Source organism: Sarcophilus harrisii, chromosome X (genome assembly GCF_902635505.1).
Source record: "Sarcophilus harrisii chromosome X, mSarHar1.11, whole genome shotgun sequence".
Lineage (NCBI taxonomy): Eukaryota > Metazoa > Chordata > Mammalia > Dasyuromorphia > Dasyuridae > Sarcophilus > Sarcophilus harrisii.
This window is the reverse complement of record NC_045432.1, coordinates 19,449,104-19,737,461: the sequence shown is the minus strand read 5'-3', so window position 1 is coordinate 19,737,461 and position 288,358 is coordinate 19,449,104. Positions and strand designations below refer to the sequence as shown.

Sequence of the window (288,358 nt, the reverse complement as noted above, 5' to 3'; positions counted from 1 at the left end):
GGGAAATGGGAGCGTTCGGTGTCCCTCGTACTCGCTCTTCTGACTGGGTTCCTCATACAAATCTTGCCTTGGGCTGACACATCACACGAGTCCACCTCTGGAAAGTCCTGACACTAAGTCGAAGTGACTCAGTTACTTCATGAATATGAGCCGTGTAAATTGATTTAGATGAAATTGGTTTAGTGAAGCCTTCTTCCGAGTACACAGCAGCTTGTCCCGACTTGCAGTTCCTAAAGCACTGCCAGTGGAGTTTGTTAATTGCATCAAAGAATCACTCTGGGTACTGAGCAGGTCCACTCCTCCCTTGAAATCTGCTGACATCAAAACCATCAGGCCAGGGAAGAAAAATGAGGGGGTTGGACTCGATGGTCCAGTTTGGACTCCTCTGTTTGGGAGTACCACTGGCGACGCCGGAAGTGCCCCAGCCCTACCCCTCTGGCTCTCTGTGGTGTGGCTGGGATGCAGTTGTATCTTATCCCATCAGTCATATTGAGGGCAACTCGAGTGGAAGCGCCCCCCGCCCCCCCCCCCAGGGTCAAGGCTGAGATGAAGGTTTGCCCTTAAGAACCATCCCTTTCAATTTCTTAGTCACCTCTGCCATATGGAAAGACTGTTGGTATTCCCTGGAACATTTGTACATGTCGTTCAATACACTGGGTAGGTCAAAGAGGTGCTGTCAAGTCCAAGTCGCTACCATCTTCCTTAATGGGAAAGGGAATATTTGCCAAAGACCTAAGTGCCCTGGATGCCTAGGGACTCCACCCAATCTAGATATGGGTTGCAACACGTTTTCAGGATACATCATGGTTCAGTAGAGTTCAAAGCTGTTTATTTTTTGCCAAGTGAAATTTCGGTTCCATGGGTTGGCTCATCAGTCATCCAAATGGCCCTGATAGTTGTTACTTTGCATCTTTTAAAGGCAGTGATGACTTTCATCCCTGATCATTGGGGAGAGAGTGATCTGCCTCAGTAGTTTTTAACTGGGGGGCAGCCTTGTTTGATGTGTTTATACTGGAAAACCTAGCACTTCTTTGCAAATAATGCCAGCTCTTCTTGGTTTTGAAATTGTTCAGTAAACGGTGGCTGCTACTGTTGCTCTTTTTAAGGGAGCAATGCTTTTTCCTCTTAACTTCCTGAAACAAAAACCTTGCTCAGGATTTGCTTTGGAAATATATATGGGCAATCTGTAGCTTTTAATCCAAGCTCTTTCTTCTACGGTGATTTAGTAGCAGCTACCTCCCTTCTCCCTTCTCCCTTCTCCCCGCCCCTCTTCTCCTCCCTCTTTCCCTCTCTTTCTGCCTCTTCCCCCTCTCTGTCTCTCCCCCCCTCTTTCTGTCTCTTTTTCTTTCCTTCTCCCCTCCTCTGTTTCTACGTCTATCTGCCTCTTCCCCCCTTCTATCTCACGGTCTCTGGTCTCTGTCTTTTTCTCTCTGTGCACCTCTCTCCCTTCTCTCTGCCTCTCTCCTTCTCTCCATCTTACTGTCTCTGTTTCTCTGCTTCTCCCCCCTCTCTCTGTCTCACTGTCTCTCTCTCCCTGTCTCTGCCTCTCTGCCTCTCTCCCTTTCTCCATCTCACTGTCTCTGTTTCTTTTTTTCTCCTTCTTTGTCAATCCCTTCTCTCTACCTCTCCCCACTCTGTCTCACTATCCGTCTCCTTCCCTTTCTCTGTTTCTCTGCCTCTGTCTGCCTCTTTCTCTCTGTCTCTCTTCTCTTCATTATCATAGTCAGTGTAATTTTATTTGAAAAAAAATAAATAAAAATTAAAATTTTAATATAGTAGTGGCAATTTCCATCTCTATTCCCTACTCAGCTTCTTTTTTCTTCTGTGTACCTTCTAATTGTTTTATTAATGCTTTTATTTTCTCATATTTTGATCAGGGATATGAGAACATTCTTGTAAAGATTTGGTAAAGATCCAGGAAATAGGCATATGAGAAAGGCATATTGTTAAAAGCCTTTAAATTGCCTTTTTCATTTGTAATATAATTTGTGATTCCTCCCCCCAATTGTTTGATATTCTCCCTTTAAATTACCTTTTGTTGCCTCTAGTTGATATGATTTATCTCATTTATTTTCTTTGCTGGTTCTTCGGGGTTTTCTAAGCATACCATTATGCTGTCTACAAATGGGTATAATTTTGTCTCTCATTTGCCATTGTTTATACCTTTGATTTTGTCTCTTGTTTTATTGCTATAAGTTAGTATTTCTAGAACTATGTTATGTGATATTGGGAGAAAGGAGTATTTTTATTTTATGTTTGTCCTAGGAAAGCTTCTAGTAGTTCTCCATTATACTAATATCAATATGAACTCCCTTGTTTGACATTCAATGCCTTTCATAACCTGGCCACTTTTACATTTCCAGTATTCTTACACTTTTACTTCCGTCCATGTTTTCTATAATCATGCCATGCTGGCCTCCTGGCTGTTCTTCACACCTGACATTCCATGCCCAGAATACTCTACTTCCTCACGTCTGTGAGGAAGTTTCTTTTTCTTTCTTTCTAAGTTTCCTTTTCTTCAAGATGCATTTCAAAACCTATGCTCTGCACTGGAAGCTTTTCTCATCCTCCATACCTTCTCCTTTCAAATAATCTTCTCCCTCTCCCTCTCCCTCTCCCTCTCCCTCTCTTTCTCCCTCTCCCTCTCCCTCTTCCTCTCCCTCTCCCTCTCCCTCTCCCTCTCCTTCTCCCTCTCCCCTCCTCTTCCTTTCTCTCCTATTTTCACATGTTATCTTCCCTATTAGAATTGAACTCCTTAAGGGCAGGCATTTTGTTTTTGCCATTCTTTGTATTCCCAGTGCTTAATACAGCACCTGGCACATAGCAAATGCTTCATACATGCATAAGCATGACTAACTCTTGATTTTAAATTTGTGTTTTTGATGGTATTTAAATATGGCCTCTTCTATACTTATGCTCCCTTTCCCCTTTTGGCATTGGTTTTGAACCAGTTTCATAAATGCAGGGAACTTTCTGGTGTGGAATCTCCCTCAGCCAGTTCATATGGGCAACTCACCAGAAACTAACTCATGTTCTTAGGGAAGAACTGAGAGGCTTTTAAGTAAGTTGCTCAGGATTCCACCATCAGTATGTGCCAGAGCCAATCCTCACACCCCATTTTTCTGTCCCCAAGGCTAGCTCTGTGAACCCTCTACCAGGCTGCCTCTCCATGTCTCTGCTTTTTAAAAGATTTTTTACCGTAAGCGCTGAATTTTGTCTAAGGCTTTTTACTGCTTCTATTGAAATAATCATATACATTTCGTTTTATAGGGTTAATTATGTTAGTTGTTTTCCTAATGGCAAACCATGCTTTCATCCCTGGTATCAATCCAAGTTGGTCACAGTGAATTCTTTTTTGGATTCAATTCTGTGGTCTCCTTGGGAGGATTTTATTTAAAACTGTTGCATCATCATTCTTTCGGGAGATTTGTCTGTTTGGTCCCTTTCTTTGCTTTGTATCACCTTAATTTGGACATTGGAACTATATTTGTCTCATAAAAGAAGTTTGCCGGAGTGCTTTTTTGTTTTTGAGTCATTTTGGGAGCGTGGATATTAGTTGCTTTTCCAATGCTTGTTAGAATTCATTTGTTAATCCATCTGGACTGGGAGTTGTTTTCTTTGGCAATTCATTTGTGGCTTGCTCAATTTCTTTTTCCAAGATTGGGTTGTTCAAGATCTCTGTTTCTTGTTTTGTTCGTCTGGGTATTTTACATTTTTGGAGATTTTAATCAATTTCCTTTGAATCCCCAGTTTTGCTGACATCTCATTGTCCGTTGTAATTTTTGATAATGCGTTTTATTTCCTTTCCGTTTAAATGTGAGTTCATCTTTTCAGTGTTTTTGGTTTGGTAATTGGATTTTCCTCTCTTTCACTTGATCGGGTTGGCTAATGTTAATCGGTTTTGTTTGTTTTCAGCAAAGTCAGCTCTTGGTTTTACTCAGTTCTATGGTCTCTATTTTTCAGTTTCTCTGTTCTCTAATTTTAGATTTCTTGTGTACATGTTTAAAGGCTGTTAACTTATTTTCTAATCTTTTAAGTTTCATTATCATTTCAGGGATCTGTTTGCTATTTTGCTAACATAAGTTTTTAAAGAGAAATTTCCCTCAATATACTGCTTTTTAACTGTGTCCTAAAAGTTTTGGTTCCTAGTTATATATTTTTTTAGCATTGTTGTTAACATAATTATCTATTGTTTCTTCGACTCAGTCATCATTCAGGATGTATTACTTTGTCTCCATTTAGGTCTATTTTTTTCCTTTTATTTCCTTTATTCACTATAAATTTTATTGTCTCACAAACTATAAAGTATGTTTTTATTATTTCTTCCTCTTTACATATGTTTATGGTTCTTTTATGTCCTAGCACATGATGACTTTTTGTAAAGGTACTGTAGTATGCTGAAAAATAGGAATATTCTTTTAATATTCCTTGCAGAAAGCACCACAGAGCAGTCAAGTCTAGTTGATACATCTTTCTATTGTCCTTTTTTTTCTGGTTGGATTTATCCAACTCTGAGAGGAACACTAAAATATCCGATTATTATTTTGTTACTATCAAAAGTTTTTTGGCCTTTTGCCACCTAGCTTTTTCTTTTGAGAACATAGCTGCTGTTTCATTTGGTGCCTATGCATTGAAAACAGCAAATTTCTCACTGTTTGGTGCCTTTAAGCATGTAAATGTGGTTTTGTTATTTTTTCTTTTGACTTTATTAATTTTTAGTTTTTATATCTAAGATTATGATGCTAATTCTTGATTTCTTAGAGTTGCCTGAGTCACAGTAGTTGTTTTTGCATCCCCTTATTTTCATTCTGTATGTTTAAAATGAGTTCCTTCTATACAGCAAATTGTTGGCTTTTATTTTCTGATTTTGAGGTTCATTTTCTTTTTATTGTGGATTTTAATGGCTGTAATTGTTCAATTTGTATTTTTTTCATCAACTATTATATGTGTTTATATATTATATATGGGATGTCATCAGAATTATGATTTCATTGGCATAGGGAACTCCTCAGTGAAGAGACTTCCTTTACCAATGCAGATAGAGTTGTCTAGAACACTGGCTGTGACAGCCAGAATGTGTCAGAAACCACACTTGAGCTCAGCTCTTCCTTACTCCTAGTCCAACTCTCCATTCTTTACACCATATCACTTAAATGTATATTATGTATGTATAGATACTATAAATTTTATGTTCTGCTACCGCAGATCTAAATCCAGTCTCCACCCCACCTCCATCCCCCCTTTTTTAATCTAATCCCAAACTTTTTGGGTTTCCTTTTATCTTTGCTCTCCCTTGCTCTTGTTTTATCTTTCTTTTCCCCAGCTCAGATAAGAATATGGTATCTTCCCACCACTTCCATTTTCCTGTGTTAGTGGTATTAATTTATAATGCTCTTTTCCAAGAAGTTGTATCTTCCTCTTGCCCCCTTTCCTACCCCTCACTCCTTCTAGAATTCTCTAGGAGTTCTCCACTTTTCTTTGTGTCGAGAGTCCCTTTGTGATTCTGGTAAATTCAGTATATCTCTTCTCAGAATTACATTTTTAAGGAACTAAAGAGAATGCTAAATTTTAATTAGAAAATAGATATAATTCCACTCCTCCCCCCCATCCAGAGTTCCTGGACCTCCTGAAATCTATCCACAGACTGGGAAAGAAACCCTTCTCAATGTTATTTTATGATAGGTTAGTTGTTAGGAATGTTCATTCTTAATGGAACTAGGATACTGTGGCAAATGTTCCATGAGGCTAATCTTTAGAAAGAGGGGAAGTTCTAAAAGAACATTTCCCTCATCACTTAGCCTTTTTGATGTTACACCTTCCTCCCTTTGAACCTCTGAAACCCTGTCCTCCCCGGAGTCGAGCCTCCCCAGATACCTAATTACTTCCTCTCCCCCCATCCCCAATGAGATTTACCACTAAGTGTTATGTTATATAAGCTGATTGGGTCCAACTCCCACCCTCCTAAAGTAGGATCCATTACAGAACGCTGACCTCTGAGGGGCCGTCTGCAAGCTGCTCCTCCTCCTCTGCTGGCCATACAATTTCCACTGTATTCTGTGCCCCCCCCTCCCCAGTGTGGATTGCTGTTACCCCACCCCATTCTACCCAGTGGCAAGGGAGAAAAACTGAAAGCTTCTTGTCCATTTCTTGAGTGATGAGCACTCATTATGTTCCAACCTCCCCCTCCCATAGTCTCTTCTTCCTGGCCCATACATTCCTTTTTTCCCCTTTCAACTATAATATTGATTTATTAATGAGGGACTGAGAATTTTTCCCTTGAAATATTAATACTCTGTCTACCTAGTTTCTTGATTTTTCCTGTTACGTGTTTTGTTCCTTAGCTTCGTGTTTTTCTTTTTTTCATTTTGAACTTAGCAAATATCAACAAACAACATTATGAACTTTCTCTTTGTATAATTTTCATTTCATTAACACTCTTTCCTTTTTTAAATTTAGGATTATATTTCCCCTCAATCACATGTAAAAATATTCTTGTCTTTGAATCTCTGTAACTATCCCCAAACCCTCATTTACTGCCCATCTCCACGTCCAATAGAAATCCTCCCTTTGCACCAAATACATTCAATGACAATAAAACGAATGTGTTAGCTATGACTGAAAAGGTACATCTTGTTCTGTGCCTGTGGTCTATCACCTTTCTACCAAGAAAGAATGGGAGACGAGTTCTATCATTTTTCTGAAGTATAATTGGCCACGGCTTTGATCAGTGTTTTCTGCACTCTTTCAGTTGTTTCTTTTACGTTATTATGGTCGCTGAGTAAATTGTCCTTTTATTCTGCTCATTTCATTCTGTTTTAGTTCATACACATCTTCTCTGAATCCATCATGGTCTTTTCTTTTCATGAAATGATATCCCATTATATTCCTACATCTATGGTTCGGCCATTCCTCATTCGAGCCACCCCTTTTGTTTTCAGTTCCTTGCTACAACAAAAAGTGATGCTATATAATTTTTTTTTGTACTTGTGGGACTTTTCTCTGTGTCTTTGACCTCCTTTAGTCATGTGCCTAGCAGTGGACCAGTTTAATGACTTTGGGGGCAGAATTCCAAATCGCTTTCCCAAACGGGCAAGGAGCAATTCTTAGCTTTGACACGAGTGAACTCTGTAAAAATTGTGTAAAATAATCACTGAAACCATGTTCCCTTTGATCTGAAAAAGAAGAGAGATCAGGGCCTCCCAGGCTCCACTAACAAGTGTATTCTTGTGCCTTCCCTCTCGCAGCCCCTCCAGCAATTGCCATTTTCCTCCTTTGTCATTGTGGCTGATCTGTTGGGGGAGTGGTAGAAGCTTGGCTGTTTTGATTTGTATTTCTCTTGGAGCTTTTTTTTTCATATTCTTTGACTTGATATTTCTTCATTGGGGAAGGACTTCTTATTTTTTGACCATTTTGGGGGTTAAATCCCAGCTTCTTAAACCGCGGGTCATCTCGGAACTAAATGTGGGATTACAAAATGATGATTTATTATCAGTAAATGTTTTATTTGCAGATATATTTTATATACCTCTATATCTGGGGTCACATAAAAATTTCTCAGGTGAAAAGGGTTCATGATTGGAAAAAGTTTAAGAAGCCCCGTGTTAGAGCGTAGATCTTTGTTTTCCTTTGAGTAAATTTCCTATATGTCTTAGATAGCAGACTCTGATAGAAGGACTTTTCTCATTTTTTCAAAACTCTGATGTTCTGCTTCAAGGAATTATAGTTTTAGAGTTGGAAATGACTATTAAAACATTATCAAGTCCAACCTTTTCATTTTGTAGGAAACGGAAGCTCAGAGAGTTTGTCTTACCCAGGATCACACAACCAATAAGTGTCTGTGGTAGGATTTGAATTCAGGATTTCTGTTTAAAAGTCCATCACTCTACCAAACCATACCAAGAGCCTTGTCACTAGACTGGCCTCTGAGGGCTGGTTCCTCAGGACACTTCTAAAAGAGGTACTCCAAAAATGCTATATACTAAAGTCTTTTAACTATCTTTCTGTACTTTCTTCAACTAGCTGCTCATTTTCCTCTTGTGCTGTTTTTACTACTTTTAATCTGTAGTCACTTTCTGATCTCTCCCTCCCCTCCTCCTCGTCCTCCTCCTTCTCTCTCTTTCTCCTTCTCCTCTTCTTCCTCCTTCTCCTTCTCTCTCTCTCTTTCTTCTCTTCCTCCTCCTCCTCCTCCTCCTTCTCTTCTCTTCTCTTCTCTTCTCTTCTCTTCTCTTCTCTTCTCTTCTCTTCTCTTCTCTTCTCTTCTCTTCCTCTCTCCCTCTCTCCCTCTCTCCCTCCCTTCCATCCTCCCTTTTTCCCTCCTCTATTTCTGCTCTCAAGTCCTCCTCCTTCTCTTTCTCATCCCCCCTACTTTCTTGTTTCCCAGGCCCCATCTCTGCACTACTGTCTCTTTTCTTTCTTAGGACTTAGATGGGTGGTCTGATTCATGGTCAATCTACTAATGGAACAGAGGAAGGAATCTAGAATCCATAGGTGTGCCCTGGAGTGATGAAGCCTCCATTCTCCCTGAACAGGGACAAAACCCTCCCCCCCAAAAAACCGAAAGTTCACTTCAAAGGCTGGGGGTGCCAAATTATGGTAGCCATGAGAGTTGGGGGGCAGTGAGTATGGGTTGTTGGAGCACTCTAAAGGATAGGTCAGTGAATTGGGTTTCAGCTACTTTTTCCTGCAAAAATGCCCTTGAGGAGGGTTTCTTCTCTCATCTTATTCTTGGTGAGCCTTCCCAGTTGTGAACTTCTTTATACTCGTTGGTGTTGTGGGTGGAGGTCACCCTCAGGACGCCACCATCTTTACGTGATGGCCACACGATTGCTCCTCATGAATACTAGAGCAAGATGACCAATTGTCCTGTGAAACTTCTTGCTGCCCTTTCATCATACAATGCGACCATTTCTGTTAATACCTTTATTTGCATAAAAACCTATAAGCTATCCTTCCATAGGTTAAAGACTGATGGACTCCATCCTTGGGAAGGCCCTTACAGGAGAGCTGCTCCAAACCTCTAATTTGATTGATCATAAAACTGGGACAGAGAGAGGTTCAGAGAGTTCAGTTTGTTCAAGGCCTAGTAGAACAGAGCTGGGATTCAAACGTGCTTCTTGTCTCTCCAAATCCAGCCCCCTTTCCGCTGTACTGTGCCACCTTCCATTTAGCTGTAACTTTCTTTCATCTTCTGGCTTCATTTAAAGTGCGAATGTCAATATTGACATGACTCAGTTCCTCCGATAGTATGTTGACTCACTGATCGTCGAACAAAGATTTCACAGTTAGAGCGCCAACAGTTAGGTTACTGTTGATCGACTCAAGAACTTCAGCGCACTCCCGCCCTCGCCAGGGAATCAGAAGGGGACCACACAAGACTGAAGGCCCTTGAATATTTTTCTTCACTCTGTGGCTTGCCCAGTTAAGGAATTCATCACCTGGTAGGCAGCCAGCTGGTGACAAGCCTCTCTGTACTTAGCCGGGCTGGTCCTCAGAAAGCAGACACAGTCTGTCACGGGCTCTAGCTCAAAGCTTTTCCACTTTTGGTAGACTATCCCAGTGTTTCCATTTCCACCCTCCTGGTGAGGCCTCCAAAGTTACCACCAGGTCACAATGTAGCATCAGAGAAGGAGGAATTCCTTCACAGGGGAAGAGACCACCTCTGTAACCCCCAAATCCCGTTAGACACAAAATCTCATGGTCTTTATTTTACCTTGACAGGAACACATTATGTCAGTGTGGTAGAAAAAGCTGGATCAGACCAGTTAGATGACCCGCTTTTCAAATTTCCCCTTTGATACTTAGTGCCTGTGTAACCTTGAGCCTTCTCCTTGGACCTCAGTTTCCTCTTCTGTTAAATGAGAGGATTGGGCTAGATGCCTTGGAAGTGATTTCTGGTTCTAGATCTAGGACCCCTTGAGGGAGAAACTCAGCGTCCCTGGGCCTTAGTTTTCTGCCATGTAAGCATTTGGCATTGTTGACCACCTTCTCCTCCAGGTAACACTGGTGTCTCTTGGTTCTCTTCTTGCCCCAACCTAGTCTCCTTTGCTAGAGAATCATTTTTCTCCTGGCACTTCTGATTAGGAGCTTTATTTAGCTAATCATTAAGTCGGAGACAAAATACAAAATTCACTGTCTGACTTGGACCTCTCTTCCTAGATTGATTTCACAATAGTCTTCACTTTCCAGCTAACATGTCTCCCTGTTGTTCCTCCCTTCTGAAGCAGAATTCATCACTTTCCTCCTCTGTCTAGGACTCTACCATCCTCCACCCTCTTTAAGTTCTTGTCTTCTACTCCTGTCCTCCCCCCTCCTCCCCAAAGCCCTGATTCCATTACTTTTTAATGATAGCTTTTTAATATGAATGTTATGGAATATTATTGTTCTGTAAGAAATGACCAGTGGGCTGATTTCAGAAAGGCCTGGAGGGACTTACATGAACTGATGCTGAGGGAAATGAGCAGAACCAGGAGACCATTGTACATGGCAACAAGATTATATGATGATCAATTCTGATGGACGTGGTTCTCTTCAACAATGAGATGATTCAAACCAGTGATGAAGCGAGACATCTACACCCAGAGAGAGGCCTGTGGGAACAGAATTTGGATCACAGCATAGCATTTTCACTCTCTGTTGTTGTTTGCTTGATTTTGTTTTCTTTTTCACTTTTTTTCTTCCTTCTTGATCTGATTTTTCTTGTGCAACAAGATAACTATATAAATATGTACACATATATTGGATTTAACATATATTTTAACATGTTTAACATATATTGGACTACCTGCCAGCTAGGGGAGAGGGTAGGGAGAAGCAGGGGGAAATTTGGAACAGAAGGTTTTGCAAGGGTCAATGCAAGGGTCAAAAGGGTTAATAAAAAATTATAGCTTTTTATTTTCAAAATATATACATGGATAATTTTTGACATTTACCTCTACAAAACCCTGTGTCCTAATTTTTTTCCATCTTTCACTTCCAGTCTGCAAGTGATCCAATATATGTTAAACATGTGTAATTCCTCTCTCTATATTTCCAAACTATCATCTGCACAAGAAAAATCAGATCAAAAAGAAAAACAATAAGGAAGAAAACAAAATGCAAGCAAACAACAACAAAAAGAGTGAAAATACTATGTTGTGGTCCAGTTTTAGTTCCCACTGTCCTCTCTCTGATACAGATGGCTTTCTTCATCACAAGAGCATTGGAACTGCTCTGAATCACCTCATTGTTGAAGAGTCATGTAGATCAGAATTGATCATCATATAATCTTGCTATTGCCATATATAATGATCCGGTTCTGCTCATTTCACTTGGCATCAGTTCATGTAAGTCTCTCCAGGTCTCTCTGAAATCAGCCTCCTGAGCGTTTCTTACAGAGCAGTAATATTCCATAACATTCATTTACCACAATTTATTCAGCCATTCTCCAATTGATGGGCATCCACTCAGTTTCCAGTTTCCTGCCACTACAAAAAGAGCTGCCACAAACATTTTGCACATTGGGTCCTTTTTCCTCCTTTAAAATCTCTTTGGGGATACAAGTCCAGTAGTAACACTGCTGGATCAGAGTATGCACAGTTTGATAGCCCTTTGGCCATAGTTTCAAACTGCTCTCCAGAATGGTTGGATCCGTTCACAGTTCCACCAAAATGTATCAGTGTCCCAGTTTTCCCACATCCCCTCCAACATTCACTATTATCTTTTCTTGTCATCCTAGTCAATCTGAAAGGCATCTCAGAGTTGTCTTAATTTGCATTTCTCTGATTAACAATGACTTGGAGCATCTTTTCATATGGTTACAAATAGTTTCAATTTCTTTGTCTGAAAATTGTCTGTTCTTATCCTTTGACCATTTATCAGTTGGAGAATGGCTCGAATTCTTTAAATTTGGGTCAACTCTCTCTATATTTTAGAAATGGGGCTGATGCCATTATTTTTAAAGGAATATTTAATTATCATTGATTTTGTGTAATCATTTGACTGTGAAAGGAAAAACAAATATCGGACACTATACAGATTGGGATCGGTTGCCTAGTTTTTTGAATTCTTGTATTTTTATCTCACTCCTAATCACCTAAATAAGACCTTTCATCTATCGTTATCTTTTAGTAACTTGAGAGCAGCATCCAAGATCTTTTCATTAGTTTCTAAAACTTTACAGCCTGAACTCTACCTCCTCTTCTTTTCTCTCTATTTTGTTGACCCCTGCTCCTTAATCCTTTTTGCCAATTTGCTTTACCCACTTCTTTGTCCCATTACCTTTTTTTACTTGCCTTGCTAACTACTTTCCTCTTCCCCTTCAGGCTTCCTCTTCATGTCTTTATTACTCGATCCTGTTCCTTCTCCTTCAGCTTTCTGTCACACAAGCTAGAAATGAAATTGTTCTCCTTCCCATTTCCCTCGATTTCTCCTACCTAAACAGTTTCAAGCCTTTTTCACAAGTCAAAAGCCCTCTAAATCATCTTCACAATTTCCTATTTCTTATTCAGCTCAGTCATCCCTTTTCCTATTCCTTCTCCCATAACCTTCTCTCACAGCAGCTGAAAGTCAAGTAGATTTATGCATTTTAGAAAAAGACTGTTAGAATTAAAGAAGTGGGGGCTATCAAAGCTTTTCTGTTTAACTCTCAAGTAATGAGGCATTTCAGCTTACCTGAATGCTTCCTATCTTTGAGCATGAGAGTTCATTCAAAACCAAAAAGGTCTTAGCTTCAGATAATGGTACTAGAAGAGTATTTGCTTAGGGAATTCTTACTAAGCTCTCCTTTGTATTACAGGTGAATGACCAGCCTCCATGGTTCTTAATGGACCAACAAGATTATTTTCATTAAAGATGGAAACATTGGAGTCAGAATTGACCTGCCCAATCTGCCTCGAGTTGTTTGAAGACCCCCTCCTGCTTCCATGCGCCCATAGCCTCTGCTTCAGCTGTGCTCATCGGATTCTCGTGTCCAACTGTAGTTCCGGGGAATCGGTTGAGCCCATTGCCGCCTTCCAGTGTCCTACTTGCCGATATGTCATCTCCTTGACTCATCGTGGCCTAGATGGCCTCAAGAGGAATGTGACCCTACAGAACATTATCGACCGATTCCAGAAGGCTTCTCTGAGCGGGCCCAATTCCCCAGGCGAGAGCTGCCGGGAGCGGACTTATAGGCCTAGCCCCACCATGTCTAGCGAGCGAATTGCATGCCAGTTCTGTGAACAGGCCCCACCGCGTGATGCAGTCAAGACCTGCATAACCTGTGAGGTGTCTTACTGTGACCGCTGCCTCCGAGCCACCCATCCAAACAAGAAGCCCTTCACCAGCCACCGATTGGTGGAGCCGGTGCCAGACACGCACCTTCGAGGGCTCATGTGCCTGGAGCATGAGAATGAGAAAGTGAACATGTACTGTGTGGCTGATGACCAACTGATCTGTGCCTTATGCAAACTAGTGGGGCGCCACAGAGACCATCAAGTGGCATCTCTTAGTGACCGATTTGAGAAACTCAAGGTAAGAGATCTGGAAATGTTCTGACAATCTGCTCTCCCTGCTCGGGACTACCAGATGTTGAGTTTTTCCTTGGGGTTCCTGGAGTTTTTGTGGGCATGGGTGCCTTTTCTCACATGGCCAGGCAGTTTTTTCCATTTTCCCCTCGAGGGGAACACCCATTTTGAAGATGTAGCTCTGCTCCTATAATTTGTCCACCAATACGGAATCTTGCTGGATTTGACATCAAAGGACCTGGCTTCAGATCCTGCCTTTTCCGTTTAATAGCAGTGTGAATCTGGGTAATTCACCTATCCTCTCCTTTCTTCTGTTTTAAAAGGAGTGAGATATACTACATGATCTTGAAGGCCTCTTCCCTTTGGACCGGATGATCCTAAAAACTTTATCAAATACAGCTAATAATAATAGCTAGCATTTATGGAGTGCTTTAAGATGTACAAAGCACCTTACATATGTTAATAATTCCTAATAACTCTGGGAGGTAGGTGCTTTTTCTTATCCCTATTTTACAGATGAGGAAAGTGAAGCACATAGAGATTAAATGACTTGCCCAGAGTCATACAACTAATAAATGTTTGAAGCTGGATTCCAACTCAGTTGTTTCTGGCTTCCAAGTCCCAAGCTATATCCCTTCCCAGGTATTAGGAAACACTGCATGATACAAATGTTTCTCACCCATCTCGTTTGTTGCTTTTTTTGTTGCTTTTTGCTTGACAAATGCCATGAAACACAAACATTTTCTTATTCATAGAACAGAGAAGATTTTATTTGGAGCTATAAATCTCTAATGCATAGTTTGCATTTTCAAAACAACATAAAAAATTCACCATGTTAGTTTCAAAGCCGTCCTACTTATCTGTATCTTCTTTCTGTTCTCTTCTGTACATTTTCCCCAAATGCTATAATGACCTTTTTTTTTCAGCCTCTCTATTGCGATTCCTCCTCTTCTTCCTGAGTCTCACTCTCTCCCCTCCACCACTAAACCCAATTCTCCTTTGCAAGAAAAAAGCATGGAGATGGAGATAGGGGCTGGACCTATGATCCTCATTGATACAGGGAATTCCCATATGGAGAAAGTCCCTCCATTAATATAGAGCAGCCTCTACTTGCTAACAGAATCTTAAGTGCCTAGGACATTAAGGAGTGAAATGACTTGTCTAGCTTGTCACACAGCTACTACGTGTCCAAGAGAAGACTTGAACTCATGGCTTCCTGCCTCCAAAGCTAGCTCTATCCACCATGCTATAGCAGCTTTATCTCCACATTGGCCACATCCAAAAATTCATCTCTCGCTCTGTCCCATCAGTCCCTCACCCCTCTGCCGGTCCACTCTCTGGAGGTATGTATATGCCTGTGTGTCTGCAGCTGTTGTGTGTCTGTCTTTATGGTACCTAAGTTCATATTAGAGGTGGAAAGATGGCAGGGCAGCTCTGGATATGTGTGTGCTATTTGTTGGTGGATATGAAAAAGCCACTTCTAGAGCCATGAGATCTCACTGATCAATCAGAAAGGCAGGCGGGAGCCCTAAGGGCCTGATTGAACTGTAATCATTATCACTGTGGGCAATGATAACGGAGGCCACGGGTCTGCCTGCGAGTCCCACTCTGAGACATGTTTTCGTCAGTGTTCACTGGTCTCGCGTGATGGTACTCTCACTGCCGGGCCAAGTGGTTTTGGAAGTCCTGTTACCTTCCCCCTGGGTTGCCCAGTATTAGATTGGTAGTTGAATTTCAGAGGTGATGGTGATCCTTCTCAATGTGTGTATATAAATGCCTCTAGAAGACTCCAGAAAATGTGTTGGTATAGGGTTTGTTTGAAAAGTGAGAGTGTCAGACACCCAAAATGGCCGGATTGTAATCCGGCTTGAATAATAAGCTTGATGGAGTGAGAAATCCAGGAAGGGAGAGGAAGGGAGAGAGAGGGAGGAAATAAAGTCTCTCTCCCATTTCTTTTCCTGGCAGGCCAGCACTTATCTCAGTCTGTTCTAAGGAATCCTACTCTTTTATTTCTTAATTTTACTTTTAATCTTTTTTCTTTTTTGTTACCTTTTATTTATTTCACCTTCACTTACAAATATATGCTTTCTCCATCCCTTCTTCTGTGAGCCAACCCTGATAATAATGAATTTTTTTAGGAGGGGAAAAAGAGCTCAGCAAAACCAGCACATACATTAGCTGAGTCTAACAGTATATAGAATGGAACCCCCTTTTATAGGTAGGAGTCTGCTCAGGTATTGTATATACTTATGTGGATTCCCAGCAGAAGCGATTGAATATACATCGTAGACTGCATTCATTTGCATCTGTAAATCTGGAGGAAGGATAACCCCAAAGGGGAGGGCACTGGCATCTGGGGGAACTGGGAAAGAGTTGCAATAGAAAGTGAGATTTAAGCTAAAGACACCAGGAAGGCCAGGGGAGGAGGGGGAGCATTCCAAGGGTGGGAGCCAGCCCAGCAGTAATGTGTTCTAGAGGAGGACCGAGTGGACCGGTTTTGATGGATTGGGGGATATATTAAGGGAAGTAAAAAATACAAAGTTTGGAGAGATGAGAAAGGGCTGTGCCATAAACAAACAGAGGAGTGACCTGTGTGACCATGGGCAGTTTCCTTCATCTCCATGGGCCTTAGTGAGATTAGTCTTTCAGGGTCCTTCCAACTCCAGCTGGATCAGTGATCCTTGGAGCAAGTGTGACTTTAGGCAATTAATTTAACTTCGCTTCAGTTTTCTCATTTGTCAAATGCAGGGATTAGGCCAGATGGCCTCTGGGATCCCTTTCAGTTAAGATCGGGGAAGAAGAGCTTAGGTGCCTGGGACTGATGAATAAACAATTCTAGGAAAATGGGAGTGGCTTCCCTGGGTTCAGCAGAGCATCTGTTTTTGGGGAGCTAGTTCTCAAACCCAGGATGCTGTAGCCAATGCTCTCCCCCAGGAGGAATGGCATCAGATACTTTAAGTATGGGTATAAACGCATTGCCCAATCATCAATTGATCCCTGACATAAGCAAATAAAGGGCATCTGAGAGCTTGGTCGCACATTATAGTGTTGCAAAGTTCACCACAACCTGATGAGGTAAGGGCATAACAAGCAGGACTTTGATTTTCTGGATGTGGAAACCGAGGCTATCTGAGGGTAAGCAAAGTCAAGGTTTTAATAGGGTTTCTCCCATCCCCAAGTCCAATGCTCTTCCATTTATACTACCGTTTGCCTCGAGTAGATACTTATTGTTTCAAAATAGAAGACATAAAAATAGATCGATCTGGAGTTGGGAAAGTGAAGGGAGGGGAGCTGAGAGGATGGAACAACCACTGGTAAAGACTTGCACGTGTTGGGCCTGGAATAAGGCAATGATCTTGAGAAACACTGTAAGGGGAAAACTGTATCTGTATGTATTCCTAAGATAATAAAAAGCTTGGATAAAATTAGGCTTGATGTTAGGAAAAACTTCCTAACAGTCAAAACTATCCAAAAAGAAAAAAAAGTAGAAAAAATTGCCTTGGAAGATGCTGGACTCCCCCTCTCCCTCCTCTGAGAGAGACCTTGGGTGGGTTTCAACGGGGACTTTATTAGTTGGACTAGACGGTCACCGAGTTTCCTTTCCATCACTGAAACGCTGCGATCCTTTGATTAAGCTACGTCTCCAAGATAACAATTCCTTGGAAACCTGCAGACGATTGGGTGGATTTTCAAAAGTTTGACAGTGAGTAGAATGCAGCGTGGGGTTTACCGGACAATGCTTTGGCAAAGCCTGAGACCAATTTTGAAGAAATGGTAGATCCTCCTGATCATAAATTGAGTGGAAATGAGAGGCGGTGCAGTGTTATGGTTAGAGCCGGCTCTGAGACCAGGAACACTTGGCTGTAGATCTTGCCTCTGAGACCTTCTAATTGTGTGATCCTGATCTAGTCACTTAAAGCTTCCTGTGTTTCAATCTTCTCCACCGCCCTAGCAGACGCCACTGCATGGTCTCTGAGGTCCCTTTGGGCTCTGAAGTCTTAGGCTTAGATGGACATTGTCATTCTGCCAGCATGGGCTGTTCACTTAACTTTGAGACAACCCCACAACTCTGACTTTTAGAGAAGGGGAGCTCCCTCCCAAACTGGGACCACAAAGGCAGAGAAATGGAAAGTGGCTCTGCTCAGGTTTGGAGAAAGAGAAGCACATGGATTGTTCCCAGCTCCGTGGTGTGTTGTGTCTAATAAGGGATTATTTCTTTGTCCTATTTGTATCCCTATCCCTTAGCACCGTGCCTGGAGAGCACAGGAAATGCTCAGTGCAGCTTTGTTGATTGACTGTTAAGTCATACTGAATGGGAGGGCGGTGGGAGTTGTGTGAGATCTCCTTTGTCGTGAAAGAATATGAACTTCTCCACATTAGGAGAGAAAGATTGACTTTTATTTCACTATCACTTACATCCAATTGGGATGAATTTTAAATTGGAAAAGCATTCTTGATTATCTCCTTAATCTCTCTGATACTTCCCTAAGGAGAGAAGGATTGTTGAGAGTAGAGAGTGAAATAGTTTTGATCTTCCATGAAGGAAAGGACAAAATCCCCAAACAGAAACACCTCCAAAAAGAAGATAAATGGCTCACGACAAATCCGAACATATACGAATAACAACATAATACAATATGACAACATAACACAATATAACAATGTAACACAATATAACAAAACATATGTCTAGTGCTTTATAGTGACTGTATCTTTTTCCTGGGTATGATCTCATTTGATTCTGACAACAGCCCTTGGATGTGGGGAGGAGAGAGGTATTCGATTTGTTTGTGGAGCTTGAAGGGCTCTCAGAGACCCCTTTTTTTGTTATTGTTGTTTATTTTTGGAAGCCATCAGGATTGAATGACTTGTCCACGGTCATACAAGCTAGTAAATGTCGGAGCCAGGTTGGAACTCAGGCCCTCCTGATCCCGGGGCCAACGCTTTATCCACAATGCTATTTAGTTTCTCCTCCAACTCCCTCATTTTATAGAGGAAGAAACTGAGGCCCAAGGAAGGGACTTGAGTGGAATCATGTATTGTATCCCAGGTTCAGAGCTAAAAAAGGGCTTCAGAGACCAGCTAATTCAACCCCTTGCTTTACAGAAGAGGAAACTGAGATCCAGGGAGGGGAAGGGTGTGGCCCAAGGTGACACAGACTCCTTGATCTAGAGCTAGATTTATAAATTTACAAATGAGGAAAGTGAGCTCAGAGAGATTAGCCTTGCTGGTCACACCAGCAATAAGCAGAACAGATGAGATTTGAATCCCAGTTCCCCGATTCAAGAGCTGGGCCTCTTTCTACTGATTCTGCCGATTATTCTGCTGATTATTCACATCTCCTCGATGAAGAAACTGGCTCAAAGAGTTTGTGATTTGCCAGTGAGCAGATGACTAGCATGTGGCAGAGCTGGGATCTGAAAACAAGTCCTTGGTTTTCCATTACATGACAAAGGCTCTAGACTGAGGATTCCTTCACCCACATAGATCTTAGCCTTCAGTGACTATAGTAGAACTTCATAGAGTCGCTGCTTCATGATTTACCCCTTTGTAGTCAATCTATTGATGGATCTCTCCAGGCTTAGGTGGATGGGCACTTCTTCATGGGCCACACAGTCAAAGGTTGTCTAGACTTGAAGTCTTTAGGAACCCGCGGTCACCTCCATGACAAGATGAGACATCAGCAGAGGACCTGGATTCAAATCCTACCTCTGACATGTATTCCCTGTATGACCTTGGTCAAAGCACATTGTTTCCCTGGGTCTTAGTTTCCTCTTCCTGAGGAAAAAGAGAAGGTTGGACCAAAGCCCTCTGAGATCCTTCCCAGCTCTATAGCTATGATACTATGAGCCTGGGACCTCAACTTCAGTGGAGGGCACAGGGAAGCACAGCTAATATGTTTTCTTGTTGTTTTCCAGTTGTTTCAGTTGTGTCCTACTCTTTACAACCACATTTGGAGTTTTCTTGGCAAAGATACTAGAATGATTTGCCATTTTCTTCTCCAGCTGATTTTTCAGAGGAGGAAACTGTGACAAACAGGGTGAAGTGACTTGTCCAGGGTCATACAGCTAGTAAATGTCCGAGGTCAGATTTGAACACTTCTTGACTCCAGGCCACTGCAGTGCCACCTAGCTAGTATGTACCGGCTGTCTGTCTTGACTTTCCAATCTACAGCCAGTAAATTGTATTTTAAAAAAATCTTTCAGAGTTTCAGTGCTGGTTTTGAATATTTTGGGGTATAATATCCCCTAAATAGGACTTAGAGTTTCTAATGTTGAATTGTGTAATGAATAGAACACTGTATTTTAAACAAGAAAGTCTGAAGATCCGGAGAGCGATGTGGTCTCAAGATATGTGCTCCAATGCTATAATCCAGCCTCAGGTGTCACATCTACTAGTGGGGGTCAGCCCACATTTCAGTCCAGAAGCTATCTATCGTGGCTTGATTATTTCTTAAATTTTAAAAACTGCTTGTGTTTTGGCTATTTCTTCTAGAGCCCCATTATTTCTTTTATTGGAGATGGGTACAGTGGACAGAGACCTGGCTTTGGAGTCTGATTCTGGTTCTTCTGTGACTTCCTCTCTCTGAGCCTCAGTTTCCTCAGCTTTGAAATGAGAGAGTGGAACTCATATGCTCTGTTAACTCTATGAGCTAATGAGATATTCCATATTTCTTTTTTGCTTTTTTGCTTTTCTTTAAGTGACTTGTCTGAGGTCACACCGCTAGGAAGTGTGTTAAGTGGATATTCCATATTTCTTATATATGTGTAGGTATGTATCGTTTGATTCATTTATTTCAGATTTGTAAGTTACAAATGCTCCTCCCTCCCCCTCCTTAGAAAATGATGATATTAATGTGGAAATACATTTTGGCCTCTACAATTCTGCTGCTTATTAAACTAGCAGAACCATCTCCCGTTGCTCCCAATCCAAACTCTTCGAGTTGATGTTCGGACGCTTCACGGTCTGGTCCCACCCATCCTGCTGTTCAACCTTGGCTCCCCACTTCTTTCCACTGTAAATCCTTTGGCCTAGCCAGCTGGTCTCCTCACTTTTACCCCAACACAGTTATTGATTTTTGAGCCCAGCTTTTATTTAAGATACAGCCCAATTACCTGAAATTTCTGCTCCCTCTATCCAAATACTGCCTGTTCGTCAGGGCCTCTGGGTCCCAATTCTGGCACCAAACCATTTTTGACTACTCCAGCCCACATGAGCTAGAACATAAACCTCCTGAGGGCAAGAAAAAGGCCTTTCATTCTATCTTCATTGAAGATGTATGTGTAGATGGAACGTTTGTTCCAGGTGAAACAACTCTTCCCAGTGGTTTCCCAGAAGTCTGTAGAGTTTGCTGTAGCTCTCATCTTGTGGGGTACACATTTATCTTACCCCTCTGATTATTTCAGGAGCTTGAAAGAATTACTGACAGCATTATGAGTCAGAGTATGAGCAAAAGTGTTAGCATGGCCTTAATTTTAAGTACTTATTCATTTTGATTGCAGGATTTTCCTACTGCCTAACTCGACAATGACGTCTGTGTAAATCAGACATGATTATTGTAATTCTCTTGGAGAGTGGTGTTGTCCCATTTCCATGTCTCCAGCCTGCCAAAAATATGGCGGATGAAAACCAGTGGGAATAGAGGAATTTCCTGAAAGGAATAAACAAGCATATTTTCATTTTCTCATTATGTTTCCACAATTTTCATAAAGTATGCTCAAGCTGAGCCACGTTTACACGTTTTGGGGTTCTTGTTATAAAATATTACCTGGCAATAAAGGATATTGGCAGTTATAGCAGGAGAAAGGGAAAGAGGGAAGCAGAAGAATAGAAGGGTCGATTGAGAAATGGGAAGAACAAGCGGAACAAGACTGAGCAAATTCAGAAGAAATTCAAAAGGATGTTAACTGGTTGGAAAATCAGATAAAGCCTAATCCTTTTATCTCTTCGCTGGCCACTTGGCCTTTTGCCTAAACATTGACTGACTCTTTCCCCTCCCAACTACCAACTCCAGTCCCCATCTTTTCCCATTCAAACCAGAGTTTTATTTTTCAAATTCCGTGCTGATCAGAGAGCGCAACTCTATGTGAGAGTGTGTTTCTGTGTGTAATATACATAGAATACACAACATACCTATATGTCTACAGAATATACCTATGTGTATTTTATCTGTGCATATGACATGCACCTACCGATTTTTGTATCTGTCATTTCACAGATGAGAAAATTGAGGTTTAGAAAGTTTGTCACCTGATACATTACATAAGATAATCATTTGATCACAGTGCCATCTACACCCATAGGGTTGTACGATCTTAGATCTAGACCTAGAAGGGCCCTCTGATTTTTACATTTTACAAAGCAGGAAACCGAGGCCCGGGAAGGAAGAGTGATTCGTCCAAAGCCATACAGACGTTGAATTCTTACATCTGTACTGCTTCTGAAGGTGTTTGTGGAAGTCTAATAATGTGTCATAGGTGAAAGTGCTTTGAAAAGTGCAGAGACTGTGTGAATATAAGAAATGCTTATTGCTGCCCCAAGGCATGTTGAATTGTGTCTTGGTTTCTAGGAATTGTGAATTTGGGCTCCTAGGAAATGGCTGCTGTTGGAGCCTGGAATTGGTAGGGCAGGGAAGAAAGCCTATTAAAGGATTTCATTTCAGAAAGTCTAAATGGGCCATTAAATGGAAATGATGGTTTTTCTCAGTACCTGGAGGGAGGAGAACAGGCTCAGGCTGTTTTGTGTTGCATTCAAACTGGAGAAATAAGCAAAGAAGGATGGTTTAGCTCCTGGCTCTTCTTATCCACTAAACCAGGGCTCTTGACTTAGAATCCATCACTTTGTTTTGCTTAATATGTCCATAATTCAGGCAGGTTGTGATCCGACCCATTTTCTCTTGTGAATCCAGCAAAATTATTCAGAAGCCATTGACTTCCCCTGATACAAAAAGAGTCCATGACCCCCAAACGTTTAAGACCCCCTTGGAGAGCCGGATCGTTTCAGGGCCCCTTAAAACCAAGCTGCATGTCCTCCCAGCTGGCTTCAGGTCTTGATTAACCCTTGGCAGGGCTTGGCCAGTCCTCCCTACCAAGATCTGATCTGGTCCTTCGGGTTTCTCCACTGCCTGAATTTGCAGCTGAGTGCTTGAGGCGGCTGATCCTTTGTCTTCTCCTCTTCCTGTGGGGCAGGAAGCTCCTTCACTTTGCCTAAGAAGCCTCAATTTTACCTTTCTCCCTTGTTCTGGCCAATGCCGTTGTCACTGCTTCCTCTTGGCTCCTCAGATGGCGCAGATTAACTGGGGTTCCAGATGGTCAGGACCGAGGTCCTCGAGGAAGCCTCCCATCAACGTTTCTCCTTGTGGGACTTAGCCTGTGTCAGCCCAAGAGGAAATACGCATATTTTGGGAAGGCATCAACTGTGACTTAAGGCTATGGCCTTGGCTTTCTCGGCCAGATGGCCGGGTCAGCTGTTAGAAAACCCATATGTCTTTGATGAATGTGAGATCAGACTAAAGCAAAAATCAGATCTGGATTTGGAAATTGACTTTTAAAGAGAAGACAGGGTCGGTCCCTAAAAGCCAAGGAGATTCCTTGCTGTTGCTACGTGGAAGAGGCTAAGAAACCTGTGAGATCAAAGTTTGTTTGCTCTAGAACTGGAAAGGAGCTCAGGGGGGCATTCATTTTGCAGGTAAGGAAATTTAGGCCCAGAGAGATGAAGAACCTTGTCCAAGGTCACCCATGTTCATCATTGAGACTGAATTCCAACTTAAAACATTTTTATATGAATGAAATAAGGGTGAAATTAAGCTTATCTTCTCCGGCCTACTTCTGCTGTTAAAAGGGATCGGCAGCTTGTAAATTGCTAGGTAGGGCTTCGGCAGAGTTACCGTTTGCCTCCGTTTTGTGACAGTAACTCAAATCCCACAAGCCGGCAAGATCTCAAATTGTGTGTGCACAGGTCTAATTTCTTTTTTCAGTGGCTTCTTGGAGGCTCTGAGTCTCAGATCGGAGCCACAAATGCATAAAGCACAACAGTGTTCTTACTTGTTCTCTGAATTATGAATTATTTATAAGTGTTTCCAGCATCTAACATAAGCCTGGTACATAGTAAGCATTTCATAAATGCTTGTCGGTTGATTGATGACATTTATGAAACGCTTTTTCAAAAACATATCATCCTTGCAGAGTGCCACGTTTCAAGAGAAATACATTATCTTTTGAATTATTGATTCCTCATATCGCATGTTCGAGAGGCAGAGTGGTAGAGCGAATCCAGAGTAAAGCAGACCTAAGGTCAAGGCTCCTCCTGGCTGTGCAATTGTGGGCAAGTCACTTAACCTCAGTGCCCCTCAGCAGACATCTTGAGTCTGAAGTTTCAGTGAAGGTGCCAGTCTGGATTGAGAGAGCTGATTTCTTCATCCTTCTTCATCTCTGTGAATCACAGGCGCATCCAAATCAAATGAGCAGAAACCAGTATATATAATACCCTAGGATCTCCATTCTATATTATATTTCTAATCTGTGCCTTTTGAGACATATGGGATTTTTGTTGGTCTGGGAACAATCTCCAAATGGATGTTCTGTCGATTCTGAGATTCCTATCCTCTCTACCACTTCCTACTATGGGAATGATGTGTTCTAATGTGCAAGTTCGCACGAGTAAACATATCCTAAAATATACACAGGGGAAGGTTTTTAAAGCGGACCTGTGAGTCTGTTAATGTGGGAATCCCCTTGGCCAACAGAGATCGGTACCCTGTCTTCCATTTCTTCTCTCATATAGTTGCCTGGAGACTTGAACTTAAGTGACTTGTCTAAGGGTCATATAGCCAGGAGATGTCGGAGTTGGAATTTGAACCTGGCCATGTCTTCCTGACTCTGGGACTGGTTTCTTAGCTACAATTCTAGAATTATACACGGGAAAATTAGCACCCACAACCTCAGAGTCCTAGAACACTGCTTCTGTGCTTGAGCCCCTGTGAGCAGGCTTCCTGAAGACTCTAGATGCAATGACAAAAGAATCTGTTCTCTGGAGCTGGAAAAAAAAAAGCTGAGAATGACTTGGGGGGGGGTTACCTGAAAATCCTGGTGGGGAATGTTTGAGAGAGAAGGAATCAAAACAAGAGTATGGCGTCTCTGAATTCATTTTTGGCAGGAGGAGGAGAAACCCAAGTTTAGAGCTTGAGAAAGGGGATCGGAACCAGAGATATAGCCGAGAGGGAAGATGTAGAGATAGAAGGGATCCCAGGGGACATCTAGTCCAACCCCTCTCACACAACAGAGAAGGAAATTGCGACTGCGACTTGGTGGGATAATATGACTTGTTCAAGGTCACACAAAGTAAATGGCAGAGGAAAGATTTGAACCTGTGTGTTCTGCCTTAAGATTCAATGCTTTCCCCCACCCCAATTATGGGACAAAAAATCATCCTGTTTGGGAGTCGAAGGGGGAGAGATCATCTGAAACCTGTGGCTCTAAGTACCGCAGTTAGGTTACGTGAAACCCATCATGGGGATGGGAGCTGCCTGAGAAGAACATGAGAGACCTCATCTAATGCTCTATCTTGAGCCAAACAACCTGTCCATCGAGCTCTGCCACGGGCTATTCCTTCATGGTAAAGAAGGAAGGCTCTGAGGTTTGCTGAATGGATGGATGGATGAATGAATGAAGTAGTCGTTCATTTGGGTTGTTCTTACTCAAGCACCATTTTTTTCCTTGAAGGGGTAGATATAGCTTAGTCCTATTAGTGAGACTGATGAATCTTCCTGAAGTGAATGCATTATTTGAATGTGCCCTGAATATTGCCATTGGGCTGAAAACAGTTGCTGTATTTTACACAATTACAACTTCAAACGGTGTCACTGCTACATATAACCCCCTCAGGGGATAATGGTACTAATCGAGACCTACCCGTGTTATACCAGGAATAAAGAGAGTCCAGGAATCAAATGATGATTTTTCAAAGGTTGGAGAGATCTTGGAAACTATAAAAGTGAATTTGAGACTGGGAATTGTAATGCTTGAGTTTGAACACTAGCTCTGCTGCTACTTAATGTAAAACCTATGTTGTTGCTCACTTGTTTTCAGTTGGGTTCAATTCTTTGTGCCCCCTTTGGGGAGTTTTTTGGGCAGAGATACTGAGTGGTTTGCCATTTCCTTCTCCAGCTCACTTTACAGATAAAGAAACTGAGACAAATGGATGAAGTGACTTGCCCAGGGTCACATAGCTCGTAAGTATCTGAGGCTGGATTTGAATTCAGGAAGAGGAGTCTTGCTTACTCCTGGCTCAGCCATCTATCCACTGCAGCGCCCTCAAAATGAAAAGAGTGCTAGATTTAAAGTCAGAAGATTTAGTACCCATGTAACCTTGAACAAATCCTTTCCCCTCCCTGGACCTCAGTTTCCTCTTCTGTAAAACGAGGAGGTGGGACTAGCTGGTCTCTGGGTTCCCCTCCAGCTCTAGATCTAAAACACTATAATGTGACCTTAGGCAAGTCCCTTCTTTCTCTGGACCTCAGTTTTCTCTTGTGTAAAGTGAGGCAGTTAGGCTCCATGGCCTCTGAGCTTCCTTCCAGCTCTGGAGCTAGGATCTTCTATTTCACAGCAAAACAAAATATCTCCCCGACATCATAGAAAACGTTGAAAAGCTGTGACTGCTCTGAGATCGGAGGTTACACTAATCAAATTCTTTATCTGTCGGAAATGAGTGTTCCGAGTTCCTGGCCGCCACGTCAAGCGGGTCAATGCCTAACTGTCGGTTTTCTCTCCTTTTTCTCCCCCATGCTGTCGCTTTGTCTCGCTCCATGATGACAGCAAGCTCTGGAAATGAACCTGACCAATCTAGTTAAGCGTAATAGTGAACTGGAAAATCAGATGGCCAAGCTGATCCAGATCTGTCAGCAGGTTGAGGTACGTGCTACTGCTGTTTCGGACTCTCCCAGGGCACTTGAGACTTTATTTTCTTTCTGGGGTATGTGACTTCCTCTTCTGGCTAGCCTTGGCATTTGGGGGGAGGTGGATGGAAAAGTAGCTTTGGGGTCCACTTATTTAAGTACCTACTATGCACTAGGCACTGTCCTGGGTATCGGGATACAGTGACAAATTCAAATTTCCCTCTGCCTTTAATTAGCAAGCAGTTTATTGTTAAGCACCTCTCAAGTATTAGGCCCTATGCTAAGCGCTAAGGATGGAAAGATAGAATCATAATTGTCCTTATCTTTAATCAGCAAGCACCTATTGTGTGTCAGGCACTATGCTCAAGTGCTGAGGATACAAAAACAGAATCATACTTGTCCCCACCTTTAATCAGCAAGCACCTACTATGTGCCAGACACTGTGCTAAAGTGCTGAGGATACAGAGACAAAATCATGATTGTCCTTACCTTTCATCAGCAAGCACCTACTGTGTCAGGCACTATGCTAAAGTGCTGAGGATACAAAGACAAAATCATAATTATCCCCCCCCCCCTCTTTAATCAGCAAGCACTTACTATGTGCCAGGCACTCTGCTAAGTGCTGAGGCTACAGAGAGAGAATCATAATTGTCCCTACCTTTAATCTGTAAACAATAAGGACCTACTATGTGCCAGGCACTTTGCTAAGTGACCCGGGACACAAAGACAAAATGATATCTGTCCCTGTCTTTAATTGATAAGCATTTATTAAGTACCTGCTGTGTGCTAGTGCCAAGGATGCAAAGACAGAAGTGGAAGTAGTCCCCGCCCTCAAAAAGCTTACATTCTCTTAAGCGTGTTCATCCTAAGAAACAGTGAACAGTGAAGGGATAAGCGGTGTGGGACTCGATCTCCAGGGTCTAAGAAATGGGGTTTCCTTTGGAGAGGTGGCTGGGTTGCAGCAAGGGGAGCTGGGATTGAGGGTGGGGTGAGGACTGTTGGCTAAGTGGAAAACATCCTCTTTGCCAGAGCCACAGGTAGCTCTCCACGTTTCACCTCCACCCATTACCTGCCCTACTTCTCGCCTCTGCCCGTCCTCATTAGGGCTCCTACCCTGTCATCACTTCTCCCCTCACCCACCCCCTAGCTCAGCTGAAATCGGGAGAAAAAGAAGCAAAAGCTGAATGACCTGATCTCCCCCTCCCTTCCTAGTGGTGTAGAACAAACCTCACTAGGTGATTTTTCTTTTTCATTTTGATCTTCCGGGAGGGGTGAGACGGAGGCGTGAGGGGTTATGGGAAGCCTCAGGGCAAGGGCCAGGATGAAAAGCTTTGCGGGCCTGTTTGGCAAGTTCTGATGGATGAGACGGGCAAATGTACGCGGACAGGTGTACTTGGTTTTTCCCAGCAGAACCTCCAAAGTTCGGGGCCAGATGCATTTTTGTACATCAGTTAATATCTTAAACCTACAAGAGTTTCCTGTTTGCCAGCTCCCTGCTGGGACTCTTTAGGGAAGGCAAAGAATCCTTCTGGAGAGAAGTCATTCGTTACCTGCTCTTAGCTTGGGTGTGTGCGCTTTGCCGTCTCGGGCTTCTGAACTGCTGGGAGTTTGCTCGGGGAGTGAGATCCTAGAAGCCTAGATCTAGGAGACCGTCATGGGGGGGGAGAACCTCCAAAGCCATGGAGTCCAACCCCCTCTTTTAAAGAGGATGAGACTGAGGTCCAGGGAGGGGAAGGGACTTGTTCGAGGTGGCCCATAGAATCCTAGATGGTACCTTCAAAGTCACCTTACTTGTTTGACAGAAAAGCTCCCAAGGAATTGAATGACTTATCCAAGCTCACACATTAGAGCATAACTAAGGGTTAGAAGGGGTCTCAGAAGCCATCTAGTTTACACTCCCCCCCACTGACTACCCAAGAGAGATAAAGTGACTTGCCCAAGTTCATACACGGCAAGCTGGAAGGGACCTTAGAGGCCTTCTAGTGGAAGCCCCTCATTTTACAGATGAGGAAACCAGGTCCAGAGAGATTGAGGGATTTCTCTAAAATCACACAACCATCAAGCCAAAGTTGAAACTCATGTCTTCTATAACTAGAAGGGACCTCAGAGGCTATATAATCCAAACTGCTCACTTTACACAAATGGGGAAACTGAGGCCCACTGACGACCTAAGATGACACAAAGGCAGAATTTCAACTCAGATCCTCTAATTCCAGAGCCAGTGTCACTTCCATCTTGGTTGCAGTTAGAGCTTGAGGTGATTAAAGAAGGGATAAGGTACCACTCCTTTCTTTCCTTCTCTTTCTCTTTCTTCATGTTTAATTCCCATTTTCTCCACCTCCTCCCCCCCAAAATATCAATGGGATAGAGAGAAACACAGCTGAGGATTTATGAAAGAGGAGGTGTTCTAGATCAGGGCTTCTTAAGTTTTCTCCACTTGTGACCCCCTTTTCGTTTGAGAAATTTTTATGCAACCCTGGGTATATGAGCATATAAAATCGGTGTACAAAGAAAAGGTTTACTGATATTAAATCATAAAGAAATTTATTTTAAAACAATTCTTTGGTATATAATATATATAATATTTATTATTAAATTAAATTACTATTAAATATATATATTTAAAACAATTCTTTACCATGTATTAAAGACAAAAGCAAATTTGCATAACGAGATGAATGTACTCATTTCTTTTTACATCGAGAATTAGATTTTGGTGGAATATTTCATACTTTATATCATCACCAAATTTTTTGCGACCCTCACATTTGCTTCAATGTCTATCTGGAAATTAGCTTGGTAGAGGCAAGACTGTTCCATTCAGGCACATTCCCATAGGCCCACCCTTCTTTCCCCAGCTCTCCAATCAAAACTCTTTACTCAGGGTCCTGCTATTCTCTTATGTCAAAGGAACATGTTGTTAATATATTTTTCTTTCTGATCAGATGCCTTCATTGATCTAGGGAACTACAGGTAAGGACTCTCCCTGTACCAGTGTAAAGCCTCTATTCTTCTACCCATCATGGTCTTACCCTCATGGTCTTAGAGAGTTTTTTGGGGACCCAGTCACTTTGATAGCAAGTGCGGGTCGGAGGCTGAATTTGAACTTGGGTCTTCTTAACTCCAAAGCCAGCTCTCTCTACAGTACTTCACACTGTCCCGTTGTATACACCGAATGTTTTCATGGCAGAGGAATGACTAACTGGCCCTCCCAGGTAACATTTGAATCCTGACTATGGCTTCTGGAGAAAAGGATAACTCATATCATGGGAATTTCAAGCCTGGAAGGATAGAATGACTTCATGAGGAATTAGTGAGAGATCAGTCGGGGATCAGTGTTGATACTCAAATCTGACCACGTGGTTGGCTCTGCCTTCTCTGTCTATTCATAGGGCTACCACTTTAGGAACTTACTTTTGTACACCACTGTACAAAAAAAGACCTAGAGATCCAGTTCTTGTTTCTTGTGAGTTTACAATATGACAGACACTAGATCTGTAGGTACAGAAAATACTGACATCAGAAGAGAAGATAAAGAAAGTATAATATACCATGTCTCAAAAGTCTTAGTGTGGTGTTATTTACTTCGGGGGAGACAACTTAATTATTTCTTTATCAAGGACAATATTAAAATTGGCAAATTCAAAACGATGGTCATTTGGCCATTTCTTTTATTTATTTTTTTATTTTTAGATTTTTTTTATATGGCCATCTCTTTTAGACCAAAGACATGTACTTTGTCAAGGGAGACAAGAAAGGGAAAAGTAGTTCGATTTTATTTTATTTTTTATTTAATAGCCTTTTATTTACAGGTTATATGTATGGGTAACTTTACAGCATTAACAATTGCCAAACCTCTTGTTCCAATTTTTCACCTCTTACCCCCCACCCCCTCCCCCAGATGGCAGGATGACCAGTAGATGTTAAATATATTAAAATATAAATTAGATACACAATAAGTATACATGACCAAACTGTTATTTTGCTGTACAAAAAGAATCAGACTCTGAAATATTGTACAATTAGCTTGTGAAGGAAATCCAAAATGCAGGTGGGCATAAATATAGGGATTGGGAATTCAATGTAATGGTTTTTAGTCATCTCCCAGAGTTCTTTCTCTGGGCCATAGCTGGTTCAGTTCATTACTGCTCCATTGGAAATGATTTGGTTGATCTCGTTGCTGAGGATGGCCTGGTCCATCAGAACTGGTCATCATATAGTATTGTTGTTGAAGTATATAATGATCTCCTGGTCCTGCTCATTTCACTCAGCATCAGTTCGTGTAAGTCTCTCCAGGCCTTTCTGAAATCATCCTGTTGGTCATTTCTTACAGAACAGTAATATTCCATAATATTCATATCCCACAATTTATTCAGCCATTCTCCAACTGATGGGCATCCATTCAGTTTCCAGTTTCTAGCCACTACAAACAGGGCTGCCACAAACATTCGTGCACATACAGGTCCCTTTCCCTTCTTTATGATCTCTTTGGGATATAAGCCCAGTAGTAACACTGCTGGATCAAAGGGTAAAGTGGTTCGATTTTAAGTTTATTAAAAGCACTGAGACTTTTAAGACAATTTGTGTAATACATGAAAATGTTATAAGTCATGGGTCAATATCTTTTAGCTATTTGCTTGGTTGTGGTCCGAACAGACATCTTTCATGATCTTATCGTCAAAAGTTAAGAATGTGCCCTGGATATCCCAAGAATGGGTTTGGACTAGGGTTTCATTGATGTGGGGAACTTCAGAGGGAGGAAACTCCTTTCAGCACTGCTGATCAGGATTTCCTCTACAAGTTATCCTCTGCAGAGTTGCTAGGGCACAGAGAGGCTGGGACTTGCCCAGGGTCTCATAGCCGGTATGTATCAGATAAGCTTTGAACCCAGGTTATCTCCTCTTCTGCATTATGTCCTACTGCCTGTCCTGTATCAAACTGCTTCATGTGAATCAGGACATTTAGTAAATATAGCTAGAGACTTGCTAATTCAACTTATTTAGCATGAGGAAACCGACTCAGAGACTGGAAATCAAGAGCTTAAGTTCACGAGACTTAGCTCCGGTTTCTGGTCTCCCACTTCAGGGAGAGCATCTAACAAGAACCTGTTTTAAAAAATGCCCCAAAGGCTGGTGAACCTGTGCAACTTAGACTGGAAGAGGAAGGAATTAGTTTAATTTACCAAATATCTATCAAGTTCCTTCGCTGGGCAAAGTGCTATGCTAAGGATGGCAGATCCCAAGAGAATGATACTAGTTCTTGTGCTTAGGTAGCTTGTGTTCTGCTGAGATGAGCCAAAGTGGGCACGGATCAGGAAATGCAAGCTGGCCTGAGGAAGGAGAATGTCCTCGAGGGAGGGAGGGACTGGGCAAGGCCGAGCATGGAGGTCCTGTCTGAGCTTAGCCCAGATGAGAGCCAGGGAATCTTAAGAGATAAAATGAGGAAGCAAGGAATTCTAGGCATGGAGAACAGTCTGTGCAAAGTTACGCCGATGGGGAATGTGCTGGCCGGTTCAGGGGACGTTTAAGAGACCAGTTTGGCTGGCTGAAATATAGAGTTATGAAGGAAAGCAATGGGAAATAAGCCTGGGAAGGTGGTTGGGTGCTGGATTGCGGAGCTTTAAATGCCAACTGAAGGAGCTTGCCCCGAAAGAAGCCTCTGAAAAGTTTTGAAAAGGGCAAACATAGGGTTATGTCTTAGGAAGACTCGTTTGGCAGTTTTATCAAGCAATGGATTGGAGAGAGGGGAGAATGGAAACCAGAAGATCCTTGGGACAGGATTAGGGTTAGGGATGAGAGTGGAGAGAAGAGGATGGACAAGGGACATGTCCCAGAAGTGGAACTGACAAGACTTGGTAACTGATTAGATAGGGGACCAAGAAAGAGGAAAGAGTTAAACATGATACCAAGGGAGATGGCAAACCTGGGTGACTAGAAGAATGGGAGTTCCCCTGACAGAAATAGGGACCCTTGGAGGAGAGGTGAATTTGAGAAGAGAATAGAGTGCTTTTTTGGCAAATGAATGAGAGATCCTCATGTAAGAAGATAAACTCATCTTCAGCAGACTCTTGGTTCCCAACCCCTTCCAGGCTCACCACATGATGAGCCCCCCCACCCCTTTTCCGGTCAGATGATGTCTTTTATGCCTCTTATTCTGTGCCACCTCAGACTTTCTGTAAACTTCTTTTCCCTTCTATGGCTTCTCGCTGTTTTCTGAGTTAATGTCTCTCAGGATCATCCAGCATCCTCCTACGGTTTTGCATAAGAGTTATAGTCTGAAACTATGCTGTCTTTGGCTGCCATCTCTCTAGACTTGGCAATCCAAGCAAAAATTGGCTGGTGGAGTTGGTTCCCAGGCTCTTTTGATCTTCTTGTAGGGATTGATTTGTATTTATTTTTCAGAATTCTCTTTTTTTGTCATTATTCTGAACTCCACAATCATCACTGAGCTACGAATATTTCCATATTCCATATTCTTCCACAGAAGAACAGAAAAAGAGGATTGTATGTGAAAACATAAATCTATTAGGCTCAGTTTGCGTTTTAGAAAAATGACTATAATAAAATTCAACAAACCATTTCCAAGCTGTTCCCCTTGTCTATTTCTTCTTCTGAGCCTCCTTTTGTTCTCTTCTTTACATTTAAAAATGTGGTAATGACTTTCTTTCTATTTTTGTCACTATCTCTAATAACCCACTTACTTCCAGATCTTCCACCTCCATGAGAAAAAAAAATAAAAGCTCTTCTTTTGTAACAAATAACCATAGTTAAGCGAAAAACACATCTATGGGTTGGCCATTCCTAAAAACATTTATTTCAGTTTGCTTCTTAACTCCCCCATCTCTGTCAGAATGGGGCAGAGGGTAGGGAAAAGCTAGTGTTCCTTATCCTTGGTCCTTTGGAGATGGGATTGGTCATTGCATCAATGACGGTTCTTAAGTCTATGAAAGGAAAAAATCACCGAGATCTCCCTGTTCTTCCTCCCTCCTCCCCAACTTTCCTTCCTGTAACATTGCCCCTGCTGTCTCCCATCTCACGTGAAGAAGGTGGCCCCTCTCCTTGCCAAGATGTCTGCCCTTGATTCTCTACCCTCCCATCTTCTCCAGCAACTTGTTCTCATCGTCACCTTCCTGCTCCCTTCAATCTTTAGTCTCTCCCTCTCCACCGTCTCCTTCCCTGTACCTACAAACATGCCCAGATGGCCCCGTCACTAAAAAGCACTCAGTGGATCTTAGCATGCCTGCCAGCTATGATTATAGCTTCTTGAAGGAGTTCTGTGATTTTACTTTTTCTTACTTTCTTCTAACTCTCTGTAGTCAAACTTCTGACCTCCTCATTCAACTGAAACTTCTGTCTCTGAAGATACCAAAAATCTCTTAACTGCCCAATGGGATGGCCCATTTTTGCTTCTCATTTTCCCTGATCTCCCTGTAGAACCTGACTGTGGATCCTTTTCCCTTGTCGAATCCTCTTCCCATCTTTCTTGAGCTCTTTTGCTGCACTGGTTGTTGATGTCCCACAGGCCCTCTTCTTCCTTTATATTCTCTCACTGATGATCTTATTAGCTCCCATGGACTTAATTTTTATTTCGATGCAGGTGATTCACAAAGCTACCTAGCCTGGGTATTTCTCTTGAGTTTCAGCAGCTGCTCATTGGATATCTTGGAACTAGCTACCCCATTGACGCCTCAGACACGGCAGAACCCATTCCCTCTTCAGAACTTCCTTATTACTATGGGGGGGGGGAATGATCATCCAGTCAGCCTTTTTTTTGTAATCTCAATGTCATCCTCACTTCCTTTCTCTCTCTCATCCCATGTATCAAAGCAATTGCCAAAGCTTACAATTTCATCCTTTACACCATCTCTTGAATCTGTCTCCTTCTCCCTCTCACACAACTACCACCCTTGGTGAACCACTGCAGTAATCAGATTGAGCTGCTTGCCCCAAACCTCTCCCGGCTCCAACCCCTTCTGCACTCGGCTGCCAGGGAGTTTTCCTCAAAGATCAGCTACAATCATGTCACCCTTTGCTCAATAAACTCCATTGGTTCCCTATGGACATATATCCTTTGGTATTTAAAATTCTTCACAGGGCAGCTAGGTGGCACAGTGATTAGAGCACTAGCCCTGAAGTCAGGAGGACCTGAGTTCAAATTTGACGTCAGACACTTAACACGTCCTGGCTGTGTGACCCTGGGCAAGTCACTTAACCCCAATTGCCTCGGCAAAAAACAAAAACAAAAAAACAAAAAACAAAAAAACCCAAGTTTAAAATTCTTCACAACTTCATCCAGCCCTGATTTTATTAGGTTCTCTCCTGACACCATTCATTTGTATAAGCTTGAAATATACTCCTTCCGTGTCTTTTTGAAGTCCAATTCTGGTATCTCCTTTTCCATGAAGTCTTGTTTGATCTCCTAAGTAGAAGTGACCTCTCCATAACCTCTGGGCTTCTATCTGACCTCTCCTGTGGGATTAATATCAGACAACTTAGAACTAGAGCTGGAGGCCATCCAGTTCAACCTGTTCTTTTACAGATAAGGAAACTGAGGCCCAGGGCAAGGTCACACAAGTAGGAAGCATCAGTGATAGGATTGATCACGTTCTTCTTTCTAATATTATTTATGGACCTGTATTTTTCTTCCTGCCACAAGATCGAAAAGTGCCTTAAGAATAAGCAACAAAGTCTTTGTTCGTTATTGAATCTCCCCAGAGCCGAGCACAGTCCACTTAATAAATGTTTGTGAAGTCGAACTGAGTGATGGCCAAACATTGTGTAAGACTAGACAGAGGACGGAATACACAGATGACTTGAAAAGGGATCTGGGGACTATTTTTTAATCCCTAATTAAAAACACTCGAAATTTAGTTGAATGAAGATTTGTCTTCGGTGTAACTCTATTCAGCAAGTAAACCTCGCCTAACTTTCTCAGTGGGGGGCCCCATTATGGTTGAGCCAGCCCAGGTACTTCTGAGAAAGCTCCAGCTGTTTCTCTTCATGCCAAACCTGTTTCCCCTCCTTGTTGGCTTAGATTGCTCTTGTCAGAGATTGATTTTCCAAAAGGGGACCCTAAATACTCTCTCCTTTTCCTTTTCTTGTTCTTTTTCCCAGCCTTCCATTCTCCTGAGAAAGGAAACACAGCTATATTCTTGCCATTATTACAGGAACAGACAGTAGAATCACCTCTTGTTTATTAGTTGAATTCTGTGGTGGATTGGCCTGTAGTTGATAGCTGTTACCCAGCTCTTAGAAACCGGTGACCTGGTATTTGGAAAATATTTTCGGTTAGGGCCAGGGATCATGGGAATGAAGCCAAAGAAGCCCCAATGCTCCCTTTCATCTCTGTGTTGACCTCGCTACTCCAACAACTCGATCTCTTTATATAGTTCTTTGTCTTGTTTTTGTTTACATTTTCAAAGGAAATTCTCGTATCAAGCCTATCTAGTGGAAAATGTATACCCAGATGAGTACTTCCTCTTGGCTCCCAAGATGCACTGGAAGTGAACATTCCTGAAAAACAACCAAGGAGAAGAAAAATGGGCAGTACCTAGTTAGGCAGCCAAAAAATGTGTATTGAGCCCACCCATGGTAGGTATTGTCAACAATTAAGAAAAAACAACAGCCGCTGCCCAGCAGGTACAATAACAGATTAAAAATATATATAAATTTATATTTATGTGGGGGTTTCTTTCAGGCCACAAAAAGATCAAGTGAAGTCTTAATTTCAGTGATTTCTCCAACCCCTGACCACTCACAGATCTCCTGAGGAAATCTCTATGAGTTCTAAAACTTATCCAATTCATTCATTTTCAGTTTACTGACTGGGAGGAATTATGGGGCAGAGGGAGAGGAAAAGGGGAGTTTCTAAAAGTTGTAATGGATCCTATTTTGAGAGACTTTTTTTTTTTTTTTTTTTTTTTTTACCATTTATGTGCTATCTGATGGTTTCAACAAATTACATTTGTTATGTTTGTTGAATTCTCATTGAGAATCATGAGTGAGGAGGGAAGACGAAACCAAGCATGAGATGAAAACTTGAACACCAGCTGAGAAGAGGGAGGGGTTCCATATTTTTGGTAATTCAGAGGCAAATACCATGCTCTATCTCTAGACCTCTTGAAACTAGGGCCCAGCTCAGCCATATAGAGATTCCAGAATGAGTATGAGGGGTTAATAGAAGGGAGTAAAGTACTTACGAGTAGGCAGAATAATTGTTGGTTGACAGACAATATACTGTACTCCTTCAGTTGGTAAATTAATTAATCAGGTGACAACTGGTGTTAAGAGCTATATCTCTGGCAATACCATTGCTTTCTTGTCCCTTAAACCTCCCCATCTATAGCGGCTCTAATGGCTGTACTGGTTTTTCTTTTTTCCACTTCTTAAGATAAGCCAGTCCTTGGGAATTCACCAGGTGGCTGAATTTCTTCATCTTAACTTTAAATACTCTTGGGAAGCTACCATGCTTTTGGAATCTTTCCTGTTAATGATTTAAGTACCAGGTGCTGGGCCTGAAGTCAGGAAGAGCTGTGACCCTGGGCAAGTCACTTCACCCCATTTGCCTCAGTTTCCTCATCTGTATGATGAGCTATAGAAGGAAATAACAAATGACTCTAATATTTCTGCCAAGAAAACCTCAAATGGGGTCACAAAGAATTGGACACAATTAAAAAACGACCAAAAAACAAACAGTAAGAGCCTTACACGGTGCACTGGAACCAGGTTTGACCAACTGATTATTAAATTGTCAGTGTGAGACTATATCTCAGAAATGAGCATTGGCTGCAGATCTGGGCTTGATTTATTGTTTTCTTGATTGATTAGACTAGAAAGTATTAATAATGCAGATTAAAATTAAAAATATATGTACATTTTCTGTCCTTTCCAGAGAGCTGCTTGTTAAATATTTACCAGCATACCCCTATATTCCTCTGTAAACATTGCTTCAGTTTAGTAGGCGTATACTACCGCAGTGTCCTCATCTGTAAAATGGGGATGATACCTTCTAGGGCTCTTGTGAATTCAAATTCAGTAATCTTTGTAAAAGTGCTTAGCTCAGTGTCTGGCTCATGGTAGGTACTGTATAAATGGTTATGCCCTTCCTGTCATTCAGAGGTGGCAGGTAGGGAAGCCAAATCTCACTCTTGTCTCACCTTCTCCTTGTTCTTCCATGAAATTAATTTAAAAAGAACTCTAGGATATGGTTTCCTACTGTATTCTTAGAGGTAAGAGATGGGTCACTGGCCATTCATCCAGCTGGCTCTTTATCGTTGTCTTTGTTCAGTCAATTAATCATGTCCCACTCTTCCTGACCCTATGGATCATAGCAAGATAATATTATTCATGAGGTTTTCTTAGCAAAGATCCTGGAGTAGTTTGCCATTTCCTTCTCCAGCTCCTTTTACTGATGAGGAAATTGAGGCAAACTAGGTTAAGTGACTTGCCCAGGGTCACACAGCCAGTAAGTGTCTGAGACTGAATTTGAACTCGGCTTTTCCTGACTTCAGGCCTAGTGCTTTATCCAGGGGAGCAGCTTTGCTGCTGACAAGTACTTATTATGACTCCCAGGAGGGAGGATTTCAAACTAGGTGATTAGAGTGAGGATAATAATACCTCCTGTTGATCTATTTATTGGCTTAAGAAATTAGGCCCGACTCTTCAGGCTGAGGCCCTGGGTTCAAATCATGTCTTTGCTACTTAATACCTATGTGAACTTGAGCAAGATTGAATTTTCCTAATTTTGGTTTCCTCCTTTGTGAGATGAGGATGTTAGATTAGATGGCCTCTGTGGTCACTTCCAGGTCAACATCTGTGACCTTTTGGGTGGCCAGTTAATTTTTCTGTGAGCCTTAGTTTTTTCCTTTGTTGTTGTTGATGATGATGATAATGCTAACATTTATATAGCACTTACTATGTACTTTAGAATCTTTTACTAAGTACTTTATAATTATCTAATTTGTTCCTCACAACAACCCTGGCAGGTAGGTGCTATTATTATTCCCATTTTACACATGAGAAAACTGAAACAAACAGAGGTTAAGTAACTTGTCTAGTGTCACACAGCTAGGAAGTGCCTGAAACTAGATTTGAACTCACTTTCCAGGCCTGTGCTGTTGGAATGGATGACCTCCAAAGTCCCTTCCCCTCCCTGGGCCTGTTTCCTCCTCTGTAAAGTGACGGGGTTGGATTCAGTGGCCTTGAAGGCCCCTTCCGGCTTTAGTTTCAGGAGTCTAGGGTCTCTGTCTGTGGAGGAGGGCTAGAAGAAGAAAGACCAGGCCAACTGTAAAGTCATATCATTAATTTGCCATGAGGCAACATGTTAAAAATCTGGATGGTTTTCGCATTGACTTCCCGGAGATTTCACTCCATCCATTTTGGGTGAGACCGGGGCAGAAAAGCAGAGGGGATGGGAGATGGAGGATGGAGGATGGGTAACAAGTCCAGACAAAGACATGAAATGTAATCAGGACTTTGTCAGGGATAAACAAGAAAGAAGAGTTCGCTCCCTTTGTATTGAGAGGCTGGTTTATAAACAGGCACTAGCCTTGAATGTCAAGGGAGTTGGTGATGGATGGGCTGCTGGGAGGAGCAGGCCCGGGAATCACTTTATCTGGAGAGTCAGTACTGACCTCTCCAGGTAACTGCGTTTGGGAATATGTGGGTGAAAACTGGATGAGGTTGTCTCAGGGACGTAGAGGAGGGGGAGAAGGAGGGGGAAGGGGAGGAAGAAAAGGAGGAGGAAAAGAAGGAGGAGGAGGAGGAGGAAGGGGAAGAAGAGGAGGAGGAGAAGGAAGGGGAGGAAGAGAGGAAGGGGAGGAAGAAGAGGAAGAGGAGAAAGGAGCTTCAGAAAATCAAGCCCATATAATATCCCAGGTGGATTAAGAACAAACCAAATGAAAGACCAGTGTCTGTTTGGCCTTTGTTGCTGGAAACACCAACCAGAGTGTGTGAAAGTGGATTAGCCAAAGTTATTTGGCACTTTTAATTCTTTTTTGTTCCATGTTTCCACTTTTATTACATTTTCATAAGAGACCATCATATGAAATCCAGAACATTTCTGAGCCAGAAGAAAATTGAACACATAAAACAGCTATGTCTGAGAAAGAACAGGGTAATCACTGAAGGGCCAGACTTAGGTCTGAGCCAGTCAGAGGGGATAATAGTCATGCAAATGAGCCTTAAGGACAGCATGAAGCTTAATAATGTACCTCTCAGACCCTAGGAGGCGGTACATTGGTTAGCTGCATAGTACTTTCTGGTGGTGGTTAGGGCCCCTTGGATATTGCAAGGATTTATCAACAGACAGGAGACACAGCCTCTCATTGCTATTCAATGATTTCTAACTGGAAGAGACTTTAGGGGATGTATCCTCTTATTGTACAGAGGAGGAAACTGAGGCTCAGGAAGGGGAAGAGACTTGCATAAATCCAGCAGGACTGTTGTTTTTTTCCTTTATGAAATGAAAAGGCACAGTGTTCTTCCCGACACTCACTCTCTCTCTCTCTCTCTCTGTCTCTCTCTCTCTCTCTCTCTTCCTCTTCCTCTTCCTCTTCCTCTCTCTTTCCCTCACCCCACCTCCTCTCTCTCTCCTGATATCCAGATTTACATCTCATATGTAGGCCTGTAGTATGGTAGCAAGAACATTTGCTCTTGAATCAGAGAATGGATGACTTTTCTGATGTGTACACGCGTTACTAATGTATGACCCTTTAACTTTGACCATCATCATTTGTGCATCTGCTATGTTAAACATTCTTTCCTTTATCAGAAAGTCAAGAACTTGTTTTGATTTTTGCGGTTATTTTGTAGCTCTTTGATAGTCTACAAACTAATCTACTCCCTCTCTCTTTTCCTTTAGTGGCCCTTGCTCAAAGAGGTGCCTACATATTGAAGACTAATCAGCTCAGACCCTTCTTCTGATTTCTTTTTTAAATTAAAATTTTTTTTACCCCTTCTCTGATTTCATCACAATAGGTGGGAGAGGATATTGCTGGGTTGGCCTTGGGCAAAATTGAGAAATAGGCATTATACGTCCTTGGGCAACTCCCTACCTACTTTATTCCAAGGTTGTTGGGAGGAAAGCCATATCATTATATAAATGGGAATCATTTCTATTTCTGCAGCTCTCCTTCCTCTTTCCCATATCTTCCTGTTGCTACAGCCAGTTCCCCCTAAAGTAATAATTGAGAATGGCAAGTGGCTACCATTCACAGAGTAGTACTTAAAAATAATACTTTCTTTTTGTTGTTATGAACTTGGCCAATATCAACTAATAGGAACATTTCCATTGACAGACAAGAACAGAAAAAAGATTATATAGGAAACTGTAAGACATATCTATATGCATATTTAGAGGGAGAGGGAAGGAGGGAGGGAGAAAGTGCTTATTTTTATTTTAAATCTATGACAATTTAACATGGTAGTTGCTAAACTGTCCTACTTGGCTGTCTTTTTCTGAATTTCCTTTTGTGTATTTTTGAAAATCTTTCCTTGACACTCTTTTCTTTTTTTTTCTTCTCTTTTTTTTGAGTATCACTGTCATTTCTTCCTCTCTCCTTCCTCTCTCCAACCAAAATTAAATTCCTCCCTTTTAATACATAAGCAACACTCAAACAAAATGTGCCCACACATTGGCTCTGTCTGTAATCGTGTATCTCAGTCTGCAATCTTAGTCCATCACTTCTCTCTGTTTTCTGGGTTGGATATGGTCAGAGAGTAGGGTTTGACTGAGGAGATGACTACACGTGCAGTTGTTAATATAAAGCTTTCTTTTTCTTTTTTTTTTTTTTTGAGAACTGCCTCTTCATATAATTTGACTATTTCTTACACATTTGAATCAGTTTCTTAGATATCTTGGATATCAGACAAATTTGCTACAAGTATTTCTCTTCCCTCTTCCTCCTTTAACTGTTCATTATCTAATGTTAATTGCATTGATTTTGTTCATGCAAAAATTTTTCAGTTTTATGTAATTAAAGTTTTGCATGTTATCTCCAGTGATCTTCTCTATCCCTTGTTCGTTCAAGAATTCTTCCCCTTTCTCTAGTTGCAAAAGTCATTTTCTTCAATGTTCCTTTAATTTGCTTATGATGTGACCTTTGGTGTCTAGGTTATGTATTCATTTGGAGTTTATTCTGATATATTGTGTGAAATGTTGACCTAAACCTGATTTCTGATAGGAAACTTCTTTCTAGTTTTTCCAGCATGTTTTATCAAATGATGAGTCCTTATCCCAGTAGTTTGTGTCATTGGCTTTCCTGAACACTGTAGTACTTGGGTCATTTGTTTCTGCATGTTGTGTACTTAATTTGTTCTATTGATTAAATTTTGTATTTTTTGAGCAAGATCAAATAGACAGCATGATTTTTGCTCTGTAGCATAACTAGGCCCCTTTCCTTCCTCCCCCTCCCCCATTATTTCCCTTGACCTTTTATTCTTCCTGATGAATCATTATTTATTCTAGTTCTATAAAGGAACCTTTTTGATGGCTATGGCATTGAATCTACAAGCTAATTTATGTAGTATTGTTATCTTTAATCTCTCCAGTTAAGTCTATCTTTATTTTTGTATTGTGTGGTAGTTCTCTTCATATAATTTCTGCATGTTTCTTGGGAGGTGAGAATCCCAAAGACAGAATGTCCCAAAAGCTTAAAATTGCACTAAGACTTTTGGGGCACCCTGATTTTTATATAATCTGTAGTTCTTTAGAATAGAATAGAATTTCTTTCTTTGGCATTTAGTTGATAATATAAAAAAGGCTGATGATTTGTATAGGTTTGTTTGATAGCCTGATACTTTGTTGAAATTATTGTTGCAATTAATTTTTAGTTGACTCTCTAGGGTTGTCTAAGTAAACTATAGATTCATCTGCAGAAATCAATAGATACATTTGTGTATACTTTAATAGTGGATTCCCAAGGCCTTTACGACTCAATGAATTTAATTCCCACACTACTGAATATGTATCCCGAAGAGATCCATGACAAAGAAAAAGCTTATATATAATAAAATATTATTAACAATACTCCGTGGAAATTAAAAAACAAACTTTCACTTAGGAGGTGGCCTAACAAATGTGACTTACAACTGTAATGGAATAGTATTATTTCTCCCTTGGAGATGGAGGATTGAGGAATCTGCTTGAGTGGGGCCTGAGAGAAAGTGGCCATTTTACAAAAATAAAACCAAAAAACCTAGGCAAATCCACATCACAGCTTTCTAGCTCGTTCTCTTACTGTTGTTTGCTGAATCGTTTCAATCAGGTGTGACTCTTGGTGACCCCATTTGGAGTTTTCTTGGCAAAGATACTGGAGGAGTTTGCCACTTCTCCAGCTTTTTTTTTTTTTACAGATGAGGAAACTGAGGTAAACAGAATGAAATGACTTGCCCAGGGTCACACAGCTAGTAAGTGTCTGAGGCCAGATTTGAACTCAGGAAGATGAATCTTCCTGACTCCAGACCCAGCACTCTATCTACTGCAACACCACCTAGCTGCCCATCTTCTTTTTATAAGTCTCTCTATTGGGGCAGCTAGATGGCACAGTGGATAGAGCACCAGCCCTGAAGTCAGGAGGACCTGAGTTCAAATCTACTCTCAGACACTTAACACTTCCTAGCTGTGTGACCCTGGGCAAGTCACTGAACCCCAACTGTCTCAGCAGAAAAAAAAAACTCTCTATTTTTCAGAATCCAAAAGGAAAAGACCTAGGGTATGACCTGAACTTAAACACACTCTGGAAAATAATGGTAATAACAGATATGCTCTCATCAGCTCTGCTCCCACCTTCAACTTTCATTAAGGAAAACTTGTCCTTTTTTTTGGATTAAGTTCCCCTCTCTTAATCCCATTCCACACATTCATAGTGAGACAAACTCATAATAAATGGCCTTCTGGTTTTAATAGCAGTTTAAAATAACACAGCAATGTGAATAACCAATTAAAAAAATAGAACTTCCAAATGCCAACTGCTTTGGCTGCCACCACTGGGGAACAAATGGCTTTTCTTCACTCTCCTCCTCCTCCCACTAGGTCTGAAGGGAAACAGGAAGTGAGTGGTCAGACAGGTAAATAGACAGTGGCTTCCCCCATCTCAGTGAATAACAGGCCTCCTGTTCTGCTTGATCTCCCTCCTACCTCGCTGTACTCCCGATTCCCACCGTTCCCTGTCTTCAGCTTGTGGCTCCCAAGTGAGCAAAGGCAACTGGCCGTCACTCCATTCCTGTTCTGTCAGCCAAGATGGAGGCCCAAATCCTCATCTAACTGTCATCATGGTTGCCTCGGAGCTACCAAGGAAGTCCCTCTCTAAGCCATGTGAGCTTTCAGAGTGATCCGTGTTCTGTCCGGCCATTGGGTCTTTCCCCTTTTTCCTCTGAGGACAGGATTGTAATTTCAACCTCATAAATAATTAATACGAGGAATCCCGAGACACCTGGGAAGAATCAAATGAACTTCTCTGGGCCTCAGTTCCCTCCTCTGTAAAAGGAAGGGCGTGCATTTGGTGACCTCCAAGGACCCTTCTCACTCCAGATCTAATGAGCTTAAGAGCTAAAGTAAAAGCAAAGAAAGTGATTATAACAATATAAAATAAAAGCTCCCTAAAAGGCAATTGAACTTAGATGAGACGCAGTGAGCAATTTTGGCTCCAGAGAGTAGAGAAGACGGTTCACATTCCTCCTCTCAGTCTAGACACTGGGGAACTGTGGGCACAGAAGATAGCCAATGTGATCGGACTTCCATTGCTTTGTTGCTGCTTCTCTTTGTTACAAAAGAGGATTTAGTGATTTAGAGAGAGGGGTATATTGGGAAATGATGAATTTTTTAAAATAGCCATTCAGAATGGTGGGGAAACCTCTTGTGGTAGAATTCTAAGCATCTATTAAACAGCTTTATAAATTTAAATCAAAACTTGTGGTAGCACACCCTCCCTCCAAATTGTTAGCCATTGAAATGAAGAGAAAAATCTGGGGGTGGCGAGGTGGTGCTGCAGTGGATGGAGCACTGGCCCTGGAGTCAGGAGGACCTGAGTTCAAATCCAGCCTCAGATATTAACAATTCCTAGCTGTGTGACCCTGGGCAAATCACTTAACCCCAATTGCCTCACAGAGACAGAGACAGACACACACAGACACACACAGAGACAGAGAAACAGAGACTCTCCAAGACTTCACCTAGGCCTACTTGGCCTGGGTCCTGACTTATTAACTAAGTGACTTTGGGTAAGTCACTACACATTCCTGGTCTAGGTGATCCCTTTCAGTTCCAGATCTATGACCTTAGAAAGTCCCTTCCCCTTCCTGGGCCTCAGTTTCCTTCTTTGTAGAATGGAGGGCCTCTGAGGTCCCTTCTTGCTCTGGCTCTCTGATGTGACCTGCCCCTCAAGTTTTCTGGGGCTCAGGCCAGATGGCCTCTGAGATCCCTTCTAAATCTAAGAGCCCTGACCTTAGGATGTTAGGATTTTGTTCCTACATCTTTTTTTTAAGTGGATTTACACAAATCCAGGATGGCTCTAGTGATGTTTTCAGGGAGGATAGATTTCATGAGGCTGCTTAGTTCTATCAGCTACATCCAGATGTAAAAAGAACAGGTAAGACTAGGGGCCCTCTGACAAACCAGCTATCAGAGAAGAGATAAGAGGTCGTGGAGATAAAGCTGTGCAGCTCTTTAGCCAGCAGGTGAAACATCTGTGTAAACAAAGAAACTGGAGACCGGGAAAATCTAGCAGCTTATCTGTTCCAGCAATGTTTTATTCATGCCATGGAAACAACCTTTCCCTTGATAATCTCTCCATCCGAAAACATTGTGGATTAATCTCTAGGTCCCTGTGACTTGAAACTGTCTCATCACTTGGGGAGGTTTGAAATCTTTTCAAAAAATGATTATGAAATTGGCACATAGCAACAAACTTGCCCCTTTCCATACGCAAAGAACAGAAAAAGAAGATTGTATAGGAAACAATGCATTTCTATTATGGAGAGGGTTTTTTTTTAAGTGTCTTTAAAAATTTACCACACTATTGTTTTGCTTTACTCTGACCTCTTCTGAAATCTGGGAGGTTTTAATTTCAAGGTGTATTACCTTCAGTTTGCATTCTGGCTCTTCCAACTCTACTAAATAGATAGTATTTCTTTCCTCACTCTCGTTCCCACCCCACGTGGCCCAAAATGCTACCCAAGAACCTTTCCACTTTCGGTTTAAAACTACTCACAGTATTACTCTAGAGCTCAGCTTCTTAAAACTGTGACTGAATGTGGGGGTTGCAAAATGGTGATTTGTTATCACTAAGCACTTGATTGTATACCTATTTTCTATACCTCTATACCTGGGGTCACATAAACATTTCTTGAGCAAAAAAGGATCAGAGTGGGAAAAGTTTAAGAAGCCCTGCTTTAGAGCCCTGACCTACTTAGTCTGAAATCTCATGATCCCAAATCCTGGTGAAAGCAAAAATAATTTCCTTAAAATAGAATATGTAGTTTGGGTTGAAAGGTGGAGAGCCATGGCACTCCACCGGTACCCCTGAAATGTGGAGAAAAGGCAGGGAAGGCTTTTACCATATTGAGTAGGATCTCTGTATTGACCTTTTGGAAAGACATGGATGAGCATCACGAAGGACAGACAAGCATGACTGGATTAGATTCTCCATCGTTGGGAGCTTCCAAATTGACGGAATCACAGATCCATTTGGGTATTTTAGCATGTGAAGAAGTACCCAAAGGATCTGTGATTTCGTAAGTTTGGGGAACTCTACATGTGAAGCCCTCTTCTAGGAAGGCCTGTGTCTCCAGAAGCTCTTTAGGAGGTAAGTGACTCGTTCAGGGTTATGACGCTCTCTCATGAGCAGCAGAAGCATTATTTGAACCCAGAGGCCTCCTGACTCCCAAGGCCAACGATCCGTGCACGGTGCCAGGTTGCCTCTAGAATGCCAAGTAAATATTTTACCAATTTAATTGCTAGATCACTCCCAACGTGAATGTTCCCAAAGCAAAACCTCATAGACAGGGAGTATTAGGCTCAGTAGACAACGTGTTGTAAGCACTCCTGAGGTCTCCCTAAAACATAATGATCACTCAAAGAGGATGCCGTGATCATCTCTTGTCTGGTCTTTCTTCTTGATCAGATCGTTTTCCTTGGTCCTGGAAATCCACAGATACCGATAGCAGCTACCACCTAGAATCTTCCCAGCACAGAAGGGGTGGAGATCTCATGGGATTGCTGAAGCCCAGTGGCGTTAGAGTTCTCATTCTAAAATAGTTTGAGGGAAAAGAGTATTAATAATGGCCATACCTTGGGACAGTGGGACATGGTTTGTGGAGTGCTCCCCTACGGTGACTATTTTTTTTTTTCATCTCTACTGTTCTCATCTTCCCTTCCTGCTCAGTTTTAAAGTTGGTGCTTCTCCTCTTAAATCTTCTGCCTCTCTTTGTTCCCTTTATTTGAACTTTCAAGTGCTTCCTTCCATCTTCCAGCTAAACCCTCCCCAATTATAGGGCAAGTTCACCGAGGGCAAAGACTGGCTTCTTTTTTTCCTAATTAGATCCTCATGGTTTCGTGTGCTTAGCACACAGATGATATTTAATAAACGCTTTCTTACTCACTGATTCATTCTTCCAGGAATTTGGCCAGCAGGCCAATACTGAGGCTCTGAACATTGAGGCTGCATTGGAAGCATCCATTAATGGTAACCACTAGAACATGTAATTCTGAGATACCCGGGGGCTGTTCTATTTGGGGATGCCCTCTTTTCTTTCTTACGTCATTTTATCAAAGTGGAAACTTAAATAAATAGCAAATATATTGTATATAGGTTCCCGCCCCCAACTTCTGCTGTTTTGATGCTGATTTTCCCATGGCTATTTAGAAAAATATTCAGCGAGCACTTCTTGATGTGTAATGGTGTGGAGTAGGGGAGCAGTGATTATGTTCTAAGTTCTGGAGATACAAATAAGAAAGTGAGGTAATAGCTGCTCCCACGGAGGAGAGACAATATATACGATAGGAAGGTTTTACTGAAGGCTGAATGGGGAACAGCTTTGAGTGGCCAAGTTGATGGCAAGGTCTGGAGGTCCTTGTTATTGGGAAGGAGAGAGCCTGGTTGGATTGAGAGGGATGGTGGACTTCATGGTGGGGCCACTGGGGAAGATCCCCCTACTTGTCTAATAGGCTTTGCCTTTCGGTACTTTGTGTTGATCTGAGGGTTCAGGGTAAACCAATGGGGAGAAACTTAACTAGGTGCTATAAGAGACACATGGCCTCTGTCCTCAGTGAATCTAGTTGGGAAATCGAACAACGCACAGATGAAACGTTAGGAAACAATATAGTGTACGCTCAGGTGTCAATTGAGTAGTGTAGAAAGGAAATGCTCAAGGAGTTCTCCTTTAGGGATGGGGGTGGGGGTGAGGAGTCCCTTTTAGGGGAGTATGTCTTGAGGGACATACTCTGCTTATAAATAAGCAGAGGTTTGGTGGGGAGTGCGGAGGGTGGAACTGAGACCTTCAAAACGAGGAGAATGTAGGGAACGGCTTCGAGGTAGGGATGCCCCAGCAGCGTTCCAGGAAGTTACCAGAAGTTTGGTTTAGATGTTCGGTGGGAGGTCAGGTTGGAAAGGTAAGTTGGGGCCTGGAGCTAATAGAGAGTCTTTGAGTTTGTGCCTGGTGATGCTGCTGTGCTGAATCGAATGATTTTTATACCCAATAAACCAGCACAGTGGGATCTTGTATTTATACCTTTGGTCAGTTGTGACTGTACAGATGCCTGCGGTAAAATATAATTTGTAAAACCCAAATGTTCCCTGCTTATTGGCATTAAAGGTGCCCTTGGTACACATGTAGACCATTCTTATAAATATTTTATAGAGATGATAAAATTAGGCATATGAATTGATAGTTTTTAATATCTTCTTAATCATATTTTGTGGTAATAGTAACATTGCCCCCCATCATTTCATATCTTCCCAAAGGGTAATAGAGAGACAAATGGCAGATGTGGCCGGGCTATAGCTTATCCCCAACCAAGAACTGTACCCCAGAAGCATCATATAAGAGATTATCCAAGAAAAGCAAAGCCCTAGGAGGTAGGCTGTTTGTGCGGAAATGGCTGCCTCAAGAGGTAATGGGTTCCCCTGCACTGGAAGTATTCCCACCAAGGCTGAAAGATCACTTATCGGCATAGTAGAGGAGAGATTCTCTGGGAGGAAGTGATCAGTGAAGAAGTCAATTCGGAAGGATGAGAACTGAAAAAAGGCCAATAGATAGATTAGGCAATTAGGAGATCATCAGGAACTTTGGAGAGATCAGTTTCAATTGAGGGATAAAAGTTGGAAGCCAAATTGAAAAAGATTAATGACAAAGGGAGAAGTAAAGGCAATAATTACAGGTGACTTATCTTTTCTAGAAGTTTGGCTAAAAAAGAGAGGGAAGAGAGATGTAGACTCTCTTCCAGATGGGATTTGAGTTAGACGGACTGGATGATAAATGTGCGTTGTGTAAGGTAGTCTTTTTATTCTTCCCTCATCGATTTGCTCTCGGACTCTCCTCAAAGCCATTCCAAATCTTCCCTTCTCTCCTCAAGCCTCTCCCACCTCTCCCTACCTGCCCCCTTCTTAGCCGAGGATCTGGTCTCTTTGATGGAAAATTGAGACCATTCACCATCTTCTCTCCTCTTAGCAAAACTCTTAGCTATGTCCCCTATGCCCCATTTTCTCTTTTCCCTCAGTCTTTGACAAGCTGGCCCTTTTTCTGGCCCTCTATTTGTATTCTTGATCCCATCCTCTCCTGTCTCCTTTAACAGATTGAATCCTCTTTCTCCCCTGTCTTTACTATGATTCCTGTCTACTAGTCTTCATTCTTTCCTTATCCATTTCTTCCCTGCTCTCTACAAACAAACCCATATTTCCCACATCCTTAAAAATCCTTCCCTCAACTTAGCCATCCCCTTAAGCAAGGATCCTATATCTCCCTTCCCTTTCTCAGCCAAACTCCTAGAAAAAGCTATCTCTAGTTGTTACTTTTACTTCTCACCTTCTTTATCTTTTTCAGTCTGGCTTCTGGTCTCATCACTTAATTGAAATGATTCTCTCCAAAAATGACTGCTGATCTCCTCGTTGCCCAATTTGTTGGTCCTTTTTTCCTTTCTTTTTTTTCTTTTTTTTTTTTTTTTGGTTGTTGTCCTTTAATCTCAGAAAGAACCAAGATGATATCACTATGCTAGTCAAGTTAGAAGGTGTTGGATTGTGACTGATCAGACCACGAAGAGCTCGGAGTGCTCTCCTACGTCTCTGTGAACATTTGGGGTGGGCTCTCTTACTTTGCTCATCTCTTGTTTCCTCTGGGCTAGTTCGTTTCTGCTTTGCTCCTAGAGCACGGCCCCTTCTCTGATGAGGGCACGCCATTCTGGGCAGTCCCCTGTCAGTGTCTCCCATGTCATACTATCATTTCTAAATGTTTAAGAGAGACCCGAGAGTGTCCTTGTCTTGCTTTTTTCTGCCCACCTCCTGGGCTTGCCCTGTGTGAGTTCTCCAAAAAATAATCTTTTTGGCAGGCGTACATTTGGCATTCGAACAATGTGGCCAGCCCAAGGGAGTTGTGCTCTCTGCAAGATTCCTGCCATAGTTCTCCTTAACAGGATGACTGTACACCTGGGAAAAGATCATTTACCCGAGAGCCAGCATAGCTCCAGAAGGGGCTGAGGAACAGTGATCATGATGTTTGCTGCCTGACAATCCCAGGAACAGCACAGGGATCTGTACACATTTGTAGATCCGAGCAAGGCTTTTGATCCTGTCAGTCGGGATGGTTTATGGAAAATTATGTGAGAATTTGGTCACCCTGTTGGTCCTTTTTTCAGTCCTCACCCTCAATCCGTTGACTTCTCTGACCAAATTCCCCTCCTGGATGCTCTGTTTCTAGGTTTTCTCTCCTTCTCTTCCTGCCAGCCTGTTTGCCCCTTCTCAGTCCCTCTGGCTGGTTGAATGATCCTATTATATGGCCCTAACTTGGGTGCTCCCCAAGTAGACCCTTCTTGGCTACTTTTTTTTGGGAACTTCATCAACGCCTATGAGCTTAGCTATCATTTCTGTGAAGATGATTCCCACACCTATTGATCCAGGCCCAATCTCTCTCCTCAGTTTCAGTCCTTCATCACCAATTATCTATTGAATATTTCAACCCGGACGTCCCAGAAACATTTCAGACTCGACACGATCCAAAACTGAACTCACGATCACTTCCACCCAAACCTTTCCTCTTCCAAATTTCTTAGGACTTCTCCAGAGTAGCATCATCCTTCTAGTCTCTGGGGCTCATAACCTTAGCATTGACCTCAGTTCCTCATTCGTCCTCACCTCACACACCCACTTCATTGCCGAGTCTTGTCGTTCCCCCCTCCATACCATCTCTTACATCTGAGCTCTTCTCTCTACTCACACAGCTATACGCCAGTCTACACAATCTTGGCGGCACCCACAGTTAGGGCCATGATATTGTAGTTCACCCAGCAAAGGGGACTGAAAAGGAGCAGCCAGCTTATCACCTAACTTCAAGGCTTCATCATTCTTGCTTAGATTATCGCACCAACCTTCTGATCGGCCTCTCAAGTCTCTCCACACTCCAGTCCATCACGTTTCTTGCCGCCAAAGTAATTTTTCTGTGGCTCCCCTACTCAGTCAACTACAGTGGCTTCCTGTTGCCTCTAGGATCAGATATAAACTGTTTAGTCTATACGATCTGTTCCCAGCCTGTCTCTCTAGCCTCATGAGATGTCACTCCGCATCTTGTACCAACTTTTCCCTTTGTGCTTTATACGTGACCCTTCATCTCTCTCCCTTCACGCTTGCTGTCCCCTATGCCCGGAATGCCCCCCTCCTCAATCTTTTCCATAGAATCATTGTTTTAAGACAGCTTAAATACAACTTGCAACACAAAGCCTTCCATGACCCCTCTCCTTAACTAATAGTAACCTCCCTCCCAAACTACCTTGTAATTAACTGCTTTGTTATTTATTTGTGTTTATACTTTGTATTAATTCATTTTTATTTCCTTTGAATGTATTCTGTCTATATTTATAAGTGTGCTTGTCACCCACAGTAGAATATACGTTCCACGAGAGATTATTTCATTGTTTCTCTTTGTCTCCCCAGTGTCTGGCACATAGTTGGAGCTTAGTAAGTGCGTGTCGATTGCTTTCTGGCCTCTGTAATCCTTTGAATACTGAGATTCTGGGATACTCCTGAGAAGCAGCGTACTATGATGGAAAGAATGTTGGACTTGGAATCGGAAAGCCTGAGTTTAAATTCTATCTTAGCCATTTAATGACCTCCGTAACCCTCAGACAGATCACCTCCCTTCTTTAGCCTCAATTCCCTCATCTGGAAAATGAGGGGAGTTCACCTCCATTTGGTCCCAAATCTATTATCCCACAATAGCTGTCAAGAGTGAGGGTGAAAGACGAACGCTCCGCATCTTGTTTTGATTGCCACATAACATAGGGCCACTTAAAGGAAGGTCCCCACTTTGTGGATTGAGTCCTTGTGGTAGATTAAACTAAAGACATTGGCAAGAATTGCACAGGATGAGATGACATGATTGGGTTGTGAATGTGAAGGAAGCCTTTGGTTTAATGAATGAACTAGATATCCCTGATATCCAGCTTGGGTGCTGTCTTATATACAAGAGACATTTGATAAATGTTCATCAAAATGTTAAAGAATAAATGAATAATGCTACTTTGTGAATTCTTCAGCCCATTTTTGAATAGCATTTTGTTTTCCCCCCCCTCATTATGTGTAAAATAATTTTGAACATGTGTTTAAAAATTTTTTACTTTACACTCTCTCCCTATATCCCATCCCACCTCCCTGTGACAAGCAATTCGATGTAGGTTATACATGAGCAATCACACAAAACATATTTCCATGTGAAATATCCAAAGAAAACACAGACCAAGAAAGAAAAAAAACACCCAAGAAAGAGAAATTTTTTAAAAGTTTGCATTGATCTGCATGCAAACTCTGTGAGTTTTTCCCTCTGGAGGTAGATAACAGTTTTTTTTTTTATCATCAGGTCTTCAGAATTGTCTTGAATCATTGTATTGCTGAGAATAGTCACTTTACCCTAATTGAATGAATATTTATTGTTGATCATTTTTACAATGTTTCTGTTATTTTTACAATATTTCTGTTACCGTGTACAATGTTCTCCTGGTTCTGCTCACTTCATTTTGCATCAGTTCATAGACATCTTCCCAGGTTTTTCTTTCGCAGCGCTCCCCTATGATAGCCATACTTCTAATACAAAGTCTGAGGTACATATGTAATTTTAAGCAATTGAGAGGTAACACGGAAACTCTAATTTGGAAAATCCGGTTTCATATCCCCATTGTGCCAGTTCCTGAGTGACCCTCAACCAAGTCACTTGATCTCTCTTAGCCTTAGTTTTCCCAACCATAAAATGGGAGTGATGATACCGGTACCACCTACTTTTTGGATGGTACATTTTGAACCATCAAAATGATATTGAGATGTGGCCTATAATCAGTAGAAAATGAGCATCATGCTGGTATAGTATTCATTCCTACTAATGACAGGTGTCAGTCTTTGGACAGTAAGGATAATTAACTGTTATGAAAACATTGGGAACACTGAACTCTGATCCATTTCCTTGGTACCATAAAGCAGCCCACGATTGCAAAAGTACTAACTGCATACCCCCAGCAACAGTATATCCAGTTATAAACAATTACAGGCACATCATTATAAATATTTACATATAGGCTCCAGCCTTCTTCAGACTTTTGATTTGAGAAGTTTGACTAAAGGATGTTAATATTCTAATTGGTTGTTTCTCTTGCTACTTGGTTATTTCCCTCACAGGAGCCCACCACTCTAATTAAACAAGTGTCTAATAAAGATGGTACCCAGCACATAGTAAGCACTTAATAAATGCTTGGAAATGATTGTCTTCCCAAAGTTCCCTGAATGCTGGAACCTCTGCAATTTTTGTCATTGGATTCAGCCTGCCCAGAATGTTTCCTTCCTGCCTTTCTTCATTTTTGCTTATATAAATTCTGTAACTCATTCAAAATTCTACTCCAGTAGTCTGTCCTCCATGAATCACAAAGCCATCCATAGAATGTTAAAGCCGAAAAAGATTAGAGAGAGAGCTTGGTACAACTTCCTCATTTTATAGATGAGCGAACTAAAGCCTAGAGGAGGAAGTAATTTCTGCAACACTACATATTGATTTGTGACAAAAGACAAAATCAATGCAGTCAGGAGAAGAAGGGAAACTGTCAGTTGAAGGGACCAATTCCCAAACCTTTGTGCCAGATATCTCTGATGTTCCAAATATATAGGGAATTGAGGTCTTACAAATATGTAAGACCCAAAAGCCATTCCTTGAAAGAGGTGATCAAAGGGTATCATTCAAAAGAATTGCTAATAACTCTGCGAAATCATGCTCCAAATCACTAAAAAAGAAATGGGAATAAAAACAACTCAGAGGTTTCATACCCAGTAAATGAACAAAAATGATAATGCTAGAACTAGTCAATGTTAGAGGTGCCTTGAGAAAATAAGGCATACTGATATACTATTGGTGAAGTTATCGATTGGTTCAGCCATTTCAGAAAACAATTTAGGATTACAGCTAAAGGGGTTTCGGAAAAGACTAAAATATCCATTCCATTTCTCCCAACGATCCCACTTCTGGACATATTCTCCAAAGAGATCAAAGACAAAAGAAAGACCCCACTTTCACCAAAATAATCATAGCAGCCCTTTTTAGGGTAGCGATGAACTTGAAACAAAGTGGATGCCCACTGATTTAATAGTTAAACAAGTCGTGATACGTAGAATTTTATCATGCTGTGAGAAACAATGAAAGTGATTAATATAGAGAAACGTGGAAAGGCATGTATGAACTGACACAAAGTGAAGTAAAAAGAATCAGGAAAACATTCTATGTGGTGACTCCATTAATAAAAGTGAAAACGACAGAGGCACAAAGCCAATCTTGGCCTTAGTGCTGAAATGAGAAAGTGCATTTCATTGTAGAGGTGGGCATGAAAATGTTTCACGTATCGTCAGACACGGTTACCTGTCAGAATTTCAAAGAAGAACTAGAGAGAGCAGTGGCACTCCAGGTGGCAGATGGGATTCTGGCCTAGCTGAGAACTAGCAGATCCATTCTCACAAGGAAGCTGGTTGGGTAGGTGGAAGCAAAAACATTGATTAACGACAATTCAATTTGAGTTGTTTGTGGGGTATCTAGGATGATATAGCTAGCAGGCAATTGGAGATATTCTTATTCATCTTTCTGACTTCTTCCCTGGTGAGAAAAGAGAAGAAAGACCAAATAAATTGAAGTGGAGAATGATCAAGAATTCATGTACAAGACAGCTATATCACTTGGGGTCAAAATCACAACAGGAAGCATGAATGTCAGGGACATTTGCTGGCAGGGTGAAGGGTTGGGATGTGGGTCTAGCCTAGGGAAAGTGTATACAACCACAAAGAGGATGATTGGACCAGAAAGAGTATGGTCAGTAAAGAGAGATGATAAACTTCATCCTGTGAACTTCACCTGGAACGTGTAAGCAAAGGCACGTCAGGGTGTAGTAAGGGGGAAGAGACCTTAAGTATGTCTCGTCCAGCCTCCTCATGACTCATTTGAAGCAAATTGAGGGCCAGCCAAGGGAAGGGTCTTAGCGAAGGTTGCACAGCTGCTTAGATACAAGTTGTCTGTACTCAACAAGTTGGTGCTTTTCCCATTCTAGTAATAAGAATCTAACTAAACCAAAATAAGTAACATGGGAAATTGGCCCCAGTGAGGGATATACTGTGTCAGGGGTGGGTATTTTTTGTGGAGGTATAAAAATAGGATCCATATGATCCTAGATGTAGAAAGGACTTCAAAGGCCACCTGGGCCAGCCCCCTCATTTTAGAGACGAGGAAACTAAGGCAGGGGGAGGGGAGGTAGAGTGACTAGTCCAAAGTCACATAGTGACCTTGGTTCTCTGACTTAGCATTGATATGATAGTCTTTCCACAGTTTGAGATAGGAATGAGGATTAAAATTCATGTTTGCCCTGTCTACTACAGGAAATGCTGCTTCCAATTTTGAGTCTGTACTTTTGAATGTTGACAAGTATAGTGGTTGTACTTGCCTGTGTAACTACCCCACATGCTACTAAGTGGAACAGGGCCTCCTCAGCCTCTTCGCTCTTCCCCCTCTCCTTTCCTTTCCACATTCCCCAGCGACTTTTCTTCTGAGCCACCTTCTTCATTAGCCTGAGTACTTGCTATTACTGTACCCCCTCCTGGGAACAGTTAACAACATAGGTGAGAGGGAGGCGTTGTGGTACAGTGGAAAGAGCAATGGAGTGGAAGGACCTAGATTCAAATCTTGCTGTTAAGTCTTATTACCTTTGTGACCTTGGGTAAATCACTTCTCCTTGGGTCCCAGTTTCCTCCACTGTAAAAATGCAGGAATTGGACTAGATGGCCACTGAGGTCCCTTCCTGTTCTGGATTTATGATGATGTGATTGATCCTAAATCACTTAACCTCCCCGAGCCTTCTTTCTTCATCTGTTGAATAAAGAGGTTGAACTAGAGTCTTTGAGGTCCTTCTGTCTCCCCGATCTTGTGTGTGTTACTTTGACAACTCGCTTGGAATTCTTGGCTTCAGTTCCCTCCTTTGTGAAAGGAAGAGTCAGCTAGATGGCCTCTGAAGTTCTTTCCAACTTTAGGATCCTGTGTGTTATCTTGAGCAAATAGTTTCCCTTCTCTGGGCTTCAATTTCCTCAGATGTAAATGGGAGGGTGGAGTAGATGGCTTGTGAGGTCCTTTGTAGCTTTGATCCTATAAGGATTCTAGAAGGCTTGTGGGAACACATTAAGGCAAGTTTAAAGGAGGAAGATGGGGACACAAAGAGAAGAAAACCAGCTGGATAATTAGGAGAATCAAGAAAGTCTTGTGGGTTTAGGTTAAATGGCTTAAAAGACTACATGAGTCAAAAGGTAGCCAGATGAGTGAGCATGAGTATGTGATTACTTGGGAACAGCTCTAGGGCTATGGGATTTCCAAGAAGCTACACATGGTAAACCACAGTGGGCCCATCAAAGAATTGGGTTGGGAGTCATTGCAAGGGTGTCTTCTACCTTCAGCATACATATCCATGACAAGGGGTGCCATGAAGAAATACCTCTTACCTTTCCATTGGCAAGAGTGGTATATTCTTATTATGTGTCATTTCAGAAACATATATGAATATTTTTAGCTCCCTTAAGGGCCAAACAATATACAGTAGGAGGAAAAAAAACCCTAGGTAGCACAGGATGGGCCTAGGTTCCTTTCTTCCTGGTTTCCTGTTTCCCCCACTGACCTCTAGTCTACTGATTTCTTATATTAGTCCCTTGTTCTGTCTCTATTTTATATGCCCCTTCCCTTATGTTGTGCTAAAGAAAGTAAAAAATGAAAGATGGACAGAGAGCAGGTTGGGATGTCGGCTCTTTCTTGCTACTTCCCTCTGCCCATCCCCTTGACTTTTGACCCTGGGATAGGGACATTTGGCTGTCAAAAGTTCATCACATCCAAATCCTGATGTATCCAAATGAGGGTCCTCCTGCACTGTGACTTCCCCTCAAAAAGGCTTGGTTAGCAGAAGGTGGCCACTAGAGCATCTCCACATTTCATCCATTCCTCTCCCCACCATCCATGAGCTACCGTGACCTAACAGTCAATACTTTGACCTCCTTAATGTCCAACTCTCTAATCCTCCCTCAAGGAGCAGACCTCAGAAGTGACGGAGTACTTTCCTAGCCAGCGGTCCAAGTTGTTCTGAGACAGCAAGGCATCCACTGCTGGCTCTCTGTGTTTCACGCTGTGGTATCATGGCCTTTCTTGGCAGGTGAATACTGCAATGCATGAGGCCAAGCTCATGGAAGAATGTGATGAGCTGATGGAGATCATCCAGCAGAGGAAGCAGGCGATTGCAGTCAAAATAAAAGAGACCAAGGTGAAGGGTGGTGTTTCATTGAGTTGGTGGGATGTCAACCTTTCAGATTTGCTCTAAGAAATAGGTGATGGGTTGTAGGGGTTGGGGCCACAGAGATTCAAGTTAGTATAATTATCTTCTCATTTTCTCCCCATTGATTGAGTCGATGGTGTTAGTGGACTTGGAGTCGGGAAGACCTGGGATTCAAATCCTGCCTCTGACATATAGCCCAGGAAAGTCACTTTTATCTGTTTGTAAAATGAAGCAGGTGGACGTGATCTCTAAGGTCCCTTCCAGCTCTAAATCCAGGATCCTGTGAAACAGTCTTGAGATGAGCCACTATCCTATTTTTATTTTTTGAGATGTACTGCTCTAATTAATTCCAAGACTATGCAAACTATTTGGAAAAATAAGGAAAGAAGGACTCCCACCAAATTCTTTTTATGACACAGACATGGTGCTGATACCTAAACCCGGTAGGGTCAAAACAGACCCTACCCTACTCTGAAAGAAAATTATAGACCAATCTCCTTAATGAATATTGATGCAAAAATCTTAAATAAAATTTGAACAAAGAGAACAGCAAATCATCCCCAGGATAACACATCATGACCAAATAGGATTTATACCAGGAATGCAGAGCTAGTTCAATATTGGGAAAACTATTAGCATAATTGACTATATCAATAACCAAACTAACAAAAATCATATGATTATCTCAATAGATGCAGAAAAAGCATTGGACAAAATCCAATATCCATTCCTATTAAAAAACACTAGAGAAAATAGGAATAAAAGGAGTTTGACTCAAAATGATCAATAGCATCTATTTAAAGCCACCAGCAAGCATCATATCTATTGGCGATAAACTAGAACCATTCTCAGTAAGATCAGGGGTGAAACAAGGTTGCCCCTATCACCATTACTATTCAAAATTGTATTAGAAATGCTAGCTTTGGCAATAAGAGAAGAAAAAGAGGTGAAAGGAATTAGAGTAGGTAATGAGGAAACCAAATTACCACTCTTTGTAGATGATATGATGGTATAATTAGAAAATTCTAGAGAATCAACTAAAAAAAAAACTACTAGAAACAATTCACAGTTTCAGCAACCTACAAAATAAATCCACATAAAAGGAGATGTACTATTCTACAGACTATTGCAATAATACTAACAATTATTATTATCACTATGAGTGTGATGATAAACTCTTGCTGCCACAATGGGATAATATGGGATTTCTTCACAAGTTGAAGACAAACAGCTGCCCTCCCCCCATTCAATTAGTCATTTATCAAGTGTCTCCCATGAGCCTAAGCACTCTGTTGTGTGTTATGGGACGTATGAGAGAAACTGATTACAGTTTCTGCTTGCAAAGAGAGAAAAGACTAAACCACAGGAAAGCTAGAATACAATGCTAACTTACATTGTTTCATTAAATAGTAAAGTGTTTCATTAAATGTAACCCAATGCCAAACTGTATGATCCAGCTACTAAAAAATAGGGATAGTGACTAGTCCTGTGATTTCCCAATAGGGAGGTTCCAGATGAAGAAATTCTCTCTCAGTACAGGCCAGCACCTTCTCTGAAACTTATGTACTCAGAGATTAAGTGACTTGCTTCATCTCACACAGGCAGTATGGTCTGAGGTAGGAAAACAAGTAAGGGAAGAGGGAGTTACAAATTGATCGGGGAAGGCTTTGTGTTGGAAGAACTTTGGGCTGGTGGAAAAAGATAAGGGAGATCATTCTGGGCAGGAGAAGCAGCACAAGCAAAGGTGAAATGGGTCAAAATGGGTCTAATGTTTTGAGACTTGTCTATGTGATTTTGTTTTTCTCATTCTGACAGTAAGAATGTAGGGATTCTGTGCTCATACTCTGCAAACAACGAGAGAAGTCAAATGCTAATGAAATGTTTATTATTGATATGGCTCTGTTCCATGGGGAGTGGTTCTAACCCTCACAGATAATAAAGTTACTAAAAGGTACTGAAGTTACTAAAAGCACAGATATGTGAACATAGAAATATCATACTCAAATAACAGAGTGAATAGGTGAGAATGCATGGCATGCTGGATGAATGCTAGACTGGATAGGTTGATGGGAGAAGCAGGGAGGTGGCCGAGAGAGTAGGGGGCAAGTAGATGCTGGAGAAATTGAAGAAATAGAAGCAGTGAGTCGTCAGCAGTTTGACCACAGGAGTCATATTTTGGGAGGTTCATTTGGGTTGTTTGAAATGGAGGGCATCGTGTTTTCCCTTTCTCATTTGCCTCCTCTTTTGAAGGTGATGAAGCTGAGAAAGTTGGCACAGCAGGTTGCCAATTGCCGCCAATGCCTAGAACGCTCAACGGTCCTCATCAACCAAGCAGAGCGCATCCTGAAAGAAAATGACCAGGCCCGGTTCCTACAATCTGCAAAAAACGTCGTGGAGAGGTGGGGTCTCTATGGTTCTCTTGAAGCAGATGTCTGGTCTTGTGAAAAGAGGCCAGTTTGTAAGCTGTTTGATCCCATTCAGATATGTCTGTTAGCAGCTGCCACCTGGGCATCTCACCAAATCCACTGAGAGCGGGTAACAGTGCCGTTCCTTGTTCCCGGTTGCTTGTAACTACACAAGTAACAGTGCTGCTCCTTGTTCCCCGGTGGTGAGCCCTGTGAGTCACTGGAGGCCTCTTGTCCAACATCTGCCATTCCTCTGCTCTCCGGCCCAGCGTGCATCTATTTCCACCAGCTACTGCCATAGCTTCTTAATCCTGATCTGTGGCTTGAGTTGTCTGAGCTGGTACTGGAGTAGGGGCAGAGGGAATAGTTGGCTTTGACTTAACCTAACCATAAGCCTTCTTGCTTTCATTGAATTCCCACAGTAATTCTAATGACACACGGACCTTTTACTTGGGGTAGCATGGCAGAAGACAATGGCTTTTACCAACTGTGCTTTGGGGCATGCCGGAGCTCTCTGGCCTTTAATTCCCTCACATGTTAAACAAAGGGGCTGGCATTTCCATTTTCTGCCTCCCAGAAGTACTGTGAAACAACAGAGAAACATGAGCACTGATTCCAGTGCCCAACGCTCAAAAAGACCAGAGCAGCTTGTTTAATCATAATTTAGTGGCAAAGCCAGGAGAAATCAGCAACTGATTCTCCAGCCAAATCACAGCAGTAAAAGGGGCAGTTCTCTTCTTATTCACCAAACTTTGCATGAAGGCAACCAGACTAGACAATCCGAGTCACAGTCTTTGATTTCTGCCCTTTATCCTGGCATTAGCTTGTACCCAGAACTGTGCCTACTTAGGGAACCGGCCCAGGAAACAGAGCCCTGCAGTGTTTGTTGTAATGGAACGTGGTATCGAGTGTGAGATCCTTGCTCCACTTTACCAGAATTAATACGGGGGCATCCAAACTATTCTGTTTCCAGTTTCTGGCTGCTTCAAATCAACTCAGCAAGCATTTCTTAAATGCCTTTTATGTGCCAGCCATTGCCCTAGGGATGGAAAATAATAAAATAATATCACTCCTGCCCTCGAGATGTTTACATCCTGACGAAAGAGGGATGATGGTGCTGATGTGACAGCAATGATGGGGCACATGGTGATTTGACAGTGACGGTCATGGGGATGTGACTGCAATGGTGATGGTAACATGGCAGTGGTGGTGGTGTCCCAATGACACACGATGATGGTGAGGTGGCAGTCATGCCATCAATGGATGTGTTCGTGTAACAGTGATGGTGGTTTGGATCTGACAACGATGACGGTGGTGGTGATGATGGCACAGAGACGGTAGGGTCACTGTGACAGGGATGGTGTTGCCATTTACAGTGACAGTGGTGTTGATGTGGTAGTTCTGGTAATTCTGGTGCCCCATGGCAGTGTGTTATGATAGTCATGGTGGCAGTGATGCAACAGGGACAACAGTGGCCGTGGTGACAGTTTTGAGCTTCTGATGTCGCATAGTGATGGCAGCCATGTCAGTGATCATTGTGCTGATGTAACAGGGAAGGTGGTTCTGATGGGACAGTGATGATGGTGCTGATGTAATAGGGTTAATTGCATCAGTGGTAGTGATGGGATAGTAACAGTAGTGTTGAGGTGACAAGGATTGGTGCTAGTGTTGTGGGAATGGTGTTCCCCTTGATGTCTCTGCAGTGATGGCCATGTTGACATGGTAGGTCTGGTAATTCTGATGCCACGTAGCAGTGGTGATATGGCAGTCATGGAGGCAATGATGTGACCTGAACAGTAGTGATGGTGATGATGGTTTTGGTGGTTCTGGTGTCAAATTGATGTTGTTTCTCTTGATAGCCTCCTAATTATGTGACAACAATGGTGGTCCTAAACTAATTGGGATGTCGGTGGGGATGTGACGGTAATGATGGGCTTAGGTGAAGATAGTGGTGGTATTGTTGAGAGCTTTGTCTCACTGGTGATGGGACATTATGATGACGGTGCTGATGGTGGGGACATTGAGAGCATTGTAGTGGGGGTGAGGGTGCTGGGGATACAATTACATAATTGTTATGGTGATGCTGTGACCGTTATTGATACTGCTTGTGGTGCAGTTGTCACTTGCTGCCAATGTCCTCCCAGGCCAAGCAGAGCGCACCCTGAAAGAAAATGACCAGGTACCATTCCTACATACTCCAAAAATCGAGGAGAGGTAGGGTCTCTATGGTTCTCTTGAAGCAGATGTCTGGTCTTGTGAAAAGAGGCCAGTTTGTAAGCTGTTTGATCCCATTCAGACATGTCTGTTAGCAGCTGCCACCTGGGCATCTCACCAAATCCACTGAGAGAGGGTAACAGTGCCGTTCCTTGTTCCCGGTTGCTTATAACTACACAAGTAACAGTGCTGCTCCTTGTTCCCTGGTGGTGAGCCCTGTGAGTCACTGGAGGTCCCTCTCATACAACACCATCTGCCTTTCCTCTGCTCCCCAGCCCAGGGAAACTAAACCCTGCAATATTTATGTCTGTCTCATGGAAAAGGGTTTGAGTGTGTGCGCCTCTCCAGGCCCTTGTCCTGTCATACCAGAATTTGGGCCATAGCGTTCTAACTCTTCCCTCTGCTCCATTTTCTCTCCATTTCAAATAAATCAATTCAGCAAGCATTTATTGAGCTCTTTTTGTATGCCAGGTACTGTACTGGGTGCTCGGTATACAAAAAAGACCTAACCAAATGCATCTCTGCCTTCATGGAGCTTGTAGTCTGTTGGTAGAAAATACACATACAGATACGTTAATACAAAATATACAACTTGTAAAATTAGCTTTTGGAGTGGAGAAGCCATCTAAGATCAGTAAGGACTTTATGTTAGAAGTGGTGCTCAAGAGGGGAAAAGTTGGCACAGAAGGTTTTGCAAGGGTCAATGCTGAAAAATTACCCATGCATACATCTTGTAAATAAAAAGCTATAATAAAAAAAGAGAAGTGGTGCTTGAGCTGAGCCTTCAATGAAATGGCCAATTCAGAAACAGGGGTGTGGATGAAATATATTCCTGGCATGTGTCATGGAAATATGGACACGAAAGACAGAACGACATTTATGCCGTATGTGACAAACAGCAGTAGCTTGTGGGTCAAGGAGATGTAAGACTAGACATTTTCGCCAATTTTCACAGCCCTCCGATCTTTCCAAAATAAGAATTATGTGCAAGAGGAACTGCAGCTGTCTTCATAGTTGGGGACACCAAGAATCCTAATTAGGTAACAACCAGATGAACGAACACAAGTGAAGTCTAATCTTTGCTTACTTGGCACTTTCTTCCACCACCACCCCCAGCCCTCCCTCCACCTTCATTTCCTTGTACCCGAGAAAATCAAAAGTCAAAAGGTTGCTCTTATTGGGGCTGTAGTGTGTGGCAGGGCCCTATGCTGCAACAGTATTCGGCAGTATACTTGCCAACTGGGGCAAGTTGGCAGCATGTATTTGGCTCCACCAGGCCTGAAGCAAAGGGCAATGGCATGCAACTGTATATAGTTAGTTCTGTTTCCCTAGAAGTCACTTGGGACAGAGACTAAAGCCAGTAAAGCCTGAATTGCCTATGCCCAAAGGGCTATCAAACTGTGCGTACCCTTTGAGCCAACAGTGTTACTACTGGGCTTATATCCCAAAGAGATCTTAAAGGAGGGAAAGAGAGTCACATGTGCATAAATGTTTGTGGCAGCCCTTTTTGTGGCTAGAAACTGGAAAGTGAGTAGGTGCCCATCAGCTGGAGAATGGCTGAATAACTTATGGTATCTGAATGTCATGGAATATTATTGTTCTGTAAGAAACAATCAGCAGGATGAATACAGAGAGGCTTAGAGAGACTTACATGAAGTGATGCTGAGTGAAATGAGCAGAACTAGGAGATCATTGTAGACGGCAATAGCAAGATTATATGATGATCGATTCCGATGGACATGGCTCTCTTCAACAATGAGATGATTGAGACCAGTTCCCATGATCTTGTGATGAAGAGAGCCAGAGAGAGGACTGTGGGAACTGAGTGTGGATCACAATATCACATTCTCACTCTTTTTGTTGGTTTTTTTTTCTCATTTTTCCTTTTTGATCTGATTTTTTTCTTGTGCAACATGATAATTGTATAAATAAATGTACATATATTGGATTTAATAGATATGTTTTTAGCATGTTTAACAGATATTAGATTACTTGCCATCTAGGAGAGGAGGGTGGGGGGAAGAAAGGGGAAATCTGGAACACAAGGTTTTGCGGAAGTCAGTGTTGAAAAATTATCCATGTATATGTTTTGAAAATAAAAGACTTTAATAAAAAAGAAAAGAAAAAGCTTTAATTAAAAAAATAAAAATAAATGAATAAACTTTTTAAAAAGCCTGAGTTGCCTAGTGTGAGAGAAGGCTAAGGCATTTTTGAAGTTCAGTCTTCAGGGAAGCCATCATCAAAGAAGGAGTCAGAAAGGGAGCAATAAGGGGAAATAAGAGGAAAAGACTAAAATTATGAGATCTCAAGATGAAGAAAACTCATTTAAAGGGTTTGGGCACCAGCAGAAAAATGAACAGGGGGAATATTAATAACAGAAGGAAATATGGCCTTCAGATCATTTTCAGAAGTCCCAACATCCATGAATAAATTTCCCCCCCAAAATGGAAAATGAATGAGGCAGAGGACCCTGTGGACTCCTGAAAGGGAATGAAACCACAATTGGATTCTATCGAATAGTTTAAAAGACAAGAATTTTGAAAGCAGAATTTGTTCCCTGCACAGCAATTATCAGCAGATTAGAAAAACTGGAATCCATGATGGTAAATCTCGCAAAAGAAACAAAAGAGAGAACAAATGATTGTGCATGAATACACAGGGGTGAAGGGCAGACTGGAAAGAAGAAAAGCAAAAAGCAGTAACATAAAAAGAAAACAATCTCTATGCAAGGAAAAAAAATATTGATCTTGAAGACAGCAAGCACAGAGGCAAATTAAGTGTTATGGGTATTCCAGAAGAACACGACTAGTCAGAAAGTCTGAACAACTGCCCAGAACTTCTGAACAGAAAAAAACAAAGTGCTAATTGAAAGAATCCACAGATCACCTCCAGAAAAACAATTCTGTGTTACAGTCTCTGAGATTCCAAGTCATGAACTTTAACCTTTCATGAACTTTAACCTTTTCATTGATAAACAACCATTTTTGCAAGCAATCCGGAGGAACCTTTTCTGAATAAGAAGGAAAGAAAATGAGAACAACACAAGACTATTTTAAACCCACCAAAAACCACAGAAGGAAATGGAATAATGTGTTTCAGAGAGCAAAGATGCTCAGGCAGCAACATGAGGTGACATATCCTGTGAACTGTTCAGTGAAAAAGCATTTTCAGTATACATAGGAAGAAAACTATACCTGGGCAGACAATTTGCTTCGCAAACACCTCAGACAACAAAAATATAAGAAAGATAAATGAATACAGTGACAGGGGAAGGCATAGGTGATAAAATAAATTACTCCCAGAGAAAAAAAAGGGAAAAGACATCCATGGGGTTAGCAACAACAACAAAGTAACAAGAGGGATGACCAGTGATTTCTTCCTAAAAGTATAACCAGAGATGTGGATGAAGGCAGAAGACAAAAAGGAGCTAGTGGCAAATAGAGCATTTTGCCTGTTTTATTCCTCACAGTGACTTTTTCAAACGTTTCTTCTCCTTAGGCTTCCCATGGCTCCCCCTTTCCCCACCCTCTCAGTTGAGGTCCTTACCTAAATTTTTACTGAGAAAATTAATTCTTTAACTCCCCCTTCTGCCTTCATATTCTTCTCACACTCTTCTGATTTTATCCCCTATTATGTCCTCCTTTACTTCAGTCTTTCACCTTACCACGATCAACCACTTTTGTGTCTTTTGATCCCATCCCCTCCAGCAGATTGCCCATAATATTATACCGTCTTTCCCCCATAGTAATATGTTGCATCTGTGCTAACTACAAACACAGCAGTTTCCTCTATCCTTAAAAAAGCCTTTTGGGTCTGTCCTTCCCCCCTCACTATTATCCAGCATCTCTACTCCCCTTCTCAGCCAAATGACTTGAAAATGCTTTGTATATCTAAAACCTCTCCTCCTTCCAGCCTCTCCTCCTTCCAGCCTCTTCTAAACCTTTTGTAATCTGACTTATCACCTCATCACTGAATTGACAGTACTGTGTCCCAAGTTACCTCTGATCTCTTAATTGCCTAAATCTAATGGCTTCCTTTCAATCCTCAGCTATGGTGACCTCTCCGAAGAATTTAATTGTTGAGAGCCCTCTTATACTCTCTCTCGTCCGAGTTTTTATGACGTTGCCCACCATTGCCTTCTTGACTCGACTCGTGATCGTCTACTCTTCTTCGGCATCTTTGGCTGCTTCGTCATCTGGGTCATAGCACCTCACTGTAGGTGTACCTCTGAGGCTCTGGGGCCCTCTGTTCTCTTCTCTTAACATTCTCTCACTTGGTAACATCATCAAATCCCATGGGCTCAGTCATTAGCTATGCGAGTCACACATACGTGTACATATATACATCTTACCTATAGATGCATATATGTACATACACATTTATCTATGCATATCAATAGAAATAAAAGCTAATACTTATACAGCATTTACTGTGGGCAAGGCACTGTGCTAAATGCCTGATGATCATTTCATTTAATCCTCACAACAACCAAAGGAGGCAGGTGGTATTATCCCTATTTTACAGACGAGAAAATTGAGGCAGACAGAGGTGAAGTGACTTGTCCAGGATCATGCAGCTAGTAATTATCAGAAGAAGGATTTTAATTCAGATCAGTCTCTCAAGCATCAGTCCTATATTAGTTGGATTTTTCAAATTGGACGTATCATAGACATCTCAAATCAACATACCAAGACATAATTTGATCTCTCTCCATTAAACCTCTTCTTCCAAGCTTCTTTATTTCTGTCAGGGACTTTGCCATTTTTCTATTCAATTTTTCACCTTGCCATCCTTGACTTCTCACTGTGCTTTATCCATGCAACATATCCAAAAGGTTGTCAAATCTTGTCATTTCTATTTCACTAATATCTTCTCCATTCTCTTCTCTCCAGCTACCTCATGCTTAGTCTGTTACAATAATCTTATAGTTAGGCTGTCTGCCTCAAGATTTTTTCCACTCCATCTTCCACACAGATGCCATATCAATTTCTGAACGTCCAGAATTTACCATGTCTCTCTATGTCTCTCTGCTTATCTTTGTATCTCTCTTTCTTTCTCTCCCTTCCTCCTTCCTTCCCCTCTCCTTTAATCTTCCCCTTTCCCTCTGCATTCTCTCTCTCTCTCTCTCTCTCTCTCTCTCTCTCTCTCTCTCTCTCCTCTGCCTCTGTCTGTCTCTCTGTCACACACATACATACACATCCATATTCAGAAAGATCCAGTAACTCACTATTATCTCTAAGATCAAATATAAATATCTCTAGATGACATTTGGGCAACTAGGCGGCCCAGTGGATAAAGCACTGGGCTTGGAATCAGGAGGACTCATCTTCATGATTCAGATCTGACCTCGGACACTTACTAGCTGTGTGACCCTGGGCAAGTCACTTTACCCTGCCTGCCTCAGTTTTCTCATCAGTAAAATGAGCTGGAGAAGGACATAGCAGACAACTCTAGTACCTTTGCCAAGAAAACACCAAATGGGGTCACGAAGAGTCAGATATGGCTGAAAAAATGAAACAGTAACAAAATTTGACATTTAACTCTCTTAAAAACCTGGCTCCTTCCTATGTACCTAACATTTTCACACATTATTCCTTCCATATCTTTTAGTGTAGCCACACTTGCCCTCTTGCCATTCCCTCCCACATAGGACACCATCCCTATACCTTTGCACTAGCTGCCTCCAATTCCAGAAATACTCTCTCTCCTCAGTTCATTTCTTTGACTCCCTGGCTTGCTTTAGGGCATAACTACCTTCTGCGTGAAACATTCGCCGCTTCCTCCAGATACTCCAGCCTTCTCCTCTGAGCTCCTTCTGGACATGCTTTGTATGCACCTATATCTATGCACGTTGTCTCCCCTCTAGAATATCCATTCCTGGAAGTCAGTAACAGCATTGCTTTTGTCTTTTTATTCCCAGTGATCGGGAGAGTCCCTTCTAGATGGTAAGAGTTCCAGAAATGCTCACTTGATTGACTTTAATGCCAAGTGAAGAAGTTTGGATTTTATCCTAGAGGCAATAGAGAATCTGAGGAGCTTAAGAAGGAGAGTGAGATGGTCAGGCCTTGGACTTTGGGGTAGCAACATGGAGCAAGGATTGGAGAAATGAGAAACTACAAGCATATAGAACAATCAAGAAGCTGTTGCAATATTGCTGGCATTGGGGGCAGCTAGTTGGTGCAGTGGATAGAGTACCAGCCCTGAAGTCAGGAAGACCTGAATTCAAATCTGACCTAGACACTTAACACATCCTAGCTGTGTGACCCTGGGCAACTCACTTTACCCCAATTGCCTCAGTAAAAAAATATACTTGATGTAAAAAAATATTGATGTATAAAAAATATAATTGATGTAAAAATGTAATTGATGATGCAGGCTTGAACTTCGGTGGTAATTATGTGAATGGAGGGAAGGGAATAGTTGGAAGATGTTATGGAGAAAGAAGTGACAAAATTGGTAACTGTTTAGATAAACAGGGTGAAGAAGATGAGGAGTTGACTATGACCCCAAGGTTTTGAACAGGGATGACTGGCAGGATGAAGATGCCCTTGATAGTAAAAGTTAAATCTGTATTTGAGATACTTAAATGGGTCATCCAGTTTGAGATATTCAATAGACAGTTGTGATTGTAGTGTAATTCAGGAGAAAGACTAGGGCTGGAGGTGTGTGTGTGTGTGTGTGTGTGTGTAATAGCTCAATGATAAATTGATGGAAGAAGGAGAGACATGATAAGCAGATAGAGATGTAAATATACCTATATCCTCATATAGGGATGATAATTGAGCTCAAGGGAGCTAATATGATCACTGAAAGAGAGGATGTGTACAAAGGGAAGGGATGATAATACTAGACAGAAGGTAGACAGAGATTGTACTAGACAGAAGGCACACTCACAGTTACATAGATGATAGTCCAGCAAGGAAACTGATCAACGGTAGTTAGACAGGCCGAAGAAGAACCAAGATAGAACAGTGGCATGAGAACCCATGAAGGAGAGGATCTGCAAGAAGAAAAGAGTCAACAGTGGCAAATGCTGCAGAGGGAAGAATGAGGGATGAGAAAAGGCCATTAGATTGAGCAATTACAGAATCATTGATAACCTTCAAAAGAACAGCTTCTATTTATCGATGAGGCTGAAAGCCAGATTGCAAGTGGTTGGGAAGAGAATGAGAGCCAAGAAATAATTATCACCCAATTGGATTTATACCAGGAATGCAAGGAGAGTTCAACATTAGGGAAACAATATAATTAATCATATGAAAAATAAAAGGCATCCAAAATTACAGGTATTTCACTAGCTGCAGAAAAAGAACAACACTCATGTATGCTTAAGAAAAACTTGATGGAAAATGCCATCTGCATCCAGAAAGAGAATTATGGAGACTGAATATGGATCAAAGCATAGGATTTTCGGGGCAGCTAGGTGGTACAGTGGGTAGAGCACCAGCCCTGGAGTCAGGAGGACCCGAGTTCAAATCTGGCCTTAGACGCTTAACACTTCCTAGTTGTGTGACCCTGGGCAAGTCACTTAACCCCAAGTGCCTCAGCAAAAAAAAAATGTTGAAAACTATCTTTACATGTATTTGGAAAAATAAAATATCATTATAAATAAATAAATAAATATCCCCCCCTCCCCAAAGCCTTTGCAATATAAACATAAAATATCTTTTGTTTTCTTTTAACAACATAAAATTGGTTTTTAATAAAAATTTGGCTTTAGACAAAGGCAAAAAGCCAAACATAATATACAATGGCAACATAATAGGAGTTTCCTAGTGAAGAAAGCAATAAATCAAGGATGTCTACTCTCCCCACTTTTATTTGATTTCATTCAAGAAATTCCATCAATAAGACAATAAGGAAAAAGATATGACTATTTTCCGACAACATGTTGGTTTAGATAGAAAATCCAAGAGAATCAGTAAATATAGTCGTTGAGACAATTAACGGCTTCAGCAGAGTTGCAAGCTATAATATAAACCCACAAAAATCATCAGCGTTTTCATACAGTAATAACAAAATCTTAAGCGGCTACAAAATGTATATAATCTTGGGGGGAGGGAAGTCAATTTACCAAAACACACTTAAGATTTGTAGAGATTCCATTCCAAGGTATTCCATAAAGAACAACTTAAATAGCTAGAGAAGTATTCGGTGACCGTAGCTGGAGCACACCAATATAATAAAAATGACAGTGCGACCAAAGCTAACGTATAATTTTAATGCTATGCTAACCATCAAAGGGATAATATAATAAAATATTCAGTTGGAGAAACAAAAGATCTAGAATATCAAGGGAAATAAAGAAAAGAGTCAGGGATAAAGAGAGAGTAGCACTTCTAGACCTCAAACTATATTGTAAAACAGCTGTCATCAAAACCATTTTGTAGTGGTTTAAAAAAAATAGAAAATTAGATTAATGAGACAGACTAGACGAGAGAATCAGAAACAATGGAACTCAGTAAGCCATTGTTTGATCCTTTTTTGCCAAAGTGCTTTCTAGTTTTCCCACCAGTTTTTTTAAAAATTCAAATAGGGAGTTCTTTCCCAAGTATTTTATATTTTCAAGTTTTCCATTCCAAATGTTCAAAAAGATTATTTGTGCCTGACCTGTGGTAGAGCCTTCCAAGTTCTTCCACACAATACGTTGACCCCGACACATCACGATGTCATTTTGGTCCTCTTTTATATTTTCAAGTTTATGGAAAATCAGAATTATGAAAGTAATGGTTGTGGTGACATTGTGACAGTGATAACAGCAGCTATGTATCAGTAACGATGCCGATTAGAGAAATGTGACAGTAGTAGCTCAGTGATGATTCTGATTGTAGAGATGGTGGCAATGTATGCAAGATGATGGCATCGATGGTGGGGATGACGCAGTAGTAGTAGTGTTGTGATGGTGCTGCTGGTAGCAATAATATGGCAGTGACGATAGTAGTAATGTGACGTTGGCAATGGTAATGACAGCATTATTATAATAATAACAGTGATGTGACAGTGAGGAGGTATCCTGATGGGCAATTAGGTGGTGCCATAGTGGATAAAGTGCTGGCTCTAGAATCAGGAAGAACTGAATTCAAATCTACCCTCAGACATTTGCTAGCTGGGTGACCTTGGGCAATTCAGCTTAATCTCTGTTTGTCTCAGTTTCTTCACCTTTTATATGGAGGATAATAAGAACATCTACCTCTCAGGGCTGTTGTGAAGATCACATAATAATTGTTAATCACTTAGTACCTGACACATAGTAAGAGCTATGTAAATGTTAGCTATAATAATAATTACTGTTATTAATTATTGGAACAGAGGTGATGGTAGTCATCATACTATTTTGACAGTGATGTTGGGAATGGGATAGCAGTGGGGGTAAGAGTAGTAGAGATGTGATGGTGATGTTAATGGAGTTAGTATTATGATATTGATTGGTCATTAATCACTGTGCTAAAGGTAGCAGCATTGTGATGGGAATCTTCGATGTTGATGGTGCATTAGTACAGAGGGCCGGGACTCTGGAGAAGTATACTTGATACAAGGATACTTACAACAAGGTGTTAGCTCAGTGGAACTGATGAGATCATGGTTCTGTAGTTCACATCTACTTAATACTTAGTACGGTGATGTAATGGTTCTCTAGTTCCCATATATACTTAGTACTTAGCCTGGTGATGTCATGGCTCTCTAGTTCCCATATATACTTAGTACTTAGCACGGTGATGTCATGGTTTTCTAGTTCCCATATATACTTAGTACTTAGCCTGGTGATGTCATGGTTCTCTAGTTCCTATATATTCTTAGTACTCAGCATGGGGATGTCATGGTTCTCTAGTTCCCATATATACTCTGTACTTAGCGTGGGGATGTCATGGTTCTCTAATTCACACATGCTCAGTGTGCTGTAATGATGTCATTGTAATAGGGTATTTAAGGGCTGAGAAGGACTGGTAGGGAGACATTGTATCTTTGACCATCCTCCTGATGGCTCTCCTGCCTCCTGCATTGTTCTACAAAGATCAAGACTGGGCCAGAATAAAGACCCTAAACTCTATTCCTGACCATTGTCGTGGTGTTTCTCCTGCTGAGGCCAAGGCCCGTCCGGAGGACCTCCAGAAAGCCAGCCTGGACAGTACATAATGGAATGTTATTGTTCTATAAGAAATGATCAACAGGATCATTTCAGAAATGCCTGGAGAGACTGATATTAGGTGAAGTCAGCAGAACCAAGAGAACATTGAATAGAGCAACAAAATTATGTGATGGATGTGGCTCTTTTCAACACTGAGGTGATTCAGGCTAATTCCAATAGACTTGGGATGGAGAGAGCCATCTGCATCCCGAGAGAGGGCTGTGATCACAGCACATTAGGACAGCTAGAACATTGGACTGAATCTACTCAGATGAAATTCAATAAGGCGTAAAACTTGTGGGTACAAAAAAATCAACTCAGTTAAACATAAGGTTTATGAGGCATGGATAGGCAGCAGTTGTTCTAAAACTGGGGATTTTAGTGGACTGCAAGCTCAATATGAAGTAGCAATGTGATGTGGCAGCCACAAAAACGAATAGCTTCTAGGAATAGAAAGGGCTAGCCTACTATCTTCTGCTGTCATCAAACCACATCTCAAGATTTATGTTTAATTCTGGACATCACCATATAAGAAGAATATTGAGAAACTGAAGAGTGACAAAAGGAAGGCGGCCAGGATGTAACAGATCTTGAATTTGTGACATGAGATAATTGGTCAAAAAATTCAGGCATGATTCACTGAGAGGGGAAAAAACCCTGGAGGGACATGATAGTTATGTTTCAGTATCTGAAGGGATGTCTTGTGGAAAAGGGACTGGTTTATTCTCTCTGGCCCCAGATGGCAGAGTCAGAAAGGTACAAAGAGAAAACCGGGGGTACGATGTCAAGAAAAATTTCTAAATGATGAAAGCTGTCCAAAAATAGACTTCTCTTGAGAAGCCATGGCTTCCCTCTGCTTGGAGGGAGTGGGAGTGGACAACCGTATGTCAGATATGTGTCAGTGAGGGATTTCTTCCTGGATGGTTTCTATGTGACTCTCTGGGATATGACTATGCTAATGGTACAGATAAGTAGTCTATTATGACAGTATCGGCAGTATTAATGGGAGAGCAATGGTAGTCTTCGTGATGGTTATGGTGATGTGACAGTGTTAGTGGTTCTGTGAATACGATCATGGTGTTGTCATCGGTGGGGATGCAACAATGTCAGTGCTACTGGGAGTTATGTTTTGATGTTGCTGATGTAGCAGTAAGGCTGGGGATGTGGCAGCCCTGGTAGGACTGATGTGACAGTGATGGTGGTAGCGATAGGATAGTGGTGCTGGTAGTGACGCCTTCTTAACTCTGGAAGGCTGACTTCTCTTAACTTAGCTCAGGATTGCATTAACTTTGAGAGCTTTTTAAAAACAAATCCCTGCTTAGCTGTGTGTGGGCTCCTCATTGGGGAAAGCCACAGCAAGAACTTCAGGGGTGGTATGTGGGGTCCTTTTTGGGGTAAAAGCCATAACAAGGGGTTGAAAGCCATTAGGAGGATACTTTGCCCAGCTAATAACCTTGTACGTGCCTGGGAATGTACTCAAACCAGCCAGCACATGGCCTTGAGTGTCTGAACATCTACCACCTGCACTGGCCTTGCACCCAGGTCCTGGGAATCAAGCCCATTTCCCAAGCAGTAAATCAAAACATTAGCCAAACTGCACTAGTGTACACATGATGTTCTCGAATTCCTCCCCTATTTGTCTCATTTCTAAAATCCCCATGGGACTTTTTGGGGGGCTTTGTGGGGATCCACCAAATAGACTACGACCACCTTATACTGCATGGTGGGGATCTGGATCCGCTGAATCATTTGACAGCCCCCTCGGACTGTGCTTCCTTGTAAGTAATCCATACGATTCAATGGACTGGAGCTCCCAGCCTCGTTCTTTGGTATCAGTTTGCCCCTTTGGTAAAGGGTTGCCCCCTGGTTGGGGGAAGGCTCTGACATCCCTTGGTTGGGGAACTCTGGATCCTATACCATGCCTCCCTCATCTTGGATCTGAAAAGTTGATTTCTTGAACCCAAGTTAAAGGCTTTATGCTTATCCATATTAACTATCTTATTAGATTCACCCCAATGCTCTAGTCTATCAGTATCTCTGATGCAGACCCATTTTCTTGCCATAGTTCTTATCTCACCAAGCATCACTGATCCCAATGCACTCCGATTTTCTGCCTTGCCTTTGGCTCTCGAGTTCATCCTACTTGTTACCTGTACAACGTGCATTTGTGTATAGACATCTGAGGCCATGGGCTGGTTGATTAATTTTTACTGGTTTCTATCTTGCCTTCTGTCTGCTGTGAGCTCCCAGATGTCTCTACTCCTTATCTTTTTCCTACTTTCTCTCCATATCTCTCTCAGTAGATTGCACAGCTAGTTTTCTCCCTTCCCCTTCCTTTTTAGTTTATAACTCTTTTGATTAGATTTGCAATGCTACAAGAAAATACATTCTTATCAATCCTTGTTAGGTACATTCCTTCTCTTGTCGTTTTCATAGTTTATTTTATATTTTGATTTCTATTATAGTTAGATTTTTTTATTGGGATATTTTAAGTAATGATCTAGTTATCCAAATCCAATCCTTGAACACTAAATTCTTTTTCTCCCTCTTTTATTGGTGCCTTTTGTTTTTATACTACTATCTCTTTCCAGGAACCCCTTTTCCCCACAAAACTCTCTTGAACTATAGAAAACCAATTAAAATAAGCCATTTTAGCAATGACCTCTGACATGTCACATGTGATGTTCCATGTTCATCACCTTTCTCCTGAGACAGGCAAAGTGTGACTCATAAATAATCCTTTGGAACTAAAATTTGCCTTGAATTTAATCTGAATTCTGATGGCTTTTAATATTCTTTCCATTTGTTTTATTGTTGTTATTGTATATTTTGGTTCTACTTTCTATGCTCTGTGTCAGTTCATACATGTCTTCTCACATTTCTCTGAATTCTTCATATCCATCATTCTTTACAATGCAATAATATTCCATTATATTTATATACCACATTTTAGCATTAAAAAAACCCAAAGTGTTGATCATTTCATTATCATTTGTATTACCTTGGTTTATCATTTCCTTCCCAAGACAGCCTCAGATTATTCCCCTGAAACTAATCTTATAGGACCATGCCATATTTTTGTAGTCATTCTGTTACCTGCTCTTCTAATTTCCTTTGTACTGTTATTTAAACATCTTAAGTTGATTGGTGAGTTCTCTGTGCCTCCACATCTGTCTCTTTTCTTCCTCCTTAAATTCTTTTTCTTCATGTTTTTCCAACTTCTCTCTTTAGAATTTTCCATCCTTCCTAGGCCTGTAAAGGTTTAAGCCACGGGATCCTGTCTACCCTTCCCTGGAACACTTCAAAATCTGTTCTCCTTAAATGGTCAGGGGAGAACATGTCTGGTGACTCCCAGCATTCCTTCTCCCCATCCCAAAATCAAAATCAAGTCTCTCCATAATGAGAAACAAACTACATGCTCTAGAATAGAAAAGGCAGAAATCGGTATGAACTGAATTATCGAAAAGATGAGAAACCAGGGTATTGTAGTAGAAAGGGCACTTGACTTGGAGCCAGGAGATCTTTGAATCCTGGCTTAGCTGTATTACCTTGGTTGAGTACCTTAACCTCTTTGAGCTTCTTTTTTCTTTAAAAGAGGGACAAAATTTGATCCATTTACATAACAGAATTCTTGTGAGAAAAGCACTTTAACCTTAATGCAGGAGAGAAATGTTGGCTGCTGCTTTTCTTTGCGGGAGTCTTCCACTTGCTGAGCCAGGTCATGGAAGATTTTTTTTTACAACATTGCTATGGTTGCTCTCATCAAACCTTCTGAAGTTTGACTGGACTGGCGTTGTTGACAATGCAAGCTGACCAATGAGGAAAGATGAGGGGAACAAAAAATATCTATTTGCTTCTTGGAAGTGAGGCTGGGAGAGGGGGTAGCTAGATAATAGAGTGGGTAGATCATGGGTCCTGAAAGTCAGGAGAAGTGAGACTGGGGGGAAGGGTAAAGATTATCCAGAGAATCTTGGAGCTGGAAAGGACTTAACCACATTTGGTCCAAGCCCTCTCTGACAGGATGTCATCACTCAATGACAATGTAAGAGGAAATATGGTGTGTGCCCTCATTGACCTCTACTAATTAAAACAAAAATTGTTGGTCTCCATCAAGACAATCATTTGTCTTAAGCAGTATGATGAGTTCAGCATGCACTGAATCTAGCTATGAGGTTGGGGTGTGTGTGTGTGTGTGTGTGTGTGCGCGCGCGCGGGTGTGTTGTGTGTGTGTGTGTGTGTGTGTGTATATGGGGAGGGTTGATTTGTTATTGTTGTTTTTTACCTTGTTAAATGAAAAGTCAAATAGATGAAAGTCGCAAACCCATTTTGATGTGTGTTGATATACTTTCCTCTCTTTCAGGGTTGCCATGGCAACTGCATCCTCTCAAGTTCTCATCCCAGACATCAATTTTAATGATGCTTTTGAAAACTTTGCTTTAGATTTTTCCAGAGAAAAGAAACTGCTGGAGGGGCTAGATTACTTAACAGGTGTGAAAAGTATTGTTTTCTTTCTGATTTTCCTTTTGTCTTTTAGGGGTTGTTTTCTTTTGAATTCACGGGGGTTGAAATAATGTTTCAATTTGGCCCAAAATCTGTCCTGTTCCCCCTTTTTAATGCCAGAATTGACCTCAAAACAAAAGTGGGTTTTACTTTCTCTGAGCAGAAAAGAGATACTTGGAACTGTCTAGATTTAGAATGTCTCAGATCAATTAGTGAACATTTGTTTAACACTCACTACGTGCTAGGAGAGTCATCTCCAGTCATCTGATCTATATTTGGCCACTGGACCCAGATGGCTCCAGAGAAGAAAGGCTGCAGTGATCTCACACAGCCTTCCATCACTTAAATGCAATTCACTTGCATTTCATGGCATCCATCACCCCCCTGATGTCATGGTCCTCTTAGAGAGGCTTTGAAAGGCATCTATGGGCCAGGCACGTGGGATACAAGGGAGGTAAAAGCAGCCCCAGTTCCTATTGTAATGGGAGAGACAACCTTGTCAAGAAAGCAGTAACGTTCAAAACTCTAACGACATTGTCTTTTCCTTTGGGTCATCCAAAGTTGGGAGGGAGATGAGAATCTTAATGTCAAAGAGGGTGGAATTTACTACAATTTAGTAAATATTGTTAAGGTAATGGTTTCAGATTTTCTATCCTGGATGAAGTTGAAGGGCATACTCACAGGACTAGATGGCCCCTGAGGTCCCTTCTAGCTCTAGATTTAGAATCCTATGTGTGAACTTGAACTAGTCCCTTTTCCTTCCTGGACCTCAGTTTACCTGCTCAGTTTAAAGTGACGGGGTTAGATTAGCTGATCTCTGAGATCTCTTCCAGCTCTAGATTTAGGAGCCAAATGTGAATGCCAAATATTTTTGATCTCCTTTCTCTGTTGAACTATTGGAAGGAAAAATAACAGCTGGGGTATCTCCTCACTAGGGTAGAAGTGACATTTTGCTGTTTTCATGATATTGTAATTAAAGACCTGCATGTGCAGACTGCTATATTAGACTTTGAACACAATTAGACCAAGAGCCATGGTCTCTTTACTCAGGGGATAATAAGATTTAGAACTGGAAGGTACATTCAAAGCCATCAAGTCCAGCATGCTTGCATCCTACAGGAAACAAAGCTGAGGCCTGGAGAAGTAACTTGACTTGACCAGGGTAACACAGGTGACAGAACTGGGCTTTGAACTCAGGTTCTCTGAAACCAAATTTAGTTCCCTCTCCACTGTACCATGCTGACTCGGTCTGAGGCATTTGGATGAGAATAAGGCAATGATAAGGTTTAAGTAAGTAGGAGCAATTAGGTGGCACTGCAGTGGATAGAGCATTGGCCCTGAAGTCAGGAGGCCCCAAGTTCAAATTCAGCCTCAGACATTTGACTCACACAAGCTGTGTGATTATGAGCTAGTCACTGGACCTCACTAGCCCCACAAAAAATAAAGGAAGGAAGGTTAATGTAGAAGTTGAACTTTTGGTAAATTGTGGCATTCAAAATGTAGCTGAGAGCCCAGGGGCCAGCGAGAAATAAGACTCCCGAGTGGCTTCTTATCAGCCAAAGTAGATGTCACAGAGCCCATATACTTTATTTGATCCATGTCAATGAGTCTCTTCAAGCAAGAGGGCCTCATTCAGGGTCTCTGTACTCATTCATATCTCAGCTTGACTGAGCCAACACCCAATCGGTGATTAAGGCTACATAAGAAATGGGGCAGAGAATGGGGTATATGTGTGTTTTATATGTGTATGTTATGTGTTTGTATTTATATGTATGTGTTGTGGATATATACCCATATGTGTATATATGTGTGTTTTTTATTATGTGTATTGTGTATGTGTGTGTGTATCTGAGAGGGGAAGACCCTCTGGGTTTCTGGTCAAAACAGAAACAATAGCTATTTACATTCACTCTGAGCCACTTCCAGGCCCAAACAATGACCAAGTGGGGCTTGGCCTGGGACCGATTGTTGACCAAACCACAAGAGCCAGAGTGATTGGGGTTTAAGATGTAGTCCTTAAGAAAGAAAGAAAAAAATCTAACCTGTAAACCCCAAAATATCTTGTAAGGTTTCAATAATCAAAATTTATACTCCTTTGAGCAGAGCAGCCAAGGTAAGGCTATGTTACTCCAAGAACAGAAGGAAGGGAAGGGAAGGGAAGGGAAAGAAGAAAAGAGCTCTTGTTAAAGACCTTAGTTTAATAGGCCAAGGTCTCCCCCTGCCTTCAGATCCATCTCCAGTCATCCTGCTCTATAGCTGGCCACTGGACCCAGATGGTTCTGGAGGGGAAAGTGAGGCAGGTGACCTTGCCCAGCCCTCCCTTACTCAAATCCGACTCACGTGCATGTCATGGCATCACCTCCCTGTTGACCTGGTCCTCTTCAAGAAGGAAGGACAAACAACTCATTCATATATTGCATCTGATTCTAACAAGCTTGGTTATATAGCTGGCTAGCCCATTGCCTTAAATAGCAAAGGGGATGCGAAAACTATCAAAGGCAGTGTGCCCAAGCTACTATAACAAGTAACAACTCATGGATTAAGGAGATTAAAATATTTTAAAAGACCCCCCCCTCAAAAAAAAAAAGAAAGAAGATCCCCAAACTCAAAAGACACATCAATCTGGGGCCATTGAATGTTAGGTCAGAGGCTCCATGTCCCCCAGTAAGCCAGGTGAGAAGTCCCACTGTATCACAGATCAGTGTCATAATTAAGGCTAATTAGGACAGTCCTGAGTCATCAAGAAAAGGTTAAATGATGTTCACTGTGCCCTATTTGAGAAGAGCAGCCAGTATGCAATACATTTTGGAAAGATTTTAATTAAAAATGGCCAAATGAATTAAAGACATTCATATAGCTGAAAGGGCAAGCTCACCCCATCTGGGAATTCAGTCCTCTCAATTTCATCCCCGAGGATGCTCCCGGTCCTCTCTAGCCACAAATGACATGCGTCTTTGCAACTTGGCTGGGGAGAGATATGAAGGGAGAGTGGATTGTTTGCTTTTAAAACAAGGAAACTGGTTTATATATTATTCATATGTGTGTATATGTATCTCTCTCTATATTTATCAAATTACTGAATGGTTTATAAAAGTTCTTTAAAGGGAGAGAGGGATAAAAAGAGAAAGAATCAGGAGTTTAAGAGGAATGCCCCCCAAAAGGCCCATATGTTTTAGTGAAAGATAAAAATCATTCAGTAGTTTGGAGAAAATTGAGTTTCAGAAAGAAATTAAGAGCCAGGTGGCAGGTAATTTTTAGAAAATGAGGGGGTGGGTAAGCCAAACAGTGCCTATACCATCTACCTGCAGTTTCGGGGCAGACACGTGATAGGAAGACTTTTTCTTCTGTTCCTATTTATTCATTTGGGGTTGGCTGTAGTGCCAACATGGCAGCCCAGTGGAGTGCTGAACAGGTGTTAGCCCTCACTGATAAACAAGTGTCCTTGTTGGAAGTTTGCTGTGCCAGTGGAATCACAGGTGTGGACCGTGACTTTGAAAGAATGGCACAACAAAGCTTGCTTCTTAGTATCCACTGTCCACACCCATTGGATCTTCTCATAGGAAGGAGGCGACTGAGGTAGTCACTTTGGGCCCAAAGACACTTTTGCCTGACATTGCTAGGTAGATGAGAACAAAACCTTTAAGGGGAGGAGGGGTGGGGAGAAGAAGAGGATTGGAGAAGTCTCATTTATCAGTTTCAAATTGTCCAGGTAGATGTACCCTAAATATTCTCCCTAAAGAAAATCAATTCATGCACATGTCTTTACCTCTACTGGATTACTTGCTGTTTAGGGGAGGGGGCTGGGGGGAAGGAGAGGAGGGAAAAGGTTTTGTGAGAGTAAATGTTGAAACTATCTTTGCATGGATTTTGAAGATAAAAAGTTACTATTAAAATTTTTTTAAAAGAAAATATATTCATCACGAAGATGAATTGGGTTCAAATTCCAGTTCTACATATGTGACCTTAAGTGAATTACTTTGCCTCATTGGACCTCAGTTTCCTCCTCTGTAAAATGAGGAGGTTGGACTAGATGGCCCCTGAGAGCACTAGAACTAGGATCCTATATGAGTGGCTCTTGACAAGTCACTTCCTATCTCTGGGCCTCAGTCTTCTGCTCTGTAAAATCAAGGGGTTGGGCTAGCTGGGCCCCAAGCTCCCTTTGCAACACTAGATCTAGGCCCGATGTGATCACTGACAGTGGGAGGAGCTATCATAGCAATAGCAAAGCCCAGAACCCCTGGCCCTCATTCTTTGTGTTCTTTCCCTACAGCCCCCAACCCACCGTCTATACAAGAAGAACTTTGTACTGCTTCCCATGACACTATCACCGTCCACTGGCTCTCAGAAGATGAATTCAGCATCAGTTCCTATGAGCTGCAGTACACCATATTCACTGGCCAGGCTAACTTCATTAGTAAGTCATGGTGTGGTTGGGGCCTGTGGCCAGAGATAAGAAAATGTAAGGAAGCAGTAAGCTGCTCAAGATTGGCCGGGGCTGCACGAGGCAAGTGTTTCCAAACTGTCCTGTGTCGCTGAGCCCGGTGTTTCCCAGGCAGTGTCGGCGCCAGCAGTGCGCACCGAGCACTGGGAGGCTCCCACTGACGTGTCATTGCACCTCCAACTCCTGCCCTCTGGCCGGTTGTCCCCAGGGACACACCTGCCTCTGTGGCCTTCACCTCCCCCCACCCCAATCCATGTCCTGCCACCTTCCCTAACTGGGACCCAGCTCGGAGCTCGTCTCCGAGGTAGGCAGTCTCGGACATCTAAAATCATGGGGGACATTGCTGGGTTGGGGGTGCATGTGTGACTTTCTCGCTCCGACCCTTCCTCTTCATTGTTGTGGTCAAACATGCTTTGCCAAGCTCTACCTCTCCTGGGTCGTCAGTTTTCATCAGTGAACATGACAGTTACTCCTTTCCCTCTGTCACTTTTCTTCCTTCCTCCCTTTCTCCTCTCCCTCCTGAATTGGAAGAAATTGACAAGTGGGCCACAGAATGTAAAGCCAGGGTTTAGCCCCCAAATGTGTCATTGGTTCTTCTGAATCATATGTCCGTTAAGACCTCAAGCTAGTTCAAACAATATGGCGCCAGGACCCATCAGCCATCAATTAGGAATGTTTGAAATAACAACAAAGGGGAATTAAAGTGTGTGTGCCGCGGGGAGGGGAGTGGAACCAATTTCCATGCAGAGGCAGCCCTCATGGGACGCAAGCATTGTTTGCACCATTGTTTCCATCTTTATGTTTCTGCCTTCTTGGCTTATGTTGAGGGGAGTTTCCCAGACGAGAGTCATTGAATGGGCTGCCAACCTTGGGGAATCCTGCAGATCAAACTAAAGGCGCTCAGCCCAGGAAACCCCCCAAGAAGAGACTAGGCAGCTTTTAAATAGGTCAGAGGTATTTTTGTTTTTGCTTTAAAGGAAGCTTTAAAGATTAGTTTTTTCACTAGCAGCAAATCAAAATTTAAGTACATCTGAAATTAAGCTCCTACTATGTTCTGGCAAGGCAAGTATAAAAAGTGAAGCTATCCCTACTCCCAATGAGTTCACAGTCTAATGGGGGGGCACCATGTACATATATGAATGTCTGCAGACTAAATAAAAAACAAATGCAAGGCAGTGAGGGAAGGAAGGTACCAGTGGCTGGGATGAAGAAGGGCTTCACATAGAGAGTCGTGTTAAAGCTGTGTCTTGAAGAGAAGATATGAGATGACAGGGAGGAGGCAATGGATTCCAAATGGAAGACACAGCCATTGCAAAAGATTGGAGCTGGGAGATACGGAGCTGTGTGTGAGGAGCATGCTATTCCAGAGCTTGCCATAACACTAGCAGTTGATTGTAAAAGCTCCCGTGGTGTCATGGAAAGAAGGAAAGCCATGGAGCACCAGTTCTGCCACGTACTAGCTGCGTGACCTTGAGCCCACTGTCCCCATTGCTTAATACAAATCACCAAAGAATCATTGAACAGACTTTTTGCCATGGTCATTCTATATCAAGGAATCTTGTGTGATCTTAAGATATATTTGGGAGATGCCTTGCTGAAGGAGAGCCTTTAAGGTGCCATTTTGTTCTCGCCTGGATCAAATGTTTGGGCTTTATGTAATGGCCAAACAAAAACCACAGATCTTACATTCTTGATGCTTTTCAGTTGTATGACTGAAGATCTGAACATGTCTTGGAGATTCTTCTGCAACATTCTGCCCATTCCCTTCTCATGTTCTCAACAAACGTATCCTTGGTAGAGGTAGAGTGATGTAGTGGATGGATAAATCTGGCCTCAAAGCCAGGAAGAACAAAGGTCAAGTCTTGTCTTGGTACCAAGCAACCTGTCCTCCTCCTTCTCTGGGCAACTCTCAGAGACTATAAGTTGCAGAAGAGGTGATAACCTATTAGGAGAGAAGTTTCCTCATCTGAGAACTCTCTAAATAAACCAATGAAATCCGAGGTCTGATCCCTATCATTGTCCTTGATTCCTTCACAAGCCATTCTTCTAAAGATTTTATAGATTTAAGAAAGGAAAATGTCTCAATAATTGCTTTTTTCTTAATCTCTGTATACATGTACTTTATTAATATCTTTACTATTTGGATAGAATAATTTATATTATTATTATTATTAATATTATATGCCTGGGATTTTTTTTTCTACTTGCATACGATATTCCCTTTCCCCCTCAGCTTTCTTGAAAATCAGTTCCCCCAGGCTTTAAAATGTGTATTGCTTCTATCCCTGAATTTTTCTGGATGGACCCAGCCTAGTCTAGCTTGTCTCCTTCATTTCCTAATCCCGAGTCATTTTTCCACTATTTTTTGGCCTTCCTTTTATGTACTGCCCCTTTCTGCATCGATGTTGCCGAGTTTCAAGGTATCCTTTCACTTGCTTTGGAGGATCTTGTCAAAGTCTTCAGAGAATTTCTCTGCTTCATGGGCTGTAGTTCTCCTCATGTTGGTCTTTTTGCTTATGCTCACCATAAGCTCTGCCAAACAAAATGACCAAGGACCTGTGGAGATGGGTTTTCTCCCACCTTTGGGTGCATAATGAAAGTAGGCCCAACTGTTCTTTTGCTTGTCACTCCAAGGAAGACCTGGGAACTGTCCTCCGACTTAGCTATTACTTCCTTATGTCTTCTGGTTTCATTTGTAGGAAGAACACTGTATTGACATGGCTCAAGTCCTACAACTAGTGTGTCGCTTTGTCATTGGACAAAGAGCTTGCATTTATAATATCAGCAGTGTTTATTTTATAATATCAACAGTTCTTCTTGACAGATGAGCCAAAATCTAAGGCACTTTGTCATCATTTCTGCTACTCTCCCACCATCATTGAAGGAGCCAAACAGCTACACCAAAATGGGGTGCCTTTGCATTTTTTTTCTTTTGGATAGTCCAAGTAACTAAACCACTCATGGCCTTGAGGACTAAGAATACACAGATGGTGCTGCACCCTGGAGCCCTAATCCCAGATGATCCATTTCTTGCTAAGTGGCACTGGAGTGCTGGCTCTGGAGTGAAGAAGACCTGAATTCAAATCCAACCTCAAGCACTTACTATCTGAGTTCTGGGCAATCCTGGGAAAGGCACTTAACTTCTGTTTGCCCCAGGTTCCTCATTTGCAAAATGGGGATAATAATAGCACCTAATCTTTGGGGATTGTTGTGGGTTTCAAGCGAGATAATAATTGTAAAGCATTAGCACAGTGCCTGGCACATTTTAAGTGCTGTATAAATGTTAGCGATGCTGTTGCTGCTGCTGCTGCTGCCGCCATCGCTGCTACCATTTCCATCGCAGAGAAAAACAGCACAGAAGTTTCTAAAATAGTTTAGGTATAGCTCATCTCTAGGACTTCCTCATAGGTGAATGGCAGGGTAGGACAGCATTTGCTTCACCGCTCACAGAAAACTCATGGCACAAAGGGCCCACAGTTATGTTAGAAATGAAACAAGGAGCCCATCATACTTGGGAAGCTATGGGACTACTAAATAAAGAGTTCCCATTCACCTCAGCCTTTTCTCTCTGAGCCATTTACAACAGTCTCAGAGAACATTGGGAAGCCCCAGATCATTTGCCCTACCAACTGTATCGCTGCCAAATCCTTTGGATTTAGACATAGTATCTCTTCTCCAAGAAGCACAGCTTCTCCTTGTGGGTGACTGATATACTACTCAAGATCTCTTGAGACCAGAATACTCTGCCCTCCCCACCACAGGATCTGTTGATCACTTTTCTCCGATCTGTGCCCAGAAAAAGAAACAGAAAGATAAAAGGGCAGCATCCAGGTACTGAAGGTCCAGAAACTCCTGTCTAAAATTTGCCTGGTCAAGCATTGGGGTAGGAAGAGGAGACAATTCCCTTTTGTTCTTTTCTGCATTCGGGTCAGGAAGTCCAAAAGAGAAACGACACATTAAAATACAGGAGAAGAGACAATCCCCTTTCCTCCCTTTCTGAGGGAGTCAGACCCGAGTGGGTCAGGTAGTCCAAAAGAGAAATAACACATTAAAATACAGAAAAGTGAAAGAGTGGGCCGTTTCCCAGCTTGCTTTTAAAAATCACCAAAGTTCTTCCAGCCAAAGTCTATCTTGCTGAGTCTCAGTCGACAAGTAAACAGGAAGCAACCTCATTCATTGGTAATCAATCAGAGTAGTTCCCTGTGTCCTCTCAGCAAGGCACTAAGAACGTGGCAGGTGCCACGTTCCAACAAAGGTCCATCTATGCAATCATGTCAAATCGACTGGTGTGGGGAGGATGGAGAAACTCACCAGACTGACCAGAGACAACTTTGATCAAACCTTCTTTGGTTCACTATTTGGTGACCAATAATTTTAACTGGAGAGCTTTTGAATGCATTGGTCATATCTCCAGTTCTTAAAATTTCTCATGGGAACAAAGAAGGTCCAAGCATTGTCCTCTTCCTGGTTGTCTCCCCTAGGGACTTCCATTAAGGAATCTAGTCAAAATCCACAGTTCTTGATTGTCTCTTGAGTGTGGAAGGTGGGTGCAGATGTTAGACATGGCCCATTGTATTTAGTTGGTGGCTTGGCCTTTGTGGACCTGGAAGTTATACTCATCTCTCAAATACAGCCCTCCATATTCTACAAGCAAACAATGTTTTGCTTTGCCTTGGTGCTTCTTAGGGGCTTGTTCTGATGCAAAAGAGTTTAAAAAGAAAACAAATGCCCAACTTCACACACACACACACACACACACACACACACACATACACGTACTCATGTACTCACTCTTTCAGTAAAGGGGAAAATGAGCTTTGGAGCTCTAACCCCATTGGAAAGGAAAGGGTAATCTCCAGATGAGTTCCCAAGGAACAAATGGTTCTCCAAACAGGGCCTGGGTGTGGGGGGAGGATCTGGGGATGATTGGAAATAAACTCAAAGAAATTAAACTATCCCAGATGAACTTCCTCCACTGGGTCTCTGCATATCAGGAAGCCCAGGATGGTTCCAAACAAAATTTTTCTAGTGGATCCCTAGAGGCAATCCAGTTGTGTGTGAGAGCATAAGAGAGATATAATACATACATGTGTGTGTGTGTGTGTGCATAAATGAGAACATTTATTAAGCACTTACTGTGTGCCAGGTACTAGAAAGAGAAGGGAAGGAAATGAAATGTGTTGAGCTTGAGGAGCATGGAGGTCTGGATCCACCACACATTAGAGACAGAAGGCTAACTCAAAAATCAAACAGATTAACCTCAGGGATATATGATCAATCCCAAAAAGGGATTAAGCACTTCGGATAAATTAGCAATGAACTCCTGAAATATACTTCAGATCCTAGGCCCTCTAAGACTCTGAGCCCACATTGAAAGGGTTAAGTCCTGGGAATCCCCCAGAGTAAAACTACACTGAAGTCTCTAGAACACAGTTTAGGGATGGTTCCTATCTAAGATTTCCCCACGTGTGGGTAGCAGGCTCCTCTCCTACAAAGGTATGAGACAAGTTTTTCTTGTTCAAAGTAGCTCAAAAAAGTTTGAAGAACAAATATAGAAAACAGCAAACATCCCAATAGTTCCTTAGATTATCACCGGAAGGTTGGGATCCTTTGTGGAACTACTTGAACAAATATCATTCCTTCACCTCGGACTTGCACCGTCTAAGCAACTGACAGCACTCTCGTGGAAGGGTGCCGAGATCTAGATCTGCTCTGGCTTTGGTGGTCCTCTTTGCTTCAGAGAAACAGGCTGTTAAGGAAATCTCCCTTTTCGTGACTTGTGTCTGACTCGAGAACTCTTGAACTTGCGATTACCCATAAGGCATACTCCCAAAGGCTAGCTACATCCTCAATATCTTTAATCTCTGACCAATGAAGAGCAGAAGAACGTAGTCGAGAACTGCTTCCAGTCATAGGCCGACACCATCTGCTTCTTCTGTAAATCACCATTTTCTTGTTATTGGGTAGCCGAGGCCATTCTCTACTCGTTCTCTAGTTTAGAATTCTGAGGGGAAAAGAACACACAAAGAGAAAAGGGATTAAAGGGGGTGGCTATTTCACAGCTTGATTTTAGGGACCGCAGAGGGGGCAGCATCTTTCATCAGTCTATCTTCCCAACTCAGGCAGAAGGCAGTCCTGGTTGCCGGGGACCAATTAGAGGACTTCTCTGTATGTTCTCAGCAAGGGGCTCGAAGCACCTCTGCTAGTGCTTATAAAATGGTGCCCTTTTTAGCACACTCTGTCTGACTTTTCCACAATCGCTGATACTGTAGAAAGAAGGAAGCCACACAGGCCCAGAAAACTATTTTGTATTCTGAATAATATGCTGTCAACCATCCCCCAGGGCCCCCCAAAGAATGATTGTGGGTAGGGACTCATGAAACTGATGAAGGGTTCCCTTGGTCAGTTCCCATCCTAAGTAAAAAATCAGTCCCTGGCTCTCTGAAACTTAACTGCACATGTGTTTTCTTTTCTTTCCTTTTTTTCCTAATTCAATTCAATAAGCACTTATTTATTTTTCACATTTTTTCAATTAGATGCATTTTCCAAAAGTCTGTCTCTGTGTTGTTGTTATTATTCTATTAGCTCAGCCGGTCTAAATTTTCTCATAAGCTTTCCCATAAGCTCAGAGACTGGCTCTGGCTTTCTGGGGCACACAACCCTAAATGGGACTCGGGTCCAGTAGGGGAAGGGCACAGACAAAGCCAAAATGGGAGGGGAGAGAAATTGGCATATTGTCATGGGAATTGGACCAACTCTTGGGTTTTCCTACCGTACCTATCCTGGAGTCCACCTATCCAAGCAGGTAGGAATAAAGATGTAGTGGGAGGGAAATATATCTTGGAGACAACTAGCTTTCTCCAGCCCCAAAGAGTGGCTGGCCCTCCATAAATTGGCACAGCCACAATAGACCTATAATAAGAGCAGAAAGTCAAAAGATCTGAGTTCTAGTCCCAGCTGTGTGACTTTGGGCAAGGCATCTGGCTTTCTTGGGCCTCAGTTTTCTCTGCTGTAAAACTAGGAAGGTTGGGCTTGGGGACCTCCATGATCCTTTCCATCCCCTGATGCTTTGGGCTTTTCCACAGAGTGCCTAGACAAGGGCTACTCCACCTGCACGTGGCCTCATCCCCACAGCTTCCAAATAGGATATAACTATGTCCCGGAGTTGGAGGCCTAGGACGCAACGCTGATTCAACCCCCTGGAGAGTGGCCCCTCATGTATTCTTGGGTGAACACTTGTGAGACTAGCATTTAGGCCACAAAACTTTCTAGCAGTTGCTTTGGGTGTTTGCAGCAAGGAGCCTGCCACAACCCAGATTCCGGGGAATAAAAAAGGAATACCCAGGGGGATGGTCTTCTCGTTGGGCCTTCTAGAAAGCAGAGGGGAAAACTGAGCTCCCAGAACCATCTGCAGGCTTGTGATGTGTTTGCCATGTGATTGTATTTCTCCCCCCTCCCCCTCCCCGTCTTGATTACCTGCTGGTTAATGTCCTTATTTCCCCCTATATCTCAGGCCTCTATAACTCCGTGGATAGTTGGATGATTGTGCCCAACATTAAACAGAACCATTACACAGTACATGGACTTCAGAGTGGGACTCGTTACATCTTCCTCGTCAAAGCCATCAACCAGGCAGGCAGCCGGAACAGTGAACCGACCCGACTGAAAACAAACAGTACGTCTTGGGGACCTCTGGCCTTCCTCTGATCCTCAGTCATCCCGGGGTCGTTCTCTCGCTAACAAAATGCCTGATTACAAGGCTGTTTGCCCCGTAGATGGGAAGGTAGCGTCAGGTGGAGAGGCTGAGAGGAGAATTGATCAGTGCCTGAGTTCTAAGTTCTTTTGTTCTACCAGCAAGCAGCATTTAACATTTCAACTACCCTCATTTTTTTCCTACCTGAAAAAATCCAGTCTCTCTTCCCTCTCACCAAAATATCCAGCTGTATCCCAACCCAAAATAATGCAGGATAAACAAAATTTTAGAATTACTAAAGAAAGAGCATAAAGGTAGGAATGTGGTATATCCTTCTTCCCTTTCTGGGTTCAATTTCTTTTTTCATCTGTCAATTCAGTATTGAGAAGCCAGTCGTCTCCTGTTTTTTAGTCTTTAACTCTCGAAGACTGGCAATTTTCTTAGCAATGTATTTGCTATTACAAGTTATTGGGGGGGTCTTTTTATTTTCTTGGGAGAGGTATTTTTGAGGGGATGTCTGGATCTATGATTTCAGTGGTGCAAGGAGATCACCACTGAGGCAAGTCCCTTTATCAATGGAGGCTGGCCCCAACTCTGCAACTTCTCTGATCTTAAAGAGCTGTTTGTGGTATCCTAGGAGAAATTAGATGATTGCTCAGGACTACTTAGCCAGTATGTGCCAGAGAACCTGCATCTTCCTGACTCCAAGGCCAACTCTATCCGTTATATCAGGCTGCCTCTCATAGCAACTATATATATATGGTCCATGAAGTTCGTTAGGGTGTATCTAGTGCTCTGTTTTAATGAATATAAACTCTCTGAGAGTAGGAATCATTTCATTTTTTGTATCCATACCCCCAGTGCAAGCAAATAGTAGGCACATACTTGTTGATTTATTGTACCTTCTGGCCTACTCTCATAAAATAACTTAGCAATCCAAAAAAATGGCCAACTTATGTGGTTAATAAGACAACATGATATAATTGAAAAGAGCTTTGAGCCTGGAGTGAGTAGAGGTCTAAGTTTGAATCTCACCTCTGATACTATCTGTGTTACCTTGGGCAATCTGCTAGTATGACTTTGGACCTCAGTTTGCTCATCTGTAAAATAAGGAGATCGTGTCTGATGACCTTTGAGATCTCTTCTAGCTCTAAATTGATGAACCCATGAATCTTACTCCTGGTACCTTGCTGGGTCACTTTACTTGAATGATAGTTTACTTGAATGATCAAATGGGGATAACACTTAGGAGAGATGTTGCCAGTAGTGTCATGTATGTAGTCAACTCATTAACCTCAAAGAATGAAGCAACCTGACAAATCATTCCTCGGGGTTTAGGACATTGGGCAGCGACTTGGTTGGAGTCCTTAGCTATTTGATTGTGCTTGTCTTTCTCCTCTTCCACTGGCAGGCCAGCCCTTTAAGCTGGATCCAAAAATGACTCACAAGAAGTTGAAGATCTCCAATGATGGCTTACAGATGGAGAAAGATGAAAGCTCTTTGAAGAAGAGCCACACCCCAGAAAGATTCAGTGGCACTGGCTGCTATGGAGCCACAGGGAATGTATTCCTTGATAGTGGCTGTCATTACTGGGAAATAGTCATGGGATCATCAACCTGGTGAGTAGTTCTGCTTGAAGATACTCTTTGCTTCATCTCTCTATGTCCTCATTGTCCTGGCAGTGTGGGGATAATAGTTGACGCCATAGCAGTATATCCTAGACGCACAATAATAAAAGGCCCTTCGTTAGGGCAGAGAAGGACAAGGTTATAAGAATGTTATAAAAGCTACTTTAGAAAACATTTTCCAGCTTTTTCTGAACTCTAAGAACAAACATGTTATGTAAGCAGTGCACCAGATGGCAGCATAGTACCTTGAATTTGGACTCCAAGGGCCTGGTTAACATCAAGTTAAGAATCCTGCCTCTGATGTTCACTACCTGTGTGAATTTGGGCACATCATTTTCCTTCTATGGGCCTCAGTTTTGTTGGACTTGGTGGCTTCTGAGGTCCCTTTCAGCTCTATGATCCTAAGTCAGGAGTTCTACTCCCAGCTCTGTTATATATTACCATACTATGTGACCTTGAACAAGTAGCTTTCTCTCTGTGGGATTTAGATTCGTCTTCTGTAAAATGGGTATAGAATACCGACCTTGCTTCTTAAGATTGTTATGAAAATCTGTAAGATTATAGACTCTAAGAGTTGGTAGGGACCATAGAGCCCATCTAGTTCAACTTGTACCTAAACAAGGATCCCTTCTACAACTTTCCAAACTGCCTGAAGACTTTCATTGAAGTTCCCTTCACCCACCACCTCTCAAGATACATTGTCCCACTTTAGAACAGTTCAAATGGCTGGGAGGTTTTTCCCAACATCAGTTTGACTCCTTGTAGCTTCTACCCATTCTGCTAGATTCTTTCCTCTGGAATCAGACAGAACAAGTCTAATCCCTCCTCCATATGACAGTCCTTGAAATACTTGATGAAGGCCATCTGGTCAGCCAAATCTTGTTCTAAAACAACCTCTTTTTAACCAAATGTTCCTTTTCTAAATTCATCTTTTCTGGAGCCCCTGCCTTCAATCAGCCGCAGTGATGAAAACACCACCTGTGCCCTTAATGTCTTCTTGCCAAAGTCTTAATCATTTTAAACAGAGCTTTCTAGGTTCTTTCTGGCAGGATTATTTGTATTTTAATCACCAGAAGTGGGTAGTTTTTCATCTAGTTAATAGTATATGTGCTGAATCAAAGCATACTTTGGGGAGAAAGTGATGGCAGCTGGATTCAGAGCAAAGATTGCTGAAGATAGGACTAGAGCAGAGATTTTTTGACTTTCTTTGTGTTCCTGTGTCCTAAGGTGAATCCCTTAGACCCCTTCTCAGAATAACATTTTAAAGTGCATAAAATAAAAGTTGTAGGATCATAAGGAAAATCAAATACATTTAAATATGCTTATCAACATTCTATTTTAGGGACAGCTAGGTGGTACAGTGGATAGAGGACTAGCCCTGAAGTCAGGAGGATATGAGTTCAAATCTGGACTCAGACACTTAACACTTCCTAGCTCTGTGACTCTGGGCAAGCCACTTAACCACAATTGCCTTAGCATACATACATACATACATACATACATACATATATATATATATATATAAGCAGCTTTGACAAAGAGGAAGATGATGAGATCATTTGGGGGTGTGTTGAGTTTGATGTCATCACCCATCTGTAAGATGGAGATGGTAGTTTTGCAAAAAATGCAAAACTACCTTGATGAGGAAGAAAGGAATCAAGCATTTATTAAGCATTTACTATATACTAGGCACTATGCTAAGTACTTTATAAATATGATCTCATTTGATTCTCATAACAACTCTGGGAAGTAAATTCTGTTGTTATTCCAGTTTTATAGTTAAGTAAACTGAGTCCAGTGAGATTAAGTGATCTGCCTGGAGTCATCCAGCCAGCAAATGTCTGAGGCAGGTATAGAACTCAAGTCTTCCTTAGTGACTTTAATCCCAGTGCTCTCTCTATTCACTGGGGCACCACCTACCTGCCTCTAAGAATCCCAGATGCATAGAAGTTATAATTGAAGCCATAGAAATTAGGTGACACCACCAAAGAAAATAGCTTAATGAAGGAAGAGAAGAGGGCCTAGGACAGAGCCTTGGTGAATAATCACATTTAGGGGGTAAGCAGAGGAAGAGGATCCACTGAAGGAAACAGAGAAGGAATGGTCAGAGAGAGAGGAAGAGAACCAGGAAACTAGATCACAACGATGTGGGGGCTGTAGACACCAGATGATGGCAGGCAGCAAAAGTTGGGGTTTGGTCATGTGAAGAATTCACAATGGCCGTTCTCTTTGGCAAAAAGGTAGATTTATTTAGGGAAGAGGTTTCAGACAAAATGAAGGGATACAATAGACACGGGTAATGGTAAATATGAAATAGAGTGGGAGAGCATATGAAAGACAAGTTCCCTGGTGGAACTCGCAGTTACCCAATAGAAAGAACATCGCATGAGGCTGGAGCATGTCATTAGCTGGCAGGTTAAATCTTGAGTTAAAGAGTCAGTTAGCTGTAAAGAGAAGTGGGGTTGGGAAGCATAGTAGAGTTAGGAGAGAGACCACGTAGCATGGGGGAGGGGGAAAGGGAAGGGGAAAGACACCACAAGGCAGAGTGCCATGGTGGACTGATCCAAAGGAAGGCAGCAGCCATGGGATGGCTCATAAGTAGATTTTATGGGGAAAATTTAACCTCAGGGACATGACTGGCATTTTGGACAGGGCAAGCTGAGGCTGCTGGAGACTTCTACAGGGGGTGAGTCTCAAATTTCAGACTGGACAACCTCCCCAGAGGGTGAGATCATGAAGCTTAACTGATTTCTATCCCTCCTTGCCTCAGGAATCAATTCTTTAGTTTCTCTCTGTCCAACACACCATTCAGGACCTCATCAACAGGATCTGGGAATTAGGATCTTGTAGGTCTTCCATTGCCATCCAAAAATCCCTTCTGCAACATTCTGGAAAAGTAACCATGTAGCCCTTTGCTTGAAGGGATTTCTTCCCATCAGGTTTAAGTCCTCAGCCTAGTCTGTGCTGACCTGTGAGTTCCCCAACTCAGTCTGAAAGACAGGACTCCCCATGCTCCAGTTGCCTTTGCCCAGCCTTGCAGGCAGGACCGGAAAAGGCTCATTGAAATAGGGTATCACTCCAGCAATTGGAATGAGCAGCCTTTGGGCTGGTGTTTCAAAATTAAGATTCGCTCAGTTTCATTTCTTTCATTTGGCAGCAAATTCTTCTCCAAATACATGAGTATGTGATGACCCTGTGACGCACTAGGAAGGGGAAAAGAAACTCGCGCCAAGACTTATATGTCCAGAGATTTAGTAGAGGATATTCTGTACAGCCAACTGAGACCTCAGGAGGGCTGGAGAGGAGACTGGGTCACTTCAGTCTTTCAACGACACATTCGAGTAGGGGGGGTGGTCTAGCATCTCTCAAGATTGCTTCCTACTTTGCTTTTTTTTTCCTGCAGGAAAAATCCCAACTCTGACATGTGTTAATATATAATATAATATAATGAACATAATTAATATAACATAATATAATATAACATGATGTGTATGAGCTCTCGTTAGGTGTTCTAGCATGGCTATTGATGAGGAACTACCTCAATTTTTAGATCATTGTGTCAGGGTTTTTGAGTAAAATTATTAATTGAGAGAGATGAGACTGTGATGTTCCCTGAATTACTCAAAGCTGGCTACAAAGGGGATGTGGAGGATCCTATCTATGATTCCAGGTTCTACGGGGTTGTCTGAGCCCAGAACAATACTTAACCTATGAGGTTATTATAAAAAGAGGGGGAGACTGTGGCTGGTTTTAGGGGTAAAAGCAAAAAAAAAGCAAGGATGAGCAAACACTTCTGGGATGCGTGCCAGTTATCCGGCAGATGTCAGGAGGGTAACCCCGGGTTGCTCTTTTGAGTGGGGAGGCAAGGCAAGGCCTTGCAGAAAAGCTCCTGGGCTTTTCCTTCCTGGGATTTTACATGTGGAGTGCTAATTGAGATACCATAAGGGAGAAGGAATAAACTTCCCCGAACCCCAAGATACTAACAAGACTCTGCGTATTCATTATTAGTTAAGTAGCTATAAATGCATGTGTGGATGTGTCTATTCTGTAGGAAGTGGTATTGATTCATTTCCATTCTTCTGGGTGAGGAAGACTAGCATTTGCAAGGCCAAAATTCTACAAAGCAAAACCTATATCCTGCTTCACATACTAAGGGTGTGTGTGTGTGGGGGCGTGTTGAGAAACTCTAGAGACCAGACATTATGTTAAGCACTGCAGCGGTTAAAGATTTATTGGCCCTGCCACAGCCATTCAGTGAAGGTCACATTTTCCCATTATTCACAGTGCTCAGTGCTGGGGGTTGGGAAAGGAGAGAGTAAGGACAGAATAGCTGCTCCCTCCCTCTTGCTGAATCTCTGCATTGGAAGGTGATTGAGTACAGCCCTCCCATTCTCCAAGCAAGGGAAACTAAGACCTAGAGAGGGCAAAGTACTTGCCCTAAATCATACCCAGACTCATAGGTCTAGAACTGGTTGTGGTTGTTCAGCCATTTTAGTCATGTCCAACCCTTTGCATCCCCAATTGGAGTTTTCTGGGCAGAGATTCAAGAGTGGTTTATAATTTCCTTCTCTAACTCATTTTATAGACACTGAGGCAAACCCAGTTAAGTAACAGCTTAGGAAGTGTTTGAACTCAGCTCTTCCTGACTTCAGGCCTGGCACTCTATCCCCTCTAGTGCCACCTTGCTACTCTCTAGCACTGAAAAGGACATCAAAAGCGATTTAGTCTAATGCCGTCACTTTTTACAGATAAGGAAACTGAGTCGCTGGGTTCTCCCACTCAACATCTATGTGAGGATATACTTCACATAATTGACATGACTGAGCGTTTTCACACTCGAGTAAAGTAACCGCTTCTCAGAAATTTAGATTGTAAACTCTTTGAGGGTGACGCATTTCCTGTGTATTTCTCGTAGCGCCTAACTCAAGATTGTCCCGTTTTGGGAGTTTCATGAAAGCTACTAAGCGAATGAAAGAATGAATGAATAGACTCTAACTCTCTCACTGTCCTTAGGTATGCCGTTGGCGTTGCCTACAAGTCGGCTCCAAAGAATGAATGGATCGGCAAAAACTCATCGTCATGGGTTTTCTCCCGCTGCAGCAGTAACTTTGTCGTGAGACACAACAACAAAGAGATGCTAGTTGACGTGCCGCCTCAGCTGAAACGGGTTGGAGTCCTCCTGGATTATGACAACAATATGCTCTCCTTCTATGACCCGGCTAACTCTCTGCACCTTCATACCTTCAATGTCTCCTTCATCCTCCCAGTTTGTCCGACCTTCACCATCTGGAACAAATCCCTGATGATCCTATCTGGCTTGCCCGTCCCAGACTTTATTGATTACCCAGAGCGACATGAATGCAACTGCAGGCCCCAAGAGTCCCCATATGTATCTGGGATGAAAGCTTGTCATTAGGTTCCAAAAGAGCACGTGTTTCTGTGGCTACTCCCCGAGGCAGAGAGTAGAGCATCCTTCCAGCAAAGTCTGTCCCCGCCTCATCTTCAGCTAATCTTCAGAAAAAAAAATGAAATAAAGTCCTTTCAAAACAACCAAAATAACTCGACATAATGAGTCTGATGTTTTTGCAAAAAGGAAGCTTGTTTGAACCTCATTTTATTGCATTGATTCTCAAGACAGATCCTAACCCGGGAAGAGTCTGAGTTCAAGTGAGCCACACGGTCGAGAAATCGAAAGACGATTTTCTCTTCTCATTAGAAAGTAACCAAACTGGAATTTAACTGGCACTCCAGTGCCTTAGCGTAGAAGTAATATTGAGAGGGCCGTGGAAGAAGGTGGTCAAGCCCCTTAAGACACTTGATCTTACGTGTTTGGTCCAGGGGAAATTTGAACACGAACAAGTGATCAAACGCTAGGTGTGAGTGTGGAAAGAACAGCTAAGGTTAGAATAAGAAAAAGTATAATTTGTTTCATCTCTGTCTTGAAGGCTGAGACAGATTGACCTGAGAAAGAGGCAGGAAGGATTTCTTCCAGTTCTTTCTGTTGACTTTTAAGCTTTTATAAGTAAATGTGATCCTAGTTTCTTATGATAGGAAGAATATAATATATCGTATTCTTTTTACTTGCTAATCTTGTAGGGAGTCATTGTTTCATCTCTCCCCCACATCTCTGTCTTCCCTCCTGCGCACCCCACCCCCTTGTGCCCTGTTTCTCTCTTCCCGCTTTGCATCTCCTAATTTTGCGTCTCTCCCCACTCAATTTCTCTTTCCCTGTATCCTCTTTCCTATATCTGTCTCTCTGTCTCTGTCTCTTCCTGATTCTCTCTGTCTCTTTCTCTGGTTCTCTTTCTGATTTTGTAATCTGATTCTCTTTCTCTTTCTTTTTGATTCTTTCTCTCTCTGATCATCTATCTCTATTTCTCTGATTCTCTGTCTTTCCAATTTTCTGTCTGTCTCTGATTCTCTCTGTGTCTCTTTTTTGATTCTCTCTGTTTCTGTCTCCCAGTCTCTATCTCTCTGTCTCTATCTCTCACATATACACATACAGACACACACACACACACACACACACACACACACACACACACGGAACACTGAGCTAGAGGAGAGATTCATTGTTAAAGGCAGGATAGATGCTGCCAGAGCAGGAGAGAAACATAATAATTCATTAATTAAAACTAACTGAGGAGAAGGCTAGAAAGAATCCATGAAAAGATGGGGTCAGAATACTTGCAAAGCACTGCAGTTCTGTTGCTTTAAGGTACAGTGAATAATTAGAATTAGGCTAACAAAGTGTTGTCTTGTAGAGGTCCTTAGGGAGCCTGCTTTAATGAATATGTAAGCACGGAATTATAATTAACAACAGCTCTCTCCCTCTAAGGTTTTTTTCATTGTGTAGAGATGAGTCTGGCCTCCCCAAGGCCTTGCCAGCTGAGCTTAGGATTTAGAAGGTTGTAAAGGCTGACTAACAATTCAGAAAGGCTGAAATTATGGGCCCAGCAAGGGACTGCCTTTCATAAAAGTCTCCCGCCCTCCGCCCTCCGACTCCGAAGGATACTGATGGGACTGGAGATGCCAGACGGCTGTCTGCTGTTTGATGAATGGACACTGAAACTAATGAAACCAGCTCTGAGGTTCTGGTCTTCAATGGTGGGCGTGGGAAATCCTGAACTATAACAAAGCAATTGTTTGGGCATAAATATATTTACATCGTCCACTTCCAAGTATTTGAGAACATCTGAGAAGAGTATGTTCCCTTAAATAGGTTAGATGGCAGACAAGCAAGCCAGCATTTATTATGTGCTTACTGTGTGCCTGGCACTGTGCTAAGTGCTGGGAATACCCACAAAAAATCTATATGGCCCCATCCTCATAGAACTTATATTCTGATGAGGAAACGTGAATATATCAGGATATCGTATCTAAGAAATTACATACGAGATGGAAAGTAACCATGTTGGGGGGAGGCGCTAGTCGCTGGAAGGACCAGGACTTGAGTAGTAAAGGAAGCCAGACATTCAGTCTAAGAATTAGAAGTGAAGGGCAAGGCCATTCCAGATGTCCGGCATTAGTTTTGTTTGTACAAAAGCTTTTCAGTTTGGTATAATCGAAATTTTCTATTTTGTGATCAGTAATGATCTCTAGTTCTGCTTTGGTCATAAAGACCTTCCCCTTCCACAGGTCTGAGAGGTAAACTATCCTATGTTCCTCTAATGATTCCAGATGTCCGGAAAATCAAGACAAAGACACCGAATAAAGATGATTTGGGCAGACCGAGCAAATCGATTTGTCAAACCTTAGCACGTGTGGAAGGGAGTAAGCGCAGGGAAGGATTAAGTTGTGGAGGGCTTTAGACACCGGAGGATTTTGTATCGGATCCGGGAGGCAATAGGGAGCCGCTGGCATTGATTGAGTAGAGGATGATAGAGCTGGACCTTTGCTTTAAGCAAATCCACTTTGGCAGTTGAGTGGAGGGTGGTTCAAAGTGAGGAGAGATTCGAAGCAGGGAGACCAACCGGGGGACTGCTGCAAACCGTCAGAGTGAGGTGATGAGATGCTCCCCAGTGGTGTTGTTTGCCCCACTGATTTACTTAGCAAAGCCTCTATTTGTAGAGAAATCCCATCCATCACACAATGCAGAGTCCGGAGGCCCCAAAGAAACCTGAATTCCAGGTTGCTTTGATCTGGAACCTAGCCCATCTTACTCTGCGATCTAGGGACAGTCCAAGTCTGATCAGTGTACTTTAGTGCCTACTATGTGCTAGGCACTGAAGGTACAAAGAAAATCATCCCTGCCTTCAAACGTCCATTCCAGCAGGGAAATAACATGTCCACACAAGTAAATGACAGATTTGAAAACCATTTTTGTGAGAGAAGGCATAGTAGGTGAGGACTGGGAAACGGGATTGAGTCTGTCTCTTTGTCTTTTTCTCTGTCTGTCCCTGTCACTTTCTGATTCTCTTGTCTCTGTGTCTCTCCAATGTTCTCTGTCCATCTATTTCTGTCTCTGGGTCTTTCCAATTCTGTTTCTATCCATCTGTCTCTGTCTCTGATTCTCTGTCTCTGTGTTTCATCAATTTTCTCTGTCTCTGTGTCTTTCTGATTCTCTGTCTTTGTGTCTCTCCAATTCTCTCTCTCTGTCCATCTCTGTCTCTTTCTGTCTCAGTCTTTCTTTGTCTCTGATTCTCTCTCTGTGTGTCTCTCCACTTTTCTCTCTCTGTGTTTTTCTGATTCTTTGTCTCTGTGTCTCTCCAATTCTCTCTATCTCTGTCTCTCTCTGTCTCTGTTTCTTTCTGATTCTGTCTCATAGGACAGGGAAGTGTGGCAGAAGTCTCACTTAGCCTGAATTTTGAAGGAAGTGAGGGAGTTTTAGATGAAGTATGCACTCCAGGCGTGGAGGACCTTCCTCAAAGGTCAAGAGGCCGGAGATGGAATGGGAAGCAAGGGGAAGAACACCATGGTGATCAATTTGGAATGTAGACTAAAGTAAGGGGAGTCGTGGAATAAGCCTAAAAAGGAGACCAGAAGCTAGAATATGAAGGACTTTAAAAGCCAAACAGATGAGTATATTTTATCCTATAGGGACCCCGTAGATGAGGGCTTCTTGAGGGGGGGGCATCCCACGAACATGATATTCTTGTGCTTTAGCAATATCTCCTTGGCAATTGTGTGGTAGCTGAAAGGGAGAGACTTGTGGCAGGGAATCCATTTAGGAACTATTACAATAATCTGGGTGAGGGACAAGGAGCGCCTAGATTAGAATAATCTTCTTTCCTGAGTGGAAAGAAGGGGACATGTGAGAGGAACTTGGAAACTGATTAGACACATTGGATTTTGATGCTCAGAAGGATGGTAACCCCCTTGACAGTAATTTTTAAAAAATCAGGAGAAGAGAAAGTTACAGGAGGAAAGGTAATATGGCATATAAATAGTTCAAGATGTAATTTCTGGGTAATTAATCATTTTGTCAGTAATGCTAGCAAGAATTAACAAAGGGGGTGCTCAAAAGCCCCTCATGGAATCCATTCAACACTTGTATGTCCTTGGAAGAGTGGGTGTTCCTGAGGATGGCAATCAACTCTTGATTGGTTAACAAGTAATGAGAGGATGAATATTATAATCAGAGATGGGCTTATTCTAATGAGGCTCTGGGGGACATGATTGATCACTCAGTCTTGGTCTAAGACGCTTACCTCTTATCCAGACTACCCCCAGGGTAGCATTAGGATTTAGACAAGAGGGGGGTCCGCTTCTGCTCAGACCTGGCTGAGTGGAACACTGGGTTAGAATTCACCTTTTATTAAATTCTTTGTAAGAGTCTCTAGTTGAGTGTGGCAACAACTGCCACCGGGGATGGAGAGGCGTGTATTCTGGGAATTTGGGCAATCTCATCCATTAATAATGTCCTTCAGATGCTGGTTTGGCCTAATAGGGAATGAAGATCTAGGGAGGGAAAAAATCTTGGATCTTCCCAATGTTCCCAATTAATTATTTAATAATCTTTTTTCTCTCAGTAATGAGATTTATCCTGGGCATGTTGAGTTTGAGATATGAACAGAATATTCAGGTGGGCATGTCCACAGGTCTGGCATCAGTTGGTACTGTGGGATTAGGGCGGACCAGAGAAGTTAGGACTGTCTAGGATGTCTAGAACAGCTGATTTCAGCATAGAGATGATAATTGAAGCCAAGAGAATTGATGGAATTGCCAAGAGAACAAGAGAGAAAAGAGGGCCCAGCTTTGTAGCTGGGCAGGACATGGATGAAGGGCCGGGAAAAGATACTGAGAGGGAGCAGTGTCATAAAAACCGGTAGTCTATTAATGTTCAGTCACATTTGACCCCGTATGAGTTTGGTTTGCTTTTTTTTTTTGGCAAAGATACTGGAGTGGTTTGCCATTTCCTTCTCCAACTCATTTTACAGATAAGGAAACTGAGGCAAACAGGGTTAAGTGACTTGCCAAGGGTCACCCAGCTAGGCAGTGTCTGAGACCAGATTTTAACTCATAAAGATGACTCTTCCTTCTTCTCAGCCCAGTGCTCTGTTCACTGTACCCCCTAGCTGCCCCAGAAACCAAGAGAAGAGAAATTAATCTAGGAGTGATCAGTAGTGCCAAATGCTGCGGAGAGGAGTCCCAAGGTCCAAGTTATAGCATGGAGAGTGCCTAAGTCTTGAAGCTTTCCCTTCTTTTTCAGGTGTAGCTGTGACAGCTAACAAGATAATAATTCCCTACCATTGTTGTTTAACCTGACAGGGTCAGGGATCAATTCCAGAGAGAGAGAAAACAACGGGAATGCAAGATAACACAAAAGCTGCTACATCAGCAGACATCTCCCATCTTCCCTTTCTCTTCCTCCCTCCCTGATCCTTGCAACCAGTCCCAAATGCACATAAAAAGAAAGGCAGAATGATTTCGTATTCGTCTTAGACCAACTGCCACATTTTCTTTGGGAATCCATCCTACTGCCTCACTCTATTTGTGCTTCCCCAGCTTCATCACAGCGACCCCTCCGAGCTTCACCAATTACCTCCTTCCCTCACCCCATGGGTTAGGAAATACCAATAGGTCAACTAGAAATGTCCAGTAAGCAGCTGGTGCTGTGGAACTGGAGCTCAAGAGAGATCATAATGAGACTTTGTTCCCTAAGAAGCCTCCCACTGTGGTCTTCTTCCTCAACTTGCCCATGTCAGCATTTACTCTCAATTTGTACCTGATACAGATAGAAAGGCCTCATTCATGTCTCCATTGCCTGTTTTGTTTCTTTTTGGTAAAACCTCAGAAGCCTCTTCCCCCAGAATGCCCTTTCCAACATTCCCAACAAATGGTCCTTCAGGGCCTCTAGTCCACCCATTCTACTCTTGCCTCCGGCTGAGCTGAAATTTGTCCCCTCCGCTTATTTCTCCTGGTTTTCTGGGGCCAAGAAGAGCAAGTTTACCTGACTCCAAGCTCAGCTTTCTATCCACTGCAGCGCCACCCAACTGCCCATCTTCATTTTAAAGATGTAGAAACTCAGGTTGAATGATTTGTCCATGATTACATAGCTACTAAATGTCTGAGACCACATTTGAACCCAGGTCTTCCCAACTCCAGGACCAGCATTCCATTGGGTGAGCCACTCCTGTACCCATTGTTTGGATTACTGTCTTATTAAACCCCCTGAGGGTGGGACATGGTCCATGTAGTTTACCTTTACATGGCAGCCACCACTGGATCATATGAAATAATGTTAATTGCTGCTACTCACTTCAGAACGACCGCCCTCCCTCTACCTCGGTGCCTCTCAGCGACTTTTCATTCCCCCAGCTTATGATAAATGCACATAAAAAAGAAGGGTTCCCAAGCTATCCACCAGACCTAATTAACAGTTTTCTGTCAAATCATCTTTTCAAAGGGCTCTGGGAAGACATCTATCATTAGACATTACCCTGGGACATAAGATATTACCTTGGAACTTGAAGGAGTTTAACCCTGTATTGAGAAAGAGAGAGAGAAACAGACGGGGGGGGGGGGAAGGATGTAGAAAGAGACACAGAGACTGAGAGAAAAACAGAAATAGAGACAAAGCGAAGGAGAGAGAAAAAAGATAAAGACAGAAATAGAGATAGAGACAAATCCAAAGGGAGAGGGAGAGAGAAACAGACTGAGAAATAGACAGCAAGAGGAAGGGAAAGGAAGATGGAGTCAGAGAGACAGAGAAAAAAGATAGAAGTAGAGACAGAGACAGATACAAAGAGATACAGGTAGGCAGACACATACACATGGTGGGGGGGGGACCAAAACATATTAAGTACTTTTTTATGTATGGGGCACTGTGGGAATACAATGTCTGCCCTCAACAAACTTGGATTCTAACAGAAGACAATACATGAAGGGGGATGATGAATAGAAGAGAATATTTTGGTCTAGGTAGTTCCAGAGACGGTGAGCAGTCACAGGACTAATGAGCGGCATGTCCTTCCCAAAGCAGTGGTGCTTTGATTTTGATGCTCAGATCTAGAAGTGGGAAGGCCGGGGGTCTGGTAATCTGATGGAGGAGAGAATGTGCAAACATAATATAAAGCAAGCTCGGTACAGAGTAAATGGGAAATAATAATCAGAGGGAAGGTGCTGAAATGAAGAGGGCTTGGAGAAGGCTTCCTGGAGGAAGTAGGATTTCGGTTAAAACTTAGGGAAGTAGTTGGAGATGAAGATCGAGAGCATTTCAAGCATAGGGGACAACCACAGAGAATGCTGGGACCAGGATGGAAGGAGGGAACAACTGGGAGGCCAGAGTCACTGGATCTGAGAGTACACATTGGGGAGTAAGGTGTAAGAAGACTGGGAGGACTGGAGGAGGCTAGGTGACTACGAGCAGACCTGTAGACCTTTCATCTAGAGAAAACTGGGTAGCAAGCATGGGAGAGAAGGAAAGGAACGGCTAAGACCCTTAATCTCCTTCTCTTCCACTTCCTCTCCAGAGCCCACCATATTCTTTAACCACTCATACCCTCTACAGAAATAACAGCTTTTCTCAGGAGAGGGCACAAAATTCTCCAAACTACTCCACTGGCTTTAGAAAGAGCATGGAAGACTTTATAGGAGAACGCAAACTTATTCCCAAGGGTTTGCTCAGTCTGTCTCCTTCTGCCAAACTTCTCTCCACTCCCTCAACCCATCTGAGCCCTGGTCTACTCATTTATTCAGCCAGCCCCTCACTTCACCCACATGGGACCACACACACGCATTGTGAGTGTAACTGGGAAATGATGGCAGCATGTTTTATGTGTTCCTGTACTTATGTGTACTTTATTACACATCTACTTTATTAAGCGAGCATATTTGCAATTTTATGGGAGTGTCTCTGTGTCTACATCTCTATTTGTATATAGGTGTAGATCTATGGGTGGATCTATTAGAGTTTGCCACCAACAATGGCCTCTTGGATGTTGGCCAATTTGATTCAACAAACACTTATTAATTGCTTACTATGTGCAAGGCCATGCACTCAAAACTGGGCGTACAAAGATGGAAATATGATTTTCCGTGCTCTAAGAGCTCCCGTCGTGTCGGGAATGAATCCAGTGTGTCCACAAAATGTCAGGAAAACTGAGGAAGGAGGGAACAGGAACAGCTGGGGGTGGCACAGGGGAAGGGGAAATTCAAGAAAACTTCATAGAGCAAGTAGCCCATAAGCTGAGCCCCAAAGGAAGCCAAGGATTGAGAGAGCCAGAGGTCACCAGAAGGAACGGCTTGTTCTAATGCACAGAGGAAGGCAATATGGTACCAGGTTCAGAGAAGTGGAGTATAGGCCAGTTTGTGTAAATAGGGCTAGCAATGTGGCTAGGGGCCAGACTTTGGAGAGCTTTCAATGCTACGCTATAGAGTTTGGGCTTGATCCCAGAGTCAGTGGAGAGCCACTGATGGATTTTGAGCAAAAGAGTAACAGTCAGACTTGTGCCTTAGGGAAAAGTGCTTTTGGCAGCTGTGGGAAAGAGAAGGTTGGAGAAGGGAGAAATTAGACGTGGGAAGACTATCATCATAGTCCAGAAGAGAGGGGACATGAACTTGGATGATTTGCTATGTGGGCAGAAAGGGAAGGGCCAGTATGCAGATGTGGCAGTAGAGATGACAAAATTTGGCAACTTAATACCCAACGTTAGTATCTACTATTGGATGGAAAAAACCAAGCTACCAGAAAGCAGTCACTCTAACATATGAATGAACTTTCAATGTCAAGAGCAGATATTTCCTAGTTGACCTTCTAACTTAAATTGCTCACACCACAAGGATGTGTGTGCACATGGGCTCCCCCCCCCCTTTCTCTGTGTGTGTTTCTCTCTATTTTTCTCTGTCTCTTTGTTTCTTGGTGTCTCTCTCTCTCTCTCTCTCTCTCTCTCTCTCTCACACACACACACACACACACATACACACCCCCCCCCAATACATACATTAGCCTTTGTAGCTAGGTGGGGTATTGGTTGTGTGATGTGTTTGGGTGGTTACCTGAACAAACACACTAACTTCCACCTTTTACCACCACTGGCTTGTTTCCTTGTTGTTATCTAGCATTATTCTGGGTCACTTAGTTCTCCCTTAAACCACATGTCTAATTGGTTGCTAAATTTTATTGTTTCTCTCTCTACAACATCTCTGACATCTGCGCCTTTTCCTCTATTCCTATAGCTCCCACTCTGTCCTGCCTGAACTACTACCATGGCCTTTTTACTAGCCTCCCTGCCTCTATGCTCCAATCTATCCTCTGTACAGCTCCAAAAATAATTTCCCCTAAATGCAGATTTGACCCTATCAACCTTCTGTCTCCCAATAAACTCCATCTATTACTTCTAAAATAAAATAGAAAGTCTGTTGTTTGGTTTTAGAATTCTGGCCTCAAGTCCACTTTCCATTCTCATTATACATCACTCTTCTTCCTTCACTCTATGGTCCAACCAAACCGGCCTTCCCTCTGTTCCACGTGTGGGATTCCATCTTCCGTCTGTGTGCCTTTGCATTAGCTGCCCCACATGTGCGAGACGTGTTCCTTCCTTACCTTCTCCTCATAGAATCCCTCACTTCCTTCAAGACTGCCTTTCCTGCTTCCTCTACTGCCGATGCCCTCCCTATCCAACTGCTTTGTATTTATTTTAAATTTCCTTTGCAAATTGTCTCCATATACACGCATGTACATGTTTATGTTTATGGCCAACTGTCTGGAAGGGGATTTGACTCCTGCCCAAACCACCTAAGTTGGAGGCACCTATGTGGGAGATCCCAGGGAGCTGCCTCTGGGAACATTCGTGGTTCCCATTTTTCCCCACCTCGGCCTACCGTGTGGTTGATGGTAGCCTTTTTCCGTTGGCTGCGTAGCTGGAATCGACCACCTCATTAATACAGCCTGACTAGAACAGTCTTGCTTTCTCTTTTCTGAACCAAGAAGTAAGTACTCCATTGATCAGAGGTGATACCATATGATAAAGCAGTAGAAGGACCTGAGGGCCACATAACCCCAAACCATGTGGCCCTAAAAAATGGGCTTGGGATTTTGATAAGTTTTGTTAGTTTTCTCCAGTTCTAAGTGCCTCTGACCTGGAAGTTTGAGCCATGGGGATCTTGAAGCCCAGGATTCCAAGCCAGATGTTGCCACCAGCTCAGTAAAGACAGCCCTGAGAAGCCAAGGTCCTAAAAGCAAACCCACAGGAATTTTGGACTTGAACTTGGTGTGTCCAATGCTATATATGACCTGAGTTAATCTGTAGACCTATTGGTTGCTCCCATAGAGTAGATAAATGAAAAATGCCCATACTCAGATCAGTCTTCCTATCTCCCATGAACAGGTTCAAGGATCTACGATACATGTGCTTCCATCTTTGGTGATAAGCATTCACCAATGCCATCTATCTATCTATCTATCTATCTATCTATCTATTTATCTATCTATCTACCTATCCATCCATCCATCTATCTATTTATCGATCTATCTATCTATCTATCTATCTATTCATTCATCCATCTAGGAGAATTATATGGTAGAATGGATAGAGTGCTAGACCTGGAGTCAGAAAGACCTGAGTTTTAATCTGTCCTCAGACACTCACTAGCTGTGTGACTCTAGGCAAGTCACTTCACCCAGTTTGCCTCAGTTTCTTCATCTGTAAAATGAACTGGAGAAGGAAATGGCAAGCCACTCCAGAATCTTTCCCAAGAAAACCCCAAATGGCGTCATGAAGAGTTGGACATGACTGAAAGAGACTGAACAACATCCATCTATCTATCTATCTATCTCTCTATTTATCTATCACTATCTAACTACCTAAATATTATTTATATAAGCACTTGTTGAGGTGTTGGTTGTTCTTTGTCCTTCATTCTCAAAGAGGGCATCAGGGAGGGGATGTCATGACATGCAAGGGAATTGCATCTAAGTGAGGGAGGGCTGGGCAAGGTCACCTGCCTCAGTTTCCCCTCTACAGCCTTCTGGGCTCAGTGGCCAGATATTGATCAGGATGACTGGAGATGACTCTGGATGAAGTGAGAGACCTTGGCCTTTTTAAATTGCATCTTTAACAAATCTCAGTTTGTCTGAGGCAACACCCATTCAGTGATTAAAGGCTGGGTAAGAAATGAGGCAGGAAATGGCCTCTTTTATCTAGTCAAAAAAATCAGTCTGAGAGAAGACCCTCTGGGTTTCTGGCAGGGTCTATTTCACTTTTGATTAGCACAATGCCAGGCACATAGTGGGTGCTTAATACATTTTTTTTTTGGCAAATTGGTTGATGCTGTTTCTGCCTAGTAGTACATAAGCTGGTCGATGTGATTTTGCTTTTATGTTTACATATCCAAGGAGGATCACAGCACCTGGCGCTTAGTAGGTGCTTTAATAAATGAAATTGATTAATTTATTGATCAAATAAGAATCTCTTCTGTAGTCACAAGCAGGCTGGTGTATAGAAATCCCAGGGATTACCAAGACTGAAGAAATTCTCTCTCTAATTGACTCAGTCCCGACTCTGCCTGAGCTGAGGAAAACCTCTCTTGGTCCCCAACCACATTCCTATAGCGCCAAACACAAATCGTTGCAGATAATTGTGCACTTTAATAGTTGCTTCAAGAAACAAAGACAATGTTTTGAAAATAAAAAGCTTTAATTTGAAAAGGGAGCAAAGAAAATGTAAATAAGCACCTTAGGGAGCAGGATCCTGCTTGTAGGACATGATGGCCTCAGTGAAACAGTTGAGACTAGCTGTGTGATTAGCTATAATCAAAGGAGAAACAGGAACTAAATAATTAGACAGGCAGGTGGAGGGCTGCCTCCCCACCCCAGGGAACAAGAAGGAAAAAGGCACTACAGACCAGATTGCAGTAGCTGCTGGCCCAATCTAGCCATCTCTCCCCAGCTTCCTATAGCTCACCATGAAGTTCCAGCCCCATTTATTCTCCCTACTCTGTGTTGTTCCTTTCAGCAGCCAATCCTTTTGCTTCCTCCTGGCTTGGCAGGAGAAGCATGGAAGGGGGCTAGAAGCAGGGACCAGTATAACCCAGAGCTGAAGTCAGGCCTACTTTCCTCTCCTCTGTGTCTCCATGAGGCCTCTCTATATCATCCCTGCTGTGTACTTTGGAGGCATTCTTTCCAATGTCAAAAGTCCATACTCCCAACTTAAAGAAAAAAATTTTAATAGCTTTTTATTTACAAAACATATGCATGGGTAATTTTTCAGCATTGACAATTGCAAAATCTTCTGTTCCAACTTTTCCCCTCCTTCCCCCAACCCCTTCCCCTAGATGGCAGGTTGACCAATACATGTTAAATATATTAAAGTATATGTTAAGTTGACCAATACATGTTAAATATGTTAAAGTATGTGTTAAATCCAATATATGGATACATATTTATACAGTTATTTTGCTGAACAAGAAGAATCGGACTTTGAAATAAGGTAAAATTAATCTGAGAAGGAAATCAAAAATGCAAACGGACAAAAACAGAGACAGTGGAAATGCTGTGTAGTGGTTCACACTCATTTCCCAGAGTTCTTTCGCTAGGTGTAGCTGGTTCTCTTCATTATCCAACTTAAAGAAATTTGAACAAAATATATACTTACCTCTGGCAGGCAATTCCCACCCCTCTCAAGCCTCTATGGTCACTTCTCTGAGGAGGTGTACTTATTTGGGTGAGAGCAAGTATAAGTGAAGATGTCCACATTGATAGATAGGTGATTTGGTCCATCAACAAAATGGTACCAGGCACCATAAACACTGATAATACAAAAAAAAGGCAAAAACAAATTTGACCTGAAGGATCTTACAATCTCCTGGGATAATACAAACAATTATAGACAAGATAGGGCGGTGTACACACATACACATACACATGTACACACACATATACATACATCTCAGTCGGAGGTCATAACAGAGGGGACACTGATATCAAGATGGTTTAAGGGAAAGCTTTTTAAACTATGGGTTATGGGATCACATGACTGAATGTGGAGGGTCACTAAATTATGATTTTTTTTATTAGTATATGTTTCCTTTGTCTACCTATTTTATACACCTCTATGCCCGGGATCATGTAAAAATTTCTTGGGCAAAAAGGGATCTTGAGTGGAAATCATTTGAGAAGTCTTGTTTAAGGGATGGTGTGTAAACTCATGGGTGCGTACCATAGATATTCTATGAACAATTTCCATCGACTCCCAGAGCCCCTAATCATGCCATTGTCCTCGACTATGTTTCTCTCAAGTTTTTGGGCTTATGCCCGTAGCAGGGGTGAAGTTCACTGTTTTTGGTCAGGAACAGTGATTCCCAAGAATCTGTTTCAACCTGTTTCAATTTTCTGCTCTGGAGAAGAAGAAAAATAATGAGGAAATGTAAGGAAAATTAAGTGGTGTTCTGAAGAAGATCTCTATAGGAGAGGAAACATGATGTCAGGCTAAAATACTAGGTTGAATGAGAAAACCAGAGCTATATTCTTGGCTGACGCTTGGTGAATGTGGTTGTGCCTCTACCCTTTGTGCTTCAATCTTATGACCTCTAAAATGGGTATATCTAATCTGGAGATACCTCTGCTGATTCCATAAATCAGGGATTCTTAAACTTTTTTTCCATCTGTGACCCCTTTCCACCTGAGAAATGTTTACACAACCCCAAATATACAGGTATATAAAATAGGTATACAAAGAAAACATTTACTGATAATAAATCATAATTTCATGACCCCCACCTTCGGTTATAGTATCCCATATGAGGTCACAACCCACAATTTAAGAAGCTTTGCTTAGAGGAGACACCACTCACTTCTCCATTAAGGGAACCCAGGCTACCAAGTTTAGACCAGGTCCAGTCTAGAGAGGAACCTTTCTTCAATGAGAGGATTAGGCTCTTTGTTTTCATGTTCATTTGCTTTTTATGTCTCACACTCACTGGCTCCCTACACACTGTTTTACTTATTAGTTCACATGTATTACTTATACAAAGGGAGGAGGATAAGAAAACAAGATACTCAGTGACTCAGGTATGAGGCAGGTAATTGATTTCTATTCAGTGGGAGACTGCACTGAACCCGATCTTCAAGAGTATGCTCAGATTGGAAAACTCACTACCAATTTTTGCTTAAAATTTGCTATGTTGCAACAGCTATTCTATTCTTCCTCTGAATCCTATTTCGATTTCTAGTTTAGCTCATTCTTGAATTCTTTCTTGTCTGTGTTCTAATGAGGCTGGTTGAAATGATCTGCAGGACATACTTCACAAATTCATCAATGAGCACAGCAGAAAGAAAAGCAGTGATCTTAAAGTCTTCCTCAACCCCATCTCATCTGCCAACAGACCATGTTTTCCTTCTTTATTGGGGATGTCGTGAAAGGTCACCATTTCCTTTTGGTGATCAAAAAGTTAGTCGGGCAGTTCTTAATGTAACATCAGGTCGTCATTACTGATCAATCTATGAACTCAGCATCTTGTTTAGCTAATACTTCCAGTCTTCCCATAGTCTGGGGATTTCGCTCAAAATCTTGTCATTGGGAAAACTTGCTTTTCCCGGGTCATGTTTCCATAACTCTTGTAGATCACCATTTTTGGTAACTTCTTCTGCATATATCTCCCGTGATTGCCCACTCTGGCTTTAGCACCCGATTGGCTGTATTCCCTGTCTCTGTGGCTGTGATCAAGTTTAATCTTGGTATCAGTCTTAAATATGTCTTCACCGGTAAACAGAAATAGAATCACCTCGCTATCATCCCGTTATCAGCCAATTATGTCTATCTGAAAATTTGACCTTCACATCCTTATGGTCTTTTGGGGGACGGGTGAGATGAAGAGTAGGGGGAAGAGAATAAGCATTTATATAACACCTACTGTGTTCCGGGTGCTTTACAAATATATCATTTGATCCCCACAACAACAAGGTAGGTGCTACTATTATCCCCATTTTACAGTTAAGGAAATTGAGGCAAATAGAAATTAAGAGACTTGCCTAAGCTCACACAACTATTTGAGGCTGGATTTAAACTCAGGTCTTCTTGACTCCAGGCCCATCCCTCTATCTACCTAACTGCTACTAGGTGTTTGGTGAAGTACATTGTCTCTAGTTCAGGTCAGCTCTCTTGTCTGATGATCCATTTGGCCATAAGTTTCTCTGAGAGTTTAAGCAGTTTCATATCATCAGTGGTTAACCTACTGTGAGTTCTGAGAGCTGAGGTCCCAGGTAAGAAGCATACCAGGTGATCCATCTTGACCCTGAAATGCTCATGTTCACCCAGGAAAGACAGTTTTCTTTCTAGGCTGAGATTTCCAAAGTAGGTATTTTTTAGCCCTTTCTGTGGCTTGAATATGCTTACACAGCTGCTTGTTGTCTTCCCGCCATAGATCCGTTGCTTTAGCAAATATTAACTCAGACTCTTGTTGGAGTCAGCTCAGACTGGCTCTAGAGAGATGATTGTTAAATTTTTTCATTGTGATCATTTGCATTTCAGAAATTGGCAAATGTTCCAAAAAGGGCATTTGATATATTAGTGATTTGTTGACTATCTAGACAAGAAAGTGATGAATAAGATGTAAGAAATGTAGATTAAAAGTAGATCCTGGGTATACCCCCCCCCCAAGACCTGGTTGTTAAACATTTGTTAAACATCCTTGCTTTCACTTGAGTAAAGAAGCCAGTGTTAGTATTAATAAATCTATTAATTTATTTTAAATTAATTAATTATATACTAATTTATATATAATATAATCCAATATATTATATAATAAGAATATAATTAATAATAAATATAGACCAGGTCATCATTTCCTTTCCTTGTGGAAAGAATGTTTTCACTTTACTTACACTTTATTAGAATTTCATATCTCCAGCAAGACTAGAGAACTCTCTATATTTCAACTGAATACTTGTCACCTCTGTCACACTGCTATCCAGCAAGGTGGGTGGGTAGTACCACTGCCAGTGTTTAAATCAGAGTGTGGGATCCTTGGAGTGGCTAGATTGCTCAGTGGATGGAGTGCCAGGCCTGGAATTAGGAAGACCTAAATTCAAATATGGCTTCAGACACTTACCAACCATGTGATCCTAGGCCAGTCACTTAACCCTGTTTGATTCATCTCCACAAGTTCAAATCTGGTCTCAGATATTTACTAGCTGTGTTACCTTGAGCAATTCACTTCATCCAGTTTACCTTGGTTTCCTCATCTGTCAAATGAGCTAAAGAAGGAAAAAGTAAACCACTCCAGGATCTTTGCCAAGAAAACCCTAAGAAGGAGTCATGAAGAGTCCATCAAGACTGAAAAATGACCAAACGATGGGATTCTGGAACTGGATTGCATGCTGCCATTAGTCAAAGTCTACTATCATTTGTCTTTTTCCAGATAAACGGTGAGTCAGAAGTCTACCCAGGATGTAGATAGTACTTTCAAATAGATTCATATTTGTGGTTTTTCCAAAATTCAATTCTGCCTTTACCCAAGCCTTCCTTGATTTGGTCAAAGCCCAGCTCTTTCTAGATTTTTATTGCCTCAGTTAAAGGAAGCGTTCGTTGGCTTGCTTCTCTCATACGAACGCTGTCAGACAAGAAGAAGCCACATAATGAGAAGGAGTCAAGCCTGTGGTCAGCTGGTGCCTTTTGAAGGGACCCCCAGTTCCCATTATGTAGCTCCAATCAGTCAAAGAGGCTCCTATTTGCCATGGGTTAGCTCTACCACTACTGACAGAATGGCTACTACTGCTCCAAAGTCTCTCCAAAATATTTCCATTCCACTTCATCACAACTCTCTTGGAAGCATGCTCCCCAGCTTATTCCATTTGCAGCGTTGCGTTAGCAGCTCCCTGTGCTTATTCGTAAGGGCTGGGCTCAGGGGCCCTACTACAGTTGCACCCCAAAACTTAATGGCCACAAACCTTGCCGAGATGGGTACTTCTGCCTGGTTTGGGAAGAGAGAAAATTAACATGAGACTAGCCTGGAAGACTTGGAAGGAGAGAAGAAGGATGGTTGTCCTATGGCAGTAACACAGCTGGGGCAGTGGTCAGTGTTTGCCACTTATATATATATATATATATATATATGTATATATATATATATGTATATATATATATATGTATACACATCATGAGAGATGTTTAAATGGACAAACTAGAAGGCGTATAAACTGCGTGTCTCTTTTATCTCGAGTGTTGTCCTGAGAGAAACAAGCCAGGCCGGGCAGGATCTACCCTGCCCCAACTTTATATCCCTTCTGTGTTTTTTAAATGTATCGTGTTAAAGAGCAGGTTTGCCAAGTTTAACGTTATTTTTCAGAAATACTTGTGGTTGAGCCCGTCCATCTGTTGCCAGGTGTGTCTGTTTGTGGTATGAGGACACAATGGAAGCCAACAGGAGAGAGACATCTTTCCAAGAACAGGGTTGGGAGTTCATTCCCCCATCCCATTGTTAGAGTTTTGCTCTCTAACCGGAGACATAATATCAAGCCATTTTATAACAACCATTGGAAGAGCAAAAGTATGATCAAAATTGGGCCCTATTGTACGTTTACCTCCAAGATGACAGTCGAGGTTACAAAAGAAACACTAAACAGAACACTTACAAGAACCCATTTGACCCCAATAAAACAGGATTCAGCATCTTAACTTATAACTCCTGTTAGAATCTTCTTGGAGAGTGATAGAGTAAATCTATCAGTAATTAAGTAATTAAGCTATCAGTAATTAAGCACATTCTAAGTGCCAAGTACTGTATTAAGTATTGGGGATACAAAGAAAGGCGAAAAGAAAGGCAAAAAATCCCCATCTAGTAGAACATTAAAGGGTTTATGGCACTACTAGTTTGTCAGATTACATTTCATCTCAGATCAGCAGCAGGTGTTCGAACAATTCCCCTTACCTATCTGCTGGGGAAATAGCTAGATTTGAGCCAATCTTCTGGCCTGTGGCCATCTTCTCTAAGAGCCTGGAACAATTTCCAGCTCTTTCCCTCTCTCTATTAAGCTCTAATCCAGCACGCCAGCCTCCTGAACATTCAAGGTTGCCTCTACTCTAAAACATGTCCGTGTTGGAATAGATACCAGAAATCAAAAAGAGCAAACACGGAAGGAACAGCTCAATTGCTGGCTCACCTAGTCTGGAAATATATGTTAGCTGACACGCATGGTGACGGGGGTCAGGGAATGAAGTCAGCAACTTCTCCCTTGCCCAGCTCTTGAGAAATGACTTGAAACAGTCCTGCCAACTTATGGTTGGAGAGGAAGAGAGAACTGAGGGGACAGGCTTCCCTCCATACATTCCAAGTCATCGACTCTTCTGGCTCCATGGCCAGTAGTGAGAATCTTCCTCATCTCACAGTGCAAGTCTCTGAGTCACACATGGCTAGAAGTAGCCCTTCTACCACACCCACAACATCCATATAGTTGTCCAGATCACAGCTCTAAGCATGTTCTAAGAAAGTGGCCCTCAATACACGAATATAATAATCATCCTTGCCCCACCTATCTCACAGCACTTCACAAATTGATCAATTCAACAAATATTTATTAAAGAGAAGCAATGTGGTATAGAGGGAAGGGAACTAGATTTTAAGCCATGGGATCATGGTTGTTGTTCAGTCATTTCCAGTCATATCTGACTCTTCTTGACCCTCTTTGGAGTTTTCTTGGCAGAGATCTTGCCATTTTCTTCTCCAGTTCATTTTACAGATGAGGAAACTGAGGCACATAGGGTTAAATAACTTGTCTAAGGTCACACAGCTATTCAGTGTCTGAGGCCAGATTTGAACTCGGGTCTTCCTAACTCCAGGCCCAGCATTCTATCCAAAGTTTAAATCTCAGCCTGACTGATCTTGCACAACTCACATAATCTCTCTGGGTCTCAGTTTCCTCCTCTATAATATGAGCAGGTTGCTCTAGATATCCCAGAGTGTCTCTTCCAGCTCTAGATGTATATTCCTAAGAAAGCCACTTCATCACCTGGACCTCAGTTTGATTCTCTGTAAAATGAGTTTGGACTAGATGGCCTATGTGGTTCCTTCCTAATCTAGATGTATGCTTTCATGACCAGAAAACCTCCCAGTTTGTTTATTATTCTCAGCTTTAGAACTCTGATCCCATGACCACATGGCCTGTAACATTCCTTCTAGCTCAAAATCCTATCAATTCGGTGGATTATTTCCCCTTTTCATTAATTTCACAGTAGAAAACAAATGTTTTTTAAGTGCTTACTACATTCAAGGGACTAACACGAAAACTGACAGTTCTACCATCAAGGATCTTACAATCTCCTAAAGTATCCTTCCCAACTTTCTCCCCAGTAGTAGCCAACCAGGACAGCAACCACTGAGTTGTCAACACCCTGAGGCAGGGAAATTTCAGGTGGAAGGGGAATTTTCTGTGATCATATGCAGGTCAAACATTTGAATGAGCAGTGGATAGATGCTGTGGATGTTTTCAAGAAGAAAATAAATAATTTCCTCTTTGGATAATTCCAACATGCTGAACCACAATAATCTGATTCTTTTCCAGTTCTGAGATTGTAGGTTCTTAGCTCCTGCTATCAGTTGAATCACAGGGAATGCTTATGAACATCAATATGCTTTTTCTAGAAGCAAAATAATGGCTCTTTTAAAAAAAAGTGTGATTCTAGTAAACACCTCAACGAAATATTTTGTTGATTCTGATGGAAAATATATTTGGTCCCAATAGAAGGGTCCTAAATTCCTCTTAGACTGTGGTGTTCTAGGGGACACACGAGAGTTGGGCAAATAGGCAGCTGTTCCAAGGTTCATGATGGAGTGAGTAATGAGAACACTTTTTCGGGGTAGGTCTGACTAATCTATGTTAAAGAAAAAGAAATCAGTCATGTTTCTGAGCTCATCACTGCTGATTGGATTTCTAAGAACTGTCCTGATAAAAATAGACCAATTCAGTTTAGCTCATTTAGAAAGCAATATGGAATTATGCCTTTAAAATGACTAAGAGGTTCACACTCTCTGACGCACAGATCCCTTGGGGGTACCAAGACGGTCAAAACCAGAAAGAGCGGTTCCACATTCGCCAAAACGTTCTTAGTACAGTTTTTGTGTTAGCAGAGGACTGGAAACAAATAGATGCCCATGCGTTGGGGAATAACTGAATAAATTGTGGCATGTGAATGTGACAAAATATAATTGCACAGTAAGAAATAGCAAATATAAAAAAATCCAAGACATATGGGAAGATACATAAACCAGTGAGAAGTGAAATAAGCATGAAAGAATATATACAATATGATGATGTAACTGGAAAAAAAAAACAAACTGAAATTAAATGCTATGTAATTATTATGACCAAGCGTGGCTCCAGAAAAAGAGTTTAGAAAATGGAACTCTGGTCCTTCTTGGCAAAGGCAGGGGACTCTAGTTGTGGACTATTGTACTTGTTGGCAGATATGGTTGATGTGCTTTGTTGAAATGAATTTTTTTCCTCTTCATTGTTACAAGGAATTGTTTGCTGGGGAGGCGAGGAGAAGAGATATATCCTGAAATAAAGATGATTATAGATAGTAAAATTAAGGTTTCCTAAAAATAGATCACTTCAGGAAATTTGGATGGAACCAGGAAAAGTCTGCCTGCTCATTTTCGATGGATGTCCTGAAGTTATGTCTCTTGGGTAGCCAAGAAAAGGACAAGAGTATTGAGCCAGAGGAAAAGAACATGGTGGTCGCTTCAGCAAATATCCCAATTGCCTCCAGCCAATTACTTAGAGCAAACTTTAGAGCCTTTGTTAAAACATTCCATCTGGACAAAATTCCATGATTTTCAGAAGCTGACAAGAAGGAGTTATTGAAGTAACATGGAGGTGGAGATGTAGCAATGGAAGTTTTTGGTATTGTTGGATACATGATGGATGGATTCATCGACTTTTAAAATGAATGCTCAGAAGATGGAATTGTAAAGGCGGCTCTCCCATGGCACGTGCTTGGGGAGGGTCCTATACTTTGGCCATTTCCAGAATGTGTCCTGGTAGGGGCAGCATCCTGTGGATATGCCTGTAACTTGTCCACTTGGGTCTCTACTGTGATTCCACACCTGGAATCGCACAGAGCCTGAGGGTTCGGATAAACAATTCCTTTAATAAAAGCACATCTAACATTCTCTTGATGAAAGCAGTCCCCAAAGTGGTTAAGAAAAAAAGCAGTCCCAGAAAGTAAAACCAGATCAAAGTCACCAGGAGGAAGAGAAGAAAAGCACTCACAGGGAGTTCCCTGGGATTTTAGGATTACTCCAAGATAATCCTGCAGCTGTTTTTATACCTCCCTTGCCCAAATGACCCACATCTGGGTCCCACGTAAATCCCCCCGGAAGCAAAGTTAACTCAGACCGCCATAGGGTTGCTGTACAGGTTTGAGTTACGCTAGTGTGGGATGGTGCTGTGGGAGTGTGGAGCTCCCTAGTTCTACTAGGGGCCTGGCCCATCATATGTTTCCCAGGAGACATATGCTTTAGCATAAAAAGTCGTGAACAATCAGAGGCTTCTGGTTTGTACCCACGTGCGCTCCCTCACACCCACCCCATGCTGTTGCAGCAAGAAACATTAACCAATGAATAGCAATAATCCTTAAAGAAAAAGATGATTTCCACTCACTGTCCTTTATTGAATGCATGGTTTGAGATTCTAAAAGTTCTCCCTTGGAATTCTTTTGGGAGGGAGGGAGGGGACTGCCTAATGTGACAGAAAGCACACTCGCTAGCTTCGAAGAGCTGGGAATGGGACCTCAAGTCTCTACTTGCCTCTTCTGCATTTTATTTTGCTTCCCGAACTCAGGTGATCAAACAGGGATCCTGAGATGGATATCTCTAGCATTGCTGGCAACATTGTGATTTGCTCGGTGGTCTGAGTGCTAATTGCCCAGCGGGAGTTGAATTTTGAAGGAGAGAATGACCACTGACATGAAGATTAGCCAACAAGTCTTGGCTCCCTGGGATATATATATATATATAGGCCTTGAGGAAGTTGTTCGGAACAGGAAGAGTCAAGATGAAATTGATATGCTTGTTCAACAAGGTGGTTCACATTTTAATGTTGTAAGCGTCCTCCTCCTGGGAAAGTTGAATGATGACGGATCGTTCTATAATGTTTGAAGTATTTGTCAGTGTGTTTACAAGTCTTTGGGGTTTTAAGCATTTTTGTGACAGAGGAAATTAAATCGTTGTCCTAAATCTGATCTAGTCAACAAGAATTTATTCAGTGCTTACTATGTTCCAGGCACCACGCTAAGTGCCGGGAATGCAGGGAAAGTCCAAAAACACGGTCTCTGCCCTCAAGGAGCTGAGATGGAGATAACATGCAAATAAACTATTCTTGTTTCACTCATGTGACCCCATTTAGAATTTCCTCAGCAAAAATACTGGAGTGATTTGCCTTTTCCTGCTCATTTGACAGATGAGGAATCGAAACAAACAGGGTGAAGTGACTTGCCTGGGATCACCCAGTTAAGTAAGTATAGGAGGTCAGATTTGAACTCAGCTGGAGAGGAGTTTTCCTGACTCTGGGCCCACTGATACCTAACTGCCCCAAGTTCCTGGAAAGAACCCTTCCCAACTCCTTCCATAGGAGGTGCAGGTGGGGATCCAGTAAACACCTCCCACAGTAGATGCAAATTGAACTTAGTCTTGAGGGAAGCCAGGAGGTGGAGGTGAGGAGGGAGAGAATTCAGAAGGAAAAAAAAAGGATGAAGATCGGGAAAAGGCCATCAGATCTGGTGATTTGGGGAGAAAGCAGTTTCATTTGAGTGATGGGGTCAAATTCCAGATTGCAGTGATATGAAAGGAAGGAGAGAGTATGGTTGTTCCTTCCCCATCGCAGCTTTCTCTATTACAGTTTCTATGTGTCATGACTTGGCCTAAGAAATTATATGGGAGTTTTGGAGTAGTTTTGTGGGAGCTACAGATGACATGAGAAGGTCGACAGATAATACAGAAAAGGTTTAGAAAGTCAGAAATGCATCAAATATATTTTAGTATTATATGCTATCTTTATATTTTATCTTTTAATAATATAATAATTGTGACTTCTTCTCTGGTACAAGGAGACATTTTTATGTGGATTTTCCAGGTCAGGGAGTGCCATGTCCCTAATCCCTGTGATGTGGAAGGGGTAGCTGTATAGAAAAAACGTTCTCCAGCAGTTTGACTTTGAAAAGGAGGAGAGATCCAGGATAAGCGCTAACAGGGATGGTACACCCCGGTAAGGGTTTTTTGAGGATCAGGGGAGGTAAGGCCATGTTTGTGGGAAACAACGAGGAAACTTCCTTATTGATAGAGTGAGGTTGAAGTTTAGTGAGAGAGTAGGGACAAAAGAAGGGGAAATCTGCTGGAGAAGATGGGAGGAGATGGAATCAAGTTTACACGTAGAGCGGTTTGCCTTGGCAAAAAGAAAGAAGACCTCCCTCTTCTTGTGATAGAGGGGCAAAAGAGGAGACAGGGAGGGAAGACTATCTGTGATAAGAGATGAAGAAGAAGGGAGAAAGAAAAAAGCCTGCATTTCTTTTTGGTAATCTATAAACTGAGTTTTTCAGCTGAGAGGATGGTGGGGAGGGAGGACCATGGGACGTTTGAGGAGGGAGGAAAAGGTTTGGAATGCCCATTGTAGTGATTGGGAGAATTAACTGATTAAGATGATATAAAAAGATAGTCTTGCTTCGATGTGAGCTCAATTGAGAGTGTACCCCAAATTTATAGTCAGTGGGGAATCATGGTTTTGTAACTTTCTCTAGATTGGTTCAGCAGCATGCGAGTAGGAGCTAAGTCATTAGATGATAGGAGGAATCTAAAGTTGGAGCTTGGCAAAGTACAATCATGAGAAAATAAAGAGGCAAGGGATTCAAATGTAGACAACAGTGTAGACAAGTACACTGCTCTACTTTTTACATATCTACATCTATTTCCATTAAATACCCTTCTGGAAAGGACCCTAGAAAGCTTTTTTGGGGAGATGCTCAACACAAGCCAGAACCTAAGCTTTGTTTAAGAAATTATCTCCAGAGTTCCACTCTGTGGCAGTCAGCCCAAGACAATGAGGGGGGGAAAAGCCTGATCCTCTCTTTTCAGGATTCATTAAGAAATGAGTCTTATTTGCATGAAGCTAAAACTAGGATCCCTCAGTGGGAGAGAGTGACCTCACCCCCTCCTAAGCCATGGGGCTGTTACAGAATCAAGGACAAAAGCCAAAAGATGATCATAAAGGAGGACCTAACGCTTTCTAATGGTAAATTATATTCTTTCAGCAGTATGGGAGCAGAGGGGGAGAAGTGAAAGTGTTGGTGAATGGGAAAATTAGTTCCTCTCTTTTTACTCTCCCCCTCTCTTCATGTGAACAGGACTCTACGTTCCCAACTCTTTCCTCGGGTGACTTTCTCTCTAGTCAGAGCTCTCACCTCTGCCCCTGGAGAGAGGGGAAAGCAGGTTCTTTAGCCTATACTAGAATGATAAAGGGATGAAAGATGGCTGAAACAATTGGACTCAGCAAAGCCAACTCCAGTTCTTCCCACAGAGGGACTGCTCAGTTGGGCCTGGGTTTCTTTTGGTCAGAATTTACTTAATCTTCCTCTCTGGATGAGAAGTTATAAAATATGAATCAATAAAATCTCTTTTTTTCCAATCTAGCCCTGAGACTTCATCCTGTGAATGTTCCCAACAGTTATGAAAATCTATCCATCTCTCTCCTGGGGTACCTTACCTGACAAGGGCACGCAAAAATTAATACAGTAATAATGACCACAGTCTGAGAGAAACCAATTTCTTTTAAAGTAAATGGCAAAGCAGAAAGCAAAGAGGTTCTTAATGAACAAGGATTGATACAGTAGATTCATCTCTCCTCAGAGAATATCCGAGTGGGGGAAGAAACAGAGGATGAGGCTGCATAATTCACCAGGTTCTGTTTCCATGGCCACTGCAGTCACTCTTGTCTTTTACTCAGCCTGGCTCCCACAGACCCATGCTTCTCAGAGCTAACTTTTCCTGCCCTTCCCCTACATGTTTGCTCACTTCTTGCCCCTTGCCAGGTTTCAGCTCTGCTAGCCCTTTCTGATGAGAGGCAGGGAGACTGCCCTTTCACAAACAGTCCCAGCCCCTAGGGGAGCGAGTAGACAGACAGTGGGGAATTTATGTCTGCCAACAGACAGAGCTTCAGTGTCCCTCAACTCGTAGAATGGTCTTCTAAGAACAATGTCAGAAGTGTTAAAGCTCAGAACAGGCTGCCTCTGACTATGAATTACAAAATGGACTTTTTAAAAAGCTATGTTTGGAGAAGAAGGGACATCAAAGAAGGGCTAATGATAATGGATGATGGCGAAAAGACAAAACTACTCAACTCCCATTTTGCATCTCTTTTCACTGCCAGGGAGATATATCTTTGGAATGGGAAGGATGGAACAAAAAATGGTTAGCAGGGAATTGAAACCTACAATATGCAAAATACTAGGCAGAGAAAACCTAGCTGTTCTTAATGAATTCAAGCCATTAGACCCACATGAACTATCCATCTTTCAGCAGTGAAATAACAACTGCTTGGTCCAACTAATGAATTACTCTTGGTGATAATTGAAAAAGGACTAGAGAGAGAGAAATGTCCCCATTTTTTAGAAAAAGGGTAGAATATACAAACCGGAGGTCCGTGAGCCTTCAGTCTGATTCCTGGCAAAATTCTAGGACATACTATTAAAAATAGATTGTGAGCATTTAGTAAATGTTGGATTGAGGATGGATGAGGTGTTTTATGGGAGCAAACCTCACAACAATTCTATGCGCCAGGTGCTATAAATACTTCCATTTTATGCATGAAGAAACTAAAGCTCAAATTGGCAAATTGACTTTTCTAAGATTTCCCGGCTAGTAAATGGTGGAACCAGGTCACAGATATAGCTGTCCTACCTGACAGTGTACTGTTCTCTCAACTACACCATGCTGTCTCTTCCAGGACCTGGGAGAGCTACAAGGATGAAAAATAGCAGCGATTCAGCCCTAAAAGTGCTTATAGTCTAATATAGAAAAAACTCAGAGATAAATATTATGCAACTTAGAATGATATAAGAAGAGAATAAAATGGCATGAGAGAGCCAGACAGAGATTACTTCTAGCTGAGAGAGAATAGGTCATGACCAGACTAACTTCTTTTCTTAAATTCGAAAGATGCTGTTAAATGTAGTATACTTAGATTTCAGCAAACCATTTGACAACGTTTCCCATGTTATCTTTGTGGACAAGATGCACGGATGGGATCTGGACAATAGTAGAGTTATATGAATTCAGAAGAGACAAATGACCAGCCCAAGTTGTTAATGCCTCAAGTTCATCTTTGAGGGAGATCTCTAGTGGAATACTCTAAGAGGTATATCTTTGGACCCTTTATTAGTCATCATTTATAACTATAACTCAGGTAAAGGTTTCTATGGCCCAGATTTAACATGACAGAATAGAGAGAATAAATTCCCAGATCAGAGCTGGAGGAAACCTCAGAGGCTATCGAGTCTAACCCCTCTTATTTTATGTAGCAGGAAACGTAGAGGTGAGGTAGTGACTCGACCCAGATCACACACAGGATCCAAGAAGGAGCATTGAAAGGAACCCTATAATTTATCTGATTCATCTCACTCATTCCACAGAAGAAACTGAGGTCCAAGAAAGGGAAGGGACTTCACCAAGATCATTCAGGTAGTAAATAACAGAGTTGAGATTCAAAGTCAGGTATTCTGATGCCAAATCTAACATTCTTTCCACTGCACCATTGACCTCTTATACTTGGGGCACCAAAAGATCAACTTCAAAAATACAATATGTGAGAGCTACAAGTAGCCAATGGTTTAAATGAAAAAGATCTGTGCATCTTAGTGAACTGCAGGTTCAGTGTGAATCAACATCTAGGGACAGTTGTGGTATTTTGAAAGAGGATTGGCCTTGGAGTCTGGAAATATATGGGTTTGAATATTACCATGGACATTTCCCAACTTTGTGTCTATTAACCTCCAAGAGCCTCAGTTTTCCCAACTATAAAATGTAAATAACAATACGTGTGATACATAATTCAAAGGGTTGCTGTGAAGACCCAGTGAAGTAATGTACATAAAGTGCTTTAGAAACCTTGAGGGGTATAGAAATAGCATTTGGCATCATTAGCATTATTACCAATGTTCTATGGTTGCTCTCAAGCTACATGGAAAAATGTAGAGTATCCAGAACTAAGGAGCATGACCAGGACGGTGAGGGAATTTGAGTTGAAGCCATATAAAGACTGGCTGAAGGAACTGGGAAAGTCTAGCCCAGAGAAGACTCAAGGGTGATGTGAGAACAGTTTGCAAGCATTTGAAGGGTTTCTTATTAAAAAAAAATGGGTTGGATTTGTTCTTCTTGGGAGATGGCGGTTTTCCCCTCATTAGAAGTCTTCAAGCTAAAGTTAGATGACCATTCGTGGTAATTCTGTAGAATGGGATCTTATTATACTTTGACCTGTTTAAATGTATAAAACTGCCTGCCATCTAGGGGAGGGGGTGGAGGGAGGGAAGGAAAAAGTCAGAACAGAAGTGAGTGCAAGGGACAATGTTGAAAAATTACCCATGCATATGTTCTGTCAATAAAAAAACTATAATTAAAAAATCATTTTAAAAAAGCAGATAAAAAAAGAATGGAATCTTATTCTATTACTGGTTGGGCTGTGTAGCCTTTGAAGTCTCTTCCAATTCTGAAATTCTAGGACGTATCTCCCAATTTCCCTTCTCTTCCAATTCTGAGATTCTAGGATTTATCTCCCAACTTCCCTTTCAATGCTACCATCTGCCATCGATTTGCATCTTAGATTTATTATTTCAAGCCACCTGACATTGCCAATGTAAAGAATGAATCACGGGGGTCTCTATCCCAGGAAACACCTCCATTACTATTTCCAAGAAGTAACCTACAATGGAGGTGCCATATGAGATATCAGTCTGCTCACAGCACTCTACTCCTCAGCTTTCTGGGAATTAAGTTCATTGACAGGGTATTGGGTACTGCGAAGGCCTTTTCTTTTCTTTTCTTTTCTTTTTTTTTTTTTGCCTACAAAATTGGATTGCCTCTAGGGTACTGGATTCCCTATCACTAGTTGTTTTCAAAAGCAAATGGATGACCCGCTTTTAGTATGCTTGTAAAACAACTTTCTGTTCTGGTATAGGCTTAGCTAGATGGTACTTAAAAGTACTTTCCTGCTCAGAGATTTTGTGGTTTCAAGATTATTATTCATAAAGCCTTTAACAAGTCCTACATAATGAAACTAAGGAAACGACCTCATCTTGGCATTACGCCAATAGGTGTTTGGCTTAATTCTCTTATTTTAAAAAAAAAAATCAAACCTTGCCTCTGGGGAGTGGAAAGAATTGATTCTTAGGTTCTAGGCCTCTTTGGGTTAGGGGTGTGTTTGTGTGTGTGTGTGTGTGTGTGTGTGTGTGTGTGTGTGCGCGTGTGTGTGCGTGTGTTTCCAACGCAGGGTCTTCCATGACAAACATTTGTATATGACACAAACATGAAGGAGTGGGCGTACCCAAACACTTCAAGGCACACAGTGGTTTGAGTCATACTATCAGTTAACATATAGTTCCTGGTACTAACCCTTTCCATCTTCTCCGCTATCATTAGGTAAGCAATCCCAGGCCCCTTAGCACAAACTGACTCATGCTTCTTGCTTAAAGACATTCTGCCTGAAAAGGAATTTCCCACTGGATTCTGTTCTCCAAGTCAGGAAGTAGGAATTCCCCAATGTGAAAGAATAAGAGCTAACTTTCTCTTTCCCCTTATATTCCCTTCCATGATGCTAAATACCATCTTTGTCTCCTTCTCAGACTCCCTTATCAATCTTCCCCCTTCCTGCCCCCAACCCCAACCCTCAAAAGTTGTCTGGTGGCTAGTTTAGGCAAGTTGGGGTGATACTTGGGATACTGGGAAATACTTGGAAAAGCTTCATGATAAGAGCACTATAGAGGAAACTGAGGCCCTGGGAGGGGCAGTGACTTGCCAAGATCACACACAAGGATCTGGAACTGGAGGCCACCTGGTCAAATCCCTTATTTTACAGAAGAGGAAACTGAGACTGAGAGAGAAGTTATGTGGCTAAAGATAAGTGATGCAAGTAGTAACCATTGGAGGAACAACATATGCCCATAACATCTAACTGTAGAGCCAATGATGCAGCTATTGTACAATACTGTCTCTATTAAACTCAACATTTGTGGCATCGATTAAAAATCAAATACTGCACAAATTTTTCAGGCCGAGAAGATCCCCTTTTAACATTCTATTACCTTAACTTTGGGTACCTCTGTATTATTTGTGAATTTATTCTTTCCATAAGAATGAAAACTTCCCATCATTCACTATGTCTCAGCTATAATGACCAGGTCCGGGGGTTCTTGGAAAAGGATGGAAACAGAGGTATCTCAAAGGTGGAAATGGCTTGGCAATGGAAGAACCAGAAAACAGGTATCAGATTCCAAATTGATCGTACCTTGGAAAGATTATAGAATGGAAACTTCTTTAGGACCATTCCATCCGTAGGACCCTAGATTTACAGCTTAGAGGGTCCTTAGCAATAGACTCCCTTGTTTTGCTTGCCAAGGTCACAGAGACCCATAGAAAGGCCCCCAAATCCCTGGTTCAAATTTTACTCCATTTGATTACTACTTGTATGCCCTTGGATACCTCACTTCTCTGGGCCTCACTTTCCTCATCTGTGGACAGATGAAGGACAAGATGGTGTTTAAGACCCCTTCCAGCTCTTGATCAAAGACCCCAGGGCTTAACTGACTTGCTCAGTTCAGCCTTCCTAACATTGTCTGCCAGAATCTTCTCATCCACCTCAAGTGGTCTGATTCCTTATTCATTCCTTTCCTATATACATAGAGAACATGTTCGTGAGTTGATTATGTTAGAATGATCTCCAAAAAAACCTGAAGAAGGAAGAAGGAAGGATGTTCCTGAGAAGGGTGAAGGGAGAGGGAGAATGGGGAAAATTTTCTCCCATAAAAGAAGCATGAAAGGAAAAGTTTTTACAGTGAAGGAGAAAATGGGCAGAGGACAATGCTTGAACCTCATTCATTGGAATTGGTTCAAAGAGAGAAGAATTTATATGTACACACACACACACACACACACACACTCAGTTGTATATAGAAATGTAACTTACCCAAAAGGAAGATAGGAAAAGAAAGGAATTTTACAAAGGGGGGTGGTGATGATAAAATGGGGGACAGATTAAAGGACTCAGTGTTTTGAAGCAAAATAGACTTTTGAGGAAGGACAGGATAAAAAGAAAGGGACAAGAAAAAAACACAAGAAAGTGACATGAAGAGAAAAACATGATTTGGAATCATAACTTTGAATGCGAATGGGATGATCTTACACCTAAAATGGAAGCAGATAGCAGAATGGATTAGAAACCAGAATCCAATAAATATCTTCAAGAGACAGATTTGAAACAGAAAGATACACATAGAGTTAAAATAAAGGGCTGGAGCAGGATCCAATATGCTTCAGCTGAAGTAAAAAAGGTAGAGGTAGTGATTATGATCTCATACAAAGCAAAAGCAAATACAGAGCTAGTTAACAGAGATAGTCAGGGAAACAATATTTTGCTAAAAGGTACCACAGGCAATGAAGTAAAATCAAAACAATTTTATGGCATGTTTCTCTAATAAGGCTTCATTTCTCAAATATATACTAAGTATAGAACTGAGTCAAGTTTATAAAAAGAAGAGTCATATCTCAATTGATAAATGGTCAAAGGACATAAACAGGCAGTTTTCAGAAAAATCAAAGAATCAAGGAAATCAAAAAATCAAAGCCATCTAGAGTCATATTAAAAATGTTGTAAATCACTATTTATTAGAACAAGGCAAATTAAAACAACTCTGAGGTATCACCTCACACCTATCAAAAATGACAAATGTTAGAGAAGGTGAAAGAAGAGGTATATTAATGAATTGTTGATGGAGTAGTAAACTGGTCCAACCATTCTGGAGAACCATTTGGAACTGGGTCCAAAGGGCTCTAAAGCTGCACTCCTTGACCTAACATTACTACCAAGGAAAAAGGAAAAGAACCTTTATGTACAAAAATATTCATGGCAGTTCTTTTTGTGGTGTCAAAGAACTGGAAATAAGGGGATGTTCATCAGTTGTGGAATGGTTGAACAAGTTACAACATATGATTGTGATGGAGTACTATTGTATTATAAGGAATGACAAGAGGGACCCCTTCAGAAAAGCATGGTACAAGGAAGTGAGAAGAACCAAAAGATCATTTTGTACAATAGCAGCAATGTTATAATGATAATCAGTTGTGAAAGATTTGGCTTCTCTGATCAAGACAGTGATCTGAGACAATTCAAAGGACTCATGTTGAAAAAGTGCTCTCCACCTCCAGAGAGAGATCTTCCCCCCCTTTTTTTTTATTAAAGCTTTGTATTCTCAAAATATATGCATGGATGGGGGCAGCTGGGTGGTGCAGTGGATAGAGCACCAACCCTGAAGTCAGGAGGATCTGAGTTCAAATCTGGTCTCAGACACTTAACATTGCCTAGCTATGTGACCTTGGGCAAGTCACTTAACAGCAAAACAAACCAAAAAATGTATGCATGGATAATTTTTCAGTGTTGACCCTTGCAAAACCTTGTATTCCAAATTTTTTCCCCCTTTCCCTCACTTCCTCCTCTGGATGCAAGTAATCCAATATATGTTAAACATGTTAAAATGTCTATGTTAAATCCAATATATATATATATATATATGTATATATATATATATATATATATATATATACATATTTATACAATTATCTTGCTAAAGAAGCAAAATCAGATCAAAAAGGAAAAAAATGAGAAAGAAAACAAAATGCGGGCAAACAACAACAAAAAGAGTGAAAATGCTATGCTGTGATCCACACTCAATTCCCACAATTCTCCAGAGAGAGATCTTTTGAACCCTGAGTGCAAACTGAAGTATAATTTTCTCACTTCCTTTCTTTTTCTTCCTTTTTTTGAACCATGGCTAATATGGAAATATATTTTGCCTGATTTAAGATGTATAATTGATATCATATTGTTTGCCTTCTCAATGGGTAGGGGAGAGGAAGGGAAGGAGGGAGAGAATTTGGAACTCAAAATTTTAAGAGAAGAATGTTAAAAATAAATAAATATATTTAAAAATTAAATTAAACCAAATAAACAAAAAAGAGTAAATATTATCCCCTTTCCCCTCCCTTAGAACAAAGAATTGTTTTTTTAAATAGTTCAGGAAAATTAATCCATCAACAAGTATTTATTACATGCTTACTATAATCAAAGCCCAGTGCCAAGTCCTGAAGCCAATATATCAAAAAATGGGACACAATCTATAGTTTTCCATATCTATGATCCCCTATCTTTGCAAAGAAGAGTGGATTCTCCAACTGTATCTCTTCTTTGGGTTCAAGCTCCCCCAAAGAATGTTTTTTTTTTAAATCCTCTTTGTGTCCTTAGCCTTCATCTGTAGCTCAGCTCACTGGGAGCCTCAGTACTCCTTCCACAGCTCTTACAAGTGACCATGCTTTGGGTTTTACCCACTGTGTGCTGTCCTTTCTATCATCTTCTTGTACATGTTGTTTTCAAAGCTAAAGCTAATATCATTATCTCATATACCCTAAGTGGGAGTCCTAGATCTGTTTTGATCTTCCTCTTGCCCCCACTCCCCACCCTCCTTGGTCTTTAGTTCTCTCCAGCTCAGCCCATTCAGAGCTTTTGTTCCCCTGAGTCTGCTTCTGGGTTCGTCCACACTCGCTGGTCATCCTCTGTTACCCTCCTTTGCTGCCATCTTCCATACCAATTTTAAAGAAAATACACGCATGTCAATGAATCCCCTGTGAACTTCCCGACTCAGAAAACAACTGGTTCCATTGAAATGGTTTTAAAGCCTCAGTGTTGTCCCTGACTCTTCACTTTTTCACCCCAGTGAGAAACACATTCAAACAGTGGCTAGACGGTGTCATTTCTACCTTTACAACATCCCTCTCACCTGTCCCCTTCTTCCCACTCATGGAGCCCCTACTCTAGTTCCAGGTCTCATTATGGCTCACCTGGACTCTTACAATAACTTCCTAGTTATTCTTCCTGACTCCAATCTTTCCTCTTTCCAATCCATCCTCCACAGAGCTATCTGGGAGGTTTTTCCTAAAGCCCCGCGCTGCCCATATCACTTCAGTGGCTCCCGTGGGCCCTTTGGCTTTTAGCCTGAAATCTTATGGCCTCCACACTTTGCCACTTATCCAGATAAGCTTCACACCATTCCTCTTTGTTCATTTTCTATAGCAGTTAAACTGTCCCACTCCCTAAGCTCAACCTGACCAGTAGCACCTGAACTGAAGGTCTGGGCTTTCCTGGATCTCCTGCCAGGTGTTGAGGTGCCTAATCAATCAGCATTTATTGAGCATCTACTATGTCCCAGATACTGTGTTTAATACTGGGCTGATCCCTTGAAGGATTAAAAGAAGACTACAGAAGGATTGAATTTATTTTTCATGTCATTTTGGTTATGGATAGCTTCAGATGGTTCCCTACGCCATTATTTTACGAAGGAGGAAACTAAATTTCATAGAGATCAGGTGACTGACTTGCCCAGTCACACAGCTAGTGGGAGGTGGGTTTTGAAGCCGGTTCTGAGTTCTCTTTCCTCTGTTCCACACAGAAATTTGGATTCCCGTTCAACCACCCCGGAGAATAAACTTCAGACTTTGATCTAAATATTCAAAGCTGCCACATTTGGCCTGCCAACTTTCCCTCAGCTTTTAGCCTCTTTCCAAGAAGAGCTTTTGGGGTTAAAGCTACAACAACATATATGCAGAAACTCCTGAGAAACTCTCAACAACACTTTAAGGTTTTCCGGTCCCACAAGGGTTTATCATTAACACACTAACAAACGTACCAAGTATACACATACCCCATGACAAAGGTTTTGGAGAACCCAGACCTACTCTGGGAAAGGTCTGAACCGATAAAGAAGAAAAATGAGTGCTTAGAGGCGTATTGACTTGGTGATGGTCATGAGATAAGAACAACAAAGACTCAGTGAGGAAAAAGAAAAGTCAAGTTGAGGTTCAGTCCAGAGTAGGCGGCAGGCAGCAGGCAGCCCCGATTGCCAGACTCCCCTCTACCAAGATGATTTTCGTGGTTTCGAGGATGATTCTCTTCATGGCAGGCCTTCTAGGTGAGTCCAAAAAACTGCCCTACTCCCAAGCCACAATACTCTGAAGCCGATTAGAAAAGGGATTGGACAAGAGGCAGCATGGCCCTAAAGACTTCCCAACAGGCCTAGGAGGCAAGAAAACATAGGACTCCAATCCTGTCTCAGGCCCCTTTCGGTGGTCCCCAGGCAATCCTGTAGGACAGGAATTCTTAACATTTGTGCTATATGGATCCATGTGATGATGTTCCAAAGCTAGTGACCCCTTCTCAGAAGGGGGTTTTGAAATTCATAAAATAATGGGATTTCACTTATATCCATATATGTGCACACCAATTGACATGTATTTAATATATTTATATGTAATATAGTTCATTTAATATATATATTATATACATATGTATATATATATTTAAAGTTCATGGACTCTAGGTTAAGAACCTGTGCTCTAAAATTATGAGTTGCCCATCTACATTGGTGGATGGAGCCTCCTCCTTGAGACAGGAATCTCTTTCCTGACATAAATAAAGGTGGTAGATTATTTAATCAATCAATAAACATTTATTAAGTGCCTACTTTGTGCCAGGCACTGTGCTAAGCCTGAAGATACAAAAAAGAGACAAAAACAGTCTCATGTTCTCATGTTCTCAAATGTTCTCATGATGTTCTCAAAGAGCTTATGATCTAATAGACGGGTGAGACATGCAAACAAATGTATGCAGAGCAGGCTATATGTAGATTATAGAGGAAATAATGACTAGCGAGAAGGCTTCCTACAAGGTCGGTTTTCAGTTGGGACTCAAAGGCAACCAGGAAAGTCAATGGTTGGAGCAGAAAAGGGAGAGAGCTCCAGGAATGGGGGACAGTTAGAGAGAATGGCCAGAGTGAGAGAAACGGAGGGGGTCTCGTTTGTGGAATAGCTAAGAAGTGGCTGGTGATGGATTGAAAAGTATGTGGAGGGGAGGAAGGTGTAATAAGACTGGAAAAACAGGCAGGAGTGGGCAATGAAAGACCTTGAATGCCAGACAGAGCATTTTGTATTTGCTTCTGCAGACAATAGGGAGCCGATGGAGTTTATTGAGTAGTAGGGGTGACATGATTAGACCTATACTTTAGGAAAATCACTTTCAATGGTTTGAATGGAGGATGGACTGGAGAGGGGAGAGACTAGAGGCAGGCTGATCCAGAAGCAGGCTATTGCAGTAATCAAGGAATGATGTGATGAGGACTTGCAATTGGGTTGGGCAGTGGCAAAGAAGGGGGGATATTCAAAAGATGTTACAAGGGTGAAATCGGCAGCCATGACAACAGTTGGATTATGGGGTATGGGTTATGACTCTTGGATTGTGAGCCTGAAGAACTGGGAGGATGGCAGTTCCCTCTACAATAATAGGAAATGGGGTTTAGGACTTAGGGGAAAGATGGTGAGTTCTGTTTTGGACACATTGAGTTTAAGATTGGAGAGTGAATTCGAGGTGTCTGAAAGGCCGTTGGAGATGTAAGATTAGAGGTCAGCAGAGAGTTTGGGATATGGTGGATAAATTTCAGAATCATCAACAGAGATGGGAATTAAATCCATGGGAGTTGATGTAATCACCAAGTGAAGTGGTATAGAGGGAAAAGAGGACACAGAGAAGGTTAGACGAGAAGGAGTGTCAGATAGATAAGAGGAGAACTAGGAGAAAAAGAGAGGGGCAGATACAGAAACAGAGACAGATATAGAGACTGAAGGAGACAGAGAAATATTGCAGAAGTCAGAAGGAAGAGAGCATTACAGAGAAAGGGATGATAACGATGTCAAGGACCACCGAGAGGTCCAGGAAAATGAGGATTGAGAAAAGTCCTTTGGATTTGGCAGCTAAGAGTCCAAGTGTAAGAATAGTCTTTTCCTTTATCCTTATCCCAGGAAAAGTAAGCTACTGGACTTGAGCTCTTTGGTTATTCCCTAAGTCACTATTTCAGTAACCAACACATAATAAGTTATAAAGGGGAATTCTAAGAGACAAGTAGTCACAGCCAGATTGTATTTCCAAGTAAACTAATGATTGTGCACCATAGATCCCCGTGCCCTCTAAAACCAAGAAAATCCTTTTGTCATTTCTCATTTAAAAATCACTGGCATCATGTAAAGAGTGATGAACCTCGTCAGAGGTTCTACTTTTGGATCCCAGTTCTGCCACTTCCCCTTTATCAGCCCCATCTTATCCCTCTCAAAAATGAGAAGACTGGATTTGACCAAATATGTCGAAACCTTCAAGTGGCCCCCAACACTTCCAAGTGTAGCTATGTTAAAATGTCATTGGGAAATATTTAACAATATAAATAAAAATACAAAACTAAGTCAATATGGGTTCCACCGAGATTCTTATATGCAGTTTAGGGGAGCCTATTTTTATTTGAGTTTAATACCACTGGATTAGATGGACTGTGATGTCTCTTCTAGCTATTCATCTAGAATCCGATATAAACCTTGATTGAATTGAACTCTGGGGGGCAGCCAGAGGGCATTGCAGTGGATAGAGTGCTGGACCTGGAGTCAGAAAGACTCATTGTCCTGAGTTCAAATCTGACCCTAGACACTTACTAGGTGTGTGACCCAGGGAAAGTCACTTCACCCTGTTTGCCTCAGTTTCCTCATCTGTAAAATAAGCAAGAAAAGGAAATGGCCAACCACTCCAGTATCTTTGCCAAGAAAACCCCAAACGGGGTCATGAAGAGACAGACATGACTGAAAAATGACTGACCAGCAATGAGTTGAACTCTAACTGCCCCTCATCTCCTTGGCTCCATTAAATAAGAGAATGTATATGATTGTACTCCATAGCCTGGAAGCTTGGTGTCATAACTAACTAGTGTCATTACCCTTTCAGGCTCTGTCACCTCTGTGCAGGTGACCATCCCAGTGAAGGTGGTGAATGTGACGGTTGGGATGGACGCCACTCTGCTCTGCACATACACCAGTACCGCCCCATCTACGAGCCAGTTTACCATCCAGTGGTCCTTCTACCACATCAAGAAATTCAAAATAATCTCTGTAAGAACTATATTCCTAGACCGGTACAGTTCATTAGGTTTGGCTTAGAATTTGTGCTTAGTGGGCTTGGTTTCTCTGAGAGTGGGAGCCAAAGGTTGAATTAGAGAAACAACTGTATGGACTGTTTAGTTTAAGAGCGTTATATCAGCCCATACCTTCACTTGCAAATGGTTTCCCCTTTATTAGGATCTGGGTAACTAGGTGGACTTATCATACCCACAAGTAGATGAGGCAGTTGCTTGGTTGTGTGGCCCATCGGTAAAACGTTTTTGGAGTGCGCACTGGGAAGAAATATACATTGATCAAGTAAATTCAGGTATTATTGTGCAATTCAGTATGTGTCGGCTAAAACAAAAAAGGAGGACAGGTGCTCTTATTCAGCAGCCACTGCCCTGGCCTTGAAGTGATTTGGAGGGGCAGGGGTTAGGGATGCTGGGCTGGGGGTGGGATTTTCCTAACGGCACTCGCGCAGTTGCTGTTCTTGGTGCCGAATGATTAATCTATAACAATCTGGAGGGACTGATGGTTGAGGGAGAGGAGAACTGGATCCCAATGGGTGAGGGATAGATGTGGTTGTGTTGAAGACCAGCCCCTTGGTTAAGAACTGTAGAGAATGTGGGATAGGATCCATCTTCCCATCCTCCCACTAACTAATCCCACACCTCCTGAGATCATCCCATAGTCCCCCTGCCATCATGGCACGGCTTCCCCAACTTTGGAGACTCCTGATTTAGGAAATATATCCTTGGCTTATCTGCTTTAATTTTTTATATCCTTGGCTTATCTGCTTTAATTTTTTATCTTCCTCCTATGGCAAAGATTCCCACAGTCATTTGACAAACATTTCTTTTTGACAAACATTTATTTACTGGACCCTGTCTCTAGGGAGATACAAAGTTGAGGTAAGAGCCAGACTCCGGCCTCAGGGATTCTCAGGCCAGTAGAGGCGATGTCCCAAATAGGAGCATCAGAGCCTATTCCCTCTCCACAGTTTGGGGTAAGGGTGTCCAAAGTCATGGCTACTGCCAAGATGGAGATCTGAGGAAAGGCCCCTCCTAGCCACATTGAAGGCTGAGAAACCAGATCAGCTAGCAATTTCCACTTTATGATTTGCATGCCACCTATCAACAAGTATTTGTTGAGCGCCTCCCCTGGGCCTAGTGCTGCGCTCAGGATCAGGGAGTTAAAGAAACAACATAGGTCCTGGTCACTGGGAGTTTAGAACTGAGAAAGACAAAACTTGCATGTAAGAGTGGGTGGGGAGCTGCCTTCAGAGTCAAGGTTGACTAGGTTCGAGTCCAGTTTCTGATGTATCTTGCTTGGATGACCCTGGGCAAGTCATGTAACCTCTCAGACCCCAGACATATAAGACTATAAATTGCAACCAGCATTGGTGTAGGAGGCTGGAAAAAAAGTTTTATATTCAGGAAGTGATTAGACAGCAATTCAATAAAGAGGAAAAGAAGCTAGTTGATGATACTTCATTTGTTTTTCTCATACTTACCTTTTTTTCACTTCTACGACAACCACCCTCGATTGCCCTCATTGTCTCCCTCACTCATTAGCCTCTCAACTGATCTCCCTGGCCTCTTTCCAATCCATGCTCCACATGGATACCACAATAAGATTCTTTTGCCCCAGATCTAACCATGTCACTACCTTGCTCAAATGTCTTCTGTGGCTCCCTATTGCCTCTAGCAAGATTCCCTATATTGTTGATTGGGATCTGTCTGTACCTTTTGAGGCATTATTACCTGATAGATCCACACCACATAGTTGCTAACAAACAGCCCCCCTCCCCAACCCCGATTATTTCAAAGCATAAAGAGGCAAGATGGTGTAATGGATAGAAGGATGATCTCAGAACCATAAAGGCCCATCTTCAACACACGTTGGTCACATGACCTGAGCAAGTATCTTCTCAAGATCCTCCAGTCCAATCTTTAAGTTACAAAAATAAGATACTGAGCTTAGTGATAGAAGGAGATTCTTTTTCCCCCTCTCTCTATCTTTTTTAAAGAAGGCAAATGGGGTTAAATGACTTGCCCAGAGAAACACAGCCAGGAAGTATTAAATGTTTGAGGCAGGATTTGAACTCAAGTCTTCCCAACTCCAGGACCAATGCGCTATCCACTGCAGCGCCACCTAGCTGCCCTTAGGGAGGTTCTTCAGATGAGAAGTTCCCTCTATCAATGAAAGCACAGACCCAAATCCTACCCCCATCCTCTAGCCTTCTCACCAAAAATCACAGACAAGATAAAGATTTTTTCCTCCAGTATTCAGGGTCCTGTGCAATCTGATGTAAGCAACCTGACCTCCCCTGCTCTCCAGTCACCCAGTTCTACCCAGTGTGCCCTAAACACTTCTTGTTCACCCCTTACCTCAGAATTCTGGGCCAGGAACTCTCTGGCCACCTTGCCCATCCTGCAGTACCCCCTGCTGCTGTCCCTGACTGCCTGGATTTCTTAACTGACCAACTCTCCCTCTGGAGTGCTCCTCCTCGGGGCCCTGGGAAGCTTTCACTGAGTAGCCAGGCCCTTCTGTTACCTAAGGCCGGGCTTTGTCCATCCTATCTGTGTCCTCGCCAACCTAGCCTGCTCCTTGGCCTGCCTGGCTGCCTGCCTGCCCTGCTTTACACCACTTGTATTTTGATGCCTGTTCATTTTCTTATTTCCCCAGCTACCCCAGCCTCCTGAGACCGGAGGTCATTGTAGTTCTTTCTCCTTTCCCACATCCCTGAGAAGAGCGTAGCGATCTCGCACTAGAATTTGACAATTGATCGGTGTGTTAAACTGTGTAAATGCCATGATACAGTCCCCAGGGGCTGAGACATTTCTATAAATGGTCTGCTAGATTTTCCGCACATACAGGACGGCCCCAAAGTCAGTGCAGTTTTGTACGAAAACTTTTGGGACACCTTATGTAACAGTTTACAGACTTAGTCTTTGTTTACACTGGGTTCCAGATGTTCATTGTGACGGAAGGACTGCTCAGCTAAGTGTGAAAGTGAACGTGGGAACTTCCCATCTCAGACTTTTGTCTTTTTTTTAATTTTGAAAAACTTTCTGAGTTGGCAGTTTATTCATTTAAAAAAAAAAAGACCCCTCTACTGTGAGAAAGACTTTTGGCCACGTTTTTATTGTTACCTTTTGTTTTTGTATAGCCAGCACTTCCCACATGTGTCTTTCCTCCCTCCCCTCCCAAAGAACCACCCATTAGAACAAAGATGGCTATTCTTCCAGGAAGTGTTTGACTCTAAACAGCATTTCCTGGAGTGGAAAAAGCAAGTTCTCCTATAAATATAACCCCCTTGCAGCTAAAGCCAGGGTTGAAGGGCTCATGAATCATTTCTCTGATGTAGAAATGTGGTTTTATCCAGTTTTTCTATTTTGTAACTATCCAGTTCATGGAGGAGAGGGAGTGCCATGTACTAGTTACATATGTGACCCTGGGGAGGTCACTTAACCTCTCAGTGCCCGAGACAACTTTCTAAGACTGTCAGCCCCAGAGCAGGTGGCAACTTGCATTGGGAAAGGGAGTTTCCTCTATCCGTGAAATCCCCTGTCCAGTAACTATCCCTAGCCAGTTAATCAGGCTCCCTGCTAACCTAGTGTTGCCCCATATTCCCTACAGAGATTAGTGATTTTATAGTCTTACAATAATAAGAAGACAGCAGAATTTCCCAGAACATGAGAGGGAGGAGATATTTCTGAAATCGTACCCCTTCTTCCCTCCCTCTCCTCAAAAAGTCCAATTTTATCTCTAAAACATAATTGTATTTCCTGTGAGCTGGTCTTATAAACTCAGTGTGGTCTATTCTGTACTGACAATGTGGGCATTTAGAAAAAGTTGTATTTGGATATGGCGGCCTTCAAACCCCCTCCCTGCGGCATGTTGCCTTGAGCCCTGCGTGGCTGCTAACCTTCTGAACTTTGACCCTGGCTCTCCTCAAGGCTTCCATGCTACCCACCACTGAACCTGACAGAGATGGGGAAGGTCCCTTAGCTCACACACAGAGAGAATAAGGCAGAGGGGAAGCATAGTGGATTTGAAGTCAGATGCCAGATGTGCTATTACTGGCTGTGGCCTTGGAGAGTCACTTGCTTCTCTGAGCCTCACTTGCCTCATCTGTAGAATTAGGGTTCTGGACTAGAAGGCCTCCAGCTCTGAAATTATGATCCCATGATGCAAGGAGAAAGTACTATATGTAGTTGGTACAGCAAGGCAACTAGACTAGAACGGTAAATGAGAAAAGGGGAAGGCAGTTGGAGTGTTGAAAATACTGTTGAAAGCAGGGAAGAAAGTTGGGCATTTCTATGAACTTTCCCTGGGAGTGAGGTTTGAATATTTAAAAATCAGTCAATGACTGTCTTGGTGCAATTTTCCCTTCTTAGAAGGTCAGAGATACAAAACATTCACAGAATATGTCACCATGACCCCTTCATGAGAGAAGAGAGCTGAATAAGGGGCAATCCCACCACTAATGGCGCACCTTGGGCATTTTGGGAGAGAGGAAGTGGTCCTTTCCCTAGGGAAAAGAGTCCCCCTCCCAGCTGCCATCCCTTAGGGGAAGGATCTTTTCTTCCCCCTTCCACCAGCCCCTAAATGTATAGTGCACAGACCTTTAAAGGTCAGGAAGAGCCAGTCTTTAGGAAGAGAAATTGATCTTCACCTGTAATATCAGAAAAACCAACCTGTGGTCTGAACTTGAAATGACCAGTCCATGGTTTGGTTGGGAAGGAACTGGTGGCCATCTCTTCTAAGATGAAAAAGCGTGGCTGTGACACCTTGGTTAGCAAGAGTCGGGTTTGTTTGAGCTCAATGAGCTATCTCATTGAAGATGAATCAAGCAAAATGACCTTGCATTGATGCTAACTGGTTTTCAAAGCTGTCTTTGATTTCATACAATAAGCAAAACAATTCAAGCAGAATGCTTTGGGGATGATATTATTACCAGTTCAGGACTCCACTCTATTTTTCTCTAGGCTCAGGAGGGTTTCAGACTAGGGATCCATTCCCTTCCAGCTCCACTGTGAACTTAACTCCTGGGGTTATGGAATCTTAGATTTACAGCTAGAAGGATACTTAAAGGTTTTTGAATTTCACCCCTTTACAGGTGAAGAAACTGAGATTGAGAGAGGTTAAGTGTCTTGCTCAGAATCACACAGCTTGTAAATGCCTGGGAGCGTATTTGAACTCAGATCTTCTTATATCCAAGTCTAGCACTCTTCTTTCTTCCTTGTTCAGCCAACTCCCAAAACCCTGTGGGTCACGGGAGATAATGGCCAAGTAGGTGCTGAGTGAACTTATGAGCTCCCCATGCGGAAGGACTACCAAGGCAAGAAATATCCGTGTTGTTGTTATTAGGTAATCGGCATTAGTCAAAAGGGGATTTAACAGGTAACAGATTTATTTCTTGCTTGGAACAATCTGTGCTGAAGGTAAAAGGGAGAATGAAGCTGTATTGTAGGAGCAAAACGTATAAAGATTTATTGAATGGGATAGCTAGGTGGTGCGGTGGATAGAGTACCAACCCTGAAGTCAGGAGGACCTGAATTCAAATCTGGTCTCAGACACTTAACGCTTCCTAGCTGTGTGATCCTGGGCAAGTCACTTAACCACAATTGTCTCAGCAAAAAAGAATCTATTGAATGAACTGGAAATGGTTAGTCTGGAGAAGAGAAAATTCAGAGAGGACACGAGAGCTGTGTACAGGTATTTGAAAGGCTGTTGTCAAGTAGAGGGATTAGGCTTCTTCGGTTTGACCCCAGAAGCAGTGGGCAGAAGTTCCTGGGAGTCATTTAGATTTGTGTCCCAAAGGAGAATAGGCTACTTGGGATCTAACCAACACCACCTTACTGGAGATTTTCTTGTTCCAGCTGTTACAGAGGAGATTTGTGGCTCAGGGCCCATTGAATTATAACTTCTTTGGGACGCAGGAGCGTAGGGCAGAGTGGAAAGAATACTGGAAGCGAAACTCATAAAGATGAGTTTAAAGATTAGCTCATGCTAAAAAAAATTGATCGTAAGAAATGTAGTTAACCTTTTGTCAAATGGCAATTCCCAGCGCCAGTGTATATAGGTGTGGGTTTGGGAGTAGAAAGTGAAAATGGCATCCCTATAAACATTGGGAGCACCATGGAAGGTGCCATTTTGAAGTGGCTGCATGAAGGGGCTTCTGGGTTTTGTGGCAATATCTGTTGAGCATTCAACTCTCCGACTGGCCCATTTCTGCCCAAATGCAGCACTACCCATGCCTCAGTATTCAGAGTATGGAGGAAAAGGCAATCAGTCAGTGTCTAAAAGTGGTGCATACGAGAGATGTTCGGGGAAGATGTAGCTGGACTTCTCAGGTAAGACGAAATAATCGCCTGCACCCCAAAGTCCCTCACTTCATCATTTGGGAAGGGAGGAGAAGAATCCTATATCCCTGTCTCCAGGCAGGGTCGGTCCCTGGCTGGATTAAAGTATCTTTCATTAGTCCCCACCTTTTGCCCTTTTGCATTTCTCCTTCCTTTTTTCCAGCGCCCCAGCCTACAGAGCGCCCCGGGGACTTCGTGTCAGCCCCTAGTGACCCAGGGCCCTGGAGTTTCCTAGCTAGACTTACTTCCCTTGTGACCTGTCCCTGCTCAGGGTCCTGATCACTGTGTTTCCACAATCCTGTATAATATCTCCTCTTCTGAGCCTGAAGGGCAGGTTTGAGCAGCCTGTTCCAGGAGACCACAACTGCCATTCAACCAACTAATTCCCCTCTAGGGAGTAGGAGGGGGAAATGATGATGATGATGATGATGATGATGATAGCTAGCATTTATATAGAGAGATTTAAAATTTAAAAATGCTTTACAATCTCATCTCATTTTATCCTCCCAATCTTGATGAGGTAGATATTATTATCCCCATTTTATAGATGAAGGAACTGAGGCTAGAAGAAGTTAAGAAATGTGTCCTGGGTCACACTGCTAATAAGTGCCTGAGTCGAGAGTGAAACTCAGGTCTTCCTCTCCCCAAGTTCTGTGAAGAAACCAGGGGTGTTTAGGCTACAGAAGAGAAGGGGAAGAGAGGGAGGGAGAAGATAGAAGAATGGGATAAAGGCCTTCACATATATGAAAGATTGTTCCATGGAGGGAGAATTTCATTTATTCTGTTTGGCCCCAGTGGGGGAGGCTTAGAGGGTATATACAATCAGGGGTAGTAAGTATATGTTATAAGGACAGGGATATCAGACCTTATATTGATAAAGTAGAATTTTCTAATGTTGATTGTTGTATCTGCCCTGTGAGAGAAGGCATTGTTGTAATTATCATTATTGTAAATATTGTAAATATTCCTCTTTTTTGAGGTCGTTGGGGTTAAGTGACTTGTTCAAGGTCACAGAGCTAGTAAATGTCTGAGGCCTTTTATTTATTTATTTATTTATTTATTCATTCATTCATTCATTCATTCATTTATTTAAACTCAGGTCCTACACTACCTAGCTGCCCCAAATTATATATATTCAAAGGTTAGATGACCATTTATTTTGAGAGCATTGTAGAGGGAAGCGAGGAATCGGAAAAGGAGTTGTAATAAATGACCTCTGAAGCTCTTTTTAATTCTTGAGACTTCATGATTCTGTGAGGCACGGAGGATTGTTTGCTTCTACCATAATGGACCCAGACTATCGTACTTCGATTTTTCTTGTGGCAGCTTAATAGTTCTGCCAGTCCCTCCTTTGCTACCAACTATTATGTCTCATCACTGTTAACGTATTTGCCTCAAAGTCTCTTTGTTTTCCCTCATTCTGATCTGTTGCAATGGGAGAATAGAAGCTCTTTGAGAGAGCTTGGAGAATTTGTGCTTTTTGTATTGCCAGGACCTAGCACATATCAGGCATCAGATCTATATTAAATTGAATTGTTCGATCATGTGTTTGGAAAATGGATAACCGGCTCTGTTATAACAGTGTGCAAAATAAGGTCAATAGGCCCTGAGGGCCTCTCTGTAAAGGAATATGACTGGGTTTCTGACAGTGCTTTGCTTTCTCGGAGCTTTTCTTCAACTACCCCCAGGTTCCCAGTCCTCCGTCCCAGCTGATACTGTTGGCAATCTGACCCCTGGAGTAAATGGATTGTAATGTTCTTCTCCATCTGTGCCCAATATACCTGTCAGATGATTAGGCGTGACCGAACAGAAGGCTATGGGGAGAGAGAAAAGCAAACAACAAATCCGTTCTGTTCTTCCCCAGGAAATCTCCCTTTCTTCATTTGGGCCTAGATCTAATTGGGGGCATCTAGACTTCCCATCTCTTTGAAACCAGAATTTAAGCATTCCCTGGGAATCCTCATTATAACTCAATATGGGGTCATCCAGCCTCTGCTTGCGGTCTTCCAAGCTGCCCATTATGCTCTGAAACAGATCTAATTACAGTCATCCTTTCTACATTGCAACTTTCCCCATACAGTTTTTGATAGATCTCAGGTTAGCATAAGAAATTAAAGGGGAATTTGGGGGGAGTTTTGAGGAAGCCGCAGGCAACACAAAAAGTTAGAAACTCAGAAATACATGAAATATATGGATAGAATTGTATAATATCAACATATTTTATTTTTAATACCACAATAATTCAGATTTCTTCTCTAGTACAAAGAGAAGGTCAAAAAATGTTATGGTGATTTTGCAGATTGCAAATGCCTCTAACCCCCAAGATGGGAAAGGTTTTTGGTGACTTCAAGCTTAAATTGACGTCTTTGCAACTTTTACCCCTTGCCTTTTTCTCCCCAGGCCCAAAAGAAGAAGGGTAATCTCTCCTCCTGGCAGCCCTTGAGTGCCACCATCATTGGTCTTTTCTTTCCTAGGCTAAACATGACCAGTTTCTACAACTGATTGTCACATAGCACAGATTCAAGGCCCTTTCCCATCCTAGTTACCTTCTTTTAGACTTACTCTAGCTTACCAATGTCCTTCTTGAGATATGGTACCCTCAATGGACCACAGTGCTCCAGAATACTAATGGATCATCAGCCCCTCATTCCTGGAAACTGCCGAGAATCACAGTGGTTTTCTCCATTACACATCATATTGCTGATGCTTTTTCCAAGCAAGGGGACATTTTATTCAGTCATTTCAGTCATGGCTGAGTCTTTGTGATCCCATTTGGGGTTTCTTTGGCAGAGATACTGAAGTGATCTGCCATTTCTTTGTCCAGCCCATTTAACATGTGAGGAAACTGAGACAAACAGAGTGAAATGACCTGCCTAGGATCACCCAGCTAGTAAGTGTCTAAGGCCAGATTTGAACTTATGTCTTCCTAATTTCAGGTCCAGTGATCTGTCCACTGAAACGCTACCCTGCTGCCTCAAGTGGACCTATGAGTACATATGGTATCAGATTAGGTTCATATATTTACTAGTTTTACTGAAATGCTTCCCCCTCCTTTTTTATTCTTTTTCACATGATATACCTCTCTGGAAAAGGGAGTGGGGAGGAATCTATCTCAATCAGTCAATTGACAAGCATTTGTTAGGTACTAGTAGTGGAACAAATACAAAAAAGCTGTTTCTTCCCACAAGAAGCTTGCATCCTAATGGGAGAGACAACATCAGGCTGATGGCAATGCTAAAGAATGGCTAATATTTATGGCTTACAAAGCATTTGACAGATGTTGCCTCATTTTATCCTTACAACAACTCTGGAAACTAGTGCCATTATTATGTCCATTTCACAGATGAGGAAACTGAGGCAGAAAGAGTTAGGTAAGTGATATGTCACACAGTTAGTAGCCAAGGTTGGATTCTATGCACACAGTTAAATATGTCCAGGATTCATATACAAAATGAATCCATTTGAGGGCCTTTTAAAATAAACGTGACGCAAAAGCCCCAAATTATCAAGAAAATATTAAAGGAAACCGTGTAACTGTATAATATAAATTTGGTAACCATCAACATATAACATTTGAACAAGCAAAAGAGAAGCCATCAAAGTGTGAGCCAAAGGATTTGAACTTATTCCAAAAGAAGCATTTATGTTCACTTTCACAAAATAATAACCATCACCAAGGTTCATTTTCCGGTGTCTTTGTCTTCCTCTGGACTCCATCGGATTTTGCTGATCTATTACTTCACGGGAGTCCAGGCAGTACGCAGATTGGTTTGGGGGAAGGAATGATCTACTTTCCTCTCTGCGAAGCATTTCAACCGAATTTGCCCGATTGCTTTGTAAGCATCTTGCGGGGCCTTTCTTGTAATGCAACAATATTCCAGTATGTTCACATACTCTTGACTTATTCAGTCTTTGGACCGAAGGACTGTTTCCATTTTGTTTTTTGCTTTAAGAACAAAGCCACTGGGAATATTTGTGCACAGATGGGCCTTTTCTTCTTGCCAATAACATCCTCAGTGTAAGGGGCCTCTCCAGATCCCTGGCAGGTGGTTGGGGAATGGGCTCTCCAGTGCCCAGAGGTTCTGAATGGAAGCAGGCTGGAAATCTTGAGAGGAAACTGCAGCTGGGAAGCCTGGGAGCCGGGGCCAGAGACGAGAGTTGGCAAGAAATTAGAGGGAAGGAGAGGAAAATGGAAGCAAGAGTCTTTCCTTGGCCTGGCTCTCAAGCTTGCCTCTACTTCCCGGAGGCGTTTCCTCCTCCAACTCCTCCTGTCTCTCCAGAGGGGAAGTAACAAGGTCTTGGCTGTACTTTCTCAGAAGCATTATCCAAGCAGCTGAGGCTTCAACATTTCTGATCCTGCAGTGCCAAGAGTGAGAGGGCAGGGACTCCCCAAACCAGTTTTGTGGATGGCCATCTAACACTCTGCTGACAAGAAATGAGAGTTGGGGGAAAAACTGTAGGAGAAGTCACTGGGGAGATGGAGGGATGGATAGGAGTTGTGTGAACAGCACCCACTATCCAGCAGGGCCCAGACCAAAAGGAAGGAGCCATTAACAAGACAATAACCCTTTGAAGGGACCAGAGAGAGGGAGTGAAACGGATGTGCCCCCTCCCCCTGGGCTGAGGAGACTGAGCTTTTAACTAGGAGTTGATTAGCTTTCTCTGGAGATTTGTGGGAGGCAGCCATTTGGGGAGGAGAGTGGGGAGAGTGACTGCCAGGAATGCCCCCTGCTTCATTACCCTTGCCTTTTATTCTAAGTAAATGTCCTTTCGCCTTATTACAATGCCATCTGCTAAAGTCTACGCAGCTGGAGATTTAGAAGCAAACAAGAGCCGGTGAACAGTGGTTCTGAATAAAAGGATTCTAGGAAACCTAATAAGGTAGCTATGACACGACGGTAGAATATATTGTCCTAATAGCGGGGTCAAAGTGTGCAAACAATCGAACAGCTCTTGTTTCATGCCAGAGTGCTTTCCAAAAAGATTACCCAACTAAACAGGTCCACCAAAAATGTAATAGCGTGTTTGTTTCCCCACAGTCCGGCCGCCATCACAGCTTATTGATTTTTTTCCCTGATTTTACTAACCTTATCTCAAAAACTTATTTTTCATTTCTTTGATTATTATTGAGTTTGGGGGGTCGTTGACAAATTGTTTTTCTTCACAAACTTCTTGTTCGTGTCTTTTGTTTAGAAATGAGGAAGGGTCATTACTGAGACATTTCTGTACCTTCTTTACACGTTTTAGATGCTGGATTTCCATCAGAAACAATTACTCTGGAGATTTGCTTCTAGTCTCTTTCTTTCCTTTTTATGTTGGGGACATTAATTTGTTATTGTCAAAATCCTTTCATTTTTATATTCAAATCCATTTAGTTGGTCTCCTTGAAATCTTTTTCATTTGTTTAATAAAGAATTCGCTTTCTCTCCACAATTGAACTTTATGTTCTATGGAGTGTTTAAAAATATATTTATATCATTGAACCACTTAGAATTTATTGTTCTCTGTAGTAGGCTTTATTGTATAATGCCTTTCCCACTGTTTTGTAATTTGGGATTTAACAAACAATATTGTTTCCCTTTCATTCTCATCCTGTTCCACTGATATATTTTCCTGGTTTTTTTTTTAAATCTGGTAGAAGATATTTTGTTAATTACCATTTTATAGTACAATCTGTCAATTGCACAAACCTCCCGGATTTGGGCCATAGGAAGCTTTCATAATGTCTGTCTTTGTGGATGTGTTAGGCGTCGGTCAAACGGGAGCATATCAGTGCTTTTTCTCATGGCTTGGGGACTAGAAAGAGCACCCATCTGTATCTAAGTGGAAAATGAGCTTTTTCCTATAGATGCTGTCTGTGCAGTATGTAAAGTTCCTAGCATTTTTAGACTGGTGCCCTCTGCTGGGGTGTTTCAGAAGACAAAGATTTCGAGGTTGTCTTTCATATTTAAGATGCTCATTACAAAGTGAATGGGATTTTTGCTCTATCGAGATTTACAACTTTATCAGAATTTCCATGTGTTTTCAAAGAAGTTTAAACAAAAGAGTGTGTGGGGAGGGAGAAGAATGGGTACTCCATGTCAATACAGTAAATGACCAAAAGAGATCCTGTGCTAAACTTTGGGACTGGATCTCAAGAAGCAACTAGATGATACGTGATAGGATATTTGATCTGGAGTCAAGAAGACCTGATTTCAAATTTAGCCTCAGATGCTTACATAGTTGTTTGACCCTAGTCAAGTCACTTAACCTTTGGCTGCCTCAGCTTTCTCTGGTAAAATGGGAATAATAATAATAACAGGGTTGTTGAGAGGATCAAAGAAATAAAATATAGCGTACTTTGTAAACCTTAAAAAGCACAAATATGCATTGTTGTTATTATTAAGATAAATTGTTTTGCCCTTAGGCTTAAAAATGAGTTTCACAAGGATAAGGTGTGAGAGGTATAGCTAGAGAGCAGGTCGTCTTAAAGAAATGATCCACAAACTCAATATGAGTTAGCAATGACTCAGATTTATACAGTGCCTGCTATGTGTTATCTGGAAAAGAGAAAATTTGGGGACTACAATGGCTGTGCTCAAGTATGTAAAAAAAAAAAGTATGTAAAATTCTTGTGAAAGAAGGATTCGATTTGTTCTCGTTGATTCCAGGGGTTAGAATTAGGAGCAACGGGGAGAAAATGACAAACAATGGAAGGAAAAGGTCCTAACAATTCGATCTGTCCAAAAGAAGAATGGGACGCCCAGGAGGAAAGATGCCTACTCTCATTAGAAAGCTTTAAACAGAAGCCGTAGTGAGAGTGGACTGGCCTCTGGGGACAGTATTTGGAACATACACATATATTCCCTGCTTGGCTCTAGTCCATGTGACCACATGGAAGCTTGGAGGTGAGCCTACTTTTGACCTTGCTGACTTTAGAGTTTGCAACGGGAGATGACCCAGAGTGCTCTAAGTGACTACTGAAGTTGGAAAATCTGATGACTCAGGGAATTCTGGACCAGAATTCAATAGATATATAAAAGGAATATTTGCATTTTAGTAAATTTCTCTTTCTCGATTACTTTGAGCTGCCCCAGAGAAAAAGGGCAGGAGAGGAGAAGGGCAGCGGCCCTGTAGGCACTGCAGCTACCACTACCATTCGGCTCCAACTATCAATGGACTTTCCAATGGAACCTCTGGATTTCCCAGATTCATAAGGTTGCCTGGAACTTCCATCTCTGAATACTTATTTTCCTAGGATCAGGAAGGAACAAATACAAAGAGACAGAGGGAACCATATATGTAAAGCCACATGGGTCAGGCAGGAGACAGGGGAACTGCCCTTCTCTCAGCTCTCAAAAGCAGTTCAAATTAGTCCTGTCACCTCAAGGGGAAAGAAAAGAAGGAGCCATCAGTTAGTCAAATAAATATTTATTAAGCACCTACTATGTAGGTGTGCTAGGGATTAACGTGACCAAGGGACACATTTCCCTTTTTTATATACACTCTGCTCTGGTTCATCAGCCCCTGAGTCATCAAAAGCTAATGTAGGAATTCTCAGTCATCTCCCATTACAAACCCTTGAATCATAATGGCCAAAAGTAGATTCAATCCATGGCAATGAACTGGAACCACACAGAGAATATCTGTGCATGTTCTGGCCCAGTCCAGTCTTATTACACTAACAGTATTGCAGAAATGTATGTTCCAATACGTGTGGATCCCCCAGTTGATATGTTGTGATTTAGAATACCCAAAGTTTCTTTTTATGCACATGTCTGTTATTTCTCTGTTGTCTCAGATATATTATTCTGTGAATGGACAACCATCTGACATTGGAAAATATAAGGACCGGATTACAGGGGCCTCAACCCCAGGAAATGCCTCCATCACTATCTCCAAAATGCAACCTTCAGACAGTGGCGTTTATATCTGCGATGTCATCAACCCAGATGACTTTCAGGGAACTAACCAAGGATACATTGTGGTCAACGTGTTAGGTATCACAAGATTTTCTCTTTATTTTTGGCTCAAGGGGTGCAATTTTGGGTTGGAGGGACATTGTGAGGGAGAAGGAGGATGTAGCTAAGGGCTATAAACTTAAATGCTAACAAATGTTTCCTTCTACCTATTTTCTCCTCTGTGACATAAGGAAACACTACCAACATAGCCCCCAGGGAGTCAACTCAACAAGCGTTTTAGGCACCTACTGTGTACCAGGCTCTGTATTAAGTACTAAGGATACAAAGTAGGGCAACATCAATCCCTGCCCTCACAAAGTTTGGATTTAATTGAGGGAGACAATAATATCACAATCAAGATATATAAAGATAAAAAGGAAATAGTTTCAAGGAGTTCATAATATAAGCTGGCTTTGGGGAAGCACGCTATCCTAGAAGATAGGAGACCTCTAATATAACATGTGACCTTTAATAGAGTCAAAAGTGAACCTAGTGAGTCAAGATGGCAGATAAAAGGCAGAGACTCTCATGAGCTATAGCTATCTGAAAGCCATAATAAAAAAATATCCCAGACCTCATCTTTCGAGAAATTATCATGGAAAATTGCCCTGATAATGTAGAACCAGAGAGTAAAAAAGAAATTGAAAGAATCTACCAATCACCTCCTAAAAAAAATCCCATATTGAAAATTCTCAGGAATATTATAGCCAAATTCCAGAGCTGCCTGGTCAAGGAGAAAATATTGCAAGGAGTCAGAAAGAAGCAATTCAAACATTTTGGAACCACACTCAGGATAACACACAATTTAGCAGTTTCTACATTAAAGGATCAAAGGACTTGGAATAGGATATTCTGGAGGACAACGAAAGCTACGGTTATAACCAAGAATCACCTACCCAGTAAAACTGAGTATGATCTTTCAGAGGAAAAAATGGATATTCAGTGAAATAGAAGACTTCCAAGTATTCTTGATGAAAAAAACCAGAGCTGAATAGAAATTTTGACTTTCAAATACAAGATTCAACAGAAGGATAAAAAGGAAAATAGGAAAGAGAAATCGTAAGGATTTCAATAAGGCTAAACTGTTTTACATTGCTATTTGGGAACATGATATTAGTAAAAACTTTGACATTACTTGAGCAATTATAAGGAGCATACACAGAGAGAAAGCAGAAGTGTGAGTTGTGATTGTTGATAATCTAAAAAATTAAAGAATTAAACACTGGGAGAAGAGGAAAGAGAGTGGTAGAATGGGATAAATTATCTCACATAAAAGAGACATGAAAGAGCTTTTACAGTGGAGAAGGAGACAGGTGAGTTGGAGGGAATGAGGGAACCTTACTTGCACTGAAATTGTTTCAAAGAGATAATAACATATATATTCAATTGGGTGTAGAAATCTATCCTATCCTACAGGAAAGTAGGAGGGGAAAAGGATAAGAGAAGGGGAGTTGACAGAAGAGAAAGTGGATTGGGGTGAGTAAAAGAAACAAAATACTTTTGAGGATGGACAGGGTGAAAAAAGAAATAGAGTAGGATAAATGGAGGGGGGAATAGAATGGAGGGAAATACACAATAATCATAACTGTGAAAAATCTTTACAGCAAGTTTCTCTCACAAAGACCTAATTTCTCAAATATATAGAAAACTGAATCAACTTTATAAAAAAAGAGCCATTCCTCAATTGATAAATGGCCAAAGGACAGGGAGTGTTCAGACAAAATAATCAAAGTTATCTATAACCATATGAAAAAAATTCTCTAAATCATTATTGATTAAAAAGAAATGCAAATTAAAATAACTCTGAGATACCATCCCATACTTATCAAATTGACTAATAAGACAGAAAAAGGAAATAACAAATCTTCAAATTGACTAATAAGACAGAAAAAGGAAATAACAAATCTTGGAGGGGATGTGGGAAAATTGAGACATAATGTTGAAAACTGAGACTTGCTGTTGGTGAAACAATATGGATCATTCTGGAGAAGAGTTTGGAACTATGTACAAAAAGCTATACAACCATTCATACTCTTTGACAAAGCAATATGACTTCTAGGTCTGTCTCCCAAAGAGATAAAAAAAAAGAAAAAAGGAAAAGGACCCATGTGTGCAACAATAATTATAGCAGCTCTTTTAATGATGGAAATTGAGGGATGTCCGTTAATTGAATGATGGCCGAACAAATTGTTGTATATGATTGTGATGGAATACTGTTATGCTTTAAGAAAAGACAAGCAGTATGCTCTTAGAAAAACCTGGAGAGACTTACATGAACTAATGCAAAGTGAAATGAACAGAACCAGGAGAACATTGTACACAGTAACAGCAACATTGTACAATGATCAGCTGTGAACGACTTAGCTATTCTCAGCAAACCAATGATTCTAGACAATTCCAAAGGACTTATGGTGAAATATGCTATGTATCACCAAAGAAAGAACTGATGGAGTCTGAATGCAAATTGAAGAATACTCTATTTTATTTTTCTTGGGGCTTTTTTTGTTTGTTTGTGTTTTCTTCCACAACATGACTAACTTTGAAATATGTTTTTCCTGACTGCACGTGTATAATCTATATCAAATTGCTTGTCTTCTTAATGAAGGAGTCAGGAGAGGAAAGGAGGAAAAAAATTGGAACTCAGATTTTTTTATAGAATGTTAAAATTATTTCTACATGGAACTGAAAGGAAAACAAAATATTAAATCATTAGAATTTTAAATTAAAAAAAGAATATTAAAAAACAACCTGAGCTTAGCACCTCCTTGGCAAGCATAATCCCTTCAGTTCAGATGCTACCAGATTGTGGGGCTTGCTCTCCCATAAATTGACTGTCCCCCAAGGAAGTTCTCCACTGCTGTGCCATATCCTCTCAGGACGGTGCCCTCTTTTATCATAAGTAGTGTGTTAAGTCCAAAGTCTTTCTCTCTCTTAAGTACTTCCCTCCTCACTCTATTGCAGAGTTGCAGAATCTCAGAGTTGGCAGGGACCTCTGAAGTCTTTCTAGCCCAATTCATACACAAACACATCCTCTACAACCTATTTCAGCAAGTGCTCCCTAGCCTTTGCTTGAAGACCTTCAATTAGAGGGCACCCACCACCTCCATTTCTATACTTTTGGATGACTGTTATTGTGAGGAAGTTTTTCCAGTGGCCTTTTTGCGGTTTATACCCATTTCTCCTGGTTAATAATGATGATAGCTTCTATTTTTCAGTCATTCAGTCATGTCTGACTCTTTGTGGGCAAGTCACTTCACTTTTGTTTGTCTCATTTTCTTCTGTAAAATAAGGATAATAATAGCGCTTACTTCCTATAATTGTTGCAACCTCATTTTATGAATGAGACAATGAATCATTTCATTTTATGAAATCCAATAAATTATGTTTAAGTGAGCGAGGGCTGTGCAAAGTCACCAAAATCACATTATCCTCTGATTTCAACTGGGTACGGTGGCAAGATATAAATCAGGGTGACTAGACATGGCCATCAACCAGGAAGGTTGTATGTGAGCCTTCTAGATAGGAAGGCGTGGAGTGGAGATTAGTGCTCTACCCTTTGGTCCTCCAATCAAAGGGGAGACACAACTGAGAGTGAGTTGAGAAAGTATACAATATTGAAACCTGTAATGATGAGATTTCAGGTGATCAGCTTCTCCTGGGAAAGCGGATGGAATCAACCATAGCAGCTAATGGCTCAACAAGCACTTGTTGACTGACTTGCTATCTAATTAGGATCTAAGTAGGATCTGCCCTATTACAATAGATCAGAAGCAAGTTGATGAGACTCTAAGTCAGAGTAATGACCATATTGAGGCTAGAGATGGCTTGGCAAGTGATTGTGTGTAAGGACGGACAGAAGGGAGCAGAATGGGAATATGCATATATATTGTGCTTACTACATACCAAGAACTCTACTAAGTGAAAGAAAAGTTATGGGTGACCCTGAGCTTATGAACCTATGTGACTGGAAGAATAATAGTGCCCTCAATATGAACAGTCAAGTGTGGAAGAAGAGCAAGATAAAGATTTAGGAAAAGTAAGTCCTGTTCAGGACATATTAAAGCAGAGATGCCAATGGGACCCCTAGGTGGAGATGTACAGCAAGTAGTTGGTGCTGCATACCAGGTGAACTGGAAGGAGATTAGGAATGGAATCATCTGCACAGACATGATCATTGAACCCATGGGAACTAATGAGATCATCAAGAAGAGGCAGAAAGAGAGCATTTGAGGAACCTTGATGAAACCTCCGCCATTGCATTGGCCCACCCAGAGAAGAGTGAAAAATCCTCCAGATAGAAGGATCCTTGGTCTGAGATTCATGAGATGGGGGTTCTAGTTCAAGGTCATCCATGGACCTGGGTTCATATTCTCTTTAGAATCAGAAGACTCTAGAACTAGAAGATTAAGAAAATGAGACCAAGAAAGACAAAGTGACTTGATCATGGTCACAGAAGCAGAATTTTTGCTGTCCCTCGACTTTCCTTTGTAGCTGTCTTCCCTTTCCCTTAGGGTTCAAGGTACCTCCTGCTCTGGGTAAACTAGAACTTCTAGTTTCAAGGGAGAGGCTGATGAGACACTATTTTTTTTCTGCCTCCCACCATGCCATCAGGTAAGGGGAGGGCACAATTTGATATTCTTGTCCTCAAGAACAAAATTAGATATTTACAGCACTGGTAGAATCCATCTCTCAGAAACCGAAGCTCGAAAATGGCATGGATCTGGCCGGATTTAATCTTAAAAGGCTTATTAATAATGAATGATATTTTTTGAATTTTTGTGGTTTATGCCTCTACTCACCAAGAATCTTTCAAAGCACTTAGCACAGTGTCTAGCACATAATAAATGCTCATCCCCTTCCCTTCCCATTCTGGGAATAACAGAATCTGATACTTTATAGCTTCCATCAAGGCATCCTTAGCTCCCCTGCAAAAGCTAAGTTAGCAATTTGTAGCCTGGTGGCACAGTAAATAGAGTGCTGGACCTAGAGTTCAAATCTAGCTTCAGACACTGAACTGACCCTGGGCAAGTTACTTCATCCTATTTGCCTCAGTTTCCTTATCTGTCAAATGAGCTGGAGAAGGAAATTATTAATTTCTAGAAAGTAGCAATCGGTAATTACTGATTGCTAGAAAGAAAACCCCAAGTGAGATCACAAAGAGTCAGACATAACTGAACAATAACAACAAAGAACAGATGTAACAAGTTTATTATTTGTAAGAAGACAGAAAGACCTGGGCCACCATGTCTTTGGGTTAATCATTTCTAGTTCAGTCCAGGCTATCATCCTGCATTGTTGTCAAGACTTTCTGACTTTTCCCTCTCAGCTAAAAGTCTTTTCTCATTTCACTTTTAACCTCTTTGGGGTAACTTGCTTCTATTCATTCCTTCTCTGGCTCAGGTCACCCCTTCTACTGTTTTATTTGGAGGCTGGGAAAACCCACCCTTAGTCTTTTCCACTGGTCTTTCCAATTCTTCTCACTCCCTCTGGACTCCAACCCACACACATCCACCATATTAGTACCAGATCTTACAAATTATCCTGAGGCTTGGCTCAACCTCTATCTAGAACACGAGAGGGAGACGGGGGAGAAGGGAATGGAGAGTTGGCAGCCACTACTGATGGTCCTGCTGATCAGGGTAGAGGAAAGGCAAATGTAGTTTAATAGATCATAAAATCACTTTGGAGCAGGAGATGTGAGTTCAAATCTCACCTCACATCAAGTGACTTCAACTCTCAGAATTTCATTTGGAAGACGGGGTGATAATATTGATAGGATCTGACATGTGAGGTTTTAGTGTGGAAGGTGTTTTGCAAATTTTAAAGCCTTATAATCAGTCAGAAAACAAGCACTTTTTAAGGGCTTACTATATGCCAGTTGTTCAGTTGTTTTTCAGCGACGTCCAATACTTCATGACCCCATTTGGGGTTTTCTTGGCAAAGATAGTAGAGGGGTTTGCCATTTCCTTCTCCAACTCATTTGACAGATGAGGGAACTGAGGCAAATAAGGTGAAATGACTTGCCCAAGGTCACATGGCTAGTAAGTGTCTGAGGCCAGATTTGAACCCAGTGTTCTATCTATTGCAGTACCACCCACCTGTCTTACTATGTAACAGACACTGCTAAATTCTGGGAATACAAATAGAAGCAAAAAGAAAGCAATTTCTACCCTCAAGAAACTTATATTATAATGGAGAAGCCAATACATAAAAGGAAATGGGAATAATTTTTGACCTGTTAGCCTCTCAGAATGAGGCAACATGATATGATACAGAGATTTCAAACTTGAACCCTAATGGAGCCCATCCAGATTCAAATCTCATTGGTAAATGTTTAACAAAATCAATAAAAATACAATACAACATAGATAATGTTGATTTGTATTTTTCTAAGTAAATTTGCAGCCTTCAGGGATCTGTGATTTGAAACTTAAATCTACTTTGTGATGGACAGGAAGTCTCTTCCAGTCACAAAGACCTGGGTTCAAAACCTGATTCCAACACAAAGTAGCTCTCTAAGAGTTTTTAACCTTTCTATGCCATACATCCCTTGGCAGTCTGGTGCCTATGGACCTCTTCTCAGAAAAGATTTTTAAGTGCATAAGATAAAATAAATAGGTACATATATTATATTTATATATAAAATCATACATTTTATACATAAATATAAATAAAAATAGGTATATATAAATAAGAAGATAAAATGTATAGGAAAGCAATGATATTGAAATACAAGACATTCTCAGGTCATGGGTTAAGAACCTCTGCTCCAAAGCCTTGCATAAGAAGTGCTAATTTGTTTTGGTAGATAGTATTTCCTCACTGGGAGTTCACTTCACAGTCAAAGTCCTAGAATAAATTCAAGATCCCCAAACCTCCTCTTGAAGCAGGGATAAGGATTTTGTTTTTTAACTGAGGATTCCCAGAGACTCTGGGCTTATCTGTAGGCAGCTAAATGGCTCAGTGGATAAAGCACAGGGCCTGGAATCTTCCTGAGTTCAAATCTGCTCTCAGATCCTGACTAGCCATGTGAACCTGGGCAAGTCATTTCACCCTATTTGTCTCAATTTTCTCATGTGTAAAATGTGCCAGAGAAGGAAATGGTGAGCCGCTCCAATATCTTTGCCAAGAAAACCCCAAATGAAGAGTCATGAAGAGTTAGAAATGACTGAACTACAATAACAATAGGATCTATCTAACAGTGAACTATGCTCAAATGCCTCTTATCTCAGGGCCTCATTTATCTCAGATGTGCGGGGGCCCAGATGCCCTTCTGTGACCTTTGGTGTTTTATATTTCCCTCCTTCTCTGACATTCTTAGAGTCAGAGAATTAGTCTCTAGTAAGGGCGAGTCAGGCATCGTGGGAGGCCTAGGAGAGAGCGAGCTTTTGAAATGGAGGCATCTTCTGGTACCCCGCAAATCCTGCTCCATGGGTGTTGATTCTATCTGCCCTAGATCCCTCTGAAAGACTGACACAACCTGGATCTCAAACCAGTTGAGATAATGTTCACTAGCATGATTGACTCAATGATTAGCTCAGTGTCAAGTACACAGCAAGCACTTAATATGTGCTTTTTCATTCATTCAATGCTAGCCATCAAATCCCATGATTCTGATTTTCTTTGAAATAATTTTCCCAGAAGCATTCTATTTCCTTAATTTTACCTGTTTCATTAATGATGTATAGTGGAGAAGTTCTTGGTTATAAATCTGTGAGCTTGAATAGAGAGACAGCACCTGAACCTTAAGAAAGACCTTCACTGAAGTATCCTATGGGTGGGCCCTAACAGAAATTGTGAAGGGACGTTTTGGAAACGCTTTGGGGAACTAGGCTAACAGAGGACAATTGTCCCAAACTGCTCCTTCCTGGAAAACTTTCACTCTTTATTACTGCCTTCTAGTGAAACCTTCAAAGCCTCATTGCAGCATCCGAGGGACCCCAGAAGCAGAGCATCCCATCTCCCTTTCCTGCTACTCTAGTGAAGGGATGCCACCGCCTGTGTACCAGTGGTTTAAATTGGAGGAAGATACCATCAAACCTGTGAAAGAGTATTACAGTGAGTATTGTCTGAACCCAGAACTTAACAGGTGCTCAATAGAACTCAATGGGATCACTCTCCAGTCTTGAGTAACATCTCATTGGAACTCGCTCTCCTGCTGTTCGGTGGATGTTGACAACTAGTCTAATGTGGCCTGCCTCCTCTCCCCCCAACCTCTACCCCATCCCTGGAGGTCCACTTGTTTCTAGTGCAGTTTGGGGGTAGGATGCTTTGAGGCTGGGTCCCGGTCCAGTTTATAGTATCACTGAAAGGCACTTCTGGACTTGGGACATTCCCAATCCGGGAGACCAAGTTATGGTCTCTGGGACAATGAGTATCCTTAGAGTCTGGAACTCCAATGAAATAATTCTAACAAAGGCTAAAGCTGTAACTCCAATGCTATCCCAAATATCTAGCCCACTGTGGGGACTGTTTTACCCTTTAACTACCACTCTAGTTCTAACAGTCACTTAAGTTCTCGTACTAACTTGAATATGAGCCTAAACTAGCAGTACTCATCAGCCTGGCTCACTGTAATGCAGAGACTTAATCACAATTTAGCTCTCACCCAAGCCCTAAACTCTGAAGAATTAACCACAAAGCCTAACTCTATAGCAAATGCCCTGGTATAAATTTTAACCCCTAGCTATTATTCGAATGCTACTGAAACCCCGTTAGAATGAATTTGAAGACCAACCTTGGGCTTACTTTCCCTGTGCTATACTTAAACTGGACAAGTTCTCCCAGAAACCCATTATGTGCTAGAGAAGTAGGGAGAAACAGGTGATCTTCTGACCATTTGGGTCCAAGGAGGGTTTTCCTCTCTGGGTCCCATTCAACCGAGTCTAATTGAAGAGATGTGATATCCAAAGAGATTGCTCCAATTATGGGGCAGAATGGGAAAGTGCCATAAAAGATGTGCTAACAAAGTTCCAAGGGAAGCTTTCAGCATTTAAGCTGGACTTAAGATCCCTCTATTTTTAGTGATAAGGGATAGTGAACATATAAATGATGCTTCAGCCTTCTAAAGCCACAGGAGTTTGGGCAGCAGGTCTCTTACCATCCAGCCACCCGGACTTGCCAAGGACCAATCCCTACAAATGCCCATACCTTCCCCCTCTTCAGTCCCACCACTCTACAGTTCTAGAACCATGATCAAATCAACTCTGCCAATGTTCCTGGACAGGATATCAATTTATTTTCTAGTGGTTCCATTGACTGTCTCTGAAACATGATAAAGGAAAGTTTCCTTGGCCACCACTCTCCTACGTGTTGTCCTCCCTTTAAGTAGGGACTTCTTACCTTTTAGATTTCTATTACCAGTGCTTAGCACCAATTCATGCTCCCCCTCCTCCCCACCATTGCTATTCCTAAAAGTCTTGGTGCAATTTGAAGCTTTAATTAACTTAAACTTTATTTCCTTTAAACAACTAAATAAAGCAAGGGATCCCAAAGAGGAATAGGGCGGCCATTTTGAGGTTGCTTACAAACCCATTTGGTGCAACTGATCCAGTTTTAAGTTTCGCTAAGACTTTGGGGATGTCATCTATTTTGTATGGATTCTCTTGAGTATGTATTTTTTCCTCCCAGGAGAAGATAAGGACTTGAGGTCAGGGACAGTTTTGGTTTAGTCTTTGTATTTCTAGCACCTGGCACAGTGCCTGGCACACAGTAGGCACTTAATAAATGCTTGTTGAGTTGAGTCTCAGTAACCTAGAAAAAGTGGCCTTGGAGCTCGGGCTTCAGGGATGAACAGGACATGGAGTGATAGGGAGAGCCTTGTCACAACTCATCCCACATTCATAAATAAATCCATCTTAAATAAAAATAAGTCCATAAATAAGGCATCTCCAGCCACAACCAATTGACTGTAAACTTCTGAAGAGTAGAGACTATTTCTTGTCTTTGCTTGGCATTCACTAGGCACATAATAAAAGCCTGTGGGATTGAATCATATTGATGCATTGCTATTTGCTCATAAATGTAGTTTTTTTTTTTTTTTTTTTTTTTTTTTTGGTGAGGCATCTGAGGTTAAGAGACTTACCCAGGGTCACACAGCTAGGCAGTGTTAAGTGTCTGAGGCCAGATTTTAGCTCAGGAGGACCTGAGCCAGTGCTCTATTCACTGTACCACCCAGCTGCCCCAGATTTGTAATTTCAAAAGTACCTTTCCTGTTTTTGACAGATCCAACGACCGGGCTCTTGGTTATCAGCAATCTGACCAACTTTGAAAAAGGACACTACCGGTGTATCGCTAGCAACAGTCTCGGGAACAGCTCCTGCGAGCTTGATCTCACTGCTGGACGTGAGTTGATAGTATGATAAGCCAGATCCTGCTTTTGCCCTTTAATGTGTGACAGACCTAGGATCATCTCAACCAAATGGATTCTTACAGAACCCCAAATGGGGTTCTCTTGGCTTTATTTCCCTCCTTCCTTCATGTCCAGGATTCAGACCTTTGATTTCATCAGTGAGAGCTCCAGAGGTAGAGGCCTGAGTGGAGACCCCACCACAAATCTGCAATTCAAATGTAATTTATAGTCCTTGAGAGCCACCTGGGGCCCTGAGAGCTCAGTGGCTGGCCCAGGCTTGGGTACCCAGTGTGAATTAGAGGCTGTTTTCCCAACAACCCTACGATGTCCCTGTAATCCACCGGGCCTTACTGCCTCTCCACTCATTGTTAGGCCCAGGTACATAAAGCCAAAACCCCCTGCATCATCTTTGACTTGGTTTCTCTTTTGGTTCCTCTCAGCATTTTAGGAGATGGCAACTACCTAAGTGAAGCCACCCAGATCTCTCCAAATACCCTTTTTGGCTAACTCTAGCTTTATGCTTCCTAATGCCAGGCTGGAAAAGAAGGGCCCTAAAAGGCCATCTCTCTGGCCCAACCCTTTCATATAGAGGAGGAAACTGAGGCAGTCTAGAAAGGGGAGAGGTAATAATATGGAATGGTGGAAAGACAACTGAATTTGGAATCAGAGGACTTGGATTCAAATCCTGTCTCTGTCACCTAATGCCTGTGTGACCCCTCTGGGCCTCCGTTTCCCTCTCTATAAAAATAAAAGATTTGGATCAGCTGGCCTCGGCCTCTGAGGTCCCTTGCAGCTCTAGAGTTAGGATTCTATGATCTATCTTCGGGGCTCTTTCCCCATTATCCCCAGATATAGAATCCTGTGGGAACAATAAGAAAAGCAAGAGGGGGATGCTTACTTTAGATAATCTCAGAGTATACCTTAAATTGAGAAGCTCCAGATGATACTAAAGAACCAAATGATGCTGTATCCATCACGAGTGCTGGAGGAACCAGATTCATCATGTAGGGACCCAGGACAAAGCAGCAGAAGAAGGAGATTCTCTTTCCTGTTCGGCATTCAGGGATCTTTAGAGTTCACAAGTCCCTCAGGACTCCCAATGCTGATGATCCCTCCCTCGTTTGAAGACTCAGGATGTGAGCCACACTATTGACAAGAAGACTTTTTTCCCTCCTAGATTCAGAAGCGGGCATCATCGCCGGGGCACTGATCGGAGCGATCCTGGCAGCCATCATCATCTGCTTGATTGTTTGGTTTTTCATGACCAAGTCCAAGTCCAAGAAAAGAAAAGAGATTACAAAGGAGATGCAGTGAGAATCTTTCTGTTCTTATCTGACTCTGATAGTTATTTCTTGTCTTGAAAATGACTTTGATCTTTATTTTTGTTACATCATTGTTATTTCCCAATAATTTGCCCCACCAGTCTTTATAAAACAGGGTCCTGCTGCTAAACGAGTCTTTTGACCTGTTGCTAGTGTTTGATAACACATGCCTGATTTCACACCTGTATTTCATCACTGCTTTACCTTGGGCTGGGAGTAGACTCCATCATCAGAGTCAAAATTGCGTTGAATTGCACTGAGTTCTCCAACATAGCGTGTGGTTTGGCTTTATGTTTTGTGGCCGTTGTAGACGCTGTTTTCTTGGCTCTGCTAACTTCCCTCTCTTTTGATTCATATATATGTCTCTGAATTCTTCCCATTTGACATTTCATTCAGCACATCCCATTAGGTTCATATACCGCAATTTGCCAGCAAATCCGTGACTGATGGGAACTTACTCTCCCCCCTCCCCATTTTTATCCTGCCACAGAAATTCTAGAACTATTTTGTCATGAAATGCAGCATTTCCTACCACCTTTGGCTTTTTTAGGAGTATGCTTCTAATCGGAACATCAACTGGCCAAAGGATATAAACAGTTTGGTGACTTTTCTCACATAATTTCAAACTGTTTTCCAGAATGATCAAACCGGCTCCCCGCTCTCTCAACAGTGTGCTAAATCAATAAGCATTTTATTAAGCAACTACTTTGTGTCATTCTTCCCACAGCCTCTCCAACACTGACTATTTATTCTACCTTTACCAAACTCGCTAACTCGATAGGTGTGAGGTAAAACCTTAGAACTGTTTTAATTTTAATTTTTCATTTTTAGTAATTTGGGACAATTTCCCACATAGTGACAGTTTGTGTTTCTTCTTTTGAAAACTGCTTATATCTTATCATTTATTTGGAGGGGGGAATAACTCTTGGTCTTATTTTTGGTGTTAATTTCTAAGTATCTTGAATCTCATATATCAGAAATATTTGATGCAATGATTTTTCTACAATCTATAGTTTCTCTTCTGACTCTGGGAGCATTGATTTTCTTTATTCAAAAGCCTTTTAGTTTTATGTCATTACATATCTGTTTTGTCTGTTATGCCCATTTCTATCTCCTGTTTCATTAAGAATTAGCCATTGTTAAGAAATGTTCCTCCTTCCATTTCCCTCAAATTTTCTTTTAATAATGTGACCTTTTATGTTAAGGTTGTTTATCTAGTTGGAGCTTATTTTGGTATTTTGTGTAAGATGATGGTCCAAACTGAGTTTCTGCCAAACTACTTTCTGGTTCAATTGGATTCAATTTAATAAACGTTTATTAATGTTTACTGTGTGTCAGGTACTGTTCTAAGGACTAAAATTTCCCAGCAGTTCTTCTCAAAGGAAAAAAACCCTTCCCCTAGTAGCAGTTAGTTTATCTAGCACTAGGTTTCTATGTTTTATTGCTTCTGGGCTTTGCTTATCTAGCCTATTCTACTAGTCTGCTTTTTAAAAACAGTGCTAAATAGTTTTTAATGATTACTGCTTTACGATATAATTGGAAATCGAACACATATAATCAAAAAGCTTTGATAAGCATTTACTATGTGTCAGGCATGTGTTAAGTGCTGGGGTATCAAAGAAAAAGTGAAAACAACCCCTGCCCTTGTGGAATTTTTATTTTAATGAAGGAGATAACATAGAAACCAGAGCATATAAGATAAAGACAGCATAGAGGGAAGGTAGCTTTGGAGAGGAAGCCACTAGGAGGTGATAAGAGCAGGGTAGACTCTCTGGGAAGGTGGCATTTGTGTTGAATCTTCAAGGAAGCCAGAGATTCTGGAGTCCAGAGGTTGGGAGGAAGGGAATTCCAGACCTGAGGATCATCCAGCAAAAGGCCACAAATAGCAAGTAATACTTTTTGCCATTTACTTTGATATTCTCGACCTTTTTGACATAGTTTTTTTTTTTTTTTTGCCTGAGGCAATTGGGATTAAATGAGGTGCCTGGGGTCACACAGCTAGGAAATGCTAAGTGTCTGAGATTAGATTTGAACTCAGGTCCTCCAGACTTCAGGGTTGGTGCTCTATCCACTGCGCCACCTAGCTGCTGACATATATATTTCTTAACTACACATCAAATACATTGTTCTGTAATGTGGCCATTTTTAGCATAAGATACAAGGGATAGTTTTTGGTACTATCATAGCATATAGTTTGCTCTTCTCAGCAATACAATGATCCAAGACTATTGTGAAGGATGAAAAATGCCCTCCATACCCAGAGAAAGAACTGATTGTATCTGAATACAGATTGAAGTATACTGTTTTTTAAACTTTATTTTTCTTAAGGTTTTTTTTTTTTGGGGGGGGGGGCAGATCTATGTTTTCTTTCACAACATGACTTTTATGGAAATGTTTTGCATAATTTCACATGTGCCTTCTTAATGGGGGTGAGGGTAAGGAGGGAGGAAGGGAGAGAATCTGGAACTCAAAGTTCTAAAAACAAATGTAAAAATGTTTTCCGTGTAACTGGATAAAAAATACATTAAAAATATCATGTCATATTCTGAACCAGCGACATTTAGTAGGATTGGCTGTGTGGTAAAGTAGAATCTTAAAGCAAGAACCAGGAGACCTTTCATACTGGTCGAATAATCAATGGGCTTCTCTATTCATATCTTATTAGTTATTAGAGTTACTGAGTCTACTTTATCCAGTCCTGGCTACCTTGTGCTGTGTAGTACAGTGGAAAGAGCCCTGGCTCTGAAGTCAAAGGACCAAGGTTCAAATAGTGTGATTTTTGGCAAGTCACTTGCAAGGAAAGATCCTTGTCCTCAGTTTCCAACTCTGCAAAGATGAGAGAGTTGGGCTAGATGGCTTCTTTCAGTTATAGAGCTAGGATCCTAGCTATAGAGATAGGATGCTTCTTGATTTGAATTGAAGATTGCCCTTGAATTCTTCCTCCCCCAGCCTTTTCTTGTCAGATATCCCTTGTACCTAACACAGTGCCTACTATATAACCAACACTTAATTAAATGCTTATTCTAGTTTCCTTTCATCTTTAGATGTGATGTCTTTCTCACTTTGCTTATTCAGTTGTGGGGCTTGACTGTTGCTCAGCATAGAGAATGTGCCTCAGTTTTCACATCCCTCACTCCTTTAATCTTGATCTCATTAATGCTCTTTCCTGTGTCCTGTTCTTTCCCACAGGCCTATAACGAAGACACTCCAAAGTGCGGAGTACGAGTCTGTGCCAGCCCAGGAAACTACCTCCCGAGAAGTGCCTCCATCAACCAAAGAGCCTGAATTATTAGCCCCCAACCATGAAGAGGCTGAAGGAGAGGAGAAATAGGCTGTGACTAAAGACACAGCTGCATTACAGCCAACCCACCGGTAGTGTTTGGAGCTGAGTTGCCATGGAAACCCCCCATAACAAAGCCTGCCTGTGATTATAGCCTAGACATCCACATATTTCCTATTCTCAATCTCAGGCAAGAGCCTCATTTTAGCTACCCAAGAAATACAAGGGCTCCTGTACAATATGTTGGCAGTGTGCTATTTTGCTTAACTATATTTCTAAAATATGTACAGGCAATTTGGTGGATGGAGAGATCCTTGGACCTGGGAGTCCGGAGATTAAGTTTCTGCCATTATCCCCACATGTGACTGAGAAAATCCCTTCTCTTCTTTAAGCCTCAGTTTCCCTATCTGTAACATGAGGGGTGGGAGTGGACCAAATGGTTTTTAAGGGCTCTGATAACTCTGTCACACTATGATGTCCACAATAAATGATTGATGATTTCTAGTTTAAAAAACAATATTTGGTGGCATTTGTGACTTGGACTGAATAATCTCATTTCTCTCTTATATTTCACGTGAAGGTAGGATGAAATAGCATTGGCAAGGCTCAATTCTGCCGCCATACTCTTGATGTTATTGACAACTAAGAAGAGTTTACAGCTTTATCATCAATAGCCGATCAGAATGAGTATTTCTTCTAAAGTAACTAATTTAGGACAAATCTCTTAGAGAACTAGGGGGAAAGCATTAAGGATTTCTAAAATGCACACTGGCTCCTCTACTGTCTAAACTCTCCAAACTGATCTGGGTAGTGTCTCAAAGTGAACAGAATGTTCTGATTCATCAGGAAGTCAGAAAAACTTGGGTTAAATACTGACACATCTCAACACATACTGGCTTTAGTCGGTTTGCTTACTTCTGAGTGTCCCAGGCAAGTCTTGTAAACTGTCAGTGGCAGAGCAAAAGCACATCTGCACTGGTGGAGGAAGTTTCTTCACTGGGAGTTCCCTAGAACAAGGGTTGGCAAACTACAGCCTGTGAGGCAAAAAATTACATTTTAAAAAAATTATTAAAGCTTTTTATTTACAAAGCACATGCATAGGTAATTTTTCTACCATTGACCCTTGAATAACCTTTTGTTCCAAATTTTCCCCTCCTTCCACCTATCCCCTCCCCTAGCTGGCAGGTAGTCCAATACATGTTAAAAATATTGAAATACATGTTACATCCAATACATGCATACATATTTATACAGTTATCTTGTTGCACAAGAAAAACCAAATCAAGAGGGATTAAAAAAAGAAAAACAGAAAAAAATACAAGCAAATAATAACAGAAAGAGTGAAAATGCTATGTTGTATTCCACCCTCTGTTCCCATGGTCTGTCTCTAGGTATAGATGGCTCTCTTCATCACTGCACAAGTGGAACTGCTTTGAATCATCTCACCGTTGAAGAGAGCCATATCAATCAGAATTGATCGTCATATAGTCTTGTTGTCGCCATGTATAATGATCTAGTTCTATTCATTTCCCTTAGCATCAGTTCACATAGGTCTCTCCAAGCCTTTCTGTATTCATCCTGCTTGTCATTTCTTACAGAATAATAATATTCCATAGCATTCATATACCACAGTTTATTCAGCCATTCTCCAATTGATGGGCATCCACTCACTTTCCAGTTTCTTGCCACTACAAAAAGGGCTGCCACAAACATTTTTGCACATGTGGGTCCCTTTCCCTCCTTTAAGATCTTTTTGAGATATAATCCCAGTAGAAACACTGCTGAATCAAAGGGTGTGCACAGTTTGATAACTTTTTGAGCATAGTTCCAAACTGCTCTCCAGAATGGTTGAATACATTCACAGTTCCACCAACAATGTATCAATGTCCCAGTTTTCCTACATCCCCTCCAACATTCGTCATTATCTTTTCCTGTCATCTTAGCCAATCTGACAGGTGTGTAGTGGTATCTCAGAGCTGTCTTAATTTGCATTTCTCTGATCAATAATGATTTGGAACACCTTTTCATGTGGCTAGAAATAGTTTCAATTTCTTCATCTGAAAATTGTCTGGTCATATCCTTTGACCATTTGTCAATTGGAGAACGGCTTGAACTATAATAAATTTGAGTCAATTCTCTATATATTTTAGAAATGAAGCCTTCATCAGATCCTTTGGATGTAAAAATTTCCCCCATTTATTGCTTCCCTTCTAATCTTGTCTGCATTAATTTTATTGTACAAAACCTTTTTGACTTCATATAATCAAAATTATCTATTTTATAATCAATAATGGTCTCTAGTTCTTCTTTGGTCACAAATTCCTTCTTAGACTATCCTGTGTTCTTCTAATTTGTTTATTATATCATTCTTTATGTCCAGATCACGAACCTATTTCAATCTTATCTTTGTGTATGGTGTTAAGTGTGGATCAATGCCTAGTTTCTGCCATAATAATTTCCAATTTTCCCAGAAGTTTTTGTCAAATAATGAATTCTTGTCCCAAAAGCTGGGGCCTTTGGTTTGTCAAATACTAGATTGTTATAGTCATTGGTTATTTTGTTCTGTGAACCTAACCTATTCTACTGATCAGCTTCTCTATTTCTTAGCCAGTGCCAAATGGTTTTGGTGACCGCTGCTTTATAATATAGTTTTAGATCTATATTATTTTACCTATCTATTATTATTTTATTATTATTTATTATTATTGTACCAGTTTTAGATCTGGTACAGCTAGGCCACCTTCATTTGCTTTTCTCTTCATTAATTTCTTGGAAATTCTTGACCTTTTGTTCTTCCAGATGAATTTTGTTATTTTTTTCTAGTTCAGTAAAATAGTTTCTTGGGAGTCTGATTGATATAGCACTAAATAAATAAATTAGTTTAGGGAGAATTGTCATCTTTATTATATTTGCTCGACCTATCCACCAGCACTTGATATTTTTTCCAGTTGCTTAGATCTGACTTTATTTGTGTGGAAAGTGTTTTGTAGTTTTGCTTATATAGTTCCTGACTTTCCCTTGGAAGACAAATTCCCAAATATTTTATATTATCAACAGTTATTTTAAATGGAATTTCTCATTGTATCTCTTGCTGTTGGATTTTGTTAGTGATGTATGAATTGCTCTAGTTTCCTCTTCATTGGTGGATAGTTCTCACTTTTCATTTTTGAGACTAACAATTTGATTTTCCTCTTTCCTTTTTATAATCAAATTAACTAAAGGTTTATCTATTTTGTTGGTTTTTTTTTTCATAAAACCAACTCTTAGTTTTATTTATCAGTTCAATAGTTTTTTTAGTTTCAATTTTATTGATCTCTCCTTTTATTTTTAGAATTTCAAGTTTGGTATTTGATTGGGGGTTTTAAAATTTGTTCTTTTTCTAACTTTTTTAGTTGCAAGCCCAATTTATCAATTTTCTCTTTCTCTATTTTATGCAAGTAAGCATCTAGAGATATAAAATTTCCCCTTATTACCATTTTGGCTGCATCCCACACATTTTGGTATATCGTTTCATTATTGTCATCCTCTTGGGTGAAATTATTAATTGTATCTATGATTTGCTGTTTCACCCATTCATTCTTTAGGATGAGATTATTTAGTTTCCAATTTCTTTTTGATCTATTTTTCCCCTGGCTCTTTATTGAATGTAATTTTTATTGCATCATGATCTGAAAAAATGCATTTGCTATTTTTGCCTTTCTGCATTTGATTTTGAGGTCTTTATGTTCTAATATAGGGTCGGTTTTTGTAAAGGTTTCATGAACTGCCGAGAAGATAAAGTGTACTTCTTTCTGTCTCCATTCAATTTTCTCCAAAGATCTATCATATCTAGTTTTTCTAGTAATCTATTTACCTCTTTAATTTCTTTCTTATTTGTTTTGTGGTTTGATTTATCTAGTTCTGAGAGAGCAAGGTTGAGATTTCTATTTCTTCTTGCAACTCTCTTAACTTCTCCTTTAGGAATTTAGATGCTACATCACTCGGTGCAAATACATTTAATATTGATATTGCTTCATTATCTATGCTACCCTTTAGCAAGATATAATTTCCTTCCTTATGTCTTTTAATTAGATCAATTTTTATTTTTGCTTGATCTGAGATCAGGATGGCTACCCCTGAAGCATAGTAGATTCTGCTCCAGCCTTTTACCTTCACTCTGTATGTATCACTCTGCTTTAAATATGTTTCTTGTAAACCACATATTGTAAGATTCTGGCTTTTAATCCAGTCTGCTATCTGCTTATGTTTTATGGGAGAGTTCACCCCATTCATATTTATAGTTAAAACTACTAATTCTGTATTTCCTGCCATCTTCTTAACCCCACATTATACTTTTCTCTTTCCTTTTCCCCTTTCCCTCCTCCCCAATATTTTACTTATAAGCACTACTTGCCTCAAGCAGTCCTCCCCCTTTCTTAGACCTTTCTTTCTCCTACTATTTCTTTTTTCCCTTCTATTTAGCCTACCCCTTCCCTTTTCCCCTTTCCTATAAGATGAGAGATGTTTCTCGGTGGAATCAAATATATCTAATATTCTTTCTTTGGGCCAAATCTTATGAGAGTAAGATTCACACAATATTCGTCACACCCCACCCTTTTCCCCCTCAATTATAATAGGTTTTCTTTGCCTCTTCTTGAGATGTAATTTCCCTCATTTTACCTCCACTTTCTCCTTTCTTTCTATTACAATCCCCTTTCCATCTCTAGTTTTTTTAAATATTATAACAGTAAAATCAGATTATACATGTACTCTCAATGTATAACCACAACAGAAATACAATTGTCAAGATTTTTTTTTTCTTTTTACCTTTTTAATGCTTCTCTTGAGTTCTATATTTGGAGGTCAAATTTTTTGTTTAACTCTAGTCTTTTCATCAAAATAAATGGAATTCACCAGTTTCATTGAATGTCTATCTTCTCCCCTGAAAGAAAATGCTCATTTTGGCTGGGTGATTTATTCTTGGCTGCATTCCAAGTTCCTTACCTTTTGGAATATCAGATTCCAGGCCCTTTGATCCTTTAAAGTGGAAGCTGCTAGGTCCTGATTAATTCATATTGTGACTCCTCAATATTTGAATTGTTTCTTTCTGGCTGCTTGTAATATTTTTGTCTTGGTCCGATAGATCTCATATTTAGTCACGATATTCCTTGGGGTTTTAATTTTGGGATCTCTTTCAGGAGGCATTCACTAAATTCTTTCAATGGTCATTTTACCTTCTGATTCTATGATATCCAGGCAGTACTCTTTGATGATTTCCTGAAAGATAGCATCTACACTCTTTTTTTCATCATGTATTTCAGAGAGTCCAATAATCCTTAGAATGTCTCTCTTAGATCTATTTCTGGGTCGGTTGTTTTCCCAATAAGATATTTTACATTTTTTTTCTATTTTTTCTTTTTCTTTGGCTTTGCTTGACTGATTCTTGTTGTCTCATTGACTCATTCATTTCTATTTGTTCATTTCTGAATTTTAGTTAATAATTTTCTTCATTTACTTTTTTTTACTTCTTTTTGTATTTCTCCAATTGAGTTTTTAAATGAGTTGTTTTGTTCTATGGAATTTTTTCCTATTACACAAATTCTGTTTTTTAAGGATTTATTTTCTTTTTCTGTTTCACAAATTCTGTTTTTCTGGGAATTGCTTTCTTTTTCCATTTTATCAAATCTATCTTTAATGAGTTATATGCCTTTTCTGTCTGCAAGTATTACATTTTAAAATGTAAAAATCATCCCCAGCTTTCTTTTCACACAAAAACAGATAGCTTAGATGGATTTAATCCATGGGCTGTAGTTTGTGTTGACTCCTTCCCTAGACCAATGAAATCACAAATATGATTCCTTCATATGCAAAAAAGGAAGAAAGGAAGGAAGTGAGTGTAATGGGAAACTGAGGACTTCTCAAGAATAGTCACTTGATAATTCCAGACCCAATTTCAAAAGTCTGTTAATCATTAAGGCTTTGGGAAGGGGGACAAAAGACTTGCTTTTCTAGTAGAAATATCTGATATCCTGGATCTTTACTTAACTGCTTAGAGAAGAATCTATTTAATGGTCTGGAGATAATTCTAAAAGGTCTATAAACTGGCTAATCTCTATTTGTTGAGGAAGCCTGAGGTAAACTAAGTCTCTTTGGTTAGTCTAGCTTAATGGATTACTTACCTCTAAATAAATCTGGGAGAAGGGGGACAGGAGTCTATGCCCTTAAGGAATATCTTATAGTACTTATATAAATCAATACTTTTAATTAGAGCATTTGTGTAAAGTGAAGTCCACCTGTATATACAAGTAGCATTTGAGAAGCTTTTGAAATGCACCGGCTCCCTGTTTAAAACTTTGAGAGAGGGAGAAGGGAAAAGCAGGGGAAAAATTGCTGAACTTGGATCCTTGGGCCCAACATTAGAATCTCTTCCCCGCCTTTCATTTCTTTCCCTAGTGTGGTCATCTTGCCCTATATCAAATGACTGTGGGGTCCTACCCAGGCTGGGTTCCATGAGCTGCATCTGACTTTTCTAGCATCTCACCTTGAGAAAATGAATTATCAGCAAACATGGTGGCACACACCTGTAATCCCAGCTCCAGCTACCTGGGAGGCTGAGGCTGGCAGATCTCTTGAGAGAGGGAGTTCTGAGTTATACAGCAGGCTATGTTGTTTTGGGGGTCCCCACAAAATTTTTCATTAATAAGGTGTGGATCCAATAAGAGGATGGGATGGGGGGGAACCACCAGGTTGCAAAGTAGCTCATGTTGAAAACAGAACCAATCATTAATAGGGTCAGAACCATGAGTGGCCTCTGTAGTTCCAGCCTGGTCAAGATGGGGAGACCTAGTCTTTAAAAAGAAAAAAGGGAGGGTAGCTAGATTGTGCAGTGGATAGAGCAGCAGCCTTGAAGTCAGGAGGACCAAAATTCAAATCTGGCCTCAGATACTTGACACTTCCTAGCTGTGTGACCCTGGGCAAGTCACTTAACCCAAATTGCCTCAGCAAAAATAAATTAAAACAAACAAACAAACAAACAAAACCCCAGCAAATAAATAAATAAATAAAACCAAAAAAGGTGTTCTGTGCTGCATTTCACTTTTGCTTAGATTTTTTCTTGTTTCTAAAAAAAAAGCTCTGATGAGCTAATTTGTATCAACTGGATAATTACTTTAAAAACTTCATAGGTGTGCTTTGCATTTTACCAGAGGACTTTTAAAAAAATGACTGGGCCATAAAGGAATGGGTTTCCAATGGAGAAATTTCTAGCATTGAAGTGATCAGGAGGAGAGAGATGGGGGTAGCCTAGTCCCCCTCCACTCCCAATATAAAGATGATCATTTAGGCCTAAAGACTGTCTTTGAGCAGCATCATTTTCCCTCTATCTCTTGCTGCATTGTCCCTAATCCTGGATCAGTAATTTCTTATTCTTTTTATTAATATTCATAATGGCGACCTCAAGGCCCAGCTAGATCTTTAAATCAAAAAAGAAGGGCTCAGTCTAAGTCACAATCACATTGTCCCTTACTCCAGCACTTAGAAAATAGTAGTAGGTGCTAATAAATGTTTATTGACTGACAGAGAGTAGATGCAGGCCGTTTAGAAATCCATCAACAATAGAACAAGAGGTGGGAGGTGGGGAGAGAGGATGCTGGGGGGAGAGCAAAAAAGGGGTCTTTCACTTTAACAAAAGTATTTCTTCTAATCTGGAAATTGAGGTTTGGCTATAATTTACTTCAGCTAATTTTCTGGGTTTAGGCAAATCCTCAGAATCCTTCCTTTTCTGTTTGGTGTGCACAGATAGGAACTGGTCTTTGTTAGGGCCACAGGAAGCTGTCTGTTCAGGTTTAATCCCTCATTTGGCCACAATGCTTCTCTTTATTAAATACAAAGACCTACCTGGGATCTTTGGAATTGAAAGTATTTGTGTATGGATGGTGAGCCCATGTTCTCTAGTTGGCGTTTTTTCTCGCATTTCCTTGTTTGCATTGCCCCCTACCTCCCATGCCTTTTGATTAGAGCTTCGAATGCAATAAACTCTAGTACATCGGCGACAAAGGGTAGATTAGGCCCCTGACTGTTTCACAAATTGCTTGGGACAGACCTGAACTCATGTAGCTCTGTCCAGCCTCTCCAAATTAGAATGCTCAGCAAAGGAGCCCAGCCCACTGCTATCTTTCACCAATTGTTAAGGAGCAAACATTGAATACAGGGATCTTTTATGTTCTCTGGGACATCATTTTAGGACAATATAGGGAAATATTCCTGCCCCATGGGATTGTTCCCAGATAGGTAGCTCCCATTGAAATCCCAGTGGGACTCATGCCATCCTAGAGCTGGCTGGGTTTTTTTAATTCAACTGAGTGACTGCCCTTGGAAGCATAGAACAAAGCAGAGGTTACTTTGGGGAACTCTCAAGTGCAACACCATTGAAATGTGGAGAAGTACAGAAGGAGCCCAAAGAGAGAGAAGAATCCTACCTATGGTGTCATCCATGCGATGTCACTGGCTGCAAGTGAACTTTAAACTTCTCTTCCAGAAGGCGTTCTTTGCATCCATCTTTAAATCCTGCAATTATACAGGCCATACAGGGGAGCCCCACTGAATAAATTCAAAAACCAATTTGAGGACTCGGGATTCCCATTTCTGTTCTCCAGTAGCTCTGGCAATAAACCTTAGTAAAATCAGAAAAGATGAGGGGGAAGGTCCAAGAATCCATACCAAACCAGAGAAAGTGATGCCCATTTCATAACCATCTTAATGGGGATAGTGCCAGATCGCCAGTGTACCTCCTTGGTTTGATCCACTTATCCTTTTGATTAGTGGCTGAAATCAAATGTCGGAATTAGTTTGGTATTTAAAAGCCAATGTGTTAGGATGTAAAGAGCTCCAGATGGGGAGCTAGGACACATGGGTACTAATTCCAGCTCTGTCACTATGTAGTTGATCTTGGGCAAGTCCTTTCCTCCTTTGAAGCCTCAGTTTTCCCTTATAAAATGAGAGAATTGAATTAGATCAGGGATACTTTACCTACAATCCATTAACTTAAAAAAAATATCTTAAGGGTATTTCAATATGATTATATCCTTTGTAACCCTAATGTATTTTATTTTATACATTAAAAAAAACTATTTTGAAAAGGAGTTTATAGCTTCACCAGCCTGCTAAAGGAGGCTGGTAACCCCCCCAAAAGGCCAACAACCCCTGGATTAGATGGTTTCTAAGATTCCTTTTAGCTCTAACAAGACACTTGGATTTTTTTCCTCTCCTTTCACTCAATTTTCTAATATGAAATGGGTGAGGCTATAAGATACTTTTTACGATTTAATTTTTTAAAGACTGGGTCTCCCCATCTTGCCCACAGAGGAAGTTCAGAGATTATTTTGAATGGCTGGACCATCCCACTACTGAGCAGGATGGGAGCTTTGACCTCCTCTGGGTCCCTCTGGGGAGGGACAATCCAGTGGCCTCCTCCCTCTGCCTCTCCCACCCCTGCTCCCAGAGTATCACCATGTTGATACTGATCTTAGTGAGAACATTGTTACTGTAGCTCCGAATTCCCAAACTCAAGAGATCTGCCGGCCTCAGCCTCCTTGGAAGCAGTAATTATAGGCATGTATTGCCATGTCCACCGCCTGGTGTTGGTCTTTCAAAGATGTCTCATCTTGGGGTTGATGCTTGGCGAAATTTCAGTGTGGGCAGTTTGTCCTTTATATCCTTCTCATTATGGGGGCCATGTTTTTCATACCCTGAATCAGTAATAATAATAATGGTAGTCTACATCTGTGATTTCATTGGTATAGGGAACTTCCAGATGAAGAGATTTCTTCTTCCATCTTAATATGCATCTTAAGAATCTTAGCTGCTTGGGAAATCGAGAGGATGAGTGACTTGCTCAGGGTCACACAGCTAGGATGTGTCAGAGATGGAACTTTCTGGCTCTACCTACTACACCAAACTATTATTATTATTATTATTATTATTATTATAGTTTTAAAGTTTACAAAGCCCTTTTCAGATGTTCTCTTATTTGATCATGATTTAATGACTTTAAAAGTGATGTCTTGAACTGACATCTCTGACTTAAAAAATTTTGCAATAATTTTAGTGTTTTATGGATAATGTTTTTTCCTTTTTTGGGTTATTTTTCAAAGCAACAAGTATTTTAATCTGTCCCTCTCGTGAACCTCCCACCCCACCCCCTCACACATTGAACACATTAAAAAAAGAAATAAACTCCCCAAACAAATCCCTCAATATATATCTTCCTAGATTGGCAAAAGAAATCGTCATAGTAACCATATCTAAGAAAGAAATTCTGAAAAGCCTCAGCAAAAGGCCATCCCCCTCTCAGTCTATCCTATTCTGGAAAATGCCACATATTCCCACAGTCCCCTTCTAGATTGCCCTTCTTCCCCTTCTTAGGACTGCCCTAGTCTTCCTGCAGCACTTCCCAAATTCCCAGAACCCTTTTGCCCAGGTTTGCCTCAGGAGTGCCTGAGCACTAAATCTCTACTTCTGTCCCTTCTCCTGTCAAAATTCCCCAGTTCTATCCCCAGTTTCTTAGAATACTGCTCTCAGCCATCTGTCCCCGGGAAAGGGGCTGGTAAGCTAATTCCTACTGCAATGTAAATAATTATTGGGTAAGATTTTCCCCATCTCTTCCCTAGAATGTGTCCAGAGGACTGAGGTGTCCTGTAGAGGCAATGGCCTAACCACAACAAATGAGTAATGATGCAATTCCAGGTACAGAAGATGAGTGCCCTTCTAATCCTGTTTGTAGGTAATGAACAATGTCTAAAGCCAACCCTCTCCTCTCTCAGTTCGTTGGAGTTCGCATTATATTTGGTCCGACAAACGGCTCAAATGAGTGTCCCTATCTGCCATTTTACTTTTATAGAGAACATGAAAGAGAACTCTCTATAGAGAACTAACACGGAACAAAGAACGTGTTAGTTATATCCTGCCGTGGACCATGAGGTTTTGGAGGATAGGGGCCTGTTCTCCTTAATCATTACGCTTGCCTGACTAAAGATTAGATAAAGGGCTCTAGCTTATGAAGGCACATGGGAGCCAGATTGGACAAGGCTTTAAATGCCAAGTCGAGGAGATTGTCTGTTATCCTAAGGCTCATAAAGATTTTGAAGTACAAAGGTATGGATAGACTTGGCTTTAGGAAGATTTTTTGGCAATTGTGTGGCAATTATATTAAAGAAGAGAGACTGAAGGCAGAGAGACCACTTAGGAGGTTGTTGTGATGGCCCAGGCAAGGATTGTGGAAAGTGTGACTTAAGAGCATTGACCCATGTGAGTAGAGAGATGATAAGACAGGAGAGATGCTGTGAAGGTAGAAATAAGATTAGCTAGGCATAGTAGCATTTGCCTGTAATTCCAGCTAGAGTGGAGGTTGAGGCTAGAGATGGGAGTTGAGCTGCAGCAGGCTATATTGATTGGGCATCTGCAACATTTGGCATTAACTTGAATCTCAGGGGTTGAGGCTGAGGGGTGGGGTAGGTGGAACTTAAGGAGGGCAGCAAGGTGGTGCAATGGCTAGAATGTGGGACTTGGGGGTCAGAAATACTAGAATTCAAAACCCTGCCTCAGACACTTTAGAGCTGTGTGATCCATGGCAAAACTTCACTGCTCTGTGCTTCGGTTGTCCATCATAAGATGGAGATTGTAATAGCATATAGCTCACAGAATTGTTTTAAGGATAAAATAAGGTAATTAACAGAGCACTTTGCAAACCTTAAAAGTGCTATAGAAATGATAGCTCTTAAGACAAACCAGTGCTCCCATACTCAATAGTAATGTTAGGCCTGTGAGTAGCCCCTATAGTTCCATTCTGGGTGAAATGGGGAGACCTGGTGTTTTGAAAAAAAATCAACAAGACTGAATAAATACTGGGGGGAGTGATGGAAAAGAAGGAAAAAATGTACAACTTCACAATTGTGAACATGGATGTTTGGAAGGATGGTGGAAGATGTTCCTTACATTTTTCTTTTGGTGAGGCAACTGGGGTTAACTGACTTACCTAGGGTCACTGGATTTGAATTCAGGTCCTACTGATGCACTATGCCATCTAGCTGCCCATTATTTTTAAAGGACTTCATTAGAAATAGGGATTGGCAGGACATTGGCATGAAAAACAAAGTGAGTGAGTAGGAATTCATTATATTTAAGGTGAGAAACAGAAATATAAGTTATGGAGGATAATGGAATTAAGTTGAATCTATTGTGGTCCTTTAAGCAAGGTAGTCCAACATTTAAGGCAGGAAGTTGTATGCATGGTAAATTATATTAGGGGACTTCTATCCATAATTGGGTGCTCCTAGCTGTTGTCTGGAGGAATTCTACTGCTGCTTCCTGGCAGGGAGACAGTTCTGATTTGGTAAATTATCAAATGAAGGATATATTTCCCAACCCCAACTTTCTGGACTTTTAACTGCACAGTAAGCAGGGTCCTCTTTTTGGCCAAAAGTGGAAGAAACTAAGAAATATCATTGTAGGTGAACTTCGAATATCTACTATTTAAAAAGGGAAATCGGTATTTGGGACCAAAACATTAGCCAGTGGAAGAAACAATGAGATCCTGAAACAGTAAAACCTTTATTTTCGTAAACCATTAACAAGTAACAACGTGATCTTGTGCACTTAGCTTATCAGTTACTTTTTTTTTTTTTTTTTTTTTTAGCTTATCAGTTTCAAAAAAAAAAAAGGAGAACACCAATAATAACAATGGCCAAAGAAACCATCCATGAAGCAGATCATATAAAGCGCTAGGCCAAGCTAGTCTTCCACCATTCTTTTCAGCACAGCACCAAGGCCACCTTTTGCTACCTGCAAAGGACTCTTTTTTTCTTTGTTTTCAATGAAGATACTCGCTCCTCGAGACACCAGTAGTTTTGCTTCTTCAATTCTTTCCTCATCACAAGCTAAGTGTCTGCAATTGGGAATCACAAGAATAAATGGTTAGCATTGGCTTGGCAGGGTGCACACTAATGATTGAGCTGAGGTGCTCCCGGAGAGACCATCCCTGAATAGAGAACCTTCTTTGGCAGTGCCTTTAAAGCTCGTGTTCCAAAACTCCTCCCACTAGGTAACCACCACTTCTATTACTTATACAAATAAATATACAGAAGAATGACTTGCCCTTACCACCAGAGATCACATTTTGAACATCCAGGGGCTCTAACTCACACTTTCACATTTCTTTGAACCTCTTATGTTCACAAGACTATCTTAGCTTTGGAGAGCACGTTTACAAATAGGATCTGGTTGGATACTTACAATAACTCTATGAGATTGACTCAAACTTTCAAAGGATAAGAAGTGCTCCAAAGGGACTGGGAGAGGGACAGAGAAGAGGGAGTGCTCAGAAACCAAGTTCTTCAATCAATGCTCCCTGGTGGGGAAGTACCGAGATGATGCAATTTCAGAGAATTGAGGCCAGATTTTCAATCTGCAGTCAGAGATGAAGACAAGGGGATGATACTAAGGACAAAAAGGGAAAACAGTCTCCACAAAAGAAAAACAGGGACCCAGAAGAAGAGAGATAGAAAAAGCAAAGACCAGGATGAGATGAGACTATTCCCAAAGCTCAAACAAATGAAGATAACCAATGGTGGGGATATGACAGAAGAAGGGGCTTTTAAGACATACTTGGCTAGGTTAGGGCATGGACCCATGGCTTCTTGGGTATAGGAAACTCCTAGTACCAGTGTAGCTTGGCATACTCTCTACAACTTAAGAACCTTAAAGAGAATTGCCTGGGACACTGGAAGGGATGATAAGGTAATCTGTCTTGCCTGGACAAAGGCAGGACTTCAAAGCCAGCTCTGCTTGGCTTGGACGCCAGCTTCCTGGCCATGGCTTGGGGCAGATGGTGTAATAGTAACAAATGGGAAAGTGGGACTATTCTAGTGACAGGCATACTAGAACAAACAAAATGCTGAAAGCCTAGATAGGTGAGAAGATAATAAGGACTCTTAGCTAAGTTATTGTAAATGAATTCAGATTTACTGGTCCACATGAATTCTATCTCAAAGCAGTGAAAGAACCTGAAGAAAACCAGAAAACCACTCGTAGCAGGTTTGATATTTTGAAACTAGGACATCCCATTTTGTCCAGGCAGGAAGTAAAGTGGTCCGCTCCCAATGCCTATCAGCAACGAAAGCTATGGAAAATTACAATCAGCGTGACATTCATCCCTGTCAGAATTTAAATTATCTTGCTAAATAGTCTGAGTGCTTAGAAAGAGAAGCAGAGACCCACACTGCTGTGGCTGCCATGTTCTGAGAGAGGCTTTGGAAGCTAGGAAAACCAGGACAGGAGGGGCAGCCTAAGTGTGATTGAAAACTTGAGATTCCCAGCTGGGGAACAGCAAGAGGAGAGGAGGGTCGCTGTGGCTGCTGTAGTAATAATAGTAATAGTTAACATTTTTATAGCTTTTAAAATTTGCAAAGTTGGCAGTTTTGGCAAGATCAGAGGCTTGGATGTGGGCGGAGACCAAGGATACTTGTGGAGGGTGGATATGCAGAGAGATGGCCCCAGAGGGCCTCATATGAAAGCAGTGGGAACAGCTGCTGTTGGTTTGAAGTTGAGGAAGGGTGGGACAATGACCCCGCTTCCCTGGATTAGGGGGGCAAAAAGAGAAGTGGGGCCCTAAATATCTCGTCTTTTTGTCACTCCTTGCCTCACTTGTTATTCACCTTCACAACCAGAAGAGAGGTGAGCAGGACCTAATTCTACTGGGCATGCTCTCCAGAGGCACCAACCACCAATTGTCATCACTTTAGTCAGAGTCACTGAATAAAGCTCTGGGTTTCTTATTCCTGGGAAGGGTCCAGCCTGACAGAAGCAACCCTGTGGAACTGGGTTTCTGTTTGGCTCCTACCGGTAGCAAGTTTAGTTAATTGTGGCATTTGGAGGCTTTGGCACAAAGAGGTCAAAACTGTCCAGGGATACCAACATGGTTGGCATATAATTGAGAAATATCTGGGAAAGACATCCCATGGGATAGACATGCCACTGAACAAAAATGATCACCTGAGGAACACCATGCTTACTGTGGCTGGGTTGGGGTCTAAGGGATGCTCTGGTTGATGTGAGGGTTTTGCTTAACTTTTTTCCTCTTCATTTTTTTGGGGGATTCTGTTCCAAAAAAGGACTTTCTAAGTAGGAGAGGAAGGAGAAAGGATGGACTTTGGAAATGAAGTGGAAGTAAAAACAAAAGTTATCAATACAAACTTTAAAAAAAAAAGAGAAATGTTTATATACTAAGTAAGGTGATGGAAGACACAAGCTACTTCACAATGTTTTCAAGTAGTCACTAAAGTCTTTCTTTGGTTCTTGGCTTGACTTTAGGAAACTGACACCTGTTTTTGGTTGTTTAATGTTAAAATTCAGGACTAAGTCATGTCCAGTTAACCCCATTTTCTTCTTTGACAGGGATACTAGACTGGTGGATCAGAGGATATGATTTAAAGATGGAGAGGAACCCAGAGACCCTATCTAATTCAAATCCAAATGCTTTTACAGAGGAGGAAACTAAGGGAAAGTGACTGGCCTAAGGTCAAAAATAAGATGCTACATCTAGAGCTGGAAGGACCCTCAGGGACTGAATCCAAACCCTTCATTTTATAGAGGCAATGAGACCCAAGGAGGAAGTGCTAGATCCAGAGGCTGGAGGGTCCAACGCCCTCCTTTTACAGAGGAAGAAACTGAGGCCCATCGAGGGGAAAGGACTACTCTAGGGACATATAGGTAGGTAATGGCAGAGGCAGAATTTGAACTCAGGTTCCCTGACTCCAAATGCAGCACCCTTTTCCACTGTACCACACTGCCTCCCCAAGCAGGCGACCACTGCTTTAGATTTCAGGAATTTAGATATCAGGACATCTGATAAAGAGGCCTCCCAGGGGACAATTAAAGTCTCTGCCTTGTCCTGAACAGTCCTGAAGTGCCATTCATCAGTGACATGAGGACACTGGCATGTTGATCATGTTTTGGGAAAAACACCAAATTGAGAAAAAGTCCAGAACTAGATGATAAAATCAGGATTCTAAATGACTTTGTGAAGCTGAAACATGTAGAAAAGCAAATAAAATGAAGCTTAAAAGAAAAAAGTACAAAATTCTGTATTTTGGTTCTAAAGTTGATTGCAGAAATACAGGAGAGGGATCAAGATGTAAACAGCAATTTATGTGAAGATGGATGACTTGGAGCACCACTCTGCAAAAATGCACACTGAGACACGACTACTGCCACTCTTGCAAGTGAATTTGATCTTAGGTTGCAAGGAGAGTAATTCACATTTCTAGAGTACTTGAGAATCTGCCAACTGTATTCTGTACAACAACTGTTATGTGGAGAGCACAAGTCTTACTTCCCTTTTGCTTTGCCATGAGGCCACTGAGGCTCAAAAAAGGTTCCCTGGCTTGTATGTGGCTAATAAGTGGTAAGATTCAGGCTAGAACTGAGAAGCAAAAGTCTTGGATCCCTCCCTACTGGCCTATGCTGCATCTCCAAGTTTAATCTTAGTAATAAGAATGGCCTATAAGAATGATTAGCACAATAGCATACAAAACAAGAGATCCTACTACTGTTGGATTCAGGCCAGGATAACTTGTGCCAGGAGGCCTCAGCATCTTGTAGGGCATGAGGAGGAACAAGAACATGTTCACAAAGGGGTGATTAAGATGGTGGAGAATAAAAATCTGACCATACAAGCTCCAAAGAGTGGGGACTATATCATTCCTTGTATTTCTATCCCTAGTATCTATCACAGTGCCTGGCACAGAGCTGGTGATTTAAAAAATAATGCTTAGAGAATGACTGGTGGTACAGAGAACCTGAAACGACCTCAAAAAACAATAAAGCACAGAAAGAAGCATTTATTAACCACCTATTGTGTGCAAGGCACTGTGCTAAGCACTTTACAAATATCTCATTTGATCCTAGCAATAATCTTGCTATTATGACACCCATTTAACAGATGAGGAAACTGAGGCAGATAGCAGTTAAGTGACTTGCCTAAGATCACACAGCTTATAAGCATCTTATCTGGAATTTCAATACTACTATTACTATTAATAATAATGATAGCTAACATTTATGTAGAACTTCTTATGTGTCAGGCACTGTGCTAAGCACTTTACCATTATTATTTCATTTGATCCTCAAAACAACCTTGTATGGAAAGTACTATTATGACCCCCATTTAAGGGATGGGGAAACCAAGGCAGCCAGAGGTGAAGAGACTTGCTCAAGATCAAATAGCTAATAAGTGCCTGAGACTGGATTATGAACACAGGTCTTCATGATTCCAGGGCCAGAGCTCTGTCCATGTGGTGCCACCGAGTTATCTCTAAAACAACTGGGCATTATTTAGCAATCAATGAGTATTATTAAAGGCCTATTATGTGTGCCAGGCACTGGGGATACAAATCAATGAATGAAGCAATCTTTACTCAGCCAGATTTGGCGATCTAGTTTTTAGAGTGAGGTGAGAGAGAGTGAATGGTTGAGGATAATGCAAGTTTATGAATCTGGGAGACTCAACAGATGATGGTGACTGGAAGAAATAAGAAGTGTGGAAGAGGGAAGAATCTGGGGGAAAGATCAGTTTTGGACATGCTGATTTTGGAATGGACTGGATAGAGAAGTCCCAACTTGGAGATCCTATGATTCATTATAGGAGTTCAAGAGAACAGAACTACAAAAAAAAAAAAAAAAGAAGTTACAGGGAAGCAGGTTTTGGTTTATGCTAAGGAAGGCCTTCCACACAATTAGAGCCACTCAATGTGGCAGACAGTTCCACATTAGCTATGGGATGCCACTGTGGGGAGAAGATCGGGCTAGATGACTTTGGTGTTCCCTTCCTATTCTAAGTATTACCATTTCATGGATGAAGAAATTGGGATGCAGAGAGGTTAAATTCTTTAATAAGGTCCTAGTTAGTGAAAGAGCTGGAACTGAAACTGGAACTTAGGTATTCTGGTTCTGAGACCTCTTGAGAAGACTGAGGCACTGCATCTGAACAAGCTATAAAAGATTTTAAAAAAAAGATGATAGGAACAGAACTTTTAATCCATAATATTTAAAACATAACAAAACAAGATTTAAGTTGAGGACTATCAGTATTTCTGGTATGAAACATGGTATATAAGAATAACACCTCCAGACAAGAGAGCTGATGGAATTCCTTGGCTTTCCAGGCCCACTGCCAGGCCAATTCCAAATTCAACATGAGCTAAAAGCACAATTTAGCAGTTGAAACGAACACAATCCCGAGCTCAAGAATGCTTAGAGATGAGAAGGTGGTGGGCAGTATAGGTAGCACCTTTGTACTATGTCCTGGTTAGACTGCACTGCATATATTGTGCTCAGTTCTGGGCAAATTTTAGAAAGGACAAGTGTACCCAGAAAAGGTCAACCACATGAAGATGCAAGCAGGGGATTGGAGCCGGCAGAACCCTCGGAAGCCATTTACTACAAGATCCTCATTTTAGAGAAGAAATTGAAGCTCAGGAAGGACTGGGACTTGCTCCAAGTCCTCCAGGAAGTAAATATCAGAAGTGGTATCTGAATTCCAGAGACTGTTCTTTCAATTGTACTACACTGCCTCCTGGAGGCCAGAACACTTAAGGATCAACTGAAGGAAATGAGAATGTTTGGCCAAACGAAGTTTTCATGAGGACAAGACAGTTGCCTTTAATTATTTAAAGAGTCATCACATGGAAAAGAGATTAGACTTATCCTGCTTGGCTGCCGAACAAGGAAAAAGGGGTGGGAATTTCAAAGAGGCAAATTTTGGTTGATCAAAGGAAAAATATCCTAATGCATGGAGCTGTAGTTTCAAAGGTGGAAAAAACTACCCCCAAAGATGGCTGTTTCTCCCTTCCGAAGGTCTTCAGGAAAAGAGGCACAACACAGGGCCTAGTGATGACCCTTTCCAAATCGGTGAAATCAAAAAGACCATGACTTCATACTTACAATGGAGTGTTCCCTTGAGAGTCTTGGATATTTGAGGAGGCCTTGTATTGCAGAAGGACATGGATCATCTTCAGATTACCTTTGGCTGAGGCTCTATGCAGTGGAGTGGACTCCAAGTGGTCGGTAGCATCTGGATTAGCACCTGCTTCTAATAACATGACAGCAATCTAAAGAAATGGAAAGAAAAAAGTGGATGGGACCATTTGAAATCATTTTGATCTACAGTTTAGTACCAGAAGAAATGCTTTGTTTCATTCATCGCACCTCATGCTTGTTTTTGGATGCTGCATAATGCAGTGGAGTACAGCCATTCTGATTGACAGAATTTACTTGAGCTCCTTTCCCCAGAAGAGCCTTCACAATTTCATCCCGGCCGGCAGAGGCAGCAATATGAAGAGGGGACCAACCGGCCTAGAGAAGAAAAAGAGGGAAATGGGGGAATGGGGGGGAGAGAAGAGCACATTTGCAATGCTAATAGCAGGTAAAAAGAGCCCCAGATTTAGCCAATCCCAACCATACCTTGTTACTATGGCCATCACAACTCTGCTACACACTCCTCTTGCTCAGGGAACTAATTATTAATACCATCATTGGTTATAGAAGGGCCTTGTCAAAAATTCCTCAATGGCTCCAGGCACTATTCCCAGGAGTTTCCAGGATAAACTATCCCTCCCCAGCCACCAGTCTCTTGTATGGATGGTCTCTCTTCTTATGATATAGGCTCTGTAAAGGCAGGGAAGGGCTCCCTTGCTTTTGTGTTCATCTCCCCTGGCTTACAAGCCAGATTTGAACACATGAAGTTTTCCTGAATCCAAGCCCCACGCTCTACCCATTGCAGCACCACTTACCGACTCCAAAGAACAACAGCTAGCATTTATAAAATGCTTTCTTTTGTCTTTTTTTTTTCCCCAAAGAAAAAGGATTTGCTAATTTTTTTGGAATATTGCTGTTGGATTTATAAAGATATATTTTATTGGGGCAGCTAAGTGGCACAGTGGAAAGAGCATTGGCCCTCAAGTCAGGAAGACCCAAGTTCAAATCCAGCCTCACACACTTACTAGCTGTGTGACCCTGGACCCTGATCCTTCTCCCCATTCTCCCCCCTCAGTTACATGTAAATTACATTGTATTACATATAATTTTTACATTATTACATGTAAAAAGAATTTTAAACATTCATTTCAAATGTTTTTGAGTTACAATTTTTCTTTCTTCCCTAAGAGGGTAAGCAATTTGATGTAGGTTACATAATGTTCAATCTCATGTAAAACATATTTCCATATTAATTATTTTGTAAAAGAAGACATAGACAAAAAAAAACCAAACAGAACCTATGAAATAAATATAGTAAAAAATAATATCTTTCATCTGTATTCAGACTCCATTAATTCTTTCACCGGAAGTGGATGGCACTTTTCATCTTGAGTCCTTTGGAATTTGTATGGGATCACCATATTGCTAAGGAAGCAAAGCCAAGTCATTCATAATTATCATGATCATTTACAATATTCTATTTCTGTTCACTTCATTCTACATATTAGCCAATCTGATAGGTGAGGTGGTGCCTCAGTTGTCTAAATGTGCATTTCTCTAGTTAATGGTGATTTAGCCCATTTTTACATACCTATACTTTTGATTTTTTTTTTATCTGAAAACTGTCTGTTCATATCCTTTATCAATTGGGGAATGATTTATATTATAAATTTGACTCAGTCCTATATATATTTGAGAAATGAGGCCTTAATAAGAGACACTTGCTATACAAATTGTATCCCAGTTTTTTTGTTTTATTTCTATTGTTATACTGGGTTTTCTTGTGCAAAATCTTTTAAATTTAACATGATGAAAATTATACATTTTATATCCAGTAATGCTTTCTATCTCATTTGGTCATAAGTGCTTCCCTAGGGATACATAGATCTAACAGGTAAATTATTCCTTAGGTCCAAATCACATATTCATTTCAATATTATCTTGGTATAAGGCAGGGGTCCTCAAACTACGGGTTGCGGGCCAGGTGCTGCAGCTGAGGATGATTATCCCCCTCACCCAGGGCTATGAAGTTTCTTTATTTAAAGGCCCACAAAACAAAGTTTTTGTTTTGACTATAGTCCGGCCCTCCAACAGTCTGAGGGACAGTGAACTGGCCCCCTATTTAAAAAGTTTGAGGACCCCTGGTATAAGGTATAAGATGATGGTCTAATACCTAGTTTCTACCACACTGATTTCCAATTTTCCCAGAAGTTTTTGTCAAACAGTGAGTTCTGGTCTAACACTTTAAAGTGTGTAAAGTTCTTTATATTATTATCTTATTAGATCCTCTCAACACCCTTGGGTGGTAGGTGTTATAACTATTACCCCCATTTTAAGATTTGCCTAGGGTCACAACTAGCTAAGTGATAGGTCAGATTTGAATATGTGTGTATAAATATGTAAACATACATAAGCTCTTTTGCAACACAAAGATCCTATAAATATGCAAAACTCTCAATCCCTTTGAAATACTGAGTAATGATGCTTTTTACTTCACAGAACTAGAAGGTTCACAAACTCAAGAGTTCCTATGGTATTAGGGAAAGGATGACTAGTAGAAAAGGAACTAACTGGATTTAATGTTGAGAGTACTCTAGTTTGAATCTAGATTCTTCTACTTTCTACCTGCATAAGTCAAGTAAGCACTTGACTTCTGTGCCCCATTTCCTCTTCCTTAAAAGGGTCATGGGTTAGTATTTAAATTGTCTAAACCGCTCTAGTGGCTCTGTAGTAAAATAACCTGTCTAAGGTCATGCAAATAAAAAGCAAGAGAAACAAAAAAAGCTGAAATTCTTAAGTTCACACAGGGTTCTTTCCTCAGTACCAGTGCTGTTACAGCAAAATCTCTGTGGAATAAAAACCCAGCCATGCTGAACTTATTTTGAGGTACGCAAAAGAACAAAATTCTAGTACAATAAAAAAATCTTCATTGTCCTATGATGTTCATCTATTTTTGCACCTGGGACTTCATTCATTTGTATACTCTTTCTAATGGTGTAGCTTGTGACTCGTACACACCTTCATATCAGTACAACTCTTGTCCATGTCCTCTCAAAAATCTTTCAAAGAGATTCTACAATGTACTTCCTCCAGATGTATTGCCATGTTGACAAATGGGTTGTAAGTTATCCCCCACCTTTAGGACATGACTAGCCCACTTTGTTCTCGGTTCACACATTATTTCTCCAACAATGGTTCAACTGTACAATTCCTTACTGGTAATATCCTGTAGCTTATTTATGCCCACCATGGGTCTCTCCATTGTTCACAGGATGAAATTTAACTTTTTGGAAACTATGATATTTTATAATTTAAAACTATTATATTATCATCACTAGAATAATGGTCTTCTAACATTGCCTTTGTTTCAGGAATAAGCATTGCACTCTTAAAAAGCAATTTGTGCTTTCCCAAAAGCAATGCTACCCATTGTTGTCCTATGTGCTTTGCTTATTATACATCACTTAAATTTTCCTCTTTATCCCTATTCCTTCCCTTATGATAAAGATTTTTTTTAAAGAAAAAAAGAAAAAAATGCAGCAAAATCGTTTGTAAACAATTGACAACAATCTAGGCAACATTCTACACTGTGACTAAGCACTGGGGATACAAAGAAAGGCAAAAAACAACTAGTCCCTAGACTCAAGGAATTCCCAGTCTAATGGGGGTGACAACACGCAAGCAACTATATATAAAGAAGATACAGACAGGAATTGGAGATAATCAATAGAGGGAAGGCACTAAGATTAAGGTAGAACTTAAGACTTTAGTGGATACCTGAAGAAACAATTCTGGGAAGATGTAATAAAGCAGGAAATTACCTGGCTTTGCCAAATTTCCCCACAAACAACTTAAAATAATGCCTCAAGTGAACTTTAACATGGAGAAATAATTAAAAATTGGGGTAGTTATCCAGCCTAAGAGAACTTAAGAAAACATTAGGAAAGACCAGACCTGTTGGGTGTGGTCTGGCCCTGATTGGAGTGCAGACATCTCCAAATTATCAAACAACAAACTGTGGGGGTAGCAGTTTCAGCTTCAGGAACTTTCATCCCACCACCAGTGTGTGGATCAGATGACTGATGAGGAAGATGAGAAGGCCTTCCACTGGTGCTAAAGAGGCTCAGGTACACTAACCAGATGAGGTCCCAAACTGTGGTTTTGGACCAGGAAGAAGGAGCACAGGCCCATGAGTGCAGGGCAGAGGGGCAAAAAAGCAGTTTCTGGTTTTGGTTTCAGGGCAGAAGGATGAGCTGAAGCTTGTAGCAGTGGAAGAGACTACAAGGTGAAAGAACATATGCCTCAAATCCAGGTTTGGAGATGAGAGGAGTACCTGAAGTCAGACCCCCAGACAGAACTCAGCAAACAGAAAAACTGGAAGCTTGAGCATTATTATCTTAGAAGACGTGTGGATTAGGGAAGCAATGATCACAAATGAATTAGATGTCTGAGGAGAAAAAGGATCAACTAAAGAAAAATAGGATGGAAGTATTACAAATAGTAATGATCACTTTCCATAAAGTGGAAATGGATAACAGAATAGATTAAAAACCAGAATCTGACATATATTGTTTACAAGAAACACATTTTAAAATGAAAGATACACATAGTTAAAATAAAGGGCTGTAGTAGAAATTCTTATGATGGAAAAAAAAACTGATGCAAAAAAAAGCAGGGTAGCAATCATGAAATCTGACAAAGTTAAAACTAAAATAGATTTCATTAAAAGAGCTAAACAAGGAAACTACATTATAAAAGGTATCACAGACAATGAAGTAATATCAATCCTAAATCTACATGTACAGAATGCTGTGGCATCCACATTTTTAAAGAAAAGGCAAATGAATTACAGGTGGAAATAGCAAAACTATAATAGTGGAGGACTTCAGTTTTCCTCTCTCAGAACTAAATAAGTCTCACCAAAAAACAAGTAAAGAAAACAAGGGCATGAATAGAATCTTACATAAACTAGATAAGATAGATATTTGGAGAGAATTGAAGAGAAATAGAAAGGAATATACCTTTTTTCTCAACAGTACATGGTACCTTTACAAAAACTGACCATATACTGGGGCATAAAAACTATTTAGTTAAATGCAGAAAAAAAGAAATATTAAATGCATCATTTTCAGATGTAATACAATAAATTATATTTAATAAGGGATAAAAGGAATAAATACAGATTAAAAATTAAATGGAATCGAAATAGCCTTATCTTAAAGAATGAATAGGCTAAAGAACAAGTCACAGAAACAATAAATAATTTTATTAAAGAGAATGATAATAACGAAACAAAATGCCAAAACTTATGGGATGCAGCAAAGCAGAGGAAAATTTCTATCTCTAAATACTTGCATCAATAAAATTAAGAGGGAGCAGACCAATTATTTGTGTATGCAATCAAAAAAAACTAGAAAATCCCCAATGAAGCACCAAATTGGAAATCCCCCAAATTAATGGTAAGATTAATAAACCTGAATGTGTAACAAAATCCCTGACTAAATAAAAATAGGAGTTGGTTTTATGGGGAAAAAAACAATAAAATCAACAAACCATTGGTTAGTACGATTTTTTTGTTGAAAAAGAGAGAAGAAAACCAAATCATTAGTATCGAAAATGAAAAGGGTGGAATACAACTAATGAACATGAATTCAAAACAATTACTAGGAGTTATTTTGCCTAATTATATGCCAATAAAATGAACAATTTAAAAGAAAGAATACTTACAAAAACATAAACTTCCTAGATTAACAGAAGAGGAAAGAATATCCAAATAAACCTATTTTAGAAAAAGAAATTGAACAGGCTATGAAAGAGTTGACAGGCTATGAAAGAGTTTCCTAAGAATAAAAGTATCAGAACAAGATGGATTTGCAAGTGAATTCTACCAAACATTTAAAGATCGACTAATTCCAACATTAAATAAATTATTTGGAATAGCAGGCAAAGAAGGCGTTCTACCAACCTCCTTTTAAGAAACAAATATTAGTGCTGATACCTAAGCAAAAACAGAGAAAGAAAATTACAGACCAATTTAACTAATGAATAAGGATGCAATATCCTAAATAAAACACTAGTTGGAAGATTACAATAACACATTACAAAAATTACACGCTGTGATCAAGTAGGAAATTTATTCCAGGAACACAGAGATTATTTAACATAAGAAAAACTATAAACATAATTGATTGTATCAATAACAAAAGTAACAAATATCATAACTACATCAATAAATGCAGAAAAAGCTTTTGACAAAATAAAACTCTCATTCATATTTAAAAGAAGCATGTACCTAAAGCCACCAGCAAGCATTATTTGTAATGGGGATAACTTAGAAGTCTTTTCTGTTAGCTCAGGAGTGAAACAAGGATGTCTGTTATCACTAGCATCATTGAATATTGTATTAGAAATGTTAGCAATAGCAACAAGGAAAGAAAAAGAAGAGGAAGGAAACAGAATGGACAGTAAGATAATAAAACTATTTGCTTTTGCACACTATACAATACTTGGAAAACAATAATTTTTGCAAAGTAGCAGGTATAAAATAAACCCATATAAAACATCATTTCTCTTTACCAACAAAGCCCTGCAAGAACATAATTAAGAGATACCCCACTTAAATTAATTGTAGACAGCATAAAATACTTGGGAGTATACCTGCCTACACAAATCTAGGGACTTTTTGTTGTTTTTGAGTCATTTTTCAGTCATGTCCAACTCTTGGTGACTGCTTTGGGGTTTTCTTGGCAAAGATACTCTAGTGGTTTGCCATTTCCTTCAGCTCATTTTACAGATGAGGAAACTGAGGCAAACAAGGTGAAGTGACTTGACCTGAATTACACAACTAGTAAGTGTCTAAGGCTGGATTTGAACTCATAAAGATGAGTCTTTCTGACTCCAGGACCAGCATTTTATCCATTGTACCACTTAGTTGCCCTCTAACCCAGGAACTACAGGAATATAATTGTAAAATACTTTTTGTTCAAATAAAATAAGATTTAAATAATTGGATAAGTATTTGTTTTTCACAGGTGGGCTGAGTCAATATAATAAAAATGATAATCCTACCTAAACTAATTCAATGCCATCCCAAATAAATTACCAAAAAATTATTTTATTGAGCTAGAAAAAATAACAATAACAAAATTCACATAGAAGAACAAAAGGTCAAGAATATCAAAGGAATAAATACATTTTTTAAAAAATGTAAAGGAAGAAGGTTTGGCACTATGAGATCTTAAATTATATCATAAGGCAATAATTACCAAAACTATTTCGTACTGACTAAGAAATATTAAGATGAATGTGGTTGAGCAGAGTAGACATACATCACACAGTAGTAAATGTATTTGAGAAATGTAAAGTTTTAAGTTTTGGGGATAAGAATTCACCGTTTGGCAAAAATTGTTGGGAAAATGGAACACAGTCTAGCAGAAACTAAATACAGAACGATATCTTACTTCATTTACCAAGATAAGGTCAACATGTATATATGACCTAGATAAGAAGGGAGATATCATAAGTAAATCAGGAGAGTATGGAACATATTACCTATTAGACTTATGGATAGGAAAAAGAATTTATGAATAAATGGGAGGTAAGAGCATTGTGATATGTAAAATGGATAAAGATGATTAAATTTAAAAGGTTTATCTCAAATATAGAGAGAACTTCATCAAACTTATAAGAATGAATCATTCCTCAATTGATAAATGGTCAAAAGATATAATAGGCAATTTTTAGATGAAGAAATCAAACCAAATACAGTCATGAAAAAATGTTTTAAATCATTATTAATTAGAGAAATGCAAATTAAAACAACTTTGAGATATCATCCCACACCTAATGGGAAAATGACAAATGTTAGAGGGGATGTGAAACTATGAACTGATCCAATTATTTTAGAGGGCAATCAGGAATTATAACCAGTTTTAAAACTACATATACCTTTTGACCCAGAAATACTACCATCAGGTCTATTTCCCAAGAGAATCAGGGAAAAAAAAAAGAGAAATTATGTTCTAAAATACTTACAGCAGCTCTATTTGTGGGGGCAAAGAACTGGACTTGGAGGGAATGCCCATCAAAAGGGGAACAGCTAAACAAGTATATATGATTGTGATGGAATACTACTGTGCTGTAAGAAATGATGAGCAGACTGATTTAAGAAAAACAAGGAAAGATTTGTAAGGAATGAGCAGAACCAGGGGGATGTTATATATAGAAACAGAAATATTGCTCAAAGAATAACTGTGAAAAGCTAAGTTATTCTCAGTATTTGTAATCTACAACAAACTATCTATGAAGGACGATGGATCCACCTCCAGAGAAAGAAATGATAAACAGAAATATGCATAGTGTACTTTTACATTTTGTGTGTGTGTGTATGTGTATCAAATGGTGGCTTCTCTAGTGTGGGGTGGAAAGGGAGAGAGTTTTGAAACTTAAAATGTAACAACAACAATAACAAAAAAGAAACATGAAGAAGCCAGAAGAAGCGGAGGAGGAGATGAGGAGGGAAAGAATTTCAGGGATGGGGGACAGCCAGTGAAAATGTTTGGAGTCAGAAGTTGGGATGTGTTGTGTATGAGGAACAGCAAGAAAACAGTGTATCACTTTTGATCTCAATTCAATGGAATCCTATCTGTTCCCTTATCATACCTTTATCCAGATTGCCTGAATACAGGGTTGGATTATTTTCATAACAATTTTGTAGAGATGGGAAATTAAGCATATGAGTTGGTAGTTGAGTGAAGTCTCAATCATTTTTTTGGGAAGTAATAAAGTCAGTTCTCTACCTCTCCCAAATATCTGGCATCCTCTTGTTTAACAATTATTGAGAACCCTTCAATACTCTCAAAATAGTGTGCCTATAATACATGTCCCATCTGTATTTACTTGGTTGTTACTTACCTTCCTTTTCTTCAATGACATTTTTTTATTCTCCTGTAGCTCACTGGGGAAGGAAATGCTAAAAAAGTTCAAATGTGATGGCTCCATTACCATTGGTGAAGAACAGTTTAATCTTGACAGATCCTTTAAAACTTTTTGTCTGTTGTCATTTGTCCAGCTTCATCCCTAAATGCTCAATTGGGTCTCTCATTAAATTCCACGTAAACATTTTTCTTTATTGATTTTTAGTGTTTTACAAAATGATTTCACTTATGGTCTCAGATCATTTTCCACTCTAAGATTTTACAAATAACATTTTATTTTAAAGCAGTGCTGCCCTTTACTGTCATGTGGCAGGGAAATCAAACATTTGTTGGTTAAGGTGGTTTCTAGCTTATGGCGATTTATTTGCATCTGCTAAAACTCCTCAGGAAAATGAAGCAGTGTCAATATCTGTTCTTTTAGACAATTTTTTATGGTCAATAGCTTATTTAAAAGAGGTCAGTTTAGAATTGTTTTAATTGTATTATGAGACACAGTAAAGTTAAGTTGGCCCCATGCTTAATCATAAAACCCACTACATATCATTCTAATTGTAATTATTCTAATTTTGTACATGGTCTACAAATTTAGGCCTAAGGAAACCCCAGTCTGGAGCCCAAAGATAAAGGGAAATTTGTTTAACTGGACTAATACTTACGTCATCTTTATCATTCACTGGCACTCCGAAACTGAGCAGGAAGTTAACGATGTCTGTGTATCCTGCTGAGCATGCCCAATGTAATGCAGTCCGGTTGTCCTGCATAGGAAAGAGAACTAATAGTAAAAACTAGGTATTTTTAAGATTTACATTCCTTCTAGTGAACTTAACAACAAACATATTCTGGGATATCATTTTTCTGTCTGCATCCTTAGCTAACAGTATCTTGCACACAACAGGCATTTAATAAATCCTTATACATTGTTAAGAACAAGAAAGAGAATTGCATGTGAAATAGTGAACATCTATTGTATAATTTTTTTAAAAGTTTATATTAATTTGAATGAAGTAATAACAAAATTGGCCTGTCTCTGTTCCCTTCTGAGCTTTTGGTTTTACTGACGCTCTTTTCTTTCTTTTGGTGCATCTTCCTGCTAACTCACCTCTCCCAATAGAAGTCTTTTTTTCATTTTGTAAAGTTATTTTTATTCCATTAGATATTTCCCATTACATGTAAAAGAATTCTTAATCATTAAAAAAATTGAGTTCCAAATTCTCTATCTCACCCTTTCTATATGTAATGTCATGCAAAAAAAGTCTACATTAGCCATGTTGCAAAATAAAATAGAAACAAAATAAAAGTTTTTAAAAGTATGTTTCAATTTACATTCAGAGTTCATCAGTTCCCTCTTTGGATGTGGACAGCATTTTTCACCCTAGGTCCCTTGAAATTATCTTGGATTGATGAGAATAGCTAAGTTTTTCCCAATTGATCATTATAATATTGCTGTTATTGGGTACAATGTCATCATGGTTTAGCTCATTTCACTCAGCATTTATATAAGTCTTCCCAGGTTTTTCTGAAATCACTCTACTTGTTATTTTTTAGAGCACAACAAAGTACAGTTAAATAAAACAGGTTTCACAACGGGCCATGTCCCTCCCATTCTGTACCGCTAAGTCTACCACCATCTCTCTTATTAAAAGCTAACTCTTGGAGGCAAACAGGAACCCAAACACAAGAGAGGAACAATAGATAGTATAAGGATTAACCAATTTTAAGTTTTACAATCAAGAAATGAAGAGCATAGATAGGAAGCCTTAAATCACCTTCTTTGCAGTAATTTCTTAAAAAATGAACATAGGGAAAGCAGAGTTTCAGTAATCAGGGAGGGAAGCTTTCCCTTTTTTTTTTTTTTTTTTGGTGGTGAAGCAATAGGAGTTTAAGTGACTTGTCCAGTCAAAAAGCTAGTAAATGCCAAATGTCTGAGGCTACATTTGAACTCAGGCTCCTCCTGACTCCAAGGCTGTGATACTTCCTGATCCCTTTCTTTTAATCATCTATAAAAGTGATTAGAAGGGGAAGAAGAAAAGAACTAGAATTTAAGGGGGTGCTTTAGATTGCTTCTTAAACAAGTTATGATAACATGAATGTATTAGAATATTATTGCACTATAAGAAATTACAACAGAAACAATTTAGGAGAATCCTTAGTATGAATTGAAGCAAAAGAAGAATTTACACAACATGGCAAAGAAAGACAACCTTGAATCTTAAGAACTCAACCATGTTTCAAGAGCACCTGTGAGAAAGCCTAGTATCCATCTCTTTATGAAGAAGTAATGGATACAAAAAGCAGAAACAAAGAAGTCTTTTTAGAAGATATGGCTGTTGTATATTCATTTTGCTTGGCAAAACATATTTGTCACAAGGGTTCTTTTTTTTCTTTCTTTTTTTTTTTTTTTAAAATAACCTTCCTTATCTCCATTTTGGGGATGCGGTTGGAGGAGTTGGTGAGCAACAGTGATACCAAAAAACAGAAAGCCATTGTAAAAAATATTTTTAAATGCATGGAAAGGGAACAGAAGGAGGCACCAACAAGCAGGATAGTTCTGAAAAATCAATTGTAGTATTATATACATATATGTATAAAAAGCACATATATTTTATATATTTTGTTACAAGGATTCTTTTTTTTAAACCTTTCCTTATATCCATTAAAGGGGGGAGAGGAGGGACAAGGGAGTAGTGGCTTCAAGAAAAAGAAACACTAATTTCTTTTTAAATGTGCAAAAAAGCCAAACCAGAAGTATATAATATGATATATAAGTATATATTAAAATTATATATATAAAATTATACAAATATATTTATATATTTAAGTTAAATATTATAAAATTATAATAATAAAATAAAATTTAAATATATATTATATTATTAATATTAATGTTCAAATATTTATAAATATTATAAAAATAATATTATTTAATAATAATATTTAAATATATAATATTTAAAATATATTAAATATACATATATTTAAAGGTATTTATATACTTTAACAAATCTGTGTAATTAATTTCATTTAACCATGCTTTTTTTTTTTACACACAGAAGAGAAACAGAAGGAAGTACAGACAAGCAGGACAGTTTTGAAAGTAAAGTGTAGAATTTATTAATATATTTTAAAACATGTACTTAAATCTATTGTATAAACTCATTTTGCTTGGCTATGATTATTTATTAAAATGTTTTTTTTTTCATCTTTCCCTAATGGGGGTGGGAAACCAGGTTAACAGGGGAGGAATGAATAAGCAGTAATAAGAAAAAAACTAAAATAAACCGGGACCACTATAAAAAAAAAAATTTTTAATGAACAGAAAACAGACGGAAATGAACAAAAAGGTCAATTATGAAAGTAAGATATAGAATTTATTTTATACATATATGCTTGTTTGTATAAAAATAAAAGCAAGCGATTTTGAAACCAAGTTCCATTAGTTCCCTATAGAATTCTTTTTGCATTGTTGTTTTATAGAAACGCACTTTTTTGGTATTTTAAGTTAAGAAAGGATGCCCCCTGTAGAGATCTGTTTCCTAGTAATTTACAAAGATTAAAAATGGAGATTTCTTTGTCAGATCCACATCCCTTCTGATCAGATATTGGGGTCACTACCACCTGTAAAGGCCCATCTGCTCTGAGCTCTCCAAGGCCACAAAAACCCATTTGGGTGAGGTCCACTGAAAGCTAAGAAGGAAATGAAGTGTCCCCATGCTGAAATGCTAGCTTTGGCTACAACTCCCATAGTAAAGAGAAGGAGGGGAATGATTGCCTGGGAACTAAAGGCTTCCTTCACTTAGAGATCTGAGCAAGGATTCTTAACCGATGCTACATGAACTCGTTTGGAAAATTATTTTTAGAATTGCAATAAAACTGATTTTCTTTGTAATTCTATATTAAGTATTTTTATTTTACGTATTTAAAAACATAATTCTGAGTAGGGAGCCAGAGGCTTTCCCAAACTGATTGCTTCCCCCCAAAAAAGGGAAAAAAATCAAAGCCCTTATCCTAGAGGACCATGGGGTGAAAAAGTCTAGATATTGAGTAAACAAGGGCTTGATGGGAGTCAAACACTCCACCTCTCTTTCATTTTTGGGATGAAGTCCACTGAGGGGGTCTTACCCAAAGTGCTACATTTCAAGTAAGGAAGACCCTTCCCAGGAGTTCTTTTGGGGGGCCATGGAGTCCCATCCCCCCTTTTTTTCCCAGTGGGGAAGCAAGGCTTCTACCTTTTTGTATTCTGTTGTGTTTATGGAAATGTTCGATTTTGGTGTTTAGGTTTAGAATAAAAAATTTTAAAAACATTTTTTAAGTGGAAAAGAGGGAGCCATTGCACTAGTCCTGGTTCCTGTTCTAGGTTCTCCTAGCTTTAGGAGTCAGGAGGGCTCCTTTTGGTAGGCAAATGGGGGAGGGGAAAAGTTCTTGCTTAGGGTCCCATCTAGGATGCTGAATTGGAAGTCTGGAAGGCCCTCGAGTGCCACCCCTTTTGCTCTTCAAGTTGGGGAGGGTCTTCCTTAGGGTTCCACCTCAGGGGCTAGATTTAAAGTTGGGAAGGGAGGGCGTGCCTTCAGGGTTAGGGTTGACGGGTCTTTGTTTAGGTTCCCACCCAAAAGGGCCAACGAGTTCCCACCTTTTTCGTTTTCCCACTAGTGGAAATTGAGGACCGCCTCGCGCAAGGCCTGAGGGCCTTTCCCTCCCCCCACCCCCAGCTCAGCCGGCGGTTTCAACAGCCGGAGGCTTCAACAGCCGGAGGCGTCCCAGGGCCCTCTAACACGACTCTAGAGCTCAAGGCCTCAGGAAAGCTCCTGTCTTCGACCTCACTCCCAGAGAAACTACATAAGAGGGAGTTGCGGGGCAAGGAGCGCGGCCCGGCCGGGCTCCCTAGCTTGGTCCCTCACCTGGTCAATTTTGACGGCCTGGGATTTGTCGGATAGGACTTTTTCCTTCAGTTGCTCCAACTTTCCGTTATAGGCCAGGTTGCAGACCTCAACGTTCGACACGAAGCCCTCCATCTCTTCTGCTTCGTGAGCTCCCACTTCGGCTCCGCCCCCTCTAGAGACCAATGAAAGAACTGCTAAGGCGGGACCTTAACCACTTAAACCTCTCCACTCTTTTCCCATCTCCACAGCCCAATCGTCTCCCTTCCTCCCCTCCCCCACCCTTGCTTTATCACAATAGCCTTCTGGGAGTTGTAGTTCTACGTAGACTCCGGACGGGGGAACCTACTCTTTCAATACTCTGCCTCAGGGTGTTGGGCTACGAGTCCCAGAGTACCTCGCGGTGCGCAGTCTCAGTGCAGTCTGCGGAATGCACCAACGATGACAGCTGGAGAATGGAGTGGAGGCCTTGGAGCGGCGCCAGAGGCGATGGATGGGTTGGCGAGCGAGCTCAGGCTTCTGGGGACACACCCCGAAGCCCAGGAGAGAAGCGGGGTGAGTGGTACCCGAAAATTGGATGAGGGGCTCAAAGAGGCATCCCTGGCTGGGCTGAGCTTGGTTAACCGGCCAGCCGGCCAGGTCTCCCTACCCAGAGGGACGGGCACCCTGCCCAGGAGATGTTGGGGGGGGGGGGGGGGGGCTACTTCGGGACGTTGTCTGAGTTAGGACAACCCGAAATAGCGCTTTCTGGGGCGGATCCTGAGGGTCTGGCCTCTACCGAGCACTGACAGAGGCCCCGTTGTGACGTCACTCTGAGGCCGCGTCGCTAGGGACTTGCGCTTGCCCCGCCCCAACGCGGTGATGTCACAGTATAGTCTCGGTGAACGTTGTGAGGAGCAAGGCACCATGGCAACCGCAGTCCGAGTTAATAGGTTGAGAGACCAACCTCATCTTTTTATTGATGGGAAACTGAGGCACTGAGGGTAAGGGAGGGAAAGTGACCTATCCCAAGTTACACTCTAAGAGGGATCTCTGAGGCCAGCTAGATCCACCCCCATTATTTGACAGAGGAGACCCAGGGAGGGGAAGTTGAGTGCCCCCTGGTCATCCATGGGACTACTGATCTAAAGCTGGAAGGGATCTCAGTCCATTGCATCCAGTCCCCTTATTTTACACAGGAGGAAACTGAGCCTCATAGAGGGGAAGTGACTTATCCAGTGTCACCGAAAAGAACAAAGATTTAGAGTTGAAGGTCATTCTCTAATCCCCTGGTTTTACAGAGAAGGAAAATGAGGCCCAAGAAGGTGATGAGGCTTGCCCTAGGTTGCATAAATACTCAGGTCTTTCAAATCCAGCACTCTTCATCCCCAGAACTTTTCTATGGACTACCCTCTCCATGACTCCATCAGGGGCTGCCTGCCTTAGTCTCCCACTAGATCTGGGCCTTCTTCCAGCTATACTTCATTCCCTGGACATCTTCCCAGTCTCCATGCCTCCCTCCCACCTTTTCCAGTTCTAGAACCATAATAAATCAAATTGCTCCTGGAATGGGCGTGTCAATTTATTCTCCAGTGGCACCATTCATCCTCCCTGCAGCTTTGCAAACCAACAGATCCCTTCCTGATCACCACTCATATATGGTGTCTGTTTGAAATGTAAGCTCCTTGAAGTATGGGACTCCCTTGACCAGGCTAAATAAACCCACTCAATCTGCAGCTTCATAAGAAAGTAGATTTATTTTATTTTATTTTATTTATTTATTTAATAGACTTTTATTTACAGGTTATATGCATGGGTAACTTTACAGCATTAATAATTGCCAAACCTCTTGTTCCAATTTTTCACCTCTTACCCCCCACCCCCTCCCCCAGATGGCAGGATGACCAGTAGATGTTAAATATATTAAAATATAAATTAGATACACAATAAGTATACATGACCAAAACGTTATTTTGCTGTACAAAAAGAATCAGACTCTGAAATATTGTACAATTAACTTGTGAAGGAAATCAAAAATGCAGGTGGGCATACATATAGGGATTGGGAGTTCAATGTAATGGTTTTTAGTCATCACCCAGAGTTCTTTCTCTGGGCGTAGCTGGTTCAGTTCATTACTGCTCCATTGGAAATGATTTGGTTGATCTCGTTGCTGAGGATGGCCAGGTCCATGAGAACTGGTCATCATATAGTATTGTTGTTGAAGTATATAATGATCTCCTGGTCCTGCTCATTTCATTCAGCATCAGTTCCTGTAAGTCTCTCCAGGCCTTTCTGAAATCATCCTGTTGGTCATTTCTTACAGAACAATAATATTCCATAATATTCATATACCACAATTTATTCAGCCATTCTCCAACTGATGGGCATCCACTTAGTTTCCAGTTTCTAGCCACTACAAACAGGGCTGCCACAAACATTCGTGCACATACAGGTCCCTTTCCCTTCTTTATAATCTCTTTGGGATATAAGCCCAGTAGTAACACTGCTGGATCAAAGGGTATGCACAGTTTCATAACTTTTTGAGTATAGTTCCAAACTACAAGAGAGTAGATTTAAAGCTTGAAGGGACTTCTGAGTCCAATCCCATCATTTTACAGATGCGACATTTTAAAAGCTCGAGAGATCATTTTTAATAAAAGACCAGTGGCACTCTAGATGCCAAACCTAGCTTATATGCATTGGAAGAGAGGTGTTTCTGAAGCTGGCAATCAATTCCAATTGGTTAAGGATGAGAGAATGAATACTATGCTAATGGGCTGAGTAATATCATATTAAAGAGAGACTATCTCTATACCCAGAGCACCCCCAGCATTGGGAAATCTACTCAAAGAATTTATCCTCACCCAAACCTGAGTAGAGCACAAATGGCTTCACTACCTGGATGGAGTCTGAAGAAAATTATGACAAAAGTTAATCCAGTCTCATTATCAGCAGTGTCTTCCAGAGAATAAAGTTTTACAAACGAGAACTTTAGAAAAAGGGCAGATTTCTGGATGTCCCCAAATCATTGGTTATTAATAATCATTTCTTTCATAAATGAAAAAAATGAGAGTTAGGGTCAGAGGAAGTGACTTTCCCCAAATAGCAGAAGCAGCATTTAAATTCAGGTGCTTCTGATTCCAAATTCCCTACTCTTTTGATTAAATCACACTGCTTTTATTCTAATTTTAGAGAGTTGCTTGGGGGTATTTAGAGGTTAAATGATTTTCCCAGAGTCACATATCCTTTGTGGGAACCTGGTTCTCTCCTAAACCATACTACTATGAGCTTTGAGAATGATAAAAGGTTTCCTTGTGTTTAGAAGGCTTGTTGAAATTAATGATTTATAATCCTTGCATTAAGTCAATCTTGTGACTTACCATATTTTCCAAAGCTTAGTGGAGATAGCAGAACTAGAGAGTTTTCCAAAGAATAGATCTGGTTCTTGGCTGCCCTACAGCACACTCACATGCTTCCCCTCTTCACCCCATTCTTCCTCTCCCCCCCCCCAGCAAACCACATTTTAGACTACTTCAAAACTTTTCTAAGTATATGCAAGGTCACGTGGGAGAAAAAACTTAGCAGCTAAACAGGATCAATAAAGGCCCTCCATAGGAGGTAGAAGACATTTGAGTTCTACCTTGAAAGAAACTAGGGATTTTATGAGGTAGAAGTGAAGAAGGAGTGCCTTTCATTTCTCAGAACAGTCTGGGCAAAAATAATGGGAAGGGAGATGGAAGGGCCTTTGTGAGGAATAGCAAGAACGCCAGTTTGGCTGGAAAAGAGAGTGAATGAAGGGTGTATAAATTGTACAATAACCCTAGAACTAGGGCTAGACTGACGGATTTGCCTAGCGTTCCCCTAAGGAACAGGGGAATAGGTCTCGGGGCATATTCCATCTTCACAGGTTATCAGTTGGGCTTTGAGCTGATAATAAGGAACAGCTGGAAAAACACCCAAAGTAAAAAGCCCTATAGACTAAAAAGCTTATTTTAGCTTGCTCCATTGATGGGCAGTATAGTTTATTATAGCACATTAATTCCATTTGAAATGTTGGGCTGTCTAAATTCTAGATCTTTTAAGCAAAAATTTTCCTCTGTGAACTATAGCATGTGTGTGAAAAATGATTATTAATAACCAGTGATTTGGGAAGATCCAGATTTTTCCCTTTTTTATCCTCTTTTCAAGATCTCAGTTTCTGAAGGTTGAGCTAACCTCTAGATCTAGATCCCACTCAGGTGAGGGAAACCATTGTACTCTACTGAGGTTTAGGTGGGGATAAAATTCTTTGAATAGATTGCCCAAGGCTGAGAGTAACTTAGAATGAAATGATGTAATCAAGGTTCAGGTCCAGCTCCTCCTTGTAATATTGGTTCTTTTGCTACCCTCTGTAACCCCTTTCTTCCAATGATCATGCATGAGCCCTTGCCATGACTATCTTTGGTCTGAGAGAGAAATGGCCAAAAGACCATTCTTTTTATACTTGCTGGCATTATTAGTAAAATGATTAAATACCCCAGAAATTATGTCTTTAAAACTTTAAACATCACATGTGTCACTTGGGAAATGCCAGTCCATCAGAAAAAGAATGGATGCTAGGCATTGTCCCAAGCCCTCAGGATGCAAAAAAAAAAAAAGCCAAAAGATATTGCCTGTACTCAAGGAGCTTACAATCTGCTGGGGGAGACAGCATGCAAACAAACATATAAAAAGCAAGCTGTATACAGGATAGATAGAAAATAATCCACAGAGATGGGGCATTGGAATTAAGAAGGATTGGGCTTGGCTTGGCTTCCTGTAAAAGATGGAATTTTAGTTGGGACTTAAAGAAAGCCAGGGAGGGTGAGTAGACAAAGATAAGGAAGAAGTACATCCCAAGCATGAGGAAACAGCTCGAGAGAATGTCCAGAACTTAGAGATGGAGACCAGTGTTGTTGAATCAAATGGTAGATGGTAAGACTAAGGTGTAAGAAGACTGAAAAGGTAGGAAGTGTCTAGGACTTTGAATGCCAAACAGAGCATTTTTATGATTCCCAAAGCAGGTTAGGAAAATCTGGAGTATAGACTAGAGTGCAAGACACTTGAGGTAGACAGACCCACCCACTGGCTATATTTACCCCCAAAGCCAGAAGTAAATCCTTAGGACTTTAGCTTGGACTGTCTCTCTTTCTCTGACCTTTGCTTGCTCATAGTCATCTTTATTATTTTTATCTGCAGCTTGGATCCTCAAGCATAATTAGCTTTCAGCAAGCTGAGTGCCTTCTGTGACTGATGAAAACTGTATGTGAACATAAGCCTAAGTATTAGGGCCCTTGTGATCTTTGCCCTGCCTTAGGTTTGTTGTCCAGCACTGTTGGTAATTCTTTTTCACTTGCTGTTTTCTAATGCTTAATAAATATTATGTCTTAACCTTCCTGCCCCCCATACAATTTCCATCACCTTATTTTTTCATTCATTTATTTATTTTGAGATTGGGTCTCCTTCCCTTTCCCAACTTTTAAGTCTAAAAGCCAGCATTGATCTGCTTCATTCCCTGTTTGGGCCAGTTCACCCTTCCTTAGGTAGCCTTGTGGACTCAAAGCTGGGAGAGGGAAGGGAGAGAAGGTTCCACCACACTAGTACTTGATTGGATGCCCCAATCAGTTTTAGCCATCCTGCAGCTCAGAACACTAGAGCTCCAGTGATTAAGGAACCTCAACTTTTCAAGCATCAGTAGGGATGTATGCTCCCACAATTGTCCTCCCATCATCCCTTGGTGAAAATAGGAAGGACATAGCACAATATCTTATCCTTAATCACATGCAATCACTTAGCTATGTGTAAGGTCAACTAACGAATCAAAAATTACCCAAAATAAAAACTTTTCTATGACCACCACTGAATATTTTATTTAAAATGTTTTTTGTTATAGTATTGACTTGAAGATAATCAACAAACATTTCCATAGACACGGAAGAATAGAAAAAGAATTGTACATGAAACCACAAATCTGCATTACATAATGCTTGGATTTTTAAAAAATATGCAATAAAGTCAAAAGTTCCAAAGTTCTCGTTATTTGTGTCTCCTCTAGTCAGGTCAACAACCTCTAAAAGCAAAACTTTTCCTCTGTATATACTACAACACGTGTCATTTGGGAAACGCCAATCAATAAATATTATAATATAAATAAATAAATATGAAATAAGTGCTGACTGTGTTCTGGGAACTATGCTACGTGCTAGAGATTTTAAAAAAGGAAACAAATATCTCTTTTCAACACCCTTCTGTTTTCTGTTTATTGAAAAAACTGTTACAATGTTCTTTTTTTTCTTTTCACTTTGTACTTATTACTATTGGCAGTTCTTTTCTATTTTAAGTCCCCACCCCCCACCTCCATTATAAAATCACCACCACCACCCCCTACCTTGTAACAATTATAGGCAAGCAAAACAAATCCACACAATTAGCCATGTTCAGAAATGTGTCTGTCTGTCTAAGGCTATCCCTCTTCCACTTCTATGTGGGAGAGGTGGATCATATGCTTCATCAGCCCAAGGGAATTTTGATTGGTCATTACATTGCCTTTCAGAGGTCCCTATTAGTGTCCTTTCACCCTCTTTGATCTCTTGAGTTATGAGCTTAGTAATGATTTTTCTGGATCAGAGTGTAAATTTAGTGACTTTTGAAGCACGGTTACAAATTGTTTTCCAAATGACTGGACCAATTCACAACTCTGCCGACAATGTTTTTGTGTGCCTATTTCCCTATAATCCCCCCCCCCCCCCCCCCCCCCGAATTTGGTACTTTTTGCTATCTTTGCTAATCTAATGGGTGTGAGGTAGAATTTCCTAGCTACTTTAATTTACTTTTTTACAATTGTGACTTGAGGTATCTTTAAAAATATAGTTGTTAGCTTAGACTTATTCATTTGCAAGCAACTTATTCATATTTAACCATTTTTTTCAATTGGGGAATGGCTATTGGTGTTATAAATTTGTATCAGTTTTTATATAGCTTGGAAATGAGATCTTTATGGGGAAATTTAGACAAATGAATTTCTGGAGCTACATGCCTTATTCATTGATGTGTTTTTGTTGTTGTTGTTGTTGTTGTTGATGCAGTGTTTAGATATGTAAAATTTCCCTTTCTTACTGTCTCATTGTTGTAATTTTCTTTGAGTACATTATTTAGTGTTACTATGCTTTGCTCTTTGACCCCCTAATTCTTTGTTTAAATTAGTTTCCTATCAGTTTAAAAGCCTTATTGCCTAGCAATTTTAATGAATTGTGCCTAGTATATGTTTAGTATTTCTGCTGTTGTGCATTTGTTTGAGGTTTTATACCCTAGTCCATGATCAGTTTTTGCAAAGTTTCCATGTTCCATGTTTTCCTAAGAAATAGGTGTACTCCTTTCAGTTCAAGTTCTGTAATCGTTGTGATTTACTATTACACATTTCTGAAATTCTATTCAGGTCTTTTACTACTTTTGTCTTATTGTTGTTATTGTTTTTAGGTATGTACCTAGGTACAAAAAGGCTTCATAGCTTTGCTGCTTATTTCCATTATAATTTAACTTCCCCCCCCACATATTTAGACACTGTATGCATTTATATTAAGTTCTGACATTATTCAGTTGTTTATGTTGCCTTTCAGAATAATGTCATTTTCCTTTTTTCTATTTTTACATTTGCCTTGTCTAAGATCATGATTTTCTGAGACATAAAATTTCATGATTGGGCTATGCTCTCCTTTTCTTCTCTACTTTCCTTTTCTGTTTTGTGGATTAATAGTCATGGTTATGACTGTTAATTTTGCATTTGTCTGGGAAATATAAAAAGTTGAGAGACATACTATTTGGGTAATTAATCACTTTATTAATAATGCTAGAATAGCATTAATAAAAGGATGGTCATTTGATTGTTTCTTTTAAACAAAGTTAAATCATGGAAACCACACGACTCTTTATGTGCCCTTGGAAGAATGGGTGGAAATCAATTCTTATTTGTTAACAAGTAATGAGAAGATGAATATTATAATGAGATGGCTCTAGTCTTCTTCTTCTTCTTTTGTAAATGGTATTTTATTTTTTCCAGTTACATATAAAGATAGTTTTCAACATTTATATAAGATTTTGTGTTCCAAATTTTTCTCCCTCCTCTCCCCATGATTACAATCTGTTACAAATTATGCATGTACGATCATGTTAAACATTTTCACATTAGTTGTGTTGTGAAAGAAGAGTCAACAAAAGGGTGGGGGGAAACATGAAAAAAGTATGCTTCAATTTGTATTTGTTCTCTATAGTTCTTTCTATAGATGTGGATAGCATTTTCCATCATGAGTCTTTTGAAATTGCTTTGGATTGTTGTATTTCTGAGAAGAGCTAAGTCTATCACAATTGATCATAATATAATGTTACTGTTACTATGTACAGTGTTCTCCTAGTTCTGCTCATCATGCACATCATTTCATGTAGGTCTTTCCAGGCTTTTCTGAAATCAACCTACTCATCACTTCTTATAGAACAATAATATTCCATTACATTCATATACCATTACTTATTCAGCTCACTTCACTCAGCATTAGTTCATGTAAGTCCAAGATTTTTCTGAAATCAGCCTACTCATCATTTTTATAGTATAATAGTATTCCCATGACATGCATATGCACAACTTATTCAGCTATTCCCCAATTCTTTGCCACTACAAAAAAGCTGCTACAAATTTTTTTGGACATGGGGGTCCTTTTTCCCTTTTTTATGATCTCTTTGAGATACAGATCTAATTGTGGCACTGCTGGATCAAAGGGTATGCACAGTATGTCCTTTGGGCATAGTTCCAAATTGCTCTCCAGAATAGTTGGATCAGTTCAAATCTAGATGGATCTCATCTAATGAGAATCTGAGGGCTGATTTTGATCAAGTCATTTACTTCCAAATCATCCTCAACTTCAAAGAATTTATCCCCATCTAAATCTGAATAGAACACTATGAGCTTCCCCCTGAGAACAGAACCTCCAGGAGACTGAGGGGAAAGTCAATCTAATTTCATGATCTTATTTCATCATGTCCTTCAGACGCTAGTTTGGCTTAGAGAATAAGATTTCAGAGAGGGAATAAATTCTCAATATTAGCAATTTTTAAAAAAATAATTTCTCTCTGCCTTCATCCAATTCATATTGTACTTCTCTTTGTTCTCAAAAAGCAAGAAAAGTGTAATCCGTGCTAGGGATCTAGAATTTATTATTAATATATACCAAAGAAAACAATAAATTTGCTTAATTTATTTATTTTTGTTTATTCACCTCATTTCAAAATATATCAGAGTTATTCCTTATAACAATAAAAAAGTAAAGGGAAAAAAAGCAGTTCAGCAAAACAAACCAATGCATCTACTGAATCTGACAGGATGTGTAGTCAACAACACTCATAGTTCCTCACTTCTGCAAAGAATTATTTATTTTTTAAAAAATCCTAAACTTAACTAACACCAAATGAGACGATCATTTCTATATCTAAAGCAAAAGAGAAAAGGGGGCCTGTCCATGAAAAGGGGACTGAATCTGTATTAAGAACAACTTAAATTTTTTCTTGAAGTATCTAATACTTTAAAATATATTATCCTCAAAATTGCCCTCCTTTCTGTTTCTAAATCACCTTCATTCTGTTCTGTTCGTTTTCTTCCTGGAAAAAAAAATTATTCTGAACCTAAACATCGAAAAAACAAAACAAAACAAAAAACATTTCACAATGCAACATAAAAAGAGGATTCTATAGGAAACTATAATTTTTCATTTCATACTGCTTACTTTAAAAACATAATACATTTTACATGTTATTCTTTAAAATAATTCTATTTGTCTTTGCTTCTTTCTGAATTTCTGTTCTTTTTTTATCTGTGCATATTAACTATTGTAATGTTCCTTTTTTTTTTTTTTTTTTTTTTTTTGTTGGTATCACTGTTGGTAGCCCATCTTACCCAAATAAAAAGCAGGGCGGGGGAAATTCCCTCATAGTAACTAAGCATAATCAAGCAAAATTAATCCTATGGGCTATGTCCAATTTTTTCTTCTCTTCCAGCACTTTATGCCCATCACCTCCCTGTGGGGTACCATGTTGTCCTGTGAGACATGGTTGGTATGACCTTCTACTCTCATCCCATATCTCTCCTGCCTTTTGTGACTAAACTCCTTAACTTTCTATAATATTGCTCATGGCCTTATTATTCAACCAAAAATGTCCTCTCCAAAGTTAAATCAATGATCTCTTAATTGCCAAATGCAATGGTCTTTTCTCAGTCTTCCTTCTTGAGCTCTCTGGCACTGTCAATCACCATCTTCTCCATAATATTCCTTTTTTTGTCTAGGATTTCAGAACACTACTCTCTCTTCATGGACATCCTATACCACTCCTCAGTATTCTGTGCTGGACCTTCATCCAGGATATTCCCACTAACCAAGGAAATCCTTACATGGCATTCTCTTGGACTCTTTTTTCTTCTCTCTATACTACACTTGATGAGATTATCAATTCCTGTGGATTCAATTACCATCTCCATGCTGATGATTCTCAGATCTACCTATCCTACTCTAACTTTTCTGCTTATCTCGTCTTCCATTCAACATCTCAAACTAGATATCTCATGTCTTAAATTCAACATGTTTAAAACTGAGGGGTAGCTAGTTAGTGCTGCACTGGACGGAGGTTGGAATCAGGAAGACTCATCTTGTTCAAATCTGGCCTCAGACCAATGTCTGTATAGCTGTATAATTCTGAACAAGTCATTTAGTCCTGTTTGCCTCAGTTTCCTCATCTGTAAAATGAGCTAGAAAGGAGAATAGCAAATCACTCGTAGTTTCTTTATAAAAAAGCAAAAACAAAAACAAACAAATCCAAATAGGATCACAAAAAGTTGGACTGAAACAACTTGCCAACAAAATCAAAACTTAATTCATTATCTTTTCCTCTTAAAACTCCTTCTTTTCAAACTTCCCTATTCTCATTGAGAACAACACCATCAAGCTCCCCCCCCCCCCAGGTTCCCAGCCTCCGTGGAATCCTCAACTTTTCACTGTTTCCCCCCTATATCCAGTCTGTTGTCAAGATCTGCCCATTTTATCTTGGCAGCATCTCAAGTCCACCCGCTTCTCTCCTCTGACACGGCCATCACTTTGGTGCAGTGTTTTATCACCTGGTACTTGGACCATTGCAGTTAACTTGTGCATAGTCCTGTCTGCTTCAGATCTCTCCTCATTTCACTCTTTTTGTTCAGTCATCAAAGTGATTTTCCTATAGCACAGGCCTGACCATGTCTCATGCTCGTGTTCTCTCTCTCTCTCTCTCTCTCTCTCTCAATAAACTCCAATGGCTCCCTGTTATCTGATCAAATACAAAACCCTCTGGTGTTCAAAGCCATCTGTGATTCTCTCTTATATTTCCAGTTTTCTTCCAGAAATATCTGTCCCTTCCCTCATATACTCTTCAATCCAGGAACACTGTTTTTTTTTTTTTTTTTACCATTCATTGGCAGGACATTTCATTTCCCACTTGTAAATTTTCCTCAAATTGTTCCCCATGCCTGGAATATTCTCTTTCCTCATTTCTACCTCTGGCTTTCCCTCAAATCCCAGATAAAACTCCATCTTCTGCAATAAACTTTTTCTGATTCTCCTCAGTCCTAGTGCCTTTTATATTTATGCTATATCTATGTTGTTTGTGCATCTTGCTTGCATGTCGTCTCAAGGTTGTGAATTCCTTAAGGTTAAGAATTGTCTTGTTGCCTTTTTTTTGGGTCCTTTGTGCTTAACAGGAGGTACTTAATGAATATTTTTATTTTGTTTTGTTTTTTTATTTGTTTGTTTTTTTCCTGAGGCAACTGAGGTTAAATGACTTGCCCAGGATCACATGGCTAGGAAGTGTTAAGTGTCTGAGGTCACATTTGAACTCGGGTCCTCCTGACTTCAGGGCTGGTGCTCTATCCACTGTGCCACCTAACTGCCGCTACTTAATAAATGTTTATTGACTTATTGACCAGCTTTACTTTCCCTGCCAATTTTGTTAACCCTATCACTATCATCATTTTCCTCCCCTATTTCCATTCCCTACATTGAAGAAAAGAAAAATAAAGCTCTTGTATAAAATGTGAATAAATAAATAAAAATAAATAAACCCTTATATTCTCAGTGTCCTAAAATGATATCTCATTCTATACCTTAGAGTTTATCATCTCTGTCAGGTAGTATGTTTCATTACTGGACCTTGGGAATCATAATTGGTCATTACATCGATCAGATTTCTTTATTAATCTTTAATGTTTTTGTTATGATGTTGTTTTTACATAAAGGTTCTCCTAGTTCCCTTCCCCTTGCTTTGTATTACTGTTTTATAGTAATTCTTCTGAAATTACCCTTTCATAATTTCTTATAGTACAACCATATTCCATTCCATTTATATAATGTAATTTGCTTATTCATCCCCCAATTAATGGATACCTCTTTGATGTCCAGATCTTTCTTTGCTCCTAAAATATTTTTATATACCTAAATTCCCTTCCTCTTTATTTTTGTAGGGTATAGGATTAATAATGGTATTGATGGGCCAAAGGGTATGAATAGTTTAGTGACTCTCTGGGCTTCATTTTAAAATGCTTATCAGAATGGCTGGAAATAGTTGGAGGTATCACCCCCGACAGTCTATTGGAGTGCCCAACCTATGGCCCCTCCAATATTTGTCATTTTCTTTTGTCACCTTCGTCAATTTGATGGGTGTCTCCTAGACTTGTTTTAATTTGCATCACCACTGATTTGAAGCAGTTTTCACATATGGTTCTTGATAGCTTCAATTTCTTCCTTTGAAAACTGCCTATTTAGAGCAGAACCAGGAGACCATTGTATACAGCAACAGCAAGATTATAGGATGATCAGTTCTGATGGACATGGCTCTTCTCAACAATGAGATGATTCTGGCTAGTTACAATGATCTTTTGACGAAGAGCCATCTGCACCCAGAAAGAGGCCTGTGGAGACTGAGTGAGGATTACAACATATCATTTTCACTCTTTTTGTTGTAGTTTGCTTGAATTTTATTTTCTTTCTCATTTTTTTTCCTTTTTGAGCTGATTTTTCTTGTGTAAATATGTATGCCTATATTGGACTTACATATATTTACAGATATAATACATAATATATATATATTACATATATTTTTACTATGTTTAACATATATTGGATTACTTGCCATCTAGGGGAGAGGGTGGGAGGGAAAGGGGAGAAAAATTGGAACACAAGATTTTTTAAGGGTCAGTGTTGAAAAATTATCCTTGCATATGCTTTGAAAAGAAAAAGCCTCAATAAAAAAAAGAAAAGAAAACTGCCTATTTATATCACTAAATGGATATTTGAAAATATTGGGGAATAGCTCTTGTCTGAATCAGTTCTTCATATACCTTCTCAGAGGAATATAATGCAAAAACTTTCTCCCAGTTACTCGTTTCCTTTCTGATTTTTGACTTGCATTAATTTTGCTTGTACAAAACCTTTTCAATGATATGTAATTGAAATTGTTGAATTCTGAACCTAGATCTCTAGCTTCAGGTCTTACTTTGGGGCTAGGGCCAGGCTCTGCCTTTCCCTAACTCTCAAGTAAAATGATTAGGCCCTATGTGACCTTGACCTGGCAGCGCTAGCTTGCTGCTGTGGACTTCCATTCATTCCCTTTGGTGGGCAGCATGTCTGTGCTCAGCATGCTGGGAGCTTTCCTACAATTCAGTGTCCCTGATCAGGGCACTGGGTGTGTGTGTGGTGCTCTTGCTGGTTTCTAGTCTGTTCTACCTATTTACCTGCCCGTGTTGCTGGCAAGACTTCTCTGCCAGTGTCCACAGTTTCTGTGTGTGTATAGTTCGTGTCTTTCTGGAATGGACAAAGGAATTTAGAGAAGCTTCTTTCTGGATTTCTTGGTCATTTTTCAGTCTGAGGCTTCTTTTTTTTAGGTTATTGCAATACTAAGAGTTGGAGAGTATAGCTTTGGTTTCCATATTGTTCTCATAACTGGAAGTCTTCCATCACTGACTAGATGGGTGATATGCATCCCACCCAAAATTTTCTTTCTTTGCTGCTGTTTTGACTAGTTTAATGCCAGCACATGATTAGTTGTCTTGTTTAAAGGTGATGATTAGAAATCGGAAAGGATTTTGAACCTTCAGTAAAATGTTTTGGTTACTGTCTTTTCTTGATCTTCCAACAGCTGCAACACTGGCTGTTCCATCCCTGTGACCTCACACCTGCACTTTTATATTCTGGGTCAGTGGAAAAAGAGGGTTTTTAGGTATCAATTTTCACTTTGCGTCCAACTTCTATTCTGTATTTAGAGAGGTTTCTAAAATGGAAAAAGTATATTCTGTCTAATTTAATTTTACTAAAAGAGAAAAAAAAAACATGTCAACCAGAATTTATTTTTAAAAAATTGTTTCATTGATAGTTTTTGGTTTTATATTTTCAAGTTATAACATTTACATTAATAAAATGTTTTTACATTTCTCATACTAACTTTTCCCCTGTATTTCTCTGCTTCTACATCCCACTTGGTCAGTAAACATTGCGTACTCTGTGCCAAGCACTGGGAATACAAAGAAAGGCAGAAAGACCCACTTCTGAGGAGTTCTCAGCTTTAGCTGGAGAGGCAACATGTAGCCAACTCTGTAAAAACAAGCTCTAGACAAGATAAATTTGAAAGAAATCAATTAGAAGGAAGGCACTAAAATTAAGGATGGCTGGGAAAAGCTTACTGTAGGAAGTGAGATTTTGGCAGGGACTTGAAGGAGGCTAGGGAAACCAGGGAGGTGGAGGTGAGGTGTGAAAATCCCTCGGGTTTTCCTGAAGGAAAAAGAGTCAGAAAAAAAGACTGGAGTTGGGACATCCATTCCATAATTTAGGGGTGGACCTATCTCAGGCTGTCATTCAGGTTCAGTGTTAGAATGAAAGGAGGTATTTTTAAGTCATTGAACAACAACAGAAGGTTTACTTACCCTAACACTGCAAAGAGATCTGATTAGGATTTAGCTCCTATAAGTGAGGCCTCCTTACCTCCCTGGAGAAACTTATTTGCTTGGCAGAAAGAGGTGACTTTTTTTTCATGTAATCAAAAATTATTATTTTTGATTATAGCTTTTTATTGACAAAATATATGCATGGGTAATTTTTCAACATTGACTCTTTCAAATACTTCCGTTCCAACTTTTCCCGTCCTTCCCTCCACTCCCTCCCCTAGATGGCAGGCAGTCCCATACATGTTAAACATGTTAAAGTATATGTTAAATACAATATATGTGTACATATTTTTACAGTTTTCTTGTTGCACAAGAAAAATTGGATTTAGAAAGTAGGTAAAAATAACCTGGGAAGAAAAACAAAAATGCAAGCAAACAATAACAGAAAGAGTGTAAATGCTATGTTGTGGTGGACCTCAATGAGTGTGGACACTCATTTCCCAGTGTTCTTTTGCTGGGTGTAGCTGATTCTGTTCATCTCTGATCAATTGGAACTGATTTGGATCCTCTCATTGCCAAAGATAGCTACTTCCATCAGAATTGATCCTCATATATATTGTTGTTGAAGTGTATAATGATCTCCTGGTTCTGCTCATTTCACTTAGAATCAGTTCATGTAAGTCTTTCTAAGCCTCTCTGTATTCATCCTGCTGGTCATTTTTTATAGAACAATAATATTCCATAACATTCATATACCACAATTTATTTGGCCATTCTCCAATTGATGGGCATCTCTTCATTTTCCAATTTCTTGCCACTACGAAAAGGGCTGCCACAAACATTCTTGCACATATGGGTCCCTTTCCCTTCTTTAAAATCTCTCTGGGATATAAGCCCAGTAGTAACACTGCTGGATCAAATGGTATGCGCAGTATAACCTTTTGAGCATAGTTCCATATTGCTCTACAGAATGGTTGGATCTGTTCACAACTCCACCAACAATGCATCAGTGTCCCAGTTTTCCCACATCCTCTCTGATATTCATCATTATCTTTTCCTGCCATCTTAGCCAATCTGACAGGTGTGTAGTGGTATTTCAGAGTTGTCTTAATTTGCATTTCTTTGATCAATAGTGATTTGGAGCATCTTTTCTGACTACAAATAGTTTCAGTTTCTTCATCTGAAAATTGTCTGTTCATATCCTTTGACCATTTATCAATTGGAGAATGGCTTGATTTCTTATAAATTAGAGTTAATTCTCTATATATTTTTAGAAATGAGGCCTTTATCAGAACCTTTAACTATAAAAATGTCTTCCCAGTTTATTGCTTCCCTTCTAATCTTGTCAGGATTAGTTTTGTTTGTACAAAAGCCTTTTAACTTGATCTAATCAAAATTTTCTATTTTATGATCAATAATGATCTCTAGTTCTTCTTTGGCCACAAATTCCTTCCTTTCCCACAGGTCTGACAGGAAACTATCCTATGTTCTTCTAATTTATTTATAATCTCGTTCTTTATGCCTAAATCATGAACCTGTTTTGATCTTATCTTAGTGTACAGTGTTAAGTGTGGGACCATGCCTAGTTTCTGCCATACTAATTTCCAATTTTCCCAACAGTTTTTGTCAAATAGTGAATTCTTTTCCCAAAAGTTTATCTTTGGGTAACTATAGGTTGCTATAATTATTGACTATTTTGTCCTGTGAGCCTAACCTATTCCACTGATCAGCTAGTCTATTTCTTAGCCAGTACCAAATGGTTTTGGTGATTGCTGCTTTATAACATAGTTTTAGATCAAGTACATCTAGGCCACTGTCATTTGATTTTTTATTTGATTAGTTACCTTGAAATTCTTGACCTTGTGTTCTTCTAGATGAATTTTGTTGTTATTTTTTCCAGGTTATTAAAATAGTTTCTTGGGAATCTGATTGGTATAGCACTAAATAAATAGATTAGTTTAGCTAGTATTGTCATTTTTATTATATTCGCTTGACCTATCCAAGAGCACTTAATATTTTTCCAGTTGTTTAGATTTGACTTTATTTGTGTGGAAAGTGTTTTGTAGTTTTGCTTTCCCTTGGCAGATAGATTCCCAAATATTTTATATTATCAACAGTTATTTTAAATGGAATTGCTCATTGTATCTCTTGCTGTTGGATTTTGTTAGTGATGTATAAAAATGCTGATGACTTATGTGGATTTATTTTGTATTCTGCAACTTTGCTAAAGTTGTGGATTATTTCTAATAGCTTTTTAGTAGCATCTCTGGGGTTCTCTAAGTATACCATCATATCATCTGCAAAGAGTGATAATTTGATTTCCTCATTACCTACTACTCTAATTCCTTTAATCTCTTTTTCATCTTTTATTGCCAAAGCTAGCATTTCCAATACAATATTGAATAGTAATAGTGATAGTGGTAACCTTGTTTCACTCCTGATTTTATTGGGAATGATTCCAATTTATCACCATTACATATGATTCTTACTGATGATTTTTGATAGATGCCACTGACTATTTTAAGGAAAAGTCCATGTATTCCTATATACTCTAGTGTTTTTAATAGGAATAGATGTTGGATTTTATCAAATGCTTTTTCTGCATCTATTGAGATGATCATATGGTTTTTGTTAATTTGGTTATTGATATAATCAATTATGCCAGTAGTTTTCCTAATATTGAACCAGCTCTGCATTCCTGATATAAATCCTACTTGGTCATGGTGTATTATCCTGAGGATGATTTTCTGTAAGCTTTTTGCCAATATTTTATTTAAGAATTTTGCATCAATATTTATTAGGGAGATTGGTCTATAATTTTCTTTCTCTGTTTTTGTCCTACCTGGTTTAGGTATCAGCACAATGTCTTGTGTCATAAAAGGAATTTGGTAGGACTTCTTCAATCTCTATTTTTTCAAATAGTTTATATAGCATTGGAGTTAATTGTTCTTTAAATGTTTGGTAGAATTCACATATAAATCCATCTGGTCCTGGGGATTTTTTCTTAGGGAGTTGATTAATAGCTTGTTCTATTTCTTTTTTTTTTTTTTAATGGGACTATTGGTTAAATTGTCCCTCTGTTACTCCCCCTCTATTAATCTGGACAACCTATATTTTTGAAGGTATTCATCCATTTCATTTAAGTTATCAAATTTATTGGCATAAAGTTGGGCAAAGTAACTCCTAATTATTGCTCTAATTTCCTCTTCATTAGTGGCAAGTTCTCCCTTTTCATTTTTAAGACTAACAATTTGATTTTCCTCTTTCCTTTTTCTAATCAAATTTACCAAGGATTTATCTATTTTGTTGGTTTTTTCATAGAACCAACTCTTAGTTTTATTTATTAATTCAATAGTTTTTTTACTTTCAATTTTATTAATCTCTCCTTTTATTTAGTAATTTCCCCAAAATCTTATATTGGCTGTTGACAACATGAAATAGAGTGAAATAAGGCTGGAAAAGTAGATTGGAGCCAGATTGTGGAGTCTCATATCCCAACCTAAGGCATTTGTAACTTATTCTAGAAGTCATAAAGGAAACCCCTAGGAAATTTATTGAGTAGGATGGTAATGTGATCAGACTTCTGCCTTAGGGAGATCATTATGGGAATCTTATGAAAGATGTATTGGAAAAGGGAGGACCAGGGACTAGAAGGCCATGACCATACACTGTTAGAGTTAAGGAGTATGGGAATAGGGTGATGAAGTCAACAGCATTTATTCAATGCTTACTATGTGCCAAGTTTAGTGTTTGACTGGGGTTTTTAATTTGTTCTTTTTCTAGCTTTTTTAGTTGCAAGCCTAATTCATTGATTTTCTCTTTCTCTATTTTATGCAAATAGGCCTCTATAGATATAAAATTTTCCCTTATTGCCGCTTTGACTGCATCTCACACATTTTGGTATGTCATCTCATTATTGTCATTCTCTTGAGTGAAATGATTAATTGTGGCTATGATTTGCTGTTCGACCCATTCATTCTTTAGAATGAGATTATTTCATTTCCAATTACTTTTTGGTCTATTTTCCCCTGGCTTTTTATTGAATGTAGTTTTTATTGCATTGTGATCTGAAAAGGATGGATTTCCTATTTCTGCCTTTCTGCATTTGAATTTGAGGTCTTTATGTCCTAATATATGGTCAATTTTTGTATAGGTTCCATGAACTGCTGAGAAGAAAACATACTCCTTTCTGTCTCCATTTAGTTTTTTCCAAAGAGCTATCATACCTAACTTTTCTAGTGTTCTTTTTACCAGAAAGAGGTGACTCTTGAAGTCTTCTCACATCTACCAGTACCAAAGGGCTTCTCCCCTCTTGAGTGGATCTTTGATGCCTCTAGGTCCCAGCTTTTTAAACTGTGGTTTGCAACCAAATATAGGGTCTTATAACTGAATGTGGAGATCATAAAGTTATGATTTAATATCAGTAAATGTTTGATTGTACACCTATTTTATACACCTATATACCTAGGTCACATAAAAATTTCTCAGGCAAAAAGGGGTTTCGGTTGGAAAAAGCTTAAGAAAACTTGCTCTAAAGTGACTGGGAAACTATGTCAGCCCAGCCCAAAGTCACCAGGATGCTACACCTTGAGAAGATTTGTGACTCTTGTTTTATGCTCAGATCTGAAGAGGTAAAGACCTGTTCATCCAAGCAGATCAGAACAATGAAAGATTCTGAAACTCTCTGCACCTTGGTAATGGAGTGGGAAGCAGGAGAGAAATGTTTTCCCAGCATTTCAACCAGTTCTTATCAAATACCAATTACGTACTAGGCACTGTGCTAAGCATTGGAGCTAGACAAAGAACAAAACAATCTCTTATTTGTATTAAAAAAAATTACCAACAATTAACTTAGTAGGAAAAGTTTGGACACTTAAAGTCTACTTATTTACTCCAGTATTTCAGCCATTTCTTTGGTTTCCCCCAACTCATACAGATCAGAACCTTTCTATAACTCAGGTTGCTAGTCTTTTAAGAATTCTTTTGACCAAAAATTCATCACTATGGCCTGCCTGGTTCCCTCTGACCACCTTCCCGCAGCATTTATCCCCAGGCCTCACTTCAAAACCTTTCCAGCTTAAGTTTTGCTGGCCTGGTCTCCCATAGTCTAGAGTCAACACTATGCCTCAGTGAGGCAGTGGAGCAAGGGTTCTAGTAAAGAAAAACAGAAACTGAAGCACAATTCCTTTTTTCCCCCTAGCTATACAAACAACAAAACTAAAAGTTTTTATTAAGCTATAAGATAGTATGGATAGATTGTGATTTCTGTAGGTTTGATTGCAGAGCTACTGAGGCAGATCTTTGAACCTTATTGAGTTCCCCAAAGCTAAGAATATTATATTTCTCCCAAAATATTCTTGTCAAACAATGAAGAGCCCCTGATGTGATGCTAGTTCTGTGCCAGTATTAGGAAATAACAGTTTCATGTCTGTTACTCCAGAAAAATGGCTAAATTCAGAGAGGCTCATTCTGCTTTTGGTTCCAGGATAATGACTTGTTTTTTGGTCTGTTCACAGCCATTTATCTAGTAATTGTCTAGTAAGTTCCAGAGGATTTTTGATTTGTCTTGATGGCCTGACCACACCATTAAAATTAAAAAGATTGTTGCGATAATTCCAGGCCTGGGACACAAGGGCAGTATAAGATGGAAACATTTAGTAATTTCCGAAAAATCTTATATTGGCTGTTGACAACATGAAATAGAGTGAAATAAGGCTGGAAAAGTAGATTGGAGCCAGATTGTGGAGTCTCATATCCCAACCTAAGGCATTTGTAACTTATTCTAGAAGTCATAAAGGAAACCCCTAGGAAATTTATTGAGTAGGGTGGCAATGTGATCAGACTTCTGCCTTAGGGAGATCATTATGGGAATCTTATGAAAGATGTATTGGAAAAGGGAGGACCAGGGACTAGAAGGCCATGACCATACACTGTTAGAGTTAAGGAGTGTGGGAATAGGGTGATGAAGTCAACAGCATTTATTCAATGCTTACTATGTGCCAAGCATTGTGCTAAACCATGGGGATAAAAAGAAAGGCAAAACTGTTCCAACTTTCCAGGACCTCATGTTCTAAGTGGGGATAGGACATGTAAGCAATATATAACATTCTCAGAGGAAAAGTACCAGAAGAAGCACCTGGGAGAAGAAGATAGCAGTAGATAACAGCAGTTGGAATCTATATATGGATTGAATGAAGCTAAAGGGAAGAGAGGTTCTGAGTGATGGTGGTAGAGGGAGAGTCTGTAAGTAGCATTGGGGAGCAAAGGGTATTCTGACTCCCCCATCATTACCAGTGAATGGCATATAAATGCTGCCAGTAGTGGAAAGAATAGCCAGGGATTTCACATTCAGGAAAGAGCCAGAAGTCGAGAGACAGATGAAGTGTGAAATTAAATGGTTTAAGATGGAGTTGGCATTCCAGAGAGCACAGTGGAAGGAATGGGTAGGTCTGGAATGGGCCATTTAGGGAGGTTAGGTTGAGAGTGATGGGATTATGGGAGCATTATGGATGATGATTGATCCAGAAAGTTTCAGGAAAATCTAAAGAAGGTAATATCCAGGAGAGAGTAGTCAATAGTGTCAAATGTACAGTGAGGTTGAGAAGGATGACTAAGAAAAGGTCATCAGGACTGGAAATTGAGACATCAGGTAACTCTGGAGAGGGCATGTTCAGTTGTATGATGAGGCTAAAAAGGAAGCCAGATTGAAGAGTTGGCAAAAGTACAATTGATAAGAATGATGTAGCAAAAAAAGGTATACAGTTATCCTTCCCAAATGTTAATTGTCCTCATTGGCTCCAGACTGCTTTGCTTTGGGAGTTCCTGTGTTATATTTTTTATAATTTTTTCCTCTTTCTTCTCTTCAGGTCAACTGTCACTTTATCAGCAAACTTGCACACCCTTCCCTCCTCTCCCTTCTTATTTCTTTTCTGTTGTGATCTTGGAGACCAAGCCACTGGACTTGGTTTCAGTTATTGTAAACAATGACCCATATCGGCACAAAGTTGGGGTGGGCCTCTCTTCTTAGGAATTGGTGAGTCTAGTGTTTTGCTTTGGGACTTTTATTTTAGTCATCAGTCATCTGGCTTATTTCCTACTTCCTAACTCTCCTGTATAATTGAATTGTTACTTTAGTATGGTAAAGTTCTTGAGGAGTATTATATCTTCTTCTTTTTAGATCTCAATAGCCAATCCAGTGTTCAGGGCATGGTGAACCCAATAAATACTTGACAGTCGATTAGCTGAGACTTTAGGCCCTTCAAGCTTCCAAGAGTTACAACATATATATATATATATATATATATATATATATATATATATATATGAAAAATCAAGCTGACTTTCCTCAGTTGTGCTTGAATCTGAAGAGCTAAGTCCTAAGAGTAAGTCCATTTTCACAGAGGAATAGTTAGGGTTCCATTCCTGAAACCAACTCACCCTTGCTATACCAACCTACCTCCATCACTCAGGTTCATGCCTGGGAGCAGTTTGATGGGGGAGTCAGAATATCCTTTGCTCTCCAATGATACTACTATCCCCTTATGGAAACATGTTCCCGATTATTCATGACTCCCATCCCAGGTAACTCAGGGGTAAATGGGTCATATTACTCCTTCACCTCTGAGAATCTAAACTTCAAATTAAGATGGCAGGAATAGAGCACTAAGATTTGAACGCTTGTCTGTTCCAAGTGAGAAATATTTGTCACAACTATTGTTTCTGTTGGGGGTGAAGGGCAGATCCACAGGTGGCAGAGGTATAGCCCTCTGGAAATTTTCTCTTAGGAAGTGAGGAAGGGGGTCTGTGGATAATTGTAGTTAACAGCAAGGCCAAATCCACTATTCTAAATTCTACAATTGAGACCTTAATGTAAATGGATATGCCCTGACTAAAGATACAGCAAAGGCTGGAAAATCATAACTAGAAGGAACAAGGAGTGTATTGTATTCATAGATATACTTAGATACTTGACTTAGAATCAGTGAACTTAGGTTAGAATCTCTAGTCTGATACTTCTTAACAGGAAAACCCTGGACAAAATACCGAGTCACAGAGACTCAGTTTCCTAATCTGTGAAATGGGAACAATAACCATACATGCACTGGTGACTTCATACAGTGGTTATAAGGAGAACAACTTGTAAACTTTGGAGTGGCTAGGAGCAATTGTTTTCCATTACTGGCTGTTCTTAAGGCTGATTATTTCTGGCATTATGAAGGCCTTACTCTAATATGCACAGATAAAAGTAGCATTTGAAAATATTTGCTAGGCTTAGTTCCCTGGCAAAAGACAAGAGCCATAAAACTGAAGCACTCTTTCATTGGAATTCAGACATATTTACTCTAATACAAATTTTACTCTGAAAATCTTTGTTACCTGAAGTTCTGTATAAATATAATCATCTTTATGTAAATACAACCAGGCCCCATTTTAGGATTGTCAGATCCTTGATCTAAAAATAGAAGGGACCTTAAAGGCTAATGAGTCAAGTTCTTATTTTCAGAGGAGGAAACTGGACCCAGAGTGGGAAAGTGACTTTCTCAGGATTACACAGCTAAGAAGTGCCCAAGGTAGGATTTGAACCTCAGATCTTTCCAACTTCCTGCACTACTATGTCAGAAAAAAAAATTATTTAATTTTTTTAAAAAAGCTCCTCAGTTTATACCTAAAACTATTGTATGATTCCAGCCATTATTCTAAGCAATTAAACCTGCTCAACTTTAAGCTAATATTTTAATCTGTTACTTTATCCAAGTCAAAGCAAGTCTCAACAGAACTCATGCACAAAAGCAGAAATCCAAACACATATATCACTTATTTTTACAAATTAAGCTACTTAACTGCCAACCTATTCAGGTTTGACTATAAGCACCTAACAAAGTTGAATCTTAATTATTCCACAAGTTCATGTATCATTAAGACCTAAAAGTTATGGTCAGCAAGATATAAATAGAACAAGAAAAGCTCATTATTCGGTAGCCCAACATTTGGTAATTATTAATTTTTGTTCAGGTTCAAAATTTTCCAGTGACTATAGATATCAGTAGATCAAGAAAAAACCACAAACCAAATTGCAAAGAATTTAATTGGCAGAGAAGAGCAAACCAAATGACAGGGGAAACTTAGCAGTAGAATCCTCCTCAGAATCATAGTTTTAGAGGCAGAAGGGCTCTCCATAACCATGTAGTATTCCAAACTATACTTGAAAGCCCCTGCACATTAATATGCTTCTTTAATGGCTATCTAGCTTCTGTTTGCATACCTCCAGAGGCAGTGTAGCCCACTTCTAGTAGTTTCTAATTATTCAGTTTTTCTTTATTTTTAAGATATAAAACTTATTTTAGTTTAGGGTTTTTTTTTCAATTAACAAACATTTTTGTTTCTCCTCACCTCCTAGCACTGGAAAAATAAAAAAAGAATAAAACCCTTGTAATAAATTTGTAAAATCAAATGAAACAAATTTCCCCATTGGTGTGACTCATTCTTTATCTTGAATTCATTGTTGCTCCCTCAGATGACGGGTATGATGCAGAGATTCTTTATCACTGGGTCTCTGGAATTGTGGTTGACTATTGCCTTGATCAGAGTTCTGAAGCTTTTCGATTTTGTTCTTTGACTTTATCACGTTATTATTGTTGTATAGATTGTTCTGGTTTTGCTCATTTTACTCTATCATTTCATACAAATAAATGTTCCCAAGTTTATCTGAAACTAACCCTTTGTCACCTCTTAGGAGCCAATACTATTGCTAGAAGTTGTTGTGGTTATCATTGCTGTTATTTTTAAACTGATATCAAGCTTAAATTTGTCTCTGCACTTTTTACCCCTTCTTCCTTATATTGCTCTCTGGGGCTAGAGAACAAGCCTTATTCCTTTTCCATGTGATGGGCCTTCAAATCCTTGAACCCAATCTTTCAGGTCCCCTTTTTCTTACTCTCATAACCCTGTAATCAATCTTTTTTTTCTCTAGGCTGAACATTTCTAGTTTTTCTGGCTGATCCTCATATGGCTTGGACTCAAGCCTTTTCACCATCATGGTTACTTTCCTGTAGGTTCTCTGTCTTTCCTTAAATTGTGGCATCCCTTACTGAGCATGATACTCCAGAGATAGCCAGAGTGAGAAGACTATTGCCTCCTTTTCTTTTTTCTCTAGATTTGATCCCTTTGGTTCTTATTTGTTTACATAGGTTCAGTTGAACACTCTTACATCTATATAACCAGGGCTTCTTAAACTTTTTCTACTCACAACCCCATTTCACCCGAGAAATTTCTACGTGACCCTGGATATATAGGTATAAAAAAATAGCCATACAAACCCAATATTTATTGATAATAAATCATAATTTCTTGACATCTACATTCAGTTATGAGATACCCTATGGGTTTGTGATCCACAATTTAAGAAGCTGGGCTCTAATCTCTCTCTTACCTGCCTGGTAGACTTTGCAGTGTAGTTGTCTCATTAGCATCTCAAATTCAATATAACCAAATGAAACTCCTCCTAAACCTGCCCTCTCCTCCAAGTATCCCTGTATTCTTGGTGTTATTATCATCCTTTTTGTCATTCAGGTTCCCAAACCCTTAGTCACCCTTGATTCTTTTCTTTTCTTCTCTCTCTATGCTCAATCAGTTGCTAAGACTTGTCAGTTCTACCTGCACAAAATCTCTCCCATCTGTCCCTTTCTCTCTGATCACACAACCACTTACTACTAGTTCAGGCCTATGTCACATCTCTTACCTAGAAAGAAAAGAGGGTCATCTTAGTATCTAAAAAATGAATATGAATAGGAAGTTAAGAAAGGCTGGTCTCCTAACCATGTTCCTGGCTCTTGGATTTCCAAACCATGCTATGTCATCCTGAACTTCTCTCAGTGCCTAGAGCTTCCTTGTCTTAGAAAATCCAATTACCTTTTTCACCTTCTCAAAATGAAACATAACTTTGTAAAGTCTGCCTCCTTTACCTGTTAGTGGGTTCCTCCTAAACCCTCCATTTTATGGAGGGACCTAGTCCTTCCTTCATTTCTTTTTTAGAGTCCCTCATTCTTTAGTCTTCAAAACCATGACCCCTCTCCAATGGATATCTTTCCCCTTTTTCCCAATCCCCACCCCTGTTTATTTGACCCTTCTTCAGCTCTTTTGTGGGCTGAATATAACCCTGAAGCAAACATTTTTTTCTTTATATATTCAGCTTTTAATTTGTTTGCCAAGTTAAGATAAGAACAACAACATTATACCCCATGGTCCTCATATCTCCCCTCTCCAAACCTCCTACACAATTGCTCTCTAAACTTTTTCTCTTGTACCCCATCAGTAAAAAAATTTTGAGACTACTCCAATATATTTATTATTTATGAATTATATACATATACAACTGTACTATAAATTATGAATGTTATAAGACAAAATAGAAAAGAAAAAGGATGAGATAAAGATGAAATAATTTTTTTGTCTTAGAGTCCAGTCACTGGAGTTTTTGGAGTAGGATGGATAGCATGGTGTGAGCAGTGCAGTAACTGTAATTTCACAGCTGAGTGGAAGATGGGCTGGAATGGGGAGAAACTTGAGGCGGGGAGACTAACTAGCAGCCTATTGCGATAGGCCAAATGTTCAGTTATAAGGCTCTGCCCTAGGTGAGTGGCAGTGTTACAGGATCAACAGGGACATACTGGAAAGAAGTCTTGGAGGTAAAAAGACAAGGTCTGGGAATTGATTAGGTATGAGGGATAAAAGCAGAGGATTCTGAGGCTCCTTATCTAGTGGGGGAGGAAGGGGGAGGGAAAGGAGAGGAGAGAGAGATTTTAAAGAGAATAGGATTAAGTCTGGGAAAAATAACTGTACAGAGATGTTGTTATTACTAATGTTCTCTTGATATATTCAGTGGAGTTTAAATAAGAACACAGTTCAGAGACAAGTTATTATGTTATTCTTGTTTTATGTTTAATGTTCAGATTGTTCAGGTGCATAAATAATGTGCTTGTTGTTGTTTTTATTATTGATCTTGTTATTGCTGTTTTACCTGATTTCTTAGCCAGAGAAGCCCTAGTTTCTTGCTACCCTTGTGATGCCTGTTGTGACCCATCCTCATCTATTCTGAGGGAAAAAGGCAGAAATGGCGTTCTTTTTCAATGGTAACTACCCTGATTGGAGAGCCTGTCGTGGAAGGGTTGACTACTGTAACTGAAGGTGATCTAGGGTACAAGGGGAAGAAATACTGGTATGTGGGGAGAAGGGGAGGAATCTTCCCAGTGGTCAAAGGTACTACTGCTCTGGAGGTCTGGGGAAAAGTTTAAGTTAGAGCTAAGTTCCACAATTGGTTATTAGAGGGAACATGGGATTCCACCCTCTCAGACTTTTTTTTGGTCATGCACTCTTTGGGATCCAGCCATGGGCTCCATAGGAGATACCCTCCCTTATTCTGGAGACCACTGTTCTAATACACTTGCCTAATGAGTATTCCTAAAGTACAGGCCTGACGATGGGACTCCCCTACTCTAAAGCTACTTTCCTAGGATGATTGTGCCCTCCCCAAAACTGGCTCCAGCTTGTCTGTCCAGACTTTTACTAACTCACTAACTTTACTAATTTACTACTTGCTCCACAAAGTCCAAGTCCCATTCTCCCATGTCTGTTTCTTTGCACGGACCCTCTTTCAGACCAAGAATATATACCCTCCTCGCTGCCACATTTTAGAATCTAGCTTCCTTTAGGATTTGACTCAGGTGCTTCTTCTGAATACTGGAAATCTTTCCTGATTGCCCTCCCCTCCAAGTTGTTAAGACTCTTTACCTCCTCAAATTCTTTTGTATTTATATGTCCTGTCCATGTATATCAAGAAAATTTAAGGCCCATCTTGGCATAAGCTGTTTGCTCTTTGTCTTTACCCAACTTCTAAATGAGGCTCTTAAACATGCCAGCTTTCTTATAAGAATTTGTTGAATGGAATATTATTGTGGGGATTTCTTTTTAGTTACTGATTAGATTAGGAGGCTTCAGAGGGTCATTCTAATGTTAAGGTTGTAGGATTCAATAAAAATAAACCCCTCCAAGACCCACATGTGCAAAAATGTTTGTAGCAGCTCTTTTTGTGAGAGTAAGGAATTGGAAATTGAAAGGGATGCCCATCAATTGGGAATGACTGAACAAGTTATTGTTTATGAAGATAATGGAATATTATTGTTCTATAAGGAATGATGAGCAGGCTGATTTCAGAAAAGCTTGAAAAGATTTACATGAACTGGTGCTGAGTGAAGTAAGTAGAACCAGGAGACTATTGTACCCAGTAACAGCCAGATTATATGTAATTAACCATGATAGACTTAGCTCTTCTCAGCAGTGTGGTGATCCAAGACAATTCCAATAGCCTTTGAATGGAAAATAGCATCTGCATCATCGAAGTATAGTATTTTCACTTTTTTTTTCATGGTTTTTCTCTTTAGTTTGGACTTTTTTTCCCACAATATCTCTAATATGGAAATATGTTAAAAATGATTGCACATGTATAACCTTTTTCAGATTGCTTGCTGTCTTGGGGAGGGAGAAAAAAATTGGCATTCAAAATCTTACAAAAATGAATGTTGAAAACTATAAGTAATTACAAAAATAAAATACTATTAAGTGAAAAAAATACCTCCATGCCAGAATGTTTTTTTTTCCTGGCATTAAAATGTCTTTCTAAAAAGTGACATTGAAATGTGAGCCTTTTGCCACTTTCTTAAGTTAACATATCCTTTACCCTTTCCTAAAGTCCTGACTTGATTCAGAACCCACTGCTGATTTGAAGTCAGTGGAAAAATAGGAAATTTAGTTTTTCCCTGACAACTTGTCTTGTTTTAAAATTTCATTTTAATTTCTTTTAAAAATTTTTCCCCAGTCATATAAAAACTTTTTTTTGTTATACATGTAAATTCATTTTTTACATATTTCATATTGAAAGAGAAAAATCAGAACAAAGGGGAAAAACCACTAGGAAAAAAAAGAATGAAAATAGTATGTGTTGATCTATATTCAATCTCCATAGTTCTCTCTCTGGATGCTGATGGTGTTTTCCATCCCAAAATTTTTTGAGATTGCCAACAAAGTCTATCATAGTTGATCATAAGACAGTCCTGCTGTTGCTGTGCACTCTTGTTTTTCTTATTCTGCTGACTTCACTCAGCACCTGACACTTTTCTTGGGGTAGTATATATACTTCGGTACCGTCCCTCCCCCTGAACCCATTCACCCCCAAACAGTTAAATAAAATCATGACATAGAGGCTACTGCCTAGTTTTTTAGGTTACTGATACATAAAGGAAGAACATGAACTTTAACTCTGATGCTTTGGTGCCAACACTGCCCATTGTTTTTGACTGGATGAGTTTTTCCCCCCTTTTAGATTCATCTTTATTTACATTGTTGTATTCAGTGTATATGTTGTTCTCTTGGTTCTGCTTCCCCATCACGTACCAGAAGTCTTATGTTGCTCTGAATTCTTCATCATCATTTCCTCTCATAGCACCATAATATTCCATTATAGGTAGGCATCACAATTTGCTCATTTATTTTTCTAATCATTGAGAACACATCTTGTTTCAATTTGTTGCAAATAATATTGCTAAGAATATTTTTTGCAGACAAGGAACTTTTGTTGTTAAATAGTATTTTACTTTTTCCAATTACAGATAAAGATAGTTCAACCATTCACTTTTTAAATAAGATTTTGAATTTCAAATCCAAGGTCTTTTCTTGCTACCATTAACCTTCTTAGAATATAATTCCAATCGTGGGATCCCTGGGACAAAGCACATGAACAATTTAATAACTTCTTGCATAATTCCAAATCTTCAAAATACATAGATCTTTAAGGACTAAAATGTCCTTATTGGCTTTCTGTGAATACTAGGGTGACAAGGTACCTGAATGATGTTGAAGGTTCACTTATATTCTTTGGAAGTATTGTGATTATATCAATGAAAAAATGACAATATTTTTAATTCAAGCCTCTGTTGAATGGGTTGGAGCGAGAATTCCTTTTGTGTATCAGTTGGACTAGATGGTTGCTGAGGTCTCCCATTCTGTGATCAGAGAAAGATTAGTAGATGAATCGAGACCTCTAAAATAGATTAGTGGATGAGCTGGACTCTAAGGGAGGATGCCAATAGTTGAAAATTGGGGGATGGAATGGAAGGGAATCTATTATAGACTTGGGGATGTTATAATGGAGGCAGGAGAGGAAAGATAGGATAAGAGAACAGAGAAATACAGTTTGACTAGAACATAGAGTACTTGAAATAAGACTAGCAAGCAGACTGGGGAGGGGGCTTAAGAAAATGGTATTTTATTGGGTAAACAGTGGGAAGCCTCTGAAGATTTTTGAATATAGGAATGATGTAATAAGACCTGTGCAGCATTAGGAAGATTACTTTGTCAGTGTGGAAGATGAGGAGTGGAGATGGAAATTCTTGGCTGATAGATTCTCTAATTAGTAGTTTATTATCATTGTTATTAAAATGATAATAATAATAGCTTTTTAGTGGCATGATAATAACACTTTATATATAACCATCCATTTAGAGAGCTGTTAAATGTTGAAAAAAAGCAAAAGAGACCAATATCACTTAGCCTTCTAAAGTTATCCTCTTGAACCTAGGATACCAGCTCAATTTACATACTTTCCTTTTATTCCCCAGCTAGAAGTTATCATCTTCCTATGAATATCTTATTAATTTGTCTTTGTCTTTACTTATAAGACTGTATTTTTGTGTTTTAGTTTTTTATGCAAATGTTTTTTCTCCCCAGATAGATTTTTTTTTTTTTGAGGATAGGGATTGGATATTACTCACCTTTGTACCCTACAGAATTTTATGTGTTGGGTCCTCAACTTCCACCTGCTGCTGTGCCCTTTACTGCCTAATCTTCATTCGCAGAGGGAAGGGGAATAGTGGGAAGGGAGGGGAATAGTGAGGTGAGATCTTCCATCAGACCATCTGACTCTTTGCCTTTCATTTTACATTGCATTTTCTCTAGCCTGATCCTCACTCTACTTTGAGAAGAGCACTGGCTTCTTCTCAACAATGAACATTCTCATATCTTGGTCATATCATTTATATTCTAGTAGTCATAGTCATGTATACCTGTAATTCATCATCCAAACACCTCTCTCTCTCCCCCCCCCCCCGTTGATCCCCTTCCTTCCTTATCCCCTTCCTACAACCTTATTCCTTATTCCCAGCTTCTTCAACTCTTTTACTCCAAGGTTCCAACCTTACCCCACCTTCCCCTTCCACTGTGTCCTTGGGAATGCTTGTTCCAGAGGCGACAAACTTCCCTTCATTGCTATATCTTTTCCTCTCCCATTCCCTTCTAGCTCTTACTGAAACATGATTCTTTTTTGCTGCAGCCTCCCTGGCCACCCTTTCCAATATTGGCTGTACCTTTTCTGATTCTTAGCTCATTGATCAAGGCAGGGAAGTCTGAACTTCTTGCTCCCCATTATCACTTCAGAGTTCTCCTTCTCCTCTACCACGCAGTGACTTCTTTAATGTTCATGTGATTCATATCTACCACCTGATTCAAAGTGTGGTAGGTGTTGTTTACAAGACTCTAGGTCACTCTCTTTCCTTCCTCAATGCATTGGGTAAGGCTCACAATCTTTGTCTCCTCCTCAACTTCTGCCTTCATACTAGGGGAATTTAACATACACATTGACTCTCTCTCAAGCATGCTAACCATTCCCACGACCTATTCTTTCACTCCACGTCATCCACACGCAAAGATGCTCCTACTATTGATCTTGCTGTCACCCACAAAGGTACTGCTTCCATGTTCAAGTATTACAAAATCCTTTTATCCAACCAAAATCTATTAGCTTTTTCAGCCCCACCTTAATTCCTTAACTCCTACATATATGTTGCTGGACATTGGTGGAGAAAATCATGCAATTGCTGTCACTGGGTTCATTACAAATTTGTGTTATGCAACATCAACTGGGATATCATTGCTTCTATACCTCCCTTATCAGCTTGTTCTTCCACTTTTCTTTTTTAATTAATTAATTAATTGATTTTTGCTGAGGCAGCTGGGGTCAAGTCACTTGCCCAGCGTCACACAGCTAGCAAGTGTTAAGTGTCTGAGTAAGATTTGAACTCAGGGCCTCCTGACTTCAGGGCTGGTGCTCTATCCACTGTGCCACCTAGCTGCCCCTATTCTTCCACTTTTCATAGCAGCTCTTCCTTGTCTCAGATTTTATTTTTTTATGTTGCATTAGTATTTTTATTTTTTAAATAATAGCTTATTTTCAAAATATATGCAGATAGTTTTCAGCATTCACCCTTGAAAACCTTGTGTTCCAAGTTTTTTCCCCCCCTCCCTTCCCCCTACCCCGTCCCCTAGATGGCAAATAATCCAATATATGTTAGGGTTGGCGTGTGTAATTTTTCTATACCTATTTCCACATTTATAATGCTGCACAAGAAAAATCAGATCAAAAAGAGGAAAAAAAAATGAGAAAGAAAAAAAATGCAAGCAAATAGCAACAAAAAAAGTGAAAATGCTATGTTGTGATCCTTACTCAATCCCTACAGTCCTCTCTGGCTGCAGATGGCTCTTTCCATCACAAGTCTGTTAGAATTTTGCCTCATATTTTAGAGAAAAAATTGGGTCCATATACCATGAGCCCCCTCTTCATCATCTCCTGTCACTCGGATTGCCCTCTGACATTATCTCCTCCTTTACCTTTGTCTCACATGATGAGGTGGTTTCTTCTTTTCTCCCTACTGGCTTCCCTGAGTTCCTTTAAGTCCCAATTAAAATCTCATCCCTGCCTTAGTCATTGGTTCCCCGTTTCCCCCCCCCCCCCCAATTTGGTTGTTTCTTGACTGTAGAAACTATCTTTGGCCTCTTTTTTGTATCCTCAGGGCTTAGCACAGTGCTCAGCACATAGTAGTGATTTAATAAGTGTTTATTGATTGGTTGATTCCTCAGTAAATACTTGTTGAATTAGAGATAGTGGACAAGCTTGTTTTATCTCTGATCTTAATCAGAAAGGCCTCTAGTTTTTCTTGACACTTAATGGTGTTTCTTGCTTTTACCTAGATAAAATTTACCATATTAATGAACAGTCCATTTATTCAGTTAAAAGAAATAGGATAGACCATATTAAAAAAGATGAGGAATGAGTATCTAAGTAGTTATAGAATTTTAGAATTTTCCTTTAACACATGGCCACTAACACTTGTTATGTCATCATGATGTAATAATGCTCATTCTATAAAACCAACCAACCAACCAACCAACCTTGGGAAAGGAGTGAATTAGTCTGAAGGCTCAACCTGATCCATGTATTCCTGGAGATACTGGCTAGGTGAAAAAAGAACCAGAAAATGATGTCAAAAATTATAGTTCTTTCAGGATTAAACTATTTTATAATTTCTTTTCTTTCTATCAGTTTTTTCCAGGTGTGAAAAGCATGTCAGTGTTTTATCAGACTCTCTAGAAGAATTACCTGAAACAGATGAGCCTGTTTGGATCTTGGGGAAACAGTATGATCTTCAAGCAGGTAGGATTCTGTAGTCATCAATGAGAACTGATGACCCAGGGCTGGACAGATCCCCCATGTGCTAATACAGGGATCCTCAAACTTTTTAAATAGGGGGCGAGTTCACTGTCCCTCAGACTGTTAGAGGGCCGGACTATAGTAAAAACAAAAACTTTGTTTTGTGGGCCTTTAAATAAAGAAACTTCATAGCCCTGGGTGAGGGGGATAATCGTCCTCAGCTGCCACATCTGGCCCACGGGCCGTAGTTTGAGGACCCCTGTGTAGAATAAGCTTCTCCTTATATTTGGGCTGTCCAAAGAGTTACCTTAGCAAATGTTACTGTAGCTATTGATTTTTGATGCACTGTCTACATGAAGACATGGGGTTCCTGGGGTTGTAACCTCCACATTATCTGGACTCGTCACTTTCTCTTCCTGTCATTTGCCAAATCTTACCGTCTCTACACTTACATCATTCTCCTTTGACCCCTTCTTTGTAGTCACCCAGCCACTTTCAGGCTTTCATCACCTTTCACATAGATTATTGCAACAATTTTCTTTTGGTCTTCCTACCTCAAATCTCTCCCCATTCCATTCTTCATAGTGCTACCAAAATGAGTTTTCTTTCTCCTATACTTAATCAACCTCACTGGCTTCCTGGTTGGCTCTATGATCAAATACAAACTCCTCTTTTTAGCTTTTAAAGTTATTCACAACCCAACCCCAACCCATCTTTTATTTATTTGTTTCTTTCCCAACCTGTTTTTCTAGGCTTTTTGGGTGATGGGAGAAATCTTTTCCCCCCTAACCCTATCCATGTAGGGCTAATTTTTCCTTAAAAGGCTCTGAAATATTCCTTGAGACTTGGTTGGCTCCTGTGTACAAAGTGGCCATGAGGAACTTGAGGGGCTTTTACATACTTGATTGGTGGATTTTTGAATTGGCTTTTGAACCAGCTGAATCAACTCCAGGGGTTCTCAGTGCCCATCTTTGTTGAATATCCTCCTGCAGCCAAGTAAATCTTTTGTTAACTGTCCAGTAACTTACAAAAGCCTGATTTGTTCTAATAAGAACCTGAACTAAGAGGGGACTGAACTGAGTGAGACCTAGCCCATATCAAATGTGCTCATTAAAGCGAGGGATAGGCAATGCAGAATCAGGTATGGTTTTTATCTTTCAGTGATGCTTCTGGTGTTGCCTCAGTAGATGGAGCACCTGACCTGGAGTCAGGAAGATTCATTTTCCAGAGTTCAAATCTGGTTTCAGTTACTTACTAGCTGTGTGATCTTGGGCAAGTCACTTCACCCTATTTTTCTCTGTTTTCTCATCTGTAAAATGAGCTGGAGAAAGAAATATCAAACCAGTCCAGTATCTATTAAAAATGGCAACATCAAAAACTAAAGAAGTAATTGCTTACTGTGAGGCATTCTCTACTGCTGGAAAATTAGAAAACATCATGCCTTTGACCATTGAACTAGAAGGGAATAATATGTTCTATGTCCTTTACTGTATCTTACAGATGATTGCAATAAACTATTTTAGGTCCTTAAGTTTTGGAGGGGTAGGATGAAGAGAGTCCTTTATGGTCATTTGCTCTTCTCCAAGTTCCATTAAGAGATCTTATCAGAATTTAATTTATCTTCAAAACAGCCTGGAGGCACTGAACTTTTGGAATGAAGAAAGAACTTTTCCCTTGATTAGAAAAAGACAAAATCAGTAGAACTAGGTATCCTCAGCTCTGACTGTTTCTTCATGCTAATGATCATTATTGTTTTATTGCTTCAGATGATACCTTCTAATAAAATTCCTCTATCCCCTCATTTAAAAAAATCTTTTTAACATTATATAATCATTATATCATTATTATATAATATAATAATTATTATATAATCTTTACAATTACATGTAAATATAGTTTTCAACATTCATTTTTGTAAGATTTTGAGTTCCAGATTTTTTTCTTCCTCCCTCCCCAAGACAACAAGCAATTTGAAATAGCTTATACATGTATAGTCAATTTTAACATATTTCCATGAGTCATATTGAGAAAGAAACATCAGAACAAAAGGGAAAAACCATGAGAAAAAACAAAATAAAAGGTAAAAATAGTATGCTTCAAATCCGTAATCAGTCTCCATAGTTCTTTTTCTGGATGTAGATGGCATTTTCTATCCAGTCTATCTGAATTGTCTTGGATCATTGTATTGCTGATCTGTCATAGTTGATCATCACACAATACTGTACTATGTACATCACACAAATATTGTACTGTGTACAATGATCTCCTGGTTCTGCTCACTTCACTCAGCATCAGTTTCTGTAAATCTCCAGGCTTCTCTGAAATCCTCCTGCTGGTCATTTCTTATAGAACAATAATATTCCATAACATTCATATACCATAATTTACCCAACCATTCTCCAACTGATGGACATCCATTCAGTTTCCAGTTCCTAGCCATTACAAAGAGGACTGCCACAAACTTTTTTGCACATGTGGGTCCTTTTCCTTTTTTTTAATGATCTCTTTGGGAAACAGACCAAGTAGTATCACTGCCCACATATGGTTTTGAATGACATTTTAGAATTTCCATGCAGCTGTAGCCCTCAGTTCTGTAATTGTATTCGGACATAATCAGCCATTGAAGGATGGCATGAGAAATCCCAGTAGTGAGAAAATGCAAACAAAGGCTGATCCAGGGAACATTAATATTGTTTAAGAACTCTGATGAAGAAACTGAGTTTTTTGTTTTTGTTTTTGTTTTTAATCTGGAATTTGAAAAAACAGACACAATTTTGCCCCATGGATTTTTGGGGTGATTTTTTAGTGCAAGCTTCAGGAGACATTTGAAAAGACAAAATTAAATTCTCCCCAAGAGCTCAATGTCATTTCTGGAATTGGGAACATGGACAAGTAAGCCAACTGCTCTTCACTTAATTAGCTGAAGACAGGAAGAGGTACTTTATCAATCTTGAAAGTTTTCACTTTTACCCTTGAACTAATAAAAACTAATAAGGGAAAAGGGAAAAGCTCCCCACAGAAGTAGAGAGGCAGTCATTCAGAGGCTTCTCCTATAGCTAAAATCATGTGATTCACCTGCTTGGTAGGCTAGGGAACACTTAAGCGACTGGTGGTACAGGACAATTCCTCTTGGGCTATGATAAAAATCGATGACTATGATGAAGATTGATGACTATGCGGGAAAGGTCATCGTTTTTGCTGTAGTCTTGATGGTCACCTTTTTACATTAAGAATCTCATTGTGAATGGCAAAATTAGTATCACCCAGCACATGGATCTGATTCTTTACACTAGGTATTTGGGTCTTCCTGACTTCATTCACTCCTTCAGGGAACTCTTATCATTATTGTTTAGTTTTAGTCTGTGTTTTCATCTTCTACCTGTAGTGCTACCTAATTCACACTGAAGGTCAAGGTTGAACAGTAACACTCCTCAAGTCACATTTCAGTGGTAGAAGGTGTTCTAGAAGACCTTAAGGACCTTATCACAAGGGATAAAGTGTAGTGGCAGCAAAATTTTACCTTCTCTTCTTTCCCCTAGCAGTTAAAGCCAGTTTTTCCTTAAAAGATAGAGACATTTCTCCAAATTTGGTTGACTCAGAAGAAAGACTAAGGATATAGACTATGACATCACTTCCTGATCATGAAGAACTAGAGTGGCTTGCAGATACTTGGTTGGTTGATCTCAAAGCAAACTTTACTTTTATTGGTGACCCTCTTTGGAATTTTCTTGATAAAGATACTGAAGTAGTTTGCTATTTCCTTCTCTAGCTCATTTTATAGATGAGCAAACTGAGAGGCAAATAGAATGAAGTGACTTGCCCAGGGTCACACAACTAGTAAGTCTCTGAGACAAAATTTGAACTCAGAATGATGAGTCTTCCTGCTTGTTCAAGTGATTTAGCTCAAGGGGTCAAATATCCTTCTGCAATGCCTAAGTAAATCTCCTTTTGCAAATTGTTGAATGACCTGTGACTGTCTCATTTGGTTCCCTTATTGAACCTAAATTGCCAGGAACCTTACCCAAATCGTGTCCTGCCTAGAACATTTCCCCTCCTGCATTCTGTGATTCAGAATGGTCTTCTTCCTGTTCTTCACACGTGACACTCCATCTCTTGTCTCTGTGTCTTTGCCCTCTTTGGATGGAATGAACTCAAATCAAGTGAAAAAGTGTTTATTAAGTGCTTCCTTCATGCCAGGCACTGTGCTAAGTGCCACTAAGCTCTTTATCTTCACCTCTCTTCTCCTCAGGCCCCTCCTCATTTCTACCCTAGCAATCAGTTCCTTCCTGTTTAGTGAGAATCAGATCCAGAATAGAATTTCTCCTTGTTGGTTGCTTCACCTTTTGAAGCATGATATTATCATTAAGGCAAGCCCAGAGAGGGATGGGAGAGGATGCAAGTGCTCCAGCAGATGTTTGGATAATAGAAGTCCTCCATCACTACTGTATCCTATTTCTGTGCCGACTAAAAGGAGGTTTGGGATTCTCCATACATAACTCCGGTCTCCTTTCATACTAAAATTTTGACCAAAAGTACATGGGGTAAGGATGGCATAGGAAGGGGAAGATTGGTGGAAGGAATGGGAATCGGTGTGAATTCAGGAAAGAATTTCCACATAATTGATATTTAGTTGCAGTTTTCCCTACCCATCATGGCAGTGCAATTTAATTGGTTCATTAGTTGCCCAGAATTGTCATGGCAGTATTTGTTAGGAGGTATTTGACTTTACTTTTACTTTTAATTACAGAAAAATCCAAACTGTTGTCTGATATCAGTGCTCGCCTCTGGTTTACATACCGAAGGAAGTTTTCACCAATAGGTAGGTAGTCTGCTGCCTATTATAGTGTTGGGACATGGATTCAAGTTCTGACTTTGCCTTCCACTTCCTTAACTGTGTGGGCTAGTAGTTGAATTTCTCATCTGTCAAATGAGGATGATTGTCCTATCAGCTTCACAGTATTGTGTCAAAACATGAGCACTTTAGGATCAGGTCTGGTCAACTTAAGAGTAAAAGCATCCTGGGTATTGATTAATGCCCACTGTGTTATATTAGGCTGACATTTCCCCTGGTTAGGCATTGTTTTTGCTCCCAGAAATTACATTTTTATTTATTCAAATATGAGAAATCGTTTGCAAAATTGAAATTTTAATTTTTAAATCGGTCCAGTTTCTAGGAAGTATAATATTATCCCTTCCTTTTAAAATATTTTCATTTTCATCTGTTCAAATCCATATTCTCAAAATGGCAGTGTGAAAGAGGGATTTTGCTGCCTTACTCTGCTTCCCTCTGGTCACTGGGAGTCATTCTTCGAAGTCTTCCTAAGTCCATCACTGTAGCCAGTTACCTCTTCTCCCCTCCATGTCTCTCCATGTCAGAGCCACACATTTCTAGCAGAATTTTTTCCATTCTCATACTGGAGAGGAAATACCTCAAAGCCATGAAGTTTTCATTGGCACTCAGAGAAAGGCATTTTGATAACTTTTATTCTGTAAAGTGGTACTCTTTTCCAATACTGGGGCATGTCCTTTCCAGTAAAGTGGGCAAGTGTGGGTTTCATCTTTCACTTGCTCCAATGCACCCAAGTCTGATGTTATTGCACTTTCTATGCAAACTTTAAATTTCATTTGTAATTTGAAATCTACAACCTGAAAAACTAAGTCATATTTTTTCAAGTCAAAGAAAACCCAAGGTAATTCAACATTCTTTTCAGCAGTGGTGTCAAAGTCAAATAGAAATGAACTTTGAAAATCCACAAATTAAGATTACCCATGTTGGATTATATTTTTATTTATTTTGCTAAATCTTGAAGTTTGGACTGCACTCTGGAGAAACTTGGAGTGAAGTGAAGCTCTTCACTTATTTACCCACTCAGTCTCCCATCAATCAGTGGCCAAAGCTCCTCTTTTTTTCTTGATTAATCTCCTTGCAATAGCAGGTGTTTATAAAAGTTTCCAAGCCTGCTTCTCTTTAGGGAAAAGGTAATTCCAAGATAGTGGATAGATAGTGAATCCAAGATCCAAGACACTGACTTTAGAGTCAAGATGACCTCTGAAGACACTTAACTAGCTGTGTGACCCTAGGCAAGTCTTTTAACCTCTCTGTGCCTTAGTTTCCTTATCTGTAAAATAAAGGGGCTAGACTTGATGATCTCCAAGGTACCCTCCTACTCTGAATCTATGATTTCATGATCTTGTGAACCCCAATTCATTTCAAACCCTTTTGGAAATAGGAGGAACAGGTCCATCATCAGATGCTGGCTGGGGATGCATGCTACGTTGTGGACAAATGATGCTGGCCCAGGCTCTCATCTGCAAGCACCTGGGAAGGGGTGAGTGACTTGTTCTGCTGATCCCTTAGATAAGACCCTGCCACATGACTCTCTTGCTACCATAATTTAGCAGTGGGTTACAGTTAGGGGAATGCTTGAGATGAAAGTAAACACAGGTACTCAAATGCTCCAGTGGCTGAAACTGCAAGTAATGAATTCTCTCAGGAGTAGGAGACAGGAGATTCAGCAGACAGTTTTTTCTCAGGAAGAATGAACAGAGGCAGGGTCCGTGATCTCTAAGATTTCTATCCTTTTTATTGAGTTAAGTTCATCAGCAAACTGTCTAGAAAGAAGACCATTATAACAGATCAGTTTCTTAAGTGTGTTAAAAAAAAATCAAGATGGTGGCCAGTGGGAAGTATATTGTCAACTGAGGCTCTACTGGCTTGTGCTCACTAAGGCTATCTATTTAGTAACAAAATAGCTGGTCTTAGTGAATACAAAGCAATTATAATAACTGGAGATTGTTTATTTTTTCTGAAATGGGCCTCTTTTGGCCTAAGGCAGGCACCAGAGCAGAAAGAGTGGATGTTTAGTTTTACCAGATAATCAGATTCAGTTCAATTCTACAAACACTTCTTGGGCATCTTCTAGGTATAAGTTACAATGCTAGGCACTGGAGCTACAAAGACAAAACTGAACTATAGACAGATAAGTAAATATAGAGTAAATTTAAGGAAAGTTCACTATATTACTAGTAACTGGGTTGGGACCCAAGGTTGCCAGGAAAGATCTTATGTACAATGTAGCACCTGAGCCGAACTTTGAAGAAAAAGCTAGGGATTTCTACATCATGGAGTTCAGAAGGGGAGGACGTGCTAGACAGAAGATATTTCCTGCCAAGGAATGCTTGATAAGCCATCTTCACTTTAAGAGGGTACATGTAGGGGAATCATGTGAAATAAGATTGCAAAGCTAGGTGGGGTCCAAATTGCAGAGGGCTTGAAATGCCAGGCTAGTACATTTTTGGTGTATGGGGGGGGGTGTGACATGGTCTTTGTGTTTTAATGATTTCAATTTAGCATCTTTGTGGAAGATGGATGGGTAGGAGAAAAAAAGATTCTCCTTGGTCTGCCGAGATGACAGAACAGAGGCAGGACCATGTAGAGATTAGAAAGAGCTGTGGACTGTGAGATGCATTGTGATCTTAGCACTGTGGGCAGCTTTGAAGGCAGTCTTTAGTTGAGTGCCTCAGGATTCTGTGCTTTGCCTTGGACTGTTTCATGTTTGAACTTGTGATCTGAATTAAGTTTTAGGAGGCATTATTATCATGTTTTCAAATGACATAAAAGCTGAGGGGGATAGGAAACACGCCGGATGGCTGTCAGTATTCCAAAAAGATTTTGATAAGTAAAACATCAGGCTGAATCTAATAAGATGAAATTCACTAAGGATAAATGTAAAGGCTTATATCTGAGTTCAGAAAATCAACTTCACAAATGCAAATTAGGAAGACTTGGCTAGACAGAAATTTATCTGAAGAAAATATGGATTTAAAACCCATACAAGTCAGCAGTATAAACCAGCCCTCAAAGCTAATGTGATCTTAGTCACACTCCAAGAAACAGTGATGTCCAGTCATTGGCACTATGCTCAGTGCTGGACACAGAGAGAAAAGACATCCCCTGCAAGGAGCTCCCACTCTGATGGGGAAAGGTAACACACAGGTAATACAGAACAAGCTATATGCAGGATAAATAGGAAATAATCAGCAGAGAGAAAGCAGTAGAATTAAGAAGGGTTATGGGATGTTTCCCATAAAAAATAAGATTTTGGTTGGGATTTAAAGAAAGCCAGGGAGGTTTGTAATCAGAGCAGAGGAGGGGGAGTATTGCAGGCCTGGGGACATCCGGAGAGAATTTCTGGAGCCAAGAGATGGAACATCTTGTTCACAGAACAGTCAAGAGACCAGTGTCACTGGATCAAATAATATATGGTACTTACTGTTCTCAGCCTTGGCTACATAGAGATATGAAAGGAAACAGTTTCTATCCTCCACTCTGGCAGGGTCAGGCCACATTTGGAGGATTGTCGTCACTAAACTTGCCTTTTAGGAAGGTCATTGATAAGTTAAGCAACATGGTTTAAAAAGTGCAGGGGTGGGAAATGTCCAGTCTGTGGGCTGTATGAGGCCCAGGAAATCATTTGCCAAGGCTACTGTGGGTGAAGATGAGCTGAAAGCTAGGTACAACAACCTCCCACTGTTTGAGTTCTATTAACTGCTCATTTTGTATGGCCCCCAAATGCTGTTTCTATATATCCAAATGACCCTTGTAAGAAAAAAAAAAAGATTTTCCACCTCCAGTTTAGTGGGTAGTGTTGAACATTCAGATCAGCAAGATCTGAATTTGAATCTTGTGCGTGAACCTATACAAATCATTGAACATTGTTTTGCCTCAGTTTCCTCATTTATGAAATAGCAGTACCTGTTCCATGAGGTGGTTTTGAGAATCAAATGATATAATAGATATAATGTTAACTATATTACTATGTAGTATTATATTTTTCTTATAGTTGCCAGCTGGCAAACCTCCAGAGGAAGACAGTGAGGATGGAGAAAGGCCTTGCTATCATGCCATTTTAGGATTAGTCGAGGGAACTGCACATCATTAGCCTGAAGCAGAAAATAATTACTGGGACTCATGTTAGCTGTCTTCAGATATTTGAAGCGCTGTCTTATGGATGAGGAACCCAATTTGCTCTGCTTGTCCCCGAGGGCAGCAGCTTTGAATGGCAGTTACAAAGAGGTGAATTTAATTTAGCATTACGAAAACTCGCCAGCCACTGAAGTTCTTCAAAGTGGAGTGGAATTCCTTCACTAGCGATCTATAAGCAAAGGCTGGCCGACCCCTTTGGCAGGTGTGTTTTCAGAGTAGATGTCCACTGTGGGCCCTTTTGGCCTCCTCATTCTGTGAGTCTATGAAGGTTCTGAAGGGCCCTTCCTACTTTTATCTATGATAGTTTATCTATTTAAGGTATTGAGTTATAAAAACAACAATTCCTTTAGCCCACCTCTCTCCAAAAAGGAAGAAAGGAATTGGGAAAAAAAAACTGGGGAGGTCTTAGTTAGACCGCCCAGAGCAATGAGGAAAAACCTCGCAGCTTTTGATTTCATCTTGTTTACTTGAGAGTAACCTGCTTATATAAAAGATGCTTTCCAAAGATCCAGAGATCTAAGACTTTGTGCCTCTTTTTGGTGAGTAGGGAAGCCAAATTTGCCTTTTTTCCTATATCACAAAGAACCCCACATTACCTTTGTTAAACACAACTATTTGTTAATGGTTGTGAAGGTCTCCTAGGAACCTACATCTAGGTCCAGGAGGTCCCCAGATACCATCTAATCTCCTCCATTTTACAAAGGAAGCTGAGGCCCAGGATATTCACTTGACTTTTCCAAAGTTACACAGGTATTAAGTGTCTCTGGAGGAGTTTGAGATCTGGTCTTCTGACTCTGGAACTAGTCTTCTTACCGGGTGCATCATGGTGCCTGAACATGGGAAGGCTAATTTGGCATCAGCAATAATAGGTCATAAAATTGTAGAGTAGCAGGGTTTGATACTTTACTCACATACATTCATGGGATAAAGGAGCCCACATGGAAGGAAAGGAGAAGTCTGCCCTAAAACTTCCCCTGCCTTTTCTCCAATTTCCCTCTTCTTGCAAGGGTGAAGTAGGCTAAAGGTTAGATGAATTTCTCTGGCACAGAGACAGGTGATTTAAACAGAAAGCATCCTATCTAGTGCAAAGCATCCTATCTGCAAAACCTATCTAGTGAGGTCTAAACCAGAGGGGCCAAACTCCCGGCCAATGGGCACAAAATTAAAAAGTCATTGGGAAATGCTTAACAAAATAAGTAAAAATACAGTATGGATGTTGATTTGTGGTTTACTACATCACTATGCAGCCCACTGGAATCTATTTCTATTTGGGTTTGACTCCAGTGAAAATTGGGGCAGCTGGGTCAGGAGGAGTACTCTTCCTGAGTTCTGATTTGGCCTTATATACTTATAAGTTTTGTGACACTAGGCAAGTCACTTCACCCTATTTGCTTCAGTTTCCTCATCTATAAAGTGAGCTGGAGAAGGAAATAGCAAACCATTCTGCCAAAAAAAATCCCAAATGGGGTCATGGAGAATTTTAGACATTAAAAAAAAAAAAACCTACAAAACAAACGAACTCTTTTTAAGCCTCTCAACCCTTTAACAGGTCTAGATGGGTAAGTGAGCAGTACCAGCCCGGGCACTTTCATGACTTTTTCCTAACTCATATTTGATTTTCACATGCAGCCTGGCACATAAAGCAGTGCACATGTTCTTTCTGTAGTATCCCACAAGAGGAAAATGGGATTCAGAGAGGTTAGTGAATGAGGTGCCCAAGGTCCAGCAGCTAGCAAGGTGGTAGCAAGGCCACTGCACCTCTTGGTGGAGCTGCCTTCTCACCATTCATTCTTTTCTTTCAGAACATTTTCCCCACAAGCAGCTAGGTTAGGGCAACTACAGTAGATAGAGCAGTGGGCCTACAGTCAGGAAGACCTGAATTCAAATCCGGCCTCAGACACTGTCTAGCTAGCTATGTGACCTTGGACAAGTCCATTAACCCTCTTTGCCTCAGTTTCCTCATCTTTAAAAAGAGCTGGAGAAGGAAATGGCAAACCACTTCAGTTTCTTTACCAAGAAAGCCCTAAATGAGGTCATGAAGAGTCAAATACAACTAAAACATGATTGAATGATGATAAAGTTTGTCAATTCTGATTGTATGTTTAAGTAGATTCTATTAGCAAATCTCTGTCCAGGAGAAATTTTAAAAAAGGAATTTTCCCCTTAAACCTGAGTTGGGAGGTATGAATTATAGCTTGTATTATTTTCTCTTTATTTTAAAAGTTATATTTTCTTGTGATTTATTTTTGGTGAGAGTGTCATCAATAATTTCTGGTGTCTAGCATTTTCAAATTAGTCACTCCTGAAGGCAGTTTACTAATTTGGCTTTTCTTCAGAAAAAAAAAAAGAAGGAAGAGGGGTTACATTTTATCTTTTGAAGATTTGTGTGAACTCTAAATTAAAAATATTCACAGAAATCCTGGAAGCAAAGGAAAAACTGAAGACAATTTGAGATGATGACTTTTGGCCTTTGAAGTCTATTGCAGCTTTGAATATAAATATGTATTTTGGAAATGAATTTAACTTCCATACTCAGGCCTATCACACAAATATCCAATCAAAGCCGGAAATAAGGGCATTTCCTTTTTAATTTGAATGGTGCAGAATATTGTGCCAATTTCCTGTAGCTCATGCATTTCCTATGTAAGATTTCTGAAGTTGTAGAATGAATGAATGAATGTTCTTCATTAGATTCAATTCGATTCAGTAAACATTTAATAAAAACCTATTATGTGGCAGGTACTCGGGCATTCAGCTCAGCACTGGGGATACAAAAAAAGACAAAAGCCCTCAAGGAGCTTACAATTTAATGTGGGAGACAGCATGCAAACAAATATATAGAAAGCAAGGATAAATAGGAAACTGGAAGGCACTGGATTTGAGAGGATTTAAGGAAGGCTTCCTATACAAGATGGGATATTTGTTGGGATTTAAAGCTAGGGAGGTCAGTAGTCAGTGGAGAAGGAAGAGCATTCTAGGCTGGGGGTCAGCCAGAGAGAATGCTGGAAGCCAAGAGATGGCGGGGGGGGGGGGGGAGAGGGGTGTCTTGTTTGTAGAAGAGCTAGTGTCACTGGGCAGTAGAGTATTTGGTGAGAAATAAGATGTGGGAAACCTGGAAAGGCAGGGAATTGGAGGATGAAGGACTTTGAGTGCCAGATAGAGAATTTTGTATTCACATATAACTGAGGGGAAAATCAAGTTATTTTCCAACAACAATAACCTCAGGGGAATTAGCCCTAGCCCTTCATGGTACTATTTGTGAGATTCTTCTATATCTCTTGTTCTTTGACTAAGTCGGATGGCAAATTCAGGTTCTTGTTAATTTTTAGTCAGGCCTTGAAAGGGTGGAACTTCAGAAGATCAGTGGTCAAAATGAAAAGCTGCTCATCTCTGTTCAGTTCACCAGATACTTATATGGCACCTACTGTTTACTAAGCCCTTCTGGTACAGAGACAAAAATGAAATAGTCCTTGCCCTTAAGGAAGGCATATTTTCTTGGGAGGAAAAAATATGTACACAGAGAAATAAATACCGAGTAATTTCAGGGAAAGAAGGGAGAGTGCTAACAGCTAGCCTTTGAAGGGTAGAGTTAGAAGTTAGATTGAAAGATGTTGAGAAGTGAATTAGAGATGAGAAGGAGGCAATGATTGTAAACATCTTCTTATAGGAGTATCTCTTCAAAGGGAAGGAGAAATATAGGATGTTAGCATGAAGGGATGACAGAGTCAAGGTAGGGTTTTTTAAAGATGAGAAATGATTGTGGACAGCAGGGAAGGAGCCAGTGTCCTTTTGTAACATGGATACTTTCCTTAATTGCTTTTTCATTAAAAGAAGATGTTTTTAAGGGGATAGGATGTGATATCTCAATTACCATTGTAATTTATTTAGTAATTTCTTTTATTACCATTTTCCCCTTTAGACTGGGGTTGGGAGAAGCACCAAGAGCAACCTGAAGAATATCAACGAATCTTAAAGTGCTTCTTAGACAGAAAAGACTGCTGTTATTCTATCCATCAAATGGGTGAGGACACGCCGGCTTTTGGCTTCCATGCTAACCCCAGAGGGGCTGTGGGAAATGAATCTTCTTGGTTAGAAGTCTTTGAAAATTATACGAAATTTAGTAGGTTTTATCTTGTTGAAAAATTATTTTGCTAACTTGTTAATCTTCTCATATAAAAACAGCACAAATGGGCGTAGGAGAAGGGAAATCAATTGGTGAATGGTTTGGACCAAATACAGTTGCACAGGTGTTAAAGTAAGTAAAACAGACCAGCATTTATTTATGTGGTTGCTTTGCTAACTATTTCCCTTTTCTTCTGCCTCCCTTCACCCAACTCACTTCTACCCAATTGGTCAACCTTATCCGTTTACTCAATCACTCCTATACCTTTGCATTTCTCTGCCTGACTACACTGTTAGTGGGAAAATCTGTGTGTCGGCATGTATGTCAGTGATACTGCTTCACATGGATGTTCCTCTGGAGACGCTTAATATCTCACCACTGTTAATTTGCTTATCTGAGGGCATTGCATTGCAGACCTCAAATGATATCACAAAGCATTAGTCATCAAAACTATTGGGTACTGGTTAAAAAACCCCCAAATGATAAGTCAGTAAGCAAAAAACAAAAGCAGCTGTTAATGGTAGCATCCTCGGGTTTGTTCAGTACAAGGACACGAGTACTTGTCTTTTTGACAAGAGCAGCTTGGAAAACAAAGCAGTTTGGCAGCTATTAGGATCTTAAGACTAACATCTTACAAATTCTATATATATATATATATATATATAATCTAAATATAAAAGGTCACATTATGTTAGAGAGAATCTGAACTTTCACAACTATGAGGAAGGCTTTGAACAGTATTTTCATGTGCCTTTCTCAACAGACCTTCCTGTAACCACTGATACTCTGCCTACCTGGACTCACATCTTGATGGTTACCATTATATTCACCTTGTCCCGAGACCCTAAACCTAGCTACTGATGTACAGTGCCCTGTTGGCAACTTACTTAACTCTTACTTCTGTCTGTCTCAGCCTTACCTCTCACTCCCCTACTCCTCAGTGACCCACTCCAGCTCTAGCCACCCCATCAAGTATGCTCTCAGGAGTTTCTGCTCTATAATTAGCAAATTTCCATTCATCGTAAACTTCTTTATTTCTTATTCCTTCCAGCATCCGGTGTTCACTGAAGACTTTGATCCTTCTTTGTGACAGTTTGCTCTCCTGGTTATGCTTTCTTTCTTATCTCTCAACCCACTGTCTTCTTTATTGCTGTTGAAGGCACCCCCTCCTCCCAATGATCCAGGCTCACAACCTTGATGTCATCTTCCACTCTTTGATATCATTCACCCGATCTATCTGGTCCTTGGCAAATCTTACCATTTTTACTTTGACATTTCTTGCCTACCTTTCTTTCTCTTCATTCACACAGCAACCCCTGTAGCTCAGATCCTTATCACTTCTCCTCTGAGACATCACAATTGCTTTCTAAAGTACTCTTCCTGCCCCATGTCTCTCCCCCTAGACCAAAGCTTCTTAAACTGTGGGTCACCACCCCATGTGGGGTTGTAGCTGAATGTGAGATTATGAAATTATGATTCGTCATCAATAAACATTTAATTTGTATGCCTATTTTATATGCCTATATACCTGGGATCATGTAAAATTTTCTCAAGCGAAAAGAGATTAGTGGAAAATGTTTAAGAAGCCCTGGTCTATGCTACATTCAGCTGCTAAGATGATTTTTCTAAAATCTGGCTCTAAACATGACACTCCTCTACCTCGAGACCTCCAGTGGATCTTTGTTACTTTCAGGACCAAATAGAAAGGCCTCTAGAGGTTTGGCACTTAAAACTTTTAATAACTAAGACTTTACCTAGCTTTAGATTTTAATCTTTCTTACACTTTCCTCCCCTTCACATAACCTGTAATGCAGTTGCACTGACCTACTTGCTGCTCTTCCTTGTCCATAGAGCTTTGTTGGCATACAGAAGCCACCAGACAGTGGCTGCTGGAGATCCAACCCAGACTTCCAGAATGGATCTCCTTTTGTGAGATTGAGATGCAGTTGCCGTTCTCTGAGCTCTCTGACTGAGAGGCTGTTTCATTGTCTGACCTCTCTCCTCTTCCCTCTGCCTCCAATTTATCTCATTCCCAGTCCACCACACCTGTGTCAACAAAGGCTGCCTTGCAACCCCTTCAGCTGTGGAGGCTCTTGGAGAACTGACCTTTCCCTTAAAAGAGCTTCATCTCTTGTCTCATGCTTTTATATACCCATAATGCTCTCTATCCCAATCTTAACCTCTTTGTTTCTCTGACTTCCTTCAAGCTTCAGCTTAAATCCTACCTTCTTCAGGAGGTATTTCTAGCAAGCTCTTCTCCTCCCTATCCCTTGCCAGGGTCCTAATACTTTTTCTCCTCAGATTATATATCTACTCTATATTTGTATGTTCCTAGTTATTTATATGAATTTGTGAATTTGATTTCCCTCCTTCCCCCAAGAATATAAGCCCTCTGAAGGCCAGGCACTGTGTTTGCCTCTCTTTGTATCCTCAGGACACAGTAAAAATGTTTGTTTGACCTACAATCCATAGATAGGCAGTAAATTCTTACTTTAACATGGAATACTGGAGATCATAAAAGAAAAGCAATTTCAACTATGTAAAATTTTAAAAGCTTTTAAATGAATTACGTTGTAATTACTTTACATTACATTACAATTACATTGGGCACATAATTACAATAATTACATTACAATTACATTGTAATTACATTACAGAGTCAATTGAGATAGACTTAGAAGAGAAATGGAAGTGAGACAAAAATATTCACATTAAATTGTACCAGTAGAAGTCTGTTATCCAGAAAAATAGGGAATCGACATAAATATATATATCACTGAGAGCCATTCCCCCATAGGCAAGCAGTTAAAGGATATGAATGGTTTTCAAAAGGAAAATTGCAAACTATAAATGTCCCCATAACCACGTCCTCCAAATCACTAATAATAAGAGAAATGCAAATTAAAACACATGCTGCCATTTTACTTTACCACCGCCAAATTGGCAAGGATGTTTATAAGATATGGGAACAATTAGTTTCAGGATGGGAAGATACTGATGCACTCTTGGTGAATATCTATTTGCATTTGTGCAAGACAGGTGACTAAACCATTCAAACTTTTTGTCTGAACAGTCATTTTACTGAGCATACAACCCAACAAGTAAAAGACAGAGGGAAAGATTCAGCATATAACCACATATTCATAGTATCACTCCTTGTATAGCAAAGAACTAGAAATGGTGGATACACATTGATTTGGGAATCACTGAAAAGACAATAGAATATTAATTTAAGGAAATATGAAGTAAAAACTGATAAGTAGAAATTCTGAGAAACGTGAGAAAAACTGAATGAATTTATATGGAGTGAAAATAAGAAAGGAGAAAGAAAGGGAATTTTTACATTGGATTATATGACTGCCCCTGAAACTGAGAAAAGAAATAACAGATCACAAGGCTGATACAGAGGTGTTATCTGTATAATAGTGATGGGGCTGTCATTATCCATACAGCTACTAGAGTTCTTTCACTGCCAAAAGAAGAACAGTTAATAACATTTGGAATTGCCATGATGATAATTTTATCCTTTAGAACAGGGGTCCTCAAACTTTTTAAATAGGCGGTCAGTTCACTGTCCCTCAGACTGTTGGAGGGCTGGACTATAGTAAAAACAAAAACTTTGTTTTGTGGGCCTTTAAATAAAGAAACTTGATAGCCCTGGGGGAGGGGGATAAATGTCCTCAGCTGCTGCATCTGGCTCGCGGCTGTAGTTTGAGGACCCCTACTTTAGAAGGTAGATGAATCAACAAGGGGGAAGTCTTATGTTGGAACTGATTCTTATTAATAGGGAGAAACTAATTGCTGTGGATGGAAATCATGGGAACTTTCACGAGTAAGTGACTACTCCCTCCTAGAATTTGTGGTAGAGAAAGAGAGGAAATCTGGGCATAGTCTGGCATGTATCTTAAAATTTGAGAAAGCAGATTTCAGAAGGTGGAGAAGAAGAACCTAGAAGATCCCAAAGTCTCAAATCCAAGAGGGATAGGAAACCTTTAAGAAAGAAATTCTGAAGGCACATCTGGAAACAATTAACAGAAAAAACAGAAGTTGGCTAAGAATACCAATGTGGGAGTACAAGAAACTAAGGAAGATACACAAAATGAAGGTCCTAGAAAGCAGCATGATATAGTGGAAAGGGGGCAGGATTTGGAATCAAAGACCTTGAGTTCTACCTGGAGGATCTTGGCTAAGTCACTTCCGTTCTCTGTGCCTCTGTTTTCTCTTCTGTAAATGAGCTGGTTGTTTGAACTAGAGGGCCTCTGCATAATCCCTTCCAGCTTTCCAGAGCTATGATTCAGTGATGCATAGTGCTTTAGAGCATAGTGTTTAGAGCTCTAAACCTCAGATTATGCTGAGGTTGGGCCAAGGCAAGTTAAGGACAACAAAGAGGGGGTCTTTTTCTTAACCTATAAGAGGAAAAAAGAGGAACCAAAACAAAAATAGGACTGCTGCTTGGTATAGGTGGAAAGGTGATGACTGATAACAGAGAGAAGGCTGAGCAGCTTAATCCTCATTTTGCTTGTTTTCTTGGTCAAAGAGAATGACCTTTGGATGGAAAATCATAGAATAGGGACTAATAAAGGAGTTGACATCAAAGATAAGTAAGGTGATAGAGCCCCTAGCATCCCTTGATTCCTTCCTACCTTCTGGCCCAGATGAACCCCATTCTTGGATAGAAGTGGCAGATGTGATGGCCAAACCACTCTCGGTAATCCTTGAAAGGCTGGAAAAAAGGAGAGGTGACAGAGAAAGGCAGATATTCTGGTTTGCAAAAACACAAAGAGACCAAAAGCTACAAATTATAAGCCATAGTTTCTGAGAAAATTCTAGAGTGAATCATTAAAGAGAAAGTGAATATATAAAATGGGAAATAGTCATTACCAAGAGTCAGCATGGTTTCATCAAGAACAGGCTAAGCCAGACAGACTATTTCTTTTTGTGACAGAGATGCTAAACTGATAGATCAAGGGGATACAGGGAAGTTTACCTGAGTTAGATAGATTTGGAATTGACTGAATGGCGAAACTCAAGAGAATAGTTGTTGATAGTTCTCTCTCCACTTGGCAGAAGGTCTCCAGGGTAGTGCCCCAGGGACATATCCTTGCCTCTGTGCTGTGTCAGATTTTAATTAGTGACTTTACTAAAGCTATAGACGGGTTACTTACCATATTTACAAATGACACAAAACCCAGAGGGATAGCTGATGTTGGATAATAAAATGAGGATCTAAAAAAGAGCTTGACAAGCTATATAGCACTGGTCTGAATCAAAGCGGTAAAGACCTGGGATCTGTGAAATTATTTTTTTTTTTAACTGATAACTGATACATTTCATTTTTAACTGATACATTTCAATGTAATTGATTTTCTTTGTAAGCCTATGTATTTTATGCCTTTAAAATAATTATTCTGAGAAAGGGTACATAGGTAAGCTTCACCAGACTACTACAAAGGGGGGTCCATGTTGTTATTGAGTAGTTCAGTCGTTTCCAACTCTTTAAGACCTCAAGGACCCAGGAGGGGTTTTCTTGGCAAAGATACTGGAGTGGTTTGCCATTTCTTTCTCCAATGGATTAAGACAAACAGAAGTTAAATGGCTTGTCCAAGGTCACACACCTAGTATCTGAGGCCAGATGTGAACTCAGGTCTTCCTGACTCCAGACTGTGCTTTATACACTAAGGCACCTAGCTACCTCCTAAGGTGGGGATTTTATGACATCCTCTCCCCAGCCCCCAACAAGATTAAGAACCTCTCATCTAATTGGCTTAAGTATAATAGGTATAAATGGAAAATCTTACTCTTGGGTTTAAAAAATCAACTTTACAAGTACAAGGAAGGAGACAAATTAGATAGTAGTTTGTTTGAAAAAGTTCTAGGGCTTTTATTGAACTTCCAAGTTAATATGACATGGCAGCCAAAAAGACTGATTGGGCTGCATTAAGAAAAGCATAATGTACAGGACAGTGGATTCCATCTTTTCAGACTTCTTGTGGAGTATCGTGTCCAGAGAAAGGCAAGCAAGATAGTAAAGGGCCTTCAAGTCATGCCATGAGCAGATTGTTTCAGTCTGTCAAGAAGCATAATATATATCAGGCATTGAGCAAGGGGAAGGGGATTTGAAGGCCAAGTGAAACAATCCTTGTTCTTCTGAAGTTTTAATCTAGTTAGAGAGACAAAAAATGTGTGGTTGTGTGTGTGTGGGTCTACACATACACATTCATGTGTACAAAATAAATACAAGGTAATTTCATGTCAGAGGGCACCAGCAGATGAGGGCAATTGATACAGGCTTTAGATGGTGAAAAGTAGCACTTGTGCTGAGTTTTGAATGAAATAAGGGATTCTCTCTTTTTTATTGAATTTTGATTTTTTTCTCAATTACATGTAAACATAATTTTTAACATTTGTTTTTCAAAAAGTTGAGCTATGAGATAAGGAATTCTAAAAATCTGAGGTGAGGAAGAATGCCCCAAGCCTCAATGATGGTCATATAAAGGCACAGAAAGGGAAGATGTAGTTTGAGTACTAGCCAGAAGGTCATTTTAGATGGATCCCAAGGTTCAGATAGGGAAATAATGTCTTATAATTCTGGAAAAGTAGGTTTGGGCTTTCATTGCCTAATAGAGAAGATGATAGTTCATCCTAGAGGCAATAGGGTGTCTATAGGAGAGTTAGCTGGTCAGATCTGCACTTTAGGAAAATAATTTTCAAAACTATATGGAAATTGAGCTGAGTCGTTGGGTGAACTGGAGAGCACTGAGGCAGGGAAACTGGTTCAGAAACTATTGCAGTCATCCAAGTCCAAGTCCAGGTAATAAAGGCCCAAACTAGTGTGGTAGCTGTATATAGAGAGAGGAGTTGAATAAGAGACTGTGAAGATAGAAACAAGATTTTGGAACTTGAGTGTTAGGCATGAGGAAAAGTGAGTATTCTAAGATAACTCTGAATTGTAAGAGTGGAGGAATGGTGCTACTTTTGACAAAAATAAGGCAGTTCAGAAGAGGGAGAGTCTTTTAGGAGAAAGAAATGAGCTCTGATTGGGACATGTTTAGTTTTAGATACGTATGGGACATCTAGTTCAAAATGTCTAATAGGCAATTGGAGATATGAGACTGGAATTCAGGAGAGGGACTAGGGCAAGATATAGTAGATCTAGAAATCTTTCTAGAGATAATAATAAATCAGTGGAAGCTAAAGTGTGGTCACCACGTTTAAAAAAAAAGTATAATGATATCTATACCCATATATATAGGCTCTCTCAGGGCCAGGTGAGCTGTATCTCTTAAGATTCCACGGTATCATGAAAGGTTTGTGAGGCTCATTTTCTTTCCTACTGCTGTTGGCTTGATCCTGCAACTGGCCCTGTTCCACTCATTGTTAGAGGCCAGCAACTGATGCTTCAGTTTCATTTAGCCATTTAATAGCTTTTTAAAGTAGTAGCTTTTTAAAGGGATATTTCCTTCAATATTTCAAGGACAAATGTACAAAAAGGTCCCCCAATTCCTCTTGGATATATTCTTCCATAAATCAACTCGGTCCCTGAAGAGTAGACTCAAAACTTGTCTCATTTCCTAGATAGTATTGGTCCCACCAATGTACATGTCCTTGTGTGGTCTGATTGCTGGGCAAATCCATCCACTGAGCTGGAGTCCCGAATGTCATTCCTGAAGCTTGCCTCTTGCTCCTTGGAGCATCGATGCTACACTGGCTACAAAGCTCAGCCTAGACGATAATTCCTGGATTCCTATGCCTCACTCTTGATCTTTCAAGATTCCTAAAGTTGAAGAGGCTCTAATTCCCTCCACCTAGAATGGAAATGAACAAATAAAAGATGGCTAAGGACTTAGACGATTTTCTCAAGGACCATATGATGCCAGAGTTGAAGACTCTAAGGCTATTTTCTTTACTTCAGGTTCTCTCACTGGACACCATAAGCAAAAGAATCCCTAAGTTTCCCCAGATGTGACTGGTTATTTAGTTTTGTTTTTTTAAAGGCTCCTCTCAGTCATATGACTAGCTACCCAGAAGCAGTTACAGCATGCTCCTCAGTCTTTCCTTGATAACTTCCTTTACAGGTTATCATGGTTCTTCAGGAAACAACCTTTCCAGGCACTCATGGGGGAAGTTGCATTAACCAAGCAAGCTTATGGAGTCTACACTTGTGCTTACAGAGAAAAGACATTTCTAAACAGTGTTGGCTTCATACCCACAGTTAGAGGTTATGTTGTGAACAATAACTCAGGAAAAGAGACTGATAGAAGGAAAACGCAGAAAAAACAGTGACATTAAAAAGTTGAAGGTATCAAGAATCTAGAAGGAGAATGTGGTCAACAAGACCAGGGCTGCAGAGAGATCAAGTAATATGAGGACTGAGAAAAGGTCATCAAGGTTGACAATTAAAAGATCATTGGTAATTTGGGGGACAGCAATTTCCACTGAATGACAAGGTTAGAAGCCAGAGTGCAAAAGGCTGAGAAGTAAGAAGAGAGCAAATGGAGGTAACAACTATAGACAACTTTTTCTGGAAGTATGGTTGTGAAAGGAAGGAAAGATATAGGCCAGAGAGAATGGAAGAGCTTGGTGAGAGGTTCTTAAAGTTGGGGAGACCTAGATGTGTTTGGAGGCAGCAGGGAAGGAAGCGGTAGTAGACAAAGATAAAATGAAGGTTAGAGAGATGGGAGGATGATTGTAGGGGAAATCTACTAGAGAACAAAGGAGGAAATGGGACCAAAGGTACATGTAGAAAGACTGACTTTGGTAAAGAAAATGGCCACTTCTTTATCAGACTCTGGAATAAAGAAGAATAAAATTGGGGATTAAGGGGTCCAGGTGAGATTAGATAATATAGATTATTACTTCATTTGAGGGAACTAGAAATATTTAGCCATAGGGGACTTGGTGGGAGATATAACTTTGTCTTCAAGTGTTTAAAACACTGTCATGGGAAAGAAGGATTATTAGCCTTTTTGGCTTGGTCCCATGGGGCAGAACCAGGAGTGGTGACAGAAAATTGCAGTGGCACATTTCCGCTTGATGTTAGAAAAAAATGTCCTGACAATCAGAATTACTTTCAGAAGGTAGTGGCTTGTCTTTCATTGGAAGGCTTAGAACAAAGACTGGTCATTCTACGTTGGGTATAATGTGGCTTGTCTTTCACTGGAGGGCTTTGACAAAGATTTGTCATCCCAAATATTGGGTGTGTCTTAGAGGATAGCCTTTTTCAGTTATGTGTTGGACTAGATGGCGTCCAAATTCTGTTCCAATTCTGAGATCCTTCAGTTTGCATAGTAAAATACCAGTCTCTTTCAACATTCAAGTCCAGTGTGTCTGTGGCATTTGCCAGGGTGTAGTCAAATAGATATCCCCAAACTAGGGAAAAGGAGCCAGGATTGCCTTTAACATTTGATTTTGTTGCTAAATTAATATCTATATATAATAAATCGTCTTTATAGACTTGTGAGAATCAAAGAAGATAATGTTTGTAAAACTCTTTATAAACACCAATATACCATATAAGGTGTTTCAAAAATCATAGTACCATTTTAAACTACAAATTTTGGAATACCCTGTGTAAATGTCTGTTATTATGGTGGTATAAGTAATATTTGGCACTGACCAATAGTGCTTCCTGATGAGATTTCTGTCTCCTCAAAGAATGTTTCCACTGTATCTTGTATTCCAGAAAACTTGCTTTATTTGACGAATGGAATTCTTTGGCTGTTTATGTTTCGATGGATAACACAGTGGTCATCGAAGATATCAGTAAGTCACAAGCCTGTTTGCAATCCGTTTATATGGTAGGTGATGCTCTTTGTTATTCAAAAAGTTACCAGCTTGGAATCTTTATAATTTGCCTTGTTGCAATACAGAACTCTGTTAAGCAAAAGTCTGTGATCAACCACTCTGACTCTTTTCTAAATTTTTCAATCATCTTGTTTTTTGAAAGTTATGAAAAAGCACATGTGCCAAGAACTTTAAGTAGCTCTTGCATAACATCTCCAGAAAGTACAGTAAAGTCAGTGATTCCGTTAGCAGGTAGTTACTCATCAGCTGCTCTATGCTAATTACTGTGTTAAGTATGGTGAGAGTCCATAAGGAAAGATGCTGGCAAATCCTTCACATAGTTCATAATGTAGTTTGGGAGCCAAGACTAATGCACCAGGAGAATAGAGAATCACTCTAATGCTGTTGGTATTATAAGAGTTAGAGGGGAAGCTTGGGCAGTGTTAGGGATTGCTTTGGGAAGGCTACATGGAGTAGTGAGGGCTTGAAGGATGGGGAGAGAGGTATGAATTTCAGGAAAGAGGGGTAGTCTGAGCCAAAGCAAAAAACGAAGAGTCAGGGATGGGCCTGACATATGGGAAAAGAACTGCCAGCCAGTTCATTATTACCTTTATTTTTTCTTTTTAAGTCTGTCTCATTTGGAATTTCTAAGAATATCTATATGAATGTATTTAACCAAACTTTCCCCTGTATTTTTAGAAAAAATGTGCCACATGTGCCCTTCTGACCTGACCCATGACAGTTCTTCCAGTTCCTATAATGGCCTTGACTGGAATACAGATTGTCCTGGGCAAACCTCTGGCTGGAAGCCCCTTCTGCTTATTGTGCCCCTTCGTTTGGGCATAAACCAAATTAATCCTATCTATGCTGATGCATTTAAAGTAAGTTTCTGTCTTAACCAAGCCCTTTCTCTCTCAGTCAACTTCCATGTTGTGTAGAAATCTATAAGCCATTGAGAATCTGATGTTCTCTTTCCCTCTAGGAGTGTTTTAAGATGCCACAGTCTTTAGGTGCATTAGGAGGAAAGCCAAATAGCGCCTATTATTTCATTGGATTTTTAGGTAAGTAAAGTACTTACTAAACTAAACTTACTAAACTAAAGTTACTTGAGGGTGGAAGAAATGGGTGGGGAAATTTCTCTTTGAAATCTTTAGCAATTCTAGCTCTAGGGCCCCTTGTGGCCCAGTTCGTGATTATGAAACAAACCATTGGCCCTTATGCTGTGTCCAAGCTAATCCTCAACAAGAGACTGCTTGGAAGGCTCCTTTTTCCAAAATCTTCTGATCCTTATTCAGGCATGTCTATCTCGTGCCTGTATGTCCCACCTGATTGTGTTACCTTTTTTTTTTTTTTTTTTTTTTTTACTCTCTCTCTCTCTCTTCTTGGGTTCCCATTGCTATCATCTAGCAAAAGGCAGAAGAAATAAAGGCACTACTCCATGGTTTTATATGTTGTCCAGTGAAGTGAAAGCCCCTATTTTTATTGCTGTAATTTGTTTATTCCAAATGATATCTTTGGCATTCCCATATTTCTAATGGAAACCTCCCCCCCCCCAATATTTTTCTGTGATTTGTACCTAAAAAAGAACCTGAAATCAGTGAGGAAAGTGAGTTTAAGGGGTTTTCTGTATATTTACTTTAGGATCCTAGATCTAGACCTAGAGAATACCTCTAAGACCATCTAGTGTAACTACCTCATTTTGCAGAGAAAACTGAGTCCAAGGAAAATTGAATGGATATGCTTTTATTCCATGTTCTTAGCTAACCTATTTTCTTCTAATTATATATGTATGTTTTGAAGACTTAAAACTTTTGAGGACAAGAGAAACGATTTTGGTTAATTGATCAGGCTGAGGTGAGGATGCTATCCCTGCTGGATCTCACCTGCTCTTCCTATATTCCTGTAAAGGATCAGGAAAAAGAGAATTTACTCCATCCCCCAGACACCAGTGATGCTTGGAAAGGCATAGTCTATTCCTTACCTCCACAGGAGATGAGCTCATTTACCTGGATCCTCACACTACTCAGACATTTGTTGATACCGAAGAGAATGGAACAGTGAATGACCAGAGTTTCCACTGCCAGCAATCCCCCCCTCGGATGAAGATCTTGAACTTGGATCCTTCTGTGGCATTGGTATGTTTTCCAAAGGCTAATGGCGGGCTGAGACAAAGGTCTGGAGGCAGCTGCCCCAACCCTGCCTTCTGGTCATACAGCCACAGTTGGGGAATGGGCTTTGGATCGCTGTTACCTCTCTTGCCTTCCTTCCTACCTACTCTCTTTAAATGGGACGTATTTATGGTGATGGTGGGGTATACTAGTGTTTCATCCTGGCTCTGATTTAGATATGACTGGAGGTCCCCTATCTAGAGACAGTGAATAAAATTCCCTTATGCAAGTTCAAACATGACTTAGGAACTGGTTTTCCTTCCTTCTTTCTTGTCCTTCTTTCTACCTTCCTCCCCAGTTAATTGGGATTGTTTGTCTCAGTGTCAGTAGAATGGGTCAGGCCATCATTTCTAGTTTAAACCGATAACCCCTCTAATAGATTAGTGAAGACCCCAGAATTTCCATCATGCTAGTGAATTGACGTTTCTGTTCCCAGGCATGGGTTGGCCCTGGGAATAGTCAATTCTTTTGTATGTGGCTTGGGTTCTCTAAATTCTGGTGATCCACTTACTAAGAATCAAAACTATTTCTTAAATGTTATCTTCAGCTGCGAGCGCTAATGCCATTCTATGAACTATTCTCTGTAGATAAGTGTGTGTGTGTATGTGTACCTATGTAAAATTATTATTATTATTGATACCAGGTCTAGAGACTGACTTGTAAATGGCTGTGTATTTCAGTATGAAGTCTATTTTCTGTCCAGGGACAGGGGAGGAATAATTTAGAGCACTAGGAAATACAATTCAAAGCATTTGATGTGCTGATAATGGACTCACAATATCATTTTGGTTCTGCCACTGCTGGCTGAATTTGAACAAGTTTCCTCTCTCTCAGTTTCATTTACAACCTCTTAAAAAGGAAGGGCCTGGTCAACACGATAGATTGGAAGGGGCACTACCAGATTTGAAGTTCAGAACGAGGTTCAAATTCTGGCTCTGCAACTTCCCTGTTTGACTTTGGGCAAGTCATTAACTCTCTGTAGGCTTCCATTTCCCCATCTATAGAACAAAAGCATTGTAATAGATGTCTTCTGAACTGTGGCCCTACAGTCCTATGGCTAGCCTTTCTCCCCTCCTTTTCTGGTCTCTGTTTCCCTAAGGGCTAACACAGGACCTGGCACATTGATCATTAGTAAATGCTTATTGATTGTTTTATTGTCTAGATGATCTCTATTACTCCAGTTCTATCTTCCAATATAAGGGATGAATAGTAGCCAACTCTAAACTTTGTGCTTTGTATCTTTTTTTTGTTTTTCCTTTCCCCAAGGGATTTTTTTGCAAAGAAGAAGAAGATTTTGATAATTGGTGTGGACTCGTTCAAAAGGTAAACTTGTCTTTTTTTGTTTGTTTGTTTGGACAATTCAAAACTTTTTAAAAATACTTTTTACCCAGCTTTCTACAGAAGAATGCTTGGTAGCAGTAAACACTTGACTATTGGCAGTAGAAAGGAATTGCCCAAGAGGAATATGGTTTGTGGGAAATCCAAAATGTGGAAGCTTGGGATAGTGAGAGGAACATGGCTATTGGTAAAGGAGATCTGGGTTGAGTCTCAGCTCTGCTGCTTACCAGCTATAGACCTTGAGCAGGTGTCTCTAAACGGAAGGGGGTGAGCAAGAGTTGACACAAGTAGTCTCACCCACTGTGTTTCAATATTAGAGACAATGATTGTATAATGGATAGGGCCCTGGACTTGGATTCTGGAAGACTTGGCCTCAAATTTTACCTCTGCTACTAGCTGTGTAAATAACTTTATCTCTATGACCTCAGTTTTCTCATCCATAAAATGATGAGTTTAGACTTGATGACTTCTTAAATCCCTTCTAGCTTTTAAAGTTCTGATCCTATGATCTTTCTAAGGCCTCTCCCAGTACTAACATTCTGTGATTCCAAGTCAAGTTTTGTTTGGAAAGGGTTTAGGATTGAGTATTCAATGACTGTGGATTTAAAACTTCAACCTTTTGAAGGTTGAACAACAACCTTCATAATTTGAAGTTATTTACTTCTTCTATACTCTCTTCCATATACTTCAGCAGTTAAAAAAACACATCCTCAGGGATTTCTCTTTGTATGTGTTAGGAGCTCATTTTTATTTAGAGAGTTTGCCCTTCCTTTAGCTCTTGTGTACAGGTAGATCACCATTGTACGCCCAGAGCAGGAACATTGCAGTCCTAAGTGTACCAGGCCTATGGCCACTGCCTCCTGACTGAGCATGTGCCTCTATGTTCACTCATTACCATTAGAAGCTGCTCTCTTTCTCCTCATATCAGCATTATAACAGGGGTCCTCAAACTTTTTAAATCAGGGGCCAGTTCACTGCCCCTCAGACTGTTGGAGGGCCGGACTATAGTAAGAACAAAACCTTTGTTTTGTGGGCCTTTAAATAAAGAAACTTCATAGCCCTGGGTGAGAGGGATAAACATCCTCAGCTGCTGCAACTGGCCCACTGGCCGTAGTTTGAGGACCCCTGATATAGAACATATAAAGCAACAGAACAAGTCCTTGATTAGTAAATAATTGAACTAGAATAGAAAATAAATCCCTAATAAAAACTTGAGTCTTTTTGGAACTTTAGCCTCAAGAGAGAGCAGCTTCTATTTATTTTTACCATTGTAGTCCATTTTGTTATTTTGCATATTATTGTGATCTTAGAGGGGCAGGATTTTAGTGGAGAGAGAGCTGGCCTTAAAACCAGGAAAGATCTACCCTCTGACAAGTCTAACTTCTGATATCTATTCCTGTGTGACCAGGGCAAGTCATTTAACCTAGTAGTGCCCTACATAATTCTTATGAGTAGAAGGGGCAGAGAAAGTGCCAACTTGCATTGGTGGAGGCAATTTCCTCATCTGGGAGTTCCCTGTATCACTGAAAACACAGTTCTCTTCTCCACCCCTTATCTTTATTGCCATCTTAGGAGAAAAATTATTTTTTTAGTTTTCACTAAATGGTTTTGAAAGTTTTCCTTTGTTTCTCAATGTGATTTAATTATGTCTGCTAGGGTTGCCATTTTCCCCCCTAAGGTTAGATAAGTCAATAGGAAAATAGAATTTGAGGAACAGAAATCTCATTTGTAGCCCCCAATAAAGGAATAAACATGTTCCTCAAAGCAAGATACATTTTTTTTTAATAGTTAACTTGCTGCTCAAGATTGAATTTAAATATGGAGCATGACTACTGTGTTGGTTCTCTTCAAAATACTCTTATGAATTTCCTTCCCTCAAGGCTAGTGACTAGAATGGATTAAAACCAGGCATTCAGTTTGTGGCACACACCCCATGAAAATGGTGGATGATATTGGAGGCCATTTGCTGTTCCTTTTTGTCTCTTGGGCTGTTTGTTAAGAGTCTTTGAAATCTACTGTCTGGATTATGGTTATAATGGTATCGTGAACCTTTTAAAGAAACACCTTTATTTTTGCTTAGGAGATATTAAAGCCACAGAGTTTACAGATGTTTGAGCTTGTTGAGAAGCATCCAGCCCACTGGCCTCCTTTTATACCTCCAACCAAACCGGAAGTGACAACTACAGGTGCAGGTATGATATTGACAGGAGAGTGGGTATTGTCCATTATCCAGAGAGATACAGAGAGACGCAGCCATGGCCCTGCATTTTCTGTAGAGAAAGGAAATTCCTCTTTATCCAAAATGGTTGGAATGAAATATGTTAACTAATTAAATTGCAAGTTTAACTGAGAGTAACCATAAGTACCATTAAGGGCATGTCACTTCAAAGAATGAAGTAAAATTCATTAAATCTTTCTTTGATGATTCAGTAAGCCCTTCAATGTCACGAAAGCCCTTCAGTGCAATCATTATGCCAAGCTAATTTTCACTTTAAAAACAAACTGAGTTATTTAGATTTTGGATAAGGAGAAATTACAGGTGTTTCACAATGATGGTGTCAATTAACTCAGTTGTCTTCTGTACACCTCATGCAGTATGATAATGATTATTTGGTAGTTTAGTGAAGCTTCCCGATAAATGATCATTTCCAGGTGAGTGACATCCCTTAACAGTATTTTTTATGCTTTTTTTCTGAAAAGATAGAGGAATGTGGACTTGGCGATGGAATATCCCTAGAGATCAGTTTGTACTGTTGAAAATTTTAGTACTATTCTTAGATAAAGGTACCAAATGAGATAATATATGTAAACTGTTTTGCAAACCTTAAAAGTTGCTATACGAGTGTTAGCTATTGCTGTTTTTATTATTATTGATAATGTGCTTACCAGATGTGCAGATGACACAGAGCTGGGATAGGAGATAGCTACCACATTAGATGACAGTATCAGGATCCCAAAAGATTTTGACAGGCTAGAATAATCCATGCTCTTAAAGCACTCAACTTTGTCTTTGAGAGGAGGGACTATCTTGATTTTCAATTTGTTTCCTCAGTGTTTAGCACAATTCTTGGTACATAATGAATACTTAATAACTTTTAAAAAATTTCATTCCATTTCATAAGTAAGATCCCATATTTGGGTTAATCAGTGAAGTAAAAGTTTCAGAGGAGCAGATTTAGTCTTGTTGTTAACACAGACTTCCTAACAATTAGAACTCTCTCTGAAAGGGGGCTGGGCTGTTTCAGGAAATACTGGGTTTCCCCTTATCTTCTGGTAAAGACTTGATAACCACTTGCTGGGCATATTTGTAAAAAGGGATCTCATTCAGGTCCTGATTGGACCAGATGGCCTCCCAGGTTTCTTACAACTCAGATTCCATGATCCAATTTTCCTTTTGTTTCATCTTCTGGTAGAATTCATTGAATCCACCAATAACCTGTTTGAACTGGAAGAAGACTTTGAGATTTTGAGTATATGAAGTAGTGCCATCCAGCCTGTATCCACCACCTGGCACCACATTGCAGAGAACTTTTCTAGCCAGAGTGCCTGAATCACCAACAAGCACAGAACATAATATCAATCCAAACTGAACCAGTAACCATTTTTTCATAAGCTCTATTCCTGAGAGAGAGAAAGAGAGAAACAGAGAGAAGGAGAATCCTCTTATGAGATGTTAGTCAAGCAGGACTATTGTGCTTCTTGGGTCTTCTTTTAGAGACAGTGAATCTACAATAATGGTTTGAATATACAGAGGGCAACTTTAGTTATGTTTCAAAATCATTTAATGGGAAATGATTTCTCTCTCTCTCTCTTTCTCTCTCTCTCTCTCCCTCCCTCTCTCTTTCTTTCTTCTTTCCTCCCTCCCTCTCTCTATTTCTATTTCTCCTTGTAACATGTCTCTTTACATAGAGGCAATTCTATTTTAGCCTTTGGGGTTGCATCTCGGGAAGCAGTTGTTTCTTTATAAAATTAAATTGTCTGGATCAGGGAAAGGAAAACGTTTGTTAAATTATTTTAATAGGCACTTTGAATCATTTTGTATGAAAACATTTTTATCAAGGGAATTATGGCAAATGGACACTTCTTACAACCTCCTTCCTGTTTGGGAGAAACTTGCTTGCTGCTGTGCCACCATCACTATTTCCCTTCCCCATCCCCATCCCCACCACCATGGCTGCATATGATACATTTCACCCTGACCTCAAGCTGAATCAGGATCTTTTTTGCCTTGCTGATTTTGGTTCAAGAAATAAAGAGTCAAAAAGTGGTTTGTGCTTTTAATTGTGCCTCATTTATTTTTCATTTCACACATTGCTACTGGGGTGCTTACATAATTATGTGATATCCATGAATCACCTTTCTTTTGAAACCATTTAGGAGTAGTAGACCCATTTAAAGAGCATTTCTTTTCAAACCAACATCCATTGAATGCTTTCCTGACCACTTATTCATTGTGTGTATATGGATAGATAGGGGTGTGTGTGTGTGTGTGTGTGTGTGTGTGTGTGTGTACGTGTACACAGAATAAAGGTCTTGGCTTCCTTAGACCACTTCTCTTACTATTACTATTTTCATAGCCAGAGTCCTTGCTTAATAAGGAGCTCATTTAGCTTAGATTCTTTCTTCTCTCGTCTGCCAACCTTCCCTGTTCTATTTACCACCCTTTTAGAGAAATAACAGCTACTTAGCCCCTAACTGGTTACTTCTCCTTTTCTTTCCTGGCCCTAGTTCATGTTGGCTTTACTCCAGCAATATATAAAGAAAGATTGAGATAAATATTTAGATGTGATCTCTGAGACAATATTATGTGAGCTGATTTTTCTCTCAAGGAACCTTTGTAAATAGGCAGAGCTATATATCTAGGAATTAAATTTCTGATTCCTTAGATTCCATTTTATCTAACGTTAAATATTTTAGGAGTTGTTTTTGAAAAATTGCCTTATGGAGGTTAAATTACAGGTTAAAAAAAGAGAATCTTATTAGGTTATGTAAGGTTATTGGATCAGAAATACAGATCATCCTGGTTCTACCATTAATTTATCATGTAGCCTTAGATAGATTATGTTCTTCGTAGTTAAAATCAAGAGTTCGATTCTGATCCCTGAGATCCCCTGTAATACAAAGAACAGCTTTTACATGGACTTAATAGAGATAAAGCTTTCCTCTTTAAACACTTCATTTCTTTGGGGAGAATCCTTTAGTTCTAATTTTTATATTATTTTACATTTAATTTTCATTAGTATAGGTTATGTGAAAGCCAAGAGCTTGCATTGAATGAATGAGTTGGAGGGGGGGAATCACCAAAGGAAGAAGTAACATCCAAGGGATCAAAAGTTTAGCTTTAAAACTTTTCATTATGAAGTGGAAACAGAGAAAGGAGTATATATTTAAAACTAAATGCTAGCATTGTTTGCAGTGAAGAAACACTAGAAGCTTTCCCATCAAATACAGGATTAAAGCAAAAAAGGCTTTCCCTTTCTCCACTGTTATTTGGGGGTAGTTCTCAAAATGTTAGTGTTAGCAGTAAGATGAGAAAGAATTTAAAATATAAATTTAGGAGAAAGGAAGACAAAAATATCTCTCTGCTATGAAAATATGGTAGTTTACTTAGGAAAGGCCCAGAGAATCAGCAACCAAAGAAGAATAGCTTCAATAAAGAAATAGGATGAAACCTATACAAGAGAGACTCTTGGTTCCTTTGTTAGGACTGTACTTGAAGACTTTTCCATATTTGTGCTGCTGGGCTAGAAGCTGGAATGGAGAATAAGGTGGAAGGAGAAGATATGAGGCTTTTATAAAATATACAAGAGACTGCATTTTAGTAGTAGAATTCCACAAGAGGAATTGCCTTACTCGAGCACAATGGTAATTGGAGAAAGTGGTGAAAATTAATGCAACATGCTTTATAACCCATGCTATTCCCACTACACAGAAGAAATTCCTAGATTTTAGGAGATCCACTTTTTAAAAACAGATTCCCAATGAAGAGTCAACCCGACTAATTGTGAAAGAGCCATTGAATGAACACTCTAATTCCAAGTCTCTAACAGTCTCAGATGTGAGTTAGACCCATCAAAGTAGCTGAAATTTCTATCACACTTGAAGATTTGCAAAATACATACATTCTTACAACAACCCTAATAAGTTTGGTACTACAGTACTATTAGTTCTACTTTACAGGTGACCGACCACAGTAAGATTTAGCCTAGTGTTGCTGCAGGATTTGAACTCAGGTTTTACTGACTCCATGTCTGGTTCTTTCCACTCTACAACAGTACTGCAGGTTCATCTCCCTACATTGTAATGGAGTGACACACTTGACTGGGAGTCAGGAAAGCTAAGATCTGCTACCAGCCATGTCACTAGCTTGGACAAGTCCTTTGTCCCTTTTTGATCTCTTTCTCCATTTATAAAATGATAGACGTTGTCCTGGAAGATTCCTAAGGTTCATTTCAACTCTAAAAGTTCTGTCATCTTGATAGCACTTAGAACAAATACACAGTTCTGACCAAATGGAACATACTCTGCTTTGCATAAAGCTAGGGATCTCCTTTCTCATATTGGGGAAATTCAAAGCCCGTGAAGAATAAGTAACTTTGCTAAGATCGCACAAATTCATTGAATCACATGAAAGGCCCTCAGCAACAACATGCATATATCAATTGACTTTGATGTGCTGGAGAGACTAAAAACAAGAATCCATTACATAGCTAATAAATTCTAAAATGAGCCCTTAAAGGGCTTTTTTTTGGGGGGGGTGGGGTGGTATACAAAAATATATATACAAAGTAAATGTCATTGGAGATAAGGATACACCATCTGTTAGACCAAGAAAGGCTTTATATAGGGGATTGCATATAAATTGAACTTTGAAAGGTTCTAAGAAAGGTTCTAAGAGTCATTCTAGTCACAGGGAATATGACCTGTGCAAAGGCATGGAGATGCAAGGTCAAATATGTTGAAGATCAGCAAGGTACAAGTACTTCCTTGTCCCTTGGTTTGTACTCACCAACTTCACCTCACAATCGATAATCATACTAGTGATAGAACATTCTACGCACCTCAACATTCAGTTCCATAAGTGAAAATTGAAATGTGTAATCTTTTCTTCCTTATTCTGATTTCTTATACTACACTGAGAAGGCTCCCTACATATATTGTTAGGTATCCAGACACTACTGTCATCAAAGCCAGCTGATGGATGAGAACTCCTCAAAATAAAGACACTGTCTTGTTAGAAAAGAGCTCTTGTAAAGAGCTTTTCTTTGGGTACTAAGACATATCCAAATCAAGTCATCTCCAGGTGGGCTAAAACTGAACTGTAGCTCCCCTTGGAACCAGATTTCTTCTATGCTTAATGGCTTCTGCAAAGCACCGATGGGTTCAAGGGGATGCTCTTCAGTCTGCAGTGATTTGTGAAGAATGTTTACGAGAAATAATGACAAGGGGCATAGGAATCATTTCTGCTTTCAGGGTTTTAGCGATAGAACCTTCCACGCTTGCTGCTGCTCTTCCAACATTGTCAGCCAGAAACTGTATTTGTTGACAAATTTGTGGCTACTCTCCAATTACCAACCCTAGAAGAACTGAGATGCAAGGGTTGGAAGTTGGTCCTGAAGAAATGAAGCTCAGAATTTCTTGATGGAATGTCACCAAGCAGAGGCATGAGGACATCAAAGTGACCTTCAGAAGAGGACAAGAGGAATGGGGCAACAGAGATGTGATACCAAGATATGGAACATCAGAAATGCCACATCCAAATGGAAGTAGGTCTAAAGAGAAACTGGAAGTAGGTCTAAAGAGAAACTAGAAAAAACATCAGTGGTCCTTAGTATCACAAGTATGTGTTATCCCTCCACACGTAGGCTCTGGCTACATATGTTCTTTATATGTGGGGCACTCATGTGTGATCCCTATACATTCCCATTCCTCCCACTGATGATATGGATCTTTGTGGGAGAAGATGCCCCAAGTTTACGGGTAAAATATTTTATAACTATGTTTCTCCAAATTTGCTTTAAATTAATTTATATTCTCTGACTCCTCTTCTACCTGACCTCTCCTCAGTCTCTTTTGCTGGATCTTCATTGAGATCACTCCTATTGACCCTGGCCATCCCCCAAGGCTCTGTCCTAGGTTGTCTTCTCTTCCCTTTGTTTTTTGTTGTTGCATAATCTATGCAGGTGATCTATATATCCAGCCCTAACCTCTCTCTTGACCTCCAGTCTTACATTTCCAACCACCTATTGAGCATCTTGAACTGAATATCTTACAGACATCTTAAACTTGGTCTACCCAAAAGAGAATCCATTATTTCCTCCAAAGCCTTTTCCTCTAATTTCCCTCTTACTGGCTAGGGTACCACCATCCTCACCCCAGTCCCCCAGGCTCACAATTTAGGAGCCATCCTCAATTCCCTACTCTCCCTCATGCTCCTTCCCCCATATAATCAATTGCCATGTCACCCTTTCTACTTTATATACACATATTTCTCTCCTTTTGCCCTGCTATCAACCTGGGACAGGCTCTCATCAACTTTCACTTGAACTATTGAATAATTTCTGATTGATCATTCTCCCCATTCCATTCAGTAAACTCCAGTGGCTCCCTATTACCTCCAAGATCAAATATAAAATCCTCTGTTTACAATCGGAGTCCTTTACTACTTGGCCCTTTTATCTCTCTCTAGCCTTCTTACACATTAATCTCCATGCCCCACCTCTCCATCATACAAACTCTTTGACTCAGTAACGCTGGCCTCCTTATTGATCCTCAAATATAATACTCCATTTCCTCATTTCAACCATTTTCATTGGCTGCCTCTCATGTATAGAATGGTCTCCTTCCTTATCTGTCTCCTGATTTTCCTGGTACTTCATTCAAGTATTCATTAAAGCCCTACCTTCTTCAAGAAGGCTTTCTCAGTTCCCTTTAATCTTTGTGGCTTCCCTTTGACATTATCCCCAGTTTAGCTTGAATGTATCTTATTTATACATAGTTGATGCATGTTGTCTCCCTTATCAGACTGGGAACTCCTTGAGAGCAGAGACTGTTCTTTGCCTTTTTTGATTCTGCCCAAACACTTTCCATCCTACTACGAAATGTGGCAGAGGCTTATTTTACCCAGCCACATGAAAGAAAGCAAGAGAACAAGGGAGGAAATAGGCTGAAAATGTACTTGTGAAGATGGCTGATTCAGGCCTGACAGAAAAGGGCCCAGAAAACCATGTGGAGTCAGACCTGTTCATCTCTAAAGTTACACAGGGAGGGATCCAGGGCATCAACACTGCATCCCCAAACATGAAATATAAAACAGCTCTTCAGCTCCATTAATCATGAACATTTATTAAACATTTAAGTGCTAGGCACAAGGCAAAGCACTGGAGATATAAATAGGAAGATGAAACCATTCCTGTCGTTGAGGAGAATAAATTCTAATGCGAGAAAAAACTTGAATATATTTAAGCATATACACAATATATACATGGATATAAGGTAGATTTGAGAAAGAATGCATTAGGGATTGAGAGGATCAGGAAAGGCTTCATGAAAGAGGTAGCATTTGAATTGCATCTTGGAGGAAATTCCAGCTTCCAAGAGAGAGACAAAGAGTAAGTGAATTACACTCATAGGAGATATTCACTATAAAGGCGTGAAGTTGGGAGGTGTAGAAGCAACAGTATGTTGTAGGTCAGTATGATTGGATCAATGTGTAGAGGGGAGCAGAAGAAAACAGGAAAGGGCAAACGAGGACAGATTGTGAAGATATAAAAGACAGACAGGGGTTTATATCTGGTCCTTGAGGCAATAATAGGGAGCCACTGAAATTTATTGGGGGAGGGAGTTTATGATATGATCACATCTGCACTTTAGGAAAACCACTTTGGTGGCTGTGTAGAAGATTTATTTAAGTGAGGAAAAGTCTGAGGTAAGGACACCAAATAAGAGATTTTTGCAAAAGTCCAGGAGAGAAGGGGTGAGAACCTAGACAAGAAAAGTGATGATGCATGTGGGGAAGGGAGACATGCGAGCGATTTTGTGGATATAGAGAAAACAAGATTTGGTTACTGATCAGATATGTGGGATGAGTGAAGAGTCAAAGATAACACCAAGATCATGAACCTGGTTGGTGGGAAGAATGATAATACTTGATAGTAATAGAAAATTGAACACTGGGGTGGGGTGGGATGGGAGGTAGATGAAATGATGAGTTTTATTGTGAACAAATTGAATTTGAGGGGCCTACATGATATCCATTTGGAAATGTCCACTTAGTAATTGGTGATAACAAGACAGGTGCTCTGGAGAGAAATGAGAGATGGATTTATAGATTGGGGAGTTATTTTTAGAGAAATAGTGTTTGAACCAATGAGAGCTAATAAAGTCACCAAAAGACCATATGAGAGAAGAGAGCGTAGGCCAGAGCCTTGGAATAAATAGCCAGTTAGTGCATATGATGAATTAATGGATGAATGAACATGAATATGAACTAATATGAATTAATGAATGAGTTAATAAAGAAGATAGAGAAAGAACAGTTCAACAAATAGCAGGAGAGGCTGGTTATCAGTGTCAAATATTGCAGAAATATCATTGGGAAGGCAGAGATAAGATAGTGGAATAGCAAAAAGAACAGCAATCTCTCTCCCCAAACTCATTCAAACACAGCTAGAAATTGTATCAGACCAAATCCTCATGGGAAAAATCTAAGAAAAACGCAGACTCACTTTCTTAGAAGACAAAGTCAGTGGGCATTAGGACCTGACCATGAATGACAGCAAGGACTGTGTCCAACAGCAAGACAGGCCTCAGAACCATAGAGGGCACTGAGATCTCACATAGAGTGTGGAAAGAGTCAACTGGCAAATTTATCACACCCAGTTCTGGGTTACAAAGGATTAGAAAGGAGTAGAGAGAGAGGCCCCAGTTCCAGCTTCTAGCCTAATCTGAAGTCTGAGGAGAAATAGCCAGAATAGGAATCCCTGGGATCCCTCCTAGGAATATTTTAGCCAAATTCTGGAACTCCCAGGTCAAGAAGAAAATATTGCAGACATGCAAAAAGAAACAATTCGAGTATAGTGGAGCCATAGTCAGAATAACACAAGATTTAGCAGCTTCTACATTAAAGGACTGGAGGGCTTGGAATATGTTATTCTGGAGAACAATGGAGCTAAGATTAAAGCCAGAAATCATCTACCTAGCAAAACTGAATATAATCCTTCAGAGGAAAAGGTGGTCATTCAGCGAAATAGAAGATTTTCAAGCATTTGTGATGAAAAGACCAGAGATGAATAGAAAATTTGATTTTCAAATACAGGACTCGGGAGAAGCAAAAAGAAGCAATCAAGAAAGTATTTTCATAAGGGACTTCAATAATAAGGTTTATCTGTTTACGTTTCTACATGGGAGGATGATACTTGTAGCTCATTAGAACTTTCTCATTATTATAGGAGTAAGAAAGAGTGAGTCAGAGGGCACATATGTGTGTTGAATATAAAGTGATGCTATCTTTTTTAGAATGATGGAATTAAGAGATAAGAGAGGAATCTACTGGGAGAAAAGGAAAGGGAAAAGTAGAATGGTGCAAATTAGCTGCCATAAAAAAGAGGCAAAAAAGCTTTTACAGTGGAGGGGAAGAGGAGAAGGAGATATACACTCAATATGAGTATAGAAATCTATCTTAGCCTCAGGAAAATAGGAGGAGAATGAGATATGGAAAGCAGGGGGAGGGTAATAAAAGAAAGGATATATTTGGGGGAGGGAGTGGTCAGTATTAAAACACTTTTGAGGAGGAACAAGGTGAAAGAAGAGAGAAAAAATGGGGAGGGAAAATACAGTTAGCAATAGTAATTGTAAATAGAATTTTGAAGCAAGTTTCTTTGATAAGGCCTCATTTCTCAAGCATAGAGGGAACTGAGTCAAATTTATAAAAAAAAAAAGAGCCATACCCCAATTGATAAATGATCAAAAGATATCAAAAGAAATTCGAAAGCAAAAGGGAAATGTCCTATACAAAAATAGTCATAGCAGCTGTATTATCAGTGCAAAAAAGTTGGAAATTTAGGGGATGCCCATCACTTGAGGAATGGCTCAATAAACTGTGGTATGTGTTTATGATGGAATATTATTGTTCTTTGGGAAATGATGAGCAGAATGCTCTCAGGGAAAAAACTAACACCAAAAACCTTGGAAAATCCACCATAAACTCAAGAAAAGTGAAATGTATTGTATACAAAGTAATAACAATGTTCTAGGATGAAACAGCTGTAAATGATTTTGTTATCATCCACGACTACTCTGAAGGACTTATGATAAAAAATCTATCCTTACCCAGGGAAGGAACTGATTGTGTCTGAATACAGATTGAAACATTCTTCCTTTCTCTCTTTATCTTTCTCTTTTTTAAAACAATTTTTCTTTATTTCTTTAATAGCCTTTTATTTACAGGTTATATGCATGGGTTACTTTACAGCATTAACAATTGCCAAACCTCTTGTTCCAATTTTTCACCTCTTACCCCCCACCCCCTCCCCCAGATGGCAGGATGACCAGTAGATGTTAAATATATTAAAATATAAATTAGATACACAATAAGTATACGTGACCAAACCGTTATTTTGCTGTACAAAAAGAATCAGACTCTGAAATATTGTACAATTAGCTTGTGAAGGAAATCAAAAATGCAGGTGGGCATAAATATAGGGATTGGGAATTTAATATAATGGTTTTTAGTCATCTCCCAGAGTTCTTTCTCTGGGCGTAGCTGGTTCAGTTCATTACTGCTCCATTGGAAATGATTTGGTTGATCTCCTTGCTGAGGATGGCCAGGTCCATCAGAACTGGTCATCATATAGTATTGTTGTAAAACAATTTTTCTTGAAGGTTTTTATTTTCATTAGGCTGGAAGATATGTTATTTCACTATGGAAATGTTTTACATAACTTCAATCATGTGGTTTCTTAATTGTGGATAGGGACAAGAGAGAGAATCTAGAACTTAAAAATTTTAAAAACAAATGTAAAAAAACTGTTTTGAATGTAACTGGGGGAAAATAGTAAATAAAGAAAAGAAAAAAAAAAGAAAAGGGCTCTGCAGTCCTCACACCAAAAGTTTGCAAAACACTTTACTAATATTATTTGACTTTATTCTCACAACAACCCTGGGAAGAAGGTGCCATCATTATCCCCATTTTATAGATGAGGAAACTGAAACATAAAAGTTTTAATGCCTTACCCAGGGTTACACATAATAAATATCTGAAGCTAGATTTGAACTCAGGTCTTCCTGACTCCAGGTCTGTACTCTATTCACTGTGCCATCTAGCTGACTAAATCTTAATCCTAAAGGAGCTTACATCTTAATAGGAAGGGACATCATATATAGTGGAAATAGAGATAGGGAGTGGTATTATGATTTTAAAAATTACATAGATGATGAATGTAGCCATAGAAAAGTAGACTGACAAATCCTTTTCAGGAATAGTAAAGGCAGTGTTTTTCACTGTACATGTGTGTGGTTGTATGTATTATGTGTGATAGTAATGGGGATGGGGATCAACACACTTAACATAATATCTGGCACTTGGTAATATTTACTTGTTGATAACGAAAGATGGTACATGACAGCGACAGTGATGGTTAGAAAGCGGGCTATTATTGGTGATGCGATAGCACTGGAAGCCATGTGATAACTCAATGCTTAGGGGACTTGGTGATTTATAGCAGAAATATAGATAACTTGGTGGTTATAGCAGATGTTCCAGGGTCCCTTGTTACTACCCATACAATTTGATAGCAACAGAGGAGTGGGTTGCTTCATCAGTTAAAAGAAGAGACAGTTTCCAGCTGACACTTTTCCCTTTCACTCTACTGTGTGTTATTATATAACTCAAAGATTTTCATTAAGGTATGGCTCTTTTCCATCTCATCATTATGGTGATCTTGCTCATATGGCAGCTAATGCTGGGAGATTCAACTAATTGAACTTTTGTTTAAATCCAGGTTCTTTTTTCTGATTGGGTAGTGTGTGTGTGTGTGTGTGTGTGTGTGTGTGTCTTTCCTCATATTATTAGCTATCCCAAGATGGTTATGTTCAACTCAGAGGTGACCTTGATGCTATTTGAGCATCATTAGATGCATCATAGATTCCTGGTGGTCTAGAGGTTAGTGGCTGTAAGAGAGTTATCAAGAATCCCCATTAAATAGGCCTCAGGTTCTAGGGTGAAAGAATTCACTCATTCCCGAATATGAGTTGTAAAATGAAAGTTTATTGTTAGATAGAAATCAGTTTCCCCAGACACTGACTTCTATAGTGGAAGATCTATGGAAAATGAAGTTTTGCACTGAGAATGCCCCCACTGGATTGAGTCAACTTGGGCTCTCCCAGCCCCCACTGGTTCTGATCTGCTCGGGTTTCCCAACCCCCAGCAAGACAACCAATATAATGAACTTCCATCAACTAAGGTCTTTGCAGATGGACCTTGGCAGCTCACTCAGCTAAGTGAGTTGATGGAAACTTATCCCAGTGGGGACTGGGATAAGCCCGGATCTCCTATTGGAATTCAAAGTGATGCTTTTGACCAGGATTTGTAATTGAATCAAAGGCTCTGGCATCCTGAACTGGGGAGGATATGCCTCAGCCAGGAGGGGCTGGGAATCTGAAAGGAATCACAGATCAATCTGAAAGGAATCACAAATCAATAGGGAATACAGTTTCTTAAAGGGACCCCAACTGGCTTCAACCTCATGAATTCTAAAAGTTTGAAGATTTTGGGTCCAATGAATGGAGGGGAAGTTTTCTTCATCAGAGAGGATATCCTGGCCAACATCTGCCTGCCTTTTTTTTACCAGAGGACATGTACTTGGAGCTACTTGGAGAGTGTAGAGGCAAGGAAAGATATAAAATATGTCATCAATAATTGTGTTAACTGACATCACAGCAGATTTTAACATTAATTGAACGACATTTACTAAATCCTCTTTTAAGTTTGTTTTTGCCAAATCCACACTTGTGGGTATTTTATGTTTAGGAATCCTTTTCCTAAATAGGAAATGCATATCTGTATCACACCTGATTGATTTTTTTACATAGAGTATATTGTCATCATCATCATCGTCATCATTATCATCACAACTGTAACTGTCAGAATTACACATGATTTGCACTCATGACTTAACAGCTATACCTATAAAGGAACAGAGAGATTGGAACATGATATTTCAGAAGGCAAAGGATATAATAGGCTTATAACCAAGAATAACTTACCCAGCAAAACTGAGTATAATCCTTCGTGGATTATAATGGCTTATGATGAAATAGATGTTTTCTAAGTATTCCTGATCAAAATACCAGATCTGTCTAGAAACTTTATTTTTTTTTTTATTTAATAGCCTTTTATTTACAGGATATATACATGGGTAACTTTACAGCATTAACAATTGCCAAACCTCTTGTTCCAATTTTTCACCTCTTACCCCCCCCCCACCTCTTACCCCCCTCCCCTAGATGGCAGGATGACCAGTAGATGTTAAATATATTAAAATATAAATTAGATACACAATAAGTATACCTGACCAAAACGTTATTTTGCTGTAGAAAAAGAATCAGACTCTGAAATATTGTACAATTAGCTTGTGAAGGAAATCAAAAATGCAGGTGTGCATAAATATAGGGATTGGGAATTCAATGTAATGGTTTTTAGTCATCTCCCAGAGTTCTTTTTCTGGGCATAGCTAGTTCAGTTCATTACTGCTCCATTAGAAATGATTTGGTTGATCTCGTTGCTGAGGAGGGCCTGATCCATCAGAACTGGTCATCATATAGTATTGTTGTTGAAGTATATAATGATCTCCTGGTCCTGCTCATTTCACTCAGCATCAGTTCGTGTAAGTCTCTCCAGGCCTTTCTGAAATCATCCTGTTGGTCATTTCTTACAGAACAGTAATATTCCATAATATTCATATACCACAATTTATTCAGCCATTCTCCAACTGATGGACATCCATTCAGTTTCCAGTTTTTAGCCACTACAAAAAGGGCTGCCACAAACATTCGTGCACATACAGGTCCCTTTCCCTTCTTTATAATCTCTTTGGGATATAATCCCATGTCTAGAAACTTTAAAGTGAAAATATAGGCATCAAGAAAAACATAGAAAGGTCAATAAATGAACAATTCCAAGGAACTAAATAAGGTTTTTTTTAATTTATTTTTTTATTATTATTATAGTAACCTATATATGTTGAATATGTCCTAGTATATCCTAGATACAATATATGTGTGCAGATCCAAACAGTTTTCTTGTTGCACAGGGAGAATTGGATTCAGAAGGTAGAAATAACCCGGGAAGAAAAACAAAAATGCAAACAGTTTACATTCATTTCCCAGTGTTTTTTTCTTTGGGTGTAGCTGCTTCTGTCCATCATTGATCAATTGAAACTGAATTGGAACTAAATAAGGTTAAACTGCTTACATTCTAACATAGGTAGATGATAATGTGTCCCCTAATGAAAAAAAAAAGATATTGAAGGAGAATTTAGTAGTAAATTAAGAATATAGAGCTTAATTGAAATGATATATTATCATTAGGGTTATACAACGAGTCTAATTAGACAGAAGACCTAGAAATCGTTCTATTATATCTTAAGAATGGAAAGAGATGGGAAGAGAAATATGCTTGGGTTAAAAAAGGGAGAAGAAGGTTAGGGAAACTTAGGTCATATAATTGGAGTTTACAGTTTTCATTCTTAGAAACAAGGAGGAAGAAACAGAGATAGTGACTAACACTTGAACATCATGCTCATCTAAACTGTTCAGAAAAGGGAAGAATACATATATACACACATACACACACAGCTACAGAAATAAATTTCACTTAACAGGGAAATAGGAGGGAAAAGATAGTAAGGAGTAGGAGGAATTATAAGAATGGTAGATTAAGAGAGGTATTAGTCCTAAGCAAAACAAACTATAAGAATGTACAAAAATATTTATAGTACTTTTTGAAGTGGAAAAGAATTAGAAATTAAGAAAGTATCCATCCATTGGAAAATTGATGAACAAGTTATGGTATATAAATGTTATGAAATACTATTATGCTATAAGAAATGATAAAGATTATAGCTTCAGAGAAATTTAGGGAGACATGTAAGGACTAATTCAGAATGAGATATCCAGAAGCAGGAGAATAATTTATATAGACAATGCTGTGAAGTCAAACAACTTTAAAAGACTTAAGAGCTCTGATCAGCACAATGACTAACAATGATTCCAGAGGACAGATAATGAAACATGTTACCTCTTGTTATAGAAGTGAAATAGAGTACAAAATGAGACATATTTTTAATGTGGCCAAGGTGGAAATTTGTTTTGCTTGACTTTATATGTCTGTAACAGGTTTTTTCTTTCTCAATTTGAGGGAGAGGTGTAGGATAGAGAAAAGGTGGAATTTGCTAATTGAAAAAACTTTAAAAAATAAAGACAATTTATCTGAAAGATGAATTAAGATAAGTATTATTGGACTCCATGAAAACCATGTTGTTATTGTTTTAATACTGGAGTATATAAATATATAAAGAAATCATAAATGATAGTTGCCCTAAACTGTAAGGACTAGTAAACAAAGACAAAGATAACTTACTAAGCTCTTCTTAAATAAACCCCCAAAAGAAATATTCCTGTACTGCCTTAGGAAAAATTTAAATCTCATAATAAGTTAAAGAAAAAATACCACAAGCATCCAAAAATAATACAAGTACAAATGAACTATTGTCAGAATCACACAAGATCTGGATACTTCTACTAGAAGCCAGAGTGATACTGGAATGCAATATTTCCAAACTTATGATGCAAAGTTGAGTATCTAGTATCTTAAGAGTTACCTCGAATTATCTATTAAACAATTGGGGATGGCTAAAGAAAATTATGGCATTTCAATTTAATTACATAGTGCTTTTCTATATAAAAAGATAAAGACAGATGGATGCAAATATGAAGTTATATAGAATACAATGAGTAGAACAACTTAAAGAGGCATGTCAAAGTGGTAACCAAAAAAAACCTTTGAAAGACATAAAAAGCATTTATTTAAAACCATCAGCAATCATTATCTGTAATGGATATAAGCAAGAAGCCTTCCCAATAGGATCAGAAGTGAAACAAAGACGTCCATCATCACCAATATTATTCAGTTTTGTATTAGAAATGCTAGTTGTAGAAATAAGAAGAAAAAAAATGAAGGAACTATGATAGGAAAACCATGGAAAAACAAAATATTTAAAATCAGAAAAATATATAAAAAATTAGGGAAAAAAATCAAGAGACATCAATTAAAACTTATTTTAAAAAGAAATCTACCAGCCATAGCATCTCATTAGCAGTGCCACAATTCTGGGGAAAACAATTTACATGATAATTATATGACCTCAAAAAACTTATGGTAAAGTATGCCTTCCACCTCTTTGGAGAGAAGTGGTAACCCAGAAGTTGGGGATATAATGTCAGACATGAATAATATGAGGATTTGTTTTCTTTGAATATATATATTGGAGAAGAGAGGTGTGTAAGACAGGACAGGTGGGGATCAAATTGAAAGATAGTTATGAAAAAAAGTATCAAAAACTATTTTCTCCCTTTTCTTCTAGTTTCTCTTTTTAAAAGTAAGTTATATCTTTTTTCATCTTTGTCTCCAAATGTAGCTGTCCTGGTCCCCATCAAAGAAATCATTCATTGCAATGGAAGAAGAAGAAAAGTAAAAGTAAAATAAACAACAAGAGCCAACGCATCATCAGAGACTGACATTATGTGCAACAGTCACATAAAAAGCTTTAAAATTCTAAAATAAACCGAAGAAGGTAACCTTTCACATATATTGTCTTAGCCAAACATCATCATGATCATGATGTTCTTCAGTTCCTTTGCTTCTTTTTTTTCTGTTTATATTGTGCTCCTACTGACTTAATCCTGACTTCTAATGTTACTATAATTATCATGTAAATTGTTTTTCTCCAGCATTGTGGCACTGTTAATGGCATACTGTGGCTGGTAGATTTCCCTTTTTCTTTTATCTTTTATCTATACAGATCTCATTGTGGTATCATTAGGTCAAAGGATATGGACAGTTTAGTAGTTTTTTGGACATAGTTCTAAATTGCTTTCCAAAATGGCTGGGTCAGTTCACAGTTCCAACAGTAAATAAATGTGCTTGTTTCCTCATAACCTCCAGCATTTGTCATTTTCCCATTTTTATCAGTCCTGTCACTATGATGGGTGTGAAGCAGAACCTCAAAGATCTTATATCCACTCTTTAAATGGGTCATTTTAAAATAAGAATAGTGACCCAAATCAATCTGATTTTGTATTTGACTGGACTTACCTCAAGGCATCAGACTGTATTTCTTGGTAGTACTTCTTGAATGAGGAGAAGCAGATATATTTTTTCATCTTTTTTGATCCTGAACTTGGTATTATAATTACATGACTTTCACCAGGCTGTTATTCCTTCCATTTAAATTGTTATAGTCATTATGTTTATTGTTTGCCTTGTTTCCTTGACTCTGATTCAGCTCATTTAAGTCTTTTATACTTTTTTTGTATTCATTATGTTCTGTTTCTCATAGCAGTAATATATGATTACATTCATGTCACAATTTGTTTAGCCATTCCCTAATCAGTATACTTGCAGTATATGTTAGCAGTGGGATCTCTGATGGAAGAATAGGGGTATTTTAGTTACTTTCATCATTTGATTCCAAATTATTTTTCTAGAATGACTGGACCAGTTCACAATTTTTTGGTAAATTGCAATGAAATTTTGTCTTTGTTGCTCAGTGGGTTATCATATTTTAATGGTTCTCTTCTTATTTTCTTTTACCTAGTCATTCTTCCTGATCCGGGTAAAACACAACTTTGTAGCAAATGATATAAAGTCATCAAGGTAAGGTAAGGTAAGGTAAGGTAAGGTTTTAAGAAAAGGTGATAAAGACCCAAAATTGTTAGTATGCTACCAAATGCCTAAGGAGCTCCAGGTATGGGAGGATGATTCCTTTCTTATTATGAAACTTTATTTTTTTATTCAAGTAACAAACTTTTCTCTCTCTCCCATTCACCCTGCCAGTGATTAAAAAAGGAAAAACAAAAGCTGAATAACAAAAATGTATAGTAAAGCAAAACAGATTCCCCCAATGATTACGTCCAAAAATGTTTATCTCATTATGCATATTTGGTTTATTACTTCTATGTCAGGAGATTAGTATTAGTCTTATCACCGACCCTCTTCAATCTTGGTTTAGTGTTGCATTTAATAGTTCTTGAGTTTTTCAAAGTTGCTCATTTTCCCCCCAATTTTGTTATAATAGAAATTGTTCTATTTTCGCTCACTTCACCCTACATGAAGCCATATGAACCTTCTCTGGTTTCTCCGAATAAAGTAATTTAATTATTTCTTAAATACCATTGAGTTATACTATGTTCATATACTATATGTTTTTTTGCTATTTCCCAATTGATGGGGCCCACTTAATTTCCAGGTATTTTTAACATCAAAAAAGAGCTACTTGAATATTTTTTGAACATGTGGGCCCTTGTCCTCTTTCTTTTATCTCTTTTGTATAATAGTCATGGTAATGACATTAGAATGTCAAAGGGAATGTACAGTTTAATAACTTTGAGTGCATAGTTTCAAATTTTTGGACAGTGAAATAAATTATAATAATGGGGACATGACAACAGTGATAGTGAGTTTATGACTGTGGGTTGTGGGCATGTTACATTATTAGTGATCTGATGGTGATGTGACAATGTTTTGTGGGATAATGTGACAATGCTGATGGTCATATGACTGTAAAGAGCTCAGTGGTGATGATGGGGTTTTGACAGTAAGTGTTGTGTCAGTATTGATGGTAGTGATGTTATAGTATGGACTCTGGTAAAATGACAAGGCTGACATTTCATGAAAGGATTGTTCGGGTGATTTAAGTAGAACTGTTGAAATGATGGTGGGGGTTACAGTTGAAGTGGTAATAAAATTTCTCAGAGTGATGTGAGAGTGGGCAATAGCAGTGTGACACCAGTGTGAGCTTGTGACAGTGCTGTGGAAATGAGTGTATGATAGCCATGATACAGCAATGCTTGTGGTCAGAATAGGAGACTGCTGATTTTCAGTATTTGACAGGTATGATTGTAATGAAATAGTCATCGTGTTATTGTTCAATCTTTTTTTTTTCAGTCAGTCTGACTCTTCATGACCCTATTTGAGGTTTTCTTGGCTGAAATACTGGAGTGATTTGCCCTTTCCTTTTCCAGCTCATTTTACAGATGAGGAAACTGAGGCAAACAGGCTGAAGTGACTTGCCCAGAGTCACATAGCTAGGATGTATTTGAGGTTGGATTTGAATTTAGGACTGATTCCAGACTCAGTGCTCTATACACTATAGCATTACCTATCTGCAATGTAATGGTCATTGCAGGGGGTAAAAACATTGCTGATAGTGGGCATGTGATAGTATTGGTTGAGATGTGACACTGCTGGTCATGGTCATGTGATACTGCTATTGTTTGTTGATGTAAATGTAAAAGAGAAGTTAGTGTTACTATTAGTTGTTTATTTATTATTACTAATTATTTATATACTAATATACTATATACTCATATATATATATACTATATGTAATATAGTATATTATTTATATACTAATAATACTAATTATTACCAACAGAGTTACTATTAAGATGATGGTACTGAGGACATGATAATGCATGTGACAGTGATGCTGGTAGGGATGTGACAGTGCTGACTACAGGAATATGAAGGTAATTCTGGTGACTTGGCAGTGATAATAGTCAGATTATGATAATACTATTGTTGGAGATAGGACACGTCAGAAAGAATTCATTCGGGCCCCTACTCAATTCCAATCAGTATTAATCAATTTGATAGAATCATAGATTTCTAATAGATGGATTTCTATTTTCCTCACAAGTTATTATCCCAGTAGTTTTAGTTCAGGAGTTTATTAAATAATTAATAATTAAATAATGTTACTCTGTCAGTTTTCTTCAAAACTTTGTGTACCTAATCTGTTCACCTTATTGACTTTTGTGAGACTTATCTAGTACCCAAACTCATTAATGCTTTGTATTACAGTTTGAGATCCAGTACTTCTAATCCTAACTCCTTTCTATTTTTCATTGATTCCCCTTACATTCTTGAGATTTCGTTCTTCCAGATGAAATTTATTCTTATTTTTCTTGCTTTCTAAGCTAATCATTTGGCAGTTTGATTGTTATGGCATGGAATAAGTAAATTGATTTAGGTAGTTTTGCCATTTTTGTTATATTAGTATGATCCAATTATAAGCAATTACTATCTTTCCACTTGTTTAAGTATTTTATTTCTGCAAGATTAATTTATAGCTGTATTTTTATAGCTCTTGTGTGTGTCTTAGTAGTGTATTAGTCTTTTAAAATATTTTATATATGTCATTTTTGAGTGAACGAAATTGGCTAATATATAGAAAAGCTAAAGATTGGTATGAATTTAGATACTGCTACAGTAATTAAGTTATTCATGGTTCATTTAATATTTTAGTTAACTCTCTAGGAATGGTAAGAGGGTTACCATCTACTAAAAACAATAATTTTGTTTCTTCTTTGCCAATGCTTATTTCCTCAATTTCCTTTTCTTGGTTATAATTTTTATCTGTCAAACAATCATGGTTGTAATGTACCTCTTTCTTTGGTCCGTAAATTATTTAAATGTCTTGAATTTGTCTCCATTAGACATAATACTTGGGGTTTTGTTCAAATAGTTTCTAGTTGGTTCCACATAGTGGATAGAGCATTGTCTTTGGAGTCAAGAAAATCTGAATTCAAATTCAACCTCAGACACTTACTAACGGTATGACTCTGGGCAAATCACTTAACCTTAATTGTCTCAAAAAAAAAAAAAGATATTAATTGTATAGCAAGGAAAGATCCATTTGTTCTTATTCCTTTTAGTGTTATTACTTTGTAAAACAAACATGGCTTTTGTATTTCATCTAAAGAGTTTTCTGCATCTATTGCAATTTTGAATGTTTTTGTTTTTAATTTTGTCTATTTGTAATTATCCAATATTGAACCAACTTGCATTGCTGCTATAAATCTACCCAGTTCATACTACAAACCATTTTATATGTGTTGCTGTACCTGATTTGCGAATATTTTATTTTTGAAATTTGCTTGAATATTCATAAGGTAATTTGATCTATAGAATTAGACTCAATTGAATGGGGAGAGAATGATGGGATAGGAATATGTTAATCATTGTGGAATAAATTCCATCAGTCAATAGGTATTTATTAAGCCTACCATATACTGGACATTGTACTAAGCACTGGAAGAACAAAGAAAGGATTATGACAGTCCCTGTCCTCAAGGAGCTTACAACATACAAACAACAATGTACCAACAAGCTCTATATAGAACAAATAAGAAAAAAATCTATAAAAGGAAGGCTCTGAATTTGGAAGGATTAGGAATGACTTCCCAGGGAAGGTGGGGTTTTAGTTCGGACTTAAAGGAAGCCTGGGAAGCCAGGAGAGGAAGATGAGGAGGGAGAGAATTCCAGACATGGAAGAAAGCAGAGACAGAAATAGAATATGTTGTATGAAGAACAGCAAGGAGACCAGTGTCATTGGATCAAATGGTATATGAAGTGGATATGGGATATAACATGCAAGAATACTGCAAAGATAGAAAGAGACCACATTAAGAAAAGCTTTGAACACCAAACAATACTTTATATTTGATCCTGCAACTAATAGGGAGCCACTGAAGTGGTACTAAATAAAATGGTGACTGACATGATTGGACCTGTGATTTAGAAAAATTACTTTGGTGGCTAAGAAGAAGATGAATTGCAGTAGAGAGAATCATGGCAGGGGGACCAACTAGCAGGCTAGTGTTATAGTCCAGGCATGAAGAGATGAAGGCTTGATCCAAAGTGGAGGCAATATCAGAGGAGAGAAGGTGAAATATACACGAGATTTTGCAAAAGTGGAATTGGCATTGGATCTGTGGAAGGTACCTGCCTCTCCTCATTTCAGAGGCTGAAGATCGGGCAGAAGACAGACATGTTACAATGGAACACCATTGCTTCTTGATACAGAGGCTAGAGAATAGGCATGAGACTCAGAGAGAAAGGCACAGGGCAGTATGGAAGGCACCTTCTCTTTTCTCTCTGGCCAGAGAGGGGAAAAGAGGCAGAAGGCTCATGGAGATCAGACAGGAAACTCACAGAAGGTATCTGGGTCTCTCTTCTTTCCTTCTCTCCTCTTTCCTCCTGAGACTGTAGATGAGTCAGAAGACAGACATGGCTCAATGGAAGACACCCATCTCTCCTTTTTTGATCCAGAGGCTTGAGACCAGGCAGGAAGCTGGTGGAAATGAGGATGGAGAAGCACAGGCATAATGGAAGGTACCCAGCTTTTCTCACTGCCAAGGAAGACCCATCAGTAGATTCATGGCCATCAGGCAGGAGATAAATGAGAATGATGAAATGTGCCCATCTTTTCTCTTCTCTCTTCTCCTCTTCCCTGCAGAGGCTGGAGATCAGACCACAGAAAGATGGACACACTGATGCTTGATTTCATTTATACTAGAGGCGCAAATTTAATCATTAAATGATCACAAATAATGTTCATTATAGTATGTCTATATACTATGCAGCAATATCATCCCAATTGATTCTCAGACAGCGAGTTTCACTAATCACCAGGGCTAGATACAGTTATTATTGTTTCTCTCCTGTTGATATAATAACAATTTATGAAAGCATTAAACAGGTGTTTAAAAAAGAATAATAATTACTAAATTAAAACAAAGATTCAATTTTCAGACCCAATAATTATTATATCTATATAATATGAAATACTATCAAATTAAAATACCAAAATATCCTACCTCAACAAGTTTCATTAATCACCAGGGCTAGATATAGTTATTATTATTTCTTTCATATGATGCAATAACAGTTAATGAAAAACTTTGAACAAGTCTTTAAAAAAGAATCATAATCATTAAAATAAAATAACCATTAAATTATCACATATAATAATCATAGTTTCTCTATTTAATATGAAATAATATCAAATTAAAATCCCCCCCAAATCCTAGCTCAGTAAGTTTCAGTAATCACTAGGCCTAGATACAGTTATTATTTCTTTCATGTTGATGATTGTATCAACAGTTAGTGAAAAAGTTTAACAGGTCTTTAAAAAAGAATAATTATTCTTAAAATAAAATGACTAAATTATCACAAATAATATTCAATATAGTATGTGTATATAATGTGAAATAAAATAAAATTAAAATCCCAGGAGATAGCAAGTTTCACTAATCACCAGTCCTAAATACAATTTTTATTATTATTTGTCATGTTGCAGTAATAACAGTTAATCAAAAAGTTTAATAATTCTTTGTAAAACAATCATTATTATTAAAATAAAACAACCCTTAAATTATCACAAGTAATATTCATTATAGTAAGTTTATATAATATAAAATGTTATCAAATGAGCATCCCAAGACTTCCTAACACAGTAAGTTTCAGTATTGAGCAGACTTAGATTGTAACTTTTTCTCTCATGTTGATGCAATAACAGTTTATGAAAGGGTTTGAAAAGTCTTTAAAAAATAATCATTATTATTAAAATAAAACTAGCATTAAATTAATACAAATAATAATTATTATAGTATGTCTATAATATATGAAATAATGTCAAATTAAAATGCAAACAAAAATCTACCTTGAACAGAAAGTTTCACCCATCACCAGGGTTAGATACAGTTATTATTATTTATCTCATGTTGATGTAATAACAGTTAATGAAAAAAATTCAACATATCTTTAAGAATGAATTATTATTATTAAAATAAAACAACCATCAAAAATAACAAATAATATTCATTTTAATTTGTTAACATAATTTTTAATAATACTAAATTAGAATCCCATGAGATCCTAACTCAGACAGATAATTTTACTAATCATCAGGCTTAGATATAGTTATCACTAATAATATTCATTATACTATTTTTTATAATATAAAATATCAAATTAGAATCCCAAAGGTCCTGCCTCTTACATCAAGTTTCACTAATCACCAGGCCTTGATAAAGTTATTATTATTTTTCATGGTTACACCACAACATTTAATGAAAAATAACAGTTCTTTAAAAATGAATCATAATTATTTAAAAAACAATTAAATGATCACAAAAAAATCTTCCTTATAGCATGTCCATGTAATAAGTAAAAGCATCAAATTAGAATCCCAAGACAACATTTTGCAGAGGGTAATTTTCAGTAAAGAGCAGGCCTAGACACAGTTATTATTTCTCTCATGGTGATGCAATAGCAGTTTATGAAAGGATTTAACAGGTCTTTTCAAAGGAATCATTATCAAAATAAAACTATTGAATTATCTCCAACAATAATTATTATGCTATGTCTATATAACATGAAATAATATCAAATAAAAATCCTAAAATATCCTAGCTCTAATAGCAAGTTTCACTAATCACCAGGGTAGGTACTGTTATTATTATTATATGTCAGGTTGATGCAATAACAGTTAATGAAAAAGTTTAACAATTACTTAAAAATGAATTATTATTAAAATAAAGTGACCATTACATTATCACAAATACTAACCATTATAGAATGTCTATGTAATATGAAATAATATCAGATTCGAATCTAAGACATTGCACTTCACACAGTAAGTTTCAGTTATGACTGGGCCTAGATACATAAAATTGTTATTTCTCTCATATTGATGCAGGGACAGGTTATGAAAGGGGTTAATGAGTCATTTTTTAAAAGTCTTTCTAGACTTTTTTTATTGAAGTTTTTTATTTACAAAACATATGCACGGGTAATTTTTCAACATTTACCCTTGCAAAACTTACTGTTCCAAAATTTCCCCTCCTTCTCCTCATCCCTTCTCCTAGATGGCAGGTAGTCCAATACATGTTAAATATGTTAAAATATATGTTAAATCCAATATATGTATACATATTTATATAGTTATCTTGCTGCACAAGAAAAATCAGATCTAGAAAGAAAAAAAAAAAACCTGAGAAGAAAAACAAAATGCAAGCAAACATCAACAGAAAGTGTGAAAATGCTATGTTGTGGTCCACACTCAGTTCCCACAGGCCTCTTTCTGGGTGTATATGGCTCTCTTCATTATTGAACAATTGGAACTGGTTTGAATCATCTCATTGTTGAAGAGAGCCACATCCATCAGAATTGATCATCCTATAGTCTTGTTGTTGCCATGTATAATGATCTCCTGGTTCTGCTCACTTCCCGCAGCATCAGTTCACGTAGGTCTCTCTAGGGTTCTTTGAAATCATTCTGTTGGTCATTTCTTAGAGAACAATAATATTGCAGAACATTCATATACAATGTTTTTTTCAGTCATTCTCCAAATGATGGACAGCCATTCAGTTTCCAGTTTCTAACCACTACTAAAATGGCTGTCACAAACATTTTTGCATATGTGGGCCCCTTTCCCTCCTTTAAGATGTCTTTGAGATATAAGCCCAGTAGAAACAGTGCTGGGTCAAAGGGTATGCACAGTTTGATAACTTTTCAAGCATAGTTCCTAATTTCTCTCCTAAATGGCATTCACAGTTACACCAACAGTGTATCAGTGTCCCAGTTTTCCCACATCCCCTCCAGAATTCATCATTATCTTTTGCTTTCATCTTAGCCAATTTGAAAGGTGTGTAGTGGTATCTCAGAGTTGTCTTAATTTGCATTTCTCTGATCAGTAGTGATTTGGAGCACCTTTTCAAATGACTAGAAATAGTTTCAGTTTCTCCATCTGAAAATTGTCTGTTCATATCCTTTGACCATTTATTAATTGGAGAATGGCTTATTATTCTTATAACTGAGTTAATTCTATATTTTAGAAATGAGGCCTTTATCAGAACCTTTGAATGTAAAAATGTTTTCCCAGTTTATTGCTTCCCTTCTAATCTCGTCTGCATTAGTTTTGTTTGTACAAAAGCTTTTTAACTTGATATAATCAAAATTTTCTATTTTGTGATCAATAATGATCTCTAGTTCTTCTTTGGTCACAGATTCCTTCCTCCTTCACAGATCTGAGAGGTAAACTATCCTATGTTCTTCTAATTTGCATCTAAGTAATGAATCCATTTTGACCTTATCTTGGTATGTGGTGTTAGGCATGAATCAATGGCTACTTTCTGCCATACGAGTTTCCAATTTTCCCAGTAGTTTTTGCCAAATAGTGAGTTCTTATTCCAAAAGTTGGGGTCTTTGGGTTTGTCAAACACTAGATTGCTATAGCCATTGAGTATTTTGTCCTGCAAACCTAACCTATTCCATTGATCAACTTCTCTTATTTCTTAGCCAGTACCAAATGGTTTTGATGACTGCTGCTTTATAATATAGTTTTAGGTCTGGTACGGCTAGGCCACCTTCGTTTGCATTTTTTTCATTAATTCCCTTGAAATTCTTGACCTTTTGTTCTTCCAGATGAATTTTGTTATTTTTTCTAGGTCAGTAAATTAGTTTCTTGGGAGTTTGATTGGTATAGCACTAAATAAATAGATTAGTTTAGGTAGTATTGTCATCTTATATTCACTCAATCTATCCAAGAGCACATGCTATTTTTCCAGTTGTTTAGTTATGATTATTTGTGTTGAAAGTGTTTTGTAGTTTTGCTCATATAGTTCCTGACTTTGCCTTGGTAGATAGATTCCCAAATATTTTATACTATCGACAGTTATTTTAAATGGAATTTCTCTTTGTATCTCTTGCTGTTAGATTTTGTTAGTGATGTATAAAAATGCAATGATTTATATGGATTTATTTTGTATCCTGCAACTTTGCTAAAGTTGTGGCTTACTTCTAATAATTTTTTAGTTAATTCTCTAGGGTTCTCTAAGTATACCATCATATCATCCTTAAAGAACGATAATTTGGTTTCCTCATTCCTTTCATCACTTTTTCTTCTCTTATTGCCAAGACTAGCATTTCCAATACAATATTGAAAAGCAATGGTCATAGTGGGTGAATAAGAAATGTCTTCTTATTAGTAAGTTCATTTCAAATCATTTCAAGAATGTGACTCTCCATGGGAACTTAGCCTTTCTTTAACCCTATGAGACCGGGAATATGCCACATGTGTTTAGCTTCACCTCTACAATCCCAGGAACTAGCCACTCCTTGGGACACAATAGATGTCTGTGAGGGTTGGCCCCCTCTCTGACATCTACATTTATCAAGTCATATCTTGGAAGCCCATCTGGCATTTCCTTCTCCGATACTTGCATTTCTATAGACAAAGCAAGTTAGCTCTGTGTCCTATAAATTCAGTCCTGTTTTATTCCTCATTGGGCTTCACCCACAGGGAGACTATTCCGCCTGCGCTAACACTTTTCCCGATTGAGCTGCAACAGGGCCCCCAGCTGGGCTCCTAGATCGGTGATGTATATTACCTTTCTCTCTCCTTTCTTAATCATAGCTAATCATAGGATCATTATGATTTAAATGTTTTTCTTGTAAACACTTATATCATTCAATGTCTATCTTCTTCCCTGAAAGATAATGCTCATTTTAGCTGGATAGCTTATTCTTGCCTGTAATCCCAGTTTCTTTGCTTTTCAGAATATCAGGTTCCAGGCCCTTCAAGCCTTTAAGATGAAAGCTGCTAGGTTGGGTAATCCTAATTGTGGCTCCTCAATATTTAAATAATTTCTTTCTAGCAGCTTGCAATCATTATCTTTCCCTTGGTACGATAGTTCTGAAATTTAGCCATGATATTCCTTGGGAATTTAATTTTGAGGTCTTTTTCAGGAGGTGATCAGTGGATTCTTTCAATGGCTATTGTACCTTCTGATTCTAGGACATCGAGGAAGTTTTCTTTTATGATTTCCTGTAAGATAATGTCTAGGTCCTTTTTTTCATCATGGCTTTCAGGAAGCCCGATAATCCTTAGATTGTCTCTCCTAGATCTATTTTCCAGGTCAGTTGTTTTTCCTAGGAGATATTTCATATTTTCTCCTATTTTTTCATTTTTTTTTGTTTTTGTTTTTGTTTGATTCTTGAAGTCTTATTGAGTCATTCATTTCTTTTTGTTCAATTCTAATTTTTGGTATATTATTTTCTTCAGTTACCTTTTTTTAAGCTCCTTTTGAAATTGGCCAATTAAATTTTTTTGTTCATGTCATTCTTTTTCCATTTTTTCCATTCCTTCTTCCAACAATCTCATTTCATTTCCCCGTTTTTCTTCTAACTCTCTTTTAAGATCCTTTATGCAATCTTTGAAGAAAGCCTTGTGAAATGGGGACCAGCTCATGTCTCCCTTTGGGACTTCTTCTGGAGTTGCTTTGCCTTTAGGAACCTTAGGATTTGAGTTCTGTTCTTCTCTCTCTCTCTCTCCATAAAAGCTATCTATGTTGAGAGTTCATTTTGTTTTTTTTTTAATTCATTTTTTTAAGGCTTGAGGTCTGTTCAATGCAAAGGAGTGACAGCTGCTTTAATTTGCCCTGAGTCAGTTAAAATGATTTCCAGTGCTGGGTAATGGTGGCTAGACTAGTGTTCTTCTGGGGCTTGTAGTTTTCAATTTGTCTTTTACAAAATGCAAATCTGCCAAACTGCCAGCTTGCAACCAGGACAGAGTGGCCTAAGAATCTCACAGAAGATTCCCAGGTGGGTGGAATCTACAATGCTCTTACTCCCTGCCTCAGCTCCTTGCTTCTGGCTCCCTTTGCTGTGGTCTGAGCTCTGCTGACTGTCCCCCTGCCCATTTGAAACAGAGCTGTTCTGAAGTTCTGCCAAGGAATCGGTATCTTCTTTGGGAAATGTGTGGTACTCTAAATATTTGTGGATTCTTTGACTCCAAAGCAAGTTTAGAGGCTAAATCTGCTATTGGTTTGAGAGAAGGTTACAGGAAGTTACCGAGAGTGATGTCTGATCTCCACCATCTTGGCTCTGCATAGTAGGTCTTTTAAAAAGAATCGTTGTTATTAAAATAAAATAATCATTAAACTATCACAAACAATAATTATTATATGTTTATAAATTATGAAAAAATTGGAAATTAAAATCCCAAACAATCCTGCTTGAAACAGCAAGTTTCACTAATCACCAGGGCTAGATACTGTTTTCTTATTTCTCTCATGTAGATGCAATAACAATTAATGAAAAAAAGTTTAACTAGTCTTCAAAAAATCATTATTATTAAAACAAAACTACCATTAAATTATTAAAAATAATAATTATAGTGTATTTGTATAATATGAAATGATATCTAAGTAAAATCTAAAAAGATCCTATTTCTGATAGCAAGTTTTACTACTCACCCAGATAGTTATTATTATTATTTCTCAAGCTGACACATTAACAGTTAATATGAACATTTAACAAATCTTTAAAAACGAATCATTATCATTCAAATAAAACAGTCATTAAATTATCACAAATAATTTTCATTATAAAATATCTATATTCTATGAAATTATATCAAATTAGAATCACAAGACATATCACCTCAGACTATAAGTTTCAGTAGTGAGTAGGCCTAGATACAGTTATTATTATTTCTCTCTTGTTCATAAAATAACAACTTATGAAAGAGTTTAACAGGTCTTTAAAATATCGCTATTATTAAAATAAAACAACCATGAAGTTATCACAAATAATATTCATTACAGTGTGAATATATAATATGAAATAATGTCAAATTAGAATCTCAAAACATCAGACTTACTTAAACAGTATTTTCTGAAATGAGCAGTGCTGGATACAGTCATTATTAATTCTCTCAGTGCAGTAACAGTGTATGAAAGATTTTAAATGGTCTTTAAAAAAGAATCATTATTATTAAGATAAAACAACCATTAAATTATCACAAAAGGTAATTATTATAGTATGTTTTTGAGATATTAAATAATATGAAATTAGAATATCCAAAGATCCTATCTCTGATAGCATGTGTCATTAATAATTAGGCATAGATACTGTTAATGTTATTATTTTTCATGTTTATTCAGTAACATTTAATGAAAAGGTTAATAGGTTTTTAAAAAGAATCATTATTATTAAAATATGACAATCATTAAATTACCACAAACAATAATTATTATAGTATGTCTACAAAATACGAAAAAATATCAAATTAAAATCTCAAGAGATCCAACTTTAGACAGCAAGTTTCAGTAAGGAACAGGATTATATACAGTTAATATTATTTCTCTCATGTTGATACAACAAAGTTTATGAAAGTTGTTAATAGGACTTTGAAAAATACCTTTAAAAATGAAATAACCATTAAAGTATCACAAATAATATTTATTATACCATTTTTACATAACATATAATAATATAAAATTAGAATCCCATGAGGCCCTAAGTCAGACAGCTAGTTTCACTAATCACCAAGCCCCAATACATTTATTATTATTTCCCAAATTTTGATGCAACAACAGTTTATGAAAGGGTTTTACAGGTATTTAAAAAAGAATAATTATTATTAAAATAAAAAAAACATGAAATAATCACAAATATTGTTCAATAAAAATGTCTGTAAGATGAGAAATATCAAATTGGAATCTCAAGACATCCTACCTCCAACTGTAAGTTTCAGTAATGAGCAGGTCTAGATACAGTTATTATTATTTCTCTCTTGTTGATGCAATAACAATTTATGAAAGGGATTAACAAATCTTAAAAAAATAACCATTATTATTAAGATAAAACAACCATTAAATATCATAAAAATGTTCATTACAGTGTGTTTATATAATAAGAAAAATATCAAATTAGAATCCCAACATAACCTACCTGTGACAGCAAGTTTCATTAATCACAAGGCCTAGATACAGTTATTATTATTATTTCTCATGTTGACACAATAACAGTCAATGAAAACATTTAACTGTTCTTTAAAAATGAATCTATTTTTAAAATAAAACAAGTATTAAATTATTACAAACTAATTATTATCATTTGTTTTTAAGATATGAAATAATATCAAATTAAAATCCTAAAGATCCAACCTCAGTCAACAAGTATCACTAATGACCAGGGCTAGATATAGTTATTATTATGGATCATGTTATTGGATATTAAAAGAAAACATCCTATAAATTATTACAAACAACAATTATTATAGTATGTCTATAGAATATGAAATAATATCAAATTAAAATCCCAAAAGACACTTCCTCTGACAGCAAGTTTCAGTAATGAGCAGGTCTAGATACAGTTACTATTACTTCTCTCTTGTTGATGCAATATTAGTTTATGAAAGGGATTAACTGGACTTTTTAAAAGGA

The 288,358-nt window shown here is 39.8% G+C and overlaps 4 protein-coding genes across 8 annotated transcripts in view; 3 read left to right on the top strand and 1 right to left on the bottom strand.

Moving 5' to 3' along the window:
- MID2 (midline 2) overlaps nucleotides 1–96,679 on the top strand; it is a 99,699-nt gene extending 3,020 nt beyond the window's left edge. Inside the window, exons 2-10 of one of the 3 annotated variants that reach the window (XM_031945126.1) lie at nucleotides 12,773–13,488; nucleotides 26,294–26,389; nucleotides 57,277–57,384; nucleotides 59,647–59,795; nucleotides 76,502–76,629; nucleotides 80,912–81,145; nucleotides 88,596–88,757; nucleotides 90,187–90,394; nucleotides 95,417–96,678. In XM_031945126.1, the coding sequence (XP_031800986.1) occupies nucleotides 12,790–13,488; nucleotides 26,294–26,389; nucleotides 57,277–57,384; nucleotides 59,647–59,795; nucleotides 76,502–76,629; nucleotides 80,912–81,145; nucleotides 88,596–88,757; nucleotides 90,187–90,394; nucleotides 95,417–95,819 (2,187 nt within the window). In that variant the 5' untranslated portion in view covers nucleotides 12,773–12,789 and the 3' untranslated portion in view covers nucleotides 95,820–96,678. Of the gene's footprint in view, nucleotides 1–12,772; nucleotides 13,489–26,293; nucleotides 26,390–57,276; nucleotides 57,385–59,646; nucleotides 59,796–76,501; nucleotides 76,630–80,911; nucleotides 81,146–88,595; nucleotides 88,758–90,186; nucleotides 90,395–95,416 lie in introns of those variants that run through there. The other 2 variants (XM_031945127.1, XM_031945128.1) reach the window with 2 other exon arrangements.
- Nucleotides 96,680–129,834: 33,155 nt separating this feature from the next.
- VSIG1 (V-set and immunoglobulin domain containing 1) lies at nucleotides 129,835–162,795 on the top strand. Its single transcript, XM_012553176.2, has 8 exons — nucleotides 129,835–130,053; nucleotides 132,900–133,063; nucleotides 139,309–139,416; nucleotides 147,206–147,404; nucleotides 155,268–155,423; nucleotides 157,590–157,709; nucleotides 158,894–159,026; nucleotides 162,228–162,795. The coding sequence occupies exons 1-8, from the start codon at nucleotides 130,005–130,007 to the stop codon at nucleotides 162,367–162,369; spliced, it is 1,071 nt and encodes a 356-aa protein (XP_012408630.2). The 5' UTR covers nucleotides 129,835–130,004; the 3' UTR covers nucleotides 162,370–162,795.
- Nucleotides 162,796–174,884: 12,089 nt separating this feature from the next.
- PSMD10 (proteasome 26S subunit, non-ATPase 10) lies at nucleotides 174,885–195,612 on the bottom strand. The gene is made up of 6 exons (XM_003774670.4): nucleotides 195,531–195,612; nucleotides 195,155–195,308; nucleotides 190,916–191,014; nucleotides 181,555–181,701; nucleotides 181,291–181,457; nucleotides 174,885–175,237 (listed from the first exon to the last, which is right to left on the bottom strand). The coding sequence occupies exons 2-6, from the start codon at nucleotides 195,266–195,268 to the stop codon at nucleotides 175,084–175,086; spliced, it is 681 nt and encodes a 226-aa protein (XP_003774718.1). The 5' UTR covers nucleotides 195,269–195,308; nucleotides 195,531–195,612; the 3' UTR covers nucleotides 174,885–175,083.
- ATG4A (autophagy related 4A cysteine peptidase) lies at nucleotides 195,472–259,286 on the top strand. 3 transcript variants are annotated; one of them, XM_031944968.1, is made up of 13 exons: nucleotides 195,472–195,688; nucleotides 228,499–228,609; nucleotides 233,354–233,425; nucleotides 234,837–234,935; nucleotides 241,512–241,613; nucleotides 241,775–241,847; nucleotides 251,398–251,477; nucleotides 252,198–252,379; nucleotides 252,481–252,559; nucleotides 253,488–253,633; nucleotides 254,933–254,989; nucleotides 257,085–257,196; nucleotides 258,418–259,286. In XM_031944968.1, the coding sequence occupies exons 1-13, from the start codon at nucleotides 195,589–195,591 to the stop codon at nucleotides 258,480–258,482; spliced, it is 1,278 nt and encodes a 425-aa protein (XP_031800828.1). In that variant the 5' UTR covers nucleotides 195,472–195,588; the 3' UTR covers nucleotides 258,483–259,286. The 3 variants fall into 3 exon arrangements, with proteins under 3 accessions (XP_031800828.1, XP_031800827.1, XP_031800826.1); XM_031944967.1 differs by lacking the exon at nucleotides 195,472–195,688 and adding an exon at nucleotides 222,118–222,202; XM_031944966.1 differs by lacking the exon at nucleotides 195,472–195,688 and adding an exon at nucleotides 228,396–228,414.
- The last annotated feature ends 29,072 nt before the right edge of the window (nucleotides 259,287–288,358 follow it).

Excerpts from the sequence above, each read along its gene's own strand:
- VSIG1 (XM_012553176.2), top strand. The coding sequence starts at position 130,005 with ATGATTTTCGTGGTTTCGAGGATGATTCTCTTCATGGCAGGCCTTCTA. Across the intron at positions 130,054-132,899 it reads CTTCATGGCAGGCCTTCTAG|GCTCTGTCACCTCTGTGCAG; the intron begins GTGAGTCCAAAA and ends TTACCCTTTCAG. Across the intron at positions 159,027-162,227 it reads GAGATTACAAAGGAGATGCA|GCCTATAACGAAGACACTCC; the intron begins GTGAGAATCTTT and ends TCTTTCCCACAG.
- PSMD10 (XM_003774670.4), bottom strand. The coding sequence starts at position 195,268 with ATGGAGGGCTTCGTGTCGAACGTTGAGGTCTGCAACCTGGCCTATAAC. Across the intron at positions 181,702-190,915 it reads CAGTGAATGATAAAGATGAC|GCCGGTTGGTCCCCTCTTCA; the intron begins GTAAGTATTAGT and ends TTTCTTCTCTAG. Across the intron at positions 181,458-181,554 it reads CATCCAAAAACAAGCATGAG|ATTGCTGTCATGTTATTAGA; the intron begins GTGCGATGAATG and ends CCATTTCTTTAG.
- ATG4A (XM_031944968.1), top strand. The coding sequence starts at position 195,589 with ATGGAGTGGAGGCCTTGGAGCGGCGCCAGAGGCGATGGATGGGTTGGC. Across the intron at positions 241,614-241,774 it reads TTATTCTATCCATCAAATGG|CACAAATGGGCGTAGGAGAA; the intron begins GTGAGGACACGC and ends ATATAAAAACAG. Across the intron at positions 252,560-253,487 it reads TTATTTCATTGGATTTTTAG|GAGATGAGCTCATTTACCTG; the intron begins GTAAGTAAAGTA and ends TTACCTCCACAG.